General features: G+C 44.2%; 2 protein-coding genes across 3 annotated transcripts; both read left to right on the top strand.

Annotated features, from left to right (window-relative positions):
- Positions 1 to 105,939: 105,939 nt before the first annotated feature.
- ADARB1 (adenosine deaminase RNA specific B1) lies at positions 105,940 to 146,763 on the top strand. Its single transcript, XM_078609880.1, has 9 exons — positions 105,940 to 106,009; positions 108,180 to 109,135; positions 121,388 to 121,502; positions 124,005 to 124,173; positions 130,532 to 130,683; positions 136,212 to 136,374; positions 140,985 to 141,166; positions 142,172 to 142,350; positions 146,264 to 146,763. The coding sequence occupies exons 1-9, from the start codon at positions 106,006 to 106,008 to the stop codon at positions 146,438 to 146,440; spliced, it is 2,097 nt and encodes a 698-aa protein (XP_078466006.1). The 5' UTR covers positions 105,940 to 106,005; the 3' UTR covers positions 146,441 to 146,763.
- Positions 146,764 to 161,394: 14,631 nt separating this feature from the next.
- LOC144729536 (solute carrier family 26 member 10-like) lies at positions 161,395 to 248,232 on the top strand. Of its 2 annotated transcripts, none has more exons than XM_078609867.1 (18): positions 161,395 to 161,978; positions 167,375 to 167,485; positions 187,225 to 187,367; positions 196,013 to 196,177; positions 197,405 to 197,557; positions 201,698 to 201,780; positions 202,154 to 202,301; positions 206,958 to 207,071; positions 208,746 to 208,823; positions 209,412 to 209,507; positions 211,639 to 211,745; positions 212,397 to 212,466; positions 221,488 to 221,685; positions 231,148 to 231,226; positions 233,779 to 233,918; positions 239,176 to 239,230; positions 244,927 to 245,036; positions 246,695 to 248,232. In XM_078609867.1, exons 1-18 carry the CDS (start codon positions 161,639 to 161,641, stop codon positions 246,740 to 246,742), a joined length of 2,238 nt encoding a protein of 745 aa, XP_078465993.1. In that variant the 5' UTR covers positions 161,395 to 161,638; the 3' UTR covers positions 246,743 to 248,232. The 2 variants fall into 2 exon arrangements, with proteins under 2 accessions (XP_078465993.1, XP_078465986.1); XM_078609860.1 differs by having other exon boundaries at positions 161,396 to 161,978; positions 246,692 to 248,232.
- The last annotated feature ends 7,915 nt before the right edge of the window (positions 248,233 to 256,147 follow it).

The following is a 256,147-nucleotide window of genomic DNA, read 5'->3' as shown; positions in this document are numbered from 1 at the left end:
TATCCTGTGATTGTGAATTTATAAATGGAAGTATTTTGAAGCAAAAGCAATAGCTTCAAGCACAATAAAACCCTCCGCTTGGTTTAGATATGTGGATGATACACTGGTGGTCTGGCCGCACGGCAAAGATACATGTAACGAATTTCTAAATCACTTCAACTCGCAAAAACCCGACCATTCAGTTCACCATGGAAGTGGAAGTTGACATAATTCTCCCATTTCTGGATATTCTGCTCAGGCGCGGCCGAAATGGTAAAATAACATCGACGCCTATCTGAATGCAGTCACACCATCACCCCGCACAGAAATGCTCTCTCATCATACATCAGTCTAAGAAAGTGTCAGATGATGATAGTCTGAGTGAAATTAAACATGATAAAGCAGCGCTGCAATTAAATGGTTACAATGGTGCACAAATCAACAGGGGACTGAATGCCAAAACCAAATCAAATAACACGAGAATTGAAACTGACCAAGTAATTAAAACTTAAAATACCGTACATTGTGGAAGTAACTGATAAAGTAGACATATTTTTGGAAAAACCAAACATCCGAGTCAGATTTGCCATGGTACATAGATACACAAACAAATATTTGGTACTAAAGATGTAATACCAAAGCTATCAATAATAGAAGGTGTGTACTGGATTAATTGCACTTGTGGAAAATGCTATGTTGGGCAGACAGGACAAATGATCAGCACGAGACGAAAAGAACATCAAATGAATATTAAATTATCCCAAATACAATTGTTGGCTGTGGCAGAACACTCGTGCCAACAAGGACACTCAATTGATTTTGATGATATTGAAGTTCAGTGCAAAACTAGTTACTACTAGCCACGACTAATTAGATAATCTATCGAAATTGAGAGAAATAAAAAATAATTGTCACCGTTAGGATAGCTACAGGCTTAGTTAGTGCTGCTTGGAAGCGAATCATCAAATGAACCTTATGGCGGGACCCCGGGGTCCCATAAGCCCCTGGCTCTCGCATAAACATTATATTATAATGTAAACAAAAACTTAGCTATTTTTCACCAATGGTTTTGAAGGATGGTGGCAAGTGTTGTCTTGTTAAACTATGCCTTTAAAACTGAAAACAATTTACCTGCAGTACCTCTATTTAAATACACTGTCGAAAAAATGATTTACACCCCTCTGTCAATCATCGTGTTTCTCAGTGTGGATTTGTGAACACACTTTGTAAACAGTACATAAAATAGTACGCGTTTTAAATGTGCTGTTCATATTGTAACAAACGTTAATTGCAATGTTACTCCACATAGTAGTGGGTCGCCGCTCCTCTTATCTGCATTGATACGAGCGGTATGTGGGGTCTATGGCTTAACCGCAAAAAAAACCTATCTGCACAGATGCCTACGGACAAGAGAAGTATTATTAAACATCAGGAATTTTAACGGTGCAACGCATCTCATCTGTTAAATATATGCAGGTAATAGGATTGTCATTGATTGATCCTGGCTGCAGACATTGGAATTTCACAAATAATAATGAAGATAAGAGAGCGTTTCACTGTATGATGCATCCCGTTATGCCAAATAAAGGACTTAAGTCGTGTAGACAGTTTGAGCAGCTTTGGATAAGACTTATTATCCTGCCCATACCCGAGCATGGAGTGCATTCGCTTGTTCAGCTCTTCTGCGCATTCATCCTAGCTGCTCCACTTAGACATGACATGATAACAGAATGATCCAAACCAGGTGGGTCGCGGCGTTTATGTGCGCCAAAAATAAATAAGTAAATAACGATTTTTACTTCCGTTTATTTGGGACCCCGGGGTCTCTCCATGAGGTTAATTAACAATACACTTTACGCAGACAATATTGTATTGCACGCAAACGACAGGAGGTACAAGAACAATGGGCATGCATAATGAACGTTGATTACCGTATAAATAACCGACATTGGACACCCATTGTAATTTACATGCATTCGTTAAGGGCTCACACGAGACGTCATTACATCTCTCCCTCGATTTAAGGAACAAAAGAGGATGATTTCTCCACAAATCTGGCTGTCCACCTGATGATGCTCGTTGTAATTACTGGCGATACGTCGTACTCAGATTGTAAATGTCGTGGATTTGCTCTCCAACACACACCGGTGTGCTGTACTCGTAACGAATTGGCATGTTCCGTTTCCGTGACAAACCAAAGTAATTGGCTGTGTCGGGTGGTGGCGGGTTTAACGACACATTAATATTTACGCGATCTCACCCAAAAAACCCCGATATTATTTATAAGCACGTTTGTCATTTTAGAACCAATATTTTAAATGGTATTCTATTTTGCATTTTATTGTATTATATTTTTCACGCTGGGGAGACCAGTTGGGGGCCCTCCATAAATGACGTCACGCACCGGGGGGGGGGGGGGTCAGACATTTGTGACGATGGGGGGGGGGGGGTTGAGAAATGTGACGTTACATCAAAATGCGCAACTTTAAATAAATATAGACAACACGTTTTGCTTAATTAAATAGACGTTTTAATAAATGTTTTCTCCTACAACATCACTACAATGACAATAGTTTAAAGCGATTTGAACCATGTTTTATATTTTTTTTGGGGGGGGGGGGGCAAAGCTTTCTGACGTCATATTTGAGGGGGGGGGGGTCTGACTTTTTGTGACGCCGTGTGACAAAGAGGAGGGGGGGGGGTCAAAAATCGTCCAAGATCGCGTGACGTCATTTATGGACGGCCCCTTGGTGCGCCTGGCCGAGGAGAGACACCGGCGATCCGCGAGCCACAGTTGATGCCGCTGGCGGAGGACAGGGCAGGATAGAAGGGCCTTGGTGGAGTCGCTGCCCTCGCGACCCGATTCAGTTCGGAAAAGCGGGCCGATATTGATTGATTGATTGATTAATTTTTTTGCGATGTTAGAATTCATCGCGAACAAATCAGTTTGTAAATTACAACGTTCTGATACGTCCCACACCACGAACGAGCGCACACAAACCAGAGAGTACTTTCAAAAAAAGAAAAATAGCCGTCCAGGCCAATCGCTGTTATTCAATTCACGCACACACACACATCACCTGAAGCGGCAACCTTGTGGTCCTGGGGACTTCTGCCTTGGGTCAGCGTGCTCATTCCCGGCAGACTGCGCTGCGTGCATCACGACTCTATCGCATTCACAATGAGTTGTCCTCGTTCCAGTCCACCGAGGCGAGCGCAGCCAGGAGAACGTTTTACAGAAAGTCATTCACGGACGTTAATAATCACCTCTGCTCCGGAGGTCATCCCCCCCCACCCCCCAAAGGGCACCACAACCTGAAATTAGCAATTGTCCTGGAATTTCACAGCACTTGTACTGCTGGATGTGGTGTTGGCTTTTTAACCCCCCTGGTGAGTGACATTGACCTTTGCTAAGTTGCACAACGCTTCATCAGCATAGCGGAAGGTTAAAAGGTGCATTTGTCCTCAGCCCGCATCATTGCATTAATTTACAAACGCGGCGTCTGATTCAAAAATATCAAGTCAATGGGTGTTCAAGTGGTTTAGTCGATGTCACTCTGTGATTGTTATCTAATTAAACTGCTATAGTGAGATTTATTAAAATACCGCAATGGAGTGATTTTTCAGTATCTTGCTTTATAAAGGTTGTATATAATGTACGTGACCGTATTGTGTAAATTAGTAATGTGCAGTGATATTAAGAACATAAATGTTACCAGTAACGTAACATTATAGCAACAAAGCATGTTTTTAGGTGCACCATTAAATGCTGTGAAAGAAAACGGTTTCAGCTGCATAACTTGTACATTAACATGTCACGCTGAAAATTGCAGTAATTAATATTTCGAATGCAAATGTATGCTGATCTCTGCACGCATGTGAAAGCTGTTGCCCTCTTCGGAGGCCGGTAGCGCGTCGTTCCCACGAGCCATTAACATTCAACATGTTTAGCAGAGCCAAACGCAATCTCTCCTCCCAGCCCTTCTCGTGATTCTGAGCTCTGAAGATTTTGTTGATCCTTTTCGGAGTTTTAAATCACAAACAAACAGACAAAATCCAGAATCGGTGGATCGGACAGTTGGAAAATGCAAACAAGGTCTAAAGCTCAGGTGAGACAAGGCAGATAAGAGGCCATGGATTGATATGCCACATGTCCTGACTCAGGCATGCTTTATTTTACAGAATTACATCCGTTGCAAGAGAGATGGAAATCGATATTCAGTGCAAGAACTCTTTCAATTGAAACAAATAACCTCGCACATTGACTTGCTCCCCCTGTCACATAAGCTCCGTGAGTTCCCTATAGAAGTTCTGTTGGCAAAATTAAAAGTACGCCTTTTCCTGGAACGCCTAACGTTAAACTGCAATGAGCATATTTTGTTAGTACCGTTAAATGTACGCCTTTGAATTTCCCATTGAGAGGAGTTTAGTTTAAACGCCGAGGGTAATGCTTGTCCTGTTGTCTGATGTGTGCATCGTAGCCTTGCCCTATATCCCTCTCGCCCTTACATTTTGCTTGATCACCTCAGCACAGTGTTTACACACTGGCCTTGTGAGAAAACACTGGGGGGGATCATGCTTAGAAATTGTATTTGATTCTTTGTATCGACCTGCAACGTGTTTTTGTTTCCGTTTGAGGGACACAATTCTCAATCGCCTTGCAGGGCGTGCCAGCTTTGGGCGCCGCAGTGGCTAGGAGATGTTAACTACCTCGTCTGGTATACAGGAGGTCGTGGGTTCGATCTTGACCCTGACACGGCTGTATATATTTGGAGTTTGCATGTTCTCTCTCTCTCTCTCCCCGTAGTCTCCCCTCCACATTTAGAATCAACGTGCGTTTTGAGTATTTGACTGCTATAATGTCCACGTGATAAGCCACTTCGTTAAGCTATTATTTGTGGCCATGTCGCTTCTGAAAAAGAACTATATAGCTCAGTGGACCTTACCTGGTGTTTTTTTTAATATAGCTTACTTAGTTTTTTAACACTGCGATCATTTCAGTTTTCACGGAGAATATCGGTTCTCTCCATTATCCTGAGAAAAAATGCACTCCTTTTAAACAGCAGAATGCGTTTACGCATCATAGTCAATGTTAATACAATTACGTCTGTGTTGAATCTCAACTTGTTGAAAGGGGCATCATCAATAGAATGAGACACCACATTTTATGTGCATTGATATTGGCCTCATCGTTTCTTGAGATATGTGTAATGCGGGCGTAAGCGACCTTCCGGAGGTGACGTCACGGGGGGTGGAGTCATGTGACGTGGGGGTAAGGTTCGGGGCTTTAAGCGGGTAAACCGGAAGGGGAAGGCAGTCGGGGTGTGAGCGGAAAAGAGTGAGGCCACGCGGGCAAGTGTGGAGAAGGGGGGGGCGCCGACGGCGATCGGGAGCCAACCCCGAAGATAAGAGCAAGCTGCGGAGTGGTGTGCAGCTGGGGAGGAGACAGCCAGGAGGAGCTGCGGAGAGAGAGAGAGAGGGGGCTGCTTGATAGAGGCAGCGGTGTGGCTGCCAGGGGAAGCTGCGGAGGGAGAGAGAGAGAGCAAGAAGCTGTGAGAGCTGCGGAGGGAGAAGAGCAGCAGAGAGTACAGCCAAGGGGGGCTGTGTGAGAGAAACAGCAGCGGAGCTGCTGTTGGGGATCGGGCCGACATTGGAGTCAGCACCGTGGAGAAGCTACAGAGTAAAGACAGCCGTGTGGGTGTACAGCACGAACCGAATAATAAAGGACACTGAGCCAGACATCGTGGTCCAGGCTTTTATTACACTGGTGTCGGAAGTGCAACGGCATGTCGAAACAAGTGAGGAAGAAAGTTAATCCGGCGCCTGCATCGGCTTCTTCGTCCGACGACGACGAACTCCCTCCAACCACGGATCCTGTTGGGGTGGTGGAGGAGAGCCAGGCTGAGGCGACCACGGGAACGGGTGTGGAGGATGTTGGCGCGGTGGCGGGTCCGTCGACATCATCAGACGCGGATCAACGATGGCAAGCGATGGCGGTACAACTGGAGGCACTTCAGGACGTCCTGGCGCATCTATGCCATCTCGTCGCGCCAGGGACGATGGGTGATGCAAGTGGTGCTCCGCGGGCCGCCACGTTGCCTGTCCTGCCGCCGCCATTGCCCACGCGGCAAGAGGCCGCCATTTTGCGCGCTCCGTGGCGCCAAACCGCCATCTTGGCCACGCCGCGGGCCGACGCCATTTTGAATTTGCCATCACAACCACCACCATTGGAAGACGGCGGGAAGAGGAGTCGGAGTCGCCACCTTACAACAGTTAAAGAATTTTCCGTCGGTGGGGACTGGAGCGCGTTCGCCTGCCGCTTCTTGGCGGCGGTACGCACAGCAAGATGGACCGATGCGGAGGCTTTGGAGGTGTTGCCGACTCTTCTGGACGACGAATCTGTCCGATTCTTCCGTTCCATAGCGACCGATAAGAAGGCAACTTTATGTGGTGTTTTTCAAGAAATGGCCGATGCTTATGAGCCACCAGATGATGCGCATCGGCGATTCGCTCAACGACAACGAGCACCAGAGGAGTCGCCCGTGGCGTTCAGGGGTGCGGTGCTGGAGCTGGCCATGGCAGCTTATCCTGAGACGCCACAGGACCTGCTTGAGCCTCTCATATTAGGGAAAATGTTGGAGTTGTCTCGGGATCTAGGGATCCCCATGCCTGTGTGTGGGCATGAGAAGCTAACTTCCCGGATGGCTGCTAAGTGTCTCGATGCGCAATTCAACCTCCGTCGCTGGAAACAAGTGACGGCGTGGACGGGGGGGCCCGTCAAAGAAGGGGATGCGCTGGGGTGGGACCCTGCGCAGGCCGTCTATGTTCCGGATGACCGGGGCCCTCAACAACTGACGGCCGCCTCCGCTCCATGGACGGGACGCGGCGGGCCGAGACCGCGCGCGATGCTACCAGAACGGGGCCGTCAGGAGGCGAGGCCTGCGCTTCGGCGCAACGAGGCCGAATGTTTCCGCTGCGGGCGTAGGGGCCACTACGCCAGAGACTGCTGGGCCCGCTTCCCGGCTCCGCCGCAGCAGGAGGCCTCGGCACCGGTCAAGTCGGCTAAAGATCCTCCGAAACAGGCATGTCGGCACGCACCAGACACTCGGCAAGGCTTTCCACCTCACCCACCACCTGTGTTGCGCGATCCTATTGTTGTTGTTAAAGAAAGGCCATCGACGGGGCCTTGTCATTCAGTTACGCAGTGGCGCAAATTGGCACGGAGAGTTGTCGCGGCCGCTACGGGTTCGTCCACTGTACCGGGGTCCATACAAGGTGTGGACGTGCGCATTTTGGTCGACTCGGGGGCGTCTGCGACTATTATATCGGATGTCATTTTCCATCTGTTGGGCATTCCGTCGGGGTCTGTTGCTGCTGACTCTCCCCTGCCTGCGTCTATTGATTTTGCTAGAGCGCCTGTCGTACCTGTTCCAGACAGGCCGGCCGTGACATTGCGGGGGACGAGGGGCCCTGCTCGGAGGACGCCTGCCAGGTCTGCGGGACCTTCGAGCCCTGCAGCCCTTCCGACCCAGCTGCGGGCACGGTCACAGGACAAGCCCAAGACTAACTCTTTAGAGACACGGGACGGCGGTGGACTTCCAGCTGCGACAGGGGGATTACCCCCTGTCGTTCCTCGACTTTCATCGCGTTCCCGTTCTGCGAGTGGGCCGCCGACCGTCCGGGACGGGCCGGCGACCCGCACACGTTCCAAATCGCTTACGTTTCGTTGAGTGTTGTTGTCTTGTTATTTTCTTCTTACAGTTGTATTTATTGCATGCTTTTGTACGATCGTTGATGTTGATTGCGTTGTTGTTGTTCTTGCTGTTACATTATATGCTTAGTGTCCTTTAGGGGGGGAAGCTCGGTTCGCCGCATTACGATTTGCTATTGGTCAGCCGAGGTCGGCTGGGATTTTTCTACGGGGGAGGGTGGTGTAATGCGGGCGTAAGCGACCTTCCGGAGGTGACGTCACGGGGGGTGGAGTCATGTGACGTGGGGGTAAGGTTCGGGGCTTTAAGCGGGTAAACCGGAAGGGGAAGGCAGTCGGGGTGTGAGCGGAAAAGAGTGAGGCCACGCGGGCAAGTGTGGAGAAGGGGGGGGCGCCGACGGCGATCGGGAGCCAACCCCGAAGATAAGAGCAAGCTGCGGAGTGGTGTGCAGCTGGGGAGGAGACAGCCAGGAGGAGCTGCGGAGAGAGAGAGAGAGGGGGCTGCTTGATAGAGGCAGCGGTGTGGCTGCCAGGGGAAGCTGCGGAGGGAGAGAGAGAGAGCAAGAAGCTGTGAGAGCTGCGGAGGGAGAAGAGCAGCAGAGAGTACAGCCAAGGGGGGCTGTGTGAGAGAAACAGCAGCGGAGCTGCTGTTGGGGATCGGGCCGACATTGGAGTCAGCACCGTGGAGAAGCTACAGAGTAAAGACAGCCGTGTGGGTGTACAGCACGAACCGAATAATAAAGGACACTGAGCCAGACATCGTGGTCCAGGCTTTTATTACATATGTATGAAATTTTACCTTCATTTTAGAAGCACAGATTAGCAGTTGTGACTGACTCAAATGGGCAGTTTTCTTTGCAGAATAATAATCGTACATTGCTACATGTATTAAAAAAACTAATTCTGTTTAACTGTTGCTTCTTCAGCCGGAACATCCAATTTGAGTCGATTTAAATTAATATAAAAAATATAAAGCATCTGGAGAAAACGAACTTTTAACATATGATAGCCTTTTATAAGAAGGTTAATACCAAGCATGTGCTATGAAGAGGGGTCATATCCCAAAATGTTGCAGAATATATATACAGCATGTTATCCGATAACGTGGTAGTCGTTGCATTACTGAAAAAATACCGCGTTATGGAAAAATCGCGTTATAATGAATAATATATGGTAAAGCACAGTCCGCAATAACACGTGAGATGCGTACGCTGGATGATCAAAGACTTGAGAGGCGTGCGTGGATAGCATCTAGAGGCATCCAGCAGTATTCCGCCTTGTGCGATGCTACGCCGAGGCAGCCGCACATTCGTTTATTCCTACTCGCGCGACGTAGCTCTGTTCACTCAATCGCGCCATATCCAATTTCCATCCGGGCTTGAAAAATATGTTTTCCCCAGTACATTCATCGCGTTATATCCAAATCGCGTTATGAAAACGCACGTTAGAGGAGAACAGATTGTGTATATATTCTGTTACGTCAGTGTTCTTGACGACTTTGTTGAGTATTTTTGTGTGAAATCTATCACTTTTACTCCGTAAAACGAAGTCAAACACAATCATGCTTAAGGAACTTCGCTTACCAAGAGGGCAGCTTTGAGCTCAGACTAACATCCTGATGAAATAAGTCAACAGCAGCCACTTTTGTGAGAAGACTGGCCCCAACTATGGGAACGTGTAATTTCCAAGCCGGTCACGATGCTGTGAATGCGGACGAGCGCTCCGTTACTGGCTTGAGCGAGCAGGCCTCCGTTATATTTTCTTGCGGTATTTTAATTACCATAGTAGCAAGCACAGTGTTCAGTATTTATCATTGTATTGCATTAAAATACTGTCAAGCATAAACAAAAATAATAACCACACTGTGACCGACCAATCACAGAGATGGAAAACGCCTCACCATCTTCAAAACGGATAGATAGGAAACACTGCCTGTGGTATAACAACCACATAGGGTCTACCCTTAGCTATACACTGTAGATCACGCTCGGTGTAATTTTGTGAAGATGTACATTCAACCATATATTGAAGAGAGGCGCTTAATATCCCATGTGCTAATTCAGCTGTGTTGTTACTCTGAGGGTAAATTGTTGAAGTTTAATAAAGAGCCGTTCCAGCACAAAGAATTACAAAAAAGATCAATCGGCCATGGATTTCTGCAAATGCCCTTTGCCGTTTATTCCGAAGGCAGGGGCCACGATCTGCATAAAATTACCACGGCTGACTTCCAAAAAAAGTGGCTCATATTCTCAAAGTCCCGTGAGAAGTGATGGGATAAAACGACCCCACACCAGTATTTGAAGTCGTAACTATTCAGATGATCGAGTGCTCTGCTACAATACCACGTGGCAGGGTATTATTGTACTGTTTTCCAGTGCTGTATCACTGCATATATACATTTTTAAAATCTCAACACATTCACTCAATAACACTGCCTTTAAAAATATATAATCGTTGACGTTTTGGGCAATGGTCCTTCATAGCACATTAACAGAAAAGGACAATTTTCTTCCAATGTCGTCTATTATATATATTTTTCCTTTTAAAGCCACGGTGTTTTTTTTATCAAATGTGCTGAGTTTTTATTATTATTATCTGTGTGTGTGCACCACTGCCAACGCTGCAGCATCGCCACCAAAGAACGTGCCATATCGCCCTAGAGTTTACAGCAGCCCTTGAAGGCTCAATATAACGATGCAGGTATCCAGCGCAGCGAGTTTCTCCCACTACGTTGAGATTTGTGATGCTTTCTCCGACGCCTACGAATGCCAAACGAATGAATAAATAAATTAAAATCCAGGATGTCATGAATATTAATACGCCCATCGGCATTGCCAAACATCCAGTGACTGCTTGTCTCGCATGAGAGAAATCACTTGGTACGTGCGTAGGGCGAGATAGAAAGACAATGGACAAGTATGAATCATTTAGGAGCATACGACTTCATTGTTGTTTGTTGTCTGCTGCCCACTTAAATCATTTTTACACCCCTAGCACATCGACACATTGCTTAAAATGAAGATTCAACCACAAACTGTTTAATTGTTGGCCAATTCTTCCGAGTTATAGACTCGTAGACCTGAACAACATTCATGTCCTTAATTGTCAACATTTATTTATTTACACGCCTGTAAACCCTTCTATCACGCGAACCATTCCAAGCGTGCCAGATGCACGCGATATGACGATTCTTCAAGGCGTGTCTCCTTGAAGCAGTAAGCAATCATTGGCTTTTACAATCTGTCTCTTACATTCTGTTAAGTCCTGTTTCTATGTAATCTTATTTTTTACATTTATAGAGCATCTCAACTTAAGGCACTTTACAAAGTTTAAAACAAGTGGTAATGAAAATCGAGTGATTTCGAATGGCAAGGGGTCATGCAAGGGCCTAGAAGTGAGTGACAGGGCACCTGGGGGTCACGAAAGGGCTACAGGGGAGGGACGGGAACGAGTGGAGGGGGCGAGGGGAAGGAAGCGAATGATCAATGGGGAGTCAGTGAAAACAGTGGCGTCACACATTTTCCAAAACCTCTTTCCATCCTATTACACTTGGAATACTGCGGCTAAGTGCCTTCGTTGCAAATGACAAACGAATTTATGAAACGTCCAACCAACTTTGCTTCGGTCCGTGCATCGAGCGGCGCGTGGTGGTGATTTGACGGAGACTGAGGAAGTAAGCTAAGACTTGAGCCAGGAGAGGGCAGTGCCAGAGATGCCGATGTCGGAGAGAGTGAAAATAAGAGTGGGACGATCAGCAGTGTCAAAGGTGGAGGTAAGGTCGAGAAGGAAGAGAATTGAAGAAAGACCGGCATGGAAGGGGTTTGCAAGATGGTTCTGGACATTGCGAAGGGCTGGGGATAAGAGGGAATGAGAAGGCACGTGGAGTGCGAGCCGGTTATGAACAAGACGTTCCAGATTTTTTGTCGTTTGAAAAGTAAGGAAAAAAGAGATACAGTATTGGGCTTTTCTTTACAGGAATGGGGGAGTCATGGGAGGGTTTTTTTAGAGGAAAGGAAAAATTACAGCAGATTTGAAGGTAGAGGGGAAGACACCATTGGAGCGGGAGGAGTAAACAATCACCCTCTCTCACTACCTTCCGCTCTTCTCTTAAAACTCACTCTTTCTTTATTTCCCAGCCTTCCTTCTCACCTTGTTGTCCTCCCCACTCGTACTAATAACGCCTTCCCTGTCCCCAACTCCCCATGGCCACCCATCATCAATCCACTCATCTCATTTCCATCTCCAGTTATTCCACGCATCGACATCACCACCACCACCACCACCACCTAATTTTACACATATCCCATCCACTTATCTCGTGTCATCTCGCCAACCATCTTGTACCATAGTTCACCGTACAGCGCCTTGGTGAAGGCGCAATATTAATGTGTAATGAGTCACTTCCGCAACACGTCGTGAAGAGGATTACTCACACTGGACACAACACAGGCCAACACTTGTTCTTCCTCACACTGAGTATAACTCTAGGCATTAACACCTCTACCGGCTACACACACAGCCGATCAATCGGCATGGTCCCATCGCCCTCACTCAGCTACGCCGCTGGCTGATGGCGTGACGATAACGGCGATGGAAACCACGCAGCAGATCTTCCATGTGGTCGGACAACAGAGAGAGACGTCGGCGAGCAGTGACGCAGCCAGGACCCAGGACCTCACACACAAGCCCCGAGCCCCCGGGTCCGCTCCCCCTTATATCCCCCCAGGCGTGGCTAGGCCCCGCCTCCGGCCACACCCTCTTGTGGAACCTTCGAGCAGGTTCCCGGAGTATCTCGGCTAACCTCACCTGTTACCTTTGCCCCAAATACACCTTCTCTGATTGGTTGGTACTTAACCGTGCTCATATCCGTGATTCCATTTCCGGCCAGCAGGTGTCACCCTATCATTACAAATGTAAGATAATAAAAGGAACACGAGGTAGGGAAGGGTAAAGGGGGGAGAAGGAAAGGAAGACGGGAGGTAGGAATTGGTCAGGGGACGGGGGGCGGAGAGGTTTGGTGAGTTTTGGAAACGACCACGGAGAGCTCAGCGCTGGAGTAGTCACGGTGAAGGGACAGTGGCGCACGGAGGAGATGAAAGGGCAGGAGACGGAGAAACTGTGGGAGACGGCTGGAGCGGAAGGGGCATTGGTAGCAGAGGAAAGGGTAGAAGCAGGGGCATGGAGCAAGTTGTTGATGGGGGAAGAAGAGCAGAGGCGAGGCAGGGGAATAGATTCGGGACAGGAAGTAAGGCTGGTCTGTAGATTAGCGATCTTCAAGAAATTTAGACAGAAGGGAACGATAAAGTACACGGGTCTGGGCTGAGGGATCGGCTTTCCAGCGGCACTCGGCTTTGCGGACCCAACTTGAGCTGTAGCCAGGTTCACGTTCATGCCTTCCTTTTTTCAATCGGGTGTCTCCAATGAGGTTTCTATAAACAGGGCTTACAGATGTATGAGGATATGACCGTAGTGTTTACTCTATATGTCTTATTGGCCGAATATATATTTGTTGGAAAGAGGCACATAAGTAATTTGTATTCATAATGTGGTCCAAACTTGTTCTAATTGTAATAAATAAGGGCCGTGGTTATATTTAAACATTGCATTTAGTCTCTTAGATATTTATTCAGCCACGACGTTGTATGTAGTATATTGTGCGAAAGGATCCTGGATGACTCACTACACACACACTCATTATAAGGCTATACAATAGTATATTATTAAAGTACACGACTGCACGTTCAGTTTTACAAAAGCGCACGGTTTCAACTCGAGCCCACCACTTTATGGCATTGCCTCCTCTTTGTGCAGATTCTCCTTCAAAAACTGGCCGGGGAAGGTGCCCTCTGATGTGTTCTCTAAATGTTGTCCCTCCCAACAGATATTTTTCAATGGTTGAGCAAACTTTTTTTTGTTCATGGCTTTTGTTTTGCTCACGCAGTATTCAACTTGAGCGCAGCCTTTGCAGCCTTCAAAAGATATATAAGAATAGGTCGACGAGAGTCCATAAAAAAAAAGATGATAAGAATGTCCTGCGATGGCTACGTCATGTCTTAAAGAATTGTATATTGATTGAAGCTTTCGTGACTGCAGGAATCCATACTCTTTGGTTCTTTCGGTAAAGTCACGTAGGTAAAAAAAAATAAGAACCAAAGAGTATAATTTTATATTTCTGGCATTTATGTTCTGGGACAAACAGGTATGTGTAGCTGAGTAATACCACGAAGATTTGGGTGAGTTTCACAAACTTCAATTTGCTTTCAAATGTTCTGGAAGTTGAAGGCCAGGTTGGCTTTGAATTACCTTCGTAAATACGGGCACCACGGTGGTGAGATGTTGACTACCTCGCCTGGCATACAGGAGGACGCCTGCTGTATTTTGGAGTTTACTGTAGTGGTCGCATGGGGTTTTTACAGGTCCTTCAGTTTTTACCTCCACATTTAGAAACATGGGTTTAGAGTATTTGACTGCTATACATTTCCACATGATAAGCCACTTTTTTGAGCTGTCATTTGTGGCCAGGTTGCTTCTGAAAAAGAGCTACATAGCGCAGTGGGCCTTACCTGGTAAAATAAAAAAAGGTTTATTTTTAGTTTTTACACCATGTGCTTATGTAGATGGCAATATTTGCAGACATAGTTCTAGTATGTAAGAAAAAATGAAGAATATTTAATCATGCTTTTCTGAAGCACTTTCATGCATTAGCGGTTTACAATATTGAAATACAAAAACGGCATTTTATTCCAAACATCAATCATTAAAAAATATATCGGGGACATTGAACCCAAGGCCTGGATTTCCACTCCTGTCCTAATTATTGATTGACTCAACTGCCAAATCAAATTTGATTGTGAATGTATGAACAGGCATGTACTGTAAGTTCTGCCCTGTATAAGGCAACGTTACCTATCCTTTGCGGTGACAGCCACAAGTTGGTCGTACGTATACACACTCTCTAGTCCAGTAAAAAACTTTGGCAACAAATTCTTGAAGAGTTTCACTGCTGCCTAATAATTTATTATTTCTGCTCCCATGTAAGATTTTGCAATCTGTTACAGGAAATACCAAATTCATAGCTAGTTTTTTTATTTTAAAAGGGAAACGCTTACATTTTAAATTCATGACATGTTTAATTTAAACGTCAGAAATTGCTCCACTACTTACCTATAGTTCTGTGATATTGTTTCAAGAACCACTTGCGTATTCTGCATCAGATAAATGCATTCATTTTGGCTGCTTATTACTTTGCCGCGAGGTGGAGTTGTGGAATAGCAGTTATCGTATACAGTTCTTCATTACAAACCCGGTCACCTGAGTTAGAAACCTGGCCACGGTTAACATCAGCGCGATCTAAACTGATCCTTGCCCTCCGATACAAAATACTGTGCTGCATAAATTGCTGTCAAAACCATACATTTGTTTTTTTCAATGCATGTGTACTTTGTGAATCATTGTTATGGCTAACTCTGCTGCTGTAATCATTTGTGGTTTACCAGTGATCAGCTCTTTTAAGCGTTGAAGCTTTTCAGGCTCTTTCTTGTCCGTTGTGAATTCAGCGCTGCATTGTCAGGTTAAATATACAGTGTGCTTCAAAGAAATGTTAACACTTAGATGGGACTATCGTTTTTAATGTAAAAAGAACGGATAATACACTGTAACATGATAACAAATGTATGTTAATAGCTTCACAAAGTCAAAGTGTCTACACTTGTTCGCCATCATTGTGAACACATGCCTGGAATCTTCTCCAGGTGGTCTCCGGAGCCCGGAGGAATATTTCTCGTGGTATTGTTGCAAATTCTGAGAAATGTTACATTTTTCTTAAGTACCCTGTATATCGCTTGGAAGTCCACCCATATATTTTACTTATTATCTCTTATATTCTTTCGTGATGTTTCTGCATGTTATTTATGACGTCGGGATTTTATTTCACCTAATTTAAGTCCACATTATATATTCCTTATTTGCATTTCTAGAAAAAAGAAATGTTTGATTTTATTATGCGGCTCAGTTTTTTGCATAGGGAAATGTTACCACATTATTATCAACCACGTACGCATATTGATTTTTGCCTGTGCAATACTGTATCTCAATCCACCCCGTAACCACAACATTCACTGCGGGACGGTAGAGACGAGCATCGCTTCGCTCATGAGATTTGGCACCAAACGAGACCAAATCATGCTTTTCAGCGCCACTCCAAAATCCCAACAACTGTATAATTATAACCTGGTGTTTAAGAACAAGTGGTCCCGTATTGTGGTTGTGATTGCACACTTACGATATATGTGTGCAATTTTTTTAAATTTCAAGTTACCTACAAGTCATGGTTAAATTGCGTTCCTGCAGCAGTATAATTTGAGAGAGAAGCCTCTGTGCTATGGCCAGTGGCCTGACATCTGAAAAGTTCGATTCTCAGCCCAGGCTAAAATCGCCCCCTCCCCCCTTTCCCCAACTCGCACTGACCAGTGTGGTGAAGTATGGTCAAACAACCCGTGTGAATGACATGGCCTGGGGAGGCCTTCAACCAGCAGTGAATTTCCAAAGCCCCGTTAATGACCATCGTGAATATTTTATCATCATACATGGCTACATTTTATCAGCCAGAGGTCAGTGGACGAACGTGATACCCACTTTTAAGGGGCCATCCATTGAGTAGGTACGCAAAAATCTGTCAAAATTTTACCCCTCCCCCGTCCCTGTACGCACGCGGACTTTTTACACCCCCCCCCCCCACCTGCGCCCCCCGAATCCTATAGAACGGCCGATATTTAATCCACGCAGAAAAGATCAAGGATTAATAATATTGACGTGTTTAAGCAAACAGATAGTCCACCGCCGGACTATCTAACTCATTTGAAGGCCAATGTAGACAAATTATTATCGAGGCTTCACCCCCCCCCCCCCCCCCGGTTCCTATGTGTACATTGGCAGTAGACCCCCCATATGCAAGCGTACGCATTTGGGTTAACCCCCCCTCCCTCCTCCATGCGTACGTACTAAATGGATGCCCCCTAAACGAACGTACCGTGCAGTCGTTACTTACCATGTCGTTTTACAGCGCACAGCTATATGCCGAAATATCTTGTCATTAACCCTCCAGCACTTGACCGGATTATCACGTTTGAAAATATATCATTTCTACGTGTCAATGTGTCGATTCAATTCTGACCAATGAAGCTCCTTTTCACAGGTTGCTTAACACTTGTCGAGACTGCATTCAAGATCAGCATGTTAATATATTTCTCTCAAACTGCTTTGGCTTCATCTGGCAATGAACAGGCCACTCGACTTCCGATTGAACTTCATTGGTCAGAATGTTGATCATTACGTCCGCGCGTGTAAATCGTGGCCTCGCCCCAAAACAAATGTGGGTATTTAAATACCTATTTATGCAATTGCTACTTTAGTTATACAGGTGTTGGAGTACATTACAGACATGGTAGGTGATTTGGAGTGTTTCTCATTTGTTTAATTCCATCCGAATGTCTATTACTGCGAGCTGGGGTCAATGTTCTGAGTGTGCTGTCACGCATGAAGCATGCTGCCAGGGCGTCCTTTCAGCTGGGTCTGTTCAGGTAGGTGGCCCAAAATATATATTTCTACAGCAGGCCCACCACATCCAGTATACCCCTCGCTATGACTGTGGATACTCGTCGCATTCCTACTTCAGTCTACCAGCGACCCACAAAGCACTCAGTGAGAAGTTAAGCCCTGTAAACTGCATTGCTAAATTGCCAATGCACAATCACATTCTTGGTATTTTTTCTTGATATTTCCCCCCACATTGTTGAACGAATTCAGTGTCATTTCTCTATTATACTCTATCACGCATGTGTTGCTTCGATGTTGCATTCATTCCACTTACTTTGACTAAAAGGACAGACAAACGCATTTAATCGCAAGTGAAGGCAACTAAATAAATGAACGGAATAGTACGCGGTAGCTCTGCATACCGAGTGAGTGTGCCACACCAGCCATGGAATGAACGTGCGAGTAAGTGCAATACATTTGTATAGATACTCCGCCTTTGCAGACGGCACGTTGTTGTTACGCTTACTGGCTGTAGGTTAAGGCGACATCGCTGTGGTTTTTTCTAGCTAGAGAGCGCGTTCGCGAAAGGCTGGTTGCTGCGTGTATGATGTCACACCAAAGCGCACCCTATAAATTGGAACCAATCGGAGGCTCGTGATGGGCAGGATCGAGGCAGAGGGAGTAGAAAGGCAGCGTGGCCTCCCCCTCAGCCTTTGGTCGCACTGAGTTAACCACACTTTGCGTTTCGGCAAAGGGGAGGCTCATTAAGCTCTGTTGACCTGAGACAGCTCGCGCGAGTTTTCCTTCGTTGTGCCGATACACGGGAGCAGCAGTCGCGTGTAGCACGGAGGGGCAATGCGTTATCAACATCCTCTCTTCTCAACTCTCCTCTCTTGGAGAAGCCCAACACATTTTCACCCGTCGATCTCATCGACTTTCCTCGTTGCATTCCGACTTTTTTAAATGAATTTTTTTTGTTTAATTTAACACCGCAGCGGAATTTACCCGCACTTTTTAGCGGGCGACGCGGCGTTTACGCGACGGGATCTTTCTTCGCGTTCGCACGACCGCTGTCTCCCATTCGCCGGTGAACTTCGGGCGAGACTTTTTGGAGTGTCCGGAGCGGGACGGACAGGGGGAAGGGGAGTGGGAGGTTTGTTCACTAAACCCGTGGCTCGCTCAGCTCTGACGGGCGCGATGGCTTTACCCGCAGCAGCAGCAGCAACATCTGCAGCAGCAGCAGCAAGACGCTGCCCGACGCCGAGCGTTCTCGGCCCCGCGCGGCGACGCAAATGCAAGCGGCGCAGACGGCGGCGCTCCAAGTGCAAGAAAGGTAAAGGGCGTGGGGGGTGGTGGTTAGGGCCAGGCAAGTTTTTTTTGCAGCACAAAAAAAATATTGCGCGGCAGGTGACGGGCTTCCGAGCTTTTGACGCCTTTCGCTCCTCCTCGTTTATGGTTTCTGTTGTTGCCCGTTGGCCAAGGTTGGCCCCATTTTTTTTTATTGCGCGTATGTATGTGTGTGTGTGCACGTGTACTCGAATTGTAAATGTTGTGGGTTGACTTTCCAAACACACCGGTTGCTCTGCACTCGTTACGAATCGGCATGTTTCGTCGACGTGACAAATCTTACGAACTGTCTGTGTCGCATGGTGGTGGCGGGCTTAACGACACATTTATATTTACGAGATCTAACCCCAAAAAACACATATATTATGGATAATATTGGTCGCGAAAGCCTACTTACTACGGGTTAAACTGCGCGTGTGTGTGTCGCGGATAAAGTGGGGAGAGGTAGCGTGGCGGTGAGTGCACCGCACCATGAACCCGCTGTCCGGGTTCGATTCCCGCTCACGGATAAAACCGGTAACGATTATCTGAACCGGTCCTGGGCGTCTCCTACGTAGACCCAGCCTCAAATGAGCACTTGGTGCGGTTTGTAAACATCGCTACTCGGAAGACAAAGGCGGCCCTTGGGCGTGGTGCTGGCCACCCACCCCCTCGTGTGCCGTGCCGGCCTTCATAGGTGCTCGCTAACAGCAGTTGCCCCAACAGTCTGTTAAAGGCTATACGGGGGATCTTTATCTTTGTCACAGATGAAAGTATTTGCACGCGCCTCTGACTAAATTTGCACCGATGCCGCTCTCTGAATTGCTCGGCTTGGAGGGGCGTAGTGATAATAATGATAATAATAATCTCATGCTGTAAAGATTTCATGTCGCAAAAAAAAAACCCCACACAACTCTCGCGTTCGGTCGAAGTTGTTGGGCACTTTTCTCAGACGCGGGGGTGTGTGTGCGTTTCACAAGGTAAGTGACTGTCGTTGCACCGGACTGCGATGCAAATGGTTTCCCTTGTTAGAAGAGCGTATTTGTTTCCTGGCACAGCAGATATAAATGACGTGTTTGAACAACTGATTCAATGTTGATCGTGAAATTCACAGCTCCCCAGTGTCAGTGTTGAATTGTGTTTGTGTTGCTGTGCGTTAGTAGTTTTTTTTTATCACGTATTTATTGAACTGTACCAATGTGTAAAGTAACACATTTATAGATTCATCCTCCTATAACCCATATATCACAGTGGACATTCATTGATAATGTATATTTGTTGTTACAATATTTTAATTGTGTTATGCCATTATAAATTTACAGGTATTGAGGAGTGCAAACATTAACATTAAAGTGCTGTAGATATGAAACAATTACTATATGCCAACGTTGTCCATTATTAAAATGCATATTCTCCAGGTGGTACTTTTGTAATTTCAAAACAATGCATCCCATACATCAACGTGTTATTACACTGCAAAGTTTATAAAATTTCAAAATCAAAAAAGTAAAAAAAAAAATGCTTACAGATCACTATTATAAGTTTCAAGCAATGTATGCCGAATGCAATTGCGAGATGTGAAATTCACTTCGTGAAAATAGCACTTTCAAACTCAAGTGTGAAATATGCTATTACATCATGGGTCCTCTTTTTTGTAGGGTCAGCACTGGGCGCCAATGCAAGAAAAAATTTCATTTTCCACTTTAATCGTGGTGTTGGATGTTATTTAAAGGAGTCATCGAAAAATCCCTTACGAAGACTTAAAAGCAATTAATTTGTTTTACATCGATAGTGGACTATGGTTTAAAATTGGAAAGAGGTTAATGTCAAATTGCTTACGGTACCAAGGGTTTCAGAGATAATTTTCAGCTAAAGTAAAACTCTTTCTCATTTAATTGTGATGTCTACAGTAAACGTTGTCCATATTGTGTTATATGGATATATCTGACCATATGCAACCGTTTCTAATTTGCAAGTAAAAACAATATTCACAACACATTAGACACGTGATCCAGCACACTGTATCGTTAAAAAAAGCATGGGGGCTATAATGCTGTTCGTGATCATGGTTCTCAGTGTACATATTATTTGATTAAAACATGTACTTTTTATTCACGGAAACGTATTAAACTAGTGCATACTATTTAATGTACAGTATTATGGTTTAATCTCAGAATCATAATCACAATATTTATTCACACCGGAGGAATCCGATGAGCTATAAAGCTATTTTTTCACAGATGCCCAGTAGTTGGCGAGTAAGAACATTACAACAACAAACAATACAAAAACATGATAGTCGTGAAAAGTATAAGAAAAACACATTAACATGAAACTAAACCATCCCCATCCTACCAGGCAAAGCCCACTGAGATATTAACTTATTTTTAAGAAGCGACCTGGCCACAAATTATAGTTCAACAAAGTGGCCCATCATTTGGACTATCATAGCACCAAAATAATATAATCTTAATGCATGCTTCTAAATGTGGAGGAACAAACCGGAGGACCCGGAGAAAAAAAAATCCACGCGACCACGGGGAGAACATGCACACTCCAAATATACAGGCATCAGGGTCGGAGATCGAACCCTCGACCTCCTGCGTATCCGGGGAGGACGATAACATCTCACCACCGTGGCGCCCCTTTGCAAAGGCAAATATAACCACATATACTGTGTATATATTTGAAGCAAGAATTTCAAGTGTGCCATTAATATTTTGAGAACATCAAAGCTCTACCTATTTGAAACAAATAAATGTTGGGATGCAGTCAGAGGGACCCGCAAAAAATCGCACTGCCTGATCGGCAACGCGTGAAATGTGAGGATACAAAGGGGTTAACCCGCAGGAGATGCCGGATGTTGGATGATTCTGTTGTTGCGCGGTGGTTGGGGCGTTATCTGCAGCGGCCACAAGGCACTGCTGACTGGCGGTGCGCTGAATGTGGTGGGTATTGCTCTTTATCTGGTTGGTCCTCGGAGGCGAGTTATCATGGGCTGACACGCTCCTTTGCTTGCTGCTCATACCACTGATGTGCTCGCACGGCAGCAGCACGCATGCGAAACAACGCGTTTTATATATCTACGCCGACGATGTAATTTCCCCACCGAAGTAATTACAATGAAACATTGTATTTCTTTTACAAGTGATGAACAACAGAGGGGTGGAACCCTATTGGAGACTGACTGACGCTAGAGAGAAACTGGCGATGCTTTACGACAGAATGCAGTGGTAGATGCGTTACAGTTTAACATTAACTCATAATGCCACTCTGTACCTTTGGAGCAGTGGCTCTCAAAGCGTGGTCCCTGGACCACGAGTGGGCCGTGACGGTCCTCCACGTGGTCCGTTGACTGTGACGTAAATCACGATGTTTATACCTTTTGTTTCGGACGTTAATTAACATCTTACTTATGATATTTTATTTTAATAAAATTAAACTAAGTAAACTACCCTCATTTAAACCACCCTGGGCATAAGATCTAAAAGCCACCCTTAAAAAAATCAACCTTAAAGCTATACTCTTTGGTTCTTTCGGTAGAGGCACGTAGTTAGAAATACATTAAAATAAAAAAAATCACGACTTTTCGATCGCAACACAAACAGTCGTCATCAGGCAAAGGAGTCAGTCAGCCTCTAAAGGCAAACCGTTGATAAAGCGTTTGGGATGGGCGTAGCCCAAGTGTATCAACAACACCAGCAGCATGGGCGGTGCACGAGTGCCAATGCAGCAACAATGCCAATGCAGCAACAATGCCAATGCAGCAACAATGCCAATGCAGCAGCAATGCCAATGCAGCAACAATGCCAATGCAGCAACAATGCCAATGCAGCAGCAATGCCAATGCAGCAACAATGCCAATGCAGCAGCAATGCCAATGCAGCAACAATGCCAATGCAGCAACAATGCCAATGCAGCAACAATGCCAATGCAGCAGCTATGCCAATGCAGAAACAATGCAGTGGGTGAGAGAGATGCCGTGGCAAGAGGTTATATAGGTAAGAAAGGGGGGGAGGAGCAAGGGGGGAGAGAGAGAGGGGGGTGGGGGGGGGGCTAGGAGGAGAGAGGACGTGGAGATGGGGGTAGGGGGAAGTGGGCGGGGCTGGAAGTGGGAGACTGGGAACGCTGGGGATTCCGGGGGAAATTAACTCGGAATAAGTAATATTAAAAACTTCTTTAAAAAAAAACACGCTTTAATGAAATGTACCGTACGAGTAATGGCAGAACTCCACGACTCTAGGAAGTGGCCCCGAAGCTTGCCATAACGTAAGGGACCGTGGTGATGTACAGCCAACTTCAGTTGAGCGTGGACAATTAGACCCAAGCCGAAACATAACATAAAAAATTATGTTTAAAAATATTTTATTTTATTTTTAATGATAGAATATAGTATTGTCATCAGTATGACATAAGTATACCAAGTTTGCAGTCGATACCACATTGAGAAGTGGGTTAAAATTTAGACACAAGATTTGAGGATACAACAACAATAACAGACAGAGTGAGTTAAATAAAAGCGTGTAAAAATAGACTAGTACCCGGTAGATATGGTGGAAAAACCACAAACAGTTTATGTTTTACCTGGTTAATAACATCCTTCTGTGTAAAAAAAAAGTGTTCCAGTAATATTAATATTTTTGTACTACTCGTATTCAGAGACAGAAGTGAATGCATCTTGTCACATGGGGTGGGTGGCTAACACAGTTTGAGAAACACCGCTTTGGAGGACTACCGTCCCGTGGTGAATGCACTTTTAATGCAGAAAACCACTTTTTTGTGAGAAACTGCTTTTTCATGAATAAAATGTCATATTTGCTCTCATTGTTTCCTAAAACAGTTTCAGTGTTTTTGTTTGTTCAAATGTTTGTAGATAGTGGTATGTAATGGCAAATAAATAAAGATGTTAAATTAACATCACATTTGTGCTGATACTGGTATCAGAGCCTGCTGATATAGAACTGTACATTTTAGTCACTGCCTTAAAGACACGTGTTCACATGCATATAATTGGAGCTGCAGTGGTGTAGTGGTATTAGCAAGTTAAAAATACCAATCCGCACACTCCCGATCCCTGGTCAAGGTGTATGGACAATACGTTCTGTCCGTCAGTAATGACATTGACGCACTGAAATATGTATTTGCAGTTTAGTTACGATGGCATAAGGCATGGGAATTGATACCTCTTCACAATAATAACTAAATAGTAAAAATAATAATTTCCTGATGAATAAATCATAATAATTTGCCTATGAAGAAGCAACTAATGCCGTCATATCTCAGATCCATAGTTTTAAGTTAATTAAGTTTTTAAAGTTGCAAATCCAAATGCTTCAATGGTCGTGTAGTTTAGCCCACATGCTACTTGGAAATGCTATTCTCCAGAGTCGAAGCATTGTGCTTTCACAAGGCTATCAAACTGATGTTAATATTTTGCAACAAATATAGTAGCTGATGGGTTTATGTGAACGTCTGTGTCCTATGTAGTCATACCGTAGCAGTCAAGCAATTATATAGTTTTAAACAATGAAAAACAATATCTGTTGCAGAATGGGGCAATAACAGCCATAGCTGATGGAAGAATATTGGGGCTGCTTGTATGCATGTATAAAGTGTCACCCTCTTCCTCCCCACTGCTCTGATCTTACTTGTGTCACATCACTTGAAGGCTACGTGTTTTCCTGACTTATGATATTATTGCCTCCGAGAATAAGTCTGCGTTCTAATGGGGTGTGTGTTGAGCCCTGTATAGATTCAGAGCTACCAGGGTTCATCCCTAGCCCGAGTGGGGTTTGATCTATCTTCAAAAGCTTCTTTGAAAAAAAATCCATTTTGTCTTCATATTTACCACTTAATTCACTGACCTTCCAAAAGCCCTCTCAATCCAACCAATTGTTTTGGGTTTTACTGCCTCCGAGGGCTGCATGGACTTTGGGTCATTGTCGATTGATCCATGACCCCTGCTAAACTTGCTGAACTATCTTACCATAGGGCAACTGAGGGCCCCACCTCTGCTAAACATAGTCTGTGTGCTTTTATGAATTTGCTTTGGTTGTTGTGGCTTTTCTGAGCTTGGAGCCCAAAAAAAAACCCACTGTATTTCCCAATTTTCATTTTAAATTTTCTTATAATTCGATAACGATGTCGACCAAAAAAGTAATGTTGTTTATTACTTCTCATAACATGTTTGTATTTACGCATGTTGTATCTTGATGTTAAAGTACAAGAACATCTCCAGATTGTGTTTATAATATGCAAGATTTGAACATCATGATGTTGATGGACGATGGAAATAATATTTTTTGAGTTTCTATATTGTACTGTATCTGTGTATTGTATGTGTACAAACATTTAAAATGACATGTAATGTGTGGTTGAAACAAGCCTAACATTCATCATCATCATCGTTATAAACCATAATCTATCACTGCTGGATGAAGGCCTCCGCAAGATGTCAAGCACCTGTCAAATGTTCAGCGATATTTTTTAATTTCACCTTTATTTAACCAGTTAAAAAAATCCTTGACGTTAAACACCTCTTTTGCGAGGGGGACCTGCACCCTACAATGTAACAATCCCTCCTGCAATGTGACAATCCACCCTGCGATGTAACACTCTACTTTTCAGTCGACGTGCTCTCGGCAATGAATGCTCTCTCCTTTGGCTGACACTCCATCATTCGTCTCGTCTGCTGGCTGTCATCCAAGCCCACTTACCCTTAACATAGCAGTCAAATATGATGTCTCTAACTTAAGTATGTTCTTTCAGTACGTAGCCAACAAATTAGCACGGTGTGAAAGAAGTTCAACATACATACAGCAAAGCATTTTTGTAAATCATATTTTTCTCAAATGTAGAATGCCAATTTGTTTTACAGGAGCAACAGCTCTATTTAACTGAGGAAGGAGAATATATAGTTTCGAGCAATCTTATAAAAGGAACGATTGGGTACGGAAAAACATAAATCTGCAATTGCAATTCTTTACAGCATTCACTGCATTGAAACAGAATGTATGGTTAGCATATGCATGCAAAAGCAATTACCAAACGCCGTCTAGATAACACGGGCGCAGATGAGTACATAATTCTGCGCTTGCGTATGATGGCTATATGTTCTGGAGATAAATGGCAATGTCGAGGTCTGCTGGCCACGAAAGGGATTCAGGAGAGAGTTGGTGTGGTTGAGCTATTCCCCATTGATGGAGCGCAGAGCTATATTGGTTTGCAATATTGGTCCAAAGTTTGGGTTGCACGGCCACAGTCACACGACTATGGCTTGTTTTTAATTTTCCATTTTTACCTTCCATTGATTAAGGAGATTTGCACATTGGCCTGCGATGTACACGCGTCTCCTTCGCGAATGGAGTTCACAATGAAGGGTGAGAAGGGTCGTGGTGAGGTGCCTCTTGCAACGAAGGAAAATAAATGCTTCCTTTGCAAGTCTACTCGGTGTCACAACACGACATTACGGTCTAAACAAATGTCTCAGTGTTGTACACAATCAAGTGTATGTGTGTCTGTGTACTGGGTAGAATATCTGACATTTTACAATTACGGTGTTGAGCGCGAGCATAACTGTGATCATGAAGACCCATTAAACATGTTGTCATTTAAATCTTGACTTAAAGCTTTTGTGACTGCAGGAATCCATATTCTATGGGTCTTTCGGTAAAGCCACGTAGATAGAAAAATAAAATTAAAATATCACGACGTTTCGATCGCAACACAAGCAATCGTCTTCAGGTGCTCCCTCACCTGAAGACGATTGCTCCGTGGCTGTATAGAATATGTTGTAATTTTCAATTAATTAAAATGTCAACTAATTTATCGCTTTCTTCAGTGAGAGCACATTGCACACACAGTTACAGGCACAAAGCCGCGCATGTTAATTGTGTCTGTGATTTATCGTTGTACATTTGTCTGCTGTTACCCTAAGCAGCCCTGTTCGGTTTTTCACAGAAAGGAAAAGAACAATAAAGGGGTGGTAACGTAGGGAATGGAGAGAGGGAGGGAGCTCGCATCCCGCCAAGGTTTTGTATTCACGGCGCTAGCGTGTGTTGCTTGAGCAGTGAATGAGAGACATTAATACAGAGTTTGGAACGTTTGCTCCCTTGCGCGCTCCGTGGCTTAATTACAAAAAAGGCAAACTTGGAACAGGAGTGATTTATTGAAAGTCACTGGATCCCTATGGTTTCATTTGTCTTTATGATTATGGAGCAGCATCTGTCGACATTGGTCACAGTAGGCATTTTATGGCTGACCTTATAGCCACCAGACACCCCCTAAGTGGCAGTATTTTGGGCTGGCATGGATGCAGTTGATGTGTCTGTTGAGAATGGAGTATTGTAGAGCATTGCACACGAGGAGTGTAGGTGGTGGTTCATGCTTTCAGTTCAAAATGACACCACATAGCTTCAGACAATAAGCAGATTTGTCTACAGTAACATATTTAAACATTCCGTAAGGCAACGTGTACTTTTCAAATTCAATTGTGAAAAGAGGCTTCTTTTTTGGGGGGGTTAAATTGCGTGAATATAAATGTGTCGTAAAACCCGCCACCACCCAACACAGCCGATCAATAAGGTTTGTGATGTAAACAAAACATGGCAGTTCGTTACTAGTTCAGCACACCGGTGTGTTGGAGCGTAAACCCACAACATTTACAATTCGAGTACGACGTTTCCGACGGTAATTACAAATAGCCTCATCAGGCGACAGCCAACTTGTGCTCAATACTATAATTGTGTGCTAAACTAGTAACGCCACGTTTTGTTTACGTGACAAACCTGTGTCGGGTGGTGGCGGGTTTAACGACACATTTATATTCACGCGCCCTATCCCCAAAAAACCTCAGTTATGGTTATGGGTCACGAAAGCCTCCTGCGTATGAAACAGAATTAGAACTTAACTTAAGAAATGTTATTGGGTTACTAGAGTTCCCTTTATTGCCGCCTATGATTTTCAAAAATGCCTTTCGGATCTTAACAATGCTCTAGGATTGTAGCATTGCTCATCTAGCAATCACCCAATCAGCAGCAGGCAATAATTCTATTATTTGTCCTTTATTAACCCAGGTGAGTGAAATGTGAACAACCAAAGTTCGACTTGTAAAATTTGTGTTCTTTGCAAGGAGGAGACAATCTTCACCTTTGGAATTTGTCGCATGCTGCAATGGTGTCTCTTGCAGAATTATTGCTGGCCATGTCACATAAGCCCGTGCATCTGTATACAGCTATTACGCACCCAAAATTAATTATTGGAATTGAGCCATCAACCTCGTGCAGACTTGGCCCACTGGTATGCCTGATAAGTCGGTTATCCAGCAAGCCAGGCAGTCAAGTTGCCCAATTAGTTTTTGTTGTTGTATGTTATTGCTTTTAATGGGATAATGAGATGGGTTCATGGTAAGGGTTTATCTTCTGCCATACAGTGCGCACATATAGTGTGTGTACATTGGGAAATGGTGATAAGCGATAACTCTTATCAGAGGCACAAAATGTGGCTGTTTCCAGGATTAGTCAGGGTATGTGGTTAATTACAGTAATTACAATATCCTGTGTTATAATGAATATATGTCACGCAAAAAAACGTAAAAAAAATTTCAAGACACGTTGGTGAAGAACATACCCATACTCTTTGGTTCTTTCGGTAAAGTCACGCAGGTGCTTGTGTTGCGATCGAAACGTCGTGATCTATTATTTTTCTACCTACGTGACCTTACCGAAAGAACCAAAGAGTATGGATTCCTGCAGTCACGAAAGCTTCAAATCAAGATTGAAGAACATATCGTTTGCTCATCAGTCGTCATGTTTATTCGCTTGCACAAGCAGCAGGATAGAGATCATCCGTTTTGCTAGTTCCTGAATGTATGAGTGTGTATTTCTCCTGACGCGTCTTGATGTATGAGGGCATCTGCAGGCTTATTTGTTTGAGAGTTTGTATTTGCTTTTAGTGCAAATCTTCATCCTAAGATGTATAGAGTGGCCATGTGCAGTGTATTTGTTTTCGAGCATCTGCAGATGTGCTTGCACATTCTGCCCCGTGTGTGTACATATGCATGTGGCTCTGTGATATCAATTTGTGTACATGCGGACTAGGTGTCACGGAACATGTTCCATCACAGACAAGTTGTGGTTGATATTTTGTTTTGCATCTGGAAGGTGATAGCTTTAGATAAGACGCATCAGCTACAGCAGCAATGTTGAGAGATTTTTGAAATTATATTATTAAACTTATAAACGTTATCTATGTTATTTGTTTATTTTTAATTATTTGCTTACCTTTCCTATACTTTGCACTCCTCTCGTTTTTTGTGTTGTCTTTCGGACCCACCCCTACTAGACATCTGTGAAAAAGAGCATCAAAGCTCATTGATTTCTCCAGGATTAATAAAAACAATTCTGCTTCTCATTTTTTTCTTTTCCAAAGAACGTAATGTTTTTTAATTGACCTGCACCATGGGTGAATTTACACGGTTTTCAGAAAAAAATATCTGTGACAAATACTTATATGCCAGTGGAATCCTTTTCCATATTGCTAAGGATAAGCAGCAGTAACATTACGATGTTCGTAACCACATAAACTTTAAATTTTTCACTTCAGTGGCCCACTGGTTTCAATGCATCCAGGCAGAGCTAACAAACGTAACGTGTCGTAAGCACACGTTAATGCTGATGGTGTTTGGTGCCTGCATGTGAAATTCCGATTAGCAATGAAAAATTGAATGCAGTTGGTGATTTTTTCATTTTTCACCAATACGCCCAACTTCTGTTGTGCAGTATTTTTCAGATATTACACAAATGGATATTGTGTGAAATGTACTGGAGATTTAATTACTCGTAGGATTCCAGAAATGCCTAAGGCTGAAATAACGAAACAAAAGCCCCCTAATAAGACTAAGCACACAACACATCATAGGCGTACAAGACACAACATACTTTTCATGCACAGGCTCCTGACAGAATCGCTGATTGAAACTGCTACGTTTGTACAAATGCCCAAATATTGGTGGATGTGTTGCGTTGCAAATGCTGCGCTGCAAATGCTGCGCATAATACACTCCTGGTGTGTTTTCTCTGTGTGTGGCTGTGTGTCATCACGCCTGTGCAAGGACAGTCTTTGAAGTCGTGGTGCCTTGAGCAGTTACGCACTGATGAGGCCCCCAGCCACCTTTGAATTGTTTATACTGCTGCCAAGTTCATGTAATGTATTTCACTGCTTCGGCAACTGTGCATCTACACGTTTAAAATAGGCAAATTCTGCCAATTTGTCTGCCCAAAAGCTTTTCTCATTTTGACTTCTTTGGTTTCTGAGGACCCTTGGGGCTGCAGATTTTTTTCTCCAATAGGTGGATCACCCCGTGCCTGCACGCCTGCATGTTTGAAGTAAGCAAATGTGTATATGGTAGAGGTGGGGGGGGGGGGGGCTTGCCATTGCTCTCTCAATTCATTGCTGGAGGAAGGGCAGTCACTCGAGTGACTCAAGAGGAGGGTATTTGGCCTACTCCTCTACGTTGACCGGACGTGTTGGAGGAGGTGGACACGCCCACACTTTGACCCCGCCCACAGTAACTGCTGCTGGTCGACTGTGCTATAGCCATGATATTTTGACGGAAGTTGTTCAGTTGTCTTTAACCAGGTGACATACCTCGGACGTCGAGGAATATTTATACTATTCTTTTTTGTTCCATAATTGCACTTTCATTTTTCTCTATTTCTCTCTGAAGATTGTTTTAAATCAACCCCATACGTGAACGTGCAATTTAACGACGGAAATATTACAAATAACAAATGACTCACAACCCACTAGTCTCCCATAAAAGCGTACACATAAATGCACTCGTTTTTAAATTAGTAATGATCATCAACCATGGTCAATCAACTGCTGGAAGGAGGCTGCCCACAAGCAAGCCCCCGCCATCCCTCGTGATTATTCGTAATACAATTAAAAATAGGCTATTCGTGATTTTCTAAAACACGTCAATTACCCCTTCCCTCGAGCATGCCCCACTTATTTAGTTGTGAACAGCCGACTCTGCCAGACCACCATGGCCAGCTGCCCACCTCAGATGCTGCTCCTGTCACTGATTACCAAGCTGGCAAGAACAAAAAACAAAACCCATCATCTCATTGTACCTTTAGTGGCCGAGCCAGGACCACCAGGTACTGTGATGTCACACGTGAAGCAGACTAGTTGATCTAAAAAAGCCACTCAACAGCCACTAATCCACTGTACAGGTTCTGTCGGTGAGTGACTGTCTCTGTGTCAGTATTGGGATATTTTTGTGCCTGTTTTTGTCACGTTACCTGCAGATATTTGATATTTGCACACATTATGTTAACCCATCCCACACTTTCAGATGCGCTTCTGAGGCTGTCTGGAATACTCTTCCTTCTGATATTTTTCCCCCCCACTGGCTGACAGCTACAATCGGAGATGAGCATGAATGTAAAATTTATTAGGTTTTTGTGGGGCAGCGGTGTAATAACACTTCATTTGTAGGTTAACGTTCCACAAGTTTTGAATAATAACACATCACTCTTTCTTTACAGATCTTATTTTACTGCTTAATTTACAACAACTTAGCGCGCTTTTTTCCCAGTCGTTTTATTTATGGCCAAGCTGTGAAACTGTCGCTGCATTGCAAAACCAAAGAATAAAGTCAAATAGGAGTGTGAGAAAAACCACAGCAGATGCAAAACTGTGTGAGATTCACAGTAAACTATCACGTGTAAATGAAACGCAATTTGTTCCTCGGATAGTTAGGTTTGTTTAATTTTCAGCAATGCCCAACATAATTGTTTTCATCTAACCAGCAACCTGCACGTCGTTTCGATGTGATTGTTCATCTCTCCCAGCCAGCAAAACGTTTTATCTTCTCTCTCCTGTATATCCGATTTTATCTCGATTCTTGCTTTGTGTCTATTTATCTATATCCCTCTGTCTGTTCTTCTACCTCTCCTTCCCTCTGTATTGCTCTCCTTCCTCCACTCAATCTCACCCACTCCACTCACCTCACCCTCCCCGTTTCTCTCTGTCACCGCTCGCCCACGCTCTCCTTATCCCCAACTCTCCCTTTCCCGACTTGAAGCTTTCGTCACTGCAGGAATGCATATTCTTTGGGTCTTTCGATAAAGTAACGTAGATAGGTTCAAAGGAAATAACAAAAAACTATGACGTTTCGATCGCAACACAAGCGGTCGTCATCAGGAAAAGGGGGTAAGCCTCTTCTTAGAGAAATCAATTTCGTGTGAGCCCACCGCATTCAAACAATGATCAGCCACGGCCGAAGTATTGGTCCAACCGTGTTTCAGATCTACCTTATGTTCTCGAGCACGGTCCGATGTAACTACTGCTGCAGACACAGCTTAGTTTGTAGACACCGGGGTATTGCATGTCAGGGATCACATCCTTCACAGATGGGATCAGACCACAAATTGTATGTACTGTGTTAAATCGAACCTGGATCTTGTGTTTGCTCATGATTTTGGAAATATTTTTGGTGACCCCTGCTATGTATGGCAAGGTGATGGTTTTCATTGGGTCCTCAATATCATCATGGAAGGACGTGATCAACAAGTTTAAGTCATAACTGGCTGTGATGTTCCCATCCTGCCACCTTCCGATGTTAGTTGTTATTTTCGGCTCTCCGATTTTACATTAACAGGTTCAATTCCTCACACCGACACAGCCATCGCGCGCCCACCTCGACGTGGCGACGGCTCTGCGATCTCACATTAACCTGCTAATCTCTCACATTAACGTGCTAATCTCTCACATTAACATAGCCACCTCAGCGCGCTCGCCGTGGAGGCCGCTCTCCGATCTTATATGAACATGCAGATTTTTACCTGGCAGTCCTTTAATTGGTGGAAACCCATCACCAGCGCCGTCATTGACCATCACATTAACATTAGCTGGCTCGTCCTTGCTGCTGACACTTGGGCTATGCCCATTTTAAACCTTTATAAACAGTTTGCCTTAGAGGCTAACATCCTCTTCCTGATGACGAACGCTTGTGTTGCGATCCAAACGTCATAGTTTTTTGTTATTTTCTTTGAACCTATCTACGTGACTTTACCGAAAGACCCACATAATATCTCTCCCTTTCCTCTACCAGACTCTTCTTGCCGCTACCTAATCCACCCATCTCTCACACTGTGTGTCACTTACCCTTGCTCTCCTCTTTACGTTCTTCGCTCTCCGTTTCACGCCCCTTCTTCACTCTATCCCTGACGACTCTTCTCTCCGTCGCTTCCTCCCTCCTCTATCTCACTCCGAACCCAGCTCAATGGTGTGGGATGCGGGTGACGTCATCACGCAGACGTGCATGGTGACGTTACCACCACGCACTTGCCCGCCGGCGTCCCAGCCAGCAAAACTTGTTTTTTGTTCTAATATAGTAGATTTTCTGCTTGTTTACCCAGGAAAGCCTCGCTGAGACTCAGGATTATTTTTTCAGGAGGGTCCTGCTAAGTTTTTGCAGTCCGGTGGATGTTGCTTCTGTGTCTAATATCAATTGAGTAATTTGCAGGTAATTTGTCAGCAATGGGTTTTTTGGCCAATATCAGTAACTGTATAAGCCTAAGTGTCAAACTGTATATTGTATGGGTGTTTTTTTTTACCTGGAAGGAGACTGGAGATACCAGAGGAAACCCATGCAGAACTGGGCGAGAATATCAATCTAGATTTGAAGTCTTCGTGACTGCAGGGATCCATACTCTTTGGTTCTTTCGGTAAAGTCACATAGGTAAAAATAAAATAAATTAAATCACGACGTTTCGGGCGCAACACAAGCATCCGTCATCAGGTCGAACAACCACAGCAAGAAACAATTGCTGAAGTAGGCAAAAGAGCTGCTTACGCCCAGCCCCGGCTCATTCCCATCGCTAGTACATTTGCCGTGCCTTGACCTCGTCGATCCTGCAGTGCTCCGCCCCCCTCTGACCCACGCCCCCCACTCTCTCTATCGCTGGCTCCTCCTCCCTCTCTCATCTATATAACCTCTTGTTACAAGCAGCTCTTTTGCCTACTTCAGCGATTGTTTCTTGCTGTGGTTGTCCCACATGATGACGGACGCTTGTGTTGCGACCGAAACGTCGTGATTTAATTTATTTTATTGTATACCTACGTGACTTTACCGAAAGAATCAAAGATTAGGGAGAGAATATACAAACGACACACAGCAAGGCAAACAAGTTGGGAATCGAACCCATGGCTCTTATTGTTACCGCTGTGTCTGCCTTTCTTAGATGCATGATGACATAGGTGCTACATTGTAGATGGGGAACACATTTCAGGCAACCTGGTGATTTTTTAATTATCTCTTAAAATTACGATTGCCGTTTTTCTGAAGTGCTTTATGCAAAGCGGACAGTGTACATTTAACTCGTATATTGAATTTTGAATTAGAAAGATTATTTAAATCACTATTATAATGGAGTATGAATTACGGAAGAGAAATTACTTTTCTTGGATAGAGAATCATCCAGTATGTGGATACACTATTCACTAAAAACATAAATAGTATTATAACGCATAATATAGGTTTTTTTGGGTTGGATCACGTACATATAAATGTGTCGTTAAACTCGCCACCACCCGACACAGCCAATTAGTAAGGTTTGTCACGTAAACAGAACATGCCAATTCGTGACCAGTACAGCACACATTGGTGTGTTGGAGAGCAAATCCACAACATTTAAAATCTGAGAACGATGTTGGTTGCAGAATATATCCAACTTTTTACATACTGAGTCAATATTTCATTCGAATCTTTGGAACTTCAATCATATATTGATCCATCCTTATGCGCTCATAATAACCTACACCGAGAGTGAATTAGATTAAACTTAAACATCATCTGGTAAATATGTATGTGGTATTAAACATCGTGTTTCTCTCCCAGATTCATCATCTGTATTCGTACAACGTTGGATTTCAACGCCCTGTTTATCACTGCAGTATTTCGGTTCAGGATATAATAACCAGTTTTTAGTCTCGTTCTAATTCCATCAAAGGCATAAATACTGTATTGTTATATATATTTTTAAAGCGCCAATAGCTGCTGCTTTCCATGTATTGTCTGAATGATTTGGTACTTAATTAAATTTGACCTTGCGTTAAAAGTTCTTGGGAATTTGGTTCAATGAAATCCTTTAACCCTAGTGCTTTTGTTATTTTTAAGTAAAACAATGAAGTTACACTTTTTATTCTAAAGGCCTCAATAATTTATATTATACTGTTTGTCGCCATGTTCATTTCTTTAAAGAGCAATTTATGCATGTCGGCGACCTTCGTGAAATACGCCCCAACAGAATTGTTCAAGTGTATAGGTGGCCACATAAATACGTGCAATCTCCCTTGCCTGCTCAATAATGTAGCACAGTTTTTTTAAAGGCACTACAAAGCATGCCCAAGAACCTGTTCAATGATTGATGTCCTCAAGAATAAAAAAAAACATTATCTGAGAAATACACGAAGGGCTGACTGCCCGTACGTACGTATGTACAATAATGGGCTTGCCAAAAAACAAAGGCGGTCACTGCATCGCGCGCTTTCAGATGCGCTTCTGCGGCCGTCTGGAATGCTCTTCCCTTCAGATGTTAGGAAGCCACTGGAGCCATGCACTTTTAAATTTAGATTGAAAACTCATTTCTTTAGAAGTGCTTTTTGTGTTTAGTTTGTTGTCCTTCCCTCGTACCTCCGATTAACAGGGTTGGCTACGTACGGTGTAAAAGAAGTTCACCATATGTACCATTATTCCAACACTAGGCTATGAAATTTCAGAAGTTGTTTTTTCTGATTTTATAAGTACATTTCTTTACATTATATTGTTATGAACTATTTCATACATAATACGTACGCACACATGCATGTACAGTCTGAGCACCTGAAGTTATTGTGCCGTTAAAGAGACTATTATTTGAGAGGAAATACATAACAATTTTTATAAGGTAAGGGCTTGATTATTGCATGCTGCTGCATTTGCACAAAATATATCATTATTATTCCACCACAGTGATAATAATATGCAGCAAAGGCTCGGCAGCCAAACGGCAAATCCCATCATTGTGCAAATGTGCCTTTGAAGAGATTTGTGAGTGTGTGATGAATGTTGGGCAGATTAACGTTATTAAGAATCACAGTGTAGCGTTTGCCATTTCTACTCCATGGACATTGCTAGAGCTGGATGTGATGGAAAATGGAGTGTTAACATTTATTATTGCAAATGGATCTTCATAGCACACGAAAAAGGGCCATTTTCTGAATCGTTGCCAATTATATATTTGTTCCCTTTTAAGGCCACAGTGTTTTTTGACGAATGTGAGTTTTTGATGTTGTATGTGCTTCAGCACCACTGCCAATGCAACATCACCAAATACAGTGTTATATTCTTGCATAGCAAATCAGCACGTCGGATTTTTTACTAATCGGTGTGAGGCTAATCGGAGGTGCTGACTCACAGTGAGGCACAGACTACACAAATACTATGTCAGTGATGTAAACAAGGACTGCTTAGAAAGCAAAAACCAGTCAGATAGGGGTGCGAGTTTAGCTTCCCTTCTCCCCAATAATGGCTTTCCGCATTGCGCCGCGCTTTCAGATGCGCTTCTGCGCCCGTATGGAACGCTCTTTCTTCCAATAATTAAGAAGCCACTGGAGCTATATGCACTTTTAAATCATCTATATTGAAAACTCATTTCTTTAGAACTGCTTTTTGTGTATAGTTTGTTGTCCTTGACCCGCACCTCCCATTAGCACGGTTGGTTATGCACGATGTGAAATAAGTTCAACATACATAGAATAATTGCAACACTAGGCCATGTAAATTCAGAAGTTGGCTTTTCTGATTTCAGATATAACATCCCTTCACATGATATTGTTACGAGCCGTTTCGCTGGAGTGAGTCACAAGTAACAGAGCCTGAGACAAATTGTAAGCTAATCATGTTCTTTGGGTCTTTCGGTAAAATGACCTAAGTTTATTATTTTTCTATCTACGTGACTTTGCCGAAAGACCCAAAGAATATGAATTCCTGCAGTCACGAAAGCTTTAAGTCAAAATTTAACCGCCTCTACGGGGAGGGTTTCCCACAACCATTAGATCTTTGAACAGACTCTGAGACAAGAGATCTCATCTGATCGAGTCGCTCACCTCTCTGAAGAGATGCCGCGACACCAAGATAATACCGATCGCCCTTATTTTTGTTTTCATTCTGACCACCACAAGTATTGTGGTGAATGCAGACATAATGAGCCGAGGTATTCCTAGCTCTGCGATCTTACATTTACTTGCAAATTCCATCTCTAGCCCCGCCCACTTACCCTAGGGTTGTACCCATTTCAAACCTTGATAACCTTTGGATGCAGTAGCTCTCAGAGGTGTGGACTCGAGTCATGTGACTTGGACTCGAGTCAGACTCGAGTCATGAATTTGATGACTTGCGACTCGACTTGGACTTGCATAACAATGACTTTGTCCCACCTATGAGATGTGGACTCGAGTCATGTGACTTGGACTCGAGTCAGACTCGAGTCATGAATTTGATGACTTGCGACTCGACTTGGACTTGCATAACAATGACTTTGTCCCACCTCTGGTAGCTCTCTCGCTATGTTTCTTCCTGCCTCAGCAGTCCGCCTGCTGTATTTTTCCACCTGAAGATGATTGCTCGAGTTGCGATCGAAATGTCGTGATTTAGTATTTGATTTGATTATTTTTCTATCTACGTGACTTTACCGAAAAACCCAAAGAATATGAATTCCTGCAGTCACGAAAGCTTTAAGTCAAGATTTAAGCTATTCATGCTCAATCATATTTCTTGTTATCAGCACGGTGACAGCAAATCTGTAACTCTCGTGATGTTTCTACAAGCACAATCTGAGGCACTGAAACTGCAATAAAATATTATTTATGTATTGTATGACGTTTATCACTGTATTAACATTTTACGTGATGACATATGCGTTACAATGTGTTTAATTTATGTATTCCATCATTGTGCAGGGATGTGCTCTCATAAGATATGATTAGGTCATTATGGTCTACATGCATACAGAGTGATTAGCATATCAATGAAGCAGGAGACAGCCCATGCAGACAATGAAGATGGGCACTTATTCAAATAAATGTTGGATGGTGTCCCATCTCCATTGGTGGCTCTGAGCCAGTTGTGGAAAATCCACATTCTTACATTGGAGGTGAGTCTCGCCATAAAACAATTGCTGTTTACGTTATACAAAATGACGACGAAAGATGTTCAACAAACAGACATACGTCCTGTAATATTATATAAGCAATACGCTACAATTAAATAAAAACAAAACATTTCTCATGATATTTCAAGTAATAAAGTTGCGATTTTTTGTGACAGTTCATTGCACCCACTATTAATTAGCTAGTGAATAAACTAAATGTTTCACTGAAAAAAAATAACCCATTATATTAACGAGTTGACTTAATAAATAAAAATTGCTGCCAATTTTGCAAAGTATCCAATTAGCCAATCAGGATGTCACCTGTTTAATCCACTTTCTAATAAACCACGTAGTGCTTAATTATCTCCCCTTCAAGTTAATGGCGCAATGCATAATGCATGCGAGGTACCGCTTGGGAACAGAACGTTTCGGGGCTCAACTTGACCAACTCAAATCACACTCCGTTGACTCGTGGCGCGCGCGCAAATTAGCCTCACGGGATGCTCTTGTTCAGGCCAAGGCTACTTGCCGCGTGACATTGGTAAACTCCGATTGGGGTAACGTCTGCTTTGTTCACCCGCAGTGCTTCTCAGCACCTGTTATACTAATGTAAGTAGGACATCGGTGACTAAGAAGGCAGCTAACTCAAGATACCTCGTGACAACTTTTTTTTTGTATGTGCCGGGACTCTTTTCTGCGCCAAGCCTTGGGCTGGTGAAGGAACGTACCGTACGCGTTTCTGTGGCAAGGGCCAGTTTCTATAAAACGTTATCCCTCTCTTTACTTCTGACAAGGTCGCAGTAGTTTTGTCAGAACCGGTAACAGAAATATGCACACGGGTCTGTTGTCCAACTTCACGAATTCATTCTCTTGCAAACGGGCAGAGGTGTGAGTCCTTGTAGTCTTGATGCTTGGAACCAACGGGCAACCGGGCCGAAACACGAAAATCACTTCTGCTATCGACCTGCACAGCTAATTCTTTACACAGCAGTGCAAATTGAATCCATGACTCTATAGTCTATGCATGTGAAGTACCGGTGAAGACGCTGGACACCCAGGTTGAGGCACACGTATATTTATTTTCAGCTTATCGGTACAGGACAACACTAGAGGGGGTAGCGGCCCCCTCACCCGGATAACTGGGGATACCCCCTAGCTAATCTCACCTATCCCCAAGTCCTCCTCTAACGAGCTAGGGGAGGCTAACTGGCCCGACACTGGTGAGTCGGGCTACGGTCTCCGGAGTCCCAGGGTCTAACCCTGGTTCACGGAACCACGCCTCTGGCTCGCTCCTCTGCAGCCCTGACAAGGGCGGCGTCGAGGGGAGTCCAGGGCTCTAGCTAGAGGATCTTCACTCTTCCTCCTTCGTTCCCAGACTGAGCCCCGAGCTCTCTTTGTCCTCCCCCTTTATACCCCCCAACAGGATCACAACCCCCCAGGCTGCCTGATGCGGACGTCGCTGCGGGCACCCCCCCCGTGTACTCCCGTAACTCCGCCCACTGTGTTTGTTACCCATTGGATCGTATGCACTTACAGCCCTCCCGTAACAGCCCTACATCACCCCCCCCATTACAGCTCGCAGCCGTCCCGGCTGCAACAATTCCAAATAAAGGAACAATTACCCCTCGACCCCGTGTGTGCCTCATTTTTTTCAACAAAATGCAAATAGAAGAACAACAACAAGAACAACAACCATACCCCCGAAGGGAATGTCCGACGCACCCCCCCCCCGCATAAATACGAAATCCGTAAGCACGTATGTACAACTAGCCAGGAACTCCCCCATCACACACAGCACACCCACGACACACAACGCACCCACAACACACACACCGCGCCCACACAACACAACACACTCAGTGTGCAAGGAGCACACCACCGACGCAGCATACAGTAACCATGACACGTGAAGGAAAATAAATTTTTTTCTTTTTCTTCCTGCTGTATATTATAAGAGTCTGCGCATTTTAGCGCGCGTCCTTGCCGCAGGCCCGTCACACGGGGCAACCCCGGACGGCGGACCATCCGGTGGCGGCTGTCCCATGCGAGGTGAGGTCGCGATTGAAGTCGCGCGACTGTCGGCATCACCTGTGGGGGTTCCAGGGCGTGAGCCCGTCATTCCCGGTGCACCTGTGGGTGGGACAGCCGGCAACACATCAGGCGAGAGCAGCGACGGACCCTCCGAGTCGGTCGACCCCCCACATGCTTGGCCTCGCGTGCGTGGCGTGGGCCCCCGCACCGCAACAAACGGCTTCAGCCTAGAGGGGTGTACAAACCACCGGCGCCTCCCCCATTGGATTCGAACGCACTGAGGCCTCAAAACCTCAATAACCTCGACGGGGCCCCGCCACGGGCGTACGAGTTTAGAGGAGGTCGCGAGTGGTACCTGGGGACAGTGCAGCCATGCCCTGTCCCCCGGCTTCCACTGCAGCACGTGCGCGCGAGCCAGTCTGAGGCGCTCGTTCGCCTTCTGACGCCTGTCAGAATTTAGCCTCGCCGCATCCCGCGCCTCAGTCAGTTTGTCAAGGTTAAATTTAACGTGATCGTCCAATTTAGATTTGCCCAGCGGCACGGGGATCTGCAACTGTGCCCGAACAGGTGGGTCGGGTTCGCGGCCATACATAAGAAAGAAAGGTGAAAACCCCGTCGCAGCATGGGGAGCCAATCTGTATGCCGCTAGAACCCCTTGAATTTGTAAGTCCCAATCAGCCTGTGAGTCCGAAACTTGCTGCGACAACATAGACGTGATGGTGCGATGCAGACGCTCGACCATCCCGTCCGTTTGCGGGTGATAGGGGGAGGTTCGAATTTTTTTCGTTCCCAGGAGATCACAGACTTGTTTTAGGAGTTTCCCCGAAAAATTTCTACCCTGGTCGGTCAACAACCGCTCCGGGGCACCTTTGTCCATGACATAACCTTGGACAAAGGCGTCGACGATGGCTGCTGCCGACTGATTCGCCAGGGGCCAGGCCATAGGCCAGCGCGTAAAATATTCGACCCCAGTAAGCAAATATTTATTTCCCCTGGAGGTGGCGGGGAATGGCCCCAGAATATCCAGTGCGACCAGTTCATTTATTCTGGAGACCTGGATGGATTGTAAGGGCGGGTTCGACTCCCGTGCCGGTGGTTTGCGCTGCGCACACTGAGGGCATGCCGCCAACAGATCAGCGACATCCCTTGTCATACCCGGCCAAAAAAAATTCAGCTGAAGCAAGGCGAGTGTTTTCTGGGTACCTAGGTGGAGGAGGCGCTCATGAGCAGCCCACACCACCTTACCTCGTAGGCCAGAAGGGACCACCAGCCGGTGACGCTGGGATTTCCCGTCCCAATGCATAAGCAAGCCCGCATGGGTTTCCCATGCGTCGGCATGACCCGTCACACGCCCCCTCTCCCCGGCGCGACGACGCAACGCGAGGAGGGAGGCATCCTCCAACTGGAGGCGCCCCCATTCATCAACGGGCAATCCAAGCAGGGAATCTCTCCCCTGTTCGGCGATATCAATGGGGACTACCGTTTCATCGTCGGCGGCCGCCGCCAGGACCGGAACCATCACGTCCCCCACTGGCTTGCAACGCCCCGACCCCAGGAGACATGCGCATTCGGAGGCGGTTGGCATCCGTGACAGAGCGTCAGCGTTGGTGTGGCGAACGCCCTTACGATAAGTGGTTTCAAAACTGAAATCCTGGAGGACCTCCAGCCATCGGGACAATTGTCCCGATGGCTGTTGAACCTTCAGGGCGTACTGCAGTGCCGCATGATCTGTGCGGACGGTGAAATGCCGACCGTACAGATATGGGCGATACTGTTGGATGAAATAGACAATTGCCAACAGTTCCCTACGGGTGACACAATATCTTTGCTCCGTTGGAGACAACACCCGACTGCCGTACGCGACCACCCGTTCCACGCCGTCAACCACCTGGGAAAGCACGCCTCCAATACCCGTGTTGCTCGCGTCGGTGTCGAGCAAAAACGGCCTCGAAAAATCTGGGTAAATCAAGGGAGGAGCCTTCACCAGCGCGTCCCGAAGGGAGCAGAAAGCAGCTTCCTCATCCTGACCCCAGTGGAACCGAACCCCTTTAGAAGTTAACGCGTGTAGGGGTTTGGCAATTGTTGCAAAATTAGCGACGAAGCGTCGGTAATATGATGCGAAGCCAATAAAACTCCTGACCTCTCCCACCGAGGTGGGAGTCGGCCAGGAGCTGACACACTGCGTTTTGGCGGGATCGGTAGCAATACCCGAGCGCCCTACGATGTGCCCTAAATAACGCACCGACTCGCGTAACAAATGGCATTTTTGGGGCTTAAATTTCAAATTAGCAGCCCGCATCTTTAGGAAAACCGCCCGCAACCTCTGGAGATGTTCATCAAAAGTTTTACCAAAGACAATAACGTCATCCAAATAAATCAGGCACGATTCCCATTGCAATCCAGCCAAAACCAATTCCATCAATCGCTGGAAAGTTGCCGGCGCTGAGTGTAAGCCCATCGGCAACCGGTTGAATTGGAACAGGCCGTGCGGTGTACGGAAAGCAGTTTTAGGTTTAGAATCATCGTCCAGAGGAAGCTGCCAGAATCCCGAAAGTAAATCTAGTGTGGAGAAGAATCGCGCTCCCGCCAAAGCGTCCAGCGATTCGTCCATCCGTGGGAGCGGGTATGCGTCGGCAACCGAAATTTTATTAAGGCGCCGAAAATCCACGCAAAACCGCAACGAGCCGTCCTGCTTTTTAACCAGGACGATCGGCGCTCCCCACGGGCTGGTGGAGGGAGAAATGATGTCGGCGGCTAACATGTCATCAACAGCCGATTTGACATGGTCCTTTTCGGCGGGACTTAACCGAAACGGATTTTGGCGAATTGGCGCGCTGTCACCCGTGTCAATATGGTGACGCAGCAGGTGAGTGCAACCCAAATCATATTTATCACGACTGAAAACGTCGGAAAATTCCCTCAGTAGCGTTCTAAGCTGTTGGCGCTCTGAATTTGTCAGGTCCGTCGATCCCGCACAAAGCGCGTCGATCCACCCTTCATCGCTGTCCGAATGTGGGAGCATCCGGGAAGCAGTGCCAACGTGGTTCGCGACAGGTTCCTCGCAGGGCACTGGCGTCGCGTGAGCGAGCACCGTCCCTTGAGGAACCACCACCGTCTGCGATCCCACATTTAGGACCGCGATGAAAGGGTCCCCGTCCCCTCTTACGACGGTCTGGGCCGGAATCAAATGAGGCCCATTAACCCCGGCCCTAGACGGTCCCAGCAAAACACCCTGATCCCCTATGCCCTTAGCGAAGGGCTTACGAAGTTTGAGAGGCACTAGCATTTGAGCTCCCGGCGGCACACGAACAGTTTCAACGACGAACGCCGGTACCGTCGCGAACGCCGACCGAGCCGCCGCAGGGGATGGCAGGAACGCCATGCGCCGCCCCGATGGAAGCTCAATGCATCCTTGGTCGATCAAAATACGAATGGGCATTTTACCTAAGAAATCCGTCCCCAGCAGGCACGGAACCGCCAGCGAGGAGGAAACGAAAATCGGCCCCGACAATTTGATGTCCCCAATAGAAATTTGCGCTCGAATCTGTCCCATGATGCCGAGAGAGCCCCCGTTAGCGGCATAGAATGGGACGTTAACCGGCAGTAAAGGCCGGCTTTGTACGGGCAGAATATTGTAAATTAATTCCGAAATGATTGTCGCCGATGCCCCCGTATCGACCAAGATGCGTACTTCTACCCCGTCAATGTGTCCGACTACGGCCGACGACCCTGACGACGCGGCTACCACGCGATGGGCCAACACGGACCACTGTTTGGGCTCGATTTGAGTCCCCGCAGTGATCCGCGTTGGCCCCACGCAACGCGACATCGGCCCCCCGTTTGTTGTGGTGCGAGAGCGTGCAACGGGTAGGTGCTTTGGCCAAACATGTGTGGTGCCGCGACTCGCCGGGTCATGTTGCTGGAGCTTGGGAGGAGGAGGCCCGGCGTCCCGTCGAGCCGTCGTCCCGCGCTGTCGAGGAGAGCGGCACCCCGAGGCGACGTGGCCCCGGACGCCGCAGTTGAAACACCGCGGGAGCCCCGGTGGAGACGACGGGCGGTTGAAACGGCTTGACCCGTCCCGGGCCGACCGTACTTCTTGCGCCTGTTGCCGTCGATGGTCGACGGCGAAGAGCTCCTCCGTCGGAAGGGTGGCTGCAGCCACCGCACGCCCTGCCGATGCCCTGCTGGCTTTCCGCCGCAGGGACAGAAGGTTGGCGTGAAGGAGGCGCGCCGCCTGAAGAGAGGTCATCTCGGCGTCCTCCTGTGCGACGACAGCGATGTCCAGGTCGTCTGCCAGGAGGAGTATTTTCTCCGTGACCATCGCGTCCACGCCATCGTCGTCCATACGGGGAAAAGCCGTCTTAGCCAGCGCTAGGAGGCTCGTCCTGTATGCCAGGGGCGACTCCTTCTCACCCCGCTTGCGCTCGTAGAACCGCTCTCTGCATTCCGCTGAAGGTCCATAGACCCCGGCCAGCAGCTGTAGTGCTTTCGGCAGAGTAGACCGCTTCTCTTTCGGCGCCGATGTGAGGGCGGCGAGCGCGTCTGCGTCGAGGAGCGCCGGCAGCGCGCAGAGGGCTTCATCGTCGGACCACCTTGCCATTTCTTGGTGGGCGATGAAGCGTCGCTGGAAGCCGCCCCAGTCGCCCTCTGCACCAACAAATTCTTTCAGCGGAGGCAGCCGTTGTTGTAGCGCAGCGTTCGCCTTGGACGTCTGTAGGCTGCTATCCCCGGGACTCGGCTGTGCGTCGGCGCGAATGGCAGATGGAATCGCCTGTCGCGGATGTGATGACGCTCCCTCCGCTGGAGATGACGCAGCTGTCCCAGCGAGAGCGGTGTCGGACCCAAGGTTGAGCCCGGCCACGCCCTCCGCAGCTGCCGTGACGATGGCGGGAAATTCAAAGTTTGAGTTTTCAGAAATGGCGGGAAGGCGCTCAGGTTGACGACTCCCCTCGCCCCGTGGTGGACCACCAGCCCCCAGCCGCGTGATGTTTTCCAGCGTGGCGGCAGCGGCGTACAGTAGCTCCGCCAGTCTCTCGTGAGCCAGCCGTAGCGCGTCTGGCTGCGGCCCCTCTTCATGCCGATGCCCCGGTAGGAAGGCGTCGGCCCCCGGCTGCGCCATGTCTTGGTGAGCCGCCTCGGGCTCAACGACTTCAGCAGTGTCCTCCTCCGGTACTCTGGCTCGAGCTGTCTGACGTGTTTCCATGTCCGTAGTACTTCTGACACCAGATGAAGTACCGGTGAAGACGCTGGACACCCAGGTTGAGGCACACGTATATTTATTTTCAGCTTATCGGTACAGGACAACACTAGAGGGGGTAGCGGCCCCCTCACCCGGATAACTGGGGATACCCCCTAGCTAATCTCACCTATCCCCAAGTCCTCCTCTAACGAGCTAGGGGAGGCTAACTGGCCCGACACTGGTGAGTCGGGCTACGGTCTCCGGAGTCCCAGGGTCTAACCCTGGTTCACGGAACCACGCCTCTGGCTCGCTCCTCTGCAGCCCTGACAAGGGCGGCGTCGAGGGGAGTCCAGGGCTCTAGCTAGAGGATCTTCACTCTTCCTCCTTCGTTCCCAGACTGAGCCCCGAGCTCTCTTTGTCCTCCCCCTTTATACCCCCCAACAGGATCACAACCCCCCAGGCTGCCTGATGCGGACGTCGCTGCGGGCACCCCCCCCGTGTACTCCCGTAACTCCGCCCACTGTGTTTGTTACCCATTGGATCGTATGCACTTACAGCCCTCCCGTAACAGCCCTACACATGTATGTCGCAACCGTGGTCATATATGCGTGGTATATATGATTGTATTTGACCTCGTAAACACAACAGTTGGCATTCCACACAGCCCCATGTCACTAATGGCAAAGCATCGAATAAAGATGGCCACTGCATTGCGCGTTTTCACGTGTGTTTCTGCGGCCGTCTGGAATGCTCTTCCTTTTGACAGGAAGCCACTGGAGCTAAGCACTTTTAAACCGAGATTGAAAACTAATTTCTTTAGAACAGTTTTTTTCCTGTTTAGTTTGTTGTCCTTCCCCGCACCTCTAATTAGCACGGTTGACTACGTACGGTGTGAAAGAAGTTCTACATAAGTGCATCTGGTGTGGTAGTGCAGTGGTTTGCGTGCTGCGCTGCAAATCCGGCCAACACACTCGCGTGGTATGCCGATCTTCACAGGTTCTCACTAAAAGCACTTTTGTGTTGTCTTCAAGTGGCTTACTCATATTGTTCTCTGAGAATGGAATTCAAAGCAGAATCACATCCCCCATGACATCTCTCATCACCCTTTCTGCACCCAAATACTCTGAGATTTTGTTTCCAAAAACATTGCATTTGAAGTGTTTTTATTTCACGCGGACAACTTCTTTTTCTCTATTGAACAGAACTCCTCGCGTTCGACACCCCGTAACTCCGTCGTGATTTTCCCGCTCGCGCTGCTCGCCTGCTTCGCCCTCCCTCTCTCAGCCTCTCCACTGCTATCCTGTTTTCTCTCTCTTTTTTTACGATCAAAGGAAACAAGAAGATGCTCGGTGTAGCCGGCACTTTGCTTCGTTCATCATTTCGTTTTATTTTTTATTTTTAATGCTTTCCTTTATGTCCCCCCCCTCGCTCTCTCTCGCTCTCTCTCGCTCGCTCTCTCGTACACTCTCTCGCTCGCGCTCTCGCTCGCTCTCTCGCTCTCTCGCTCACTCTCTCCGTTCTCCCTCGTTCTCTCTCGTTCTCCCTCTCGCTCTCTTTTTTTTTAACTACGACAAGTGCTGCATCTGCACGCAGCCCTTCTCGTAGTCCAATGGCCTCCGACGGGTCGCTCATATCTGCATGCAGAGCTCTCCGTCATCTGCCACCGAGCACACGGCCTCCTCCAGCGCCCACTGCTCCTTGAAGGCCAGCACGGCGTGGGTCAGCCGCGCATGGCGGAACTCCAGCCACACCCTGGTTCCGACGAGAGCGCGGAAGATGCCCAGGCTGCTGGCCGGACGTTTCCCCTCCAGGGCCACCTTTTTCGCCCTGTATATGGCGAGATTGGCGTAGCCGACGAACACGTTGACCAGCCCCTGAAGATGTTGGGGTCCGTCGCCCTTCGGGTATCCAAAGATGAGGACCGTCGGGGAGAAGTGGAGGCTGAACCTTAGGAGAATGTTTCTCAGGACCTTGAACAACAAGTCCAGGCTCTTGCACTCCACGTATTGGTGCGCCACCGTCTTCACTTTACCGCAGAACCGGCATTCTGGTGACGTGTCGGTGAAGCGCGCCAGGGAGGCGTCGGTGGTGATGGTGCAGTGGGCGATGCTCCAGTTGAGGTCACCGACGCGGTTGTACGTCGGGCTGGAGTAGAGTTGCCTCCAGCGAGGCCTCTCCGGAGAGATGCAGGGCAGGGCTTTCCTCCAGGCATGGTCCTTGTGGCTCCTCAGGGTGTCCTGTTGGTGAAACCGGACCATGTAGGAGTAGAGCACCTTCCTCTTTACATTTGCGAAGGCCACCTCCGGTAGGTCTTCCAGCCGGCACAGGTCGTGATCCGCCTTCGCTTGTCGGCATTGGCGATGCAGTGGCACGACGGAGAGCTCCGGTGGAGGGGGACCGAGAGGGGACTCGTCATCCCCAACGCTGATGGGGGGCTTTCTCCCCGCTGCCGCTGAGAAGGCCCCCTTGGCTTCGGCCAGGATCCGGGCAGCCACCCGGAGCGACTGCAGCCCTGTCTTTGGGTCCATGTCTGCTGGTCCGAGCCACCGGCCCCGTGTTCCAGGCTCCACCAGATCTCCCATCCTGGCGAGCCGCGCATTGGCGAGGTGCCTCTCCATGCCGGGGGTGGCGGTGGTGGATGGCAGCTTTGTCTGTGGGTTCCGAAGGATCGGTTTGAAGACCAGATCCTCGGCCGATCGCGGCTGGTTCAGCCTCCTGACGTCACTCTCTCAGCCTCTCCACTGCTAGCCTGTTCTCTCTCTCACTATCCTAGCCTCTCCACTGCTAGCCTGCTCTCTCTTTCACTCTCCTAGCCTCTCCACTGCTAGCCTGTTCTCTCTCTCACTCTCCTAGCCTCTCCACTGCTAGCCTGTTCTCTCTCTCACTCTCCTAGCCTCTCCACTGCTAGCTTGTTCTCTCACTCACTCTCCTAGCCTCTCCACCGCTAGCCTGTTCTCACTCTTGCTCTCCTAACCTCTCCACTGCTAGCCTGCTTTGCTCGCTCTGCTGCTGGCCTACCACTACACACTCTGCTAGCCTCTCCACTGCTAGCCTATTACTATATGCTCGGGTAGCTTCTCCACTGCTAGCCTCTCCTTATCTTTTTTGCTAGCTTCTCTATTGCTAACCTACCATCACATACTCTGCTAGCTTCTCCACTGCTAGCCTTCCGCGATACACTCTGCTAGCTTCTCTACTTCTAGCCTTCCGCCCCTCGCCTCTCCAACCTCGCCCTTGCCTCCAGTGGGGGTTAAGCCATCACCGCTGGAGAGGACGAGGTCTGGAGAGTGGGGCCTGGGACTTTTCTTGTCTTTCCTCCTCTCTTCACTCCGACCAACTCAACTCCCTCCCTCTCACGCTCCCGCATATATATCCCCCTCCTTATTAACTCCTCATTCATTAAGCTAGCGACCTCCCGTCGCATCACGCCCCGTGGCATCTGACGCTATCGCCTCAATCTCCCGTCAGCCTGGCGCCTGTTCCGCGCCTGCATTTGAAGCCAGCCAATCACTGCTATGCATCTTAATTAGCCACCTGCATTTGCAGGCAGCCAATCACTGCTATGCATCTTAATTGGCCGTCTCCTTTCCGTTGCTCTCTCTCGTCGCACCTGTTCGTCCCGATGCGACCTCACTGTCCGTAACTCGTACATGCCTGCACACCGCTTACAAACCCCGCACGCGTTACTCCACTACACATTTATAATGCGGAATGCCACGTAACAGTCCAGGCTAAATGGTGAGCGCTTTTACCTGTGTGATGTGTGTTTTTTACGATTGACATTTTAAACATTCTCTTGTCTTGGATATTAAATTCAATGTTTTTTTTTATTCCATAAAAAAATCCGGTGTAGTGATCAAACCACGTCACACCACTGTTTATATTGTGCATAGAGTTTACAACGACTCAAACACAGTACCAAACGCTAGGTCCGTGCTTCCTGCTCATCCCTTCCCTCGAACGTCCCCTTCCCCTCGTGCTCTCCCCTTTTATGTCCCTCGAGTCCCCTTTCTCGAATCTTCCCCTTCACTCGTTTCCCCCCAGCCAATCCCTGCCCTTCTCCTCTAACGGTTCCTAACCGTCGCTTCTGGGTTTTCCCCCCCACTTCTGTTTCCCGCCTATTTCCCCGTTCAAACCTTTTCCTCCAATCAATTAAAAAGCCCTGCCTCCCGACCAATCACCGTGGAGGCCTCTTTCCGCCAATCGGACCCCTTTGCCTACTTCAATGTGCCGGCTGCACATTGGCTTGGGGTGAGTGCTTGTTAATTTCGGCCATTACATACGGATGAACAGTAAGATGTTTATAGCCATTGTATGAAGAATTGATGGTCTGTGTAAAACACATATGCATGTATATTAAACTTCTTTCGCACACTGCACATAGCCAACCATGTTAATCTGAAGTGCAGAGGAAGGACAACAACTAAACACAAAAAGCAGTTCTAAAGAAATTAGTTGTCAATCTATATTTAAAAGTGCATAGCTCCAGTGGCTTCCTAATATTGGAAGGAAGAGCATTCCAGACGGCCACAGAAGCGCATCTGAAAGCGCATGATGCAGTGATCGTCTTTGTTCGATAGTTCGCCAAAAACCGCATGGGGCTGTGTGGAATTCCAACTATTGTTTTTTTTAACGATTAAATAAATTATGTTTGTCTCATCACCAAATTATTATTAATGTGCATCGACCAATTGGCTTTAAACAAATGCAACTTGGAGACATTGGTAAGGAAGGCTGATGAATGGTCGATGGATTTAAATATTATTTGACCATGGGAACGAAATGGCTACCTTACCTGCTATCTATGAATCCGTTTTACGTAGATTACATAAACACACAAGAAGAATACTGTAAACGTTTTGGTTGCAAACGTTTTAACAATTCTGAAGGCCCAGAATGCGCTGTGATTTATGCATGTGCATCATCTTATCTTTGAAAATCCACATTTATGATGCACTTATATTGTATGCCTTTAATCATTTCAAATATCATTTGCAAATTAATTAATAATTGTGTATGAATATTTAAGGTGGGCCGAGAAGCTTTCTAAGCTGCAACCACATTAATGGTTGCAGCTTAGAGAGCCTAATTGTCCTTGTTGATTGCACTGAGCGTAGCAATGCAAATGTGCAGTCATTTAGAGGGCAATTTCAGTTAATCATCCGGTTGATATTCTGTGAAGTTTTGTCATGTGCTGTCAACCAGTTAACCGTATACAATAAGTTCCATTTACAGTATATTCGGTTCGAAAAATACATTTGCTACCTCGACATATTACTACATTCGCTTGTTTTTATCTGTCCCATGGATACACTTGTAATCTTCTGAAGGAGAAGTGGATGGGTTGAGGGTGAGTGGAAGGCAAAGGGAGAGGAGCTTGGATGAGGGGTAAGAGTGTTGTTATGTTTTTTAAAATCTTAAAACACTGTAATGTGACTGCCATTTATTTTAAAATTTGAGCTCAGTGAGGTGCTGGAGATTCCATGGGCCTGCGACAAATTCTCTAATTTCTCTTGCTGCCCTGGTGTGACGGTCAGTACACTGGACTTACAATCTAAACGTTGCCACGGTGGTGAGATGTTAACCACCTCGCCTGGTATGCAGGAGGTCGTGGGTTTGATCTCGACCCTGACTCCTGCTGTATATTTGGGGTTTGCATGCCTCTTTCCCCGTAGTCGCGTGGATTTTTCTTTGGGTCCTCTGGTTTTTTTCCCCTCCACAGTTAACACATTCCTCCTGCGGAGGGAGCTGTTAGGAACGTTGGGTTGCTCGGTCAATGGCCAGGGTCAATGGCGGCGTGGTGTATTCCGCAAATATGCCTGACTGTGAATTCGGGCACAAACCGGCGTGAGTAGGTTAAACGTTGAGATTTATAAGGGCACCACGGGGTGACCAGCCCCTCCCCACCCAGCCCATCCCCTCCCACCCCCCACCCAGCCCCACCCTCCCCACCCAGCCCCTCCCCACCCACTCCACCCAGCCCCTCCCTCCCCACCCAGCCCCTCCCTCCCCACCCAGCCCGCCCTGCACGACGGACGGACACAATAATCCCCTGTGGGCTGGTGTAACCAGGAGGTTCCTACCAGTATAAACTATCGTTTAGAGTATTTAGCTGCTTTAAATATCCACGTGATAAGCCACTTCGTTGTGCTATCATTTGTGACCAGGTCGCTTCTGAAACGAGCTTTATAGCTTAGTGGGCCTTACCTGGTAAAATTAAAAGTATAGTTTTTTTTTAAAATAAAAGTAACATTGAAAGAATAATCTTTAAAACACCTCTGGCAACCAAAGCGTTTTTTAAAATTCTGAAATCTCTGCATTGAACATTGCCTACTTAAGGCATTATCTAAAACCTTTGGTTTTTAAGTGCCATTTGTCGTGCGGTAATACTGTATTACTAACCCACCTTACAAATACATTTGAGCGAAATACTTTGTGTGATAGTGAGCTTAGACGGAACATATTGAGCCATGAGTACAGGAATTATATTCTGAACGGTGAGACATCGTCACATTCGATGAGCAGTACATTTATAACAAGGTTTGCCTACAATGGGTAAGCACTGGCAATCAGTGTAACAAGTAATTTAGTACGATTGAGTTTACGTTTGACACACGTATTCTTATAAATGTGTTTTACTGTATTGTGGAAAAACCTGTCCAACACTGCAGAGCATTGAAACATATGAACATGTAAGAGAGCAAAGCTCCAACAAAAACTGGAGCAGTGTTGATGAATTTGTGTACAGGGGTATGAACTTTTTTTACCCGTACACTATGCAGCCTGTTTTACTGTAACACGTGGTATTCATAATGTGAGTTTAATATAACGCCACGAATGTATTGGGGGACCGCATTTTTTATAACGCTGACGCGCATTGGATATAACGCGATGGAGTGAAGAATGGGACTACGTGGCGTGAGTAGGAATACGCGGTTGTACAACTGCCTAGGCGTAGCATCACACAAGGCTGGATGCTGCTGGTTGCCTCTAGATGCTGCTCAGTCTTTGTTCAGACTGCAAATGCATCTCAGAGTCACGGGTGTTAGGTGCCATTTCATATTTTAAATGTAAAAGTTATAACAGTAAACAACACTTAAACAAAGACCATATAGCAGTTCTCGGCGAACCAACCTGCAGCATTCACACAGCCACCTCTGCTGTGAGTAGGAGATTGCTGTATGAGCATAGCTTTTAAAAAGTGGGGTTTTCAAATGGGAAAAGACATTGTTTCCTCCAAGTGATGGATGATATGTGAACAGCGTGAGTTTGCAAACAAGCTCGATAAATTCGTGTCCGGAGCTCAAACACATTACCAAAACATGGACAACAAAGTGCCTTCATATATATATCTCACCCTCAAATGTATTAAAGGTCATATTTTCAGGAGAGCATATATACCGTGCCTATATATCCAGTCCAATCATTTCCATTACTCAGCGCACAAGACATTTGGTCCAGAGCGCGCTCTCCCGCCTTAGTCACTGAAACATGTTTCTCAAAAATGTTGTAATACTTTTCGTTTGTTTGCACGTTTTGCCACAAGCACGTGTGGTTCATACAGACGTGATGCCTCGTGGAAGGTATCTATCTGGTGTTTGAACATCTCAACATCTGTTTTATTGCCAGAAAGGGTAAAACCTATTCTTGTTTTTCATAATTTTTGATACTGGATAAAAGGTCCCAACGATAAGATTTTTCGTATAAAGACACGGAGTATAATGATGTGTACTTGATCAATCGACCGCTGGGCGTGCTAAGGCCTTTCCAACTGTGTCAGTCATGGGGATATTTCGTTGATCATTCTTCACCACGCTGGTCAGTGCGGGTTGGTGAAGGGCAGGAAATCATTCACCACTGATGCCGGCGATGGATGGAAGCCAAACTCAGATTTTTGGGTAATTTAGGGGCACATAAACAGATCGTATTCAACTGTCAAAATAAATTGCATACAGGTAGTTAGAAATGATTGGACTGGACAGGGGTTACCGCGTTGAAAAAACCCAAAAATAATTCGACTAACAACAGCATTGCACTCGTTTTATACATCATTGGCATATATCGACCGTCTCCTGTGTTTACGGAATACGATGGATGTCACATACCAAGAAACCGAGCGACTCTCCAACCGGAATCCGAGATGCGTTGCTTAACACATTCCTGCAAATGGCCCTTCATTTACCCTGCGATGACCTCATCCGAGTTGGGTAAACAAAACGCCGTAATAGTCTGCAGACTCAGCAGTGATTTAATATAAATGCAGCCAACCAAACAAACCTCATGCAATTCATAAACGCCCCCCCTCATGTTCACACTTTCACCAATGCCGTGATTTAATTTTTAAAACTGTTTGCTTTCCACAAACTCAAGGCCTCTAAATCACTACGGTTAGGACTGTAAATGTCACCTTATCTCGCAGTGAACAAAGCCACACATGTCTTCTCAAACATCTATTGCAAAGCAGTTTTGGTGGCATGCAGAGTCACCGAAGCATCATTTTGTTGATGCTATCATCACGGTACAGAGTCACTAAATACTAACAGTTTTAACACCTTTTTTGAAATTAGGCATTGCCTCTTTCACAGGCTGCTCCTTAAATGACCACCAAACAATGCACATCATTATACTATCTCAATAGATCCTGCTTGTGCATTAAACTATAACTAAACTATTTTTTTTTATCTTGACTTAAAGCTTTTGTGACTGCAGGAATTAATATTATTTTGGTTTTTCGGTAAAGTCACGTAAATAGGTTCAAATTAATAAAAACAAACCTACGACATAGTTTTTTGTTTATTTTATTTTTATTAATTTGAACCTATTTACGTGACTTTACTGAAAGACCAAAATAATGTTTTTTTTATTTTACCAGGTAAGGCCCACTGAGCTATGTAGCTAATTCTCATCAGCGACCTGGCCACGGGGTGAATAGCGCAATTCATATTTTGCTAAATCAAAAATTCGTATATTGGGATTTTATAAATCGAGGTAAGGCATTTATAGAGCTGATATACAATATAAAACTAGAAAATATTTTACCAGTTAGGACCCCTGCGCTATATAGCTCTTTTTCAGAAGCAACCTTGCCACAAATGATAGCCCAACGAAGTGGTTTATCATATGGAAAGTTATTGCAGCCAAATACTCTAAACGCATGTTTCTAAATGTGGAGGGAAATTCCAAATATACAGGTGTCAGGGTCGGGATCGGCATTGAACCCACGACTATTCTGTATACCAGGCGAGGTGGTTAACATCTCGCCACTGTGGCACCCCTTAGCTTAATGTAAGCAAAGGCATTGCCAATGCTGCAGTGTCTATTGCTACTATGAGAGTGCCATTGGTTGCTGTCTGAATTGTGGATCTGTGTGGGGGTGTATCTTGTCTTGCATGTCGAAACACAGCGTCTGGACTATCTTCCAGTTGTCAGCATTAGCATGTAAATTTCATTGAGCCCCCATCTTTCATAACCGGTGCTTAACTCCACCTGGGACAATAAACTCCTCTCTTCATGAATATTCATTTTTGCCATCGCAGAGATGTTTAATGTCACGTTGCTAAGCCATTTAAATTGGATCTCTCTGCATGGTGGTAGAGCATAGGGCTGACTTTCAATCCTCGCAGGATAGTGAATACACATTAATAAACAGTGCTAAGTCAACTCGCATTATAATACTATAGCTCCCGAGACTGTAATGAAATGGAAAATAAATAGGATTATTTTCGTTGAGTTGTTAAGCAATTTTGATGATCGTGTAAGCATTATGAAATGATACATATATTCTGCATGTTCGTGCATAGTTTATGATGTTATAACACGTGTCCATGTGTTTATTGCAGTCAGAATAATTCAGTTTAACACGTAGGTTTATTCTACTACATGGGTCCTTGAGTTTAAGTCTCTGAGCCTAGTTATAAACTTCTACAAAGACATTATATAAATGTAATGCTTTACTTGTATGTTTATAGTCCATGAAGATTATTTATTCAGTAGACAGAAAGTTAATTCCTTATCTGTCCAATTAAAGAGGACAGTTAAAATGTAATTCAAAGATAAACTCTAAAATGACAGCGAGCAGCGCCCATGATGGCACTTGTAGGTTTTTTGCAAGTATGATTGCTGTCATCGTGGCTCTGCTGTTATGAACGATGACTCACTTTTTGAAAAGATCCCAATCGCACAATAGGTATATAATTCGTGATGTACAGTGAGGGAAAAAAGTATTTGATCCCCTGCTGATTTTGTACGTTTGCCCACTGACAAAGAAATGATCAGTCTATAATTTTAATGGTAGGTTTATTTGAACAGTGAGAGACAGGATAACAACAACAAAATCCAGAAAAACGCATGTCAATTTTTTTTATAAATGGCGCCCTGAATAGTGGCCGGAACCGTCGAGGATCCCGCCGCCGCGGCAACCATTGTTCGAGCCAATTTCCTCCACTGTGTCTCTGAGGCCGGCCAACCCTTAGCGACGGTACCCGAGCAAGGAACATCACGTGAAACGCCCTGATGTGGTGGACCCATCCCAACGACATGAGATGGGTGAGATGGTGAATGTGCCTGGGTGCCCGACATGTGCCAACTCGCCTGTGTGGAGGGAAGTGAAGGTGGCTGGTCGGCTGCAGGAGACGTGGTCGGTGATCTGGACGGCGATGCTGGACGAGCTCGGCACTCCCTGGAGTAGTGGCCCACGCGGCCACACCTGAAACATGTGGTGGGAGGCCGCTGGTGCAAAAAATCGTCATCCCACCGCGGTCGGAAGACGTTCTACCGATGTCGACCATCCTTACGTCGCTGGTTCCACAGAGGAACCGCCGCCGCGACATCACCTTCCGACGGCGCCTCCTGGGTAATGACAACCACCTTGGATGGATGCCAGCCGATCGTTTGACCATCACGAGCCGGGTCCCCTGACCATGCGGCCATCTGTGCCCACCTCTTCAAATTCTCGTGTGCGTTCAGGAAACGCGCGGCCCACAGAGATGTTTTCGATTCGTGGCCGGACGTGGGAAAGACGACTCCCATGTCCCTCGCCAGTGCCAACATGCGTTCCATCACCAGCGGGTCCAAGATCTCCTGTTGTACGTCGGGGTAGGCATCAACTGCCAAGGCCCTCAAGACGCTTCTGTAGACGAGGGGCGACTCTGAGCTCCCACGCCTACGGTGCTGAAATTTTCGTGTTCTGTCGTCCGGCGGTTCGTAGACTTCCGCCATCTCAGCAAAAGCTTCTTTGAGCGTCTTCTTCTTCTCTGGGGGGATGGAACGAAAAACGGCCAAAGCATCGTCGTCCAGCATGGTGGGCAAGGCAATCAATGTCTCCTCCTCCGACCAGCGGACTGATTTGTAGGTGGCCTCGAAGCGCCACCTGAAGGCACTCCAGTCACCCCCAGTGGCCATGAACTCTCAAACTTGGGGCAGGCGTCGACCACGATCGGCGCTCTCCTTCGCAGCGGGTGTCGCGATGTTCGGTGACCCGCCGCGTGGCAGCGACGAAATGGCGGCCTCCCCACCGCTCTCCTCCACGGTGTTCAAAATGGCGGTCATGAGACGCGTGGTTGCCGGGGACTGCAAAATGGCAGCCGTCTCCACCCTGCCCAGGATGGCGGCCGTATCCACCAAGGGGGCACCCTCCGAGGCGCCGTCCCCTGGCCTCTGTACGTCAGCCCCCGGATGGTCCACCACCGGACGGTCCGCCACCGGACCTCCTCCAGCGGCGATTGGCATGACGAGAACGACGAGGTGGAGAAGCGCTGTTGTCAAAGTGCCCAGCTGCATCTCCACCCTCCGCCACGGATCGTCAGGGCGAAGCTGATGTGGAAACTCTACCGCGCCGTCTGCCGCAGGTGCGACATCCACACCCATCGTGGGCTCCATAACCGGGACCATGGGACCCGGGGTTGGCAGGAGCTGTGTCGCCGTCTCGTCGTCGGAGAACACTGGAGGTGGATTCTTCTTTCTCTGGTGCTTGGACATCGCGTATTCAGTAGAGCACCGCCAGAAAAAGTCCACTGTCTGACACCACTGTAATAAGTGGCTCCGACACGGTAAGTAACTTCGGTATATTTATTCAAGTTTCGGTACAACCACTCCTCTCGTTCTCGCGGATGCCGACCCGCTCTCGTGGCTGCGCTGCCCCGTGCCACGTGGTGCTCACCCCGCTCTCTACCGCACCGCTGGCTAGCGGCGCGCTGTGGAGCGGCTGGAGGTCGAGCCGCCACGTGGCAGGTGGAGATGGCAGGGCAGCAGCGACAGGGAGCTCCTCTTCGATCTTCAAACACCGACCCCTAACGTTGCTGTACCCCCTGCTTCTATTTTTTTCTCCGAGGCTAAGCCCCGCCTCTGGCCACTCCCCTTTAGGAACCTTCGAGAACGTACCAGAGGCTTCCATGCTAGATCCGCCCATTCACCGTTCCCCCAGATAGAATCCCTACAACTCATAGTGCGTGGACTGTATGACGGTATGTAAATGTAACCCCACAATAATGCAGGAGATGGCGCTTGCTTATTACACATGCAACAAGGTATCTCCTACAGAAACACATGCAGGCATCTCAACATTCCTGTGCATAATCTACACACAACCTTCTGAAAGACACATCTCAGAAGGGCTGAGATTTTGACATTCTTGCAGCAGAAGTGTGAAGGACAAGACAACCATGTACTGGTGTTATTATTATTTGGACTCATCAGTAGAGCATATCCTTCATTGCCCACTGCTGCCATTTGTGCTTCATGGAATTGTGTTTACAAGCCCTCCCCGTAGACAATTGGCGACGGTAGGCAATGAGACTCTTACTCTGATGATCAGCCGTAATTAGAGTAAAACAGAGGTACAGATGCCCAATTGTTGTTCTGCTGCCTAAATATAATAACAGAAAAGTCAAAACCTCGGTAAGGTTGAGCAGGCAGTCATCACAAGGCGGTGTGCAGAGCATTCACAGGATACCGTGAAATCATCTGAACGTACAAAGCCTGACACTTTGTTTTGCTGTTGCACACATTTGTGTGTGTGTGTGTTGTCATTAGTTGCTGACATGCACATGTTTTTTTCTGGAAATTTGATTTCCTCTTCAGCTGGGGAAAGTTTGCTTTTCATTATTCACACTGAACGATTTGTTTCATTGTGTAAAGATGGTTGGAACCGATGCAATGAGACAACATGCATTGACATTCACGTAGGAATCTGGCCTATTATTAATCACAACAATGGTCTTGCATGAACATTTTGGCACCCAATAGGCAAGAACGTCTTTGGCAATTGAGTTTGTCGTGGATTGTTGAATTAACTATTCTCACACGTGTCCTTAACATTGCTGATCAGTGCTTTATTCCTTCTTGCATATTGTCAAAAAACAACCTCACAACATGTGCAATGTTGGCTGGAGCAATAACATCCACTGGCCTTGTCATCACCCATTTGTAAATTATATTATATGCTACAGCCATCACTATATTGCATCTTTATTAATGTTCAGTTGTGCAAGGGTACTGCCACCTTTCACCGCATGCTACATCATCCATCTAACATCTAAGAGGAATCAAACACAGGGGGCCTGATTACAGAAAATGCTGTTAACATTTCCCATAAGTCCGGAGGCAGCGATTGTTTAGTGGGTTCGAAGAAGTACCTACCGTATTCTCATCACATTATTAATTCTTTCCGCTTGTCATACTCTCCTTGCGGGAGATGTGAGCATTGGGAGAGATAGCTCCTTTGTGCGCAGAGAGCTGTGTGTATGCATGTTGAACTTCGGTGCGTATGTAGCCAACCATGCCAATCGGAGGTGCGGCTGAAGGACAATAAACTAAACACAAAAAGCAGTTCTCAATAAATTAGTTTTCAATCTAGATTTTTAAGTGCATAGCTCCAGTGGCTTTCAATATCGGAAGGAAGAGCGTTTCAGATGGCTGCAGAAGCGCATCTGTAAGCACGCAATGCAGTGACCGTCTTTGATGGTGAGCCAAAGCTGCTGCTGCGATGATGACCGGAGTTCGTGTGACGATGGTTTATGCTCCTTGACGAGATCAGCAAGGTTTTGTGGTTCATTTGTGGCAAACACTTTGTTGTGTAATGGTACTAGAAATGGCGGGAAGTGGTTATCAGAGTGCAAAGCAGCACATGTGTATTGACTTTTCAACCACAGTCAAGGACTGAGTTGAATGCTCGTGGTTTCTCACCGTTTGCAGTGTTGTGGCTTTATAGGCTTCCTGTAAACGACTTGTATAGGCCCATGGAGACAAAATGTAAGCAAGGCATGGTAAACATAGAAGCAATATTCATCAGAGAAGCGATTCATCACTTTGTGCTATGATTTTCATTTATATTGTAAATAAATTAATGTATTGCATATTATGATTAACTAGCCTTTTGCCCATCCAAGGACGGGTATATTGCAGTGAATCTGAAACTTGCAAGCGAAAAGCAGACCGTGACGTGATATTCATTGCATCCATTCGTGTGCAATTTGTAAGGCCGCGGTGACACAGACCTATTTCGTTTTAAGGTTATAATCCCTTGTTCATCATGACGTCCTTTTTACTTTGATGTCTCAATAGCGTGACGGAGATCGCGTGACGTGAGGGTTCTCCCTTTGTAGTGAGGGTTATAAGTTGACGCTGGGGGGGGAGGCCCCTCCTCCCCCCCCATGTGGAGTGACGTCACCCGCTCATGATTATTAATGAGGGGCGGGTCCATGTGGAGGACGTAACCTGTTCATGATTATTAATGAGTGGGGCTGTTCGACGTGGAGTGACGTTACGCTCGTTAAACACTGAAATTATTGGGTAAATATAGTAGTAAATTGGTATAAACCACTTCACAGCTAAAGTTGCAGTTTTTTTTTTACTTTTGGATGCACATTGCACTCAAAGCGCAGATATTTCTGCTTCTATAGTTCCTTCATGCATACCATTTATAGGTTAAATTAGCGGGAAGTACCCGGCGTTGCCCGGGGAAAACATATATTTAAAAACTTGTTCTCTCTTAAAAAAACATAACATAATATATATACACAAATACTAAGCTATTGTGAAAGCGAGGCGTTCTGTTTGTCTGTGCATTTGTCCGTCAACAAAATTATAAGAGGCTTGCAGAAGTCCAAAAAGTTATAGAAAGTGGCGGGTAAATAGTTGATATGAAAAGTTTCCGAAAATTGTCGACCCCCCCTGAAAAAATATTTTTAACCCCCCATAGGCATATATACCTGCACACCCTATATACAATAGAGTGAGTAGTATCTGGTAACTCTATAGTAGTATGACTCTACAGTAGTATCTGACTCTACAGTAGTATATACTCACTCTATAGTAGTATATATTGCCTATATAGTAGTATCTACGGACTCTGTAGTTGTATCTCCTGACTCTGTAGTTGTAAACTACTGACTGTACAGTAGTATCTGCTGAGTACATTAGTATTTACTGACTCTATGGTAGCATCTACTGACTGTATAGTAGTATCTACTGACTCTATGGTAATATCTACCGACTCTATTGTAGTATCAACCGACTCTATAGTAGTAATTACTGACTCTATAGTAGTATCCACTGACTATAGTAGTAACTACTAACTCTATCGTAGTATATACTGACTATATAGTAGCATCTGCTAACGATAGTAGTAAACACACATTCAATACTGTGCTAAAAAAACGGATTAACCTAAACATCCCAAGCACCCTCCCGAAAGTCTAGAAATTCAGTGAAGTTTTGTCATACAAAAATATAAACATATAAAAATGTGAATGTATGTTGCAAATAGTTACATTATTACATGTGTAGTGGTGATACGCGCTGGGTGTGTACGTCATGTGCCAGCGCGTATGTACGTGTGTGTGTGGTGACGCGCGCTGACGGGGAGGAGCAGGCGTCAGTGCGCGGGTGGGGGTAGTGCTGCTGATTGGCTGTGTGCCGGTGACGCGCTGAGAGGGAGTGATCGGGTGGCAGCGCGGTGTGATTGGTCGAGGAGTGGAAACACGCGCTGGGCGGAAACGGATCGTAGAGATAGCGCGTGGTGATTGGGTAACTGAGGAGCGGTGCCGACGTTGAGGTCCGCATCCGCTCCGTCTCGCGGGAGGAAGAGATATATAAGATGATGCACAGAGGAGTAGAGGGGAGAAGTGGAACCATCTAAGAATGAAGACGAAGGTGCAGAGATAGAGCCCGGAGAGGAGAGTAATGGAGAGGAGAGGAGAGTAAGGGAGAGTAGAGGAGAGTAAGGTATAAGTGTGTAGCCAGAGAGAGAGAACGGTCTACACGAGCTGAGTGATGTATAGTGTGTAGCCAGAGAGAGAGAACGGTCTACACGAGCTGAGTGATGTATAGTGTGTAGCCAGAGAGAGAGAAAGGTCTACACGAGCCGAGTATGCATACGGTGTAGCCAGAGAGAGAGAAAGGTCTACACGAGCCGAGTATGCATACGGTGTAGCCAGAGAGAGATGCAAAGTCTACACGAGGCGAGTGGAGAGTGTAGCAGAGGCGCAGAGTCTACACGAGACGAGAGAAGAGTGTAGCCGAGGCGCGGAGTCTACACGAGGCACAGAGAGCCAGCAGCACAGAATCTAAGAGAGTCAAGAGAAGCGTAGGGTGAAGAAGAAGAGGTCACGAGTTGTACCGTTGTATGGTGACCGCATTGTGAAGAAGAGAGGCCACGTGTTGTATCGTTACAAGTCAAGATTTAATAAAAGAAGTGTGTTCCCGTCAAGGAGTTTCCTGCCGTCATTTTCCAATACTTCATCTGGCGTCAGAAGTGAAACGGGCTTCCAAGCATGGAGACAAGGAAGACCCGTAGGACCCACGGGATTGACCGCGAGGAAAGCCTGGACGACTCGGGGCCGCTGGTGGCGGGGGGTGAGGAGGAGGACTTGCCCACGCTACAGGATCCGTCGACGGCGCCGGCCGAGCGACCGGGGACCGAGGCCGTGCTTCGTGAGGCGCACTCCCGACTGGCGGAGCTGCTGCTCGCCGCCGCGTCCATCTTGGCGGAGATCAGCTCGTCGGGAGGAGCGGGGACGGTGGGGGACATTTTACAAGGTCGCCCCGCAGATTCCCGCCAAAACGAATGGGGGATTCCCGCCATTGCGCCTGGGCCTACTTTTGGCGGGAACGGCGAGCGCCACGTGGTGGTGGGTTCCCAAGCGCGTGCATCGACGTCATCAGCGCGCGAGGGGGTCCGCCATTTTACGTCTGCCGCTGGAGCCGCCATCTTACACACCGACGGAGAGGCAGAGAGGAACCACGAGGCGGATGACTTCATTTTTCAGCAGCGTCTGCCCACGTTGTCAGCCTTCAAGGCGGAAGGCGGAGACTGGGGCAAATTTCAGCGAAGGTTTTTGGCGCATCAAGAGATGTCAGCGTGGTCCGATGCTACGGCGCTGCGGGCGTTGCCTGCCCTGCTGGACGACGATGCGCTCGCGGCCTTCAGGTCTGCACGGAAGTCGGACCGCTCCACGCTGAAGGATGCGCTGGGTTTGTTGGCCAGGGTCTACGGACCTCCCTCGGCGTGCCGCCATCATTTCTACGCAAGATGGAAAGCGGCCACGGAGACCGCGCTGGCCTATCGCACGGCGTTGCTGGCTCTTGCTGATGCTGCGTTCCCTCGGATGGACGAGGAGGGCCAAGACGCGATGGTTTTGGAGCAGCTGCTTAAGTTGGCGCAGGACCTGGGGGTCCCTATCAACACAGCTGACGAGATTGATATTTCTTCTTTGAGAGTCGCCACGAGTATTCAAGCGCACGAGGCCCTACAACGGAAACAAGGAGTTGGTTGCAACGCTGCTGTCGTCGCAGCTCCGGGTTCGGTGGTCACCGAACCCCAAGTCGTCAGCCCACGAGAGGAGGCGTTCGCCACGGGACGACCAGGGGACTGGAGGCCGGGGGCTCGGTCGCCTCTGCGATCGGGCCGAAAGTCGGAGCAACCAAGATCTACTCCGACCCTCGTCACGTGCTATAACTGCGGCCTCCGGGGCCACGTGGCGTCCGGGTGCCGCGCTCCGCGTCAGCGCGCCATGGGTGCTCGGCTGGACGACGACCGAGATCCCAAGTCATCTCTACAATCCCCGGCAAGTCGCGGCACCTCACACGCTCGGCCTGTTTATTCGGCACACATGGGACGCCGCGTTGCGGCGGAGGAGGGCCGGTTAAGGTTCGGGGATTCGGTTCGGCGAGGGGGGTTCGGCCGGGACCAGGGAGACATTGAATGGGCGGAATTGGGGCATAGAATTGTGGCTGCTTCGGCGGGTTCGTCCGTTGTTACGGGATCTATTGATGGGGTCGAGATTAGGGTGTTAGTGGACACGGGGGCATCGGCAACTATTATATCGGACCTCATTTATGATATTCTCCCAGTCCAATGTCGTCCGCTGCTTCCAGTGGATGTGCCATTTTACGCCGCTAATGGGGGATCGTTGGGCATTATCGGTCAGATTAGGGCGTCCATTTGCATTGGAAATATCAAATTGTCGGGACCCATTTTCGTTTCGTCTTCTTTGGCGGTTCCGTGTCTTTTGGGCACTGATTTTTTGGCTAAAATGCCCATTAAAATTCTTATCAATCAACGATGCATTGAACTGCCATCGGGTCGCCGGATTGCATTTTTGACGAGCCCTACTGACATTCGGACGGCGTGCGCTACGATACAAGCGGTGGCGACACAGACCGTGCATGTGCCCCCGGGTTCACAGATGTTGATTCCCCTCCGGTTGCGGAAACCATGGGTGAGGGAGGCTTCGGAACAAAGTATGCTTTTGGGTCCTTCTAACAAGGCTGTCGGGGGTCTTGATTTATCGGTGGCTCACACTTTGGTGCGGGCTGACAGGGATCCGTTTGTGATGGTTTTGAACGCGGGGTCGCGGCCAGCTGTCATTCCACAGGGCACCGTGCTGGCTCACGCGGCGCGGGTCCCTGTGGATGATGGGTTGGTTGCGCAGGTGGGCTCGAGCCCCGCGCGGAACGTTGAGCCAAGGGAAGACCTTGAGTGGGTCCATTCGCTATGCGCCGCCTCGGACGATTTGTCGGCGGCGCAGTTGGGTGCGCTGCGCGAGTTGCTCATAGAATTCTCGGATGTGTTCAGTAAACATGAGTATGACATTGGGTGCACGGATTTGTTGCACCACCACATTGAAACGGGCGATGCGGCGCCGGTCAAGCTAAATCCCTTCCGACTGAGTCCCGTGGAGAAGGAACATGTTCAGTCGGCTGTTAACGAAATGCTAGAAGCCGATATTATTTCGCCCTCCTCTAGCCCGTGGGGAGCGCCTATTGTGCTGGTTAAGAAGCAGGACGGGTCCCTGCGATTCTGCGTTGATTTCCGTCGCCTGAATAAGATCTATGTGGCTGACGCGTATCCGCTCCCCAGGATGGATGAGTCCCTCGATGCATTGTCTGGTGCGCGATATTTTTCGACTCTTGATTTGTTATCGGGGTTTTGGCAGTTGCCGCTCGACGAAGAGTCGAAACCTAAGACAGCATTTCGGACTCCAGGGGGGCTGTTCCAGTTTAACCGGTTACCCATGGGACTTCACTCCTCTCCAGCGATGTTTCAGCGACTTATGGAGTTGGTTTTGTCGGGCTTGCAGTGGGATACATGCTTGATTTATATGGACGATGTCATTGTTTTCAGTAAAACGTTTGAAGAACACCTCCAGCGATTGAGAGGGGTGTTCTTGCGAATGCGATCGGCTAAGCTGAAATTTAAACCGGCCAAATGTCACCTCCTTCGGAAGTCGGTTAGATACTTGGGTCACATTGTCGATTCTTCGGGGATCTCCACCGATCCCGCGAAGACGGATTGTGTCGGTTCGTGGCCGACACCTACGTCCGTTTCCGACGTGCGTAGTTTCATCGGGTTTGCTTCTTATTATCGGCGGTTCGTTGAGCACTTCGCCACTATTGCAAAACCCTTGCACGCTCTAACGGCGAAGGGAGTGAAGTTCAAATGGGGACCGGAGGAGGAGGCCGCGTTTCGCTCCCTCCGGGACGCCTTGGTGGGTGCCCCACCCTTGTGTTATCCCGATTTTGCGAGTCCCTTTTTGCTGGACACGGATGCTAGCAACACGGGCATTGGGGGGGTGCTATCCCAAGTCGTTGGGGGTGTCGAAAGAGTTGTCGCCTACGGTAGTAGGGTGTTGTCTCCGGCGGAGCAGCGCTACTGCGTCACCCGTCGCGAGCTGCTTGCCATTGTCTTTTTTGTGCAGCAGTTTAGGCCATATCTCTATGGTCGTCACTTTACGGTCCGAACGGACCACGCGGCGCTACAGTATTCATTGAGGGTCGCCCAACCCTCGGGCCAGTTGTCGCGTTGGTTGGAAGTCCTCCAGGACTATCAGTTTACGACTACGTACCGTAAGGGGTTGCGACACACAAATGCCGATTGCTTGTCGCGGTTGTTGCCTTGTGATGAATGCGCGTGTTTGTCGGGATCGGCGCGCTGTAAACCGACGCTTGCGGGGGAGATGGGGGCACTGGCTGCGACAGCGGGCGCATCGATCGTGGATGATTCCACTGCCTCTCAGGGTCGGGACTCGCTGCTCTCGTTGTCGCTCAGCGAATGGGGCCGTCTCCAGATGGCGGACAGCTCGCTGCTAGCATTGCGCCGCAAGGTTGGGGGTCCCGAGGGGGACCAGGAGCGTACCGGCTCCTATGTACTTGAGCAGGGCATGTTATTGAGATGGGACAGGTTGTCCCGGCGGAACGCACTCGTGGTGCCTTCCGCTGTAAGGGGGAGGGTTGTCTTGGCGGCACACGAACGCCTCTTGCACTTGGGAGTTAACAAGACGCTTGCCCTGCTTCAGCGTGACTATTACTGGCCGGGAATGGGAAGTGATGTGGTAAATATTCTGAAGGGGTGCGTTGAGTGCGCCAGGCGTAAACCACCGCCCGTGGCAGCTAATCCACCGCTGCAATCTATTCAGGTCTCGCGTACTAACGAGCTCGTTGCACTCGATATTTTGGGGCCCTTCCCAGTCACGCCGAGAGGGAATAAATATTTGTTAGTGGGGGTCGAATACTTTACCCGATGGCCTATGGCGTGGCCTCTCGCTAACCAGTCGGCAGCGGCTGTGACGGACGCCTTCGTCCAGGGCTATGTCCTGGACAAGGGGGCTCCCGAACGCCTGCTGACCGACCAAGGTAAAAAATTTTCGAGTAAATTGTTGCAAGAGGTGTGCGATCTGTTGGGTACCAAGAAGGTGCGTACCTCCCCGTACCACCCGCAGACAGACGGGATGGTGGAGAGACTCCACAAAACTTTGACTTCCATGCTGTGCCAGCAGGTGTGCGAGGCACATGTAGATTGGGACCTGCAGGTCCCGGGAGTCCTTGCCGCGTATAGAATGGCCCCCCATGCAGCTACGGGGGTTTCCCCATTCTATTTGATGTACGGTCGGGAAGCTGACCCGCCAATGGAAACGCAACTTGGCCTGTCCGCTCCACGAACTAATTCTAAATTGGCAGAACATATTAAGTTTAATATTCACAAGCTGACAGAGGCGAGGGAGGCCGCACGGCTTAATTCCCAGGCTCGCCAAATTGCTAATGAACGGTTGCGGGCACGGAAGGTGTCCGGGCACGATTGGAAACTAGGTGACAGGGCCTGGCTGCATTGCCCTCAGGCACCCTTGGCTACGTCGCCTAAATTGTTGAGACCGTGGAGGGGACCCGTGGAGGTCGTGCGCGTTGCACGACCCCAGTGCGTTCAGATAAAGTGGGGAAAGCGCCGTTGGTACGTTCACCCCTCCCGACTGAAACCGTTCTCGCCTCCATATGGCCTCCCCTTGTGTCGTCATGGCCGAGCGTGTGACGTGACCGGCGACCCACAGGGGGAAATGTCTCTGCCTGATCCACGCGTATTTTCGCCTGATCTGCTCCCAGGTGTCTCGGATCTGACAGCTGCCGACCACCGGCGGCCGGATCTCCGCGGCGGGGCCGGCCCTTTCAGGCCCGTTCCGCGCCGTCTGGAGCAGCCGGAACCGTCGGACGGTCGTCAGTGTCCCGCCCCATATGACGGACCAGCCAGACGGACTCGCGCCAAGTCGTGCTACTTTGCGCGACCCGCCTCGTGAGGAGTCGGGGCTGTTGGTGCGCCTCGTCACTGCGTGTAGTCGCAGGGATGTGGGGCGCGTTCGTTTTTTGGAATTTGCTCGTATCGTGTTATTGTTGACTTTTCGTGTTCATTGTCAATCTGTACATAGTTATTCTTGTTGTTGTTGTTGTTATGTTACGGGGCACACTCGGGGGGTTACGGGTTTTTTTTTGTTGGTTGTCGTTTTATCGTCGCGGTTGGTTGTTGTTAGCAGCCGGGCCGGCTGCGAGCTATGTGGGAGGGGGTGATGTAGTGGTGATACGCGCTGGGTGTGTACGTCATGTGCCAGCGCGTATGTACGTGTGTGTGTGGTGACGCGCGCTGACGGGGAGGAGCAGGCGTCAGTGCGCGGGTGGGGGTAGTGCTGCTGATTGGCTGTGTGCCGGTGACGCGCTGAGAGGGAGTGATCGGGTGGCAGCGCGGTGTGATTGGTCGAGGAGTGGAAACACGCGCTGGGCGGAAACGGATCGTAGAGATAGCGCGTGGTGATTGGGTAACTGAGGAGCGGTGCCGACGTTGAGGTCCGCATCCGCTCCGTCTCGCGGGAGGAAGAGATATATAAGATGATGCACAGAGGAGTAGAGGGGAGAAGTGGAACCATCTAAGAATGAAGACGAAGGTGCAGAGATAGAGCCCGGAGAGGAGAGTAATGGAGAGGAGAGGAGAGTAAGGGAGAGTAGAGGAGAGTAAGGTATAAGTGTGTAGCCAGAGAGAGAGAACGGTCTACACGAGCTGAGTGATGTATAGTGTGTAGCCAGAGAGAGAGAACGGTCTACACGAGCTGAGTGATGTATAGTGTGTAGCCAGAGAGAGAGAAAGGTCTACACGAGCCGAGTATGCATACGGTGTAGCCAGAGAGAGAGAAAGGTCTACACGAGCCGAGTATGCATACGGTGTAGCCAGAGAGAGATGCAAAGTCTACACGAGGCGAGTGGAGAGTGTAGCAGAGGCGCAGAGTCTACACGAGACGAGAGAAGAGTGTAGCCGAGGCGCGGAGTCTACACGAGGCACAGAGAGCCAGCAGCACAGAATCTAAGAGAGTCAAGAGAAGCGTAGGGTGAAGAAGAAGAGGTCACGAGTTGTACCGTTGTATGGTGACCGCATTGTGAAGAAGAGAGGCCACGCGTTGTATCGTTACAAGTCAAGATTTAATAAAAGAAGTGTGTTCCCGTCAAGGAGTTTCCTGCCGTCATTTTCCAATACTTCACATGTTCCAGATAAAATGTGCTAAAGTTCATCAATCATCAAAGTCGCCTGCTTCCAAGTTCACTTTACCCACACATTAGGAATATGATTCATGTACAAGTCTAATGGCCTAATTGGTGCTAATCTTCATGAATTTACCAATTTTTTTTTATTATAAAATATTGATGGAATTGTGGCTGCTGGTCGACATGTTGTGTCGCCCTCATGTATTATGTTATATAGATGAAACCACGTTGTCTTTAGACCTTGAATATCACAGTTACATAGTTTTTGTTTTTTGCCTCAGGTATATTGGGCACAGCACATCAACTCAACATGTGCAGCCGTGTCTCTGAGCAGCTGGATTCGATTCCTACACATTCGATTCCTACACATGCGTGTGGTGAGTACTTGTATACATTTGTGTTTTTTTAAATATTATTTAATACTGTGAACATTCACCTGTACGAAAATATAATTCATAAGCAGAGAGTTTGAATGAACTCGAGTATGGCTGTGATTGGATGCCAGTCGTAAAATTGGTAAATCATTGTCAAGATGTCATCGTGGCCAAAACCCATGGATGCCACCACCGCAACACCTCATTGACGATGCTCTCCACCCTCCACCAGATCGCGTAGCTACTGCACGGTAGACACGAAGCGACCTCTGGGATCCTCCCGAACAGCATCCCTCTTGGTCTCCAATGCCCGTCACCGGCATTCAGCCCTTCTCCATTCTGCGGATGCGTCCCACCTAACACAACTCTTTTTGCCTAATTCTATCGATAACACTTACCTGCCATGTTCTGTTTCCGGAATTGTGCATTGCGTATTTTGTCTTGCAATGAAATTCCCTGCATCCGCCTCAGACACCTGGTGTCAAATGCCAACGACTTATCTTTGAGTTGTGTGTATGTATGTTGGACTTCTTTTGCACCGTACGTAACCAACTCTACTAATCGGAGGTGCGGTAGGAAGGACGAGAAACTAAACACAAAAAGTAGTTCAACAGAAAAAAATCGTCTGATTAGGGTGCAGCTATCTAATCCACACAGCAACACATGCCGCACTCCTGCTTCAAATTCCCGTTTCTTTGCACTCAGACTTGTCTCTCGTTTGGTCCAAAGTGGTTTCCGTAGCCCATATAAAGTGTGGCCTGCTAAATCAATGGCACCTCCTCACCTCTTTCTCATAGTCCCCTGCATTGCGGACATCACTGCCTAAGCACACAATGTCCTCGTAGACCTGCACATTCTCTCCCCCTGGGACTTGCAGTCCGACCACAGGAGCCCCGTTTTAAAACTCCCACCATAAATTGCATCTTGGGAAAGCTTTTACCTTAACACCCAGCGTCCAGTGTAGATGCCTAAGACCTCAAACAATTGCTTGGCTGCAGCCAAAGTCACAGCCAACAAACCCGCATCATCTATACATACTTCAAGTGCCACACATTCAGCTCACCTGTGTTGTTTTTTTTTTGTTCCAGGGTAGTAAGTGTTATTTCGTAATTGCTTATGCCTAAAAAGTATAGAAAATGGCTATTATTCCTCACAAACTTTTTTTTTGTGACCAGGACAGTGACATTTATAAATGTACCTATTTTCAATGACAAAACGGGCGAATTTGTGTCTTTCCGTTCACATAAAGTCAGGAAAAAACAACATATTAATACAAATTTACATGCATTTATATTAAAGTAATACAAAAATGACTACAAAACATTTAGAAGTGAGTAGTTTTTCGAGTTTTACGATTATTCTGTAAATCACTTTCATGAATCAGCCCCCAAATGTAGTCTCCCATCATGTTCTCGTTATATTATCCTTGGTAGCGGCGTCAAAAGTCCAGTATATCTTGGTGGAACCGCTTTCCTTGCTCCTCCAAGTACGCTCCCATGTTCTCCTTGAATGTATCAAGATGAGTATCAAGGATAAGGACTTTGAGGGACATCCTACGGCACATTGTGCCGTAGTTCTTCACCAGAGTATCAACCAGCTCCACATAGTTTTCGACCTTGTGATTGCCCAGGAAGCCACGAACCACTGCGATAAAGCTGTACCAAGCCGTCCTTTCTAGTGAGCTTCTTGGGTTATTCAATCCACTCCAGGATCTTATTTTTCTGTGGTCCAACGAAGACACTGGCTTTAACCTTTGCCTCAGACAGCTTAGGCAAGAAGTATTGATGGTACTTGAAGGCTGCCGACAATTTGATGTGCAGTGGTGGCATCAGCACCTTCCGGGGGTCCACCAATGGCTCCCACTTGACGTTATTCCTCTCCACAGACAACTCAGTCCGCTGTGGCCAGTCCCGCCTGTGGTAGTGTGCCTTGGTGTCCCTGCTGTCCCAAAGGCAAAGATAGCAGGGCAAATTGGTAAAATCGCCTAGGAGACCTATCAGGAATACCACCATTTTGAAGTGTCTGATGACCTCCCAGCCGTACTCATCACACTTCAAGGCGTCCAGCAAGGTCTTGATGCTGTTGGAATCCTCTTTGAGGTGCACCGAGTGAGCCAGGGGAAGAGACGGGTACTTGTTACCATTATGGAGCAGCACGGCTTTGAGGCTCTGGATGAGCTGTCAATGAAGAGGCGCCACTTATTCTGGTTACAGGCGATTCTGATTGCCTCGAACAGACTGGTCACATTGTGGCAGAAGCAGAGCCCATCTTGACGGGGGAAGAAGCTGCAAAAGAGTTGGTGACGCTTCCTGATTTTATTATTTTTATCCAACAAGTTCCACTGCTTGAGCCTAGACGTCAAAAGCTCGGCATTGGAATTGGTGAGTACAAGATCTCTGATCAAGTCGTTGAGGTCTTTTTCGTTGGGGTAGTATGGGTTTCTCTCCTCAGCTCCACCTCTGAGATTGTCATCTGGATCTAGCGTGTCTTCTTCGCTCTCTGACTTGCTGCTCTCTTCTAAAGACGGCTGCTCTCTCTCCGGAGGAGTGGGTACGGGGAGCTCATGGCAGTGTGGTACCGAGGCGATGGATGAAGGAAGGTCTGGATACGTGATAGCAGGTGCATTCTTGCCAGTCCAACATTTGGAAGGGACCACCATGCAGAAGTAGCAGTTGCTTGAATGGTCAGTGGGTTCCCGCCAAATTCTTGGGATCGCGAACTTCATGGCTCTTTTTTTCCTTCTGTACCATCCTACAAAAATACATTTATTTCACCCATGACTAATGTGTAAGAGATTATCGCAACATTTCTCATATATGATATATTTTTTTCAATAACATTGAAAATTGTAAAACATTTTCAAATTAAAAACTTTTACAATGTTAACATTTTTAAAATACATTTTATAACATAAAATTCCGAGCAACAATTGTCCATCTTACCTTCCAAAGTTTTTTTGCATTGCTTTCAGGTGAAATGAGGTGCCCAAGGTTTGTCTTGATCCCCAACAGGCATGCCGAAATATTCCTTGTAGGCCTCACACATCTTAGCAGATGCTTCCACAGAGTACTTTTTCACTCTGGTTTTGATAAATTTGCCACAGACATAGCAAAATGCGTCTGCCGGATGCTTGCTGCCTCTTGATGCCATCTCATAAAAATGCAGATATATATCCACTTAGGCAGCTGTAACTAAACTGAACTGGTGGGCTTAAGGCCCCTGTATTTATACTACTATTTATATTACTGGAAAGTTCTAGAATGTTCTAGAATTTACTCTATTAGTCATGGGTGAAATAGCACAGCATCTATCTAGAATGTTCTGGAAAATAGGTACATTTCAAAATATCAATGTCCTAGTCACAAAAGCAAAGTTTTTGGGGAATGATAGCCATTTTCTGTACTTTTGAAGCATAAGCAATTGGGAAATAACACTTACTATCCAGGAACAAAAAAAAAGTTATGCAGTGTTTTCTATTGATTTTAGAGTAATTGGCTGCGATAAATTTCCACTTTGTTGAGATAACATCTGTGGCTAGTTCACTTCTGAAAAGAGCTCATAACTCAGTGGGCCTTACCGGCTAAAATAAAAATGGGTTTATAGTTTGGCTTTTTTTGTGGAGTTAGTGAGAACAGTCAAGCATACAAACCAAAGCGAGAGGAAAAATATAAATGTTATGAACACTTGTCCCAACATCAAACCAGCCTGATTGCTTTTCAATTCATACAGAGGTCTGAGTCCCATCATACACGATTTAAGCAGTGAACTTATCATACCTGAGATCCGATACAGCAGCGCTCATAGACTCTGCTGTCACGCAGAGTCATAGGTTTGCTTAAAGTCTTACTAACGAAATCCAAAGGAAATTTTCATTGCAGACATGTAATTGGTACGTTAAGTTTTATAAGTGTGATAAAAAAAATAGTGAAGGGGACCGATCCAATCAAAAAAAGTTGTTCAGAAGAGTAATAATTAGTTTCCGAATTAATTTCACATTTTTTAATAAGTTGTATGTTTCTCAAGAGTCAAAGTGTTATGAATACTGTAATTGTTATAAGCTTATTCTTTTTTAATTAACAAAAACGTGTTACTTATTTTTAAATATCCGTGAATTTTTTGGAAATTGCATTCACCTTTGTTGTGTTGGTCGTACATCTTCTGTTCAGCCCGAGATAAAAAAAAAGGGAAAAGTTTCTTGCCCCTGCCAGGTGCTGGTGCTATTCAGAGTGAGCTATATTGATGGAGAGGTAGGTTTCTGCAAGCTAACTGATAAATGTGTTCATTGTTGAGATGCAATGTTGACCGTCATTAATTTGGCCATCATTATGATGACTGCAATACCTGTGCATAAACTGACCTGCGCAACCTTGGCAGCGAAAGAAAAGACAAGCTCTAATGCTAATGACCATTCATAATGAACAGTTTGCATATCCCCAAGGAAATGTTGCATATCATTATAAAATGGTAATTTGTTGAGCAGCACTGCATTTTATGCAACACAATGACGAATTGTAGGCTTTATATTCCAGGTGATTTTATGCCACAATTATGAACATAATCTGGACCTTTCATCACTTGGTTGGCAGCCAAGTTTCGGATACCATCAGACCATTCATGCCATAAATTTCCATGTCCGGTGTATTGAAAGTCTAACTTTACGCTTTGATATATATTATGCCAATTTAATACAGTGGCCATTGTTGGACCGACGGCCGTGCACAATCAGCTGTATTTCAGTGTGAGTGATTGCTTCAGCCACCACTTGCTATTCACATGGATGCCAACAAATGGAAAGTAAAGTATTGTGGGCTTAACAATGATGCATGACAGCTTCAATATATTTTTTTCTCTACGGCTATATTTGAGAATTTAGTTTTCAATCAGTATTTTCAATCCATTAGCATGATTCTCATTGGCCGAAGATGATGATTGATATAGCCAACAAGAATCTGAGACATTGCAATCATCGTTCAGAAATGCAAACAGCCTTGGACAGGACAGGTCACAGAGACGGCAACTAGTGGGAAAAGCAGTTGAAGGAGTGGAAGTCATAAGCAGAGTGCACGTGAAGGAATGAGCAGACAAGAGAGCGAGCAGTGAAATCAGAGCACATGGAAGCGAGATGGATGGCATCTGAGATGCTCTGGCATAAATAATGCTATATCAAAGACAAATCATTGTTATTCATAATTATTTTTACATATGCAGGATAATATCGAAAGGTCTTCAACTAGCAGGGAAAATAGACAAAGATGACGGTGATGATGACTATCATAAGGCTGTACATTTAAAAGCATATTAAACGTTGAATTCAGTAGTTTGAAAGACTACAGTTAATTCAAGTCACAATGGAAAGGTCATGAGTTCAAACGTTGGTTAGTGGTCAACATAGACCATCATTTTTTCAAGGTTAATGCATTAAATACCACTTTGTGTGTAGGTAATGATGGTTGTCATATGAATACTGGGCTCTGCCTTAGGAAAGTAGAAATTCCACCACTGGTTTAAGACTGCCATGGACAATTAGCACCAACCATGTCTTTCAAATATTTTCCAATTAGTTTTGGATTGTTTGACAGCATACATGAAATGTATAAAGAATATGGTTAATTTAGCTACATAGGCAATCTTTCAAGTACTGTATCTTCCATTCCTATCAATGTTCTTTCCCCACCCATCTCTTGATACACAGACCCCTTGATCTCATGTAAGGGAATTGGTGGCCAATTTACGTCCCCTGGGTTTTGCATTGGCAACCTCCTGGCCCTGTGTCCTGCCCCTGCCACATTGAGTTAGCGCTTGTGCCACTCAGCGGCCTCTGCCTGGGAATATGGGATGGCTTGGGTGGCCTTTCTTAACCCTGCCACCACAGCTCAGTAAACTCACTGCGGCGTCGATGCGAAAGAGGCGAGGGAGTGCTTTATGGCAATTAACACCTTGGGGGATTTAATTAATATTACATTAGCGTGGAGCCGAGATGAAGGAGCATTGTGCATGGAGCATCCTTGCTCACTGTATGTATCGCAGCCGTTTTTTGCCAAATTGCTGTTTGGCTCTTGGGCAGCACTAGGGGGGAATAAAAAAAGAAAATGTGCGGCTTTACAAGTACAGCTCTGGGCACAATGCTAGTGACACAATCGTAGCAATGCAAGGTAATCTATTGTTTGAGGATGAAATGCATTGTGCAAACGAAATAATGCAATTTACAATTGAAATGCATTTATCGTGTAAGGGGATGATGAATACAAATCAGATATTGTCACAGGGCTCTTTCATATCAGCATTGTGTATTTGAAGCGAGTGTGCGTAGTAACATATAAGCAGAGTAATAGGAGGGAATTTATTTAATTTTGACTCAGTTTATTGTTCCGTATCACAAATTTTCCTTTGGATAACTCACTGTGTCTGTCACATTGTTTGATGATGTGGAAATTTTCGGTTTATGAATGGTATCATCAACATTACAATGTTTGGGATGTATAAAACAAATCAGCGAGACAATAAAATGAAATCACGAATCATCAAATCTGTGCATAATTGAAGTAATGATAATTATTGGACTCCACTGCATTTGACGACTGCTTTGAAATAACTCATGGAATTGATAGCTGAGTTCAATTTCCAATATCTAGTGCGGTTTGGAGAAAGTTGCGGCAAATTAAAAGCAGTGTTATGATTGAAATGTGCAAAAAACAACACTTACGAAGGAGTATTATTATTAGACGTGCGGTGAAGTCGTTACATGTTAAGGAAAGTGTTTAATATGCAGGAGCGTGTGGCAGAAGTCAATCTGACTCGAAAGTAGACCTGCATCGATCATCTTTTGGGCAATATTTCACGCTCTACCTCCGTTAGGAGTTGTGAGGTGTGGTTAGCCTTTCATTGGCAGTTACGTCGTAATGATTATCATTTGTATTGATTGCTTCGGATCTGATTAAACTTCTCCACGCCTTGTTTTTAATCCTTAACGTGGACAGCTGTGACGTCAGTGCCATTGCAGACACAATACATGTGACGTCAGTGCCAAAGGTGAAACATGATCGGGATAGCAAAGCTAACTTGACTTCTCAACAATTACACTCGAGTCTTTGTACATGTAGAAGAATGACAGTCAGGAGGGATGTTATAACTGTGCTTTTTCATGTTCATCAACAAGTTATCAAACATTTTTTGTTTCTACCTACGTGACTTTACCGAAAGAACCAATGAGTATGGATTCCTGCAGTCACGAAAGCTTCAAATCAAGATTTTCGTTTGATTACATCATGTCATGACAATGAATTTTTCACATTTCATATGACGTAATTAAACACTGGTGGGAATTCACATCTTCTTCGGTCAATGGGATTCGCCACGAATCCCATAAAAATCCTATAACACAATTAAAGGGTTTTAATCCCATAACAAACATCATATAACATACGGCAAAACCAAAGCACTTTCCCACACCATTCCAACTGTAATAGAAAGGAAGGCAGTTGTGGAGATGTGCGGTAGCACTGGTTTCACTGTTTATCCTAACAAAAATGTGTGAAAACCCTTAAAGAAATCCTATAACATACTAAATCGCTAAAATGGCAAATACAAACCATTTAGCCACACCATTCTATCTGTAATATCATCTAAAGAGGTTGTAGAAATGTGTGGTTCCACTGGTTTTTCTGCGAATCCCATAAAATCATCAAATACACTCTAACGCATTTAATCCCGTGAACAATCCAATAACATACTTTAACAGCAAAACCAAAAACATTTAGGCACATCATTTCAAATATGTATGTATGTTGAACTAATATGTAGGAAATTTACTTGAAACTTGTTTCACCATGTATCAGAACAAATATTTGTCAACACCTATGTGTGTGTGATGATGTGCGTTCATCATGAGCTTTAGGAATCAATCAACATTCATTGCACCTCTACCCCACAGTTTTAAGTGCTTTGATTTTTGCCGTTACATCATTATAATGTGTTATAGGATATTTTTTTGGGATTATGGGATGCTCAGTGAAACCAGTGGTACCATACATTTCCCCAACATATTTCCATCCTATTCCAGTTGGAATGGTTTGGCAAAGTGCTTGCGTTGCGATTTAGCGTGCTATAGGATTTCCAATAGGATTCTCAGCGAAATCAGTGGTAACACACATTTTCACAACCTATTTTCATCCTATCCCAGTTGGAATGCTGTGGCTAAGTGCTCTCGTCGCGAATGTCAAACGAATATCAACCGTCCAAGCAACTCTCCCTCGGTTCTGAACTTTGCATCGTAGCAATTGCGAGTCAGGGTGCTGTGTGGCTGCAAAATGTGGCCAAGATATACAGGTCGTCCTCTACTTACGATGGAGATACGTTACGACGACCCCATCGTAAGTCGAAAATATCGTACGTCGAAGATGGCCTAGCCTACCCAGGAGTCTTAAAGAACGGTGATAATTTAGCAAAAAAGAGCAATTTATCGTGGTAACCTTAAAATGAAATCGCTAAAGCTACGTATCATAAATGCATTGAACGTATCGTAACGTATCATATTGTACTGTACTCACCAATATTCTGTCCGTCGTCTACATACTTGAACGATGTTAGGTTGCTGATGGCAATTTTGTCGAATCGCTATCGCCATCGTAAGATAGAAATATCATAAGTCGGACCATCGTAACTCGGGGACTACCTGTACACCGTGTACGCTGTGCGGTGGCTGCAATTCCTGCTCTCCGATGGGTTATGAGAGCATGGTGCATGACTTTTCAGTGACTGAAGAAGCTGCCCAGCGCGCACGCATCGAAACGTCGGACACCGTACGGAACAACATGCGGTAGAGCCTGAAAGCATCCGAGTACCTCTTCTTTTTGTACTGTCACCTAGGGGGATGTGTGGCACAAAGACAGTGGCTGAAACTCGAAGATAGAATTAATGCTGGTCAGGTTTGCCCTTGATGTAATTACCGTGTCACTGTTAATTAAAATGTTTCAGAGAAATGGTTATGAATCAGGATGTTATTGTTGTCTTATAATTAATGCTTTATAGGTTTTACTAATTAAAATGAACTATGACTTATTGCTCGAACTGCAGCAAAGTCACCTCTGACATAAAATGAAACGTAATGATGATAGTCTGTGATGCATCATAAATGGTAAGGGTATGTATCCAATACGTAGAAATATTCTCGACTATAGCTCTGTAATTTCATATTCAGGAGAGTACTGACAGCACATATATGGAGGATATTCTCAATATTCTCAATATTGCAATTCTAAAATGCGATTTTAATTGAAACACATGAATTATGAAAATAGCGTAATACTGTATATTTACTTATGGAATGGTGTGAATATAATGTCCATGTTTAAAACATTTAATATTCAACCTTCAAAATAATATAATATGCTTTATACGGATAATATTATTTGGTTTATACATAAAATCTAAAATAATAATTAAGTTATATATTTTCTTACACTTTGTCAATCCCCTGCTGGATTAAGGGCTCCTCTTGCCTTGTTGGACATGGGGATTATTTTACATACTTCACCATTTCGGTCAGTGCTGGTTGGCATTTAACAAACTGTAAAGGCCACACTCGATGCTTCAATTTTAGCAGCACAGTTTGATTATTCATTTAGGATTGGAGAAATATAATCTCAAGCTAAGACACGGGCTTTTGATTGACAATTGCAGTGGTACAATGAGGTTAATTAAACAGGAATTAGCATGAAGTACATTACTTCCAGAAATGAGTGACCATTGTGGAGGTATTGAAAATTATCATAGCATTCAGATAATTCTGACGGAACGTGGTATAAAAATAATAATAATTTAAAAGGCATATCAACATGTTTTTACAATTTGATGAAATTTTTTTTATTGTGTGCGAAGATAAAAAAAAATACATTCCATAATTTCACATAGTACAGTATTCATATTTTATTAACCCCCAGATGAACGTCTGCAGATTATGGGTTGAGTCAGGATGATCGGCTGAGTCATCTTCAAACCTGGATTTTTGGAGAGACCATTCCCTGCAATCATAATAGAGTATCTCATTTAAATAGGATGCAGGATGCTTACAGAGATGAACACCATACACTACGACTTGTGACAGTTTAAAAAAATACTTATACAAGTATAAATGTGCAAAAAAAGGGCTTGAACAGAGACTATCTAAACATGTACAGAGAGTAATTTTCTAATTCTGTAACTGCTGTTTTAATGGGATGCATTAAAGTCCAGGCTTTTAAGTTTCACCCTGGGAATCCATAATCCTCCTGAACAATTTCAAAGGGAAATAATCCACTCTTTGCATCCGCCTTTTTGGAATATCAAAGCGTTAATCAGGATGAAAGTCTGGTTTTAATGTCAAAGTCATTTCAATGATTATAGATAAGAGGTGTTCCACTGACCAACGCACTGTGTACTTTGGGCTGACGTTTAATGGAAACATATTGCACGACACAAAATCATTTCGAAAAATATTTTCGGGAGGATATAGGCATATACCATTAACAGTGCATGCTCCAAATTTGTACGTGGGTCAGGACGCATGGTAGTTGATTATTGGTTTCTTTTGGGGTGGGTCATCGTGTACAAATGTCGTCAACCCCTCCTCCTGCCGACACAGACAATTAATGAAATTGCCACGTGAATCAAACCCGAATCAGGAAACGCTTTCACTCGAGATCTGAGCTCCTGTTAATAAGCTGAGGATGCTTGGATACTGGACATCTGAACCTTATGGTGGGACCCCGGGGTCCCGAATAAACGGAAGTTAAAAGCGTAATTAATTCATTATTTTTGGCGACTCCGTCCCACCGCGCACATAAACGCCGCGACCCACCTGGCGCGGATCATTCTGTTGTCATGTCGTCCAAGCGCAGCAGCGAGGACGAATGCAGAGAAGAAACAAAACTTTGAAAATCTGATTAGCGCATCATGTAGAGCTCGTCGAGAGGAATAAATTGTCATATCGTTCATCTTCAACAGACATAAAATGACGTCGCAACGCCGTTTATGCGAGAGCCGGGGGCTTATGGGACCCTGGGGTCCCGCCACAAGGTTCCTTTGTGCACTCAATTCATATATCCAAAGGAAAAAGTGCTTCGTAACTCATCGGATTTCTCCAGGATAAATAAAGATTCTGAGAATTATCCAGAGAAACGTCGTTACCCACGTAAATGTTGTGAGATCACTCCCGGTAATTAGGTCACGTTTGATGCATGTGATACTTTTATTAATTGGCTTGGTGAGGTGGAGGAGGGCTTACGACACACACATTTTTTACACGATGACCTAACCCAAATGCAATCAATTATGCATCATAACATCGGTCGTGAAAGCCTATGCGTAAAATTCACCACTTGGTAGTTTTACGCCAAAATTCTTGTCGTTAACCCTCCACCACCTGACAAAGTTGTCAATACTCTTTGGTTTTTTCGGTAAAGTCACGTAGGTAAAAAATAAAATAAATGAAAACAACTCAATTAAATCCGTCATCAGGTGATGACGGACGCTTGTGTTGTGCCCGAAACGTCGTGATTTAATTGAGTTGTTTTCATTTATTTTATTTTATTTTTTACCTACGTGACTTTACCGAAAAAAACAAAGAGTATGAATCCTTGCAGTCACGAAAACTTCAAATCTAAAGTTGTCAATGGTTAGCAAGATAGTATTTACACGTGTCCAAAGTGTGGATACAATTATGGCCGATGAAGCGCCTCCTCACCAGTTACATGAAGATAATTTAACACGTCAGCTTTCGCGACCAATATCATTCACGATACAGGTTTTTTGTGGGGTTTGAAAAAAAAAACCTGTATTATACTGACGACATTTCGCTCAAACCGCTATGAGCTTCACGATGGGATGAAGGAAATGCAATACCATACATGGTTAACATTTTAATCAGATAGTGCTTAATGCTGTTCTAATCTTGAAGCTTGAGCCACGTTCTTCAATGAACGGCTACTTTTTTTCTCTCGATAGTTTAGTTTCATTTTCATAGATCAGAATGTATCCTTTGTTTTAGCTTGTGAACATCACAGTCACTTGTATGTATGTATGTTGAACTTCTTTCGCACCGTACGTAGCCAACCAGTGCGCATCGGAGGTCCTCATTGTTGTGTTCTTACGAAAATATTGTGATGGTATGAAACTCACGTGAACACTAACTACAGATATGTATTTGAAAACAAGATAGGATACAACCATCACAGAGACTCAAAGACTAACCACATAGAGACCCATACACTCATCACATAGAGACCCATAGACTCACCACGCAGACACCGATAGACTCACCGTGCAGAGACCCATAGACTCACCACGCAGAGACCCATAGACTCACATATAGACCCTTCGACACACATATGGACCCACTGACTCACACGGAGACCTATAGATTCACATATAGACCCATAGACACATAGAGACCCATATACAGTGAGGGAAAAAAGTATTTGATACCCTGCTGATTTTGTACGTTTGCCCATTGACAAAGAAATGATCAGTCTATCATTTTAATGGTAGGTTTATTTGAACAGTGAGAGACAGAATATCAACAAAAAAATGCAGAAAAATGCATGTCAAAAATGTTATAAATTGATTTGTATTTTAATGAGGGAAATAAATATTTGACCCAATTCAATCAGAAAGATTTCTGGCTCCCAGGTGTCTTTTATACAGGTAACGAGCTGAGATTAGGAGCACACTCTTAAAGGGAGTGCTCCTAATCTCAGCTTGTTACCTGTATAAAAGACACATGTTCACAGAAGCAATCAATCAATCAGATTCCAAACTCTCCACCATGGCCAAGACCAAAGAGATCTCCAAGGATATCAGGGACAAGATTGTAGACCTACACAAGGCTGGAATGGGCTACAAGACCATCGCCAAGCAGTTTGGTGAGAAGGTGACAACAGTTGGTGCGATTATTCGCAAATGGAAGAAACACAAAATAACTGTCAATTTCCCTCGGCCTGGGGCTCCATGCAAGATCTCACCTCGTGGAGTTGCAGTGATCATGAGAACGGTGAGGAATCAGCCCAGAACTACACGGGAGGATCTTGTCAATGATCTCAAGGCAGCTGGGACCATAGTCACCAAGAAAACAGTTGGTAACACACTACGCCGTGAAGGACTGAAATCCTGCAGCACCCGCAAGGACCCCCTGCTCAAGAAAGCACATATACAAGCCCGTCTGAAGTTTGCCAATGAACATCTGAATGATTCAGAGGACAACTAGGTGAAAGTGTTGTGGTCAGATGAGACAAAAATGGAGCTCTTTGGCATCAACTCAACTCGCCGTGTTTGGAGGAGGAGGAATGCTGCCTATGACCCCAAGAACACCATCCCCACCGTCAAACATGGAGGTGGAAACATTATGCTTTGGGGGTGTTTTTCTGCTAAGGGGACAGGACAACTTCACCGCATCAAAGGGACGATGGACAGGGCCATGTACCGTCAAATCTTGGGTGAGAACCTCCTTCCCTCAGCCAGGGCATTGAAAATAGGTCGTGGATGGGTATTCCAGCATGACAATGACCCAAAACACACGGCCAAGGCAACAAAGGAGTGGCTCAAGAAGAAGCACATTAAGGTCCTGGAGTGGCCTAGCCAGTCTCCAGACCTTAATTCCATAGAAAATCTGTGGAGGGAGCTGAAGGTTCGAGTTGCCAAACGTCAGCCTCGAAGCCTTAATGACTTGGAGAAGATCTGCAAAGAGGAGTGGGACAAAACCCCTCCTGAGATGTGTGCAAACCTGGTGGCCAACTACAAGAAACGTCTGACCTCTGTGATTGCCAACAAGGGTTTTGCCACCAAGTACTAAGTCATGTTTTGCAGAGCGGTCAAATACTTTTTCCCCCATTAAAATGCAAATCAATTTAGAAAAATTTTGACATGCGTTTTTCTGGATTTTGTTGTTGTCATTCTGTCTATCACTGTTCAAATAAACCTACCATTAAAATTATAGACTGATCATTTATTTGTCAGTGGGCAAACGTACAAAATCAGCAGGGGATCAAATACTTTTTTCCCTCACTGTATGCTTGAAAGAGCTGCGAAGTGCGACAAGTGGAAATGAGCAGCCTCAAGCCTTAGAGCCGTTTCAGAGCGAATGTTCGCGCAGCAACCATTGACAGATCAAAGGCAGGACGCGGTGGGTTGATGGAAACGGGCTTCAATGTGGGTTGTGGTCTCCTTCATCAAAAAAAATATCCTGGAGCAGAAGATTATTGCTGGATGCAGCACTCGCATTCGCAAAAGTGATTTATAACTTTGATCATTGCCTGTGTATCGATAGTTCAATGTTGACTTGCCATTTTACTGAGGGACTACTGGTGTGGTCTGGGACTGTTTTACCGTTGTTTTTGCTACCTTGTCCAATCTTAATAAACCGGATATTTATAATGAAATAGTTTACTATTTATTTATATTCAGTGACTTAATTCTATATTTGAAGTTTTTGTTACTGCAAGGATTCGTACTCTTTGGTTTTTTTGGTAAAGTCACGTAGGTAAAAAAATTAAATAAATTAACTCGCGACGTTTCTGAAGCAACACAAGCCTCCGTCTGACGAAGCCTCCGTGTGACGGAGGCTTGTGTTGCTTCCGAAACGTCGTGAGTTAATTTATTTTATTGTTTTACCGACGTGACTTTACCAAAAAAAACAAAGAGTATTCAGTGACTTTCCTACCATTTTCTCTACTTTGCCCTCCTATCGGTTTTTTTGTAGTGTTTCCTGTTGCGACTTGCTGACCTGCCCCATACTGGACATCTGTGAAAAAGAGCTTCATCGCTCATCGGATTCCTCCGGTCCAAATAGAGACTCTGAGTCTGTATATTTCAGAGCAGTGGAAGTCCCATCGTTGCTCGGAGCGGCCCCGCCACCACCATACGTGACAGAAGTCACGCGCAAGCCTTGCCACTCACTGCGGTGCTCTGCAGAGAGCAAGCGAGTGAATGTCCGAGCCTTTCGGCGCACGCGTAAGCGGCTGCGTGATATGCAGAGAGTGGCGCAGCATCGTAAACATGCCGATGTCTGCGGGGGTGACGTTAAATGCATGCTCGTGCAATCGCAGAGCACAATTCCTCTCAAAAACTTGGTACACCTATTACGAAGATGCATTGCACATCACGTTAAAAGTGGCATGGTCCAAATGGTACGTACCATACCTAGTAGAGTGTGAGACGTATCTCTGCTGTGTATTGTCCTCGAAGGAGAGATAGGGCGAATGAGTTGCCAATACCCTGCGCAACATCGCGGAAACACAAGTGTACGGTAAATGCCCAACACCATATTGTGTGTCACACGTGTGATGCTCCTCCGATTAGCAACAACACACATACGTACAGCGGTTAGCATGCTGCGCTGCAAATCCAGCTAACACCCTCGTGTGCCATGCCGATCTTCAGAGGTCCCCACTAACAGCGCTTGCCCTATCAGTCTGTTGAAGGCAAAATGGGAATCTTAGTTTTTCTGTGATGTGCTTATAACCGAAAAGCACAAGGAGGTGAGTGATTCAGCCTTGTGCATCTCATTGTCAGACCCAAAAGTGAACTCCTGAAATATTCAAGGGATAATGCAAATCAGAAGATTTATTGATTTATATGATCTCACAATTGTTCACCTCTTAAGTAAATGCAGCTATTCTTGGTTAACATTTGGTCAAGTACATTATGGACTGTGCCCATACCGTACACGTATAACTATGCATTTCTAAGTCACTCAATGCATAATGTTTACTATTTAATTAAGGAAAGTATTTACTAGCATTTGAAATAGGACCAGGAAATTGAATATAAAGAATGTATTCGTTTATTAAGGTAATCTTAATTTGTTGATGAATTATTAATGCAGTTGTTGACAGCAACATAGAACTGTGGAATTGTTTTGGTCTTGCAAAATGATACGTTCTTATGCATTGTGTTTGTGTCGTGCGATTATTTGTATGAATTGACGAGGGCCTTGAAGGCATGAAGTGTGGGACATTCTCCCTTTGATTACAAAATAAGGAATGGGTTATACTATCGGAACAATTTTGAAAAAAAAAGTCCACAATGTTTAATATTGCAGGAGAGATATATGAATAATTTACACGGCACTCTAAATTTTCGCATGGCACAGAAAACGTATTACAAATGTGAATGTCACTGCCAACAGAAGGTGTCGCCATGTCCTTTTGTCCAAACGTGCAACTGTATTTTAAATAAAACTATTTGGTGATGCTGCTGTTGATGCTACGTTGGCAGTGGTGCACAAGCAGCATTAACAAAAACAAACACATTTATCAGTAACATTGCCATAAAAGGAAAAAAAGTAATGATAGGTGACGCTTTGAAAAATTGCCCTTCTTCATAGCACATAAATAAGTATTGCTGTTGATGTGCTATGCAAAATGGAAATGACTCCTCATCTTTAAGGCAGTATGATTTATGAATGTGATTTTTTTAAACAGCAGAGCTCAAATCTTGACTAAAAGCTTTTGTGACTGCAGGAATTCATATTCTTTGGGTCTTTCGATAAAGTCACGTAGGTAGGTTGAAAGAAAAGTTATTTTTTTGTTATTTTCTTTCAACCTATCTACGTGACTTTACCGAAAGACCCAACGAATATAGCAGAGCTCAATTTGTGTGACAATTAGGAAACGGCAATTATTATACTTCAAACTATTCTTTGTTTTTTTCAGTAAAGTCACGTAGATAAAAAATTCAAATTAATAAAAGTAAAATAAAAATAAAATAAAATCACGACGTTTCGGAGGCAACACAAGCTTCCGTCTTATTAATTTTAATTAAATTTTTTTATCTACGTGACTTTACCGAAAAAAACAAAGAATATGAATCCTTGCCGTCACGAAAGCTTCAAATCTAGAAATACTTCAAACTAGTTTACTATGGTGATCAACATGGCTGCGATGATGTTAATTGTCCAAATATATAAACCATTACAGTCATGTGCACCGATTGCTTATGTGATACGTACAAAAAGGGGTGTTGAGTATATTAAAGAGACAAGAATAGAGGTGGTGGCGTGACTGACCCGCAACCCACTGGTCACGAGGCAGATAACATCGGTCTACAAACAAGGGTATACACCAACCCCCATTTTAAATGACCTTTAAGTGAACAAAAAATAAAACGACAGTAATAATCGAGAGTTGAATACAACGGTGGCACACACAAAAAACAGTGCGCCGATGGCAGTTACGGCAAATGTGTTTGTGCCTCGTCCGTGGTGTTTTCAGTACAGCAGGACGGTAATGTTTGCGTGTGCAATGCGTTTTGTGTGTGTGGGATACATTGTTGCCCTTCTATTCGAGGAGAAAAAATATATAATGGGAGGGAAAAATGGCCAAAACATGCCATAAATGCAGGAGATTTATGTTAAATTATGTGAGACTCGGTGAGGTTTTTGCTGGATAAAGGAGTGCATTATACACTGTGTTGGAGGCGCATGGTGTGACCATGGCGTGACCTGATCATTTCATACCTGGGCAGAACCACAATCCAATTCGGAGGCAATGAGTTCCTGAGTAAATTCACATTGTGCACTACCTCCTGTTTCCACAGTAACACCGTTCAAACGGACATGCTGAAAATTCAGACAGCAAGTACATTAGCACTGTAGAACTACAACATTTGCCAGTCCCTTCGACAGATTTCTGGGTATCAACAGAAGCCCAGTGGGTCCCTAAAACAAACTCCTGCTGGTCTATGAAAATGAATGAGCCTCAGGAGAATTGCGGTTATAGGTGGAGCACTCAGCAACTGTGTTTGCGATGATAAATAAACAAGAACATGCAATTAATACACGCACTGTGAAAGCATTGCAGGTATATTCACAACAACATTCATGAATATTCTTGGTTCTTTCGGTAAAGTCACGTAGAAGGGAAATAATAAAATAATAAAAATTTTACATAATAAAATGAAATTCTCACGACGTTTCGGCCACAACGCAAGCAGCCGTCCTCAGGTGAAGAAACATAGCTGTCAGAAAGACAGCGTCCTAATGAGGGCACTGTCTTTCAGACAGCTCTGTTTTTTCATTAAGACAGCGTCTTAATGAGGACGCTGTCTTTCCGACAGCTCTGTTTCTTCACCTGAGGACGGTTGCTTGCGTTGTGGCCGAAACGTCGTGAGAATTTCATTTTATTATGTTGTATTTTTTAAATTGTATTCTTTCCCTTCTACGTTACTTTACCAAAATAACCAATAATAGGAATCCCTGCAGTCACGAAAGCTTTAATTCGAAACATTAATGCATATGTTTTAATATTCTCAGCGAGGTAATGATGTTATCTTCTACCGCAGTTCAACTTGCACCCTTTTTGCACTGAAGTTATACCACACAATCTAGATCACCCCCACGCTCTCTATCTCTCCTTCCTGGCTCCGCCCCCCCACTCTTACGGTGAGGGAAATAAGTATTTGATCCCCTGCTGATTTTGAACGTTTGCCCACTGACAAAGAAATGATCAGTCTATAATTGTAATGGTAGGTTTATTTGAACAGTGAGAGACAGAATAGCAACAACAAAAAATCCAGAAAAACGCATGTCAAAAATGTTATAAATTGAATTGCATTTTAATGAGGGAAATAAGTATTTGACCCCCTCTCAATCAGAAAGATTTCTGGCTCCTAGGTGTCTTTTATACAGGTAACGAGCTGAGATTAGGACCACACTCTTAAAGGGAGTGCTCCTAATCTCAGCTTGTTACCTGTATAAAAGACACATGTTCACAGAAGCAATCAATCAATCAGATTCCAAACTCTCCACCATGGCCAAGACCAAAGAGCTCTCCAATGATGTCAGGGACAAGATTGTAGACCTACACAAGGCTGGAATGAGCTACAAGACCATCGCCAAGCAGCTTGGTGAGAAGGTGAAAACAGTTGGTGCGATTGTTCGCAAATGGAAGAAACACAAAAGAACTGTCAATCTCCCTCGACCTGGGGCTCCATGCAAGATCTCACCTCGTGGAGTTGCAATGATCATGCGAACGGTGAGGAATCAGCCCAGAACTACACGGGAGGATCTTGTCAATGATCTCAAGGCAGCTGGGACCATAATCACCAAGAAAAAAATTGGTAACACACTACGCCGTGATGGACTGAAATCCTGCAGCGCCCGCAAGGTCCACCTGCTCAAGAAAGCACATATACATGCCCGTCTGAAGTTTGCCAATGAACATCTGAATGATTCAGAGGACAACTGGGTGAAAGTGTTGTGATCAGATGAGACCAAAATGGAGCTCTTTGGCATCAACTCAAATCGCCGTGTTTGGAGGAGGAGGAATGCTGCCTATGACCCAAGAAACACCATCCCCACCGTCAAACATGGAGGAGCTTTGGGGGTGTTTTTCTGCTAAGGGGACAGGACAACTTCACCGCATCAAAGGGACGATGGACGGGGCCATGTACCGTCAAATCTTGGGTGAGAACCTACTTCCCTCAGCCAGGGCATTGAAAATGGGTCGTGGATGGGTATTCCAGCATGACAATGACGCAAAACACGCGGCCAAGGCAACAAAGGAGTGGCTCAAGAAGAAGCACATTAAGGTCCTGGAGTGGCCTAGCCAGTCTCCAGACCTTAATCCCATAGAAAATCTGTGGAGGGAGCTGAAGTTTAGAGTTGCCAAACGTCAGCCTCGAAACCTTAATGACTTGGAGAAGATCTGCAAAGAGGAGTGGGACAAAATCCCTCCTGAGATGTGTGCAAACCTGGTGGCCAACTACAAGAAACGTCTTACCTCTGTGATTGCCAACAAGGGTTTTGCCACCAAGTACTAAGTCATGTTTTGCAGAGGGGTCAAATACTTATTTCCCTCATTTAAAGGCAAATCAATTTATAACATTTTTGACATGCGTTTTTCTGGATGTTTTTGTTGTTATTCTGTCTCTCACTGTTCAAATAAACCTACCAATAAAATTATAGACTGATCATTTCTTTGTCAGTGGGCAAACGTACAAAATCAGCAGGGGATCAAATACTTTTTTCCTCCACTGTACCTATATAGCCTCTTGATACAAGCACCCCTTTTGCCCACTTCTGTCATTGTTTCTTGCTGTGGTTGTCCCACCTGATGACGGACGCTTGAGTTGCGCCCGAAACGTCGTGATTTTATTTATTTGATTTTATACCTACGTGACTTTACCGAAAGAACCAAAGAGTATTTATACCACACGGCTTTGAGGACACAGCTGCCCACACAAGTGATCGCTTCGCTTTGACTGCACAAGGGCATTCCGCTCGTGCAGAATTGCACGTTGTCCAATGGGAGCTGACGCCTCATCGTTAGCCAGCATCTTTTGTGATGTGCAATTAACGGAGCATTCCAAAGCACGGATCGATGGGGTGAATTTCTTTATGAGAAATGTCAAAAATAAGTCTGCCTTGGAACTCTCGTAGTCGGGCAGCGCATCACCCCGTGTTCGAGAATGGCCCATCATGGAAGGTAATTTTCACGAAACTATTTCCGAGATCCGTTCAGAATTGTCGCATATCCTCACTGCGGATTGCTGCGCTCTCCTAATCGCGCTGCTGTGGAGATGTTTGTTGCATAATAGTCGCACGGAAAACGGTCATTCTCAGAGATGGCTGTTTTGCCAACTGAACGAAAAAACACATTTAATTCGCTTTTTTGGGTAGGGGGTGTGCAGTCATTGGTGACTTGGGAAAAGACCATGGACTCACTTCACTTGAAAACCTGGTTGAATCATCGATTCGAAATCCAGGCTGTTGACTCAGCGCTCTGACCCATTGACATGAGTTATATTCCTGGCCATGGCTTATATGAGAAGGGAGTGATATCTGATTGGGTCTTGCCCCCCCCCCCCTGCACCAGCCCCCCTACTTATCAGTGTGGTGAAGTATAGTCAAACAACCCCCATAATCAACATAGTGTGAGGTGTCCTTCATCCTAATAGAGGGCCGTTCATAGTATTATTATTTCCCATCATTTTCTTATTCTAGTTGTGTGCCATAAAGCATGGCACAATCCACCAAAGGCTAATGGCACAGGAGGACTTTTGGGAACATTTACAGCTTTGACCGCAGTATTGTGCTTTAAAAAAACCCGACCTAACGTACAGTCGATTCCCTTGGTGTGCTTTACGATGAAATATGCTTGCTCTCTCAAATTTGCAACATTGCATTCCAACGGAATTGAACTACTAAACAAACCCATATCACGTCCTAAAACAGTTTTTACACAGTGGTCTCTTGCAAAGCCCAAAAATGTTGCATGCTGTACGACATGTGAACTAATACGAATGATAAATATATTTTAATGTTTTTTATTGTGATCGTTGATCAACGGTTTTAGGGTTACACGAGAAAGCCTCTGCTACAAACCATTTTAACAGACTTTTATGTGTTTGAAATGACCAATATTTAAGAAAGATGGCATTGTTGAATGCAAATAGCACTTGGAGCATCGAGGTTATTCCTGCTGTAATCGTGCACGAAGCATTCCTCTGGCATGCATTCTTGGCACAATGATGCACGACGCAATATAACGTCAACAGTGGAAAATGGTGAAACTTGGTCATGCAAAGTTGTTTTGCATTCATTTGGTTGCTAGGACTTTTATCTGCATAGTTTAGTGCACGGGCAAAAGTTATCGCCCGCCAACATTGAACAGGCGAACATTTATGAGCGGCTATTTTCCTGTGTTTTATACTCACCTGCAAGGGCATTGCTCCGGCGTGCTTAGTATAGGGTGCTTTCAATTCCTCTCCTCCCCGTGTCGGGGAGAGTGAGAGTCCTTGGCAGCCACGCATCGTTCTGTCTGCCACCAGTGTGCGCTGCAGTGCACGAATGTCATCAGTAGTTCACATATTTTATTTTCCATTGTTTAGCCTATTTTTTTTAACGAAGAGGAATTTTGGCTCAGAGTAGACGCACTCATATATGAGAATAATTGTTTTGATAAAACACACGCATGTGTGAAAATAAATCATTCAATTATGATAAAAGAATGCTATTCTCAATTGCCAACTATGTAAAAAAAAGAATATATGAATTAATAATACAAAAAACTGTTAATATTACCATTTAAAAGTCTTCTAAATATTTAAACCAAGTGGCTAATTTAAGTAATATTCAGTTATTTTGGGGGCATTTTAACTTAATTATGATGGAATCGATTCATAGGCTCAGCTTGTGAACAACACCTGCCCCGAAAGTCTGTTCAGGCGATGCGGGGGATCGTTGTCTTATTTTAGTTTGTTGTCCTTCCCTCGCACCTTCGATTAGCACAGTTAGCTGCGGATGGTGCGAAAGAAGTTCAACATACATATAAAAATGCATGGCCATATGGGGCGCCGGGATTTTATTTATTTATTTAGGGTCAGCCCTATATGCCTCCTACCCTCTCTCCCCCCGACTGTCGTCACAGCATGGGCACCGCCCCCACATCAATATATAACTAAACGCACATGATATGAACATCCAAAAATAAGATCGGGAATTGTCCTTAAAAATTCGAAGATTCTAAATATTTAAATTCTAAAGTCAACCCTCTTCTTCGTCTCGAGTTTTTCCATCACAGAGTAATGGAAGGGCGCCCTCTAGGAGGTGACGTGGTTGGGTATGGTTTATTGAACACTGAAATAACTAACATTATGTTTCAAGTTTCAAGTTAATTTATTAGCTATAGCCCTGTGAGCCATTCGGCTCTTGATTCGGGTGCAACCGAAACAAACAAAAACCAAAAACATGAACAAAAAACATCTTAAAGTGAATATGTGACTAAGTGCAAACAGAAAATCCAAGAAAAGACAGCAAAATATTGCAGAAAAAACACCGTACACCAACGCTGTGTGCAAAAATCCCAGTGGGATGCAAGTAGTGTATTAAGTCACGGATAAAATATAGCAACAATCCTCTCATCTTCAATTCTCGTGTATCCACAACTGTTATCCAGGGTTCAAGGAGATTCTCACTTTGTTACATTGCACATGCATTCGATCTTCCTCTGCAAATGCGCAGATAAGAAGATCCCGGAGATATTTTCCATATTGAAATTAATTAAGAGGGACGTCATCCTCTTGTCCATTTTTTGAGCAACTAATTCGTTTCCTGATAAATCATCCTGTTATCTGCAATGTGTTTAATTTGAGGGACATGAGTTAGTGTTAATGGCTCAGATAACGCAATACAGAGATGCTTGCATCATATATATCTTGAGTTATATTGTTTTGCATTTTCTTATGAGTTCAGAAATACTCAAAACTTGTCCATGAGGTGATGCTTGCTTAATTTATTCTTTGTAAAAGAACAATTAATTTGGTGATTTTAATTAAAGTAAAAATTTATTTTGACCAATTTCAAAATTACCGAAGTGAACACCTTGAAAAATAAATATTTTTTAAAACTAAAATGTATTTATTATATATTTATGGATTCGTTTAGCCATTCAAGTTGATGAAATAAGTCAGCACATTTTGAAATAATTCGTGCGGTGCGAGTACATTGTGTGTTGCAGGTATCTTATCACATGGCTCAGTTACTTGTTGTGCAAGGCGTTTAAATAAACACGTTTCACGCCGTTGCACTGCGTTAAAATTCAGTCGAGGAATGGCTTTGCTCGTTAAACATCATCATCCCAAGACCACGCACTTGACCGTGCGTTGATAACACAGACATTGAGATGAGGGCATACGGTCACTGCTGTGAGATGTGGAGACCTGGGTGCTGTCATAAATCACCATCCCAAAAGGCCACACAATTCCCTTTTCGCTCAACCTTCTCGTCTTCTAACCACCGTCTTCCTTTTTCCTTCCACAGTGGCCCTATAGCGACGCTTTCATCTCTCCCCGATGACGTAATTCCTTGTTTAGGCCTTTTGGGTTGTATCCGTGGTGTGCTATTAAATTCATATTGCGTCATGAAGAAACTTTAGTTTGGTTCTCACACGGTTAGCAGTAGTGGCATCCCGTTGTATCGAGAATGGCCCCCCGGAAGATGGCACCACAGAAAGTACCTTTGCAGGAGGTGGCTGGGTGTCTCAGCGGGGCTCACGTCTTGTGAGAGCACTGAGCCGGAACGACTGGGAACCTGGGTTTGAATCCAGGCCACCACCAGCGACGTAAGTGGGCTCTTAAGTGTAGCCAGTTTATAGTCGCAACCCGGTCACCAATGACTGTGCAAAAAATACAATTTTATATTCAATTTGGTGTATTGCAGCTCTGGGGGAATACACAAAAACTGAGTTAAATGCGATACAATGAACGCCTCTATAGCAGGGCACGTGAGCAGGTGTATCCCCTAGTGTGGATACAGGGCAATTGAAGGAACCTGATGAAGCCGTTCTCTTACAGAATCACAATGATGATTTATTCTCGAGAAATCTGATCAGCTATGAAGCTCTTCCACAGACGTCCAGTAGTTTCACGTTGGGGAGACGCACTGCTCTTATGCTGGCGTTCCAAATGTAAACTTGTTTATTTTACGTCGCACAAGTACTGTCGTACAAGTGTGAAAACGAGGACAAAATCTGCTTACTCAACAAGCGATGGCACGTTGTATTATTTTGTAAATACTGCAGGGAGTCAATGACAATTTCCGTCCATGGAGATAAACACTCAAGCTGAATTAAGATCGAAAAAGAGAATATAATGTATAATGACAGTTTTGTGCATTAAAGAGCATTGACTCATCTTTGCCTCTGAGCCAGTTTTAATTATGAATAAGTGCCCACACTCAACCTTCAACGTCAGTCGTGTCAGCTCAGTGCTCTGACAGAGGCATTACCCCGCTGAGCCAATTGGCCAACTCACCCCTCTTGTTACCTCTCCTTATTCAATTTAATCTCTTACCTATCATTCCCACTCTCTCTTTCTCCAACTCCAGCTATGCTGCATCTCATCTCATTTCCATTCTCTCTAATACCCTCCCCTCTAACTTCCAAGAAACATGTCTGCTAGTTGTTTCTCTCTCTCTCTCTCCAGTATCAGCCGCTGGACCACTTGCTTATTTATGGTGCATTAATCATCCGAGTTACGGCAGCAAACATTGCTGCGGGTAGGGAGAGCACTTGCGAATCCAAGGATGTTGCAGATAGCCGAGAAGATCTGCAAAGGCTAACATCAGAGAGACGAAAGAAATGTGGCACTGCTGGTTTGGGGCAGAACAAAAAAAAATCACCCCGAGACACTGCACACAGCACGCCACTTCCATCGCAGCAGTCGCATGGAATCTGCAAAGGGTAAAGTAGAACAATTACTCTTTCGACGTGTTTTTTTCTTTGCTTGTTAAATACTTTTAATCCGTGCAAAATGTTTGCGACACCGTATTTCTGTGTTCCTTTATTACCTCGTGCTGTTGCTGTTGTTGTTGTTGTGTGTCATTAAACATTGTGTATGTGTGTGGGAGTGTGACTGGAATATGTTTCACGGTATGTACAGCAAGGTGTTGGGTGCGATCTTGATTCGTTCAGTCCTTTCTGGGACAAATAGCGGGAAAAACCAGCAGCAGTAACATAGATGACATCGATGATTGTGGTAATGATTTTGACTATTTGTTTGCAATCGTTACCAAGCCTATGATTGTATGTGAATGGAACATTAGCGCAGATATGATTTCAAAAACACACATTTCATAATTTACTTAATTTAACGTCACTCGTTAACACAGTACCGAAACACTGCATTATACGGAAAACGAAATATGATTTAGATGAATATTATGTAAATTGATGTTAATTACACCAACATTATTCATGTAATGTCTGTGTTGACAGTGTGCTTACAGAAATATAGATGAACACATTACTTAGCTATGCACATTATTATATTCACAGTATTTGTCCAAAATTCATGTATATTTTCACGAGCTGTATTTAGACATATGCTTGGTTATTAATGGGACAGAAATATATCTCAATTTAACTGGACACAAATGATTCCCACAGTTTCAGAGAAGGTTAAACATGGTAATCACGTTGAGACTGTTCAACGTGGCTTTGTAAGCCCATGCTATCAAATGAGTGGCCAGGCCTTGCTCAGTGGTTGCTTTTCGGATTAATGTGTGAACTTTTGGGTTGCCCCAATGTTCTGTTGAGGGCCCAAGTGAAATATACCTTACGCTCATATATATTCGTTTATTCACACGCAAGTGAGATAAAGCAGCCTACACGCCGCGGCTGCTTACACCAGGTCAACAATACAAGAAAGACATATATAGCGGGGAAAGCTGTGAGGGTAACAATACATTGTTATGAAAAAAAACCTTAAACTATTTCTAGTTTTACTCGATAAGGCCCACTGAGTTATGTTGTTCTTTTTCAGAAGCGACCTGGCCACAAATGATAGCTCAAGGAAGTGGCTTATCATGTGGACATTTATAGAAACACAATTCGCTAAACGCATGATGTTGATTCTAAATGTGGAGGAGAAAAGCAGAGAACCCGGGAAAAAAATCCACGTGACCACGGGGAGAACATGCAAACTCTAAACATACAGGCGTCAGGGATCGAACCCACAACCTCTTGGGGGCGTCCTTAAATGACGTCACGCGATTTTGGACGATTTTTGACCCCCCCCCCCTTCGTCACGACGTCACTAAAAGTCAGACCCACCCTCATATATGACGTCACAAGGCTCTGCCCACCCCCCCCAAATATATAAAACATGCTTCAAATCGCTTTAAACTATTGTCATTGTAGTGCGTATTTAATGTGGCGCTGCACACTGATGTTTTAGGAGAAAACATTTATTAAAAAGTCTAATTAATTAAGTAGAACCTGTTGTCTATATTTATTTAAAGTTGCGCATTTTGATGTGACGTCATATTTCTCACCCCCCCCTCGTCACACATCGTCACAAATGTCTGACCCCCCCACCCCCCAGGTGCGTGACGTCATTTATGGACGACCCATTGTATACTTCGCGAGGTAGTTAATTTCTCGCCACCACGGTGCTGCAAGGGGTGGTTAAGAAATGTAATGTATTATACACTAAAGTGCTAATATCATTGGGTGTAGCCCCATCTGAGCGAACGAGATAAATAACAGTGCAGATAAAGCATGCGGGCAATGAAGTGCTGACCTCCGAGTCGAGAGGTCTTACGGGGCAAGGCAATGGTCGCGAGGCCGTGAGTGGGAGTAATGAAATCTCTTGACTTGGGGGGTGGGGGAGCAGTGGGTAGAGAACGCGGTCTTCGTTTTGACAGAGCACAGTTGAAGAGGGACGAGCCGGCGACTCTGCAAGGTCTCAGGAAGTGGGTGGGGGAGCACAGAACCCCTTGGCGATAATGGTGGTGGAGGCGGAATTCCACGCGCTCGCGGCGTGCGCAAGGCGCTGAATGCGCGAGTTGAGACTGCGGAGGCGTCGTTTCACTTGCAGTAGTGGGAGAAAAGGGAAGAGCCCCCCCCCCCCCGATGGCCTCGCTCCCATTTGTAGATGTGTCACTCGCATGTTTTGAAGGTTGTTGGGACAGACACGGCGAGCACACGCACCACCCTCCCCATCTCTCCCTGGGCAGCGAGTGAAGCAGAACATCGCGATTCCATAATGGATGGAGGTTTCAAGCAAAAAATATTTGCTCTGCATGTGGCCGAGTTCAACGCACTAGGTGGCCTTCACCGGGGCTTTCTTTGACATCAATGCAGCACAGACCCGTTGCCTTAGACACTGATATAAAGCTGCTGGTTCAGATGGAAAAAAATCCCACTTATAATGAAAACTAAAACCACAGGTGGTTTGGGTGGCCCGCTTAAAAACAAATGTCTACAACGGGGGAACCGCTGAGATTAAGCTCCGCTGTCGTGTGACAACCACTTGTGATTAAGCAGGCATGTCAAGTGCAGTGAGTTGAAGGTATCAGACCGATCATCAAAGACTGCACAAAACAATGCAATGTTGGATTTATGTAACATCAAAATGCAACTGCACGTCAATACGATGTACAAAACATGCATATTGTGCTAGTAGAGGTGGCTTTATGCACTTGCGTTGTTAAAATTCTACGTTGTGCTGCAGGGTAATCGCATGAAAAAAATAGTTACCAATGAAGATCTATGTAGTTTTAGCTTTTTATCTAAGACACAATGGGAGCTGTTGTGGTTTGATGGTTTGGCACACCGGAGTTGCCATTCAAAGGTCACCGGTTCAATTCAATCTCATGGCACGGCAGTGTAAACAATGGGGCAGGTTTCTTAAATCATTCCCAACCGCCTCTATCCACCCAGCAGTGTCAATGGGTCCACCACAGTCAATTGGCAGTTCGTATGTATGTGTTTTGAACTTCGTGAAGGACGCTGTTACTGGGCAGTTGGAGGCAGTCGCCCTCCAGCAACAACGGAGGCCAGAGGAGCGACGCTCACAACAACGAGCAGAGCGCCGGGTGGATAAAACACAGCAAGTTGGCACATTAGGGGGCACAGGTGGTGCATCGGCCAGTCATCTCAGTCAGTCGACCCATGGCACCTGGATCTGTCCCGTGGCCTCCTGCCAGCGGGCGTTCGACACTTCACTTGGCCGCGAATGTTGGTTGTTGTTGTTGTGTTGAACTGCTTTCACTGCGTACGTTGCCAAACGTGCTAATCGGAGGTGCGGGAGAAGGATAACAAACTAGTGTGTGGTGGGGTAAACTGTGGGTATGCCTACCTCTACCAACATGTCTTATCAGCATGGAAGGATAGACCAAATACCGTCTAGAAGTCACTATAATAGAGGCCCCTCTGATAAAAGTCTCATGCGCTAGCGATTGCTTAGATGTATCTTCAACTTTTATATGAGAAAGAAGGGAAAATGTACCCTGCAGTAATTTAGTTTGTACGTTTGCGCTCGCCAACAACGTAATTCATCACTGACATTCCACTGGAATCGATTGCTAATTCCTGACTTTCGGAATTGGTCACCGATACAAAAAAAAACGTATCCCCATTATCGTTTAACAACCCAAATATATTGTACTGTGCTGTACTTGTTTTTTTATGAGTCAATGAAAGAGGATAACAGAAGGTCTTGAGCCTAGACTTGAATAGAGGCTGGGAGTCCATAAACGAGTACATCTGTTCATACATAACTTCATTATCTTCGTTTTTTCTCGAATATGAAAAACGTAGTTCATGAATATTATGGAGCCACTCTGTAACGAGACTGAGATAAGTCAATGCAAGCGACTTCAGAAGCATCGTGAACATTTTCACAAATTTGTAACGTGCACAATTTTCGTTGGGTTTAAGGGAACAGAAACCCACAGACAAACGGGAAGACAGACAGAATGGGCGTCAACAAATTGCCCGACTTCTGTGACCCTATATTGAGATGTTTGGCTAACTCCTTTAACGATTGTTTATACAAAACGCGGGCCATTCCCTGCCAGCGAGCGAGTGTTCTGCACTCTCAGGAACATCTTCTTGTAACATGACTCTGATTAGACTGTCGTGATGTAATTGTTAACATGGGTAGTGGGTGGAATGAATCGCAACAAACGTGAATCTTATAACTGCTGGAGATTTGTTTGAGTTAATTAAAAGCATGTGGACAATGAAGTGCGCATGAAATTCGCAACAATGAACTGTAGTTGCTTTAGTTAGCATTAATAATTGAAAAGCATCTTTTTAATAAACATTACATTTTTTTTTCATACCGTATTGGACTCATTCATTGTGCTACAATTCCACGCAGTCACGAAGTTATCGTATGGCTCAAAGTCAGCCTGAACAATAGGTGAACCTTAAGCTGCTGCTTGCAGATGGATGGTGCCTGACTGTCGCCACGGTGGCGAGATGTTAACTACTTCGCCTGGTTTGCAAGGAGGTCGCGTGTTCGATCCTCACCCTGACGCCTGTATATTTGGAGTTTGCATGTTCTCCACGTGGTCTCGTGGATTTTTCTGTATGTCCTCCTTTTTTTTCCTCCACGTTTAGAAACACGCGTTTAAGAGTATTAGGCTGCTGTACATTTCCACATGATGAGCCACTTCGTTGGTTTCTTGTTCATGTATTAGTTTTGTTGCGGTTGCACCCGAGTCAAGAGCCGCATGGCTCACAGGGTTATACATATTCTTTGTTCTTTCGGTAAAGTCACGTAGAAGGGACATAATAATGAAAACAAAATTCTCACGACGTTTTATTGTTACATTTTTATTATTTTATTATTTCCCTTCTACGTGACTTTACCGAAAGAACCAATAATATGAATCCCTGCAGTCACGAAAGCTTTTAATCGAGGGTTATACCTAATAAATGAAACTGAAACGGAGCTATCATTTAGCTTGGTCGGCCTTACCTGGTAAAATTAAAAACAGTTTAGTTCAGTGTGTGCAGTGGGAGAGTCCCAGATGATCGGTGCCACTACAGAGAGAGATGGTGCTCATCCAGGGCAACCCACAAGTGGCCGTCCCGGGATATGAAGTTTGCTTAAGGTTGTGCAGAAGGCACGCCGTTGAGTGACTGACCAAGCAAAGCCTACTAGCAAGAGGCGCCACTTAAAGTCAGAAAAATCTGAAGTGGAGACAATCGATGCATCCTGCACTGATGCATCCTGCTTGTGGCTCCTATTGATTTTGGATGAGGGTAGCGGTCAGCAAAAGCCGTACCAGGCTGCCATGTGGTATGTAGAGCCATTCGCGTATGCCTTTGTTGTTGCGTTAATGTGTCCTGTTCGTCGTCTGTGTGAATGAACAAAAAAAACAGGTCAGTGTTTCTTTTAAAATACAAATATATCGCAGTGCTGTTATCAAGAACCTCGTCGAACATATGTCTCGCTTAACTCTGACTGTGTTTGTTAAAACATTAGATAGCTGCTCTAGACTTGATTATGCCACAATTCCATACACAATAGCTGTATACGATACCGTCAAAATAATGTTAACGTTACTCTGTTGTACTTTCTTCTTACAGTATGTGGCAGAAACATGTGATGGGTTTGTCATTTAAATCTTTCTGCGCAGGTTATGGGTTCTGCAAAGGTGTATTTATGTGTTGCACTATGTCCTTCAATATGTGCAGCTATAACCAGTGTGTAACAGCCTTGCAATTCGGAATGACAAAGTCCTCACGGCGTACAAGAACGTTGCAGCCACTGACTGCTACATTGCGATCGCTAGGCACAAACACGCAGTCCAAAAAGAGGTTTATGAAGACGAACAAATGATCGGGCAATATGTAGTTCAGCAAGGTCAGTCAGCGCTGTAATGCGAGCACACAATAGCAGGCAGTAAAGTTCGCTCAATGTAATCCTCGTCGCTATGGGCAGCAGCAGGAGCGCAAGTTTCGTGTTAATAAAGCAAGCGGCTCACTTTGCAACCAAATATTTGCCTCTTGGATGCAGAGTTATTCTGCGCGACGGTGCAAAACCAATTACAAGCAACATGCTCATTAAAAAATAATAACAAAATCAAATCCGTTAATCGGGTACTGTAGTGAACAAGATCAATGTCTGGGCATGTTCTGCACTGGTAGTTAAAAACAACATGTTTTTTGATCCCATATACAGTATTGCCAATTGTCTCTATCATTTACAGCCTTTTGTAAATTCGCCTCTGGATGAAGGCCTTTTGCCGTGCCATGTCGTCTATTGGGGTTGATTGATCATACTCTTTGGTTCTGTCGGTAAAGTCACGTAGGTATAAAATAAAAGAATATTTTATTTTATACCTACGTGACTTTACCGAAAGAACCAAAGAGTATGGATTCCTGCAAGTCACGAAAGCTTCAAGTCAAGATTGATCATACTTAACCACGCTGGCCTGTGCTGGTTTGTGAAGGAGGAGAGCCAGGATCAGGTTCAGAAGTCACTCGGCACTGCTGTTAGCCATGGCCTGGAATTGGACCCGGGTAGCGTCGAGTGTGGTCTACACCTGCCATGAACATTTGAACTCTGAAGCTGGCAGCGAGATGTGGCTGAGTAAGGATTAAAGTGAATGTACAATTACGGTATGTAGTTTTATTTCAGCTGTCCTCATCACGGATTCCTCTTGCGCTGCAAAATAGCTGATGTCCATCTTGCTCTTTTCAAACGTCACTCTAATAAAGGTTCTTGGGATAGATCGCGTAAGTATAAATGTGTCAAAACCCTCCACCACCCGACACAGCCAATTAGTAAGGGGTTTGTTACGTAAAAAAAGCGCCAAATAGTTACTACTTCAGCTCACCGGTGTGTTGGAGAGTAAATCCACAACATTTACAATTTGAGTACGACGTTTCGCCGGTAATTACATCAACCAGCATCATCGGGCGATGCACTGTGGGAACTTCATTATATTCTTCATAATCAACGATTTTTGGGTTTAGATCGCGTTATTTATAAATGTGTCGTAACCCTCCACCACCCGACACGGCCAATCAGTAAAAAAAAAGTGTCACGTTGACAAAAGACAAATAGTTCACTGCTTTAGCCCACCGGTGTGTTGAAGCGTGAAACCACAACATTTTCACGCTTCAACACACCGGTGGGCTAAAGCAGTGAACTATTTGTCTTTTGTCAACGTGACACTTTTTTTTACTGATTGGCCGTGTCGGGTGGTGGAGGGTTACGACACATTTATAAATAACGCGATCTAAACCCAAAAATCGTTGATTATGAACAATATTGGTCGCGAAAGCCTACGTGTTAAACTTCATTATATTCCTTTGAGGGAATGTTTCTGGCAAATCGCCCGATGATGCTGGATGTAATTACCAGCGAAACGTCACGGGACTCGAACTGTAAATGTTGTGGATTTACTCTACAATTCACTGGTGGGCTGAAGTAGTAACTAATTGACGTTTTATTTACGTGACAAATCCCTCACTTTTCGGCTGCGCCGGCGCGGTGAGAATGACGACACATTTATACTTACGCGATCTAACCCAATAACCTTTATTATGAATAATATTGCTCGCGAAATCCTACTACGTGTTCAACGAAACGCCACTGAATCTCGATTTGAAGTTTTCGTGACTGCAGGGATCCATACTCTTTGGTTCTTTCGGTAAAGTCACGTAGGTAGAAAATAAAATCAATTAAATCACGACGTTTCGGGCGCAAGACAAGCGTCTGTCATCAGGTGGGACAACCACAGCAAGAAACAATTATTTCGGCACTGCTGTGGTGATTTGATTAATTTTATTTTATACCTACGTGACTTTACCGAAAGAACCAAGAAGTACGAAACACCACTGGTCAAGCAAACGCATACTTGTCTTGTGACGCAGTGTGCCGGCTGAATTATCAATATATCTCGTGACTTTAGACAATTTCCTGGCATTCTTGCACTGTGGGAACTTTATTATATTCCTTTGAGGGCTTGTTTCTTATCAAGCAACTCCAGAGCGTGTGTCTTTTGTACATGTCACATTTCAGAGAAGTTAATCACCGTCGCCCTCGGTTGCCGAAGTTGACTTCGGCGTTGCCTACAGATGAGAAAATGATGCAGCCGCTTGTCTGCTGTCAAGAGTACCATGTTAACAAGAGGCAGTGGAATAATAAACGTGCGCAAACGATGGGAAGGGTTATGAGGTTGTGATGTTAACTTAAGAATGCATCGTCTGCCTAGGCACGCTGCTCAAAAGAGCACTCTTCCTGCGGTTAGTACTGACGCACGTAATATCCGATGGCCACTCGTAGTAGGAAACCGCACCTAATTTACGCAATACATAAATATGTGCCTGCATATCCTCGCGTGAAGGCGCCCTCGTTTGTTAAGATGTCACGCGTTTATTGCGGTGCCGTGATGGCGAAAGAGATGCACTCTCCCTCGCCTGGCACGCAGGAGGTCGTGGGTTTGACCCCGCACCCTGACCGGCATGGTGAAGTATGGTTAAATATTTGCCAAGACCAACGCGTCACGGCGGAAACGTTCATCCAGCAGTGGATTTAGAAAGGGGCGTCAACGAGGCTGCTCGTCACGGCGATTTGTTCGGACAATCCAGAGACGAGCAAGCCCCTTATGTGCGCATTCGCTTATCTGGCACCCTGTTTCCTCTGCTACGGGGATAAGACGAGTCGCGATGTCCTATGCGTCGCAATTGCGCGAGGGATTACGGAGGAGAGGAGGGTGAGGGGGAGCCGAGGGAGGAGGCTGGATGAGGCTGTGGTGAAGGGCCTGTTAAGAGGACAGAGCAAGTACGGCGGATGGAGGAGTTTGTGAGAAGAGTGGAGGGTCAGAGGCGAAGGGAGGGACTGTGAGATTGTTGGGCTTTTGTTCGAGTAGGAAGGATGAATACACGAGAGGTTCCAGAACATTTCTGTTCAAATGGAAGGAAGGGCGTATTGTTGAGGGTAGTCACAGGCTTGGAAATTAACTACGTACATGGTGGTAATGATATGAACGTGGGCATTATCACAATAGTGTGGAACAGTAGAAATTGTTCCTTTAAAGTTACAATTTAATCCTGACTTGCTTCTGAAATCAGTATATCAACAGGGCTGGCACAAGTTCTGTATTTAGCAAACCATCCATCAAAACATATAAAAGGGTCTCTTTTATAACTGCCGTCTTCTTTGGAGTGCACAAATCCCTCCACTCATTTTAAATCTCTCTCCGTATCAGGGACAACCATTTGTGAATTGCTCATAGTCAAGTTCCCTTTTTGCTGCTTTCACGTTCTCGCCCATTGCTTGCATGTTCTATCAGTTGTGTGCTGCATTCTCTCATTCCTTGTCTCATTCGTTCCTGATTCGTTTGACAGCATTGCTGTGCATTCAATCTGCAGTTGTTCCATTGCTTGATACATTTATTATTTTCCTCTTCATACATGATATATTTAAAGTGTTGAACAATTTGCTCTGTTTGCTCTATAATCTTTTCCCCTTCTTTTAATGCACTATTCATTACAGTTCATTCATTATTTAAAGATATCCAATTAATCTATTTGATCCTCTAGGCATTTCTATATATTGTTTAGAGTTGGCATAAACAAGCCACCTTCTGGCCTCGATGTTTCAATGTTAACTACGTATGATTTTCCCCGAAATTAGTTTCGTCCTCTCATTGCCTGTGTTGAAGCGCAACTTGCATTGCAACAATTTTCGATTGCTTCTTCTGTTTTGAATATATTTTGAGTCTAAAATGTTTCAGTGATGTAGTATGGTGGGACGTGGTGTGTACCCATTGGCCCCATTGGTTAGGATCCATTCATCATTGAGTAAACTAGACTACTCGCTATCATATAACAATGGTAGCATTTAAAAACACCTATTGGAATATGCTGGCAGTATTATATGAGCACAGACTTAAAATAAGCCATGACCACCAGTATTAACTCGAACTTATAACATAACATATATGGTGCGTTTCGTTTATAGCTATTTTTCAACATACTGCTAGATAAAGACCTCTCGAGGTGGTGTTGGTCGTCAGATTTGTTGGACAGTGTGGCTTGTGTTTGCACGTTGAACTTCTCTCGCACCGTACGTAGGTGCAGGGAAAGGACAACAAAAAAACACAAAATAGAAGTTCTACATAAATGAGTTTTGAGTCGAGATTTGAAAGTGCATAGCTCCAGTGGCTTCCTAATATTGGAAGGAAGAGCGTTCCAGATGGACACAGAAGCGCATCTAAAAGTTGGCGATGCAGTGACCGCCTCTGCAGTGACCGCCCTTGTGTGGAATGCCAACTGATTTTTTTTTAGTTGGGAGACTGAGGAGAAGAAAATGCAGTTTGACTTCAAATAGCTGTACAATAGCACCTGTATGGGCGTCACAGTAGATACTACGTAGGCAAATAATACACGTGGGACGAGGGGAAGCCGAGTGGAGAGTGAATTCGCTTTTTTGTAGTGATATTTATGAAGAGGTTTAATAAGACTCTTTTCAATCGCACAAAAGCATTTAATTCATTAAATGATCTGCGGCCTTCCTGATTTATATTTCCCAGATTAATTTGTTTAAACGCGGCAACCCATTATAATTCACTGCGTCTCTGAGTCCCATCAGTACTATTGTTTATTTCCTGTCCATAACATAAATTGTCATTGTTTTATAAGGACAGAGCTTTCTGATGAGACTCAGCAATAAAGTCAAATCTGGATGAAGAAACTATGAATGTTTAAAGTTCAAAGGTCAGCCAATAGATGAAATTCCACTTCCCTTGAGAACTTGGATTATGTCCTTGTCAAACATTATTGACTTGTGCTGCATTACATTTGGCTTATCAAGAAAAGGGGCTATCATAGTTGACACCTTGAGCTGTTATGCAATTCCAATTTCCATTGTGCCACCTCAAAAAACACTTTTTTTACGAGACCGTCCATGAAAAGTAAACGTGTTGTGTTGTTTATTTTATATTCAGTGATGGAAAAAAAAACATCAACACATTTTTTACATTTCCTGAATAAGATGTGTTTGAAAAGTAGCTGTAAACTTGCACTGCTAGTATTATACAAGTTTTAGGGAGTTATATTTATCGATAGGCTTGACACCTTTCACAGAGATGCAAATTAGACACCAATGCAGAGCTGAAACCGAGGTCACGGTGTTGATAAAGTCAAAATAAAAACAAAGCACAGCACCCACACATTGGTGCATAAATGCATCCCCATATATACATAACAATTCTTCACAAACTAACTCTCTCTGTCAGTTCATCACTTAAAATTGTTGTTTAAATAACCCCTTATATGTACCATTAGGTTTACCATTCGATTCTTCCACGCAATTATTTTTTTTGCGTGAGCATATCTTTATGAAACTTTTTTTATATTTAGCTAAAGCGTTATACTCACCCTGGTCACCTTGTACAGCACCCAAAGATTACTACTTTTAATTTGTTAAGTGCGCTGTGCAGAACTGAAATGTTATTGTATCTTAAGGGTGGGGTAGAGGGGGCCCCTTTGGGGGAAGTGGGGGGGTAAATCACGAAAGTTGTCGGAACTTTTTTTTTGCTGCGACGAGCTGGCTTGGACGCGACAATTTTACAGTCCAATTCGGGGTGTGGGTTTGGTCTTTCCATCGGACGACTGGAGTTTCTCGCAAAACGGTCGTGATTGTATTAACCCAAAGAGAAATGATGGGCTGAGATGTTTAACTCACCACTTTATGCTTTGTAAGTCGTGGGGGCATTGACTTTAGAATGGGAACTCTACTTAAGCAGGTTTTGTAAATGGTCGTTCTGCCTATATAGCCACTACGTGTGCGTGTGTGTGTTCAAATGCAATCTGAAAGAAAACCACAGAGGAACCTAAATGGTGTATGTAGGCTAATCGGCAGATTCCTTTCCTTGAAATTCTTTTTTACAGTCTAGTGTCATCTGTTTCACTCATCACGATATAACAATGGCTGAGTCTTGTGTCTTTTTTTCCGGAAGGAGCTGTATCTCTGGGATGAATGTGAAATAGAGCTTGAATAATACAAATCCGTGTCCTTTTTTTCCCACTTTCAGAAAGGACCACAGCTGTTTGTCAATTCAGAGCGCAACCAAATGTGACTGGAGTGGATGAGAATGAAGAGAATATGAGTGAGTATCTCGCCGACCCTGGATACTATACTTACGTGTGGAGTATGCACAGCGTTTGCATGTGATTTATTCTTATTTTTCTCCTGTTGGGGTTCATTAAGCACTTCTCCAGTCTCCATAATTACGTTCATAGTTTTCTATTCGCAATTCATCAATTCTTACGCATGCTACATGGATATATATATCATACATACTGTACTTAAATTATATTGGTGACGTAAAAATAAATGGAATACAAATGCTCACTTTCTAAAGGAAGGAAAAGGCTGGTTGGTGGTGGCCATATTGGCCATGAAAGTGTTTTCATCTGCTGTTAGATCCGGTGAACTGCCTCTCATGGAATTCCATCAGCAAGTCTTAGCCAGCAGTCAACTACCACCGTTGGTATTTGTTAAACAGTGTGCACAAATATGTATGAAATATGGACACGTGGTCGCCAAGATCACAGTTAGTTTCGTAATTTCAACTTGACAGTTAGGAACCACAGTACCAGTGTAAAATATTATGAAGGGGCATATCAGCAAACGCTTTAATTGTATCTTTAATAGTATATTTCTCAAGTAACTCTAACGTGATATGTATTGAATGAACAACCGGCTACCTTTGCAAGTGCAGTCACCCGCTTCTGGGGGCTTTTAACAGGTTCTGTGATGCATAGAACATAGTTGTGAGTGCATGCTTAGTGTGGAATGCACCATGTATGGCATCCAAAATCTATTTTTGCATTGCAAACTCCACGATCGTGCGTGCACACCGTGTGCAAAGTGTGCTACTTATTCTGTTGTTTGTTCTACTTATTCATCCCATGAAAATATTTAATGGTGTGTTTGCTGCTATTACTTTATATGCACGTACATACCCCGACATACATCTAATTGGCTCTTATTGGCCGTGGCTTTGATACAACAGCCTAAATGTACGAACCTCATTTTGCGCTACTTTCTGCAGTACATAATGTAAAATAGCATTGGGTGGTGACCAATAACACCACAGTTACTGCAGGTGGACGAGACTTCGAGGCAATCTCGGCTATGGTCAAGGCTAGTGACGGAGTGGCAGGAGAGAAACATGCCCGAAATCACGTCCATCCAGGAGATGGAGCGATAGAATCATCACATTTATAGGTGCTAGGTGGACTTTTGTGGTGCATGATGATGAGGGATCATAGTGGCTGGGGGGGGGGAGGCCTTCACCCAGCAGTGGATTAGTCATTGTTGATGATGACGATGATTTCATGCTAGAGATCTTGTTCTCCACTTGCCTGTGTGTATGTTTACACTCGAGCAATGAGCCACTGAGTACACCACTCACATTCCTCCTCTATCTCCACGTTGCACCTCCTAAACACCTCTCTGCAACAACGACCTAATAAACCCCCGTAATGGGTCAACGTCAACCTGCCCTCGCCGTTCAGTTTGCCTGAGAGAGAGCCATGACCGATTTAACCTGATGTTCGATATTATATGCTTGATGTGTACGCTTTTTTTTTTTTACAGATACACGTATATAGAATATAAGCTATCGTAAAAATATCACATTGCAGTATATCATATAATCCACGAATAATTATGCAATAATAAAATAAAAATGCCTTTGCAATTATTTCACAGACTTTGAAGTATGTAATGGCAAGAACATTTCATTCCATAGCTGTCAAAGCAAAGTTCATGAATTATTGCAATAATTTTTTTTGTGATTCTGCGTTGGCAGTCAACGCATTAATCGGGAAGACTGCCCTCAAAGGGGAAACAAATGCAATGCCCCTCCTTCTCGGCAATGATGAAAGACCATTGCCTGAATGTCATCCATGATCTAGTTCTTACTTTTGTGGCAGTCTTGAAATGTGTTGAGTTATTGCCAGAAAGGGTTTCTATTTCCCATGTAATTACAGTTATACCACAGCGGTTCCAATATACATATTAGGTCTGCTTTTTTTCTATTTTGTGGAAATGAATTCCAGATCGTGAGCAACTGTCAACTTGGGAAGCTGCGTGGCTTCCTAAACACGTGACCTAAAAATGTGTGCAGTAATATCACATGGCTGCAAGTGTATTAGCACGTGTCAAAATTTATTATTCTTAATTGGTGTTTTTTAAAATAATACAATCGTGGTCTTTATGCTATTTGAATGCACACATTTGCTTGTCCGTGTTACAATATCCCTTTTCAGACTCTTGCAGCACCGACGTTAAAGAGAATCGTCACATCGGAAACAACATGTCCATCACGGAGCCCGCTCTCGGACTGTGCTCCATAGCCAGCATTCCCGCGAACAGGGGCTCCACGAAACGCAAAAGGCCCCTGGAGGAGGGCAGCAATGGCTCTATGTTCCCGCGTTTTCGGCCGAAAAAACGGAGGAGGGCGCCGGGGCCGGCTGTGCCAAAGAACGCCCTGATGCAGCTCAACGAGGTGAAGCCGGGCATTCAGTACAAGATGGTGAACCAGGTGGGGCCTGTGCACGCGCCCATCTTCATCATGGCCGTGGAGGTGAATGGTCAGACATTCGAGGGTTCGGGCTCCACAAAGAAGAAGGCAAAGCTGCAGGCGGCCGAGAAGGCCCTGCGCTCCTTCGTGCAGTTTCCAAACGCTTGCGAGGCCCACATAGCCATGGGTCAGAACACCGCAGCGATCACCGACTTCACGTCCGACCTGGCCGACGTCCCGGGAATGAACTTTAACAAGTTTGACCTACCTGGGGAGAGTGACTCTTTTTCTCAAGACTCCAGCGAGAGCGAGTCATTTTTGTCTACATTCGGACTCAACGGCTTCGAGGCGAAGGCAAGCAGAAGCGAGGCGTCGCTCATTCCTGCCGTGCCTGGCCAGCAGCCAAGCAACCCACCTTACCCTCTTCTCTCGTGCGGAAAAAACCCGCTGATGATCCTCAATGAAATGCGACCTGGGCTCAGGTTTGACTTTGTCGCAGAAATCGGCGAGAGCCATGCCAGGAACTTTGTAATGGCTGTGACGGTGGATGGGCAGACGTTTCAGGGATCTGGTCGCAATAAGAAGCTGGCGAAGGCTCGAGCAGCGCAGGCTGTGCTTCAGGGCATATTTCATCTGCAGCTGGATGCAACCCCCGGTCGCCAGCCCATCCCAAGTGAGGGCCTGCAGCTGCACCTGCCACAGGTGGGATATCAAATTCGGAGCTGCCATGAATTGTGCCGTCTACTTTGCTTCCACGCCACCAAAACCTTAATTTTTCTTCAGCTCTATTTTTTTGCATGTTAAATTTCCATAGCTAGTATAGTTTTTTTTATGTAACCCCTTTAACGGACTTTTCTTGTACAATTGCATACAATATTTTTGTAATTAGATGCTATGTTCTTTGTTATATATTTCTTATATTATTTTTTTATGCATGGGCAATTGTTTCAGTCGGGTTGAAGCATCTCCCAAGCTCAATGCACAATTGGGAAGACTGTGGCCTCTATTGCCGGCCCTGACGGGTCATGGAAATTCTCCATTCACATGGCCGTGGCTGGTTTTTCCATCAAACAACCATGATTCCCTCTGAGTGGTAACCATTTATCAACCTACAAGAGATTATGTGCTGAATACGAGTATGCTTTATTACATTTATAATCGCAGATTAAATGTGATGATGCTAATTTAAAAACACCACATTTATTTGTGTATTTGTGAAGTAAACAATGTTTTCTGGCATACAACAATTGGCTAATACAGGTTTTATTTTTAGAGGGGTTAGATCGCGTAAATATATAAAAGTGTCGTTAAACCTGCCACCATCCGACACAGCCAATCAGCAAGGTTTGTCACGTAAACAGAACATGCCAATTCGTTACTAGTACAGTATGTTGTAGAGCAAAACCACAACATTTACAATCTGAGTACGACGTTATGCCAGTAATTAAAACTAGCTTCATCAGGCGACATCCAGATTTAGATTTAGAGCTTTCGTGACTGCAGGGATTCATCTTCTTGGTTCTTTCGGTAAAGTCACGTAGAAGGGAAATAATAAAATAATAAAAATAAAACATTTTATTTTATAATGTTTTATTTTTATTATTTTATTATTTTCCTTCTACGTGACTTTACTGAAAGAACCAAGAAGATGACAGCCAGATTGTAAATGTTGTGGCTTTGCTCTCCAACATACTGTACTATTAACGAATTGGCATGTTCTGTTTACGTGACAAACCTTACTAAATTTGCTGTGTCGGGTGGTGATGGGTTTAACGACACATTTATATATTTACGCAATTTAACCCAAAAAAAACTATATTATGGATGACATTGGTTCGGAATGCCTACGTGTTAAACAGTAATTGTCTAAGTTTCCACATAAGCATGATTCAAACGGGTACTTATCGGCGATCATGTGAATTATTTTAAAGCAAAAATACAAGAAACCCTGAAGGCATCCAGGCCGAATATATTTCATAGAAATGAAATAACACGCTTGTCATTCAGAATTCATGAATTTAGATGCCTAAACAGAGACACTAATGAGATGCAGCTTCCCGTTAATGCTGGTGTCTTTGTTTTCTGGACCAATCTGTTCCAGCAGCAGAAATTCTAATAAGGCACGCTTTACAGGGGGGTTCCACTTCTCTGGGGCCCATCAGCAACCCAGCAATAAAGGCTGCTGGTATGGCAGGTGTTCTAGGCAAGCGTTATCTACCGACATGGTGAGGCCCAAGTCAAGAACAGCAGAGTACCGAACAGCGAACCGGTACAATATCATCACGTGCTGTCTAGGCGGGTTGTGTGGAAGTGTAGGTGTAATTAATTACGCAATGAGGCGTTGACTTCAGGTACACCAACATTGTTTACTTCACCAAAATAAATAACACTGAGGCTTCATTGAGAAATGGGCCTTCCGGGCAAACAGGCCCTTCCAGAAAAATGCTTTTTCTCTATTTAACACGTAGGCTTTCGAGATCAATATGTGTGCTGTACTAGTAACGAATTGGCATGTTCTGTTTACGTGACAAACCTTAAGAAATTGTTGTGTTGGGTGATGGTGGCTTTAACGACACATTTATATATTTACGCGATGTAACCCCCCCAAAACCCCCTGCATTATGGCGATGTCTCAGTATTTGTTTAAATAACGTAAATCCTGTACCAGTTTCAACCTCTATGATGGTCACCAGCATTGCGTGAGCAATTGAAGTATCAACGAATAGGCCATCTGTTGGTTGATGATGGAATCAATGCTCTCCCACTGTGTTTATTAATTTGTCTGTCACGTGATACTTTAACATGTAGGCTTTCACGACCAGTATCATCCATAATAGAGCCTGTCGCCTGATGAAGCTAGTTATAATTACTGGCGAAACATCGTACTCAGTTGTAAATGTTGTGGCTTGGCTCTCCAACACACCGGTGTGCTGTACTAGTGACGAATTGGCATGTTCTGTTTACGTGACAACCCTTGCTAGTTGGCTGTGTCGGGTGATGGTGGGTTTAACGATATATTTATATATTTACGCGATGTAACCCAAAACAACTCTTATCAACTGATACTTATTGCCAGCAACCGACTCAGCCAAAACATAACGGTTTTGTGCAATATTTAATTGCCCCTTTTTTAAGTCATTTATATTTCTAATTCACGTGTGCAATATTTAAGTTCACCTAAAGTTTTTGTACATTAGTCGACATTACATTTTATGTATTCTGTTCTTGCATTTAAAATCGTGTACATTTTTAAAAACTACTTTTTTATTATGAGTTGCAATTTGTGCGGTTAAATGCAAAATCTGGCCATCCTGTGTCTGGCAGGCTAAGGTTGTATTGTATACTGATTTTGAACTTCAGGAGGTCTCAGTCCACCTCTTAAATTTCCTTTGATAGTGTTCATTCATTTTCTGCTGAGCTTGAGAATTGTCTGCAGATCAGCCAACAAAACACAGCACAAGGACACTGTGGGAGCTAGCTTTGTTGCTAAACGTGACAGTGGATCACTCTATCCCAGTTTTAATCTTTCACGTTGCATTTCAACACCATGGATGCAGATGGAGACGAACAGTGATGATGGAATAATGCATTTTGGAAGGATTATATTTATTTATTTAGCACAGCATGTGGTCTCACTGTGGGCTTCAGCAATAGTGGGGTTTGAATGCTATGGTCCAGTTGGTTGGGACATGACATATTATGCAAGTGTTGTAAATTCATGACCATGAATTTACTCTGTTTTACTTTAGTTTTACTGTGGTTACCAGCATTGTGGTTTTGAAATGCAGTCTACTAAGATATTATTTGATACCTTTAATAAAAATGACTGCAACCAGATGTCCTTGCCATTTAAGCTCCTTTATATTTCAGAATTCTAATGCAATTTGTAACGTGAACAATATTTCACAGACGTAAATGGCTGTGACTCAGAGGCACATCGCCAAGCTCATTCTTCACTCGAAATCCAGGAGAGAAAGAGTTGAGGGCCTTTTAGCATCTCTTAAAATTAGCGCAGATTGAATGCTGCTGCGAATGTGCAGCGAGATGGCGTTCCAGACGGCGGGGAGCTGCCACAGAGAAACGAGGCCCGCCATTGACGTCCCTGGTCCCTGGTGTAGAGAGGAGCTTGTGAGTCGCTCTGCTGTGGAGATTTCCACTGTGACCTGTGGTGCAGTGAGACAGCAGTTGAAGAGAGGTGCGGTGGACGACCGAGGGTAGAGGCATGGTCGTGGCACAGCCAGCAGGCGATCTTGTATCCGACACAGCTGCCTATGGTGGGAAACCATGGAGGGAGTGGAAGGAGTGGAGGGAGTTTAGGGAATCTAGCCAAGGATGACAGGAGCCGGACACTTTCAAAACAACACCATTGCTTTGAAAGTGCATCTTTTTAACAGAGGAAAAACGAACGCAAAGCAATGTATTTCAAATATTTTTTTCTGAAGAGAAATGAATACTGCTTCTCAACTTTGCATAGTAAGTAGACCATAATGTTTGAAGGGATTAGGTTCAGTAAAATATGACAGCGGTAGGTTTTAAATAATCCTTAAAATAAATTTACCCGAGCAAAGTGTGGCTTAGATATCTACAATGTGGCCCTGAAGTTACACGATTGTTGAACACAACTTCAACAGAATTGAAGGGAACTATTTAATTCAGTGTCCCCCCTCTACTTAATCTGGCGAGGGACCCTGAGAAAAAATAGCTTTGCCAAGCACTGCACAACTTCCATAATTATACAGGGTTTTTGGGTTATATCGCATAAATATAAATGTGTCATTAAACCCGCCACCGATGTGCTGTACGAGTAACGAATTGGCACGTTTTGTTTACGTGACAAACCTTACTAATTGACTGTGTCGGGTGGTGGTGGATTTAACAACACATTTATATTTACGCGATCTAACCCAAAAACCCTGTATTATGAATGATATTAGCCGTGAAAGCCTCCGTGTTAAACTGAACAACTTATTTTTTAAAATAATTTTTCTAAAAATATTTCACCCAGAAAATTCCTTAATATAGGCATTCTTCAATTTACGATTAGGATTTATTCTTTGAAAAACGGTCCGTAAAATCGGAAAATCGTCGATCGAAAAAAGAATTCCGATTATTTGAAAGAAAAAAATTAAGGACACGTTCTCGTAATGCAAGAATGATACATGTCGTCTACTTTCCCTTTACAGCAATGAAAACATCATTAATAACAATACTTTACTGCTTTTGATCTTATGGGAATTGTTGGTAATAGTTATCACACTTGATGCAGCTAAGTTGAGGGAACACGCAATCTCTACCAAGCGTTTTCCTTTCCCGTGCCTTCTTCATGATGTCCCGCTTCGTTCGCAGGCTCATAGTTTGCCGAGATTTATTTGCCTGAGTAATAGCCGGCAATGCTGATTTACGCTTGCGACTCATCTTGAAGGGGGTGCTTGAATTAAATGGCAAATAACACAATAAATGCGGACAAATTGGAGCACACGCTAGCAACCGTTATAAAGTATGAACTGGGAAGAAGAAAACCGGTGATGCGGGCACGCAGCGAGGTGAATAGCGCGCATTACTCTGACCCATAAATCGTGTAATGCCTTTATATAGCATCTATAAAATAAAAAAATATGAATTATGTTTTATTTTACTAAATAGGGCCCACTGAGCTATATAGCTCTTTTGCAGAAGCGACCTGCCCACAAATGATAGCTCAACGAAGTGGCTTATCATGTGGAAATTTATTGGAGCCAAATACTCTAAACGCAAGTTGATTCTAAATATGGAGGGAAAACCCGGAGGACCCGGAGAAAAATCCACACGACCACGGGGAGAGAGACACGCAAACTCCAAATATACAGCGGTGTCAGGGTCGGGATCGAACCCACGACCTCCTGCATACCAGGCAAGGGAGTTAACATCTCACCAACGTGGCTCCCTCATTTGCAAGGGTGTCCAGGGTGTGCGGAGGAGATTAGTCACCATGCACTACCGTGTATTTGCGTACAACTTTTCAAAGGTGGCATTTGGGTTGTGATACCTCTCTTTCGGTGGCCTCTGCTTGGGAGAAATGGCACGCCGTGTATTTATTTCTTGTACAGATAGAGAGCTCGCTTTGGCAATTTGTTACAGTAATTACGCTGCAGACTCACAGTAGAAAAATAACCACCAACTCAATTTAAATTGCCCATTGGCGGACACGCCACCCAGCAAAGTGCAGTGCAAAAGCCGCTGACCCAGTAACGATCGTAACGATTTATACCAGGTCCAAATTCGAGCAGGATCCGTTGTGCTCACCACTTAATCGTGATTCACATCTTATGGGTGGCAGGGCAGCAGCAGGGTTCCTGCTTCCCACCGCAAGGTGTTGATTGCATCTCTGATGCCTGTGCTGTAATTTGATCATTCAAGCGCGCACTGCTACACTTGTGTGGTAAAAATCACATCATCAGGTGCAGATTGCCAGTGCATGGGCTCTGCTAGTATTGGATTGCTCAGGCAAGCCTTTCTCATCAATGTGCGGCCAATTTATCACCTGCGGTCCTCTGCCGCTGTGTCTTGGCTATTCCTGGGTAAGTTAAACTCGAGGGGGTGCAGACCTAACACAAATGGGCGCACAACACATCGATGTGCAATACACTGCAGAGTAGGCATAGAGTGACTGATCCATTCGTGGATACATCCTTTCTCTCTCCCGGAAGGGCCTGTGGCTGCATTTAGAAGTGCAATCTGCTTAATGGGAACAGCATTAGCGTTAAAGGGGTTATAGCCCAAATTCTCAAAGTTAACTGCAACTATATTGGCATTCGAAGTGGTGATGTGTGGGCCAGCCATCGTTCATTTGCTGCTCGCTCTAGAAATTAACGGCCATGCGTAGCTGACGGCATGTGCGCTGTGGATAATGCTTCTTTGCTATGGCTGGGACTAGTCTATCCTAGGACAACCGCTGTTGTCTCTGTACAGAGTGGTGTTTGGTTTGATTGTAAAATAATACAAGAAATATAGTGGAATTTCCCAAATTGGCATTTCAAAGTGTGTTACATTTTCCCCCTTAGCCCCGCATGCACGTGGTAATTATTAAGCAGAAGACAGGCACCAGCTGTGAGTGTAGCATGCACAAGTGCTACACGACCATAGATGGAGCTTTTAAGTAACACATCGCTGTGCAGTCCAGTATGAGCACATGTGTGTGATAATGCTTTTTCCTTGGAAACCTCCAATATAGCAGAATTTATCAACAAGTAAGGAACGTGACCAGACACAACAGCAAATGATGAATCAAAAACCAAAACTAGCAATGCCCTGGAGCTCATCTCCATCTGTGAGTCATCAAAAACTTTTAAAGTTCACATTTAATTTTGTTTAACTAAGGATGAAAACTCAATAGATCAGGATAGGAGTCTCATTTGCAACTGTGATCTGGGCCACCCAAACGACAAAAGCAAATCAAATGGATAAATTTGAAATTTTACATTCCAATGGTCAAACTCAGTCTTCTCCATATGAGCAGCATTTTTGTAGCAGATTGGTTTCCAGTAAATTAGCCAATAGTTGGCTCGACAATTTTTTTTAAAATGCTGTCTACAACCAGTCTAATAAATACTTCCTATACTGCTTCATAATATTAGGATGATTATTGTCTAAACTAATGGCAATTACTGATAATCACCGTAGCATTTAATTATATTAACTGGGGGAACTGTATTAATCCGTTTTATGACATGTGAGCTACTGGGAATAATCGAATGAGTTACTTACCCCATTGGGTTATCGGTGGGAACGTCAAATAAAATTGGAGTCACCGTAAAGTCTTCCAATTATCCGCGTAATTACTGATGCTTTTCAATGACAATTTCAATGCACACAGTCACTTCATTCCACTCTAACACAGCATATCTGAGTGAGATTGCACCTGACGATTAAGTCATTGGCATCAACATCGGCGATGGAGCGTGCAACCATTCATTTGAGTTTTATTACAAAAGACTGCGTGGCAAATGTATTCCTCAGTTCATTCAGAATGCTGCTGAAATATTACAAAGAGGGACCATGAAGGTGGTGCAGCAAAGCAAAAGACGGGTGCAGGTCTGCACCTACCAAACCCCTCACCCTTTCCGTGTTCCACGGTAACATGCCCTCAGCACCTCTGTAAATGAATGTTGTGATTGGTGGTCAGCAAACATTTTATGCTCTGGAGGGTAATGGCTGACGTAAGTATGGGAATTAGTATGAATGTGTCCCGACTTTAAATTCATGTTTCATACTCATAGAGGAGGCGATTAAAGCAACCTTTGTCTGCTGTCTGATGTGACTTCAATTTGCAGTGACGAAAATACTCAGCATAGTTCCTTTGTCTTTGGGAAACTGTCCCACGCTTCCATGTGGAATTAGATTTATCTAAAGACGAATTGTTATCTATACTCGATGAAATTCATGAATAACTCTGGGAAAGTATTTGTGGGAGCTTCATGTGATGAGGTCTGTGAAGCCTGAAAGTGGCATATTTTATAAGATGGGCCTCAACATAATGACGATGAATTTAGTGTCTCATACTCTATCACCAAGTGCAAAGGTATTGCCATACTTAAATGTCTGTAAACTGTGATCGAATCTCTGTAAGAGGTTTTTTGTTGTTGTCAAAGTGCACACTTTACCCTGCTCTCAATTGCGGCCGACTCATCATCCCTCTAGGTTGAGTCTTGCTCCTGGCATAGTAATGTGGAATTTCCATCTGGGGATCAGGCCTCATTAATGGATACAAGCCCCGTGATTGAGTGCAAATACATTTTTGACTTTTGACTTCGAACAAAAATGTAACATTTAGATTTTGTTTATTGAGTAAGTATATTTTAGATTTCTGGAACCAGTGAGGGCTCGTGTGATGAGCGTGCATCCTACACAAGACTGGAGAATCTGGGTTGGATTCCCTGAGTCATAAATGCATGGCTTTTGGATGTACATTTACTGTTTAACCTGTTACAAAGCAGTGTGTAGTGTAATCTGCCATTTCTTCTTCATACCTACAGTTTGTAATTACAGTACTGGGTAACAATAACATAGCCTTCATCACATTGCTGGCAAAATAAACCAATGCAGTATCTAAAATGTACAAAGAATTTGCTCTTACCATTGCAAAGACCTCTGTTTAGAGTATATTTTGGATACTTTCACTGTGAGGGAGGTATCATCAATGGTGCAGCCTCTGTTGCCACGTTAATAATATAATTTATCTACAGATTCATTATACTTACGCCAGGTTTAATATAGTTTGCTGGTGGCCCAGTATGAGATTCGACTGCCAGAGAACAACTTATTTAAAAACTAAGCATTTCACTGTTGGTGTCATTAAAATTAATAATACACTCTCAATGTTGTTTCCCTCACCAGATGTGTTTTACAGACACACAGTATGCAAGGCAAGCTGAAATGGCTTTTAAATAATAATCACTTTCATGAGACTACAATTTAACTAAGGCGTTCGAACCTGTTGACGCCGGCGAATTCTTGAATGGATGTTTATTGCTGTTGTCCATTTCCAATCTCTGAAGAATAGGCAGCGTAATTGATGATACGTCATCATGGGACCTCCTTTGCCAGTACCAAAATATACTAATAGGGTTTTTCCCCTTTTTTTCTGGCAACAAAACTGACACCTTTTGCAAGGAATCATGCTTACATTAACCACAATACTTGCAGTCAAATGCAAACAAAAAACAATACTCTGATAATGTATGCATTGTCTTTGAAACTGATTGGTCCACACCAGAGACAGCTTTCTTTAGAGCCTAGTCTCATATGGTGTTCGACCAGATGACGCCAAAAGGCGCATGCCTTTTGGCGTCATCTTGTTTTCAAAGACAATGCATAAATTATCAGAGTATTGTTTTTTGTTTGCATTTGACTGCAAGTATTGTGGTGAATGTAAGCATGATTCCTTGCAAAAGGTGTCAGTTTTGTTGCCAGAAAAAAAGGGGAAAAACCCTATTAGTATGATGATACGTCTTCAACAGCTTGCCAGACTTGGAGTTTTATACCTTACTCAAAATAACGAGCACTTCAGAGCCTGAGCCACAAATATGCACACTGCATCTAAACAAAAGAACCCGGTGCAGACTACTGCACGCATGTCTTTCAAAAATAAAATAAAAGTCTGATATGTGCGCACCATGTTACAAATAAAGAGAGTGGTAATCTGCAATCGAAAGTCATAGATGAGCCCAAAGACAACAACTCAAATATGGTTGAACGCAAAATGAATTTCGATTTAAAGCTTTCGTGACTGCAGGGATTCATATTCTTGGTTCTTTCGATAAAGTCACGTAGAAGGGAAATAATAAAATAATAAAAATTAAACAATTAAATTCTCACGACATTTCCATTGCAACACAAGCAATCATCATCAGGTGTTAAAAAAAACCTGATGATGATGAAACGTCGTGAGAATTTAATTGTTTTATTTTTATTATTTGATTATTTCCCTTCTACGTGACTTTACCGAAAGAACCAAGAATACACAAAATGAATGTTTTACAAATGTTCGGAGTGTCTGCGATTAAATGGAGACTTCTGCTCTCTTACCCGTGTGAGATGTGGTTCAGATGTGAGCAGGCGTCTGTCCATTTAAGACAATAAACACGCGTTGGCACTCCATACATCCCCAGAAACAGGATCTTTATTTATGCTGGAGAAATCCGATGAGCTATGAAGCTCTTTTTCACAGATGTCCAGTGGGGGGGGGGGGTCAAAAAGTTACAACAGCAAACAAGACAAAAAACGGTTGGAGTGCAAAGTATAGGAAAATAAATCACTAAATTTTTTTTTACGTACAAATAGATAGTGTATCAATTCAAATTGCATAAGTACACCAATTCCCAGGCTTTGGTAAGGCAGCAAAACAACAGCAAAAAAAACAGTCCCAGACCATACTCTTTGGTTCTTTCGGTAAAGTCACGTAGGTAGAAAATAAAATAAAAGAGATAACGACGTTTTGGGCGCAACACAAGCATCCGTCATCAGGTGGGAAAAGCTTTTCTGGGTTGAGTCTTGCTCCTGGCATAGTAATGTGGAATTTTCATCTGGGGATCAGGCCTCATTAACGTATACAAGCCCCGTGATTGAGTGCGAATACATTTTAGACTTTTGACTTCGAACAAAAATGTAACATTTAGATTTTGTTTATTGAGTAAGTATATTTTAGATTTCTGGACGCTTGTGTTGCGCCCGAAACGTCGTGATCTATTTTATCTTATACCTACGTGACTTTACCGAAAGAACCAAAGAGTATGGATTCCTGCAGTCATGAAAGCTTCAAATCAAAAATAGTCCCAGACCACACCAAGACAGCATGCAGTTCCCAGTGTATTCTGGCACACCATCAATCCGGATGTGTAAATATTGAAGGCGCGATCCCTGGACTGCGTCTCTTCTAGGCTCAACAAAGCATTTCCACCACTCCCATCGACGTCCTGGACAAGTGCTGTTTTATTTTAATATAGTGTATATCAGATTTTCCAAACACGGCAGGCCATAGATAAGCATTGTTGGACAATAGGGGCGTTTTTTTTTTACAAATACATTTTTTATCACATGGCCCTGCTCGTATATATATGGAAACAGATCTTAACCAAATGGCGATCCGACCTGTGATTCTACGGAATTGATTAGAATTTGCCAGTCGATCTTTTCTGGCAGTATTGATCAGATTTTAGAGTCATAGAATGATTATAGAGTTATACGCCGATTTACGTCTGCCCCTTTCACGCAATTTCGCAAAGCACGTTGTTACATGATTAACACCGCTACCAAATTTGCGTCGCCTCAAGCTCCACGCGCCGCTGGCGGTGTCGTCCGTCCTTGCTCGTATCCATCGCATGAAAAAATGTACCGTACTGTGGAGTAAAATATATCATTCATGTACAGCATTTTGGTGATTGGGAAAATAGCCTTGATCGACGTCGTTTCGATGTTCGCTGCAGCACATTTCAGGAGCACATCCCGACGTAAACCGGGGTGGTTAGTGTACTAGAATAGGCTACTAGTAACGAGCTTGGAGACTAATACTAGAATAACTATAAAAATAACAATTATGATCGACTGATAGAAGAAGTTCACAAATTAACAAAATATAAAGTTCCGTGACATGGGAGAATGTAGACCACTATAAAGCAAAACCTCTCAAAGCCGGAAATTATGGTGAACTGGAAGGCAAGAGCAAATAAATAAACGTTGATGTGAAACAAATATAACCCAAAAAACTCTGACCTGAAGGTGGTAGGGTCTTTGATTTTGAGTGATTTCTGTTATTTTTTATTTTCTAACAGTGAGAGATATGTTTGCCAGAATCCTTCAGATGGACATCCTACCGTGCAAACAGGACACAGTATGGCCATGAATAGGATCTTCTTCTTTCGTATGGATTGATAGCAGCATGTTAAAGAAATAATTGTATATTTGGAGACCTTTTTTCCAGTATCAAAGTAATAAACAGGTGTTAAGATGTCAAAACACCCAATATAAACCTTTTGCAAGGAATCAAGTCTGCATTAACCACACGTAAATATGCATTGTCTGATTGGCCTATACCAGAGACAGGAGCCTTCTTTAGGTCTCGTCTCACCAGCGTCAGACCAGAGAACAACGCCAAAAGACAATGCTGATATCAGAACACTTACAGCTCAGGCTAAGCAGCCCATTTTGTGACGCTCACGGCCACCAGCACCAGTGAGAATTATCAGAACCGGTCCTGTGCCTCCCATAGGTCGACTCAGCCTCAAATCAGTACCGAGTGCATTGTGTAAATATCACCACTTGGGAGACAAAGGCGGTCGGGCGTGGTGCTGGCGACCTACCCCCTCGTGTACCACAGTGCTGGTATCCTTCACAGGTGCTGCTGCTCGCCAACAGCACTTGCCCCGACAGTCTGTTGAGTCTACACGGGGGAATCTTTGTCTTTGTGTGCTTTGCGCTCAGGTGCTGGCAGACACGGTCGCGTCCCTTGTGCAGCAGAAGTTTTCAGATCTCACCGACGGCTTCACGTCGCCGCACGCTCGACGGAAAGTGCTCGCTGGGATCGTCCTGACGGCCGGTTCGACACCCGTGCACACGCCAGCAATGACGATAAGACGCGACGACACCGCACCGCACTGCCAGCTGCGTGCCAGTTGTGTGGAGTCCACAACTGGTGCTCACTCAAGACCCTGTTCCACTACCTTTTCACGGTCATTTGCCCAACGCTGTTGAGCTGGAAATTGTTTTGTTATTTGGTGCGCACATTTTCTGGCACTTTGTTAAATCTGAATTACAGTAAATAGCTCGGGCCATACATATTTGCAGCGGTGGTTTTACCCGTTTGAAAGGTAGTTGCATCGTCATCATTAGTAATTTAACATATTTATCACACAGTATTGCACGTATTTATGTATGTTGAACTTGTTTTGTACCGTACGTAGCCAACCGTGCTAATCGGAGGTGAACGGGAAGGAAACAAACTAAACGCAAATCAAAATACAAAATGACGCTATATTCAATGTTAACATATGTTTATGGACCACTGCCTTTCATTCAAGTCAACCCCTCGTTTTTCCAGTGAGCAATTATCACCCAGATGGAGAAAAAAACCCGATAGATTTTCTTGAGGCCTGTATCGCGCCATAATTTTATACATAAATGTGCCATCATATGAGGCATCGAACAAGGCTCATATGTGTCTTATCGAAGTCTTTCTGAGTCTTAAGACTCTTTTTTTTTCAGATAGGTCCTGCATTTAAAGTTTGGACAAATCGTTGCTGAGTGTTTTACCTATGGGAGCAAACCTCCGTATGTATGTATGTTGAACTTCTTTCACACAGTATGTAGCCAATCAGAGTGTACTACAACTCCTCCATTATTGAGAATTATCCCCTGTTGAGCAGTTCCTTTATGAGACAAACGTGTATATACGCCACTGGATATGAGGTTCAAGATATCCAAATTTCTCTCTTTTTGACAGGGACACACTTATAATTTGCCTCCTCTCACAATGCAGTAAAGGAATCTAGCAAATTTGTCCTAAATTGAGCTGATATCGGCTACAATCACCTGGCAATTCATCCTTCAATTCAGCTGTTATCTGGCGAGAAACACACACTCACACACACTGTGAAATTTGATGACATTATTATGAACAATGTGGTACATTGATCGTGTGCTCATATTCAGTTCTTCACACAAATAAGAAACGGTTACTTGGCAATTTGCTCGCTTGAGGTTGTCCAATGCAAACGGTGTTTTTTTTTGTCTAAGAATATATTGAGCTTGCCCAAACTGATGCCAGAGACCCCCTGCTTAGCGCAATCCAAATGGCCACCACATGACTTATTTATTTCTACAATACGGTCCTAAATAAGTTTTCAATATTTTACCTCACACATTGGTGTCAACTGATTTACGATCATAGAGATATGTACTGGCTTTCATTGAAATCCTAATGGATGCTAGGATTTTTTTATAATTGTAAAAACAATTATATGAGACTAATGTAATTCACATTTGTGTTTATATTTTTGTGTACGCGGTAGCAATCACATTTCTTCATGGTGCAATACCAAACTTCCAGGCCGTTGAGGAATAACACGGCGCAATCATGACATATGTCACCTGAGAGCAGTTTTCCTTTACATTATGAATATATGTCAATACATTCTGAATTTATTGTGGGAGACCATTATTGTATTTACATATAGACACCACATTTGTGAAATGTTTGGCAAACACGTGTGTTTATGAATATTTCACGCTGTGAAACCTCAACACCAACACCTACACAACATCACATTTCATTTTGCGGCCTTCACAGGCAAAACAATGCTCATACAACCTTAGTAAATATGTTTTCAAATATATAGCCACGCCATCATAACCAAATATACCTTGAATATGATGCATGTGAATCGGCATTTTCGAGCACATGACAGTAGAGGGGACCTATTATCTAAACTTGATTTGAGTGTGTCGATGTTGTGTCTCTCTCTCTCTCTCTGTATCTGTGTTGTCTCTCTCTCTGCTTGTGTGTCTGTCTGTGTGTCTATGTTGTGTGTCTCTCTCTGTGTGTCTCTGTGTTGTCTTTCTCTGCTTGTGTGTCTGTCTCCATGTTTGTGTTTTGTCTCTCTCTTTCAAATTTAGTTATTCCTGATGACGGTTGCTTGTGTTGCAATCGAAACGGCGTATTCTATTATTTAATTTATTTTCTTTCTACGTGACTTTACCGAAAGAACCAAAGAGTAACTCCTATTATCTGTGACCATATTAAATGCACAACGAAGCTGCTCCTTAATACTCGTGCTTTTTCTGCAGATAAGTCGTGTGGCAAAGTCTTCCTATTATTCTCGGGTTATCTGTGAATTTATATCCCGTGGATAATAGGAATAGAATTGCGGATAAACCTGCAGATAATAGGATCCGCGATATCGGTCCCCCTGTATCACCGTGGGTATGAAGCGTTCGCCGGTTCACATTCTGGCTTAACAAACCAACTCGGCACAACAACATCACATTTCTCCTCATGGTCGTGGTCGTAACACGGTGTTGTTTCGGTGATTCTCGGTGGCAGGGTTGGACGTTAAAGATGCGCAGGTGATATCAGTGGCGACGGGAACCAAGTGCGTAAACGGCGAGTACATGAGTGACCGTGGGCTGGCTCTCAACGACTGCCACGCGGAGATCGTGGCCCGGCGTGCCCTGCTCCGCTACCTCTACACCCAATTGGAGCTCCACTTCAGGTGAGCGAGCAACGTGTCTCATCGTCAATCATCGCCGTTGTCGTCGTCGTCATCTCTAAAAGCAGACATGGTGGCCTGCAAGAAATTACGTTCACATTGCCATATTCGCACTCATTACACACAAAGTAGTTGCCCCAAATGAACCACAATACCTTGCTGGTCTCGTCAAGGATCATAAACAGTCATGTGCTTTTTTTTTAGCCTAGACTCGAAATATAGCTGTCTCTGGTATGGACCAATCAGTTTCAAAGACAATACATTTCTCATCAGAGCATGTTTTTTGTTTGCATTCTGACCACAAGCATTGTGGTTAATGCAGACATGATTCCTTGTAAAAGGTTTCAGTTTGATGTTTGAACATCTTAACACCTGTTTTGTTGCCAGGAAAAAGGGGAAAACATATTCTCACAAGTTCAATGGGGATACGTACAAGGACGACTCGGCACAATTAAATCTCCATTCATGGCCATGGTAGTTCTACCCTGTAGCATGACCTTGTTTGGGAGGAGAAAACACAAAAATCTTGCCTATAGGAAATTATAATGTGGGCCAATCCTTCAGCAGGATTAGGGGGTGGGGCTGGAGGGGCCCGGGCATTCTTCCCCCCCCGCTCCATAATTTTCTGGGGCTAATTGCCCCAACTTTGAAAACAATAAGTGCAATCCTAAGCTTGATTATAGAGTGGAGAATGACGGTAATGGTGGTCACGTGTATGGGTTTGAGGTCAGCACCCTTGCAAGTAACGTTTTGCACAAGTTTTATCCGCTGAAGTGGGAGACTCTGGAAGAGCGCATGTATGAGAGAATCACAAGAATCAAGTCTGGAGGTTACGTAGGCGTGCGCGATTGTTTCAGCGGCAGTCTGAGTGAGGGAGTTTTGAATCCGGCGTATCTTGCGATGATGAAAGAAAACGTCTTTGTTGTTGTCTCTGGGCTCTGCCTCAGAATGTTACCGTATGCCTGCGTTTCTTAACCCATGTATAATCGCTTATTGCGGTGAAATATATACTTTTAAAATGTAATCATAATCAATTATGCACAAAATGTGTTTTATTTCCAACTCAGCCTTTCTGATATTTCAGGATTGATAAGCTAAAATGTCAATTTAACAATGGCTGTATAATATGGAATTTCGTTCACTGCCTCAGGGCTGTAAATGGTAGAGATGATGGTGATGATGATGAGTCCTCCATACCCTTTTGCAGCACGAATCCACAATGAATCCTGTGTGTTCAATAATTACATTACGGGACTGGTATGGCTCACCTAGGATGATACATTTCAGCAATCGGGACTTACATTCTTAAAATGAAATTTATTGCCTGCACCATTGCATCATCAATGGACATCTGGAATCGAGCTTGACATCTCCACAGTGGTGTTTCCACACAAACTCCCTATTGATGCGTGTATAACGTCTTACCATATTTTGGGATAAGTTTTTAACGGTTGGCTTTGTACCCTCAAATCGTGTTCCCCCGGCGGTTCTTTCTTGACAGTCCCACCCCATGAACCTTCTTCTCCGCTCGCTGAAGGAGACGTCTGCTGCTGGATTCCAAAACAATGCACTCCAGCTGACATTTTAACCCCAGCAGAATGTCTGACGATGGAAATTTACGACAGGACAGGGAGCTGCGCCCTAACTATGGAAACAGATTTGCACTTGGACACGAATACCCGCCAGACTGGCAAGTGTAATTCTCTTGCACGGATTGTGTTCTGTAGAAATCAAAGTAGTCTTGGATTTTTTTTCTCAACGGGAAATATGATACTGGGTGTTGTTTGGAAGTCAGTTATTTTGGTGGTGATGGGTGCTATTTTGTGTTGTATGACGTAAAATATAAATAATACACTGGGTATTTGCTCCATTCTTAGATCGCAAGGCTATCGCAAAACGACATAGTTTGCATTAGTTATTTTACAACAGTGAGTGATGTTGCGATGTAGCTTTACCCAACTGGGTAATTTCTGAGTAAATTGAAATTGGTAAACCGCATAGATTTTGTTTTTACATTCCACTAAATACATACGAATGCACGGAATAATTGGGATATGCTGTATGGTCGCAAACTGCCTCAATTAGCAGAGATGAAAGTAATATTTCAGGGAACATCGTCTCGACTCGCATGACAACCAGACAATGTTTTTACCCACACACAGTTACCCTCGCCAACAATACAGTAGACTTCAATGCTTTACAAACAATGTTCTACTTTCACATCTGAAACATTCCAGCTTACTCGAGTGTGGCTTCAAGAGGTTTTCACTCTTGTACTTTTGTCAACAGCAGAATGAGTTAAGGCCGAGTTACATACCCCATAATACCTCCTCGTTGTACAGTCGTGGGCTTACAATTGTGAGTCCAATTCCCTGTTCCAGTGTCACCTGACCAATGTTGGATATTTGTGTGTTGTTACTTAACTGTAGAGAATTCAAGATGTTTTATTTACAAGTTGAAAGTTCAGCATTGACCAGAATGTGCAGTAATTACACGTTCCTTTATTTACAATCTGGTTATAGCTTAGGGATGCAACGTTGCAGTCAGTGTGTGGAGATTGTACTCCTTTATATGTTCGGTCACATTAATCCAGTAATTTCCATACCTTTTCAGACTATAAAACCGCACTCGCTCAGACAAATGCAGTGCTTCTTTCATGCAACGTTTCAGCCGCATTTGCCATTGTTAATGGAACGCTTTCCTTTAAATGCAAATGCGATGCAGGCGTTGTCGCGCGCATGGTGTGCGTGCAAAGTGAATATACAAATGTGAAGTGCCTGGGTGCGTTGGTAGCTCACATCCTTTGCCATCCGCTGTGCTACATGCGGGCAGGGCCGGATTAAGATTTTGTAGGCCTCTGGGCTACAGGTACTGTGAGGCACCCAGTAATATTTTCAAAACGAAAACAAAGTTATCTTCTTGGTTCTTTCGCTAAAGTCACGTAGAAGGGAAAAAATAAAATAATAAAAATAAAACATAGAAATTGTATTTTATAATGTTTTCTTTTTATTATTTAATTATTTCCCTTCTACGTGACTTTACCGAAAGAACCAAGAAGATGAATCCCTGCAGTCACGAAAGCTTTAAATCGAAAAGAAAACAAAGTTTAATAATTTTTAAATTATTTTTTACACGGCTAACAACAAATAATATCAGCATTCACAAATTAAATAACTTTTCACTTCATCTTTGGAGGGCCCTCCAGCTGGCGGAGGCCCCTGGGCTGCAACCCCTAAAGCCCCCGTGCCTTAATCCGGCCCTGACTGCCGGTGGCAGTTCTCGCTTTTGACGGGATGCCACGTTGCGACGACCCGCAGCAAAACAATCACCGCGGCACTTTGCTGATTGGGCGATGAAACGCGTGCGAACACGAATTGGCAATAATGCACAATGCGTTGTTGAAATCTCGCACAAGCACACGGTGGACGAGGCGCAGTTGGGAACTTTTTGTGTTGTCCACTCACGACTTGGCGTCGAGTTTTGTTTAAGCGCTGCGGCTGCGGCTACGAACCCGGCGACGGCGAGTTCGATTCCCGCCCACGGGCAACATCGGTGGCGAATATCTGAAACTGGTCCTGGGGCCCTCAAAATGAGCTACCTGGAGCTGTGTGTTAAACGTCGCCACTGGGGATACAAAGGCGGTCGGGCGTGGTGCTGGCCACCCACCCCCTCGTGTGCCGTGCCGGCCTTCATTGGGTGTTCGTATAGGGCTACACGGGGGATCCTTGACTTTGATGTTGTATTTGTTCCGTTTCTCTTTGGATGTAGTGTGAGGTGATTAATCTCACGTCTGCACAAGGCAAACACCAGCATATGTTGTGCCAAAGACGTCGAATTTATACTAGTGTCAGAACATTTGCTTTTCATTGTTCCATACTTCGTTTTTTTTTCCTTTCAGTAATTGCGAAGACCTTTAAGTTCCCCTTTCCATAGAGCTGAGAATGGATCAGCTTCAGTCTTTGTCAGCCACTGAAAGTTGGTCGGTTTTTACATTCTGCAGCCAATGTTAAACCAATATTTATACATCAACACGGCAATTTCCAATTGTGCATTCTCAGGCAGTAAAATAACAATTCTTGACGTTGTGGAATAACTTGGGAATGGTATGGCAGCGCCGTTCGTGTTATCCATCAAGGATCTGTCATAGAACAAGCAGCTGACTGTGTTGATGAGTGAGTGTGGGTTGCAGTTTTTCGATGGCGATGTTGGAGTGTTTGCTTGACCAAGTTAAGTATGAAACCAAATTAATATGTTCTTAATATTTACTTGCGATGCATAGAACATTAACAACATCCTGGCATATGCGATCAGGCACACCTGGTATTTGATCTTGCATTGGGCTTCTCCTAGGTCAGCTCAGCCTTAAAAGTGTAGCCTGAACAATGAGCGAACAGCACTGATGAGACAAAGGCAGCTGGGCATAGTGGAGGCCTCACAATCGACGTTCTTGTTCTGCTGTCATTACTTAGTGCTTGCAAACGGCACTCGCCAATACTTTATGTAAGGATAAACAGGGATCTTTGTCATGTGTGTGTTCACATGCAGTTGTTCGTGACAAGCCGATACCATAACACTCCTTACACATGAGAACCTGGTTTTATCTTTCGTGAGAGCTGTGGAATTCCAGCTCGGGATCTCGGTGGAGCTGGATAAGAGCTTTGACAGCATAGTTCGTAAAGCAAACAGTGCCTTGTTGCTAAGCAATGTCTTGTTTGAGATTGTTTTGAAGTATTGTGGGTTTCCTTCTTCACACCTGCGGCTGCTCAGTCTAAACATAGCTCTATGCAACGCTGATGAGTGCTCTGCTCTTGCGCTTTGGTTGTGTTTTTTTTTGTTGCAAGAGTGAGGTTGTCGGGGCTTTGCAAGCCGATATAATTCGATTCCATTGCCACAACAGTGAGCTATCGGAGATGACCAAACAAGCGTGTCTCTGTCTCTTTTGGTGGTCTTTGGCCAGTTTTACGAATTCCACATTCCTGTGACAGTCTAATGATAAGAACAATCGCAAAATAATATCTATATAATACATTGCATAATAATGAACGAATATTTTATCTTAATGCAAGTAACATAAATGTATTCACCATTTCATATGTGACTATTGTAACGTAACATATGTAGAACTTCTTTTGCACAGTACGTAGCTAACCGTGCTAATCGGAGGTGCGGGGGGGGGACAACAAACTAAACACAAAAAAAAACTGTTCTAAAGAAATTAGTTTTGCAATCTAGATGATTTAAACGTGTATATAGCTTAGGTGGCTTTCTAATATTGAAAGGAACATCGTTCCAGGCGGCCGCAGAAGCACATTGAAAGCGCTCGATGCAGTGACTGTCTTTGTTCGATGGCTTTCCAAACTTGTGTAGAATGGAGTGTGTATTCACAGCATGTAATATCATATGTATGCTGTACTGTATGTAGATATGTGTAGCAAATACTGGTAGGAACCCACTGGCTCCACCAGCCCACAGGGGATTATTGTGTCCGTCCGTCGTGCAGGGAGGGGCTGGGTGGGGAGGGAGGGGCTGGGTGGGGAGGGTGGGGAGGGGCTGGGTGGGGAGGGTGGGGCTGGGTGGGGAGGGGAGGGTGGAGAGGGGCTGGGTGGGGAGGGTGGGGAGGGGCTGGGTGGGGAGGGGCTGGGTGGGGAGGGGCTGGTCACCCCGTGGTGCCCTTATAAAACTCAACGTTTAACCTACTCACGCCGGCTTGTGCACATCCTCACAGTCGGGCATATTTGCGGAATACACCACGCCGCCATTGACCCTGGCCATTGACCGAGCAACCCAACGTTCCTACCAGTTTCCACCGCAGGAATGTTTTGTCAGCCTGCTGGATGGTGGTTGCAGTGTATATTATAATCCACAGTAATTGCATTGCATTATACATGCAGGAACACCTCACTGACTTCAGTGACTCATCTTCAGGAGGTATTGGTTGGAAAGTCTGGAAGATTACTGTTTATTTCCTCACTCTCAATATGGAACAAACACAGTACCTTCAGAAACATCTCTTCCGTGAGAAGGGAGATCACTCAAACTCCACACAGGTAGCCAGGAGGCTATTTGTTCTCCTGATTCCTACACCACATTTCATTGCCCAAAAAGGCTCACAGAATACTGTAGTCCCAGCGCTCCGTGATCCATGCACAGCATGCATCATATGCACTGGATACACTCTGCTTCACCACACGTGGCATATTTTAGAAAATAAAGCGTGGCATTTGACATTACATTGGCGACAAAGGAATCAAATGAACATATGTGATTTGTCCGAGTCAAATATGTAACACTGGGTATTGCTGTACATATATATTTTTTGCACGTATAACATGCGTGAAATGCATTTGTTTCACTTCAACAGTAGCAAGGAAGAGGATAAGCATACGTCCATATTTGTAGCATTGGAGCAGGGAGGCTTCAAGCTGAAGGAAGACATCCAGTTTCACCTCTACATCAGCACATCACCCTGCGGAGATGCTCGCATCTTTTCTCCCCATGAAGCCAGCATGGATGGTAAGAGCTCAGGTTTTTTAAGCATCGGATATCACTTACGTGACCCCAATTCCTATTTCATAGGCAAATAATATTCTATTCTTGCTGTGGATTCCCGTCAGAAATTTTATCCTGAAACTACTGACTTGACACGTGAATATGCAGAGTGTTTGAAAAAGATGGACCCGATTTGAAATCGCTATATCTCTGCAACCACGAACCACCCATGAATGAAACTCTTACCACTTGAAAGGGCGGGGCATAGAGTTTCAAATGATTACCGTGAGATGCCTCTCTCAGCGCACAAACAGCCTCTAGCCTCAGTCATTCGCAAGATGGTGACCTCGTAATACAAGGCCTTTTGCATTCTGCAGTTCAGGAAGACTGAATCCGTTATTGCGGTGCAGCGTGCGTTTCAACGGCGTTTTGGAATTGATCCACCAATGTCAAAGAGTATGGTGGCACAAAAGACCGTGTTTTTGTGCTACCATTAGCGACTAATTTGGATGACCTCAAAAACAGAATCACGGCAGCGGTGACTTCAGTGGAAGAATACACTTTGAGAGGCGTTTGGGACGAATTTAACTATTGTCTCGATGTTGTCCGCACAGCAGGTGGAGGGCACATAGAGCATTTATAAAATGGTTAGTAAAACTTGATAACTCATTAAACCGTTTGCAACTTTTCGTGTAATTGTAACATGTTTCCATCGTGAAATACACTGCTTGAAATTGGGTCTTTTTAAACACCCTGTTTCTACAGTACATTTTAGACATCTGTACACCCTGTATATATAGGGTAAGATTTTTAGATGTAAGCAGGATTATGTTTCAAATACATTCATGTCTTCTGAAAAAAGCCTACAATTTAGGGTATGAAATATCTACCCTGTTATGAATTTAGATGATACATTTCTGTAGCTTGTTCATCCTTGGGATGTTACTTGTAGAAAAACGTGGCTACACAGTCCGCAATGTCACTCTACCGTCACACGTAGCCATTTGTACATCCCATCCACAAAGAATGTATCAGCGTTGTCACCTTACTCAACAACTAGCGTATGTGGGAATATAAAATTTGACATTGTTGTAATTGCCTTGAAACATTTGTACAGGAAGACCTTGTACAGCATCCCCATGGCAACCGAATGGCATGCTGCCCTGGTGTAACGGTCAGCACACTGGACTTCCAATCTAGAGGTTGCCATGGTGGCGAGATGTTAACTACCTCGCCTATTGAGAATAGGTTTTCCCCGTTTTTCTGCCAACAAAACACGTGTTAAGATGTTAAAACACCAAACTGAAACCTTTTACAAGGAATCATGTCTGCATTAACCACAACACTTGTGGTCATAATGCAAAAAAAACACACTCTGATAATATATGCATTCTCTTTGACACTGATTGGTCCACACCAGAGACAGCTTTATTTATTTTAGTACTGGCAAAGGAGGTCCCATGATACCTCCCCTGTTATGAAGGAGGTCGTGGGTTCGATGCCGACCCTGACGACTGTATATTTGGAGGTTACATGTCTCTCTCCCCGTGGTCACGTGAATTTTTCTCCGGGTCCTCCCGTATTTTTCCCTCCACATTTAGAAACGTGCGTTTGTAGTATTTGTCTGCTATAAATTTCCACGCGATAAGCCACTTGATTGAGCTATCACTTGCGATGGCCAGATCGCTTCTGAAAAATTGCTATATGGCTCAGTGTGCCTTACCTGGTATAATATTTAAAAACAAATTTTAGTTTGATTTGTCTATTCTTGCACAGCAGATGACATTAATAATGCGCATTTCTTGAATCACTTCCACACCCACCCCACCACCCCGCATCTGTCCACCCAGCAGTACAAATGGATTCGCATGCAGTTGATCGATCGGCTGGTTGCATGTGGTGGGGTAGAGTGTGGCTACGACCACCTCTTTCAAGACGTTTGGTCAGCGTGGACGAGTGGGCTAAATACCGTCTAGAAGGGTTCGCTGCAGCTCCCACTAGCGGAGGCCTATATGCCAGCAGTCACGTGAGCAGGCAATTTGCAGGGCTGCGCTTTTACATGTTTTACGTGAACGGCTTAACACTTGACGTTCAAAGTAGGGCAGATAAATAGGATCATTGCTTTCTGTTAAAAGGTAGAGTCGATGATGATTATGTCGTGGTGTTTATGGCCTCTGCTTGCACACCACTGGCAGTCTGTTGAGTTGTTATTGAGTAAACAAAGTCAGTGTCTGCAGTAGGGTTGACACCTGTCCAGCAACGGGCATCTGCGTTCGTGCGGCAGGAATTAATTTGCACCGAGAACTGGTACCGGTATTGTGTTGAACTTTGTTACAGGAGACTGCACAGGTTTGATAGTCGTAGGCTGACTTACAGCATGTCTGGGTTTCGTTTGTGAGAAAGGTGGCATTGGGGCCACACTCATCTGCTTTGGTAACTCTGAGTCCACGGTAGAAATGCCACGTTTTGGAAGGCGGTGGGCAGTCTCTCTCCCATAGGGCGACCGCTGTTGACTTCCCACAACGCGGTAATCATGTCGTCGGCAAGGATTTGAGTCTAAACTGTTTAATTTCTTGGCTTTTGGATGTGATTCAAAGCCTTCAGCCACAGTGACACGCAGCATGGGTATTATCTGAGACAATAAGCAGCATCTGGGGACAGGTCTTGCCCTCAAAATGTTTAGCTCTGTGCTGGCAGTACATTTCTTGCAGATAACTTTATATTTAATGCTGTTGAACGTCATATAGTAATAAAAATATCAAAAGTGTCTAAACGTAGCTAAACTACGTTGCATAACTTGGAACCGTTAGCACAAGAATGAGGGGAGAATAGAAAAATAAACAGAACTCCTTCAAAGTAAAAAGAAAAACGAGTACTTTTAAAAATCCTTTCCAAAGCTTGCTATTAGAAACTCGTGATGGCACATAAGGGGGCAATAAGTCGATTTTAGCAATAGGACAAAATAACATTAAAGAATGCATTTATATTGCACTTCTTAAAATGTTTAGTCTAGGTCATAACTTACACCAGATACTATGATTGGAAGCAGCAATTCTGCGACTTCTGCCAGCTTTGAGAAGTAAACTAATATTACAATTTAATACTCATTGTCACGTGAGACAAATGGACAAACCCACAGGAAAATAAACTCCCGGCTAATGTGTCCACGCAACTCTAGAATAACATCTTACGCCTGTACATGTAATTTAACCTCTGCAGATAATATTGCATTCGTACATTTGTTATCAATGTTTACTATCACATTATTACGTTGATGGGATTTTCATGAATAAAGCTGTAAAAAAAAAAGAGGTCTGACGTCATGCAATCCTGTTTGTGGCCACTGAAGGGCAGCAGTCTCTCGTCAGTGCCGGATTAAGCTAGTGAGGGCCTGTAGCATATGTTAAAAAGGGGCCATAAATAAATAATGAAACACATAAATATAAAAATACTATTTTTTTACATGAAAAGTAAAGTAATTGTATTTTTTCATTTGCTATGCAGCCAGATAATACGACAGATCGCTAACCTTAAATACCCAGTCGTTCGTAAAAGTTGAAGGCGGTATAGTACTATGGTAATAGAGCAAGTGCAGAATTACTGAACCGGAATTGATAGCTTGAAAGCATTTAGCGCGGGGCCCTTGAAAGTGCGGAGCCCGTAGTATTTGTAGCTACTTTTGATACTAGAATAATCCGGCACTGTCTCTCGTACGTACGAATAACTCCTCAACACACTGTGTGGTTATTATATTGTTGTAAATAAAAAATGACTCCAATGAGGGAGAGTGGACCGGCTTGACTCAGAGATCAGTGCCGAGCTGAGTTTAAATTTGGTAAATCCCCTGCGATGAAACTGGATTCTTGAGTGTAGCAAACCTATGGTCTCAGCCCAGCCATCGATAACTGCGCACACACGCACAAAATCACATTTGGTTTTGCACTTAATTTCGTTGCATTCCAGCCTGGAGAGTTAAAACTATGTCAGTTTGTCACGTGATGAAAAAAAAAATATTATAGTAGGGTGGATGGGAAAGTGCTGCCCCCTAGTACCCGAGTATGCCTAAGAGGTCACTTGAAGGGATCTCAAATGTAGATTTGTGATTTCTCTTTCCGAAAACCGCTCTCTAACATGGACTGATGCAGTGCTCTCAGATAGTTGCAAATGCATTCTGTGTCACATGACACGATGGAACTCGCAGAATCGTCTCAAACTTGGGGGGGGGGTGGGGGTAGGACGAAAAGAAATGTACCCCCAAGTGGGTTATTGTATATCTCCATACTACCTCCAGTCTCTCACATGCAGGTGCACTTATGTAAGAGACTAGTTGAATGTGTATGCGTAATTATAACCACTTATTTGTTCACGTTATTATGTTTTTCACGCGATAACTTTGAGATGTTCAGCCGTACAAAAATCATCCCAATTCATATACATTGCTTCCGATTACTTATATCATGTACATTTTCATATCATCTTCTGGGTAGGGTCCTCAAATTGAGACATATATCTTAATGGCCTCTTCTATAATTTTTGTTTCTTCTATTGCATCGGTCATTCTTGTAAAACAGCTCATGGCTGAATGTTTATTATCTGCCTCAACAAATGAAAAACAAACACACAAACTATGATGACTTGCCAATAAGCTCTGAGTTTGACAAACTATTAATATTGCTCATCTGGCATGCAACTCCTGGTTTCCATTCAGCCAAATGGATGAACTGAATTAGAGGCAAACGCATTATGTTATTGCCGATGCGCTGTGCAATTCCCATATTCATTGGCTTTGAAGTGGCCAGGATATGTTACATAAATCAGTTTGGTGACCTATCAGTATGGATTGTTAAGATGAACCTCGGATGTCATTTTGAGTTTTCTCCCGGTCCTCTGTTTCCCTTCCACATCCAAGCAAACAATCCCTCCTCAAAAAAAAATAAAACCTTGATACTCGGTCAGAATTTATTTATTGCGTGGGATATTATTGTTTTGCTTGATCCTCGTTGAAACTCCAAAATCTGCAGCAAACAGCAAAGAGCTACAACCCGTGGATAACGGGATGAAGTGCACATCACACGGAAACCCATGGAAAAACAGGGGTTGTAGATAAGAATACTGCAGATATCATGGCAATTCTGCCGTGTAGCATTCCGTGAAATGTCGATGTGTTACCAAATGGTTCATGATTTATGTGCAGTGCAGTGAATATATATACAAAGAGAAAGATCCCCCGCAGAGCCTTAATGGACTGTTGGGCCAATTGCTGTCAGTGAGCAAATATCAAGGCCGGCACGGCACACGAGGGGGTAGGTGACCAGCACCATGCACAGCTTACCTTTAGTTCCCCAGTGGTGATGTTTATCCACCACACAAGGTACTGATTTGAGGCTGAGTCGACCTAGGGGATGCCCAGGACTAGTTCAGAAAATCGTCAATGCTGTTGGCCGTGATTGGGAATCGATCTCAGGTTCATAGCGCAAGCGCGCTAACCGCTACACAAACACGAGCACATAAAGCCGTGCATATATACATGTTTTTTGTTCGATAAAATGCAGGTGACAAGCACCCCAACAGAAAGGCCCGCGGACAACTGCGTACAAAGATCGAGTCGGGAGAAGGGACCATCCCCGTGCGGGCGAGTGGCGCTGTGCAGACGTGGGATGGTGTGCTACAAGGAGAGCGTCTTCTCACCATGTCCTGCAGTGACAAAATCGCCAGGTACGCATCATCACCATCATTATTATTATTATTAACTAACGATAACAAACTATTTTTATTTATTTTACCAGGTAAGGTCCACTGAACTGCGTGGCTCTTTTGGAGAAGCGACCTGGCCGCAAATGATAGCTCAACGAAGCGGCTTTATCGTGTGGAGATTTATAGCGGCCAAATGTTCTGAACGCATGTTTCTAAAAACGCATGATTGATTACGCTTGCTCACCCCGGAAAGCCTCACTGAGCTTCAGTACTCTTTGGTTGGAGGATCCTGCCGAGATGTAACAGTCAGCGGCCATGTGGTAGCATGTATGTACGCACACGTGTTGAATTTATTTTGCACTGTACATAGCCAACCGTGCCAATGAGTTCTAAAGAAATTCGTTTTCAATCTAGATTCAAAAGTACACAGCTCCAGTGGCTTCCTAATATCAGAAGGAGGAGCGTTCCAGATGGCCGCATAAGCGCATCTGAAAGTGCGCGAAGCGGTGACCGTTTTTGTTCCATGGTTAGCCAAAAGCCGCTGCCAGGATGCTGCTGCGTGTAAAGCTGCACGGCTTCGGCAGCAGAAAATGAAAATCCAGCAAGCAGACATGACCGTGGGGATTATCGCTGGATCACTAAAAAAAAAATTTCTCGGGACATCAGGAAATCACATCGGAGCCCAGGTAATCATTCAAGCAGTTATACCCGACAACTTGGGCCACACTGAAACACATCCAGCATACGCACGTGTTGGGCTGTACGTGTCCAGGTGTTCACTCGTGCATTCTGTGACCACGCACCCCGTGATGCATTCGCCCACGCTGTTGCGTGACCCTGAGTGCCCACGTGCCCTGTGTATGTAGGCAGCATACGAGTGCTGTACGCATGCAAACCAGTCAAGTGAGGCGGTGCCTGATTCACGTTCAGCGAGTCGTGAGTTCAAATCCGAGCGAGGGATTGATCGGATTTGCCCATCGTACCACTTGGATTGATAAAATGAATGTCCACTTTGTGCAAAGCCAATATGTCTTAAACTATAGAAAGACTGGTGCCTGCCATAGGAACGTGTAATTTCCACCTCTAAATTATAGGGCTACTGATGGATATCAATACTTCATGCGGAGTATTGATATCTATCAGATTAAAGGGGAAAAACTTATTCTGATATTAATACCGTCCTCATGCTTTTTTGGGCATGGAGACAATTGTATTTTACTGACTCTTTTAGACTCCGCTTCCCATGTTGACAACATATTTGTTGCATTTTTTTTTCTAAAGGACGCAAATCCGCCTTACAGTTGGCTTTACCAGAGTCACCAATTGTGATAGAGCTGCCTGGTGAATGGGTCCCTTTATTGGAGAAGCAATCAGGAGATATGGCCGGATCTCCCGCGGTTTAAGCAGGGTGTGTGGTGGCATCAGCTTGCACCGAAGATTTCATTGGGCATTTTGGGGGTCAGAGGTGACCAAGAGGCCAGCTGTTTCCATCCTGCTGCTTTCCGAGCTCCCTGCCTGGAGGGGAGGGTAAAGATCTGCTCAGACTGGGCATGGTCATTGGGGGGAGGGGGGGGGCAACTTTCCACTCATGGGTGATGTTCAGCATACTTGAAGAAAAAAACTAAATGTTGATTACATTTATGCATAATCACATGGTAAAATTATTCATTAAAACGTAATACAGTCACAATTAGCTAATTGTTTACGATTTCACATTTAGGAATGAATAAGACAAAAATCATCCTTGTGTAGTTTCATCCGAGTCACTGACCATCACCATGAAGCAGAGGTGAAAGGCTGAGGTTCACTGGATTTTCAAGGTTACAGAGACAATCTGGCGGACTTGAAAAGCTTATTTTGTTTATTTTAGAAGATAAATGTAAAATAAATGTGAAAAAATGACAGCGAAAAGAGTTCGCATAACACAAGTACTAAACTCTTTAACATGGAATTTTTATATTTCATGCCACATCGACATATGTTACATCTTAAATTCACAACACAGTAATACATGAAATAACATGATCCATTTATACTGTTTACACTCAACTGTTGCATTTTATGTCGTCGGGCTTTTTTTCTATTATCCATTATCCTTCAACAACCCAACTTTTTTTTGCGTAATGAAATCGGTAGGACATTCATTCAACATCAAACAATTTCCCTGCCTAAGAGTACAGACAAGATAGCGAGGGTTTGTGCTTTTAAACGCATATCAATATTCCACACTTTGATCTTTGAAAAAGAACATTAGCAAGCACTGCACATTGACAAGCTCGAGTCAATGAACTCGAGGTGTGTGAAAGCAAATTTACACCGTCTTCTTGTATTTCGATAAACTGTTGTCATGGAAGCTCTTCAACGCGTGCAACATTAATGTTCTTTTATCATCGTCATCATCAGGCACGATCTATCCACCTATTTATGAAGGCCTTCTCATGCTATCACCATTCCTGACGATCCTGTGATGCCGTAATCCATCCTACTCCTGTACGTGAACCAATCTCATTGCTCCACCTCCGATGGATGTTTCCCTCATCTCTGGTCTGTTCCCTGATGTGGCTGCCATTCGTGTCGTCTGATGGCTAACATTATTTTGGGTGATGTGCTCTGTCCCAGTTCACCCTCTGTGTCAACTGCGGCCATTAAGGACCGAATTAATGACGGGTTGCATTTGTTCATGCCATCAACCATCATTTGCAAATAATGGGATACATTTTTTATACATCACGTGGTAAAACCTGTCATTAGCAGGAAGACCCTGGTATCTAACTTTGTGCTGTCATCTACTCTCCACTAGGCAATCGGATGGATCCGACTCCGATACAACACGTATTCCGTTGAAAAGTAAAAATGAGGTCACAGTGCATGGATTCATCAACAATAATTTTCAGTGAATTGTATTGACCGAGCGTGGATATCAATGTGACTCGATCAATATAAGACGTTTATATGTGTATGTGCATTTGCATATGTGCATATATGTGAACTGAAATGTGCGCGTGCATACATGTGCATTGGCATGTTTGCACATGTGTGCATGTATGTGAATGCAGTGCTGCATATCTCTATATTTTATTATTGGTATATATCTATGTACTGTCGAGAGCGGAAGTGGAGTGGTTAGCACACTGCGCTATGAACCCGGCGACCTGGGTTCAATTTCCGCTCAAGGCCACCACTAGTAACGATTATCTGAACTGGTACTGGGCCTCTCCTAAAATGAGGGAGACAAAGGCGGCCGGCCGTGGTGCTGGCCACCCACCTCCTCGTGCGTCGTGCTTGCCTTCATAGGTGCTCCCAAACAGCACTTGTCCCAACAGTCTATTAAGGCTACACGGGGGATCTTTGTCTTAGTAAAAATGTCTACAACATACATACAGATATGCATACCCCTGCCTTCATAGGTGCTCCCAAACAGCACTTGCCCCAACAGTCTGTTAAGGCTACATGGGGGATCTTTGTCTTAGTAAAAATGTCTGCAACATACATACAGATATACATACACAGTACTGCGCACTGCATGTGCACACGGCCTTTTGTTTATTTATTCATTAGTAAGTTTCGAATATTTTTTGGATTCTAATAGGGGTCGCCAAATCGTAAAGGTTGAGAAAGACTCGTTCAGTATATTGCATTGCAATGCACAACACACTGACTATGATGTCTGACCGTGAGGAATGGTGACAACACGGGGAAGCCTTCATCCAACAGTGGATGGATAACTACTGATCGTGGTGATGACGCAGGTGGCACTGTGCATGAACTCCTTTTTTATACAGTACTGAAAATTAGTTCACATTTTTGAGTCCGATTCAAATTTTGTTTTGAACTGCTTTTCTGCAGATGTGGTGGAAAATTGCCAAATTGGCATTGAATAGAAAAAATAAGGCAATGTTCCCGACCGATATAAGTGGAAATTCCCTGTCCGTCAACGCACAAATGTATCCCGTTAGGTTATGCAATCTGGCCAGGTAGCTTAGAGGTTTCCATGGTACAATGGTTGGGTACAATTGACTTGCAATCCCAATGCACGCTGTATAGATTCTATCTCCAGGTTCGGCAGTTGAAACAATTGGCCAATTTTCTTAACTTCCCTTGCCTCTGTCCACCCAGCGTTATACGTGGGTATACCGCAGTTAGTCCTGCATGGTGGGGTAAAGTGTGGGTACACCCACCTCGTCCGAGGTGTCTGGTCAGCATGACGGAGGAGACAAAATCCACTTTAGCGCTCCCGTCCGCCAGCAGTGGAACGAGTGAGCAATTGTAGGACTGCACATTTTACCTTCACGTGGACTGCACAAGACCTCAAATTGAATGCAGAGCTGGATAAATTCACAGCACAAATTCACCATTGCCACGGTGGCATGTGACATCAGCAGTGGTATCTGGGTTAATGCTGGGAGTACTCGAATGCGAGAGCGCTAACCCGGCATTGTTGCAGCAGCCGTGTAAAGAAGAACGCCTTGGGCCTGCTTTTAAAACCGTGGGGATGCAGCCGCACAAAGAATGGCTCAGAAGCAGCCTGGATACGGCATGCAATTAACGACGTGCCTATGGAAAAAAAGGCATTAGGAGTGATAATCCATTTTTTTGTGTTTAACTCTTTTGTGTATTCGTGTGTGCGTCAGGTGGAATGTGCTGGGCATACAAGGCTCCCTGCTGAGCCACCTGATGAAGCCCATCTACCTGAACAGCATTATCCTGGGCAGCCTTTACCACGGCGAGCATCTGTCGCGCGCTGCCTACCAGAGGATCTCCGACATTTGGGACCTTCCTTCACCATACAAGCTCAACCGGCCCATGCTCAGTGGTGCACTTCAGATACTCCAACTCGACGCCGTTATTAATATATTGACACTTTCACTGTCTTAGGTTTTTTTGGTAAAGTCACGTAGGTAAAAAATAAAATTATAAATGAAAATAACTCAATAAAATCACGACGTTTCAGAGGCAACAGAAGTCTCCGTCTTCAGGTGGGACCGTCACAGCTAAATTTACACTTGATACAATAAATTTGGCTGTGACGGTCCCACCTGAAGACGGAGACTTGTGTTGCCTCCTAAATGTCGTGATTTAATTGAATTATTTTCATTTATTATTATTTTATTATTATTATTTTTTACCTACGTGACTTTACCGAAAAAACCTAAGAGTATGAATCCTTGCAGTCACGAAAGCTTCAAATCTAGAACTTTCACTGTCCTTTGTCTTGGAGGCTTTTGTTAAATGTTAACTAAACTGATTACAGATGAGTGGAGGCTTCCACAATGGCTTAATGTTTAATGTTATTTTCAAAGTACAATGCAATCTAATGACTTTGATTGCTTTTGTTCTTGTGTTTTTCAAGTTGGATTCTAGTTGTGTTGTTTTTATCTCGTGAAAATGAGCACTGTACTGTGACTTTAGGCACTGTTTATGCATCTGCTGCGGTTATGTTCGCCAACTCGGGACAGTTGAGAAAATGTAGCAATGATGGGATGGCCATATTTCCTCAACTGTTATGAGGGTGGTGGTCGAAATGACACAATGGTCGGGGTACGGTGTGCATGCAATATGGCACACCTTTTCGCGTTGTTAAATCATCTTTAATGTTTAGATTTTGGACATATGCTAATCCGATAACACTACTGCTTGCATGCGATGCGTTCCATGGCGGTGTGTTCCTTTTGGGTTTGGTAGCTTCATTTTCGCTCTCAGCGTTTTCAAGTACTGCTTGTTTTTGACGCTGAAATACGCCGGCTTTATAAAACACCGCAAAATGTATATAAAACGAAAACGCTGTTGTCAATGTATTTTGTGCTTTTCCTGTGTGTAGGCATTAGCAATGCAGAGTCCCGTCAGGCTGGGAAGGCCCCAAGTTTCAGTGCAAACTGGAGCCACGGCGATGGGAGCCTGGAGGTGATCAATGCCACCACGGGGAAGAATGACCTGGGCCGTGCATCGCGTCTCTCCAAGCATGCCTTGTTTTCACGCTGGCTACGAGTCAACAGAAAGGTGAACACATGTCTGTGACCTCAACACTCGGGACATTATGTCTGTCACCGTTGAAACGTGTGATTGACCCCATTCATTATTGATTCAGTGAAATCAATATCATTTTGACTTGCAATATTGACTGCCCTAAAGTCGACTTCAAGTTGACCTAATTTGCATTGATACAATTTTAATTGACTCTTTAAAATTACAATAATATCAGGTGTTATATCGTTGCTTGCAGCTTGCTTGCTTTTTGAGATAACATTATTTACTGAACTCGTATTCATACTTTCCCTCGATATTGAGCCATTTCACATGGCTGCGTTTTGCTAAATTCTAAACAATTCATTTCTGAACGTTATTCTTTTGCACATTATGTTTATACGCAGTCAGAGCAATTAAAATGAGATCATGATCTCGTTAAGTAGACCAAATTTGTAATGAAAAAGGCACATATTGCACTATAAACATTTATTTGAAACACATTTGGGTGTGAAATGAGGTGGAGGGTAATGCAGTGTTTAGTGAACTACTCTGGTGACTTGAGTTCAATTGAACATCAATGGCCAGTGGCACCGGATCTGGTGCAAGGACTCCATTTTCACCAACCCACAAACCTCTCCCACACAAGGAGTTGTGAATAAATGAATCTGAAAAACACAAACATCTCAAAGCAAGTGTGAGTTTGTGTTTTACTCATATTTCTGATTAAACATTAAAGTATATACTTTGATTATTTCGGTAAAGTCACGTAGGTGAAAATAAAAAATAATAACAAATAATAAAAATAAAAATAGAATAAAAATGAAAATAACTCAATTAAATCACGACGTTTCGGAAGCAACACAAGCCTCCGTCATCAGCTAGGACAGCCGCAGCAAGAAATAATTTGCTGGAGTGGACAAGAGCTGCTCGTAACAAGATATTATATAAGGCAAGAGGGGGGGAGGAGCCACCTACGTGACTTCACCAAATGAACCAAAGAGTATGGATCCTTGCAGTCACGAAAACCTCAAATCTAGATTTTAAGGATATAGTTAAGGGGCCTGAGAATGAAGCTCTCCTGGTACTTAAGGGCTGCGGTATTAGCTAATTTACCAGAAGGTGATCTACATTTATGAGTGGTCATCTCTGTTGGGACAGTGATAGCGGTAGAAATGTGGTGGGTGATTTCTTCATATCACCATTGTTTATTAACCATTTAATTTGCCATGTAAATTAAATCAGGTAAAACCCAAAAAAATTTGATTTTCAGATTTAGCTTATTCGGTTCCCCATACATTTCTGTGTAGGTTTTTGTGGTGTGCTGTATAGCTACCTCTCCGTTGCGTTCTCAAATCACTAAGAACTATATTATCGCGAAGAAATATAATTATGTAGATGGTCCTATATGCTTAAATGCACAATCTTTTTTTTGTATCTGCATTAAAACTTTTTTACATTTTAACGTTAAATGGTAGTAAGATCTTTATTATTAAACATTGATAAATATGAAATATGAAGGTGTTAGTGCAATATTTGATAACAGAAGACTCTTTTAATACATTGCTATGTTTCTTACAAAGTTAAAATTACATTCAGCGTTACGTACAGAGGCCATTATTGTATTTTACGGTTCATACATTTGAAAAGCAACGGGGTGTAAGTCTACATGTGTCGAATTCTAAATCTGTGCCGTTATCTTTTATTATTGCTCAGTATTTATTTACAGTTTAAACCATCATTTTCCCCGAAATATGTTTCGCCATTTTATTTCTGTCTATATGGAAAATGTGCGATGATGGTAGCCAGGTGATATACCAAAGGCGTCCATTTTAGCATTTCAGCCCCCCCCCCCCTTCACCACCCAATCTCCTGACAAAATAATATTCTTTTTTCACGAGAGAGCAACCCCAGAGGTTGACACTGTAGAACTACTCCTGAGGCGTTATTCATGTGCACTTGTAGCCCTTTTCCACTCGCACATCTAAGCCGAGCCAGCACGGGGCCGACACTACACGAGTCTTTTTTTTTTACCCACTGGCTATTTGCCGTGTTGTGCCGGAATAGCATCGACGGACACTAGCCTCCTGAAAAGACATCTGAATCTGGTTTGGTGCCAGCAAGGCAGGGACGTGAGGGACGCGGCTAATGACGTGCCCACTGCGTTGTCATGCCAGTCGGTCCACTCAAGCACAGCGTCACCATCCCACCTGCACGCATCTCAACTCACTCGTGTGCCAAGCCAGCGGCACGGCTCGGGCCCCGCGGTGAATGCGTTCACCTAACGCCTTCTGAGCTGCGCTGGGCTGGCTCGACTCAGTTCTCCGATGGAAAATGAGGAATTAGAAGCGGATTCGAGGCTTAACGTGAGCAAGATTTGCTCACGAATGGCCAAGCTTACGACTGCTGACGATGTGTGGCGTCATCCGTCCTGCCTTGGATATCACGGTGGAGTCGGCAGGGAAATACCACGAAAACATTCCAGCCAGACTCATGCCAGCCGGATCCTGAAATAAGCAGAACCTATCAGGGATGGGATTTACATGTTTCATGGAGTGTCTGTGCTGTACATGCCATAAACTCAGATGCACACATACACAATTTCACACACTCGCACAACGTAGACGCAAAGTTCCAGACGACCGCAGAAGCGCATCTTTGAGCGCGCGATGCAGTGATCGTCATTGTTTCGATGACCAGCCAAATGCCTCTCTGTAATCCAGTCGCCAGAGGGCGCTCAACTTCCAAGCTTCTTTCAAGTGCGCAGAACAGACTTCACAGCCGGGCAAAGCCAAGAGTGACACACATACGTGTGTCTACGGGTTGTTTGTTAATGTATCCGCGACTGAGCTGACATCAGCAACGTGTCATCTTTGAGATGACGGTTTGATTACCGTGCGCCTGGGTATTCGAACCTTGGTTGTTGTTGTTTGACTTGCATCCCACTGGGATTTTTTCACACAGCATTGGTGTACGGTGCTTTTTCTGGAATATTTTGCTGTTTTTTCCTGGATTTTCTGTTCGCACATAGTCACATAGTCACTTTAAGATGTTTTCTTGTTCATGTTTTTGTCTTTTGTTTGTTGCGGTTGCACCCGATTTAAGAGCCGAATGGCTCACAGGGCTATACCTAATAAATGAAACTGAGATCTCGGTGTTGCAGAATCACCGAGCATGCGCAGTGTTGCACGCCTGCAACCCGGTGCTTGGTGGATCATGGGACCTCCCTTGTCAGTATATCAAAATATGATAATCGGTTTCACCCTTTCTGGCAATAAAGCTGTTGTGTTAAGATGTTAAAACACCAAACTGAAACCTTTTGCAAGGAATCATGTCTGCATTGACCACATATACTTGTGGTGAACATTCAAACAAAAAAATATGCGCTGATAGGATAAGTATATAAACTATCAGACCATGTTTACATGTTCACCACCAGTAATGTGGTTAATGCAGACATGATTCCTTGCAAAAAGGTTTCAGTTTGGTGTTTTAACATCTTAACACCTGTTTTATTGCCAGAAAGGGTAAAACCTTATTATTATATGCTTGGTGGATGTTGCAGAGTTTATTAAATGGGAGATTCCAAATCTGCAAGGCGCTTAAGTGGTCATTAGCAAGTAGGTAATATTAAGGTAATATTAAGGAATGTTCCTGCCCTGCTTATGTATGCACACATTTCCTTCACGTTTTGGATTTCCACCAATATGCAAAATGCTCTTTCAGGAATATATGAAAGAGTTGTAAGATGCCGCGGGACTTTCCTGCATATATAACTTATATAATAAAACAAATATATAATGTGGTTCTCTTACAAGAGTTGTAAATCCCCCTGAGCCACTTAGCCATCTGTATTTAAAAAAAAAAATCTGAAATCGTTTCACACGCTACCATCACTGACTGTCCTATTTCCATGTTTTTTGTTCTCTCATTTATTTTGTTTTATCAGCTAAATACTCGCATTGACCTCAAGGGGAAGAGAATGAATGTTTACAGCGAAGCAAAGCTGGCAGCTGAGGGCTACCAAGGAGCCAAGCGTCAGCTCAACCGGGCCTTCCACAAGGCGAGCTTAGGAGCCTGGGTGAAGAAGCCCATTGAGCAAGACCAGTTCTCACTCGCTGTGTGATGGGGCTCTTGCGTCCGCCGCTTTCTACTCGACGTCTGTGAAAAAGAGCTTGAAAGCTCATCGGATTCCTCCTGTATGAATATAAAGATTCTTATTCTGCTCGTGTGTTCTATGTAATTACTGTAATTGCATTTTTGGCACACTTATGACTGTACACTTATCTGTGTTATAAACGCATATTACAGTGCCATTATTAACATATAATGGAATCGCCATTATTAACATATAATGGCATCGCATTACCATTTAAAGATATGCAGTTTATAAAATTAATGGACATGCAAATTGTGCAACACGCCATGATCAGAATAGCAAGAGAGACATTTTGCTCTGATATGAGTCGTGGGGGGGAGGGGGGGATGCCAAAATATGAATAGTCCCCTAAAAGGTTTCATTGTATTGGTAAAAAAAAAGAAAACTCATGTTTCAATAATTGAAAATAAACGTAAAATATTTGCATAAAAAGTAATTTTATTTAGCTAGCATTGCTATTGATTTAAATTAGTAAGACTTGCCTGTATTTGTAGACTTTTACTTGTATATTTTGAAGACATAATAATACGAGAGTAGTGTACGGTGATACCCAAAGAAGACATTGTGTGATGCTTTGTAGCACGAATGAAATCCCTCAATGTTTTACCTAACCCACGTGTGCGCTTCTATGACGCTTTCCTAGCCAATGTCTCCCGTCTCCATACGCCTGTTGTAGAAACGCATTTTTTTTGTAAAATTGTATTTTTAACTTTTTTTTTGTCCGTGTGGTGATGGCGAACGTGTTTTCAAAATGAGCCCTTGACGTGTGCAGCGTTCAAGCCTGAATGAATATAAAATGACCAACAGGTGGCATTATTTTAATTTGTGTGGAGTTTATTCTAGTTGCCACACGGATGGTCCCGTTAAGAAAGTTTGCCCGATTATTCGCGAGGGCAGATCCGTGGTGTGAGCACATCAAAACAAAAACATCGACATTGCAGAGAACGAGTGCAGCCGGGGTCCTTAAGGAATATTGCGCAACTTACAAACGAGGTGTTAAACGGTAACAGCAAATAGGTAGTTGATATATATGAAAAGCAGGGTTATTGATATTTGCTCCTGAATTCTGCGGCGCGTTTTCTAAACACGGCCAAATATGCCAAGAATAATTCCTCCTGAAAGGCGAGTTGAGAGACCCGTCGAGGCTTTTCTAGTTAAATAACATTTACGAATAAATCCGTAGTTTAAATTGATGCAAGGTTATCGAACTTGTTTCCACTTAGAAACATGCCGTTTAGATTATTTGGCTGTGATAAATGTCCAATCGATAAGCCACTTCGTTGAGCTCTCGTTTGTGATAGCCGCCAGATCGCTTCTGAAAAAGAGCTGTTTCGCTCAGTGGACCTCATCTGGTAAAATAAAAGTGTATAATAAAAAAAAGGTTTAGCTGGACTCAACAGCCCGTAGGCTCATTGTGATATCATCGTTTCGATTTCACTTTTGTACTGGGGGAACAATGTATAAAGCTGGCATAGTTTATTGCAATTAAACAACATTACGTTCAAGTCTGCACGTCTTAATATGATATTCAACGTCGTTTTAGAGGCATGGGTGTTGTGGGTTACACTGCAGAAAAACATGCACAAGTGTAGTGGGTTCGAATTAGGTGCATACACACGCAGCCTGGAGGCAACACTATTTATTAACGGTAAGTAATATAACACTGTACATGAGGTGGTGACCACCTTCCTCAACTCACTAACACTCTGGAACGCGACACAGACTGGACCAGGCAGGCAACGGCCTGCCTGGCCCAGGACGACGACCCATGATGTACAGTACAACAGCCTCGCTCTGCGTTCACACCACGCTTATATCTGCTTTTGCGTGGCTGGCTCCGCCCTGGCGTGGCTGGCTCTCTTCAGGCCACGCCTCCCTTCCCAGGACACGCCTCACTTCCCCCACCTCTGGGAAGGTCCGGATCCCTCCACCACGTGACCCCCCAGGCACCCCCTTGGGGCCCCCAGCCTTCGTACAGGCCGACACAGTAGTGACCGTTCTATGTCACTACATCACCCCCCCCTGTATAACACACACAGCCGTCCCCGGCTGTAACACAACTGTGAAACATCGAAAAGGTGTGCCTCCGAACCAGCAACATCAATAAATGACCGGCGACCGATAAGAAATACAATCATGTAATATATACAGAATCGACGCGGGTAAAAGGGAACCGCATAGAAAACGGGGAATTAACAACAAATATACATGAAAACTGGCTAACCCACTTACGCTCCAGCACAGCCACCCCGTGAGAATCACGCATGCACTGACATGTGAGTGTGGCCATTGGAACGACGGCGTAGGCAATGAGCAAGGAGTCTGAGAGGCATGTAGAGCAGCCAGTCTTCAACGAGTCCATGTGGCCGGGCCTGGGGAACCAGAAGCGGCCCAAAGGGCACGGCCCCTCCCCCCAGGAGTCAGAACAGGAGGAGCAGGAGTAGCTGACGCATGCTCCACTCCCCCCCCAGTCCATAGCTGGTCGGCATAACCGGCGACTCCAAGGTGCCAGGTAGATACTGCCTCCTGTGACGAGAACCAAACCCTCCTGAGGCATCACTCAACGAACACTCGCCTCCGCTCTTCGGACATGACAGTCACCCGTTAGCGCTCCCCCGCCTTTCCGACGTGGCGTCACAACCAGTAGCACGCGTCGGCCATATCGGGCGGGGAATTTCCATGTTACCACCCCACCGCCTTTCCGACGCGGCGTCACAACCAGTAGCCCACGTCGGCCATATCGGGCGGGGAATTTTCATGTTACCACCCCACCGCCTTTCCGACGCGGCGTCACAACCAGTAGCACACGTCGGCCATATCGGGGGGATTTTAACCCAGTCTCTCTCCAAGACTCGCATCGCAGCATATAGCTGTACCGACCGAGCTGAGACCCAGTCTCTCTCCAAGACTCGCATCGCAGCATATAGCTGTACCGACCGAGCTGAGACGACCCAGTCTCTCTCCAAGACTCGCATCGCAGCATATAGCTGTACCGACCGAGCTGAGCGAGCTGAGACAACCCAGTCTCTCTCCAAGTCTCGCATCACAGCATATAGCTGTACCGACCGAGCTGAGACGACCCATCGTTCACTCACTGCACAACATGCCCCCTAACAACTGAGGGATACAGTCCCAACGTAACAGGACAACTCCACCTGAACCTTACAAATCTCCAGCCCACTGTTTCAACGCACCTCGGAGTGTCTCACCCTCCGGGCCGTCAGATCAAGCCATCAGACACAGCATGATGGGACCACACTCTGAGCCATGTGAGCGCACAGCCCACTAGGCTAGACAAGCCACGGAGTGTCTCGATCTCCGGGCTGTCAGGTCAAGCTGTCAGACACAGCATGACGGGACCACACTCTCTGAGCCATGTGAGCGCACAGCCCACTAGGCTAGACAAACCACGGAGTGTCTCGATCTCCGGGCTGTCAGGTCAAGCCGTCAGACACAGCATGACGGGACCACACTCTCTGAGCCATGTGAGCGCACAGCCCACTAGGCTAGACAAGCCACGGAGTGTCTCGATCTCCGGGCTGTCAGGTCAAGTCGTCAGACACAGCATGACGGGACCACAATGTTCGTGTTAGACACGCAACTCTCACTGGGCCATCCTGGTCAGGATCTGCGCCCCAAGATAAGTGACAGCCAGCACCACAATTCCAAATCCCTGGCAGCATGTCACCATCGCAATTTAACACCATCACAACACATACAAATTGAATTATGATCCCCCACAGAACTGATCCAATGCCGAACAGGTACGCACAATTTGTGACGATCCAGAATATTCAATGGTCACAACAATACACCTCACATCCCGTATCCGTACACATCATCTCCGAGACTCGCATTGCAGCATGCAGCTGTACCAACAGAGTGGAGAGAGCAACGCAATTTGACAGCAATTAACAGAAACGCACCCCCGATCGATGTAGAACACAAGGGGCATTCCCGCACAAAAGACATAATCTGTGCAACAATAGACAGGAGCCAACCAGTGAGGTTGAAACACACCGAACCTGTCATTTTAAAAACCCCTTCAACATTAACCATGGGACTCAGGGCATTCGAATTTTGAGAGCAAAAAAACTGTACACAAACCCCAAGAATCGCCGAATTGATTAATACAGTATATGCAGTATATGAAATTCGTACAGTCAATCACTTGGCGCAATGTTCCATCCAGTCCCCACATGGCAACACACACAATCAATACTCCAGACAATCCGTACATAGTAAATAATCACAAGCAAGTACCCAACAGTCCATACACTGTTAACAATTCCAAGCAAAGCTCCATACGGTCTGTACCTTGGCAACAATGACGATCAAAGTTTCTTACAGTTACACGTGACAATCACGAGCGAAACTCCATACAGTATACACAATAACAATGGCGATTTCGCAACAAAACGATGTAACAACACGAGTCATTAACACGGCAACCTACAGGATATCAACAGGGCTCGGGACACCCAACAACGAATTAATCATTAACTACACCCAGAACATACCGATCTCGACGCCGTAATTAACAACAACACTTGTTACAAGCAGACACCCGCATGGAAGCCGCGTCAATTTATCACGCACACAACCGGACGGACACGCTCCGCAAACCAGCGAGTAAAAAAAACACCCGCGATCGCAACCCGGCACACGCAAGATGGGTGAAGTTATTATTATTTTTCTTGGGGAAGGGTGCTTGTCATGTCACGACTCGCCTGGCAAACTGTGAATAGCGGAGGGCGGCAAGGTGGAGCACTGGGACGGCCCGAAGAATCTTGCATGGTGAATATGGCCTGCTCTTGCGAACCCATCCACCCTCTCGCGCTCGAGCAGAAGACGGGGGCGCCACCCGAACGTGTGGAACTCCCCCTCTGCAGGCGTTGATGTCGGCGGGAGCGGCATTTCGGCAGCAGGAGCGGCGTTTTGGCAGGAACAGCGCCCCGACCCGCCGCCGAAATGGCGGGAGCGGCGCTTTGGCGGGAACCGCGCCCCAACCAGCCGCCGAAATGGTGGGAGCGGCGCTTTGGCGGGAACCGCGCCCCGACCAGCTGCCGAAATGGCGGGCCCACCGCGTGGCCCGCATGCCCGGGCCTCCCCCGCCAGCCCCCGCAGCGACGATGGTGTCCTCTCCCCGCGGCTCCGTCGCTCCGTTCCCGATGGCGGCGAAGCAGCAGTGCGATGCCAGTCCCGCCGCTCCGCGTGCAGCACCATCTCTCTCTCTCACCGGGGCTGCCATCCCCGGGGCTGTCCGAAGGATAGTCGTCACACCGTCCCCGTCGTACGAAGACGTCCAGATGAGTTTTATATTTGTTTTTCGTGTGCCCATTTTACTTCCCTAGGATAACACCTAGCAATATTTATTTTTCCACCTTCTGACGCCAAATGTAGTGGGTTCGAATTAGGTGCACACACACGCAGCTTGGAGGCAAAACTATTTATTAACGGTAAGTAATATAACACTGTACATGAGGTGGTGCCCACCTTCCTCAACTCACTAACACTCTGCAACGCGACACAGACTGGACCAGGCAGGCAACGGCCTGCCTGGCCCAGGACGACGACCCATGATGTCTTCACTTCGGAGCACAGTACAACAGCCTCGCTCTGCGTTCACACCACGCTTATATCTGCTTTTGCGTGGCTGGCTCCGCCCCGGCGTGGCTGGCTCTCTTCAGGCCACGCCTCCCTTCCCAGGACACGCCTCACTTCCCCCACCTCTGGGAAAGTCCGGATCCCTCCACCACGTGACCCCCCAGGCACCCCCTTGGGGCCCCCAGCCTTCGTACAGGCCGACACAGTAGTGACCGTTCTATGACACTACACAAGTATGGCCACTGTTGTAGAGGGGTGGTGATGGCATTGCTGAAACAATGTGGATCGCAAGCAAGACGGAGTGATTTTAATAGACACAACTATATTTTTCATGGAAAGCTACGTGTACTTTTGCAGAAGAATAATGTATTCCAACAGTTTTTTACTGCCAGCCATGACTTTAATAAACAGTGACCTGAGTAATGGTAAAAATACTGGGACAGCCCTGGAGCTTGTCTAACAAATACTTTTCCAATTTTGAACAATAACTTTTCATAATAAAAACAATATACTTAACGGAAAAATGTAAACAGATTAACAAACTTCGTGATGGAATGGCAACCAACGATGTGATCATGCCAAGAAGGACAAGCAGGAAGGCTATGGAGAGAGATGAATTGCAGCTGTACAGAATCAAGGGCAGCCGTGTCACCATGGAGAGACCTTCATCCAGCAGTGCCGTATATTGAAATATGTTTACGATAGCAGCGCGCTTCAAACAATAAACTGAGCAGGGTTAATGCCATCCTGCAGCCGAATTGTTCTAACCTTGAACACAACTCGGCAAGTCATTTAAAATCATCCAATGCATCCTTCCACAGGCACAACTATGAACCACCTCTTAGGTAGATTGTCTAAGAAATTATTTTCCAATTTTAAACAATAACTTTTTATTAAAAAAAAATTCTTAACGGAAAAAAATGTAAAGCTCCATACTACAATCTGCCATGCCTGAGCAACATCCCACACACACTGTCAAAAACTGAGCATTTACATCATGCGAAAAAGTTATGCGTTAAAGCACACACACTCTTCATTGTAGTATTTTCCGTGCTTGCTGATTGTTAGTTATTATCTGGTGAGATGCAAAGCTTTTTGTCCAGATCCGAGGTTTTTTCGTGGATTACCAGGATACAACGTACCTTCCCCGATGCGTAGTAAAGTACTGCATGTTCCTATTTGTGAAATAAATCTGTGTTTTTATTTTTCAGTTCACATGTCGTATGTAGCAATGTGACAGCTCGTGAGAAGTGGAAAGTCTTTGAAGTGCATGTCCATTTGAAAATGGGCATGCTAATATCAAAGCAAGCATTGCACTTATTGAACCTGTACATTCAAGTGTAAGTTATTCCATATATCCCGGTCACTGTGCAATTTCATGTCTACCAATCCATTCGGCATGCAGGGACTTTTGCCAGTTTGCTCCGAATTTATGGATCATACATCACACATTAAATCGTGAATTTATATGCATAATTTGACGTCTGCCCTTAAAACAATGGGTTTATTGAGGGGTTTTAAATTGTGGATACCGGTTTATAAAGCGTATGAACGTTGTTTTGAATGCAACATCTTGGTTAATCTTCATGAAAAATGGTTAAACATGCAGTGAATCATGTGTGTGCAGTACTGTAGGCATTTCACACAAGATCAAGAAGTGGGCTTCACGGTGGAAAGATGTTAACTACCTCGCCTGGTATATTGGAGATCGTTGGTTCGATCCTAACCCTAACGCCTGTATAATTTGGAGTTTGTATGTCTCTCTCCCCGTGGTTGCGTGGATTTTTTGTCCAGGCTACTATAAATGTCTACGTGATAAGCCACTTCGTTGAGCTTTCATTTGTGGCTAGGTCATTTCTGAAAAATAACGATATAGCTCAGTGGGCCTTACCTGGTAAAATACAAATAGTTTCCTAGTTTTTGTTTGTCTTTTTCCCCGTGGTCGCGTAGATTTTCCTCCGGGGTTTTCCCTCTACATTTGGATTCAACACGCGTTTAGAGTATTTGGCTGCTATACATTTTCCACACAAGTCACTTCGTTGAGCTATCATTTGAGGCCATGTCTCTTATGAAAAAAAGAGCTATAGAGCTAAGTGGGCCTTACCTAGTAAAATAGAAACTGTGTTCATAAATAGTGACTTTACCGAATGAACCAAGAAGATGAATCCCTGCAGTCACGAAAGCTTTAAATCGAAATTAAAATAGTTTATAGTTTAAGAAGTCATGATGGGCAATGTGGTTGATGTCACTACGAGTGCAGTATAAGAGGTGCGCTGCAAATATAATGTATCACGCTTAGCGTTGCTTCAGGGAAGACATTTAATTGTACGGTCTATAAGTAGAGATTCGCTCGTTTAGCTCAACGACGCTGTTATTCGGTTCAAACAATTCGAATATAATGATTGAAATATGATAAGGAGAAACATTTTCATTGCACTCATGCCACCTTCTGGCAACTTCACCAATTTCACTTTGCATGCAGCAAGTCTGGAGACGTGAAATCTGTTGGTGCAAGTCGTCGTTTAACATAGAATGTTGTTGTTTATCTGAACACACACCACAAGCAATCTTAATTTTAGAACTTTCGTGACTGCAGGAATTATTATTTGGTTCTTTCGGTTAAGTCACGTCTAAAGATAAAATAATAAATTAAATTAAATAATAGAATACGACGTTTTCTGTTGCAATCGAAACGTCGTATTCTATTATTTAATTTAATTTATTATTTTATCTTTAGACGTGACTTAACCGAAAGAACCAAATAATAACACCACAAGCAATTGCATCAATAAAATACAGCATCATATGTTTTTATTGTAATTATTAATACATTTTAACAACAAACGGAGGCCTACTTTAAATCATAGACAAACTAAGTTTAGAAATGAGCACGTGCTTGTTGCATGCATGATCACAATAACACGTATACCAGAATACCTTTTTTGTAATGTAGTTGAATCACACAACAAAAAAACCCGCCAAGCAATGGTTGTTTGTTGTTGCAAAGGCGAAGACCGCATGGAACTTTAAACGCGCCATGTTTGACATATGTGGTGGTGCGTGTGAGTGTGCTCTATGGATTTGGAGGTCGGCTTAATGGATCATGCACAGGGATTTCTCAGCTTTCCGGCAAAAGCCATGATTGTGCGTGACACTTTGCTTGCTGTTCACATTCCTGTAGCGGCCACGGAGCACCAATCAGGTTTCTCAGCGGGCATCTTCTGTTCTCTTTGTTGTCCGGCTTTGTTACATCACCTCCAGGCGCTCACAGTCAGATGCGGCGAACTCAAACATAAATCGTGCAGCCATTCAAAACTCACAACTCTCCTGGGAAGCCTTAATTATTTAGTGAGGTTTTTTTGTGGGTAGCCCCCCCCCCGGAACTCCAAAACAGTGAAGTAATACACCTCATGCAGTTTCTAAGAGCTGTCAAAAAATGGCAATCGCAGTTAAGTTGCCACATCTACAGCCTACATTTTTTTCCATGCATCATAAGAGGACGCTGCATACATTCCAGTTTTGAAATGTTTGAACGAGTATCAATGTACACCCCTTGGATGCCGATGTGGTGTAATGGTTAGTACGCTGGACTTGCAAAAAACAAATGGGTAGCTTTCTTAATTCTTAAATTTCCTCCCAATCCCCCCCCGTGACTTGCACCACATTTGGGATTTTTGCACACAGCGTTTTAATACGTTTAAAAAAAATATTTGCTGGTTCATTACAGGATGTTTCTGTTACGCGTCGTCGCTTTAAAATGTTTTGTGTTCATATTTTGTTTGTTGCGGTTGCACCCGACTTAAGAGCCGCGTGGCTCACAGAGCTATACCTAATAGATGAACTTGAAATAAATAATTGAACTTGATATGCCACAGTTAGTCAATGGACCGGTGGTGTGTGGTGGGGGTAAAGTGTGACTACTCCCACCTTTTCCGATACATCTGGCCAGGGCGAAAGAGTAGGCCAAACTACCCTTCTGGAGGGCGGCTCTCTCGAGGTCCCTCTCCCGTCGACGACCTTCCACCAGCAGTGGCCGAGAGCGAGACATTTCAGTGCTGCGCCTTTTTTAATCTATTGAACGGCAACTTCATCAAGGGAGCGATGCCGTGATCTTGGCCTGTCACGTTGCACAGATTTCAATCCAGGGCACGATGGGCATCATGTTGATCTTGCCGAATCGCTCACGCGAGGGAAGCCGGTTAACCTCGAGCGTGCAGAGCATCGCCGAAAATACAGAAGCAGCCCATGACGACGCTTGACGATTCCAAAGACACGTTGCAAACAAGAGGATGCCTTCACAGGTGGCATTGAGCATTGGCTGTACGGAACTGTCAATTTAAAATGCACGTACTCAAACTTTAACCTCGATTTGCTATTGCACGTATTTACGCGTTCGTATGTGACTCGTTATCCTGAACTGTTACAGTGCCACGAGTTTCCCCCCATAGGCGGAGTTTAACTTATATATTTTTTGTGGGGAGTGGGAGGGCAAAGGTTCGCTTTGTCCCCTCACATTAGGAATCGCGGGTGCATATCATTTTTTTTATCTTATTCGTAAATTACTGAAAATAAATTAACAAAGACGTTAAAACTCCGCCCATGGTTCCGGCCCCTCTCAGACCACTTTCTCCTTTCACTCGCACAATGTCCTTAATACCTCCCCTTGATCCTTCCACTCCCCTCTCTCTACCCTCCCTTTCCTCTGCCGCAACGTTCGCTCCCTGGACAATGGCTCCCTGACCGCCCCCCATCTCTTCCCTCCTTTATTGAATCCCTCCACCGACGCTGGTGTACAGAAGGACGTGGGTTCGATCCCGACACTGACGCCTGTTGTATATTTGGAGTGTGCATATCTCTCTCTCCGTGGATTTTTCTCCCGGGTCCTCCACTTTTTTCCCCTCCACATTTAAAAACATGCGTCTGGATTATTCGCTTGCGATATATATGATAAGCCACTTCGTTGAGCTATCATTTGTGGCCAGGTCGTTCTTAAAAAAGAGCTGTGTAGCTCAGTGGGCCTTATTTGGTCAAATAAAAATAGCGAACATTATCCTCTTCCCTCAACTCCCTAGCCACTCTATGCCTCCGATCCCCATCACCTGAGTTCTCCAAACCACGGTTAACTCCTTCCCTCGTATCTGACCGTAATTGTTTCCGAAAAGCTGAACGGCTGTGGAAGTCAAACTTGATTTGAAGCTTTCGTGACTGCAGGAAATACTCTGGTTCTTTTGGTAAAGTCACGTAGAAATAAAATTAAATAATAGAGTACAACGTTTCGATTGCAACACAAGCAACCGTCATCAGGTAGAACTACATTTTAGAGAGAGACAAAACACAGACACGGAGACACACAGACAGACACACAAGCAGAGAGAGAGACAACACAGACACACAGAGAGAGACACACAACATAGACACACAGAGACCCAATGCCTCTGTGTCGAGGCCTTAAATAGAAAGAGAGGGGGGGTTGGGCAGAGAAAACTGTGGAAGTCGTTTGTTGTTTCTGCACCTCAGATTATCACGGTTGGCTAAGTACGGTGAAAAAGAAGTTCAACATACACTCCCTTCCCACCGACTTTCTAGCCACCTTAGAAGTAGCCATGCGGGACTGCTTCTTAACTCCATTTTCTTCCCGTGTCCCCCTCATCGCCGCCAACTCTCCTCGACCCTTAACCACCCACTCCATCCGCCCCTCTCAGCCCTGCCTTCATACCCCCTACCTCCACAGCCCTTGAATTGACCCACTACTCCACTCCTAAAATTGAGGCAATTCGCTCAATTCTCCTGCCAGCCTCGTCTCCTAGTCCACCGCCCCCCCCCCCCCCAGTTATCCCACTCACGTCCACGTGGTAACGGCTCTCTCTTTATTGATTGCTCTCCTACATATCCAAAGCCCACCCTGCTTCCTCTACCTTGGACCCCATCCCTGCGTTTCACTTTACCTCATCTCCTCCCTCTGATCCTTCCCAACCCCTCGTCTCTCTCTTCAATTCTTCCCTCACCTCTGGTGTGTCTCCTGCCATCTTTAAGGCAGCTATCAAATCCCCCTTAAAAAACAAAACCCTCTCGACACTTCCAGTCCTGCCAATAATACTGACCTCCTCCTTTACTTCTCTTCACTTCTTCAATGTCTTGTCCACTCCGGCCTTACTCACGTCATCTCATCCAATTCTCTTTACCCTCATTTCCAATCTGGATTCTGCAACTCCCGTTCTACCGAAAATGCCCTCCTCACTGTACGGAACCATTGAACAAACTCTGCCTATTGTGGCTTCTCCTTAATCCTCATACTCTTGGATCTTTCCTCGGCCTTGGACACAGTCGATCACTTCGCACTCTTTTCCACCCCCCCGTCTCCGTATCTCCAGCACACCCCTCTCCTGGCTCCAGTCTTGTCTCTATTCACGTACTTCCTCCGTTTCTTTCAACCACTCCACCTCCCCCCCTCCCTGTTGGTGTCCCCCAAGTGTCTGTCCTAGGGCCCTCGCCATTGGAAGCTGCAATTTCTTCATTTAACTTTCCCCATCACTTCTTCGCCGGCGACACCCAGATTGTCTTCCCCTCTCCCTGCTCCCATCCACTCTGTCCTACCATCTCATTCCCTCCCTTCTCACCCGTGCCTGCCTTCTCTGCTCGCAACCTTGGGGTCATCTTCAATTCCTCCATATCCAACCACATCTCTGCCACTACCGGCACCTTCGATTATCACGGTTGGCTATGCATGGTGCAAACTAAGTTCAACAGGCATATATATCCACACTTCCCGCTTTCACCTCACCTATTCAATATTCGCAAAATCCCTCCCCTCATCTCACGATCTGATGCTAAACTCCTGGTTCACTCCCTTGGTTATACTCACCTTGACTATTGCAATTATTTTCTTATTGGCCTTCCTGCCTACGCCTTCACTACTCTCCAACAGATAAAAAATCCCTCGGCCTCTGATCATTGTTCACCTCCACCACAATTCCCACACTTCTGCTCCACTTTCACAACTCCACCAGCTCCCTGTCCACTACTATCGCCGTCTGTTGAAATGTCTCACTCTGGTCTACAAATCCCCCCCCCCATGGGCTTACCCCACCATATCTCAATCTTACGACTCTGCCCCATCCCTTCCGCGACGTTCCCAGTCTCTGCTGTCCCTCACTGTGCCTCCCTCGCCCTGCACCCAGACCCAGTCTCGCTCTCGTTCCTTTCCCCCTGCTTGCTTCCCTTCACTGGAACAAACTCTCACTACACATAAAACAATCGTCTTCAATATCACCTGCTTCCATCCCAACCCTTAAAACAGCCCCCATCTCTTCTGCCCTGCCTTTCCTACGGCTGCTCTCTGTCCTCCCAATATGACCAGGCCTGCCCCATCATCCCCTCCTTAACAGCTTCCATTTGTCTTCCTAACTGTCACCATAACTACATCGCCACTTTGAATAACCCCACTCGCATATTTCAACCGCTATCGTGTAATGCAAAATTGTATAATTATTGTAAAGCGCCTTGGGCTGAGACGCTATATAAATCTAGATAAAATAGGATGAAGTACAAGAACAGGACTTGCATGCCAATCTCTCATTTGTGCAAAATGTGCTGAAGTGGATAAAAATAGCTCTGTTGCGCACGGTATATAATGCACAGATGCAGGGAGGTGAGAGAATGCACCAAACCAAGGTTCGGCAACCAAAATAACAAGAAGAAATATTTTTTTCCGTAAAAAAAAGCGAATTACTTCAAGAGCCGCAATGCACGTGAACAGCGTCACGTGCAATTATAAAGTGCCGTGTATATGGCAGGACAGCAGTCCCTCGGTTAACAGTGACATCGGCTAACGGTTTTTCGGTTAAATACAAGGACCTTGACTTTCAGCAGCAAACATCACATTCCTCCGGATGGCTCATCCCTGTGCAAGTACTGCTTTAAGTGCACCGTTTTTTGGGGGATGTTTTGATTTGAACTTCTTACTGCACTCTGACAGTGCATTTCAGAACAAAGAGGGACCTTATCGTCCATACATTAAGACGACATTCTAAATGTATCACGACACTAAAATCTGGCCTTAAAAGCCAGTGATCTTTTGGCAGGAAGGATCTCATGCTACGCTATTCCGCCGGAGTAAATGTTCTCCGCATAATATATATCCAGGAACTGAGCATTTTGGTGAGTCATTTTTTATAGTTGCTATAATAAATTGCATGCTGTTTATCTTTGACTATAAAATGTGCAATGCTTCCAACCGGTATTTAGCGTAAGACCACGGCACATGTTTTAAGTCTGGGCTGCTGTATAAAACTAATTGATTTATATCCTTAGCACTGAGCCACCTTTCTTGGCGGTTTATCGTTTGATATCAGCAGCTTCCTTATAATTTCTGCAGAGATTTGCCAAAGTGTGCCTACCTCTATCGGTGGCGCTAAAGGTCCGTGCTTCATTTTAAACAATGTGCCGTTGTGTACTTTTGTCGAAACACAACCTCTGTATTAACCTCTAAATTAAACCCCCACTTCACGCCGGGGATGCGTTCCTGAAAGGTGCGACGACGAATATCGAAACGACGCAAATCGAAGCGATGCGCAGGGTAGTCGTAGTGGGTGGTGGAGGCGAAGGCTGAGAGGCGACGGATAACGATAAAGGGCGGACGATGCTGTCGGCGACATAAGTTGTGGTGCTTGAGGCGACGCAAATCGGTATTAATAATAAAGTGACGACGTAGTTGCGAAACGACGTAAAAAAAGGGGGGGGGGACGTGCATCGGGGTGTTGCTGCATATGTATTTGCTACAGTATGACTATGAATGCAAACCTCTTCCCCAGTTGGAGGGTAGACGACCTCTGCAAAGAAGGTGTGATATCTCAGTGCATACTTTATTGACAACATAAAGGGTTCGTGATGTACGATTTCGCTATAAATATCTCGAACCAATAATATTTAAACTGAGCTTTGCATTAAATATGCCATCTATTAAAACTTCAGTAGCATGACACACATGTTAAAGGTTACATAGCAACATTAAATGTTTTAATTACATTACATTGATATGAACTTAATCACAAGCAATGCTACTGAAGTAGTCAAAGACATTTCTCCCAAAAAATGTTTTACTCTAAAAGGGTTCTAGCATAGTCTGCAATCAAATAATGCATCAAAACTTAATGGTTGCTAACGCAAATTACGTTAAGCCTCGCGTGTTTAATCTAGCTTGAAGTATGTTGCTGTTGCTCTCAAAAGGATGTTTACTTGCTTGCAAATAACGTCTGCTAATGGCGGCCTGTGTCTTTTACGTTCTCAAATTTCAAGGCATGCTCTCTTGGTTGTCACGAATGTGCATTGTGCGATGCACTTAACCACGGCCGATGTTGTCGACACGAGCCAGATCGATCACTGGAGACCCTTGGCAGTCGCTTGGACACCCACACGAGGGGCAAGGCGAGCGTCCGTTGAGAAACATCGAGGGGCGCTCTTTAAAAGTGAAATAAATAATTTAACGACGGTAGTTACACACACGCACAACAAAAAAGACAGCGGATAAATAACGCAGGTGCCTTGACGCGAAGGGCCAAGATGGAGCGAATGGACTCTCACGCCACGAGCCAGACTCTTCCCCAAAAGACCCCAGTCCCCGCACTCCCGGCGTACGCAGCCTCCACGATGATCCACGTGGAGAGGCCAATCTACCGCGAACATGTCCTCAAAAAGAGCTTCGGTGGAGGCCGGGGCAGCAGCGGTGCGCAGCTGCTGGGCCGCCTAGCCGGCTTGTTCGCCTGCTCCTGGAGAGGCGCTCTGGGACTCCTGTGCAGGAGGATGCCCATACTCGACTGGCTGCCCAAGTACAAAGTCAAGCAGTGGCTCCTGGGGGACATCATCTCCGGCCTCACTGTCGGTATTGTTCACATACCGCAGGGTAAGGCTCACCTTTATCTTTTCTTAATCCGACAGAGCACATGGAGACACTCGTGTGTAAAAATACAGGAACAAAGTATAATATTTAAGAAAAAAAGGTACACCATCGTTGTTTCTCTATTGATGTGAACAGCTGAACATTTCCAATGTTCGTGGTGCAGCAATTTTCTTTGCATGATAGATGCAGCTATTTTCATACCAAGTTTATTCATGTACATAACTCTGCGTTTGTCCAGCTCTATCACAAGTGCGCACTTGTGTTTACATGAGTGCACATGTTGAATGTTTAACAAAAATAATCAATTCATCAAGCTTGTTTAATTCGTTGTTTACGTGTGCGTCTGTATATTATAAGCTGCATTCCTGTGTGGGTTATTTTCTATTGACATATTTAAAATGTCAAATGTTAAGTCTTCGGTGCAACAAACTCAACTTCCCCACAGTGTCAAGCGTGTCTTGTCTAAATTCATATAGAATAGCGGTATATATTTATCAACGTTGTTGATTTGCAGTGAATCGAAGTGGCAATGATGGGAGTGGTTACGTCTGCTGCAGGGAGGAAGGAATAAAGAGGAGCAGTTGAGATGGATCTGCTGCTGCTGATGATTATTTTAAAAAAATAGTAACAGGAGTGGGAGTGTGAGTTGGAGAGCAATGGGAGGCTGTGGGGCAGGGGGTTTAGCGTAAGAGTGGTAGAATCGGAATATTTATGCTGGAAGAATCCGATGAGCCTTTTAGTTCTTTTTCACAGATATCCGTTCAGTAGATGGTAGAGTGGGGAGGGGTAGGGAAGAGGTTTAGCACGCTGCACTATTAACCCGACGGCCCGAGTTCGATTCCCGCTCACGGCCAACACCAGTAACGATTATCTGAACCGGTCCTGGGCCTCTCCTAGGTCGACTCAGTCTCAAATAAGTACCTGGTGTGGTGTGCAAACATCGCCACGAGGAAAACAAAGGTGGCAGAGCGTGGTTCTGGCCACCCACCCTCTTGTATTCTGTGCCAGCCTTCATAGGTGCTCACTAACAGCACTTGCTCCAAGTCTGTTAAGGCTATACGTGGAATCTTCGACTTTGTCTTTGGAACGTAAGAGTGGCGTACATTCACCCACTCGTGCAGGGAATTATTGTGGGATTGGGACAGCAGGATATTCCCATCAACAGCATTAATGGGTTTAACTGGTATGTTATTACTACAAATGGTTCTTGTCCAGACAGAAGACAGCATAATGTTTCGTGCTTAAGTCATTACCTGCAAACAACATTCCCAGTCAGTTTAGATTCTGCATTCTGGTTGGTCTGTACATCATGGCAGCTGTATAGGTCTTACAAACAATACGCATATATTCTCCAATGTTCATTTCATCGTACCGTATTTAAATGCTGCAGTTTTCAGTTACAAGTCTTACATCCAGTATGTAGGTTATTTTTTAAAGTAAAATTCGGCCTGAATAATGTAGAGTTTGTTTTACAACTTTCAAATAATTCTTGAGTTTGCCAGAAATTCCGCTAAACGCGATTCCACCTATGGCATGATGTGTATTGCTATGTTTGATTCTTTATACGTCTAATTTTCGACAAAATATGTCAAGGGCGTATTCAATATAAGACAGTCCCCGAGATACGAACGTCCGACTTACGAACATCCGCACTTACCAACGAACCGCCATAAGGTGTTATTATTTTTAACCATCCGACTTATGAACATTCGCTCGTACTTACGAACCGAACCGTGGAACTATCCTACACGAGATTTGTCCCAGCAATGAGTCCCAGTATCCCGCTAGAACTCATGATGCCCTTTCTAATAAGGAAGCCAGCATTAGGACTCAAGGTAAGTGAAATTTTTATTTTATTGTTATGTTACTTTATTTAATGTTTTATTTCCTACACAGCATTTATTACAGTATTACATGTAAATGTATAATTCTTCTTAATAATTAGTTTAACAATTCTTCACTTTTTTGTTGAACCATAACACATTTTGAACACTGTATGTACTGTACAATTAAATATTGAGTTCCGAGATACGAACAAATCGACTTACAAACGGGTCTCAGAAACGCAACTCGTTCGTAAGCCGAGGACTATCCACATCTTTAAATATTTACAACTTGCGCAACCTCTACCAATAATTTAATATAACGCTTGTTGCACACGCTCAAATAACCTATAAATCACAAGTTATATTGTTGGCAAGATTTTTAAGAATGTTAAATACATCGTATGATCGTTTGCAATCTAAAACAAATAATGTTTGATAATCGATGACGCATAAAATAAACAGGTATTAAACATGTTAATAAATCAAACGTATAAATAAGCCACATTTAAATGTCGTCGATTTTCAACAGCTTGTGCCTGCTGAATCGACAATGTATAAATACACGTCTCTTGTATACATGTTCATGGCTTTTAGGATAGTTTGTGGGCTGCATTGCTGTGCTCTGACAGACACAGTCCACGTGCCGTGTCAGCAGTCATTTGCCTGATTTGCAGTGTGGAATTGGTGATGCCCCATTGCCAATGCATCCGTCTCCAATCAGTTGCCCGAAAGTGCCGACGGGAATCAGCCCACGTGATGATGCCATTACACTCACACCCACCGACGGAATGAGCCGACCAATCAGGCTTGCGTCTTTCTTGCACACAAACATACACGCGTTAATGTGCGCGTCAAAGTTTCCTCCGCTGAGATGATAATCATCATCAAGATGATGATTACGATGCTGAAGATAAGGAAAAATATATTGATGATAGATGAAGATGATTACGATAATGATGATAATCTTGACACTCCTGCTGCAACTACTGCTGATCCGCCAACCGCACATCCACACCAAACCCTATCTCATGGCAGGCCACCAACCTTTACGTTCAAAGTGTGCACACTGCACCAGGAAGTCATCCAAGCTCTTAGAAAACAAGGCCTGAAAAAACGAAGTCTACGAATAAAATCCATTTACGGAAAGAGAACAATCACACAAAGGTTACTGAAAAACGGTACCAATGTTATCTGGGGAGTTGGACAGGGTGACAGACTTTGAACAAAGTTATTAATTTTCCAAAATTGTATTGGAAAAACTAAAAGGTATACATTCATAGAGAACGCATTAACCATCTCAGGTTTTCTGACATAATAGTCTTAGTAACGTCCCCTGGGAATGCACTGCAATACATCTGTTTACAAATTTATAAAGATTGCAAAGTTGAGTTCACAATTAGTGAGTAAAACCAAGTTTACGTACAACAAGTATGCTAAACAATTGGAGATATTTGTCAGAAATCACAACAGTGTGTACTTAGGACTGCTGTTGAAGGCACACCGGGATCAAGATGATTTCAGGAAGAGGTGAACGAGAGCAGGTGGGGTGCTTTTGGAAATCTGAAGTCAAGTAATAATGAAAAGCAATGTTGCCAAAATATGTGTTTTATTCGATGATATGACATGTGGTTCAAAATACATGGTACACGGTAGAATATTGAAAAGTATGCAAATAAACATTTAGCGAGATGCATGCTTGGAATTGCACTGAGATTCAGCGAGAGAAACACGTAAATCACGTAACATATATGCAGGTGAATGGCCCAATTACAACTGTTAAGAAAAGTAAGTGGGCTTGGGTAGGACACGCCGCTAGAAGGGACGATGACCGATGGTCAAAAGTGATAACGGAGTGGCAGCCAAAGAATGGAACGCGTCGGAGAGGAAGTCTACCGAGGAAATGGCATACAATCAACTTGCATGCAGATGCCAGATGGATTGTTAAATCACTAAATGGTGAGAGGTGGTGGCATATTGGGGAGGCCTTCACCCAGCAGTCAGTTGACCATGGCTGGTGACAATGATGATGATGATTTGGTAACCAGATGGACGCCTTGAACTCAACGAGCACTTGAGTACCTGCTTTCATTATTCTGAGCAGCCTCAATTTGAACCCAGACTCAGTGCTCATAATGAACCAACCTCTCATCTCCTTTTAACGCTTAATTATGCAATACCGAGGCGATAATTACAATTTTGAGTATTGCAATCATAAATTGATAAGAGTGTGATGCGCCTCTCGCATATAGCTGAAAGTTATTTCGCTGAGTTATCTTCAAAGTGAATTAATTGAACGTGGTAACACATAAGGTAACTCTTCTAAGTCTGGTCGTGATATTTGTTTAAAAAGGAAAATCATCCCAAAAGACGAGGATGTTTCCTGAAAATTGTAAAAATTCCTTGGGGTTAAATTTTTCAACATTAATATTACCGGTGACAAACTCTAAATGGACTATTCGGACACTTAAACTGTGTTCACACATGACAACGCAAGCGATCTTTCATCTGACCACATCGATGTTTATTGTTGGAATAAAGACAGAATGTTCCACGAATTTGAGATGTACATTTATAAATATATCTTTTTTGCCGCTCGCTGCCCTCTGCTAAGCAACCGAGGGGGCTAATGGCCACGCTAAACCAATACAAGCAGCGGACCAAGGTTGCGGATTTTTTTTTGTCCCCGTCTCCTCCGTGAACGCGCCCCATACTCGGGAGCCCGCTGTGAGCGGCCTTTTCCAAAAGCGGCTGAGCCCAAATGCAAGGGCGAGCGAGTCAATGAAAACAGACGAGCCGAGTCACAATCAACTGCACAAACACGTGGATGGTACAAATGGCTTATGTTTCCGTGTGTGCTTTGGCATTGTTTTGACTGAAGTGAAAGCGATGGCGGGGAGTGTTTTGGGCTGAGTGTTTTAGACCGATGCTGATTTAGGAGCGGTGTTTGAAGTGTGTTCTAAATCTAACCAATACTATTTGTGTAAACTGCAGTTGTGTATTGTGCGTGATTCAAGCAATTCATTTTTAATGTTTACCACTCAACATGTTTGTTGGAAATGCATTTTTGCGTGTAAGTAAACTGTAAAGGCACAACGTAGTTTAATACAAGTCTTGTCAATGCTTGCTTATTTTTAGATCTTATTTTCATTTTTTTCAATTCACAAAATGTCGTGCATTAACTTAACTTTGTGACACCACCATGCAGTTTATTAAACTCTGAGTCACCTGTAGACATCTGAAAACGCATTAATTGCTCACATTTTGTGCACAGAATAACGTTAAACTGAATTATTATTGTTGTTCAAACTTACGAACGTTTAAACATGTGCAAAGGGATTACCCTCTTCGTGTATTATCACCCCTGAACTCTCAGGAATGGCCTATGCCTTTTTGGCCGCCCTGCCTCCAATATATGGCTTGTACACGTCCTTCTTCCCCGTGCTGATCTACGTGATGGCCGGCACCTCGCGCCACGCATCCATGGGTAAGTAATGGACACTGCTCGCAGCAGCACGGCCCGCTGGCTCAAAGACGTGCTCTCTCTCTTCTCTCTCTCCTCTCAATGTCATTTAGGCATGGCCTTCGCCCTGCTCACATCCGTTGCCCCCATATATGGCCTCTACTGCTCCTTCTTTCCCGTCCTCTGCTACCTCTTCCTGGGTACAGGCCGACACATCTCCACGGGTAAGTGAGCATATTGCATTGACGAGGCAGGTAAGTTGTCCCACACCGTAAGCAGTCGTCACTCCCCATTAGCAGCAACTTGCTGGAACGGCAATCCGAAAGCAAGTTTATATCTGTTGGCACCAGGGCCGGATGAAGACGTTTTCACTCCCTACATAATAGACATTTGGAGTAATTTGCTAGTCCACCAGTGGAAAAAGGCCTCGCCATGCAGTGTAGGGCATGGGAGTTGTTTGACCAAGACGTTACTCCTTCTTCCTGAGGGTGAGAGATGGTGTGCAGTGGTTAGAGCACCGAACTATGAACCCGGGGACATGAATTTTATTCCCAGCCATTCCATTGATTTATTTCGCATGACCAGTGAAAGTTAACTATTCGAGATTCAGTTCCAAGTGATTCAGCCGTTCAATTACTTTGAGAGTTGGTGAAATTCGCATACACCACGGTCTTCACACTTACATTTGGGGCAATTCGAAATTCTGTGATCCGTATTTTGGTGTTCGTAGCCGCAGTCACACACAGCGGAGTCTTTTATTTCCCACTTGCGCTCTAGGTATCTGCATCTTCTGTGGTTTGTGTGGATCTGGTTAAGCAATGCACATTGTTTTCATGGACGATGGAGTGTGGTTGTGGGCTCACTGATGAGCTGTGCGTAGTGGAAGTAGAGCAGTGTGGTTGTGGGTTCACCGATGAGTTATGTGTAGTGCACACCGGGCGGTGTGGTAGATCAGGTTTTTGTTGGGCACGTTACTTGAATCGCACAAATTGTTCCATACCGTTTCGATGTTGAAATTCATGTTGCGCAGAGCTTCTACACGATTCCCACATGGATCAGTTCTGTAACTCGGCCATGCGTGCGGGATGTTGTTCAGACAATCGTTGTTGTCCACATAAACATCAGTGGAGAACCAGTTTTGAGCCTTCACCAACCTGCACTTTCCATCATGGTGAAGTATGGTCATACAACCCTCACGACCAACACGGCATTGGAAAACCATTCAGCAGTGAATTCATAGGCTGCGATTATTATTACAGCAATACATGACTGATACCGCACTCTAAACAACATTGAACAAAAATAGCTCTCTTAATAGAAATCTGGCATATACTGCTACAAATAACAATCGACAGTTCATCTAAGATACAAGAAACAGCTGAAGTGGCAGCGGTCCATGGGGGACTGACTGCAGATGTTGACTACATTCCTTGAGCTGAACTGGCCACAGCAGACCTTTCCTTCACTAGATTTTGTTTCCTCTTGTATATATTTGCCCTGCTTATGTTATACCACTTGCAACAATGAATTCGCATGCCATCAGCTGCACATTGCGATATGCATCACCCAGTTCCCCACGCGTGGTGAGATATTGTGAACAACGCAGAGCGGTATTGTTTCAATGCAGTGTGAGTTGTCAGTGTATTTTCTGTATGTATATTGTATGTTGAACTTCTTTCGCACCGTACGTAGCCAACCGTGCCGTGCTAATCGGAGGTGAAAAAACTCACTGGTTTGAGTCCCACAGCCACCCGCACATTTGTTTGGGCACTAGAGCTCAACGATGCCTCGTCTATTTATAAATGGTATAAAATTATCTGGTAAAAAATAATTATCTTGATGCTTTCAACAAGTATGTTGTACATGCGGCAGGATACACTGTTAATACAAGCAAACTGTCATAAATTCAAGACACCCATCATCTCACATCCAACTCTAGTTTTTCTACCCTTCTATTTTATTGAGAATATTCGTCCCCCAGCCGATGACCAACTCCCCTCCCATTTCCATGCTGCGCCATATATTTAAAAAATTGCGTTTACAGCCCATGTAGAAAAGTGTGAACACCAGGCAGACCTCGCTTAGCGTTCTCAAGATGTGCTCCTGGAGAAGTGAATGCTCATCGAATCAGCGCTAAAAGGGGTCGTTATACCATTGTGTATCTGGGGATGCGTTCCCGACGGCGTAATTAATTAAAGCAATATACGAGTGCTTCATTGGGGTATTTGCTAATGGCGCCCAGAATGATAAGACAGATAATAAACATAATTTAATGAATAAAAAAAATATCTAAAATTAGTATCGTGTACTGTACTCACCAATGATATTCTACCGTACTACTCCTACAAGGCTGGACCTGCTGTGCTCCCAGTCCGGGTCTTAGCGTTGCCCTCAGTCTAAATGTCTGTGGTGATGTTTCTTTTGGATGGATCCTGAGATTATCCGACCACGAAGCGAATCGCAGGGGGGTTGAGGTGGGATTCTGATTGGCTCAGAGCGTTCGTCGCTCATAATTGGCTGAGCCAATGTAAACACAGATGGCGGGACGAAGTGCATTTCTTCGGCCGCCGTTGCTAAATTTTTTGGGGGGCATTTCATTATTTTTTGTTGTTAATGCACAAAGCAAAAAAATGTTCTCCAGGACAAAGAGCGCTACACTGCAACGAAATCAGCGTTCTGCAGGGTGGCGCTAAAGCATAGAGAAAGTTCCTCCCCCCCACCTCTTTATAGCCGAAACAGAGTGTTGGGGCAAGTGCTGTGAGCGAGCTAAAGCGAGGTCCTTTTCACGAGCAACAAATTCCACCCGTCCACCCCTTGGATCGTCTCAGCATCGCCCACTCTATGGAGCTGTCAACAATCCCTTATCAGCGCCCGACCTTATTGCTGACCAATTCAGACCTTATTGGTCACCCAGTGCCCCTTATAAATCTCAACGTTCATCCTACAAAGTCCCATCACAACAAGGGAGAAACACAAAATAAATAGACACAAACTTTTTTTTGCCCGTATTGAAACGGCCGCACGCCGTATGGACCTGAAAACTCAATTTTCCTACACACGAATACGGTGTAAACCGTATGGGTTGACAGGTATGGTATACACAGTTATAAGTGACCCTTAAACACCTCCAACCACTCTGCCCGGTGGGCGTTGAAGTAGACGGGATAGGACATCAGTCACTCTCTTACTCCCCGCTTAAGTTAAGCTTCGTTGGCCCTGTCCGGGAATCGAACTCATAATCAATTTCCCTGTACACTATAGGAATTCGGGGGTAAACCGTATGGGTTCACAGATACGTGTGCGGGTTGTGCACTCATTATCGCTCGCCACAAACACATTCCTGCGGAGGGAGCTGGTAGGAACGTTGGGCTGCTCGGTCAATGGCCAGGGTCAACGGCGGCGTGGTGTATTCCGCAAATACGCCCGACTGTGAGGGCGGGCACAAGCCGTCGTGAGTAGGTTAAACGTTGAGTTTAATAAGGGCACCACGGGGTGACCAGCCCCTTCCTACCCAGCCCCATCCCTCCCACCCACCCCCCACCCAGCCCCACCCTCCCCACCCAGCCCCTCCCCACCCTCCCCTCCCAGCCCCTCCCCATCCTCGCCTCCCCACCCACCCTCCACCCACCCAGCCCCGCCCTGCACGACGGGCGGACGGACACAATAATCCCCTGTGGGCTGGTGTAACCTGGCGGTTCCTACCAGTATAAGTAAACGCCGTTGCAAGCGTCAGTTAACTCTGATTTCATGGGACAGTTCAACGCATTACATGTAACGCAACCTCACGGCCGTAAGCGTAATTTGTGGTCGAAACGAGAGGGCGCACTGGTACGCGATTTAGAAGTTAAGGGGCCGTCCATAAATGACGTCACGCACCTAGGGGGGGGGGGGTCAGACATTTGTGACGATGTGTGACGAGGGGGGGGGGGGGAGAAATGTGACGTCACATCAAAATTCGCAACTTTAAATAAATAAAGACAACACGTTCTACTTAATGAAATAGACATTTTGATAAATGTTTCTCCTACAACATCAGAGTCTAGCGCCACGTTAAATACGCACTACAATGACAATTGTATAATGCGATTTGAAGCATGTTTTTTTTTGGGGGGGGGGGGGGCAGAGCTTTGTGACGTCATATTTGAAGGGGGGCGGGTCTGACTTTTTGTGACATCGTGTGAAGAAGGGGGGCAGGGGGGTCAAAAATCTTCCAAATTCGCGTGACGTCATTTATGGACGGCCCCTAACTCTGCAACGGTAATCTCCGTGACTGTTTTAATACACGGGGGCGATCAATCGTCCATCGTTAGGACACCCCCCAAAGATGTATCCGATGGGCCCCTGGGTCTCCGCAAAGCGATGCGTTTGGTTAAGAAGGGGCACTTTGCACGTGGGAGGATTGGCTGAGGTGGATCAATTTGCACGAGTCCCATAGTTTCGCCCGACCATAACCCACGGGGATTTCCTCTTGGCTGGTGGGCAACAAAACTGCAACAACGTCCGTGACCTCAGCCGACCCTACCCTGAGCATCAAATGTTTAGAAGGCGGTAAGATGTAATAGTAATAGTAAAAAAAGCATTTTGCTCAAATGCGCTCTTGTTTAGTGTAAGAGATGTATGGTGTGCTCCTGGCGCTTGACACGTTTATTTGTATGGTACACTTGACGTATGTGCGTTTATTGAATGGCGTGAGAGCAAAACCGCACTGGCTCTGTTGGACAAAAGTGTTTCAGGAGAGTGTTTAAAAATATTTGATACGTGCATTGAGCTTGGAAATGAAATGTTGCCAACGATGAAAAAGTGGGTGTTTTTTTAAATAAATGGAACACCCTGTATTGCTGCTCTTGATACGGCAGATACATTTGTCAAAGTTACATTAATTACCAACGATAGGCATTGATATGGACTTCGGGTCAAGTGTGCCATGCATTAAACAAGTCAAGTCAACGGCATACATCATACAGTTCGGACACGATACAAGGGTGAGTATATAACGCGGCATATTTTAGTAGAATACTTCCTATTCCGAATATCGTTAAAGTGCAATCCATTCACTGCGAAGTGAATTCAATTCTGAAGTGAATGCATTGCGCTCTTAACGGTACCCAAGTTTGACTTGGGCATGGAACCACAGGGGGCAGACGCATGCATTTCCACACACGTGTATGTCCCCCCTCCTCCTGCCCCCACACTCCCACCCCACCACGATGCCTGTGGATACACAGCTACACGTGTGTGTGTGCGTGTTATTTGAGCGGGCGTGTAATGCTAAGCGAGCTGCTCTATGTATGCGTGGATGTATGTTGAACTTCTTTCACACCGTACGTAGCCAACCGTGCCAACCCGGCGACTGAGTTCGATTCCCGTTCACGGCCAACACCAGTGACTATTTTCTGAACCGCTGCTGTCCCCCCCCCTCCCCCGACGTCGATTCAGCCTTAAATGAGTACCTAGTGCAATGTGTACATGTAGCCACTAGGGAGACAAAGGCGGCCAAGCGTGGTGCTGGCAACCAGACTTCCTCGTGTGCCGGTCCGGCCTTCATTGGTGCTCGCGAACAGCACTTGCCCCAACAGTCTGTTAAGCCTATACGGGGTGTTCTTTGTTTGCTCAATTTAGGGACAACATATTTATCATCATTATTTTCAAGGGCCATGACCCAGATTTGCTTCACTTGATGTAAATATGTGTACAGGTGCCAGGGCGGGGGGGGACAAGCCATATGTTGTGTTATACCAAACGCTCTCATAAACTGTTTCCTACGTCCCCGCTAAACAACCGAATGCATATCTTTGATTTAATGACAAGCCTACATCTGGAAGTTAAATCTCTTACTCAACCAAACTCAAGCGTGCCCAAGGTCCCTGGCCGCATCATTTGGCTGGGCCAAGCACAGAGAAAGTGAGGCGCGTGCCTTCCGAGTTCAGGGTCCATTGAAACCACCAATCATGACCAGCACCGCCAGGCATGGCACAGTGGGGAGGAGCCCGAGACCCTGGGTTCAATCGTGTGACTCGTGTCTATTCAATCATATCTGTGTACAATGTCTCCTCAGTCGAACTGCATTGGGCTCTTAGGTGACTCGATATTGGCCCCCACGGTTGCTTACCGCCCTATCTCAAAATTGGCCTCATGCCTCTGCCCATGAATATCATCGGAAGGGGGAGAAAAAACAACAGTCGACAAAAACAATACCACTTCGCTGTACTGCTGTCGCCTGGCCACTGTGCAGCCCCAAGCCCACACCACTTGCTATTCCCAGGCAGTCTCCTTTACCGGTACCAAACCAGGCTCAGCCCTATTCAGCTGCAGATATTTGATATTTTATACGTAAAATGGTGAATTGGTTACGCATTTTTTTTTAGGATAAAAAGTATAAATGTATCCTTACACCCGCCACAGTCAATTAGTATAAAGGTTTGTTACGTAAACAAATCATGCCAATTAGTTACAGTTGGAATTTTTGGGTGGTGGAGGGTTTAACAATACATTTATATTTACGCGATCTCACCCTAAAACAACCTCTATTATGTATAATATTGGTCGCGAAAAGCCTACCTGTAAAAGTTTTTTTTTACATTGCAAAGAGGCAACCACAATAAGTTACACTAGCATTAACATCACCTAAATTACGACTCATCGCCAATGACCACGTCTATAAAGCTGACCGAGAGGACCATTCCACGGCTGTCGTTTCTGGGTGTGGTGCCAAGGATCTACGTGATCATTGATTCACAACGACCGAGTCAGTTTCACTTGCGTTGTGCCAACAAGAGAGCGCTGGCCACGGAAGATGTGAGTGCAGGGATCTGTCCGGCGGGGGAAGAGGGGGAGGCAAAACAGAGAGCCCCGTTTCTAAATTGCGGCCTACGAACGGGAGCTTGTTAACAACGTACATTGTGAGGTTTGTTCTGTAGAAGAAGGAAAAAAAACCCCGCACAAACAAAAAGAACAACGGTTGCAGTGAAAGCAAGAACAACAAAATGCCATGAACTAAAGCTACCTCTGCAATAAAAGGAAAGCTTAACATAGAGATGCAATAGAAAACAACCGGTCTCGTAAAGCTACAAAGCTTCAACTTTAATGCATTTTCACTTGAGTGCACACCTGAAGTGGTTCCTGTAGGCATTGACCATCGAGGATGGATACTCTGTGACTATAGAGGCTTCAGTTAATTCTCCAATTTAGGCTCTTGTCTTCCTCGGGCAAGTCTACCCATCTTCTTAGGTTTTTTCGGTAAAGTCACGTAGAAAGTAAAATAAAATAAAAAACAAAAATCACGACGTTTCGGAGGCAACACAAGTCTCCGTCATCAGGTGGGACCGTCACAGCCAGATTAGTTGTATCAAGTGATCTGGCTGTGACGGTCCCACCTGATGACAGAGACTTGTGTTGCCTCCGAAACGTCGTGATTTTTGTTTTTTATTTTATTTTACTTTCTACGTGACTTTACCGAAAAAACCTAAGAAGATGATTCCTTGCAGTCACGAAAGCTTCAAATCTACAAGTCTACCCATCTTTGCTTTTATCGACAATGGCAAATAAGAAACACAGCTTTTTTTTACATGATGGGAAAGACATACACAAATACACGGAGACACGGAGACAGATACTTGGAGGTACCTACAGATACGAAAACACAACACAGAGACACGGAGGGTCCCACATGGACACGCAGACACCCACAGAGACACGGACACACCCACAGAGACACGGAGACACCCACATAGACACGTAGACATCCTTGTGCGTGAGTGGGTTCGGGCATGACAAGTCACGGGAAGGGATGATGGACAATGGTCAAGGTTAATGACGGAGTGGCAGCCAAGGGGAAATGGAATGCGTCCAAGGGCACGTGCCCTTAGGAGATGGAGTGATTAAATCAGTCAATGTGCAGGTTCTGGATTGTTGTGTTGCACCATAGGATCGTGAGTGATGGCTGCGGCTTGGGGAGGCCTGTATCCAGCCGTGGATTGATCTTGGTTGTACGAACCTGGTGGCCCAGGTCACGGCTAACATCAATGGTAAATACCAAACCGGTCCTGGGCTTCTCCTGGGCTGACTCAGCCACAAAGGAGTACCTGGTGTGCTGTGTAAACATCGGCACTGAAGAGACGAAGGTGGTCGGGCGTGGTGCTTCCCACACCACTCCCTCGTGTGCAGGCAGTGCCGACCTTCGTGGGTGCTCGCTAACAGCAGTCTGTGAAAGGCTATACCGTGGTGGGGGGGGGGTCTGTCTGTCTTTGTATGAGTGTGTGCGTGAGTATATCTGTGTGTGGGTGTACGTCACCCCGTCTCCTACACGTGCATCAGAAATAAGTAATATTTCAAAAAACCTTTTTTTAAACACGCTTTAATGAAATGTACCGTACGAGTAATGGCAAAACTCCACGACTCCAGGAAGTGGCCCCGAAGCTTGCCACAACGTAAGTGACCGTGGTGATTTACAGCCAACGTCAGTTGAGCGTGGACAATTGGACCCAAGCCAAAACATAACATATACAAAAAGATTGTTAATTTTTTTGTTATTTTCTTTTTTATGATAGAATATAATATTGTCATCAGTATTACATAAGTATATCAAGTTTGCAGTCGATACCATATTGGGAAGTGGGTTAAAATTGAGTTAAGATTTGAGGATACAACAACAGAGTGAGTTAATAGAAAGCGTGTAAAAAATAAACAATCTGGCGCCTCCTGTGAGCCCCCCACCCCCCCCCACTTTAGAAGTGAGACACGCGCAGATGACGAGGTTACTCGCACACTCACACGCCCACAAAGACAACGACCATCTGTGCAGATGTTACCCAGGTACCAGGGTTCCATAACGCAGAGCCATAACCACGAGCATCAATGAAGGTCTGCCAAAACCGCCGCCGCTGCTCGCTCATAGATCTTAGGATTCAGCATTTCATACAGCGCCTGCACGTGAACTGATTCAATTAGAGGCCGACCGAAACTGAATTTCTGGATTCGGCCAAAACTGAAACCAGACCGAAAGTAAAAAAAATACTTTCGGCCGAAACCGAAGCCAAAACCGAAAGTTTAACTTCACTTTCGGCCGAAACCAAAGCCGAAACGTAATGTTTAACTAAACTTTCGACCAAGACAGAAACAGAAAGGTATATAACCGAAGTTACCGAACACAAGATTTATGAAATACTAGCTTTACTACCCGGCTTCGCCCGGAACTTGGATTCACAACGGCCCGCCACCTTTGTCTCCCCAGTGGCGATGTTGACACACCACACCACTTACTCGTTTGAGGCTGAGTCGACCTAGGAGAGGCCCACTGAGCTGTATAACTAGTTTTTCAAAGTGACCTGGTCACAAATGATAGCTCAACGAAGTGGCTGATCACGTGGACATTTATAGTAGGCAAATACTCTAATTGCATGCTAATTCTAAATGGAGGGAAAATTCGGAGGACCTGGAGAACCCATGCAACCACGGGGAGAGACGCAAACTCCAAATATACAGGCGTCAGGGTCAGGATCGCACCCACGACCTACAAATCAGGCGGGGTAGTTAACGTCTCCTAGCCACCGTGGTACTCCAAATCAATATTGCAGAGAACGAGTACAGCAGGGTTCTTGAGGAACATTGCACAACTAACAAAGGTCGTAAAGGAAACACACACGGCGAATAAAAAACAATTGGTGCACATATATTGAGCAGAAGAGGCGCCAGAAAAGGTTAGGTGCATGTGCAAGTAAGCTCTAGATTTTATTATAACGGTGACACAAGCACACGCAAATTGAAAAAGACAAGGCAAACATATGGGAGCAAGGCCCCAGAAAAATGTTGGTCCGAGGTGCATGTACGTATGCTGTGTGTTTGGTTTAATGGGGAAATAAAAGAGGGGGAGTGAAGGAAGGGAGGGAACTAAGCTGCATCCCTTCTAGCCGTGACACGTCTTGCCCCAAGCCCACTAATGGGAAATAGTAAGTGTGTCATTGTCTCTTTGTCTCTGTCACCGTGCCTCTGCGGTGTCTCCACCTTCTTTGTGTTTCCATGTCTCTGTGGGCGTTTTCATGTGTGTGTCTTTGTGCTTAGAATATTTGATTGCTATAAATTGATGTGATAAGCCACTTTGAGCTATAATTTGTGACCAGATCGCTTCAGAAAAAGTTATGCAGCTAAGTGGGCCTTACCCGGTAAAATGAAATAAATATGTTTAGTCGTTTAGTTTATTGTGAATATCTGTGTCTGTATGACTCTCCGTGTCTGCGTGAGTCTCCTTCTGTGTCTTTGTATTTATTTAATTTTCACGTCTGTCTTTTTTCACGCCTCTGAGATAGACACAAGAAGACACGGAGATACGTATTCTTGGGTTTTTTCGGTAAGTCACGTAGGTAAAAAATTAAAATTGAATAAAAGTAAAATAAATAAATAAATCTCGACGTTTCGGAGGCAACACAAGCCTCCGTCTTCAGGTGGAACCGTCACAGCACGCTTGCTGTATCAAGTAAATGAGAAATTCCAAGAGATCCGACCCCGTATATATACTGGTTGAGGGGGGAGGAGCCAGGGCAGGCCCCTGGATAGGAGATACGTCTTTGAAGTATGACGTGTTTCAAAGATCCCCCCAACGCGATGTGTTAAAGACTTCCAATTATGGGCACATTTTCTTGGATGAGTGGAGTTACGTGGCAAATGACTCCTAATATCTGTTATTTTCCACGATGTTTTCTTACTGCGTTGAAGTGGAATAAATTTGCGGATAACCACCGTAGATGATAGGATCCAAGATATTTGGTCCTCCATATTATGGCAGCATAGAGGAGTTCCGAACAGAGTGGAGAAACGCAGACGTCCAAAATAAACACTTAATTCGACATCCACACATCGCACCTCCCGGCTTTGACATGCCTCGAAGAGACTGGTGAAAAAGTCAACCACAGCAGAACATCAACAGGCCGATGTGCAACGCCTTCGTCAATGTAAAATTACAGACACGAGCCACAGCCAATGCCGGATTCTTTTAGTAGCAAAAGTAGCTACATATGTAGCTACGGGCTCCCCACTTAAGGGCCCCGCACTAAATGCTTTCAAGCTATTAATTCCGGTTCAGTGATTCTGCGCTTGCTCTATTACTACAGTACTATACTGCCTTCAACTTTGATGAACGATTTGGTGTTTAAGATTAGCGATTTGTCGTATTATCTGGCTATATAGCAAATGAAAAAATACAATTACTTTACTATGCAAGTGTAGTGTGCCAATTCACAGACACAAGTAGGAGGTACTCTCTCTCTTTTATTCCAGCCTTTACAGCCTTAGGGGATAACCACACACCGGGTCGGGACAACCAACATGCTGCCAGACCCACAGCTTGAAGAGAGTGAGGATCACAATAACGACAGCACGACGAGATCCACTCCAGATCGCAGCAGCCCCGACTCAGTCGGAGCTCGCCTTATATCCTGAACAGCGTGGCCAGGCTCCGCCCTCGGCCCCGCACCCCTCTGGATCCCCCAGATGGCTCCCTTGCCTTGCCCACAAGTGCAACTGGTAGAACGGGCTGTCACCCCTAACTCTATTGTCTACCAATCTCCCAGCGGCACGCGCTCTAGTTACTCATTCCACGTCACCACATCACAATCGCCCCCCCCATGAAAAAAAAAAACAGCCGTCCCGGCTAACCTCCATACATTGCGCAGCGGGACGACGAACACCGCAATATCCATGCAACACTTCGCAATGCATGGCAACAATCCAGCCCCCAAAATAACAGCAACCCAACGACGATTAAGGGTGGTCATGTGAACCGAACGGTCTTGGAACGGGTCCTTGTCACCGGTCCCTCATATGGATCTGGTACGGGTCCCCCAGGGACCCCGGGGGTGACTCGCAGCTGGCCCAATGGGCGCGGTCCCCCCCGGGATGAAGATGAAGGAGAGGAAGAAGCAGGTGGCGGTTGTACCGTCCACCCCAGTCCGCCTGTGGGCGGTACCGCCGGCGGTTCCATGTGTGTCACGCCCTGGGATCCTGCGGATGGAGGAACAGAGTTTCACAGAGGCGCAATCTCCGTAAACACACATCCGTCTCCGGACACACACACTCGGCCATCAGATGGTGGAGATTAATTTCCCTCATGAGGTTGAAAATATGGTTTCAGTCGTGAAGGGTGCACATACCAATACCTGCGACCTACCTGGATCCATACACACTGCAGCCTCCTAACCTCAATTACCTCCACCGCATTCTCCCGTACGTAAAAAAAAGAAATGGGGAGAATTCGGTAGAGGCATGAGGGGCCATCGTCTAGGCCGCAAGAACTCCCGGAACATGTAGGTCCCAATCGGACTCTGCCTCGTTGACTTGTTGGCACAACGTACGTTTCCCCACTGACAAAGAAATGATCAGTCTATAATTTTAATGGTAGGTTTATTTGAACAGTGAGAAACAAAATAACAACAACAAAAATCCAGAAAAACGCATGTCAAAAATGTTATAAATTGATTTGCATTTTAATGAGGGAAATAAGTACTTGACTCCTCTGCAAAACATGACTTAGTACTTGGTGGCAAAACCCTTGCTGGCAATCACAGAGGTCAGACGTTTATTGTAGTTGGCCACCAGGTTAGCACACATCTCCGGAGGGATTTTGTCCCACTCCTCTTTGCAGATCTTCTCCAAGTCATTAAGGTTTCGAGGCTGACGTTTGGCAACTCGAACCTTCAGCTCCCTCCACAGATTTTCTATGGGATTAAGGTCTGGAGACTGCCTAGGCCACTCCAGGACCTTAATGTGCTTCTTCTTGAGCCACTCCTTTGTTGCCTTGGCCGTGTGTTTTGGGTCATTGTCATGCTGGAATACCCATCTACAACCCATTTTCAATGCCCTGGCGTCCGCATTGCAGTGGCGTAACCCTTTCCTATAGGTGACTTCGAATGAATAATCTTGCAAGATTTTCAACTATCACGAGAGTTGCGTGGACGGTTGGTCAACACGTAGCGCGTATTGCAAAATCGCGTTATCTGTGTGCACCATAAACTGCCTACCGTAGAGGTACGGGCGGTACTGTTGTATGAAGTGCACGATAGCAAAGAACTCACGGCGCGTAACACAATAGCGCTGCTCTGCTGGGGACAGAACCCGGCTACCGTAAGCGACCACGCTCTCCACCCCATTCTCCACCTGCAACAACACGGCGCCGATCCCGGTATCACAGGCGTCTGTATCCAACGTAAACGGCAAGGAGAAATCGGGGTATCAAAGGGGGGTGGGGGTGCGTTCACAAGGCCGTCGCGCAGCATAACAAATGCGGATTCCTCCTCCATCCCCCACAGAAACCTCTGGCCCTTTGCCGTGAGAACATGGATTGGCCTCGCGATTTTCGCAAACTCAGGTACAAAGCGGCGGTAATACGACAGGACCCCACAAAACTGCGGATCCCACCCACCAAAGTGGGGGTTGGCCACTTATGCACGCAAGCGGTCTTGTCGGGGTCCGTGGTGATCCCGGACTCGCTAATAATGTGCCCCAGCTATCGAACTCATTTTTGCAAGAGGTAACATTTCTGCAGCCTGAATTTCAAATTAGCCGCCCGCATTTCAACAAATACCGCACGCAACCGCTGCAGATGTTCCTGTAACGTGCGGCCAAAGACAATTATGTCATCCAAATAGATCAGACATGACTCCCATTGGAGCCCCGACAGTACCAACTCTATAAGTTGCTAGAACGTGGCCGGAGCCGAGTGAAGCCCCATCGGAAGCACATTAAATTGAAACAGCCCTTGTGGTGTCCGGAACGCAGTTTTGGGTGTTGAACTTTCATCCAGGGGCAACTGCCAAAACCCTGACAATAGATCCAGGGTGGAGAAAAACTGCGCCCCCAACAGGGCATCCAACGAATCGTCCATCCATGGGAGTGGATACGCGTCCGCCACCGAGACCTTATTCAATTTCTGAAAGTCCACACAGAACCGCAAACTCCCATCCTTGTTTTTAACCAGGACAATGGGAGCACCCCATGGACTGTTTAACGGGGAGATTATATCGGCGGCCAACATCAAGTCGACTACCTGACTAACGTAGTCCTTTTCCTTCGGCTAAACCAAAATGAGTTGATGAAAGGGAGTGGCGCCACCCATATCAATATGGTGACGCATCAGGGACGTGAGGCCCACATCGAATTTACCCTTACTAAATACATCAGAGAATTCCCGAAGCAATGCCCGCAACTCGCCCCTCTGCTCCCACGGCAAATCCGGATTACCCATGTACAACGGATCCATCCACGTGTCATCCAACACCGCTTTCCATTCAACCGCTGCCATGACTGAGTGGTTACATTATTCGTATCCTTACAACACACAACCGTTGTGTGGGCCAACACCATTCCAGCCTTTATGACCGCGGTATCCAGCCCAGCATTTAATACTTGCAGGAAGGGCTCCTGATCTATTGTCTGAGCCCCTATCAAAGTGAGCCCACAAACTGCTCTATTCAAAGGGGTCAAGAGAACCCCAACCCCAGGTGATTTTCTGGTCGAGCCGCTTCTGCAGCCTCAAGGGTACGAGCATCCGTGCACTTGGGGGAACCCTAAGAGTTTCACGCACCAGGGCCCGAACCATAGCGTTAGCCATACACCCAGTAGGGGACTCCAAAAACTGATGCCCCGGCAGTAGCTCCACACAACCCTGGTCAATTAAAATCTGGAAGGGCATCCTCTTAAAAAAAAAATCTGTCCCCAATAAACAAGACACCACCAATGAACGTGAAGCCAACACCAGCCCATCCTTTCAATGTCGCCAATCCGTATCGATGCCTTTACTTGGCCCACTTCCTAAACTCCCGCCATTAGCGGCAGCACACGGATTTATCCACTGGACTAAGGCAACCCACCGTCGATGGCAGAGTCCTAAAAATAAACTCGGAAACCATGGTGGCAGATGCCCCCATATATATGAGCATCTGCACCTGAACACCCTGCACAAATCCACATACAGTGGATGATCCCGCTCCCGCTGCCATGACACAGTGTGCCAGTGCGGTCCATTGCCCAGACCCCCGCGGCCAACCATCATACAACTGAAGCACCACCTTCGTACCCCATATCCCTATGAGGGGCGATGGCGTCTGCACCCGACACCGACTGTAATGGGGATGCATGAGGTGGCTGTGTCGGCCAGGTGTGTGACGCATCGCGACCTGCCTTTGGACCCAGAAGAGCGGAGGCCGGCAGGGTGGAGGATGGCGAAGCCAGAAAAAACTGCCCCAAATCAGCACGGCAGTCCCTGGAGATGTGGCCCGGCAGGCCACACCTGAAGCATGTAACAGGGCCCCGCCATGGTGGAGGCAAGGTCCCCCCTCCTGCCGGTCCCGTCGTACGACTCTCCCCCGCGGGCTCCAACCACCCGACGCGTAGACCCAGGGAGAATCTCGGTGCTCCTGGTCACCCTTTTTTCTCAGAAATCCAGCCCCGGCCGCCACCCCGGCACGTTGTCGCAGGTTACAATGGGCCTGGCTTAATTGGGCTACCTAAGATCGTGGACAGGTCATCCTCCTGTGGACGGCAAAACAAAACCTTTCATTTCCTGAGCCAGCGTCAACAGGACCAGAGAATCCAGTCCTGCCCACTCCATCCCTGGGATCGCATCTTGGACCAGTGACAGGAGTGCACTGCGGAAGGCAAGGGGGCATCTCGGTCTCCCCCCAACTCCGCATCACGAATTCCCGCCACCTTTGGACAGCGGGTCAAAAATTGCCGTCAACTGGCCGTACGCCTGACGCAGCGTCGTTCTGTCTTCCTCGGGAATGGAAAAAAATTCCGCCAAGGCTGCATTGTCTAGCGTGGTGGGAAGAATACGTAGTGCCTCCGCATGGGACCACCCCGCGAGCTCGCAAATGGTGGCGAACCGCCGCCGGAAGGCCACCCAATCACCCCCCGCAGCCGAAAATTATTTAAGAAATGGCAGCCGCTGCGCGAGGGAAGGCGCCACCAGATGAGCCGTCCGCGGCAGGTTACTTTCGGCAGGACTTAATACCCGCCCTTGGTCGGCAGTGATGGCGGAGTCGCCTGTTCGCTGCCCCCGATTCACAGCCCCCTCCACCGGCTCTGCCTTCCCCAGCTGCCCCACTAGCGCCGTCACCACGGAGAGCAACTCCACAATGCACGCCGAGTACCCGCAGCCCTTCTCCAGCCAGCGGCGGCGCGGAATCATCGTCCTTCACCCGCTGCCCCACCGAGACCGCCACTCCGGGACCCCCCGCTGGGGTCTCGACTGCCGGGGCTGCTCCGAGATCCCTCCTCGCCGTCGTCCTCCTCACTCGAGGATGTTCCGATGAGAACCATCCTCTTCGTGGATTCTGCCATAGCCTATTTCCCCCTCAAGGATTCGAAAGGGAAAAAAGAAAATTCCTAACAACCCTAAACTACTTTTTTGGTTCTTTCGGTAAAGTCACGTAGTTACAAAAATAAATAATAAATCACGACGATTTGATCGCAACACAAGCAATCATCATCAAGTAGAAAGATTCAGCAGTAGAACTGCTGAACAAGAAAGGGCTGTTGCAACAAGAGGTTATGCATTAGGTTTGAGGTGTGTGTCACCCAAGGGTAAGGAGGCGTGGTCAGAGATGGAAAGGAGTCCCGTCGCCATACGCACGCACAGCAGCTGCATTAAAGGAGGATTGGCATGTTAATGTAAACGAGTATAATGGGAAATGAGCCTCGTCACACACAAGCAGCGTCACCGCACGCACAGCATCTGCGTTAAAAGGAGAGATTGGCCGATCTCTCCCTTTAAACGCAGCTGCTGTGTGTGCGGACGGCGACGGGACTCCTTTCCATTTCTGACCCCGCCTCCTTTACCCTTGGGTGACACCCACCTCAAACCTAATATATAACCTCTTGTTGCAACAGCCTTTTTTTGTTCAGCAGTTCTACTGCTGTATCTTTCTACCTGATGACAATTGGTTGTGTTGCGATGGAAACGATTTATTATTTATTTTTCCACCTATGTGACTTTACCGAAAGAACCAAAGAATATGGATTCCTGCAGTCACGAAAACTTCAAATCAAGATTGAGCCCTACAATATATATTAAAAAATATATATTTTGTTAACACTCCTGACACCAAATGTTGTGTGCTAATTCACAGAGACTCGTAGGAGGTACTCTCTCTCTTATTCCGGCCTTCACAGCCTTAGGGGATAACCACACCGGGTTGGGACAGCCAACATGCTGCCAGACCCACAGCTTGAAGAGGGTGAGGATCACAAGGACTATTTAAAAGTTTTATTAATTTCTCAACCATGGACAGTCCACTGTCCCAGACAGCCAAAAAGAACCATGTCCACAACCCGCACAAGAGATCTTTCCACGATATCAGGAACCCTTACCACTCCCCCATACATCAAGTGCATCGATTACAAAAAAGGAGGAATATTGCCATCTTAAATCACAACATTTTGGAGCAAGAGTTCGCGGTCGAAGAAAAAAATTCATTCGTCTGTTCTCTGTGGCGGAGGACTTTCCCAAGCTTGGTCCACTTCATCCCATGCCACAAGGGGGTGGAGGGCACCGCCATTTCTCATTTGCGGCTTTGCTGCCTATTTTTACTCTTTCTACCTCCACCACGCTATCGATCAGCCTCTTGGCTAGGTGATATTCCTCGACGGGTGTCATATTGGTACCCTTAATCACCCGTCCATGCATCTTCCACAGGGCCTCTTTTATGGCTCCTATGACTATCCCAACGACGAGTTCCACTCCAGATCGCAGCAGCCCCAACTGTTAGTCGGAGCTCACCTTATGTCCTGAACAGCGTGGCCAGGTGCCGCCATCGGCCTTCCCCGCACCCCTCTGGATCCCCCAAATGGCTCCGTGCCCACAGGTGCAACTGGTAGAACGGGCTGTTTCCCCTAATTCTATTGTCTACCAATCTCCCAGCGGCACGCGCTCCAGTGACTCATTCCGCGTTCGTACACAAGTAAAAAAATGTGTGTTGATATTTATGTTTTTATTTATTTATTTGGGGCCCCCTTTATGACATATGCTATAGGCCCCGCACTAGCTTAATCCGGCACTGGCCACAGCGGTGAAATTGTGGCCATGCGACTCAAACTACGGATCGTGCTGCAGAGCCACTGCAGTCTGTGCTTCTTCGACAGAGTAAAACAAAATTAAACAAACCTGCTACTGAAGCCCTCTTGTGGGTAGCAGACCCCCCCATTGGCATTCAACTGTTGAACATATTGGCATACGCAAGAATAGATTAGAGGAGTTCTCCTGTACTGTGTAATTTTCCTTCATTATACATTCAAATGTGCTTATTAGCAAGCCTATGTTAACATTATTATCTATTAAAGTCTCATTCTTCTTGATAGACCTCGAATTATCTCTTGAGAAAATAACATATTTTCATGAAATCGCTTCCTGAAGGTGGCACCATCCATCCATGCACAGACTTTATGGTTTCTCGTACTGTAACGAGTAGAAAGGTTGCATCTGTGAATGTCCGTGATGCGCCGTGTATTGCAATATTGGGAATGATTTAAAGTTGGCGAAGGGTGATGCGTTCCACGAGCGTTTGAACATGCACACACAGTGGTGCCATCCTTGCTAGTCTCGTCGCCAAGGACATTAATTGCAGAGTGTGCAGCCGGGGAATTCTGCGCATGCACTGATCGAGAAGAGACCTGTCCTGTGAATATCATGAATATGGGACAGAGATCATCCACAAGGCATACTCGGGACAGTTAGCAGATCCCAGCACTAATGAGTCCTTGGCGGTGTGATTCCGTGCCTTGAAGCATGAGGATGCATGCCCGTCGCATCCTTTCCCCAAATCTACAAAGAGCCATCGGTGAACATTATTAGCATTTCCAGAGTGTAAGGATGGGAGGAATTCTCTTAGTGAATCAATTACAGGCATAACAGGAGTGAGGGTGGTGTAATGAAGGAGTATGGGTTGATGAGAACCGTTATCTTTGTTGATGAGTAGTCATTACCCGTCGCTGTTTTGAATAAAGATTTCAATGTTGTTTGTTTTTGAAGGCATACTACTTTGATATTATTTTTCATTAAACTTTACATATTATTACAGGAAATACCTAAGGCTTCCTTTGCAGCTTAAAAAAATACAGGTTTGCAATGCAATGCATTATGTATGTGAATGCGGATATTTTTGTTGCATATCCGCATTTGTTTGGTTTTAAAATCTAACTTTTGTCGTATTTGGATACAATTTTAGCACCAGGAGACTGAAATATGATGGAGAAATATATATTTATTTAAATTTAAGAAACTCCAGACAATTATTTTTTACAAAGAGTGAAAGGGAATTGCATGTTGGAAGGAATTTATTTTGTGTAGGTCTGCTGATTAAATATAAAAAAACCTTCACTCAGGTTCCAAACTTTTCACTTACGGCTCGTGCCAAACGCGGAGCTTGTCTGAGGTCATGAGGCAGGTCTTTTTGAAAGTGTCTTCCTCCAAACCATCTAACGACTCTCCTCTCCTCTCCCTATGAAATCACCTGCTCTCCAAAAGCACTGTTTATTCCTTGCACCGTGGGCTGTTCAAACGCCTCCAAAGGCACGCTCCTCTTTGACGATCATCTTCTTGTGCTTCACAGCCGCATCATTGAGCCGCTATAACATGTGTATGCATGAAATAGTTGGAACACTGCTGCGACTGCTGATGCTTTAATGAACTGGCCAGCCTGCTCTCTTTACAAATCTCAGCCTCACGTTGGCAGTCGCACCGTCTAATTCCCTTTGCTGTTTATACGGATGATTAATGCACCCCTATGAATTGTATATTTTCAGTAAAACGTAACATTGCTTGTACAAAACTGAAATCGACATTTATAATGCAATATCATCTTACATCTTTGTTAACGTCCACACGAGATTTGCTTGTTATTGTGATTTTTTAAATATATAATATTCAGCCATACGGAAACAAAAAAAATGACCGTGCCAATTTTTTTTGTGGCCTTTCCAGGTACCTTTGCCATTGTTTCGCTGATGACGGGTGGCGTGGTTGAGCGGTTTGCCTCTAATGTCACGGCAATCGACCCCCAAGAGCTGGAGTCGCAGAAGATCTCCATAGCAACCACACTTGCCGTGCTCTCTGGAGCAATACAGGTAACACGTGATCGAGTGGCAGGGTGGCCGAGTCTACTTCCAAGCTGCATGGGTGTATGCTTATCGTCACCACCACCGCCACCATAGTAATCATCATCATCTATATCATAAGTCATGCGCTATCCACTGCTGGCTGAAGGCTTCCGCGAGTAATGACCATCCTCGAACAGCAATGACTCGAGCCGCTGGCACAATGATCTGATCTCATTGATCCATCTCTGTGATAGTTGTACTCTCTGGAGCGTTTTCTTCCTTTGGCTTGCAGTCAAAATAATAGCATGAGGGTATTTATTTACGGATGGGGGGGGGGAATCTGTGCCAATTGCTCATGTTTAAAAAGAAAATATGTCTGAAATAGTCTTCATGAAGATCTACTGAGTGCTATAAATTACTTTTGAAAATAAGCCATTCTTTTGTGTTAAATTGCAGGGGATTGGCCCCCTTTCAAACTTCTGAAACCACATGGAGGCAATTTTTCACGTGTAGCGTAGGTCTATTCATCTGAATAATGGATCGTGTGATGATGACATTGTCATGAAATCAGTGTCATTTTCCATTAAATAATTGGGTATAATTTGAGTTGCATGATTAATGAATTCCTTCACTTAATCATTATGCTGTGGATACATTTATGTTTGCATAATCCTGCACAAATGTAAAAGAAAATGGACTTGAAAGAGAGTTTTCACCAAGTGCCTCTGTTTAAAAAAAACACCTGTTGACAAATACCAGTCAGATCAGAATCTTTATCTATCCTGGAGGAATCCGATGAGCTATGAAGCTCTTTTTCACAGACGTCCAATAGTCGTTCAGTAGACAGACCTTTAATAATAAATAAATATATAACCTTGGGCATTGTGCAGCACGCAAGGCAAGGGTGTTTATCTCCCATGCCGTGCACTACCGACTCGCCCGTTTGGACGTTTGCCACCACACCATTTCAAATGTCTTTGTCAGCGAGAAACACCATTTTATTTCGTAATTATCTTTGGGATTGTATGATTTGCTTTAGCAGCATTAATACGATGTGTTATCGTGGTGTATATTCATGCAACTTTCTGTTTTGTGGTCGTCTCCTTACCCGTACACTTTTCTGGGCATGCATGGTCAGTCAGTAGCTTAGTATAATTCACCATATTTGTTTATCCTATGGGGTGGACTGCACAGTGCCTTTCTTGATGACCTCATAGCCAGAAGATTGAGCAGTATGCGAGTATACGCTCTCATCTATTGTGTTTTGTTTTAATATTTCAATATAGCAGTCTTCATAATTATTACAATTGTTTACCCATGACAGTTTAAATTAGTCCCATGACTACTTTTTCAGCATGGTCCTGCCAAGTTGCCATACTAGTGGGTGATGTTGTTGCAGCTGCTGCTGTGTGTAATCCCAAATGAGTAATTTGCAGGTATTTTTTCAGCAATGGGATGTTTTACCAGTACCAGTTACAGGGAATGTTTAAAAAAAATAAGTTTTCCCCTTTTTTCTGGCAACAAAACAGGTGTTAGGATTTTCAAACACCAAAGTGAAACCTTTTGCAATGAATCATGTCTGCATGAACCACATATACTTGTGGTGAAAATACAAACCAAAAACATGCTCTTACAGGAAATGCATTATCTTTTAAACTGATTGGTCCACACCAAAGACAGCTTTCTTTAGAGCCTAGTCTCAAAACAGTGTTAGATCAGAGGACGCCAAAAGGCCTTTGGGCGTCCTCTAACACCGTTTGAGACTAAAGAAAGCTGTCTCTGGTGTGGACCAATCCGTTTCAAAGACAATGCATATACTGTCAGAGCATGTTTTGTGTTTGTATTTTCACCACACATATCTGTGGTTAATGCAGACATGATTCCTTGCAAAAAGTTTCAGTTTGGTGTTTTAACATCCGAACACCTGTTTTGTTGCCAGAAAAAAAGGGGAAAACCTATGATTATATTCTGACACTGCCAAAGGAGGCCCCATGGGGGAATGTTTTTTTTACTATCAGAAGAGACCGACAAACCCAATAGAATCCCATACAAAACTGAGGGTGGGGAGGGGGGAGACCAGGGAGTGGATATACAAACCCCACTCAGAACAACGCACGAGTGGAGAATTAAACCCAGGCCCTTCTTGCTGTGAGGCACGAGTGTTACGACGGCACCCCCCTGCTACCCACTAATGTTATTAATTGAGTTGCTTACCAAATTTTACAGTGAAATCAATCGCAGACCTCACTTGCATTACTATGAAACGTTCACATTTACAATGGTCACTTTTGCCAGAGGTTATAAGGGCAATGAAACCATATTATACCGGAGACGCAAAAAAACAGACATATTTGATGACACCACCGCACCCCCCTGCTACCCACTAATGTTATTAATTGAGTTGCTTACCAAATTTTACAGTGAAATCAATCGCAGAACTCACTTGCATTACTATGAAACTTTCACATTTACAATGGTCACTTTGCCAGAGGTTATAAGGGCAATGAAACCATATTATATCGGAGACGCAAAAAAACAGACATATTTGATGACACCTTAACGTACTCCAGGTTTAACGTACTAAGTCCGTGTTACCGCACAAATAATATCATCATTATGGTCCATGGGCAGATAGCTCGTAGGTGTCCACTGCACATTTCTGCATATATTTCCACTTTCCTTTGTCTTGTGCCAATATCCTGAAGTAGTGGCCACATCTTTCTGGCACCGATTTCTTACGTCGCCGTCAAGCCATTCTCTGTTAGGTCTTCCTGTCTTTCCGGTTCAGTCCATTTTTATGAACAAAACACTTTAACATTTCCTGTTGTTGTCCACCCTACATGTGTGTCCAAATAGTGCCAGTTTTTACTTCTCATCGCTGCCCGCATAATCAAGTCTTCTTCTGTGTGCGACCTAATTTTTTGTTAGTTATACATTGCTCGCTTCTTGGGTCCAGTTTAGATGACAGTATCCTTCTGTAGCAATACATTTCGAACGGCAATATCTTATCTCTGTCCGTATTTTATACTGCATGCATTATAACATACGCATAACGTTGGCAATCAAAGTATAATGCAGTTTTTTTTTAAGTTACTGGAATCCACAATAGAACTCCGAAAGAATTACAGCAATCAACGACCACTGTGTGAAGAAGACATTCGCTCTGAGACCTTTGCTTTCCACCTGCAGGCAATGCAATGGCGCATTGAGGTTGGTGTTAGCACGAGTGTTGTTGTCCCTGTAAATACGATGTACATTCAATTCGTGTAGTGATGTTATAACACACAACATAAGAGCATTTTTGCATCAGTGCCGATCATTTTCGCTGAAATTAATGGTACAGTCATTGAAAAATAAATCTACAGTAGGTGTTTACATGGTGATGTATATTCCAATTTCTGTAGTTGAAAGGTCTCGGTCTTTTAAAATAGGGTTCTCATAGCCACCAAATGTAGTGCCAGTTGCAAGATGTTGACTAAAAAGTTAATTGTGATCATCAGCTATGTGTGTATGTTGAACTTCTTTCGTACCTTACATAGCCAACCGTGCTAATCGGAGGTGCGGGGAAAGGACAACAAGCTGAACACAAAAAGCGGTTCTCAAGCAAATGATTATTAAATCTAGATTTAATAGTGCATAGCTCCAGTGGCTTCTGAATATCGGAAGGCAGAGCGTTCCAGACGGCCGCAGATGCGTATCTGAAAGCACGCAATGCAGTGGCCGTCTTTGTTCAGTCGTTCGCCAAAATCCACTGTGAAGATGACCGGAGTTTGCGTAATGGTTTAGCTATGATCGATCCATGCCGCGTTGACGCAAGCATTTTTTTGCGGGTAATGGAACAAAGCTTCGCCGTTTGCCACGAATTTCAGTATTCACGATATGCCCCCAGTCTCTCCATAGAGTATTGGAGGCTAGCTATAATCCACCTAGCACCTGCAGGCAGACGAGCTGATTTCACCACTCCATTTCCCTTGGAAGTATTCTCTCCCTTGGCTTGCACTCTTATTATTGAGCGCTGACCATCAACTCTTCTAGCAACAGTGATAATATCTCTTTTTTCAACGGTTTTACTTAACTCGATTCCTCTGTTCGTCGTGATCAAATCTTGTAATCAAAATTTCGTCCGCTTCCCGTTGTCCAATCAATTCCACATTTTTGCACACGTACTCAGATCCGGTGACAATGCATGCTTGTATCAAAATCGGCATCAATTAATCAATTAATTCGCTACTTTAAAGCAATTTACATTTTGTATGGACGGCTCAATATTTATATATATATTTGTGTAGGTTAAAAACGCCGCGGTCCCTAAACTGTGGAATCGGCTCGTACAAAATGCAGGCGCCGCGTGTCTCAGGTGCCATTGACGTACTTCTCAACCGTGACTTAAACGAAGTTGTTAATAAAACCGTTGTTTTAAAAAAAAACTTTTTAAAGGAGTTCATGTAATATTTCATTTACATTTCTAGTGTAAAAAACAAACAAACGTGGTCCTGCAGCTGACCCATTCGAACGTCTCCATTGAGCGAGTACATCTCTTCCGTGTTGACGTCATAATGTCCCAGATGCGTCACAGAGCAGCCTGGCTGAAAGAGGGGAGCTCCCATAGCAAGGCGAGCCAGGGGGCTCTCAGGCTGCTGTGGGATTCCAATTGTTACTCATCCTCCTCCAAGCTTCTGCACACTCATTTCTGTAGGAATGCATTTTACTTTATAAATAGGTGATAGAGCCACAGTGTATCACTGTTGTGGGCAATAATCACAATAACAATGCACAGGAAATATTTATGCAAGAGAGTAAATATAAGTACAGTACGGCGGTGCCCAAAGAAACGAATTGCAAAAGATTAACACAGTGTTTGTGAGCAAAATGCTATGACTAAGAGAATGGGAAAGATCTTATGAATTTATGTTTTGAACAAACAGTCATTGCACACATCTCAAATTTGGAATCGTAAAAATAGAGATGAAAATATGAACATGTGAAATGTGATTTATTGTTAGTATTGATCGAAGGAAAGTGAATCCTAATTTTCAGAAAAAAGATGCCTCCAGTTGATATGTTGCATTAAAGAATCTGCATCGTGCTGCATGTCAAATCCACATTTCTCATTAAGATTACAAATGTATAAACAGTATAATACATCACTGCGGTAACACAAAATTGGGCATTTAATTGCATTGAAATATTGTTCTGTTCTGAAGTTTTGCCAGTAATCATTGGACTACCATTTGTTTTAAATTCATATTACAAACCTCATATCTAATGTAAGGCTGATGTGTCCTCCCTTTTTACTGTGCGCACTTTCAGGATTAAATTGGGGACTTGCAGCAAAACGTCATTAGTTTTGTAGATGATTCATATTATGGACATATGACAATAGTATTGCACCGTACATTAAAACCATGATGCATTGTTGTTTCAATACACACTGCAGTATATTTGCACATTCATAGACTAATTTAATGTGGTCATTTCATTATAACGGACGAAATATTAATGGTGGCACTCTGACACATTACTCATCTGACAATTGACAAGCTTGTGTATTCCAGGTCCTGAAATTAAGTCACTCCCCTTCATCCTCTGAGATTGGTGAATTGAAATAAGTGGTCGGAGTGTGAATCTTCCACCAATGGCTCAGGGCTGCCACAGGAGATCAGTTTCACCGCACACTCATTGCTTGCTTGCGACAGCGGTTGCCATCATGACAGGCTATGTGGGCCCACTCGAGGAGGCACGCGAGACAATTCACGTGACGGAGGTATGATGGCCCCCCGCTTGTATGGCCACAAACGGCGCAAATGGCTCAGCGGTAGCGTGAACGGCTTGCAATTGGATGGTTGCGGAGTTAAAATCCTGGGTCGGGGGGGGGGTGACTCATCCCGTCATCCTTTCAGGGTCAATAAAAAAAGCACCAATAGTGGGGAAGTGAACAGTGGTTTTGCTACGGACAGACTTCGTCTCGGCACAGGAATGTGGAATTTTCACCACTCTGGCTCAGGCGTGTAAACAGTTGATACAGCACCGCCTCAATGCTCATTTGAGCAGCAAAAAATTTGGCAAGAGCCGCTTTGCATGTGTGCACTTACAATTCTGAAGCTGTGTACGTATCTATTGGATTAAACAAATATGATTGTTTAAAAGTGTATATATACACATTAAAAAAAACATGTGCTGGTAGGGGTACACGGACTCTTGATAGGTCTGATAGGGAATGCCACTGCAAGCGAATCAGTTGGGACCGAGCAGAGTAAGGAGACGCTTTGAAGCCCAGATTAGGGGGCGTGAACACGTTCTGTCTTTTGCAGAACCTGGCACCGGAGGCTCAATTTGGGGCACCTCGACGAAACTCGCTCACTATGGGGATAACGCGAGCGAGGCAACCCAGCTTAGAGGCCTGAACGCATTGCAGACTCAGGGCGCACTCATTACACACACGAAGCACTTGTCACAATTGGACCACAATACCTTTGCTGATCTTGTCACGGGGCATAAACCATCCATGTGAACTTTGGTTATCCTCGCAGAAGCGGCTTATAATTAACCATCGAACGAAGACGGTCACTGCATCGCGCGTTTTCGATTGCACTTCTGCAGCCGCGTGGAACGATCTTCCTTCCGATATGAGGCAGCCACTGGAGCTGATGCACTTTTAGATATATATCGTGAACCCTTTTCTTTAGAACTGATTTTTGTGCTTAGTTTTTTGTCATTCTTCCACGCCTCCAAATAGCATGGTTGGCTACGTACGGTGCAAAAGAAGTTGAACATACATACAGCGATTATGAAGCTTGTGGCGTTGATAGCTAATCAGAGCTTACGGGATAAACAAAAGTGAGCTTTTAAATCTCTACAAATGAAATGAAAGTTGGGTGCCACTTGCCTCAGCTGTCCACGGCATTGCCAAACGCAGCCTCGAACCGGACTGAATTTTGTCCGCGGTTCCAGACGCAGTCTGGACCGTGGCCTTGCCCTCACTCAGGTGCCTGTGACACCTTTTGACCTCTCCTCGTTCGCAAACTTACACCCGTCGTAGCTGATCCACAGTTTTAGAGATGAATGCGCGTTGGCTCAACCACGTGGGGGCTTGTACCAGAAGCTCTTACCATATTTTACTGCGCAGTATTTTTTTGTTTTTTTTAAAGATGCTGATATTTATAGGACCCGAAATAGGTGCTTCGGTCATTTGAATTGTTTCTGCGTTCATCAATCATACGCAATTTGATTTTGAAAATTAAACCAATAAACGATAATTCTGCGTTGTGGCCAGCTGACCACCTTTGGGTATAGCATTAAAACGTCAACTGGGGCGCCAGTAAGCCTTCTGGCCACCGCGCGAGAATATCTGCTGCCTCGGCGAATTGCGGCTAACACAATAAACAAGTTCACAGAAGTTATTAACTCCCAAAAAACAGTGCTTCTCTCAGGTCAATCTTTCCCAGGAGTGTTTGTTTGAACAAGGACAACTCCGGGCTGGTTTTTATTTCAGAACCAACACAAACCAGCGAACCTGTTGCGATGGACAAAAGCCTTCTACGGCAATATAGCGTTTGTGCTATACACGGTATTTGTATCGTGTTCATCATGGTGGGCTGTACATCTACGTATTGTAGCTACAGCACAGCGTGAGCGAGTATACATCAGTTTTCTCATTTGTGAGTAAGTAGGGTGCGTCGCTGTATTCGTTTATCGTGGAGCAGTGGCACAGAGGTTAGCATTGCATTTCGGAGTGAATCCGGTAACCTAACATGGTAACCGTGATAGCCGAACCAGTCCGGCCCACCCCTCCTTCACCAACTTGCACGAGCCAGGATGGTGAAGTATGGTCAAATAATCCTAATGACCAACGTGGCATTGAGATTCCTCCATCCAGTAATGATTTGACCAAGGTCTGCAGAATTAACTGTTGTATTGTTATCGTTTATATGAATGCGGTAAATTATATATTCAAATGTTTAACATGTGTGCATGTAAATTATTGTATTGTACATGGAAGCGTCGTATAAGTACGTAATTTGACATTGACCATTGATGACTTATTAGTCATATTAAATCTATACTCTTTGGTTCTTTCGGTAAAGTCACGTAAGTAGAAAAATGATAATAGATCACGACGTTTCGATCGCCACACAAGAAATCGACTTCAGGTGGGAGTGAAAAGTTTCTCAGAAGTTTCTCACTCCGACCTGAAGACGGTTGCTTGTGTGGCGATCGAAACGTCGTGATCTATTATTTTCCTTCTAACTACGTGACTTTACCGAAAGAACCAAAGAGTATGGATTTCTGTTGTCACGAAAGCTTCAAATCAAGATTCATATTAAATTATTTAGGTGAATAGTAAAATGTAAAACGAAAGGTGTAAGGAAAAGAGTTGAACAAAGCAGCAATGTATTTCCTGTTATATATATATTCTATAATACATTTGCTGAGCACAGGCCCAAATGATACACATGCCAAGTGGCCAACAACACACAGCATCATTGAAATTGTAACAGATAATAAGTAACACATAAAGAGACGATCGGAGGGAATTTCGTAGCCTAGCAGTGTGGAAGAAGAAGAAGCAGCGGTGAAGGGAAACGTTTTGATTCCACCGCGCACGACACAAATAACGCTCTCCTCTCGAACCCGACGACGTTCCAATGCCCTTCACCGTGACGTTCCACCAGCTGATCATGTTCAGCCTGCAGCTGGGATTCGTGGCCATCTACCTGTCGGATCCACTGGTGAGCGCCTTCACCAACGCGGCCGCCATCCACGTCCTCGTGTCCCAAATCAAGAACATGCTGGGCCTGCAGGTGCCACGCTTTTCTGGGCCCGCTTCAATTTTCATGGTACCAACGCAGACCACCTGCTGCAGCCGCCGCACTGCGCCAGGAGCACCACCGACACATTATGTGGGATCCGTTTCTTTTAGAGAGAACGCTGTAATTGTTGGCATCCTTTTTTTTATTTGAAAAAAAATGCGTATTAAGGAATAGCTCTTACTGGGCTTTGATTCACCACTATTGCCTGCAAAGTGCAAACTGCCTCTTTTTTTCAAGTGGGTGCCCCCTCATGCCTGTGGGAACTGCGCTCCCGCATGCCTTGTTATACGGTTTTTTTCTCCTTTACAGGGACTTGAAAGTAGGTTGTGCAGGTCCTCATTCCGGTCGAATGGGTTATAGCGTGCTTGGCTGCCACTCCAATGCTTATCAGTCGCAATTTAGCTCAACATCGGAGCTCAATGTGGAGGGCCTTCCTTTTTTTACTGTCCAGGGCTCTTTGGCAGTTATGCATGCGCTTGCTGAATCAGCAAGTGAAGTGGCCCAAGCTGCCTTTGATGTTTGATTTATAGTGGATTTTAATTGCATATTTAAATTAAAATTTAATCCAGCATATAACCGGGATACATCTGTGTGAGATGGATCCTGCATTCGGCAAGAGTTTCATGCAGTAGAGTAAGCATTACTCAATGATGATAGTTTGTAAATATTTCAGAAGCTGTGCCAAAAGCAGCCCTGGAATGATTGTTTTTAGACTGGCGAGCTCTCCAGTTATATAGAGCGAGCTTTGGGGGCACTCGTGTGATCGTCTGTGGGGTGCTGGAGCTTACGGTGTGGAGTGGTGCTATGTGGGTCCGTGGATCCAGTGCTGTTCAACAAATTAGAAAAACCTAAAAGTGGTATGTTGTACGTGGAAAGTGGCGAGATCATATTTGCACCAACAACGCACTTTGCTTTGGTCCTGATGTCGTTTAAAACTTTGAGAGACAATTAAACCACTGGCCTTGTTACACCATTGCCGTCGAAAGGTGCAGCCTGGGCCTTGACTCATGAGAAGTTTGACGATTCAATAACCACTCAAAGTTGGAGGAGAAAAACGGCCAACGCTCTGCAACTTTGGTCAATTTCCTAAAAAAAAAAAAAATTATGCTCATACCATGAAGAACATTTTTTCTGGCATGTCACATTGATAAATAATTTCAAGATAAAATGTTACCGAACGTTAAAATATTTAATGAGTTCATCGGAAGTACAATGATATATTGTTACTTGTTTGTGCTTTTTTATGTTTTTCAGACAATGGTTGATATTTTTCAGAAGCTACCGAACACAAATATAGCAGAGCTGGTGACGTCGCTGGTGTGTTTGACTGTGCTCATTCCAGTGAGAGAGATAAACCAGCGGTACAAGAGTAAGCTCAAAGCTCCAATTCCTGTGGAACTGCTCCTGGTAAGAACCCAACAACAGTTATAACACCCTCTAGCATACTACAGTTTTCTAAAAGTGAAAGCTAAACCATTCTACAGCAGAACCAAAGTAAAGTTAGTCTGTTAAAATACAATTTGGATTTGATATAGCATCTAAATGGAACCACATCTCAAGGTTCTGGACAAGCCAACGGGACATGACATTTGGCGGAAAGAAGACATCGATGATTAGTTTGTTTTAACAAGAGAAAAATACGTAGAGGACAAGAGGAAAGTTGTGAGGAATTATATGAACGGGTGTCAGGGAGCCAACAGCACAGATGTCCGGGGACAGGACATTGCAGACCCTAGGGGCAGTGGAGGGGAATGATCGATCTCCGCTTGAGCAAAGGTTGACTGGGGCTTCAACTGAAGGTTGATGGAGGAGAGAGTGCATGGAGGGGAGTAGAGTGAGATTAGAGGGAAGAAGTAGGAGAGTGCGTAGAGAGGAGTAGAGTGAGATTAGAGGGGAGAGGTAGGCAGGGGTGAGCCGACAGACAATGTTGAACATGGTAAGTGCGTTCTTCAAGTTGATTTAACATCGGATATGGAGCCAGAAGAGAGATCAGAATAATGCAATAATGTAGTTCATGTATACAAGTACGTACGACAAGTATTGCAGTGGTAATTTGGATCATCAGGAGTTTGGAGGTGAGGGATTTGAGAGGGCCAGAGAGGAGAGATGGAGGTTTGGATAAATGTCTCGGTGGCAGCTTGGCTCAGGACACTGGAGAATCTCGAGCATGCGGAGGTGCCAGGTACTGTCTCATTGAGAGAATCGGCATCGCAATGCTAATTTATTCTGGAGAAATCCGATGAGCTTTGAAGCTCTTTTTCGCAGATGTTCAGTGAGGGTCACGGGGTCAGAAAGTTACAACAACAATGTGAGAAGGAGAACGGAAATGAACGAGAGTTGCCGTTGAACCAGAGTGCTCAGAATCGGGGATAACTCCGAGGTTTCACGCACTGTGCAAGTGCAGTGTCAGAATCAAGGATGTGGACTGTCAAACCATCGTTTTTTTATTGGATTTTATTTGTTGACAAATGTCATTATTTTATGAAGTTAAATGAGAGTGCTTCTTCCCAACAACATTATGCCGGCATTTCTCGATTTGGGAAGAGATTGTACTGACCCTTGTTTTTTTAATGAAAATTACGTACTGCTGTGTAAATCAACACATAAGAGTAAAGTACTCGAAGCAATGCATCTAAAAGGCTTCTGACCCCCCTTACACTGGAACAAGCTGCCCCTACGTGTCAAACATTCGACTTCACTTTACATTTTTTGTTCTCTTAAAACACTCACTTACCCAAATTCCTCTTCCCTACTCCTTTCCGCCTCATCGATCAACACCATCCCTCTTCCCAAATTCACCGCCCATTCAGCACACTCGCTCATCATGAACCACTCACCGTGAACCACTCATCACGAACCACTCACCGTGAACCACTCATCATGAACCACTCACCGTGAACTAATCACCGTGAACCACTCATCATGAACCACTCACCGTGAACTACTCACCGTGAACCACTCATCGTGAACCACTCATCGTGAACTACTCATCGTGAACCACTCACCGTGAACCACTCATCGTGAACCACTCATCATGAACCACTCATCATGAACCACTCATCATGAACCACTCATCATGAAACACTCATCACGAACTACTCATCACAAACCACTCATCGTGAACCACTCATCGTGAACCACTCACCGTGAACCACTCATCGTGAACCACTCACCGTGAACCACTCACCATGAACCACTCATCGCGAACTACTCATCGTGAATCACTCATCGTGAACCACTCATCATGAACCACTCACCATGAACCACTCATCGTGAACCACTCATCGTGAACCACTCATCATGAACCACTCATCATTAACCACTCATCATGAAACACTCATCACGAACCACTCATCGTGAACCACTCATCGTGAACCACTCACCGTGAACCACTCACCGTGAACCACTCATCGCGAACCACTCATCACGAACCACTCATCGTGAACCACTCATCACGAACCACTCATCGCGAACTATTCATCGTGAATCACTCATCGTGAACCACTCATCATGAACCACTCATCGTGAACCACTCATCGCGAACTACTCATCGTGAATCACTCATCGTGAACCACTCATCATGAACCACTCATCGTGAACCACTCATCATGAACCACTCATCACGAACTACTCATCGTGAACCACTCATCATGAACCACTCACCGTGAACCACTCATCACGAACTACTCATCACGAACCACTCATCGTGAACCACTCATAATGAACCACTCACAATGAACTACTCACCGTGAACCACTCATCATGAACCACTCATCGCGAACTACTCATCGTGAATCACTCATCGTGAACCACTCACCATGAACCACTCATCGTGAACCACTCATCGTGAACCACTCAACATGAACCACTCATCATTAACCACTCATCGTGAAACACTCATCACGAACTACTCATCATGAACCACTCATCGTGAACCACTCATCGTGAACCACTCACCGTGAACCACTCACCGTGAACCACTCATCGCGAACCACTCATCACGAACCACTCATCGTGAACCACTCATCACGAACCACTCATCATGGACCACTAATCGCGAACTATTCATCGTGAATCACTCATCGTGAACCACTCATCATGAACCACTCATCGTGAACCACTCATCATGAACCACTCATCACGAACTACTCATCGTGAACCACTCATCATGAACCACTCACCTTGAACCACTCATCACGAACTACTCATCACGAACCACTCATCGTGAACCACTCATAATGAACCACTCACAGTGAACTACTCACCGTGAACCACTCATCATGAACCACTCACCTTGAACCACTCATCACGAACTACTCATCACGAACCACTCATCGTGAACTACTCATAATGAACCACTCACCGTGAACTACTCACCGTGAACCACTCATCATGAACCACTCACCGTGAACTACTCACCGTGAACCACTCACCACGAACCACTCATCACGAACCACTCATCGTGAACCACTCACCACGAACCACTCATCATGAACCACTCACAGTGAACTACTCATCATGAACCACTCATCGTGAACCACTCATCGTGAACTACTCACCGTGAACTACTCATCATGAACCACTCATCGTGAACCACTCACCACGAACCACTCATCACGAACCACTCATCGTGAACCACTCACCACGAACCACTCATCATGAACCACTCACCACGAACCACTCATCACGAACCACTCATCGTGAACCACTCACCACGAACCACTCATCATGAACCACTCATCACGAACCACTCATCGTGAACCACTCATCACGAACCACTCATCATGAACCACTCATCACGAACCACTCATCGTGAACCACTCACCACGAACCACTCATCACGAATTACTCATCATGAACCACTCATCGTGAACTACTCATCACGAACCACTCATCGTGAACCACTCATCGTGAACCACTCATCATGAAACACTCATCATGAACCACTCATCGTGAACTACTTATCCTTAACCACTCATCATTAATCACTCATCATGAAACACTCATCACGAACCACTCATCATGAACCGCTCACCGTGAACCGCTCAATATGAACCACTCATCATGAACCACTCATCGTGAACCACTCATCCTTGCTTTCATCATTGTTTATTTCACGCGTCATCACATTCACCGTGCACTGCCATCCTTCTCATCAACTCATCTCATCCCATCACACTTCTGCTGTACAAATTGCTACTTATTTGTTCGGCGCCTTCATCAAGGCGCTATATAAATTAAAATAAGATAACACATGTCCCGCTGACATTTTATACCGAACCATAATATTTCGTTCTGTTCTTTGCATGGATGATAGAAATTAGCATGCCAACGGAAACATACTTTTTCCTGCAAATTCCAATCTTGGCGTGATTATAATCACAATAGGGCACGCCAAAGTGACCTATTTTGGCGTGATTATAATATGATTATAATATGATTATAATCACGCCAAAATATGGCACTTTGGCGTGCCCTATTGTTAAATGAGTCCGGGCAACTGAATTCAAAGTCTAAACCGGATAAAACGTGCGCCCTTTGTTTTAGATTATTCTGGCTACCGTCATCTCCTTCTACGCCCGGCTGGAAGAAAAGTTTGGAGTTACAGTGGTTGGGAATATACCTGCCGGGTGAGCCTGTTTTTACAAATCCAAATACAACAACATTTTGGAATAATAAAGGGTAGAACATGTCTCGTGTGTGTGCTATGCCTTGATAGCCTTTGCCCAAATAGTCATCAGAACTATATGGGGGGTGGGGGGAGGGTAAATATTTGTCTTTGCGTGATTGTATGTATGTACGTCGACTCGGCCTCAAATGAGTACCCGGTGCGATGTGTAGTAAACATCGCCACTGGGGAGACAAAGGCGGCCGGGCGTTTTGCTGGCCACCCACCTCGTGTGCCGTGCCGACCTTCATAGGTGCTCGCTAATGGCACTTGCCCCAAGGCTACAAAGGGGATCTTTGCCTTTATTTTGTGTTTTGTCTGTTCACTGTGGCTAGGCTGCCAGTGCCGCAGCTGCCAACTGTGACCAACTTCTCCTCGCTCATCGCCGACGGACTGGCGATAGCGATTGTCGGCTACGCCGTCTCTGTGTCGTTGGCAAAGATCTTTGCAAAGAAGCATGGTTATACCGTCGACGCCAATCAGGTATTACAATTTTAGACGCCTTTTAACCACGTGTAGTGTCACTGATTCGGAGACAGAGTTTGTAGGAGGCACCTTATTTATTAAACACAACTTCCACGGTCTCGTCCGCACACTCTCCACAGTAGCTCAGCCTAGCCTGTACACAACACTAGCCGTCTAACACTGACGGCACTGATTTAGATAGTCAACTACTATCCTTCGTAGTGTGATATTGAGCGGAGACGTTTAGCAACGACGGCGACGAGATGACAGCAACAATGAGACGAGTCCATTCCCAGAACCGGCAACCTCCTTTTATGCTCCCAGCGCGGCCTGACTCCGCCCTGACCACGCCTCCCTTCTCGCTCGAATCCGCTAGGAGGTTCCAGGGGCCTCCAGATGGGGTCCTCCATGACCCTTGCCCTAATTCCTCCGCACTGCCAACACACGTGCACATGCTCACTGGCCTGTGTACTGTCTGTCCACCTCAGTTGTCGCTGCTGTCCACCAGCCGGCACTATTATACTACAGATGCACTGCATTGCAATGCTTGGAAACGAACTCTACTGAGAGGGGCTGCGTTGATGTTACTTGGTCCAGTCAAGGTCTACGTATACCATCAAGAAAACGCCCATGATGCCCATCGTGCTGCAGACATATAGGGTCTCAGAGTATCATTGGTTCGGAAGAGATGCCTCATAGCGTAGTGATTATAGCCGGTTAATAGATAACACATGCAGGCCGGTCCAGTGTGGCACAGTGGTTAGCTTCTTTTAACAATTTGTATTTACCAGGTTAGGCCCACTGAGCTATACAGCTCTTTTTCAGAAGTGACCTGGCCACAAGTGATAGCACAACGAAGTGGCTTATCACGTGGAAATGTATAGCAGCCGAATTCTCTAAACGCATGTTTCTAAATGTGGAGGGGGGACACCGGAGGACGCGGAGAAAAATCCACGTGATCACGGGGAGAGAGACACGCAAACTCCAAATATACAGCCATCAGGGTCGGGATAGAACACACGATCTCCTGTATACCAAGCGAGTGAGATAACATCTCGCCACCATGATTTTATGAGCACGGTAATCTGAGTATGATGACCATCTACGGATAACATTGGTGGTGGTGCAGGATGATTAAACAACCACCATGACTGATGGAGCATACGGAGGCCTTCATCCAGCAGTGGATGGGCTGTACATTATTATTTATTATTCTTCAATAGGTCACAACTCCTAAGTGCATTACTTTTTATGGTGGAACCTACCCTCAAACTAGGAAAAACATGGTCAACCCTTTCCCTTATCCTTGATCTCTGAACATAAAGCAGACTTGAAACACGGTAGGACAAACTCCTCAGCCGTGGCAGATCACTGTTACAATTTAGTGGGCTCACATGATATTGACTTCTCCAAGACAGAGGTTCTCTGCAAGCCATCTGGCTACCATGAGAGATTCGTTCATGAGGCGATCCACATATACAAACATAGAGACAATTTCAACCGAGAAGATGGATTCTGGCTCAGCAATCATTGGAAGGACGTAATAAACCATTTCGGATCTTAACTGATTGTGTTCACGTTTACGGTGACTTTCAGACCGCGTTCCACTCACTGGCATTGACTATATATCTTGTATTCTCCGCAGGGAATGGATTCTTTTCTCCGCTGCAAGTCTCCAATCACTACTCTCCCATTGACATATTTCATTGCTTCCTCTTAGTATCTTTCACGCGACGGTCAATGGTATAGTGTATAGCGGATTGTATAATAATAAATAGTATAAAATTGTAATGTTTAATACAATGTACAAAGTAATATATAGTATCGTTATTGTATAGTGAATATACAGCAGTGTGATATACAGTAGGGTGGGTAGAATAATAAATAGTGTAATATTACAATGTTTAAGGTATAGGGTGGTGTATAGTAATACAGTATGTAATTTAATGTTGGGTTTGTCTATGGCAGTATATAGTACGGTGTAGACTCGTGTGATGTAAGAGAATAAAGTTTAGCAAGAAGCATATTATATTTTTTGCGACCTAGAATTGTAATGTATTACTTACTGTTAGTAGCTCAGCTTATTGGAGAGTATATTTAGTATACTGATGATACTATGTAGTTTATACTTTAGTTGTTTACGTGGTGGTTTAGTTACTGCAGCTACATACTATAAACATTCCTTCCCTTTATTAATGTTACTCCTATCCCCTCCCTTTGGTGCTGCTAATCCTGCATAATGCACGGGCATAATGACTTTAAACCCCCCACCAAACCTCCTACACATTTCACAAGTAGTACTATTCGCATATCTGCATTTTCCATAAATATGCTAAATTCCTCTTGATATGCAAATTATGTTGTCAAGGCGCTCTTCCCCCCTCCATCCCAGCTTAAATAGACGCTCCAAGCCTGGGGTGTGTCATTCAGACTCTGTCTTCTCGACAGACCTGTTCTCCGCCTGAGGACGGTTGCTTGCGTTGTGGCCGAAACGTCATGAGAATTATTTTATTGTTTTATTTTTATTATTTTATTATTTCCATTCTACGTGACTTTACCGAAAGAACCAAGGAGATGAATCCCTGCAGTCACGAAAGCTTTAATCGAAATTTAACTGCTCCTCTGTTCAGTTGATCTTGGTTTTTCAAAGCCCTTTATTTATTCAACTTTTCATTGAGCAATTTATTATTCCAATTTTGTCTGCCACGTTTCATCTAGAAAAAAATCAGGCATGGGGACATAATACAGTGCAGGCTGTATAATGTACTGGTCCTTAGGCCTGCAGCAGGGTGTAGTTCATGAATTTGACTTAAAAGTTGAAACAAAAGGGGTTGCAAAAATGTGTACTGTGGTCGTGGAACGAAGTGTTTAGGTGACAAATACACAGCATTTTGGGGAAATGGTGAAGTGGGTGCCGTAGTGGCCATATGTTAACTACCTCGCCTTGTATACACGAGGCTATGCGTTTGATCCCGAGCCTGATGCCTGCTGTATATTTGAAGTTTGCATGTTCTCCCCATGGTTGTCTGGATGTTTCTCCGGGTCCTCCTGTTTATCCCTCCACTTTTAGAAACATGCATTTGGAGTATTTTGCTGTTATATATATTTACATCATGATACGCCACGTTTTCCAGCTATCATGTGTGCCCAGGTCGCTTCTGAAAAAGAGCTATATATTGCTCAGTGGACCTTACCTGGTAAAATAAAAAAAAATTGTTTAGTTTTAAGTGGTTAGCACGCTTGCCCTGTAAACCCAACGACCTGATTGCCAAACCTGGGCGCACAGTTAATGGTAGTAGTGATTGCTTGCCTACCTCAGCTCTGCGGCTTTAAGGAGTTCCGCAAATCTGCATGATGTTCAAACCAGTGCCTCCAATGCAGTAAATCACTGGCGTGTGCCGCCACACTCTCAATTCTTGGAAACGTCGATTTCCCTGCCCTCCTACCAGTTGGCTCGGCACTCTGCCCAGAATCCATGATTTGAAACAAAAATGTGGAAGTGCTGAATGTTAAAAGCGATTGAATAAAGCACCATCGTGCCTGGGTGGTGGTGGCGATTTGAACGCCTGTAATCCTGCACTGTGGAGGAGAGGGTTGGCGGATCACTGTACGAATGTCGCGATAAGGTCCTTCCCGTGGACGTCAAGGAAGAGCCATACTCTGGCAAGCCAGGAGGTACAGGAAAGTGTAGACCAATATCACATATCTCTTCTGTACGGTATACCCCTTGCATTTGTGGGTTTTCTCCAGGTACTCCAGGTTTCCTCGTGCGTGTACTAACACTCATTAATTGCCTAAAAATATCTTTATATATAGAGGACTGCAGAGCTTGAGTGATTGTTGGCACCGCCTCGCCGGCTCGCCACCTGGCTGCCTTCTCGCTTGATTGGGCATACTTAGTGGTTGTGAGATGCAATTTCCATTCACAATGTTATATGAAACTAAACATTATTCTTGTCTTTCCACTGCTGAGTAATGGCCTCCCTCACGGTCCTGCGATGCGACAATTCATCTCGCTCCTGCACATGCACTGATCCCATCGATCCGTCCCTGCAGTGGTCGTCCTCTCGGGCGTGTTTTCCTCCTACCGTTGCCATTCCATCGCCAGTCTCTTCCACCGGCCATCATCCCAAGCCTTTCCTCACACGTCACTATGACTGTAAACAGTTTATCTCATTGCTGACAGTGTCACGTGTTTGTATCGTTCCCTGATGCACGTGCTCCTCTTTCTGTCCCTCGGTGTAACTGGAAGCGTGCGTCTCTTCACGCTTCATTCCACGATTTTGAGCTTTTATTTCTTCTCCTTTTGTCTGTGACGTCGAAGCTGGCGCTTCCGATGAGCACGGTTTGCTACGTACGGTGCAAAAAAAGTTCTACATACATACAATGTGCAGTAATCGAAAACCTTCCTCTTCAGGCACGATTGGTATCCGCTTTTTCATGATTCACTTTTACAAAAGTGAACAATTATTACCGGTAACTTAACTTAACGTAACCACAGTGGTAGGGGCTCTCTTCCGGGCCAGTTCTATACCCACCAGGCTTCTCTAAACAACACTGGGGTTACCCCAAGTTTAAGAATGATGGTGATGGTAACCGTATATTAGGCACTACATAGATATTGCAAGAAATGTATTTGGATTCGATTTGCATTGTTTGTGTCATCTCTTTTAGGAACTATTTGCGCACGGAGTTTGCAACCTCTTTGGCTCATTCTTCCAGTGCTTCCCAAGTGCTGCTTCTATTTCCAGGACCTCCATTCAGGAGGGGACAGGAGGGAACACGCAGGTACAATAACCGTCACTTAAAACATATGGGATTACACGTACAGCAGCAAAACATCGCCTCTGACTGGCAGACTAACGTCCTCTTGCGAACCAGGTGCTGAGTTGTCACCTTGTGCCGCACAGGGATAACTGCCACTGGGGGTGCCCTCTCTAATGTTTGAGATGAGGTGCTAGGCGCTTATTCCGTGTAAAGCGTTCTCAGATGTACCGAGGTAAAGTGTTGCCATTATCAAGGAGATTTTCACTGAGTTTCAAGAATTGTTATAAGGCCAATATGGTAATTGACATTGGTCCAGCGGTAGTACATTTGCCAGTTGTTGCAGAGGTTCACGGTTCCAATCTGGCAGGACACCCTGGTTAAACTGGCAGGTATGTATGTATGTAGAACGTCTTTCGCAACCATGCGTAGCCAACCGTGCTAATCGGAGGTGCAGGGGAAGGACAGAAAACTAAACACAAAAAGCAGTTAGAAAGAAATTCGTTTTCAAATTAGATTTAAAAGTGCATAGCTCCAGTGGCTTCCAAATATCCGACAGAACAGCGTTCCAGACGGCTGCTCAAGCGCATTTGTATTTACCGTAAAAATAGACATGCCATCTGCTTCACCGGTCACGTAAGGTCATTCAGGGAAAAGTAGGCCATTGTCTGCAAACCTTACTGTTAAATTTTGAACAATGGCTTGCAAATTAGTTACTTGTGAATCAGATAGGAATCATCGCCCCTTGCTGAGAAAGAGTCTTCACACTCAGTGAGGTTTTCCCATAATCAGAGTAATAGCTTTTTCACACAGTAAATTACATGCTTTGTTTAAGTTACAATTTACACGTTACACAAAGCTGTATCTGTATATGAACCTCATGGCGGGACCCCGGGGTCCTGAATAAAATGAAGTCAAAATCGTAGTTAATGTATTTTTGGCGACTCCGTCCCACCGCAACACAAAACTTTGAAACTTTGATCAGCGCATCGTGTAGAGCTCGTCGAGAGGAATATATTGATTTAACCTTCGCGTTCAACAGACATTAAATGATGTAGTAACGTAGTTTATGCGAGAGCTGGGGGCCTATGGGACCCCGGGGTCCTGCCATAAGGTCCATATGTTGTGCTGTCACAGCGGGTGAATCACCTCCCTACAATGTGCCTTTGTCATCCTCATGCTCACTGGCCTTACAAGTAAGAATAGCGAACATTTCAGAAAAAAAAAACATAATTACGATGATAATAATCATCATCATTCATAAACGTAGCCAGAGTGAGTTCGCAATCCTTTAGTGACAACTCTGCTGTCATATACCAGCCACCTGTGCTGAACACTGTATTAATCACATTTTAGAATCAATATTTTTGGGAAAATACCCAAGGGAATTTAACGGGGGGTTTTTTCTTCCCCTGATACAGATGTGTTTACTTACAAGATTTTTATAAATGTTTTTGTTTCTCCCTCCACCACCACTATGATAGCCTCACTTAGTTGGGACACCCCCCCCCCCCACTACCATTCTTTTCCCACAACCCCCTGCATACGGCACAGTTGCGTCGGGATGGTTTTTCACGATTGTTGCCTCCTGGACTTGGATTGTGCGATGGGCTGTAACGGGCTCATGTTTTGTGAAGCAAAGCAAACAAATCTATATTTTGTTTCCTTTGCTATTGTGGGTAACCTTTGACCTTGCAGCTCGCCTCTGGCATATCCACCATGGTGGTGTTGGTTGTCCTCCTGGCTGTGGGACCTCTATTTAGAGCTCTACAGAGGGTATGTCCAACTTTTTCTTTATTCCCATACATTCTGATCACTTGCTACCACCCGCTTTACATAGTTGCCACGACGTGTATTCGGGTTTGACGGCGTAATTCACGAGCAATGATGAATTGTGAAACTAATGAAATGTAGTTGATCTGAGATGAAGAATGCCACAAAACGTGTACTCATATTTGATCATTTATAGTCAAGATATTTGCATGCTCAAAGTAGTATTGGGCATTGCCCCTATACAATAGTAGCCCTCAGACAGTGATGTAAATTATACTGTTATGTTGTAACAGTCAGCCTCTAGCAGTCTACGTCATGGACTGTGGAAGAATATTGTCTTGAACGAACTACACTGAGCTTGATTTGAACCCTCCCAACCTTCTGGCTGAGTTGTGCACTCTAACCACAGTGCCACGTGGTTGGATATTTTAGTGCGAGTGGAAATTTTAAGCACTGCATTTGAAAGTCTCTACTCAAGCTGGGGGTCTGTTATTTGTTGAAGAGAACAATGTGGTGTTAAAATATCACAACCTTTTAATGTTACACGTTTGCTGTTCAATAGTGTGCATTGCAATGTTTGTGTATGTGCAGTCCGTTTTAGCGTGCATCATTGTAGTGGGCCTAAAGAGAATGCTCATGCATTTCACTGACCTGAAGCAACTGTGGAAAATCAGCAAGGTGGATTTTGTAAGTACCGTACCGTGAAGCAAATGACATAGTTTGGCATTATGCTGTAATTGTGTCACAAATCATCGTAATCAGAAGGCGAGCCGTTTTCAAATATTAACCTTTTTCAAATCAATATTCTCACATAATGAATTTGAATATAATAGTCCCTTGGTTAACAGTGACATCGATTAACAGTTTTTTTTTATTAACGTTTCGCCTCCCATAGGGACCCCATGGTTTCGATAAACGTAAAAATTCTGATGAATATCGGCCAATCTGAGCCCTCGTAGCTGAGGCTGAGCCCATGCCTTCAGCCAATCAGCGACGCCCATTTATTAGCCTTTAGACCTCGACTGGCTTTGTTTATATTGCGTTTTCTGTTTTGGCAGTGGAAACAGCTCTCTTGCAGACTCAGTGAGTTTTACTTATTTTTCAACGTATAAGTTAATCAATAGTGATTGCAATGCCCCCTAAATTGAATTAGCAGAAGGAAAAGAGGTGTAGGAAAGTAATTCGTGTTTAAATGTCATAAACTATGTTTTTGGGGTCAAAAAGGTCAACTTGGAACGGATTCATGCTTTTAACATTTAATTTCTATATCCGATTAACAGTTATTTCGATTCACGGTAGTTTTCGTGGAAAGGATTAAAAACGTTAACAAAGAGACTACTGTGTACGATTGTCATAACATTGGCAGATTCCCAACCTGCAAAGTCCTCCTATAACTGCTGCCACTGCCGATGGTCTCGGGCTGTGGTAGTCTTTGCAACAGAGCTGCTCAACTCAATTGGGGCCTTCCCGGCTGAAATGAAGTCGGGGTCTGACATGACCCTGACAAAGGGGTAGGGGAGCAGTGTACGTTTTTTTTCTCGCTCACCCTTCTAGTGGCCACCAATATCAACAAACAATAAGTAAAATTGTTAGAAGCAGCTATACAAACAAGAGTTCCTCGGGTTTATTATCTTGGGAGTGAATTTATAGCATGTGCTTCGTGGTGGGTACATTATTTACAAAAGCCAGCTGTTTTCAAAGTGTTTTTAAGGGAGTTTGTTTTTCAAGTTGTGGTAAAAAGATGAAAATGTATACAAACGAGCGACAAACACAGGGGTTAAGACAAAAGGGCGACTGTCTTCATTAAAGTATACACTACAAACGGCTTTAAACGTTTAAAACAAACTTTAAAGGTGACGATATTATCTCAAAATGCACTGCACGAAAGAAAGCACTTCATTGTAACAAAACGCCGAAATAATCGCACTGAAATATTGAGAGCCCATGAATAAGCGTGTAATTAAATAAAAACAAAAGACACCCGGGGATTCTGAGCTACCTATACATATGTTGAACTTTTGTACGTACCCAACTGTGTTAGTTGGAAGTAAGGGGCCTATCTTTCTGATCATCACAAGTTTAAAATTACTATGCCAAAAACATAAAAAAAAAATCGCTTGACAATATTTACTGTGATTAGAAAGCATAGCTGGGCAAATTTTTGCAGATAAAAACCCCTTAATATCAAAGCACTTGTTACATTGTAGCTATAGGGATAATGCAGCACGTCGCATGAAATGCTGGATTATGTGCAGCAAAGTTTTATACCTGAGTAGTAAGGCGATAGTAATTCGAATTTTCTTTTCACTGGATTATTCGCAAAAATTTGTTGGGAAGTCGGTCGCAAAATTATGCCACCAAAAGCAATTCTACGTCAAGATGGAATTGTAATGCTGGGTTCGTGTATTCACGTCATCATGAAAGCATCAGCTGAGTCTTAAGATTAAATCAAGAGAATCTGACATGATATTTGACCAACGCCTTTGTGGATTTTGCCAGAATGTGGGATAAAACCGCAGACCCCAGAGGAAAACACACATTTAATGAGATAACATTCTGAAACATGCACAGGCAAGTCAACAGCCTACTTGCTGCACTGACACATGTGCACCTTCCTGTTCCGCCCAGACAGGTGGGTCTCATCAACGCAAACAAATCTGTGTGATCCCCCCCCCCCACCGTTCTAGATTACAAGCGTGTGCCGTAGTGCATCGGAAGTAATTAGTGTATCCCTTTTCAGAATAATTAGTGTACCAGCGTTAAATGTCAAGCGCCTCGAGTGGATCGAGCCTAATAGAGTGGCGTACATGGTTTCCAGTACATCTGGCTCGTCACCTGGCTCGCTGTCCTGCTGCTGAACGTGGACCTGGGCCTGGGTGTCGCCGTGGCATTTTCCTTGATGACGATCGTCTACCGCACTCAGAGGTGAGCGAGGCGAAGCAGCATGGGCGAGCGCACGGTCGCCCACGGTGCAACAGTGGCAGTGTTGAGTGGCGTGGCTACGCCAAGTGTGTGTGTGTGTGTTGGAAACGATGCCTGGGCGTAATCACCATGGTGAGTTGGCAGGGGCATACGGCGTTAAATCTCATCACTTATGTATGTACTCTCACGATCTAATGGGATTAAAATGTATTGCCACTGCTTTGCTCGGAAAAATAGTCTCGCTTAGTTGGGAGGCTGTTTCTTTTGTTTGGTTAAGGAGAGCCCTGCATGGAAACGATTGTCCAATTCCATTAACGAGTGTCACGCCTGTGGGATGAAACTCAAAGTACATGGAGAAGACCCACACACATACAAGGAAGGGGGTGACGCTCGAAACTCTGCACAGATAGTCAATAATCCATTGCTGCACTGCCATATTCTGGCCACCCTTGCAGCCATGCCTACAACACCTGACAAGCCTTGGTGGTTTCCCTTCGGAGTAATAACAATATTCTAAATCCTGCTTAGCTTATGAACTCTAAAAACATTGGACTTATTCAGGATGCAACGGTGAGAACTAAAGTATTTCTGTTTGATAAATGCATAATTGTGATGAAAGCAAATGCATGCTGTGGCTTTGTCTCTCCGGTTTAGGCCAGATTGTAAACTGCTCGGCAGAATACCAAACACTGAACTCTACAGACCACTGGATGAGTTTGCGAAGGTAACCTAATTTTGTACAATTTTTTATGATCCCATCGAACGAACTGATTGGGTATTTTCTGAAATGTGAGAGACTGGTCGATATGTTTCAATGCAATGGCTTCATAAAAGATCTTGAGCTAGAGGTGAAATGTAGAGTAATAACAAGTATTAAAACCTTGTGTCAAGTGTCATTAAATTACACAATCATCTTACCTACAGTGAGGGAAAAAAGTATTTGATCCCCTGCTGATTTTGTACGTTTGCCGACTGACAAATAAATGATCAGTCTATAATTTTAATGGTAGGTTTATTTAAACATTGAGAGACAGAATAACAACAAAACAATCCAGAAAAACGCATGTCAAAAATGTTATAAATTGATTTGCATTTTAATGAGGGAAATAAGTAAGATAGCAGGTACCACCACAGTCAGTATGCACTGCTGTTGTGATAGTAGATACTGCTATCGAGTTGGTAGATACTACTAAAACAGTCAGTATATACCACTACGGTCAGTTAATACTGCTACAGACAGTACATACTACTACGGTCAGTAGCTACTGCTTTCGAGTCAGCCGATACTACTATAGAGTTAGTAGTTACTATTTTCAAGTCGGTAGATACTACTGTAGGGCTCGTAGATACTACTACAGTCAGTAGTTGCTATAGTCAGTAAATACTACTATACAGTCAGTAGCTACTACTGGCTCAGTAGATGCTACTGTACAGTCAGTAGATACAACTACAGAGTCAGTAGATACTACTTACTCTGTTGTATGTAGGGTGTGTAGGTATATATACCTGTATTGACATGTGCTAGAAAGCTAGATATCCAAACCATATGATGGCAGCTCAGCAATTAGCACGGGATGCCAGACACGATCGAATGCTTCGGATATGCAAAGGGCTATGGAATACCGACAATCCACACTTCAACCCAAGGCCAAAACATAACGGAGTAATGTGCATTAAACGTATAAACCTTCAATTTCCACCCACGTGCAAACATATTTGCCAAACATGCCCTGCAAAGACCCAGTGAAGCTTTTCTGGGTAAACAAATAGCATTATTGGATGATGAATTCAATTTATATTGTGGTGACACAATTATCCTTTTCGTGCCTGGAAGAACAAGTTATGCATGCAGAATGCTGCAATAGCTGTAATTTATGCAAGTTGCCATACACATACAAAACGAGCGTTGCGCTCTTGAATTTTGTGAGCACCATTAGTGCCGTTGCCTCCATAACCTTGGACTAATATGGAATACAGTAGTTGAAATTGAGCAATAGTTTTAAACAATATAGAAATCAGCATTTTTCTCTATTTAATACAGTTTGCAGCAGAATCGCAGCGGGTGTAAGTGAAGGCTGAAAACAAGTTGTAGAGAATATGACTTACTCATGCATTTGTAAAAATACGCTCCTAAGTGTTACTCTGTTGTGGGAAAAATTTGCCACACAATAGTTCAACGATGCATGATGCCCAGCATTCGCAATTGGTTTATTATGGGGGAACAACATACTGTGTATTTAAATTAACCATTATACCAACACTACAAAGGTTACTTGAACAAGGGATATTCACATTGTCTTGTTATGGCACAACGCTGTACAATTTGTTAAGATTGGTCAACTCTATCACCTTTCATTTTATTTTATCCAGGCACAATATGTTTTAGTGAAAGAGTTATTGGAATTAATCAATTAATCAGTTTTTATCTATTGAAATATGTATATAAAAACTGTGTCAATTAACACTGGAAATCATATTCATTAAAGTAATCATAACTCTAATAGATTGAAAACATTAAAAGAAAATACTGTAATACTGGGTTTGCATCGATCCCCATTGCATATGAACCCTATTACATCTGGTCTCATGTGAATCTAACATTACAATCATAGTTACATCCTTTTGGAAAGCTACAGCTGAAAGAATATTTTTTTTTAATGTAACACAATTTTCCCTTAAGTAGCACTTCATGATTTACCATATAAAAATTGGAAGATAAATCAATTTATAGCAAAACTGGCAATTTTCTTCCATCTGCCACCTCGCTTATTTTAAAGCCTGATTACAATTATTATAAAAAAAATCCTTGATAAATGCCCCTGAACATATATTACAACTGCGACCTCCTCGTGCATGATAATGGAATAGTTGTAATTCGTTTTTTAAAAATATTTTTTTACATCGTATGCATCACCTATTTCCCTCTAATACAGCCAGGGAAAAAAAACCACTGCGTATTGTAGTAGGGGGTGACATTGGCTCATTAATGCACCTGCCGGAAAAGAAGGAAAAAAACTTGGGATGGTTGCTCATTTTATGTGTGAAATATGGAGCAGAGGGTGATCGAAGACGCTGGGAGTCTAATCCTTGAAATAATTATCATCGCATCCCAATGGAAAGAGGTCTGCGAAGCCTGAAAACCCATTTTGTTTAACATTGAGCCACTACCAAGAGACCGTGACACGGGCTGAATCTCGTCTGGCGTGTCACCGCAGTTGACAAATGCACAGCGGCGTTAATTCAATATGATGCGGCACTAGAGAAAGGCTATTGTATCATAGTGAGGAATTTTAGAGTTGTTTCAGAAGTGAATAGTATATAATTGTACAACAACTGGAATGTGTACGTCCAATGTAATAAATAATATAGGTCATTTAGCCATGATATACAATATCTCGGCCTCGCTGTGCGCTGCGTTGCACCGCTAGTCGAGTAGATAACCTTGCATTCAATAAACCCTCGGAGCCAGGATGAACGTCCAACTCCAATCGTCATTTATTGATTGTAACAAGGTAAAACTGGTGAGAAAACACAGATACAGCATCTGTTATAATCCGGAAACACCAACACAATGAACACCACAGCATCAGAACATTGTCTTAGATAACAATATATCCTGGACTGACCAGGCCCCTACATTACCACTGAACAACTAGACAAAAGCACAAGCCGGTCCGTTGCATACAGGCACATCGTGTATTCATTCCACTGCACCCCAAATGTAAAGCATTACACATAACACTAAACTGTGGATGAGATACTTCGTCATCTTTACTCTCAGGATCGCAACATAGGCACAAGTCTGACTCGACCTACTAAATCACAAGTAACATCCACAATAAAGAAAGTCGCAATCTTCGTTACTAACTAGCCCTCGTATTTACTACAACAACTTAACGGCACCATAAAGGCATTTACATCACTATAACGGTCATTCCAACATTACAACAGCATTGCCAATATTATAGGAATATAAACAACTTACAGACAATGCTTCTTAAGCTCCCACAATGGACAAGTGTGGCTGTGGTCTCACTGAGATGCGATGCGTGCCGCCATCTTGAATTATCAGTAAGATGGCAGAAGCCAGCGTGGTTCACTGAAAATCTAAAATCGTCACTTCCTGGTCACGTGACTAAAATTAGCATAAAAACAGGAACTTTCTGTGAACGTACGCTCCACATCTGCCGTGAGGCAAGACATACAACATTTTCATATGTATACATATTGAATAATTCACAAACATGTATGCGTTTTGCATAATTAAACGTGCAAAAATATATTTGAGGCAAACTTCTGACATATTAATTAAAATATTGTATACCATTTAAAATAAGTTCTCTTTCATGGATCTCAGTTTGGTTATTCATTTATGTCAAAATCGTTGATTAAATAGTTACTGATAAACTCATCACCTTACAGGCAGCTTTATCGTATTATAAAATAGTTTTCACACTGTACAGATGGTAAAGGGACCAACTTTGAAAAGCCATGATGATATTTGCTGTTTTCATCCAATTGTACCTACGTGTAGCGACTGTACTTGTCACTGTATGGTGCATGAGGCTTACGAAGCCACGGCGGGTAATGTGTTGTCATTATGGGCAGCCCGGGTTGCGGGATGTAGTACCAGCCCTTGCGGGGCTTGGGTGAGCGCTGGTCAGCGCGGAGGCACCGTGAGGAGTGGGCGGTGTGGGCTCCCGGTGAGGGAGCGAGAGGGAGCGTCAGCCAGCCAGGGTTACCTTGGGGCATGATACGCTGGTTGACCAGCTGTAACGTGACCGGATGATATTGGAGGGGGGCCACCGGTAGACGGGGGCCACAGGGCGGTCACGTGGTCCAAAAGAGCTCTCGGGAACCTTCGAGAAGGAGCTCGAGAGACCTGGAAGGTGGGCGGGGCGAAGGGCGGAGCCAGCCCCAGCCTGGGGGCATATAACGAGGGCCCCGTGAGGAGCTCGAGGATCTTCGTGTGCTGGTGTTACGAAGATCCACGTCGGGGAGAAGAAGCCTCTAGCCACGTGGTCTGGGACCCAGCTTGTGGTCCGGACTGGGATAGCGAACCGTGTCTAGTTCTGTCGTAGCGTGGTTAGATGGGCATTTGAGACCCGAGTGTAGATTGTGTTATGTTACGTACCGATGTGTAAATAAATAGTGTTGCTCCTAAGATAACGTCTGCGACTCAGTTGGACTCACTACATGTGTAATAAAACAAATAAATGTGAGCAATTATAATGGAACATTCATATGAGCCGGCTTATGTTGTGTTTGCTTCAAATAATCTTTCTGAAGTATACAATGGTGTACCCAATAAAATTATAAATGCATGAAGATTTTTACATGACTGTAATTACAATCAAATGTATTGTCATTAATTAGGTATATGAAAAGTGCATGCTTTAATGGTAATAATGGAGCGATTGTGGGGAAAATAAACACATGTAAGCAGTTGCATTAAATTTGTACTTATTTCTACTGTCTAATAATTTAAACATGTACAGCCATTAGCTATTGGGCAGAGCTTATCAAATTCAGCAGAGTAACTCCATGGTTGGAGTCCTGTACTTGTTGGCTCATGATTAGAACGTTACAAGTTAAATTCTCACTTGGTACCTAACTCACCCTCATCGTCTTGTCGAAGTCAATCAAAATAACCACCTCTTTATAGTCTGCGGTTGCTATCTCGTGAATGGTATGGCACCTGCCGTGGAAATGTCGAATGCATGCATTGCGCATGTTAGCAGGGAGATATTTAATTTGTGCGATTGTGAGAGTTTAATACACTCGATAGAAATAATATCCATATTTTATTTCAAGTAGGACCATGTGCTTTGATGTCAGGATTTGATGTGGTGTCTCTAAACCAGTAGTTCTTCACCTGGGGGGCACGCACCCCCTGAGAGTGCGAAATGCCATTTCTGGGGTGCGAGACATGCCACATTGTTTTAGAAGGTAAATAATAGAAACGCAAATTAAGCACGGGCACGTAAGTGCAAATACTTTGTTTCATAAAACGTATGTATTTGTAGTGATGTCGCGGATGTCACTGTGTAATGCTGGCCCTAGAGAGGCATTGTGTGCGATGTATTAACATCGCGGACACCACGAGGATGTGGGTGCAGTACCGGCCCTAGAGGGGCTCGGTGAGTGCTGACTGGCAGTGCTGGATGGCACCACGCTCTGCGTGAAGTGCCGACCCCTACAGGATAGGGTGTGAGAGTGCTGGCCACGGGAATGGGTTACTAAGGGCCGTGGCACTCTGGTTAACCCTGAAGGACACGTGACCGGTTAAGTCTACACAGGGCCCCCAAGTGGGGGCTAGGGGTGGTCACGTGTCAGGGGCGAGATCCTGCTCGAGGATTCTAGAAGGTGGTCGTGGCTAAGGGCGGAGCCAGCCACGCCGCAGAGGATATAAGCCGGGTCCCCGAGAGGGACCGGCTGCTGTTGTTTATCCTTAAGACATCTACGTTCTATGTCCTACAGTCACCAACACGAGGACCTGGACCCAAGCTGTGGTCCAATCCGTTGTAGCAGTTACAGTGTAATTAGTGCAGTTAGCCTGGTGGTCCACCGCCAAGGTTGTTATCTTGCTAAGGGGCACTTACTCTGTGTGTTGCTATTCATTAACATACATTTTTTTACGGTTGTAGTAAAGGTTTAAGAACCACTGATCTAAACTCTGATGTGGAGGTTAGGCCCACAGAGCTGTTTCTGATTGTACTGACTATGTGCATTGTATAGTTGTTAAATGATAAGACAGTTCAACATATGTTAATATAGCTCTGTTATATAGGTCCTCTGTTAGAGTATTGTGCATACTATTGAAAGCCACTGAACATATATCCCAAAAATACGAGCTAATAATTTGGTGTATGTTAATGATGTGTCCATTCCAATGGGGATGTGTTCTATTACGGCCAAATGTTAGTTGTCAATATTCATCATTCATTGTAATGCATTCAATATGCTGATTATAACGAGTCGGTTTAACAAAAAGCAATCGTTTTTTTGTCTCTGCGAAAAAAATCAAGTCATTGAATGTCATAATTATAGGGGGCAAATGTTAACCCATTAGTGTTCAATTCTATTAAGTGGCATTAAGACATCACAAGTGTATTATAATAGAAATGCTCACTGCTTAGTAACAGACGTGTGCACATTAAGAATGAACATCATATGCGATGTTTTAATTAATGTGATATGAAGGATTTGGGTGATAGTGCCTTCTTCATTAAAAAATATCTCCTCAAGGCTGACATTAAACGGTTTTCTGCTTGGTGACTTTCATTCTAAGGATAAATATGGGGGTTTGAGATGATAATTCTTAAATTAAACCGATCATCCGAATGAGTATATATTTAACTGGCAAGAGATGCTGGTTCACTCAAGATATCAACCAAAATTAGACGAAAACAATGCTAAATGTTAAAATAAACATGTCACGGTATCATATTACCGTGGTATATTTTCATGAAAGCATAAATGAGGCGGCAACGAATGAACACCGAATGAACAAAAATTGAACTTGAGTGTGAACTCTGCTGTTGTGCAAACAAGGGCTCTGAAAGCAACAGCTGTTACTTAACCTGAGAAAACTTGCAGTCTGCCTGCTGGGGCTAAGCTAAATAAGTGGAACAAAAATTCTGCCTTCATACATAACCAGCTGCACACTTAGTTTACTCTCTCGATACTGTAATGTTGCGATTAAAACATCTGCTGGCTCAGATAATTCCATGAGCAGCCAACTCAAACTTTCATTTCACTTGCTTTTACATGAACAGAACAAGGCAAAAGTATTGGATGGATTGGGAGTCTCTTTCAGCCTTCCACTCTACGCCTCCATAATGGCTCTTAACACAGGCACACGACCCTGCTGGACCCCTGATGCTGAATAATGTTGATGCTTTTGAACAGCAGCAGATTGGAAAAAAGGCCATACACAGCCGTGTGAGGATTTAATTACATATCTTTTATCTAAACAGGTGAGAGGTCATCGAGACACCTCACTTCATAAGGGAGACCTGGGTAAACAAGCGAGTGACAGTTGTTATATTTTTGTTAAACACGTTCATGGATATTTTTCTAAAGCCGTCATTGAAATTGGAACACATATCCTTTTTTTACGAGTGATGTCACGTGGTTTTTACCGTTTACTCTGTTACAAGTGGCACCCTTCCCTGGGAGGGGCGGGGGGTGCAAACAGCTGCGGGAATTAAAATGTAACAAGGAGGTAGGCGCTGAGCACCATGCCAGCTAACCACCAAGCCCATTCACGCATCGCTACACGCAGTCCGTTAGCCCGGACCAGTCTTCTCCCTCGTCGGTACCACCTGAGGTGGCATAAACCTTAGCCGTTCCAATTTTTTGTTATGGCAACCAACAGTGTGATAACCACTGGAAATGAGTGGATTTTCAAAGAATTCCCAATTATTTGCCAATTAAATTAATTGGGACTAAAACTCTAGCTCACGGACGATTATTTAGTGATGACGATACGTGCTCGTCAATTTAATACTTAGGCTTTAGCGACCAATGATGTACTCATCAGCGAAACATCGTACTCGAATTGTAAATGTGGGTTTTTTCTGTCCAACACATCGTTCTGCTGAAGTATTAACTAATTGGCATGTTTTGCTCACGTGACAAACGTTACTAATTGGCTGTGCCGGATGGAGGTGGGTGTCCGACATTTACATTTACGCTATCTAACCCAGCAAACTTGATTACAAATGATAAGTGCTATTTGTAATGCGCGCGATATTTCAGGGACATGAATGACCGTGACTGATGCGCAGAGCCAGGCTCAGTGTCACTCAAAAGCCAAGCGATAGAGGTGTGGGGCCTTTAAGCGTGTCTTAAAAGTCAGTGCAGATTTAACGCTGCTGCTGCTGCTAATGTACGGTGGGATGGCGTTCCAAATGGTGGAGGGAGCTGCCATGGAGAAGCAGGTGCCTGGCATTGACGCTCCTGGTCCTCGGTGTAGACAGCAGGTTGTGAGTTGCGCTGAAGAGAAAGTTCTACCGTGGGCTGTATGAAGTTTGTTTACGTGTGTCGATGTGTTTTTCCTGTAATCCAAAATATATATTTTCCCATGTACAATAAAAAGTTTCAAATGCCCTTGGATGGCGATGTTTTTTTTCATATTGAGTGTAACCATTTGTTAGCAACTTTAATACATATCAGCAATGCGGATCCATGAGCGGCAAGCGATTGATAGTAAAATGCTTCCAGGTTGTCATGGGGCGGGAAGACAGATAAGGGTAATGAGTTCCAAAGTTTAATAGCACGGAGTTTGAAGGAGGCAGTTCATTTGAAGGTTGGCAAGGACATATTCATACGGAGAGATGAAGTCAAACGGCATGAGCAGATTGGTGGGTGAGTGGTATAATGGGACAGAATGCAGAAGAGCAATGGCCATGGAAGAACCAGTGGAGGAGGCCTAGGGAGGGTGCAGAGTGATGATGAGCAATAGCGGCAAGAGAGAGGTAAACTTGACTGGATCACCCGTGTGAGAGCAAAGCTTTTGATTGGATTTTCTGCGGACTAACCATTTGTAGAGCGTGAGCACTGCCTGCAATTCCTAGCGATATGAATGTCAGAGTGATCTCATTTATATGCATGTTTTTTATTAGGCGCTTCGTCACGTGTTGTGTATTAGTGGGAAGGAAGCTATTGAAATGCAATTGCCTGCAATGACATTTCTGTGCGAGTTGTAATTAAAGTGATGCGTTCTATAATTTTTCTGCAGTGCGAAGAGATTGCAGGGGTGAAGGTGATCGTCTACAGTTCCTCTCTGTACTACGGAAACCACGACCACTTCAAGACGCAGGTTTTCTCGCTCGTGGGGTTGGACCCAGGCCTGGAGAAGGCGGCACGAGAAAAGGCCAAGAAGAGGGCCAACGTCATGGGCAGTGGCCGTCAGGTGGGCTCAGCGCCCTCTGCTCAGGTGGGTTCAGGCCCCTTTCTGCGACGACCTGTTGGACGCAGGTCCGAACATCGCCTCCTGGAATATGCAGAGATACGCTGAGGCGGAATCCAAACTCTGATCTTACGACGAACGCACCACCAAATGCAATAAAAAAAATGTTGGTGAATCTGCTTCGAAGCAGCTCGCAGATGAATACGCTTCCAAGGAGCTTACCCACTACTTCTCACTGGAATGTGGAGGATGCTAATGTTTAGATCAGACGAAAGCTGTGCTCAGAATTGTTGTAGGCAAAAGCTCTGCTGACATTTCACAAAAACAGTATTTCCGTTAGTTTACAGCAATTGTGTCGAACCCTCTGAAACACACTTTTACATTTTGACAACACTTTCGACGCAATGTAAAATTCCTTATCTTACGAAGCATTGGAGCATCTGTAATCCTATCCAATAACATTTATAATAAATTTACCAGAGCGGCATTCACCATGAACACAGGAGCATTTTCAGTCAGTTAAGGATTTCAAAGAGGGAGATATATTATTTATTTTATTTTCTGTAATATTTTTTCCAACATAATACAGTAACTGGAATGGCTAATTCGATTATTCCCCAATTTCATCGAAGCAGAGGCACTGAAACAATATCAATACATCTTTAAATTCGTTTGTTGCATAAAAGTACGTGCAGTCAAGAGTGGATTTAATAATCAAACCGAGTTGAATATTAATATTGCATGATGATATATATGTAGGCTGCAAGCGAACAATTAAAACCGATTTCTTTTTTTCAATTATTATCCAAAAGGGCCAATGAGTATTATGGAGATATCCTGGAAGACACACAATAAACTGTCTCTATAGTTACAAAGGCATTAGGTATGCATCTCCAGTAACCCAGATGTTAGTCGGGCAATACCCAACGCCATGTGCATATTCTAAGCATAATTAAACATTTCCAACAAACTTCCAGTTATTAAAAATTGCATGAAATTAATTATTATTATTTGCAACGACACTCGTGCACATTCAGCGGTAACCCCCTCCAACCCCCCCCCCCCCCGCCATTATTGCCACTGCTGTTGAATGCTATTCCAAAAAAAATCACACAGGGCCCCCAGTTTCCACTTGAAAACATGTGCGTATTACAATAATGTGATTGGAAACCAGATCCATGCAATCTCTGTTTTTGAATGCCAATCAACATCTGTGTATTCTAACGGCAGAGGATTTTTTTTCCACCAAGGAAAATGCAAAACGCATTTAAAATTGGCAGTGGAACAGATGGAAAGTTTCCTTTTCCCCCGGCACAGGTGCAAAAACTATTATTTTGCACAATGCGTAAGAAAATAACGCGGTACTTAAATGCTTTGTCCTGATTTTTTTATTCTTTAAAAAAATATGCAGTAATTTTCTTTGCGCATGCTTGCTCGCTCGCTTCTTCACAATCCCATCTTCTCTGTAAATTTGAGAGAAGCCATATCCACCTGCTCTCTGGAGAGGAGAGATCGGCTTGATCGAGAGGGTAAGGGTAAAAAGGTTGAGGCTGGTTAAGGGTACGGGTCATTGTTTAAAAGGGGTGCGTGCGTAGACATGCCAGATGGTCAGGGGTGAGAGGAGACATTGCAAATTGAGTGGGGGTGATCTAGAGGAAGGACATAGGGTCAGCGCCTTTGGGTGCACATACCACACTGAGGGGAGGTACGGGCAGGCGAGTGGAGACTTTTGTGTGTCTGGAGTAGAACGAATGAGGGATGAGAGGAGGGACTTCCAAAGAAATTATAAAGGAGTGATGGCTTGGTGGCCTATGGCTTTTCATAAGCTAAGCAGAGTTGAGCCTGGACTATTGCTTGGATAGGTGACCGTCATGCACAAACAGCTTGGCATCGGTAGCTGTGGGGCAACACAATTGCACAATAGCGGGCAGTGCAACCCCACATCCATTGTTGTTCTGTACTTATATGTTCCTGATCTAACTGTGCTTCTTACCTTCACCAACCCGCACTGACCAGCGCAGTGAAGTGTGATCATTTAACCCCCACGATCGTCATGGGGAGACTCATATCCACCAGTGGGTTAACAGAACGGGCTCCACTTGTTTATGATGGCATGCACGCAAGCGGTGCGGTTTCCAAAAGCTGGCTTAGGTGTTCCATAACTATAGAGTCGAGAGTACTCGTAAGTAGAATAGAATTGGCATTCTAATTAGAGTTCATTCCGAAAGATCGTTCATTTTGCAAACTAATTGTTAAAAAATATTTACAAAGTAGAGCCATAACAGAATTCAATGCCGCTCTTAATTTTTTTAAAGACCAATCGTAAACTAAAAGTCACCAAGTCAACAAATATGCATGACTTTTTTAAAGAACAGGAACTATTTTTTCCCCAGGAATTTGGCAAAATCTATGCATTTGTAGGGGTATTAATCGGCACTCTCCATGCTGTTAACGGGTAGCTCCCCCTTCTCGTCAACAGGGGGCGGAAGCGGGGCCACGCCCGTGTAAAAGATAATGGCCCAAAGGGCCAACGCCAATCCCTTGAAAGACGGATCCTGGGACACAAATCCCAAAACCCCGGGATGGGGGATAGGGGCATGATGTCACCTTCCAGAAGGTTCTGGAAGGGAGGCGTGGCTAAGGCGGAGCAAGCCACGGACCTTTATATAAGTCGGACCTCTGAAGGGTCCTGCTCAGTCATCTTCAAGCTGAAGACCGAAGACGGAGCTGAAGATAGGACCCTGGACCCCAAGCTCCGCTCTCCTTCTAAGGGCCGGAGCTCAGTGAGGCCAGTGGTCAAGACCCGGAGACCTTGGGACGGCCGGGTCAGCGTGGCCTCCCCTAGGGCCCCTAGCTGGAGGGCTCAGAGCTAGCATGGTCCCAGTGTTAGCAGGCAATGTAGCCCGGAGGCCATACCTCCTTAGGAAGGTATCGGGTGGAAGGGGCCGTTACCTCTTTGTGTTAGGGACCTTGTACTCAGTGTAGTAAATACATATTGTGTTGCCTCACCTACGTTCTCCTCTTGTTCCTGATCCACTACACATTTATATATTTCCTTTTTATGCCATATCTTGTGAAAACATTACCACTTAAATAAGCGTCAACTAATTGCATGGGTGTTTATATGAAAAATATTTAATTAAATTTTCTAACGGGCATTTAGCATTAATTAAGTTATCGTCAGCAGAAATAATAGTGCCTAGTGTGCTTGCTGATCAGCTGCTGATTGCAATTTCTTTTTTTATGTTCATTATAGTATTAATTTGCGTTCAAGAAAATACATCAGATATTTTTGTTTTAACCAAGAGCCAGTAGTACTTTTTTTTAAAGCATCTTAGAAGTTGTCTCACCATTAGATGGGCAGATGAGATTGTTAAACCATGAAGCCAAAGAATACTCTTTTTTCTTTCATAGCAAGTGGCCATATTACTGGAAAAATACCTCATCTATAGCCTCTAGCTGACACATGGAAGAGGAATGAGTTTTGTTATTTTATATTATAAACGTCGATATTGAAGCATTCAGCCTTGATCCATTACAGCATATTGTGTATATTTTTGGCATCCTCTTAGAATACTACTAGAACATGGTGGCCTATTTTACTGAGACTTATTTCTTGTTTTTCAGTACTGTATATCCACATTATACATATTCCCTGAAAGCCATTGCTGATGCAGTGTTAGAGGTAGTGTCAGCTGATTCTGTATGGGACGTTGGGGCGGCTTCCCACCTAAAAGCGTGTGGGGTTTTCCATTTTTTGAAAATCTCTCTTTAAATAAAAAAGTAAAAGATAAAATCCTAAAAACTTTTTTGTTTAAAAGTGACTAATTTAAGACACTTCGGCTTGACAATTGAGTTAGAATTAATTCAAGGACAATCAATGCGAGAGGAATCGAATCGTGCGGGGCGACGATGCGATTGGCCGATTAAACTCCCCCCCCACCACACACAGAGGCAGCCATGGGAGGAAAACGTGGCCGAGGGGCGCTTGCAAGGAGACGTCACGAGCCAAACTTCAGGGGCCATCTTGAGGCATTCCACATGGCCCACCATAAGCAACACGGAAATCCCCTCGCACTAGGCTATTGTGAATAACTCGAGAAAGTTGCTTTCCAATTCGATTGGTCATTCTAAGTCATAGATTGGATAATCGAGTCCTGTTTAAGTACTACACGGTATGTTGGACTTCTTTTGCACCGTACGTAGTTCAACATACATGCAGTACAGTACTTAAACTGGACTCAATTTTCCAATCTATGACTTTGAATGAACAATTGAGTTGGAAAGCGACTATCGAGTTTTTGACAATTGCTTAAGTATGCCTATAGTAATGAGCATAACGATCTGCATGGTGCTCATCAATCATCACGTGGTACATTTTTATGGGAACAAACAGAGAGCTGCACCTTGTATTGACATTTTTATCATCAGCCATGATTAATCCACTGCTGCATGAAGGCCTCCATAAACCATCGCCATCACTACAGGTCTTGCTATGTGACAATCTACCTAGCACCTGCACGCGAGCTGATTTTGTCACTCCATCTCCACGATGGAAGTCTTCTTGGGTGCATTCTGGCTCATTTGTTTTGTCTGCTTCGTTTGTTTTGTCTGTCTGGCCTGCTTTGTCTGGATTGTTTTGTCTCTCAGTAGTCCCGTCTTGTTTATCTCATCCATGTTTATAACTCCCTCTCTTCCCGTTTGCTGTCGCCAGCATAGCCCCACCATGAATTTTACCCACCAGCTGTCTATGCGAAGAGGGCTCAATGGCCCCTGTTCAAATGTAAAGGTCCCAGAATTGAATTCTGCCTGGGGCATGTATTTAAAAAAAAAGATTCCAAGTTTAAAACAACAAGTGCCACGTTTATATATATTGTTTAACCAGGTGAGAACCCAAGAGACCAGGAATCGTCTCACTTGCAAGGGTGACCTGGGGAATTCGCCTACCTCTAGGGGGTTATAATTGCTGTGTATAATCCCAATTTAGTAATTTTCATTGCGTGTTTTTTTATCGTGTCTATTAAATACCAACGTAATAATAAGGCCAGCCACTGGATTTGAACTGTGGACCTCTAAGCAACAAGTGGCAAATGCGCTACTGCTGGGCCACGTCACCGCCAGGTCCGGATCAAGGCATGGGGGCTTTAGGGGCTGCAGCCCAGGGGCCTCCGCCAGCTGGAGGGCCTCTAGAGATTCAAGTTAAAAGTTATTTAATTTGTGAATGCTGCATTTAATTAGTTGTTAGCCTTGTAAACATATTTTTTTTCCTTTTGAAAAATTACTGAGGGCCTCACAATACCTGTAGCCCAGGGGCCTACAAAATCTTAATCTGGCCCTGGTCACCGCCCGTGTTTAAACATCGTAATTGAAATAGAATAGTACATGTATACATATTTATGATTAGAAAATAAATAAATGCCAAGTTTACGCGTATGCTTTGCCCTGAGGCTCAATTTATCCTTCCGACCTTTGCACTTGAAAAAGGTGGAGCGATCATTAGCCTGTTCGCTACCACGTGCTCTGGGTCTTCTTTAACACATGTTTGCATGGTCGCTGTATATACGCATCCCTTACTGTCAATACTCTGTTGGCTGAGAGCCTCCGCAAGCCACGTGTGATGCGTGCCAGATTACACTATGTAACATAATTTTTGTTCCTGGGTAGTAAGTGTCATTTCGTAATTGCTTATGCCTAAAAAGCATAGAAAATGTCTGTTATTCTCCACAAACTTTGCTTTTGTGACCAGGACAGTGATATTTTGAAATGTACCTATTTTTAATGAGAAAACGGGCGAATTTGTGTATTTTCGTTCACATTAAGTCAGAAAAAACAACATATGAATCAAGATTAACATGTATTTCTACTAAAGTAATACAAAAATGACTACAAAAGATTTAGAAGCGAGTAGTTTTTCGAGATTTACGATTATACTGTAAATCACTTTCACGAATCAGCCCCCAAATATAGTCTCCCATCATGTTCTCGTTATACTGTCCTTGGAAGCAGCATTCAACGTCCAGTATATCCTGGTGGAAGTGCTCGCCTTGCTCCTCTGAGTACGCTCCCATGTTCTCCTTGAATTTATCAATATGAACATCAAGGATATGGACTTTGAGGGACATCCTACAGCCCATTGTGCCATAGTTCTTCACCAGTCTCAACCAGCTCCACATAGTTTTCGACCTTGTGATTGCATAGGAAGCCACGAACCACTGCGACAAAGCTGTTCCAAGCTGCTTTTTCCTTAGTAGTGAGCTTCTTGGGGAATTCATTGCACTCCAGGATCTTTTTTTTTCTGTGGTCCGATGAAGACTCCGGTTTTGACTTTTGCCTTAGACAGCTTAGGGAAGAAGTCTTGAAGGTACTTGAAGGCTGCCGACTCCTTATCTATAGCTTTGACAAATTGTTTCATAAGGCCTAATTTGATGTGCAGTGGTGGCATCAGCACCTTCCGGGGGTCCATCAGTGGCTCCCACTTGACATTGTTCCTCTCCACAGAGAACTAAGTCTGCTGTGGCCAGTCCCGCCTGTGGAAGTGTGCCTTGGTGTCCCTGCTGTCGCAAAGGCAAAGATAGCAGGGGAACTTGGTAAAACCGCCTTGGAGACCCATCAGGAATTCCACCATCTTGAAGTCTCCGAGTGACCTCATAGCCGTACTCATCATACTTCAAGGCGTCCAGCAAGGTCTTGACGCTGTTGTAATTCTATTTGAGGTGCATCGAGTGAGCTAGGGGAAGAGACGGGTACTTGTTACCATTATGAAGCAGCATGGCTTTGAGGCTCCTGGATGAGCTGTCAATGAAGAGGCGCCACTCATTCTGGTTACAGGCGATTCTGATTGCCTCGAACAGACTGGTCACATTGTGGCAGAAGCAGAGCCCATCTTGACGGGTGAAGAAGCTGCAAAAAGGTTGGTGACGCTTCCTCTGATCTGCGAATTGAACACTTTCATTTAACAAGTTCCACTGCTTGAGCCTAGACGTCAAAAGCTCGGCATTGGACTTGGTGAGACCAAGATCTTTGATCAAGTCGTTGAGGTATTTTTGGTTGGGGTAGTATGGGTTTCTCTCCTCAGCTGCTCTCTGACTTGCTGCTCTCTTCTAAAGACGGCTGCTCTCTCTCCGGAGGAGTGGGTATGGGGAGCTCATGGCAGTGTGGCACCGGGGCGATGGATGAAGGAAGGTCCGGATACGTGATAGCAGGTGCATGCTTGCCAGTCTGACGTTTGGAACGGTCCACCATGCAGAAGTAGCAGTTGCTTGAGTGGTCAGTGAGTTCCTGCCAACTTACCCTTGGGTTGTACCCATCTCAATCCTATATAACCTCTTGCTGCAGCAGCTCGCCCGCTATATTTCTCCTGCCGCAGCAGTTTGCCTGCTGTATTTTTTCATCTGAAGACGATTTCTTGTGTTGCGATCGAAACGTCGTGTTTTTTTTGATTATTTTTCTATCTACGTGACTTTACCGAAAGACCCAAAGAGTATTAATTCCTGCAGTCACGAAAGCGTTAAGTCAAGATTTTAACAAATTTTATAACATAAAATTCCCAGCAACAATTGTCCATCTTACCTTCCAGAGTTTGTTTACATTGCTCGCAGGTGAAATGAGGTGCCCAGGGTTTGTCTTGATCCCTGAAAGGCATGCTGCAATATTCCTTGTAGGCCTCACACATTTTAGCAGATGCTTCCACAGAGTACTTCTTCACTCGTCTTGATAAATTGGCCGCAGACAAAGCAAAATGCGTCTGCCGGATGCTTGCAGCCTCTTGATGCCATCTCAGAAAAATGCAGATGTGTATCCACTTAGGCAGCTGGAACTAAATTGAACTGGTGCGCTTAAGGCCCTTTTATTTATACTACTATTTATATTACTGGAAAGTTCTAGAATGTTCTAGAAGTTACTCCAAGTTTACTCGACACTGAATCTATCTCGAATGTTCTGGAAATGAGGTTAGTTTCAAAATATCATTGTCCTGGTCACAAAAGCAAAGTTTGTGGGGAATAATAGCTATTTTCTGTACTTTTGAGGCATAAGCAATTAGGAAATAACACTTACTACCCAGGAACAGTAATAAATAAAAATGTGTTACACAGTGTTATTTTTCCACACTTCACCAAACTGATGAGTTGTGGGTCGGTGAAGTCAGCGATCATCGATGTGGAAGCAAAGGAGTACAGTACAACAGTGGATTTGGCCACACTGCTCACAACGAAGCTACACAAGAGCTTGACACCACATATGCATATATAGTTGACAGTGTTAGGTGACTATGTACAGGAAGTCCCCGAGTTACGATGGTCCGACTTACGATATTTCGATCTTACGATTGCTAAATTATCGCCATTCTTTAAGACACCTGGGTAGGCTAGGCCATCTTTGACTTACGATATTTTTGACTTACGATGGGGTCGTCGTAACGCATCTCCATCGTAAGTAGAGGACTACCTGAAAACAGCTTTATTTAATAATGATTTCGTTTTACATGAAAAAAAAATTACACTCAACCAATCAGGACGTGACTCAATTTTGTTTGGGTGATGCACGAAGACACAGTGGCCCTTCTACTGATTAGATCCAGCCGAATACCTGCAGGAATTGTATTTGTTTCCTACGATTGCACCCTGACCTTAGCTTTGCATCGCCAATATCAGGCAGCCATAACCGTGATTCTGACACATTGTCGGTGGTCAGAATCACCATTAAACTGCCATGCTAATGCTTCGTGTGTGGAATTGGCCCGATTTCACTCCAATCCTGGGATGGCATTCATGTGAGAAGGGAAAACCTGTGACGCTTTGGATAACCTATTGGAGGCCAGCCATGACACATCCCTACCCTCCAAACATAAGCCATAAATCCAGTTGTCCAATCTCTCACGAACACAAGTCCTGAATATATATACATAGATTATAAACATTTATCATAAAGTTACAGCAGTTACACTCAGATTGCATGTTCAAAGTAATTCAGCACAAATCATCTTTGACATGGTGTTTATACTGGACTGGCAATTTACTTTTGTGTGGCACTGGTTCTGAGGTTCTGTGCCTTCTTAAAGCATGTTACAAACCTTTAAAACAAAAGCATGTTACAAAACTTTTGTTTTGCTGAGTTATTTGTTTAGATATTTGTAAAATATTTTCAGTTGGAATTAAAATATGTGTTTTTTTTTTTAATGGGGAGCGGTAGTGTAGTGGTTAGCATGCTGTGCTACGGAACTCAGCGACCCGAGTTAGATGCCCGCTCACAGCCAAATGGTGCAATGTGTAAACATCACCACTCGAGAGACAAAGGTGGCCGGGCGTGGTGATGATTACCCACCACCTCGTGTGCTGTTCCGGCCTTCATACGTGCTCACTAAAGCACTTGCCCCTACAGACCATTAAGGCTACACGGGGGATATTCGTTTTTTTTAATACACGAATTTAAATTCCAATAACATGTATCCTGTATAATTATTGCAATTTGTTTTCACGTGTATTTTAACAGAACTGCTCGCCAAGAGATGGAGACTCACCTTTTGCAATGAATAATCCCTCATTTACTGCAGAGGGCACAAGCCCCCAAGGTAAGGAAATTTCTTGGTAGCCGGCAGCAGTTTAACGCAAATGATTGTAAACAGTTTTTTTTTAAACAGTCTATTTCGCATAGTACCATCCTAAAGTCGGTATCCTCCATCTGCCAGCATTTCACTGTCGAATGAAAATCGATATTTGCTGTAAAGTAAGTTGTTTCGAACATTAAGCGACAATGTGATTGTTATTTTAATTGAATTGTGTCCTAACGTGCAAAATAACGAGTAAACATTTTCTTCTCGCCGAAATATTGCGCCACTGGCAATGTTTCACGAACTTTTGAAGAGTGCGCATTTTCCATGCATATCAATATTTCATCCACAGCAATTTGCATGGCTCTTTCACGGAGGTTAGAAAAATTACCATAAGAAAATTGCTATTGGAGACGTTTATGCAAATTGCCTTTTTAGTAGTAAATGACTAAAGTAAAACATATTAAATTAACATCTTTATACGCCTGTGCAGTGTGCATTAACTTAACCTGTTAAAACAGTTATCTTGTCCTCAAAATACAATCTTAGTACATTGTGTCACTTATATGCAATGGTGGGATCCATTAAGCAAAGAAATTACATTTTAGCATTTATCTGCATATTGTAAACATTGTAGTAAAGTTCTCAAATAGGCATACGCTCTTCATTAAACACACACTCATTATTACGGCTAATGACATGTGTCAGCGAGTGTGTCTTTGGCAAATTAATCCTGTGCTGGCCTCATATTGCAGCACTGTATTAACAACCAAGTCCACTGGTTTGCATTGTCACGAATTAAACGTTGATCCTTATGGGTCAAATATTGAGTTGTTAGTTTAAAGAAGGTCAAAGGGCTAACGCAGAAGGGTTTTTTTTCTCTCCACGTTACTTTTGTAAGTTTATTCTTGTGCATGCACATTGTTGTTATGTGCAATGGAAGAAACGTGTAACTATTTAATTTCTATAACCCACAATCCCTCAACAGTGGTTGTCATATTGGGTGATTCACTTCCACCAAGGGAGTGTGGAATGTCCGCCACTGACTTTGGGCCAGTGGCACACTGTGGGGTTGTCTGACAAGCAAATGGTTGCTGGTGGTTATTGATGAAATTACAGACGCACAGTGACCCTATACACTGCACAGGGGAGTTGTGAGGCATGCACGCATATCATTTGCACACATTTGCATATGTATTCACATGTACATTGGCGAGGGCAGCAGGTGCTGTACAAGTGGCACTCATCACACAGGCAGCGCATGAGCAAGGAATGAATGAATTACTGAATAACTGCATGAGTGAATTAATGAATGATTGAATGCATAAATTGTTGATTGGATCAATTAATTAATACCTTAATGAAGGCATAAATTAATAGTTGGATACATTGATGAATGGATGGATAAAAGCGTGAATAAATGGATGGATAAATGCATGAATGGATTAGATGGTTTCAATGAATGGTTGAATAAATGCATGAATGGTGGTGAAGGGGCGCTACGGTGGTGAGATGTTAACGACCTCGCCTGGTATATAGGAGGACGTGGGTTCTATCCTGACCCTGACGTCTGTACATTTGGAGTTTGCATGTCTCAACTCCACGTGGTTGCGTGTATTTTAAACCGGGTCCCCTCGTTTCTCCCTCCATATTTAGACACATGCGTTTAGAGTATTTGACTGCTATAAATGTCCACGTGATGAGCCGATTCTTTGAGCTTCAATTTGTGGCCAGGTCGCTTCTGAAAAAGAGCTAAGTAGCTCAGTGGCCCTGACCTGGTAAAATAAAAAATAGTCTTGTTATAGTTCAGTTTAAAATGAATGTATATATGCCTGAATGAACGAATTCAAATGTTGTGAGTGTCACTTTGCCATGTCTAACATGTGGAGGTGAGGGCACCCTTTACAGCCATTGGCTGTGCCCATGTGCTGGACTACAAATACTCTTAATCAGAATCTTTATTTATCCTGGAAAAATCAGATGAGCTATGAAGCTATTTTTTACGAGACGTGCAGAGGCCCAACGCTTGTTGGGGCCCATACAAAGACAAATATCCCCCGTATAACCTTAACAGACTGTTGGGGCAAGTGCTGTTAGCGAGCACTTATGAAGGCCGGCCATGGCACACGAGGGATTGGGTGGGCAGCAACCTCGCCCGGCCGCCTTTGTCTCTCGAGGGGCACCGCACCAGGTACTCATTTGTAGGCTGAGTCGACCTAGGGGATAATCGTCACTGGTGTTGGTCGTGAGCGGGAATCAAACTTAGGTTGCCAGGTTTGTCGTGCAGCACAACGCTAACCGCTACACTACCGCCAATAGAACACACACACACATTTTGTGTAAACATTGTAACTTGATCAATTGTCAACTGAGGTGTACAACTTATTATTTGTACCTAAATTGGATGTGAATTGTTACATTCGCCGTGGAACCTGCACAGCCTACACGCCGAAATAATAACACTGTAATCGACGAAAATTCCAGGTAATATATCCCTCATACTAAAAGAACGTGTGCCTTTGGAGTCCGAGCTGATTGTGCCGCAATGTGTCACCGCACTGATGGCTTCACAGGTCAGGTCGGTGGTGCGCTCTCTGCGTGTGGCTCGCCACCTGTGGCACAGGCGGAGAGTGGTCCACCTCTCCAGGCCATTGTACTGGACTGCAGTGGATTCAATTTCATGGACTCGGTGGGGGCCTTATCTCTAATGCAGGTGACGAACTTCTCAATAAAGTACAATGTGTGCAAATCGAGGCGGCGCAACACACCAGCATTTTACCTGACATCAGCTATTGGATGTATTTAAGTGGTTCTCGGTTTGGGATTAATGCTTAATATGTTATACATCAGTGGCACTCCGATTCCTGCAACCTAAATAACCCTCACTGCATATCATTTACTTGAAGAGTACAACCATAAAATGCATGTAATTCAACCCAGTGGTCTGAAATATACATAGTATATTTGGTTTACGTCTCCATTTATTGGGGATAAAGGGAAAACAACAGTAGTAGGGCAAAAGATATACAACCTAAACACTAATGAATATAAGTAAGCAGAATTCATTATATTGCACTAAGGCCTCAGAGTGAGCAATGCAGATGCATACCAACCGTCTGGTATATCAATGGAAAGCAAAGCAATTAATGCCAAGGAAAGAAATCCGCATGAAATATGAATAAGATTTCATACTTTTTCATCTGGGTTTTTCACTGAGAAATAAATTGCATGAAAATAATTGTTCTTATATAGTCAATAAGAACTATTCTGCTCCTGACTCATTAGTTATAGACATTCAGTGATTTTTTTTCTAAACAGCATTCAATTAAAGCTTAAATAAGTGTCATCCAATAATATGTCTGTTCCAGTACATGACTGATACACGTTTACATTAACGAAACAATGCAAATAGATCTCTGATTATATGCGAGTTTACCCACCTTTTGGACTAAATTTGTTGCGCCAGGGACGTTTAATTACCCCCAATATATCACAGGATGCCATCACAAGATTGGCATGCGACCAAATTGGTCTTACAAGGCAGTCGCTAAGATGTCATTCGTGACAACAATCCCTATGAAACATTCTGTCCATAATCCACCACACTTTATGCTACCAAACAACAGCTGCATGTGCTTTCAAACAGAATTCAAGGACATTAAATTACAGCTTAAAGAGCAGCGTTGCCATCTCACACAGTCGTCGCTCATTAAAATGTATGACTCATAATAATATTGGATGTGCATGCCAAGATCGGTGGACTGCGGCTTGACAAATGAACTCGAAATATGTTTTATATCTTAAAAAAGAGATTCTGCGAGGCTCTTGTACTGAAAATAAAATGCATCCATCACCGTGGCATTGCTAATCAGTGGAGTGCAAGGATGAGCTCAACTGAAACTGGGACAATATCGTGATGGCCATCTCGTGCCCAACTCTTCAGAGTAGCAGGAATTGTGTTTCCATCTCCATCAAGATAAATAAATAAATGTGCTAATCCTTCTGATGAAACACTCACTCACGTGTTGGTGTGGCTAATGAAGGTCGCATATGTGGCGCATTATTAATGCTGACGTTTGTTTGTCTTTGTGAAAGGCCCTTCCTCTTTAATCATCTGTGGTTGTGGTTTCAAAAATTGCATTTGAAAGGGCATTATTTTTTAATCACATCTCAGTAATTATCCATGGATTATGTCATTCCAACACAACAACAGCCGTGTTTTTGACACATTGGACATAATTTGCAGAGATTGTCATAAGCACATGACAACCAGTCAGTAAAATAATGGTTTGCTGTGCTATATTTATCCAATTGCTCAAGAATGCTATTAAAAGTAGTGACATTGTGACACACTATTCAAGATCGAGTGATAATAGCCAATGCTGGTGATGTCACCTCACCTTGCAGCAGTTTTGGTACACACGGTCTCTGCTTGAATGGTTAGAAATTTTAGGCCATCCTGATTGTCACCACACGACATCTCACCACCTTCACACGTCTAGCAAGACCATTGCTGGCTCCACCACTCTTTCCTGTCACCACTTTAAGGTCCTCCTCGAAGTCACTCTTGACTCCACCTTTTCCTTTGACAGCAACACCAAGCACATCACCAGATCCTCTAACTACGATCTCATGGCCCTCCATAATTTACGTCCACTCATCGCCACATAAATTGCCGATACCCTCGCCTGCAGCATAGTCGAATCTCGCCTCGACTATTCGCCACTCCGCCCTTATTCGATCTTCATCGAGTAACCTCAGGAAACTCCAACATTTGCAAAACCATATCTCCCATGCCATCATCAATGTCTGTCATCCTAGGCTAGATTCCCTCACTTCCCTCCATCCCTTCCAATGGCTTTCCATCGCCAGCAGGAGCAGCTACAAGATTGCCTGCCTTTGCCACCACTTTCGGCCGCCCACCGTTTCTTTCTTCACTCCTGTCACCCAGCACCACAGCTCACATTAGAACTCCCGCCACGGTGCGACTCACGACATCATCTCTATACCCAGGGACCAGGGATGTCACTGTCGGGCATCGTTTTTCCGTGGTAGCCCTTGCCGTCTGGAACGCCGCTGCACATTCTCAGCAGCATTCAATCTACACCGACTTTTAAGAGACACCTAAAGTGGTCCCATTTTTGTCGCCCGGCTTTCGAGCGACACTGAGCTTGGCTCTGCGCCGCAGTCGTGGTCATTTGTCGAGTGAAATATTGTGAATAAAATTGCATTATTTATGATTGTAAATTCTGCCAGATCCTGCAACTATTGCGTGTGAAATACAGTCTGCTCTTACACGTGCTCTATTATAATATCGCACCATCTGGCTATAAGTGTTATCCTTGGCTTCTGACCTCTTGAGTGCCACATAAATGTCTTTCTCAGTAACCTGCCCTCCTCCATCTGACACAGCACCTTTCCACACCTCTGATTAAAATAAAAACGTGAACACTGTCCTGTTTTGCCAAGCAAATTTCAACATTCTTATTATGCACCTATTACAGTCAAAAGGCTGGTAACCGTCCTTTCGAGCTGCTTTATTAAAGTCCAGGGGGCCCAATTTTTGTCCATCATCCTGCCATATTTTTGGGGAATTACAAATCAGGTTGTTGTGATAAGTCAACCCGGGTTCACGATTCCCTATTTAACATGGGCCAAGTCCTTGATTGGGGATCACAGGCCACCCAGCCTCAATCCACATAGCAGACTGGGTCAAAGTGTCCGGGGCAATGGTGGACCTAGGGAGGAGAGCTACGTAAAAGCGGAACAACTTGATTATGCTCTTCCCAGTTCCACCATTCCAAGGGTGAGCTGTCAGCGTCGTAGATTTGAAGGCGTGGCCACAAAAAGGGGTGCAGAGTGCTCATGAGGGGGTCCATGCCGCAAGATTCATGTGGCCCGTTTGCGCCTACATTCCACTGTGGTGACACTCGTGCCTCATAGCAAGAAGGGCCTGGGTTTTGTTCCCGACTCGGGGCTCCTTTTTCGTGCAGAGTGTTTGTTTTATGTTCTCTCTCCTCCCGGTGCTTCGGTTTCCTCCCATAGCTAAAAGAGCTGGTATTGGCCAACACATTCCACTGTTGAAAAGTCGATTGAACATTACTCAATTGGTATTGCACACAACAATCTCGTCCCTACTGGGAAAACTCAGCAGAACCCTGCTGAAAAAAACAACGAGTCTTGCGACTCTTGAGTGTTTCCTAGGTAAACGAGCGTAATACAAATAAGAACATAAACACAGACGCCCATCCGAGTGCAACTGAGCCCCACTGTTGCAGCACCGTGGAAACCCAACCAGGGCTTCGTGGAATGGGTTTTGCTGTTGACTGGCACTGCAGTGGACGTAGGCCACTAAACCTGACGTGCACATTTGCACATGGACATTATATGCCCATCTTGATTTGCCACCTCCATTTCCATGGGCAGGGCTTGCATCACAAAGGCTGTTTGAAATTCCACCGTGCACATTTCTTCCACAAGTTTTTTTAATGAAAATCTGTGCACGAATCACACAGAATGAGTTTTCCTGAAGTGTACTGCATGCATAATTTCTGGGAAGTTTAAAATTAAAACCATGAATTGAGTTACAGCTCTGTGATCTGTGACCTCAGACATTGCTCTTGCCTCAAACACTCCTATGTTCCTGTGCTTGTCAGCGTTTTCAAATGCTGTAACTTCACGCCTTCTTAACATGAACTAAATAAGAATACAAAGAGTTGTTTAAACACCATTTTGTTCTTCGATCTATTATCTATCTGTACTGAATTTAACTTTACATGAAAACATTTGAATGCAATGACCAAGGTGGCTATATTTCCATATATATTACATTTTAGTAGGTCTTAGTGGTTTGTGCTTTGAATTCAGAATCCTTTAGTTTGGGTTGGTGGCTGATACAGAGATGTAATTTTTTAATCACCGGTTCCCCATATCACCACGTGGGACAGCGTTCAGAGTTCTGAGCCACCACTGTTGAGATGTTGGATTTGAACCGCCAGTGATTAAACAATGTCCTCACAGGTATAGTGAGTTGGTGGTCTCAACCCAGTCACCAATGACTGCACAACAAACAATCAATTTTTGTGAAATTTAGTTTTTACTATAGATTTGGCTAAAGTCCAGTATCATCGCATGGCAGGTGGAGAACATTACCGCCTACTGTGTAAATGGTAAACAAACCACTGCAAGGATTTTTCGGGAGAAGTCCTGCGAAAAATATCTTCCACCGGTTGTTATCTGAAATATGGTGGGGGGGGGGGGAATGCTGTGCTGTGATATTTCCGGGTGAATTCTTTATCTCCTGACGCTGATGGCAAAACTGGAATTGGGTAGAATTTTCTTTTAATATAACACAATGTCGCCAGTTATAGTTTGAGCCACTGAAGTTTCAGGAGCTATGCTCTTTCAAATCTAGATTGAAAACTAATTTTGCGAGAACTTATTATTTTGTTTAGTTTGTTGTCTTTCCCCAGCACCTACTATTAGCACGGTTGGCTACGTACAGTGCGAAAGAAGTCCCACATACATACGTGAGACATTCACAAGCTAGGGAATATGGTGCTGTGGGATTTAGTATAGGAGATATGTTGCTGAGAGATGTAATTATATTTTATAGGATGTCAAGGTTTTCTGTAAGCTTTCTGCAGTTTCCTCTCATTTGGAAATAAACTGAAGAATGACTTCACTTGTCCTCATTTCAACATCGTTTCGGGTTATTCAGGCCCTCCTGATGATATGTGTTTGGGTGCAATGTTCATGAAACATTTACAAAATAATATAAAGAACTGTGTACATTCATCTCTAATGTTTTATGCTCATAATAATGTTGTGGTATATGCAGCACTTTGTCCGAATGCTTAAATAATTAAAGTTCCAGGTCTAAATTAATGATGACATGGAACACTTTAACATTATGTCTCTTATTTAAATAATATGCGTTTAATCCACGTTTTTTTTTTCTGCCGATGCAGGTCTGTGAAGATTTCAGAGATATTGGAACACGCGTCCTTTTGGCACGGTGCTCAGGTGGGTCTGATATGTCCCGTCAAGGTCCCTAAGATCTGGGGATGCAGGTCTTCTCTGCAGGTCGAGGTTTCGGTCTTTGGGGTGACCGAGCTTTTTCCCGTGTAGCCCGCGGGTGATGGAACGCTCTTCCAACAGATATCAGGGATCTCTGAGTCTGTGGACATTTTTAAAATGCACCTTTAAAACCTTTTTATACACTTCCCCTTATTAAACTTGTAGTTCATTTAGTAAATGAGTCTTAAAATGCATTTATAATATTATTTTTATGCTGAGTGTCTGCTGCTGCTGTGTCCTGTACAGCGCTTGGAGATCCCTGATGAAAAGCGCTTTATAAATGTAATTCTTATTATATTGGTGTCCATGATGCCTAAATTGTGACACGGCTCAGCGGTAGTGAGGTCTCCACTTGCCGCAGAGGTTCACGGTTCGTTTCCAGTGGCCGACCTGATTAATACTGCAGGTCTAATAACCGTTAACAAGATCCTGGGACGTCGTTCACAAGAGAAGGCCATTGTGTGCCAGTGTTGTGTTCCAAATTTTAAGCATTTCCTGCCAATTACTCAATTGAAATCGAGAAAGCAATCACCCGCTGTAAAAAAAAGCTAGAACTTTGCAAGATTATCCTAAGAAAGTCATGAGATCCAGTGAAAGGTTTTCTGGATAAACAAGCACAAATAATAATTGGATAATAATTGTCATAAAGCATTGTTTGAAATATACAGCAGCTAATAATGAAGTGCAGAACATATTGTTTTTTGAAAGGGAATGTAAATATCCTGACAATTATACAAAATTTCAATGTGTAAAAGTCATTGACCATCAAGAAGCACCGATTGCACACGTCTTATGCACTTTACTATGTTTTGAAGTTCATAGTGTGCCAATGTACGCTATGTGTGAGCACCTTTACCCTGAATTCTAGTTAAATATGACAATATAGCCGCGTGTATCTGACGAAGGGAGCACGTAAATAAGAATGCAGATGAAAGAAAATGTGAATTGAACTTCAAGACATTTGCAGTCAAGTGGAAATTCATGCAAGGCTGTACACACACGCTTAGGTTTGCACATTTCAGCAATACGTTCTCGGTGGTATTAATTGTTTCATGATCAGACAAGCATAATTACAAGGAAATATTCCTTCTGTCGAAAATCTATTTTTGAGAGTTCGTTTGGAAATTCGGCTTATCTGTCAACAACTCCTTTACCAGCTTACGATTCTTAGTCAATTACATTATATTAAACGGGAATAGACTCCTTCTATCAGCAGCTATGCCAACCATTAAGCATTGTAGGGAAATACACGTGTTAAATTGAATGCAACTTTCTAAAACACAATGGCATCACTCCTGTTGTTTTTCTTTCACTGCTTTATTACTGTGAAATCAATGATTTTTTTCCAAATCCAGTCCTGCGATCGGCATTGCCTCACGAAACAAAGGAGTCGTTCGGAAATCCTAGAGAGCAGTGTGACCATATCATGGGATCTCGGTGTTTGAACATCTTAACACCTGTTTTATTTCCAGAGAGGGTAACACCTATTCTTATTTTTCATTCAAAAAGGTCCCATGATATAGCTGCTCACCCCGAACCATAAATGCTCTGAAATGTGCATCGTCTTTGAATCGTTCAACTTTTGGTGTTCTCTGGTCTGACACTGGTGAGACTCGGCCCTAAAGAAGGCTGCTGCCTCTGGTGTAGGCCAATCAGTTTCAAAGACAATGCAGATATTATCAGAGCATGTTGTTTTGCATGTTCCCCACCAAGTACGTGTGGTCAATGCAGACTTGATTCATAGCAAAAGGTTTCTATTTGGTGTTTGAACATCTTAACACCTCTTTTATGGTCAGAAAGGGTAAAACCTATTCTTATTTTTCATACAGCGTGTTATCATCATTGAAAGAATGCAGGAGAGGTTTTTCACGAGGAAAACATCTTCCTGTGGCCTTTGTTCTTTTTTTATTCTGTACCACAGTAGGAAGGTCACGCTTTTTTCATATGCTCTGCTATGAGATAGTCTGTCACGTGACAGTCAAACTAATCATATAAATTTAGTGAAATGCCAGAGCAAAATTCAATATGACATGTGTTTTTGTGCGATCATTTTGTGAACGGGCTTGGATCATTAACGCACTGCGGTCGAAACTCAGCTTTCGCATTCAAACCCATAACCTCAGCAACAGAATGTAGCTGCTCAGAGCTTTGACCTCTGAACCACTCTGCCTCCTCCACTGTTATTGTTAAAAAGTGTTATTTCATATCACTGCCCTCACCTAAATGCAATTGGCACTAGCCCACAGGTGTTTACAATCTCCGGGCACAGATGAAGTAAATAACACTATCAATACTTTTTAAAATACTTTTTTCTTCTTGTTGCATTTGCTTACGTGCGGTTTGCCGTTCTCCATGTGCTATGCACGTGGTGTCCCCCCTCTGTGTTCCCTCGCTATATGTTTCACCCCATTTCCACACCTGCTGATGAGCGCTTGTGTTGCGTTCGAAACGTCGTGCTTTATTTTCATTTTATTTTCATTTTATTTATGAAATTTTTATTTTATTTCTACATACGTGACTTTACCGGAAAAAAAAAACAATGAGTACACAATGAATGTCTAACACCTCTCCGAATTGTGCCTATTTCCATCCGGGAACCCGCTGAGAGGCACAGTGCTCATTGCGCCTATGCTAGGCAGCATGTGGCACTGTGAAGCCGTCTAAACAAGTGCCCCTGATGCTGATGCTTACATACTAATGATGATGACGAGGCGCTCCAATACGCCGCGGCAGGTGCACAGTCGAGAGATGGGGAGGTAACACGTTCCCTGATTGTTGGGTTTTCCTGTCTTGAACTTTTTCTTAAGGGAAATGTAGGTGCAAAACAGGTTTCCCCCCCCCCCCCCCCAAGCAATCATATTCCATACACAGGAAAATGAATTTCACAGTCAGTCTGTCACAACACTTACTTGAGGAATTTTTGCTGTATATGGGGCAAGAATGAGCTTATTTTGAGTAGAATAAATGAGAGACTTGTGGTAGTGGAATTGACCAGTGTTCGTGTTTTGACCTTTGAACTATGTCAAACAACTATGACCACATGTCAGACGCAATGAGTGGCGTGCCACCTTGTGAATAAAGCTCTCCATTGTGCTTCGTGTAGTGATGCCATCTGCAGTGCTAAACAACAGGCTGTATTATGGACAGATCCTTCATCTGTCAGTTATGGGTGAGTTGTCAGTGGTGAGTGTTAGGTGAGTGGTGAATGTCTGAAGAGTGGTGTCAGGTGAGTATGTCTGGTTAGGGTCAAGTGTCAGCTATACTGTCATGCCACCCCATTCATACAGCAGGCTAGCCTCTAGTTGATACAATAATACAATGATTACCCTCAAATTAGGGCACCACGGTGGCGAGATGTTAACTCCCTCGCCTGGTATACAGGAGGTCGTGGGTTTCATCCATACTCTTGACGTCTGCTGTATATTTGGAGTTTGTATGTTCTCCCCATGGTCGCGTTATTTTTTCTCCGGGTCTTCCGGTTTTTCTCCTCCACATTTAGAAACACGCGTTAAGAGTATTTGGCTGGTATCAAATTTCCACGTGACAAGCCACTTCGTTGAGCTATCATTTGCGATCAGGTCGCTTATGAAAAAGCTACATGCTTCGGCGGTCCTTACCTGGTGAAAGTAAACGTAGCTTTAATAGTTTCAGCTTCAAATTTTGCGCGATTTTTTTGTACCATAGATTAGCGTAATAATTTTGGCAATGACAGCCCAATATTTTAGCTTGGACGAGTTGGTGTGACGCAAGGCGCTTCGGCCCACATTCGTGTCGATTTTCAATTCTGCGCGTGCACTCCATTGTAGCATAATGGGCGCCGTGCCTCCGTGCAGGTTAGCAGACGTCGGCAGGCATTGACTGAGGGAGGTGTTAGGCTGGGATTGTGTTTTTACCATCTCCTTGCCCATGGTTTTTAGACACCTACAGCCTCGTGTCAATTTCTTTCATGTGTGACCATTGATATCGATATACATATGTAAAAACAAGTTTTAAGAATAATGTGAGTTGAATTCACTTCGTTCACAGTCTTGTTTACTTGCACAGCGCTTGGTGTAAAAGGGTTTGAGAGTTGGGGGTTTATGCCTATATAAATCAGCAAGTTTATTCACAACTCTGGAATGATGAACCAATTGCTGACAATTCAATAGGGACTGAACGGAACGTCTCAGGGATCAGAGTTTCTGACAGAGAGTTTTCAGTGAATAACATACATTTAAAGCACCTTTCTTTTCGCCTGGTGGCAGACCTCATCTGAAAGCCCAACGTAGAAAAGCAGCAGTGCTGATAAACGCGGTTGTGAGATTGGCTGTTCAACTCAGCGGTGAGCGAGAGCTGAAACGACCATCATTGACGCGTGGAACGCCAGTACACCACGTGACGATTTCAATTGTTTAGTTGTGTCGCGTGGTCAAACTACATAATATTGGAATAGCAAAATATACGTTTTGTATCAGGGTGGAGTGATTGCACGCAAGTTCATGCACCACGCTCTATAGCCGGTGACCCGAGTTTATTTCCAGCCGTGACTAACTTCAGAGGCGAGTGAAATCTGATTTGGACCTGAGCACCCCACCTTTACTCAAACTGCACTGACCAACGTGGTTAAGTATGGTCAAACAAGTCCCCTGGCGACCAGCAAGATATGGGGAGGCCTTCATCCAACAGTGGATTAATAAAGGGTTGTAAAAACATTAACACTGCTGGATATTGCACGTTCATTGAAACATATACAACTGGTGATTCGCATCTGGATTTTCAGCAATAATTTTTTCACACGTTTTGACCAAATACTCATCGAGGCCACTGTATAACATTATACTTCATACACATTTGCTCAATGATCACTGAGCAACTGGGTTAATAATTAACTATAGTACTCCATAAATGTAAACGTTTGTTGACGATTTTACGTAAATTCATTGCATAAGAACCAGTGAAAATTAATAAGATAATTACAATAATTACTGACGTCCTCACAAATCACTGAAGGCCTAACAAACAATAAATAAACAACAGCCTGTAAATGTCAAGTGCATTTTCCCATTGAACGGCACCCTTTAGAATGTCTACTCTTGCTAATCAGGGCCAATGTGTGCATGTAAATTTAACCAAATGCGCAGTAGTTAATTGTAGAACCATTTAATTAAATAGGATTATTGTCAACACAATATATGAGTGTAAGAATGCTATGTAGGATTAAATGGATTTTGAGATTTTGATAGGATACTTATTTCAGTTATTTGGTGTGCACGTTTGAAATTAATTCAGCCATCGTAATTAGTTTCCTTTAATGTTCTCAAGCAGTCAAGTTACTTCTTCTTGCTATGTCTTCCTCACAAAAGCCGTTTATTGTGAAATGTAAAGGTAAATGATGGTCTAGCTCATGGTTAATGGAATGCAACAAGGAAGCGTCACATACAGGAGCGGCCATGCTTGGGTAGGAATCTAAATTGGTAATATTATCCTCCACTTTGTAATTATAGCAAATAGCCGTCTACAGAGAATGGGCTGTGATTTCCAGCATGACCCCATTAGCAAACAACCGGACACTATTGATGGGATTTTAAATTGCAGAGTATTGGGTTACTTCTGTGTGCTAATAGATGGCATTAATGAAGCTCATTTTTTGGTGTGTTTTCTAGAGGAGATTCAAGGGACATTGGAGAAGAGCGGCTTCTACAAGAAATTCAGCGAAGATGTTATTTTTGCAACCCTCCACGATGCTGTTGCTTCCATCACACCAACAACCACGGTACAGAAAACTGAAATTGCATTGGCATACAGCATTCACCAACCCCACGCACACAATACAACAGCGGTAACGTAACCTTATATGTTTACTCTTGAAGAGAAAAAAAAACATGCCCACTTCAAAATAATTGCTGTGCGGGTGCACTGCTCATTCAATTATAACATAAACTCATTACATCTGACACACACGTGTGTGTTTTATTTTATTTCATCCATGTCCACACATTGTTTGGTTCGTGCAAGGCACGGTCAAAGATTATTTGGAATGTCTTCCTTTTTTTCCAAATCCGTTACTTTTAGGTAGGAGCAAGTTCAACGCTGTATTAGTAGGGAAAGGGCATCGTAATATCGAAACATGGTTTGGCCTTATGCTGCAGTAGACGTTTTAAGTAACTGAAACTATTCCACGAATTGTGTAATGTCACTGAAATAATATATTTTGTTTAAATATAATTTCCTCTATTTTTATCGCAGACTGAATTTCAAATGTGAGTTCCAAAAAACAATGATCTCCGCTGTGAAGTTGCACGAGGATGTGCATGCTACGAATATGTTCCTGATTTTCAAATTAACCTGAAAAGTCAAAGAAATTAGGCCCTCATTGAAATTTCTGGTAATCCGGAAAAAAAATGTTGCAGAATTTTTCCAAATTTGACGTGCCGTTTTCCCCGCAAAAAAATTGTTACGTGACTTCAATGTTGCTAAGATTATAAAAACATAAACGTGGTTCCCTTAAATTATATTTAATATTTTTATATTTAAAATTATCAAGTGTAGTGCATCAACAATAATTTCTGTACAATCCAGAGTAAGTTACAATGACCTCTGAAAAATACAATATTTCTTGCATTGAATCGACAAACTCGTGATGAAAATGCAACACAAACTCTTTAAGGAAGGAAGAGTAATACATCATTAATAATCAGCGTGTGTAAATTACCCCAGAGCTTGCTTGCGGGAGAACAATTTTAACGTACCTTTAAATATTAGAATCATCTTGCGACGTATTTATTTATTTACAATCACGGTCATATGTTTGGAAAATTATATTTCGATTACACATTAAGGGTACCTTTCATTATCAGGTAACACAATGCTGTAATTCTAATCGTGATGAGTTGTTGTATGTCTTTGCCAAGAGGGTAAGTGCATGCTGTGAGCAGTTGGTTGTGAGTGTTGTAATTTTCCACATGATTCATTCATGGACCATTGAATTGTTTCTCATTTAATTAACTTCTAAAATAGTACCGCCTGACCCAAAACAAAATTTATTTAATTTTTTAACTGCAAGGAACCAGCACATGATTCCTAAATGTTGTGTGGATTGTAAAACAGGTTGGTAATTTTATTAAAGAGAATATATATTTTAGAAAGGTGATGCTGGATCTGTTTAATCCTTATCTATAAATTATGAGTCTGGGGAAAGTTCATACATTATTATCATTGCAAGCGCAACCTTAAAACTTGCAATTCAATCTTCTTTGATAAATTCTGCAACAGATGTGGATTCATTTATACAGGGGGAAAATAAGTTTTTAAATTGATTTAACTAATTAATGTATTTTTTTCTTAATGACACAAAAGCAGCCAAGCGTTACACTTTGCATACCAGTTAATTGAATGGTATTCGCACTAATCACATTAATATTCATACAGCAGCGTGCAGCACTGGTGTCCTGGCATCATGAAGATGTGACGGTTTTCTAAATGGCCTGTCCATGAAACTGCAGCCAGTGCGACTAGGATTTCAGGTATTGGAGTTGTGTTCGGAGCAAGTGATTTGACATAAAATACATGAACTGTTGATACGAACTAGAGGTTGATATGTACATCCAGTATAACTGTACGGTGGCTGGGGTTCCGCAGAAATTGTAGGGCTCAGTTAATGGACACGTTTTACAGTCAAAGAACCGTCAACACCCTTAACATTCCCCTAAAGATGTTTCTGTAAGCAAACTCTTTGACATCTTAATTTGACAGATATTAGTGGTGTATGCAACAATGCATGGCTCCAGTACAAGCTGGGCTCAACGTATTAACGTTAACGTTGAGCCCAGCTGAGCCACTGTTCTTGTTGTTGGTGGTGTGGTTGTAATTATGGGGCCAGATGTTAAATGAGAATAAAACTGGTCCATGACCCATTGTCATTCAGGGTTTAGCAGTTTATGCAGAAAATCATAATGGTGCAAATATAATTTAATAACATTCAAATAAGATACAACTGTGGGGAAAATACCAGTGTTTGAAGTATGAACTCGCCAGCATGAAATATAATATTCGGCTTGCCTTCTTTTTGCAAAGATATTCATCTTGATAAAATCCTGTTTATGAAATGTTGCATTTATGCATTTCCTTCCTCAGTGCTTAATATGTTGCGTTCTGGTATTACACCAGCACATATATTATTTAAAAGTTATGACAGATAATTCATAAAAATACAATATTGGATTTTCTACACAATTGTCTTATGTTTCGATTTAAAGCTTTCGTGACTGCAGGGATTCATCTTCTTGGTTCTTTCGGTAAAGTCACGTAGAAGGGAAATAATAAAAATAAAACATAATAAAATAATTCTCACGACGTTTCGGCCACAATGCAAGCAGCCGTCCTCAGGTGAAGAACAGGTCTGTCGGAAAGACAGCGTCTGAATGTAATGAATTCAGACGCTGTGGCCGAAACGTCGTGAGAATTATTTTATTATGTTTTATTTTTATTATTTCCCTTCTACGTGACTTTACTGAAATAACCAAGAAGATGAATTGTCTCATGTTCACCTGAAATTTATTTTGGTCATCGCATATGAATTAAAAATGTTAGCTTTTGAACAGTCAAATATTTTCCCAATGTTCTCTGATATGTAATTAATTATACGTGCTTGTAATTTTTTTAAACATTCATAAGCATTTCAATCTAAATTTTAAATATGAATGCGCTCAGTTATTCTAATAATAAAAACATCCAATTATGGTATTAAACTGCATTCATAATTATATGCTCAAAAATATGCTGTGTTGTATTCAAAACACATTGATGGTGGTTTAATATTGTAGGTTCTTATTTTTTAAAGTAATTTTTCTTCTCAAAAATCAAACCCAATTGTTATTAAAATTACTGTAGTACTATTTGTCAACGCCTATGTTTTTATTGAATGTCATGAGTGCATAACGCGAATCACATTAAATGTAAATGTCCATGTGTGGAAGAAGCTCTCAGTCCTAGGGACTCGTATGTTTATTGCCTCCTTAAACTGTATATGTCGACCCTGACTAAAATTATATTATTTTGCCTTCACAACAAACAAACATCAACAAGGCAGCTGGGCAGGGTGGTACAGGACGTCACCTCCACTCATCTTGGGGGTCATTAATGAGCTGCTTGAGTTTTTGGTCGATTCAGGATACATTTCAAACAAGGACTGGAGTGACTTGGGACATTTTCACCACTCTCCCTCTCCTTGCATCTGTCAATTCATTGCCCACGGCTGGCATCAGTGGAAAATTATACCGAGACCAGTCCTGGACCCCCCCCCCCCCTTCTTCACCAAACCACACTGACCAGGTTGGTTCAACAACGGCCTTCGTCAAAAGCTGTGGGAAGGACATCAGTAAGCAATAGATTCACAGAGCGTTGCAAATGATAACGTTACGATATGTATTACATGAAGACAATACACACGACATATTGTATCTTAGTTCGCTCTCTCTGTTGGTCTCTGTCAGTCAACAATGAGAGTTCAACCCCGATGAAGCTTGGAGACTGGATGGAGTTCAAAATAACTGACAAACTAACACCTTGTTGATTTGAAGCTTTCGTGACTGCAGGAAGTATTACATGAAGACAATACACACGTGACTTTACCGAAAGAACCAAAGAGTAATAACACCTTGTGGTGAAAGACCCGCGACGCTCACGGTCCACCCTAAACCGCATCCACTGCACAACCCATGGCAGATGCGGATACCTGATGATGCACAAATGGAAAAAAAAACTCTTCAGTGTGCGACTGTGGTCATCCAGAATAGACCGTACAACAAATAACGACGCAATGCTCAATCCACAAATACAAAGGAGACATCATCACAGCGATGCACTCTGACTCCTGACGCGGTTATTATCTGGCTTGACCACCCGAATGTGAAATTGTTGTTGTTGCTCTGCCTCTACATCAGCAGCCGTACGAAATAAGAAGACGTCTGCCTCCACCTGCCTCTGCCTGTCTCTATCTCTCATTCTCTCCAACTTTATCCCACTCTCCCTCTCCTTGCATCTGTCTCTGTGTGTATCATTATGTATCTATCTGTCCTCCCTCCACTCTGTGGCTCAGCCTCCCTGTCTCCCTCTGTTTCTATGCCCTGGTGACAGTTGGGCTAATTATTTACGTAATTATTGGTTATTGAATAATTAACATCAAGTGATTGCTTAAGTAATGTTAATCGTTTTCGTTAACAATTAATATGGCTCGAACTTCCAGATGTGGGATGTCAATTGTAGGGGTCTATACTGACGTACATTAATACTCTCCAAAAATGCCCTCAGTTCACAGGATCCAGTTGTCGCTGATGTTTCAGGGAATTTATTTTTACCATTTCAGCACAATTGTACAACGTTGAATGCAGCATGTACTTTGTCAATACGTTTAAGTTAGAATAACATAATTTATAATACAGTATACCAAAACAGCACTTTGTTTTCGTTAATATGTAAACATATATCATCAAGTTCATTTTCACGATAAAAGTAATACGTTTTCAAGGCATTTAAATCAGAAATTAAGCATTTTCTGAAACACCGCGTTTCTAAAAGAAGGCTATTGAACTATAATTTATTAGTTGTCAACATAGTTGCATACGTTGTGAGGTCAAATTATGAAAGAAATTCAGAATACTAAATTAAAGATCTAGGAAGTTACACCCACTTCCTAGATTGTTTTTTTCACTTCCCTGAGCGTGTCCTGATGATGCTTGATGTAGTTTCAAGTGAAACGTATTGAATCGTAAACAAATTGGTTGTGAGAAATGCTATTTCACTCATGGTGAGCTGAAATAATTGGCAAAATTAAACACTTGTCTACATAATGCTTTAATTTGATCGGCTATGTTGGGTGGTGGAGGGTCATAACGACACACATTTGGCCGGATCATTGCATGGCCTGGCCCAAAAATAAAATATTAATCGGCAAACTATTTTCTTCAATTATTTTGATGGTCCCCACATTTATATATGTTCTTTTATTCCAGATTGTCATCTGATTAAACATGTTGGATTTAGATACAACAGTTTCATCGGCCTGGGTTAAAACAGTTCAATAAAATATAATCTCATTATGAGATGCCAACATTTTAAATGAATAATTTTAGGATTTTTATGAGTATGAACATAGACTTGACTATTGTTATCTATTTATATATTTTATTTGTCGAGCCCATCAGTTACAATATAGCTTGCATTAGTCGCCAATGACCACATATATCTTGGATGACTCACGTCTGTTTATCAGGATATTTCTATGATGTGGACCAGGATCTCCACAGCTAAATTAGTACAATTTTGGTGAGGTGTTCATTTAAATATCTTTATTGAAATTCATCCAACACCCCCTTTTTATTTACGGCAGCTTTTAACGCATTGATATTATTGTGAGCTCTCAACACATCTATATGATGTTGCTTTTGCTGTCTAAAGCAGTGCTTCAGCTTTCGATTTAAAGCTTTCGTGACTGCAGGGATTCATCTTCTTGGTTTTTTCGGTAAAGTCACGTAGAAGGGAAATAATAAAAGAATAAAAATAAAACATAATAAAATAATTATCACGACGTTTCGGCCACAACGCAAGCAGCCGTCCTCAGGTGAAGACCAGGTCGGCCACAACGCAAGCAGCCGTCCTCAGGTGAAGACCAGGTCTGTCGGGGAGACAGCGTCTGAATGACGTCTGAATGACGCTGTCTCCCCGACAGACCTGGTCTTCACCTGAGGACGGCTGCTTGCGTTGTGGCCAAAACGTCCTGAGAATTATTTTATTATGTTTTATTTTTATTATTTTATTATTTCCCTTCTACGTGACTTTACCGAAAGAACCAAGAAGACAGTGCTTCAGCTTTTGGTAGCAGATGTCATTGTTTTATGCAAAGTATATTGGAGGGCATTGTGTGCCAAACTCTTAGCCCATGTTCTGAATATCACACAGCCGAGCAGACGTTCAGACCTCGTCATAGCAGGCCCCATATTAAAATGACAATAGTGATTTTAAAAAAAGTATAAATAATGCATAGACACCTAAACCTGCTATGTTTCACTTAGAGCCAAAGCCTCTGCAGATTGGAGGCTGATGAAGACGAACAGGAAAAGCTGCTGTGTTCCTATACTGACGGGTATTTATTTTATGAATGTCAATTAGGGTGGCATGTTTACAGATTTTGAGGCAAACTTTCATCTTAAATCAGAAGGATTTGACTTACCTTTGAGAAACATGCTGTCATATGGGACATAACATGCATATTCACGATGGCAAAAGGTTATCTTAACCAAAATACGGATTGCCAACTGGGGACAGGCAGTATCCAGATTGTTGTAAATTTATGGCCACATTGAGGCCTGCTGCTCTTATCCATCACCCCGCATCATGTACGTATCAATACATTTACAAGTGGACAGAGAGACCACTTTGTGGGATGAACACATTTGCATAAGAGCGAGTGAATCCCACGTGTTGTGTTGAACTTTTGAAGGTCAATTCTGCATTAATTTTAGATGCATAAATTGCAGTGTTTCTCTGCACAGCTGCCATGTATGTCGGGTAGACAACAACACGAGGGCTGCCTTTACAAGCAAAACATTTTATAGCCAATGGCAGTGGAATCGGCATCACCACCGCTCAGCGCATGGCACTGAGTGTGAGAGTGGGGAGGCGTGGTAGTGCTGTGAGTAGGGTGAGGGCCAACAACCTTTTCAATTGTCCTCACTGATGCTGAGAACTAAAAGTACTGTAGATGCAACGTGGCCAGGCCTCTATGACTGCCATAACATTGTGCGTCACACTGCCCAGACTACTAGGGAGAAGGTGCGTGTTTGTATATGTCGCACAGGGCCTCAGGGTCGCTGGTTTACAAATTAGCATTATTATTATCCTTAACAGCACAAGAGCCACAGCAGTCTGTTATTTATTTATTTTACCAGGTAAAGCCCACTGAACTATGTAGCTTTTTTATAAGCGACCTGGCCACAAATGATAACTCAACGAAGTGGCTTATCACGTGGAAATGTATAGCAGCCAAATACTCTAAACGTATGTTTCTAAATGTGGAGGAAAAAAACGGAGGACCTGGAGAAAAATTCCCGCGACAACGGGGAGTACATGCAAACTCTAAATATACAGGCGTCAGGGTCAGGATTGAACCCACGACCTCCTGTATACCAGGTGAGACAGTTAACATCTCGCCACTGGGGCACCCTAATAAAGGCTACATGGGGGTGGGGGGTGTCATCCTTCCACTGTTTTCTCTTCAGCATAACTCCACTAATTGCCTGATTTTCATCACTATGAATCTCCCACCCATCCCTGAACTCATCCCAACCACAATGACATGTGATGTCACATTTACATCACGTGAAGCATGTATGCTGTCATTGATGTGTGATTTTGTTTCTGGCTTTGAGGCCACATAGAGGAACGGGAATATTTATTGTCTTTCAACACCTTGTGGGGACTTTTGTAACTTGGTAAGAATAATAAAAATGGTTAAACGGAGCTTGTTTAACCACCGAAATGAATGACATATAATCAGTAGACCAAGCAGAATTTCCATATCAATGTATTATGGAAATCTGCAATGGAGGAGGAATACCAAAGCTACACGAACTGTCTCCTGAAGCCCACTCGTGGCTAACAAACATCGGACGTACGTAGGCAAGAATCAAATTTAGGAAGCATTTTTGGTTCTTTGGGTAAAGTCACGTAGATATAATTTATTTATTTTTTCTATCTACGTGACTTTACCAAAAGAACCAAAGAAGATGAATTCCTGCAGTCGCGAAAGTTTTAAGTCAAAATTTAGGAAGCATTTGTTTAAATGGGTCAAATTCTCCATTCATTGGCTTGGGCTTCATCAAGTCTCGTGCGCAGGGCGTGCTCTGATAAATGCATTCATCGGAAGTTCCCACGTGATTCGTGTAAGCCATCCAAGAACACCACGCACCAAATATGAAGCCTGCTCATCTGATAACTGTATTGACCTAATTGTCAGACGCCACAGGCTGTAACTATTTTGATCGCTTGATTCTGTATTGGTAGAAATGTAACTGGAATATGACCTGGGGATTCTTAAAACCGAAGGATATTGAAAGATTCAATAGGACGGGGAGACATTTTTTTTACAAAGCTGGTGCTGATCAAATGTGATTTAAAAATGCAAATATACCAGAAAGCAAATTATATTTAAAAGGCTTAGATTTGTAGGTCTTGATTCATTTTATCATAATAAAGACCACAATCATAATGTTGGTTTGTGCTGATTATTTCTCGTACAGTTACGTAGGTTATTGCATTTTAAAAATGCAAATGTGTCAGGTTTACGATATCTGAATTTCAATCAAAGTAACCAGTGTAGCATGTTGACGGACATTCAGGGAAGATACATCTTCAGCAGTGCATATCTGCAAGGTTTCAAAAGGTCAAGCTTTTCATTTCATGCACTAAACCAACCCATCTGCTGAGAACCTTAAAATTTCCATTTTTTTCTCATGATCCATCCGTTACACTTTGCATTACTCAGAAGAGTGTTTTAGCTGTGATTGCTTTGCCATCTGTTGAGTCAGGAGAAACTCTTTAACATTCCGTGATTGCACGGTAAATATTCAAGCTTCCTGGTGTGTGGGTAGTGAGTGGCCAGCTCTTCCGTGAGGATGCTCAGATGTTTTATCAAACCATGCAGAATAAAGAAAAAAAAACACGAACACACATTTCTTGATTTTTTTTACTAACAGTTTTTTTTATGTAACAGTTACAGGTTACAAATACAGTATGCAGCATCTCATAATGATCAGCCTATACAGTACCTAATGATGAAGACATGAAAAACAATGTTCATTTGGTACAGCACAGAAAGCTGTTTAGCAGACTCTATCATGAACAAGCAAAGCTTTATTGCTAAACAAGCATCTCTATGCTAGTCCAGAAAGCAGCATTTGATGACTACACCATACCATTATTTGCACTTTGTGCACGCAAGAAATAAAGCGCCGTCCTAGCATGCCTTACGAGTCCTCGCCATCAGCGGTAATCGCGAAGATTACGTTCAATCGGTCGCGTCGAATGGACGTTCTCCTCCCGTTTGTCATACTGAAATATGTCCCAAGGCATTTACATTGCGAAAAATCATCAAAAACCTATTGTTGGAGAACCAGCCGTCGATGCCTTCTTTGGTGGTCAGGCATTTTTAAAGGATGCTGTCTAAAATATGTTTTTTTCAGTTTTCGTACGACATATACCGTGCATTGTTTCATTTTATTACGCTATTGTGTGCGAGCTGTCCACTGAATGGCACATAATGTAATTGTCCTTCGTTACGTATGGATAAACGACGCGCACTTATTTTTATAGTGGGGGTATTTTATTACTGGCCATAAAATGCAATGGCATGCATTTTATTGCTATTTCTTAGTGTAGGCAGGGATACCGGTAAGAGTAAGGCAGTAAAAATGAAACTTTCATCCGATATTTTCAGGTCACTATCCAATTGGGGATGTGGGGGAAAGGTGATGGGATAACACATAGTGGGTGCTGGTATTATATGAAGCCTTATGTCTTGCACCACACGTCAACTTCACAAGGGCATGTATTAAAAAAAGATTATATAAAAATATAACATTTTACCATAGTAGGGAATAGAGCTGGTTAAAAAAAATGATTTGGTGTCACATGGGGGTGTATCCCACAAATGAGAAAGGTCGGCTTGAATAGCTCATTTAAATAAAATGTTAAATAACGGTATCTTTAAAACAATATCCATGGATAGATTTTTTTTCAAGGAATACAAAAATAAAATTTAAATATCAAAAAATAAAATAACACAGGTTTATCAATGACTGTTGTCTCACGTTAAGTCAAATGCAGTCTTTTGAATTGCTTATGACAGGGCCCTCAGGTCAAAATAAAAGCATTTCCCTTGCTCGACGGAGTTACAAGGCAGCACTCAACTCTAGTGAAGGCCCTCAGCCAACAGTGGGAACTTCACATCCCTTGGCAAGGACGAATCTCTCGAAAAAAGACAGCCACTTACACCATTGGAACCTCATTTGCCAGTAAAAAATATGATAATTGTTTTTTTACCCTTCTATCTGGCAACAAAACTGACACTTTTTTTACAAGGAGTCATGTTTGCATAGACCACAATACCTGCAGCCATAATGCAAACAAAAAACATAACTCTGATAATATATGCACGGTCCTTGAAGTTGATTGGTCCACACCCGAGACAGCTTTCCTTAGAGCCTAGTCTCACATGGGTTGGACCAGATGACGCCAAAAGGCGCACTCAGTGCATCATCTGGTCCAACCCATGTGAGACTAGGCTCTAAGGAAAGCTGTCTCGGGTGTGGACCAATCAATTTCAAGGACAGTGCAAATATTATCAGAGTTATGTTTTTGTTTGCATTATGGCTGCAGGTATTGTGGTCTATGCAAACATGACTCCTTGTAAAAAAGGTGTCAGTTTTGTTGCCAGATAGAATGGTAAAAAAACAATTATCAAGACAGCCACTGTTGACGACCCAGGCGGTACTCGGGTTATTCATCTGAATGAGATGATGTGCCGAATTGGCGTCGATTAGGGAGGCCATTTTCATGGCCTTGAGTGATTGCCAGTCGAGTATACTCTTTGGTTCTTTCGGTAAAGTCACTTCAGCAATTGTTTATTGCTGTGGTAGTTCCACCTGATGACGGGCGCTTGTGTTGCGCCCGAAACGTCGTGATTTAATTTATTTTATACCTATTTGACTTTACCGAAAGAACCAAAGAGTATGGATCCCTGCAGTCACGAAAACTTCAAAACTAGATTGCCAGTCGAGTCTTTAAAATGCGGAAAGCGATCACTCGATCGTGCAAGAAGTAGCTATCTTG

This window comes from Lampetra planeri, chromosome 2 (assembly GCF_965212315.1).
Source record: "Lampetra planeri chromosome 2, kcLamPlan1.2.h2, whole genome shotgun sequence".
NCBI classification, from domain to species: Eukaryota; Metazoa; Chordata; class Hyperoartia; order Petromyzontiformes; family Petromyzontidae; genus Lampetra; species Lampetra planeri.
The sequence above is the reverse complement of the archived record's forward strand: the minus strand, read 5'-3'. Positions and strand labels throughout refer to the sequence as shown.

Bases quoted from the DNA above. Each gene is read 5' to 3' on its own strand.
- LOC144729536 (XM_078609860.1), top strand. From the start codon at position 161,639: ATGGAGCGAATGGACTCTCACGCCACGAGCCAGACTCTTCCCCAAAAG. The intron at 212,467-221,487 runs GTAACCTAATTT...ATTTTTCTGCAG, and splicing joins CACTGGATGAGTTTGCGAAG to TGCGAAGAGATTGCAGGGGT. The intron at 231,227-233,778 runs GTAAGGAAATTT...ATGGCTTCACAG, and splicing joins AGAGGGCACAAGCCCCCAAG to GTCAGGTCGGTGGTGCGCTC.
- ADARB1 (XM_078609880.1), top strand. The intron at 130,684-136,211 runs GTAAGAGCTCAG...GATAAAATGCAG, and splicing joins CCATGAAGCCAGCATGGATG to GTGACAAGCACCCCAACAGA. The intron at 142,351-146,263 runs GTGAACACATGT...TTGTTTTATCAG, and splicing joins GGCTACGAGTCAACAGAAAG to CTAAATACTCGCATTGACCT.